Below are 288,358 nucleotides of genomic sequence, written 5' to 3' on the forward strand. Positions count from 1 at the left end.
AAAATGGTGAGTACCGGTCCATGTTTTGATATAGCCACCATATAGACCGATCTCCCGATTTTACTTCTTGGACTTCTAGAATCCGTAGTTTTTATCCAATTTGCCTGAAATAAGAAATCTAGAGGTATTCTAGGACCTTAAAGATGTGTGTTGAAAATGGTGAGTACCGGTTCATGTTTTGATATAGACCCCATGTAGACCGATCTCCCGATTTTACTTCTTGGTCTTCTAGAATCCGTATTTTTACCCAATTTGCCTGAAATTGGAAATCTAGAGGTATTCTAGGAAAATAAAGAGATGTGCCGAAAATGGTGATTATCGGACCATGTTTCGATATAGCCCCCATATAGACCGATCTCCCGATTTTACTTCTTGGGCTTCTAGAATCCGTAGTTTTTATCCAATTTGCCTGGAATTGGAATTCGAAATCTAGGACCCTAAAGTCGTGTGCCGAAAATGGTGAGTACCGGTCCATGCTTTGATATAGACCCCACATAGACCGATCTCCCGATTTTACTTCTTGGTCTTCTAGAAACCGTAGTTTTCATCCAATATGCCTGAAATTGGAAATGTAGAGGTATTCTAGGAAAATAAAGAGATGTGCCGAAAATTGTGTTTATCGGTCCATGCTTTGATATAGCCCCCATACATACCGATCTCCCGATTTTACTTCTTGGGCTTCTAGAATCCGTAGTTTTTACCCAATTTGCCTGAAATTGGAAATCTAGAGGTATTCTAGGACCAAAAAAACGTGTGTCGAAAATGGTGAGTACCGGTCCATGTTTTGATATAGCCCCCATATTGACCGATCTCCAAATTTACTTCTTGGGCTTCTAGAATCCGTAGTTTTTATCCAATTTGCCCGAAATTGGAAATGTAGAGGTATTCTAGGAAAATAAAGAGATGTGCCTAATATATATTGAGTATCGGTACAGTTTTTGATATAGCCCCCTTATAAACCGGCCCATCGATTTGGGGTCTAGATTCTAGAACTACAATTAAATATGCTGAATACTGTGTGTATCCTTCCATATTTTGGTGTAGCCCCCATTACACCGAGCTCCCGATTTAACTCCTTGGGTTTCTAGAAATTGTAGTTTTTATCCGATTTGCCACAAATTAAAAATATACTGACATTTTAGACCCATAACAAAGTGAATATGATTTAGTTTTATCGGTCCATTTGGTAAGGCCTCCATATAGACCGATTTCACTTATGGAGGGTATAGACGGCGCACTGATCATGAAAATTGCTTGAAACTGAATGCAAAGTTTCCAGATTTTACTTCTCGTAGTCATTTAAATAATTGGGATGAAAATTCACAGATTTTAGATTTCAAATCAAGGCGTTATTTCATCATTTTCTTGCACTTACAAGAGATGTTTATGATTCCGCTAAAACTGAAACAAAAAATGATTCTTATAAATTCAGAATCTGATCTACTCTTCATAGGTAAAATCTTTACATTTATCTGTGGGAAGCGTACTCGTTGAACGGATCTGCTTGGGAAAATATCTGCTATCATACCCTCCTGAAACTTTCAAAGGAAACTATTATATTTGATTCATGGTGGTGGGTATTTAAGATTCGGCCCGGCCGAACTTTTTACTGTATATACTTGTTTTATTTTATTGAAGCCAATATTTCGATTTGACATCGTCAATCTTCATCAGGGCCAGGTACTAAACAAATATATAACAAAAATATCACATTTTTATTTAACATTACAAACATTTAAGTGTGTAATAATTACATTAAATAAACAAGAGTTAATTGCACTTTACTGTTTTATGACACCTTACAGAAATATTGGCTTCAATAAAATAAAACTCAAATAAAACACATCTGGAGTTTTTTCATTAGTGACCTCGAGCTGGACTAAAACCAAAAATATAGTTTAAACACAGGTCAACAATCCAAATTAAATAATAAACAAGTATATACAGCAGTAAGTTCGGCCAGGCCGAATCTTAAATACCCACCACCATGAACCAAATATTAGGGTTTCCTTTGAAAATTCAGGAGGGCTTGAGGACACTTCCGGAAGATAAATTTAAAGATTTCACCTATGAGGACTATATCAGATTCTGGATTTATAAGAACCATTTTTGTTTGAGTTTTAGAGGAATTATTAACATCTCTTGTAAGTGTGCAAGAAAATTATAAAATAACGTCTTGATTTGAAATCTTAAATCTGTAGATTTTCACCCGAGAAGTAAAATTTGGAAATTTTACAATGAGTTTCAAGCAATTTTCATGATCAGTTGGCCTTCTACACCCTCAAGAAGTGAAATCGGTCTATATGGAGGCATTACCAAATGGACCGATAAAAACTTAATCCGATACACGTTTTTGTGAGCCTCAAATACCAGAATATTTAGAATTTCAGGCAAATCAGATAAAAACTACGGTTTCTAGAAACCCAAGGAGTTAAATCTGGAAATCGTTCTTATGGGGGCTATACTAAAATATGGACCGATACTCACCGTTTTCGGCACAACTCTTTATGGCCCGAAAATACCTCTAGATTTCCAATTTCAGGCAAATTGAATAAAAACTTTGGATTCTAGAAGCCCAAGAAGTAAAATCGGGAAATCGGTCTATATGGGGGCTATACCAAAATATGGACCGATACTCATCACTTTCGGCACACCTATTTATGGTCCTAAAATACATCTAGATTTCCAATTTCAGGCAAATTGGATATAAACTACGGTTTCTATAAGCCCAAGACCCCAAATCGGGAGGTCGGTTTATATGGGCACCATACCAAAACATGGACCGATGCTCACCATTTTTGGCACACCTCTTTACGGTTCTAAAGTACCTTTTGATTTCCAAATTCAGATAAATTGGATAAAAACTGCGGTTTCTATAAGCCCAAGAAGTAAAATCGGGAGAGCGGTCTATATGGGGGCTATACCAAAATATAGACCGATACTCACCATTTTTGGCACACCTCTTTATGGTCATAAAATACCTCTAGATTTCAAATTTCAGGCAAATTGGATAAAAACTACGATTTCTATAAGCCCAAGAAGTAAAATCGGGAGATCGGTCTATATGGGGGCTATACCAAAACATAAACCGTTACTCACCATTTTTGGCACACCTCTTTATGGTCATAAAAAACCTCTAGATTTCAAATTTCAGGCAAATTGGATAAAAACTGCAGTTTCTATAAGCCCAAGAAATAAAATCGGGAGATCGGTCTATATGGGGGCTATACCAAAATATGGATCGATAATCACAATTTTTGGCACACGTATTTGTGGTCCTACAATACCTCTAGATTTCCAATTTCAGGCAAATTGGATAAAAACTACGATTTCTATAAGCCCCATACCCCAAATCGGGAGGTCGGTTTATATGGGGACTATATCAAAACCTGGACCGATATAGCCCATCTTCGAACTTAACCTGCCTGCAGACAAAAGACGAGTTTGTGCAAAACTTCAGCACGATTGCTTCATTATTGAAGACTGTAGCGTGATTACAACAGACAGACAGACGGACGGACAGACGGACATCGTTATATCGTCTTAGAATTTCTCCCTGATAAAGAATATATATATACTTTATATAGTCGGAAATCGATATTTCGATGTGTTACAAACGGAATGACAAACTTATTATACCCCCGTCACCATTCTATGGTGGTGGGTATAAAAATAAATGGAAAAGTGTAACAACGTCACAGCATATATTCCATTTTTTATTGTGGAAATTGTTTTGTTGTGGCAGGCGATTTCCAAAAAATTGTGTTCCATATAAAAACATGAACATCAAGCAAATCGGTAGGTGCAATGTTTTAGAAGGGCCATACATTTGATCACACAATATCCCAAATCCCCTTAGCTTACACCAAACCAAACGTAATAAACATAATTCATATATGTAAAACATTTTATTGATATGTTCAACATTCAAAAATAAAAAATTATTCGAGCTTTTTATATAAGAACACTTAAAACATCTTTCGTTGATTACTAGTAATACAAGTTAAATATGGACGGTATTTTCTTCATTATTTGTATATAGTTAGCTTAATAAACTTTGCACGTAGAAAAGAAAAACTATGCATCTAAGATATAAATGGTGTATATGACGATATTGTTTTTTTGTAAAGGCTTAAAAAAATTGCTTAAATATAATTTTGAATAAAAGTTCCACATAAAACATACACAAAACTAAGGAATATTACACAAAAAGTCATCAATAAAAATTTTCTAAGGCACTATATAGAAAAAAAATGACTTATATGGAATGTATAATCGAAGTAAAAAAGTAGCCATATAGACAATATGTGAGATTATAAAATTCTAGATAAATATAAAATGGACGGTTCAATATAGATAGCAATGTCTATGTAAAATTTTTTCCCCTTTTTTTTACATTATAAAGTTTTTTCTTCATTTTTATGTAGACCATAAACTGGTGGGAAATGAGGTGTGATAAGCTAGTTTTTTAACCAACTGGCATTGTTGAGACAGTACTGTGCGGTGTGGTTGGACGTGAACCAGCCAAAGAATTGGCAGTTGAAGCATGTAAAGAAGCCATAGTACCCATCTGTTAATAGAAAAAAATGTTCATAAAATTTTTACAATCATTTTTACAACCACTTACCCTTAAATGTGCTAAATCTTCCAATTTTGTTAGATCCACTAATTCCAGGAACAATGAGTACACACAACACCAGCCATACACTGATATTATAATGAATACAGACCACAGGAATACCATAACAGCATTGTAGGCAAAATATAAATCATTGACAATGGCAAAGAACAACAATGCCAATAATCTCCATACGGTAAACACAGCAAATGTCCAAAGCCATGGTAAAATTTTGCGTTCATATTCCTAAGTGGCAGAATGAAATATACATATTTAATAATATTTAGAATTTCTTCATAGTATAACAAAAATAAATATTCTTGGTAATAAGCCAATTGTGTTAATTGTAGGTTTCGATTTTGAAATGGAATGGGTGATTAAGTGGGAATCTTGTCATGTTTACCGGCATCAGGACAAAACGTTTTTGAGCTTCTCCTTCCCGATGTTGCTTGTTATTGTGGCAAATTAAATATAAAATGTTTGTTTTTTGTTTTATATGCATATCATGAAAATGAAGTGGTTATGTTATTTTACAATGATATAAATAATATATATATTTCAAAATATGTGGGATGATATAATAAATAAATCAAATACTGATGACCGATGAATAATACTTTTTGCAGTAGCAAATTGAATGCTACTGCAAACAAATAATGTACACACAACATACAGTTGACATTCCTCTCCAACTAAGAGGTACTTCAATTCTCTATAGAAATAAAATTTTGACAAAATTTTCTATAAAAAAAAAAAATTGACAAAATTTTCTGTAGATAAAAAATTTTGACAAAAATTTCCATACACACAAAAAAAATTTTTCTGATTCAATCACGAAATTAATTGATCCAATTAATTTTTAATTGAAATGTCTTCAATCACAGAAATGATAGTATCAATTAAAAAATTAATTGAAGGTCAATTAAAAAGTTAATTGATCCAATTAAAAAATTAATTAATACTATTATTTTTGTGATTGATTTTTGTTTCAATTAAAATATTTGTTGAATCAATTAAATTTTTAATTGAATATTTTTTAAAACTCAATTAAAATTTTAATTGGAAAAATGTTCGTGAAATTTTTTTGTGTGTAGCTAACAAATTTTTGAAAAAATTTTCTATAGAAATAAAATTTTGGCAAACTTTTCTTAAGAACTAAAATTTTGACAAAATTTCCTGTAGAAATAAAATTTTGAAAACATTTTCTATGGAAATAAAATTTTGACAAAATTTTCAATAGAAATAAAATTGTGTGAGAAAATATTCTATAAAAACAAATTTGACAAAATTTTCTATAGAAATAAAATGTTGACACATTTTTCTATAACAATAAAATTTTGACCAAATTGTCTATAAAAATAACATTTTGACAAAATTTTCTATATAAATAAAATTTTGACAAATTTTTCTATAGAAAAAAATTTTGATAAAATTTTCTACAGAAATAAAACTTTGAGAAAATTTTCTATAGAAATAAAATTTTGACAAAATTTTCTATAGAAATAAAACTTTAACAAATTTTCTATAGATAAAAAATTTTGACACAAATTTCTATAGCTAACAAATTTTTGAAAAAATTTTCTATAGAAATAAAATTTTGACAAAATTTTGTATAGAAATAATAATTTGACAAAGTTTCTATAGAAATAAAATTTTGACAAAATTTTCTATAGCTAAAAAAATTTGACAACATTTTCTATAGAAATAAAGTTTTGAGAAAATTTTGAAAACAAAAATTCTATAGAAATAAAATTTTGACAAAATTTTCTATAGAAATAAAATGTTGACAAAATTTTCTATAGAAATAAAATTTTGACAAAATTTTCTATAGAAAAAATTTTTACATATTTTTTTTTAGAAATAAAATTTTGACAAAATTTTCTACAGAAATAAAATTTTGACAAAATTTTCTATAGAACTAAAATTTTGACAAAATTTTCTATAGAAAAAAATTTTGACAAAATTTTCTATAGATAAAAAATGTTGACACAAATTTCTATAGCTAACAAATTTTTGAAAAAATTTTCTATAGAAATAAAATTTTGACAAAATTTTGTATAGAAATAATAATTGGACAAAGTTTCTATAGAAATAAAATTTTGACAAAATTTTCTATAGAAATACAATTTTGAAAAAATTTTCTATAGAAATAAAATTTTGACATAATTTCCTATAGAAATAAAATTTTTAACAAAATTTTCTATAGAAATAAATTTTTGTGAAAATTTTCTATAGAAATAAAATTTTGTGAAAATTTTCTATATAAATAAAATGTTCACAAAATATTCTATAGAAATAAAATTTTGACAAAATTTTCTATAAAATAAAATGTTGAAAAATTTTTCTATAGAAATAACAATTTGTTGTTGTTTTTTATTGCAGCTTAAAACCATACATTGACTAAACTACAAGTGTAGCTTAACCAACAGAGGAAAAGAATGTTTGTCAAATTTATTTGGGCAAAGCCCTATAGACTGCAAGATGGTTGGATGGACGCACGTTTCGGAATTACCACATTCCACATCAGCATCCTCTCCTTGCAGCAAAACTATCAACCAATTATCAGAATAAATTCAGGCAGTTTATTAAACCCAACTATAAACAACACTTGAACCCTCCGAAAAAGGTTTTACATTGATAGCCGGCTTATGCCGAAATAAATTCAAAACAAACATATCTCTTTTCCTATGCCACTGTCAAATCATCGATTTGAATTCAGTTGGCTGGGTTTATTTTGAGCGTGCCTCCTCTTCTTTTTCCATTCTTTTTGTTTTGTTATTGTTGGTTTTGTTCTTTAAGCATTGTTGTTGTTTTTTATTGCAGCTTAAAACCATACATTGACTAAACTTCAAGTGTAGCTTAACCAACAGAGGAAAAGAATGTTTGTCAAATTTATTTGGACAAAGCCCTATAGACAGCAAGATGGTTGGATGGACGCATGTTTCGGAATTACCACATTCCTCATCAGCATCCTCTACTTGCAGCAAAACTATCAACCAATTATCAGGCAGTTTATTAAAATAAAATTTTGTGAAAATTTTCTATAGAAATAAAATGTTGACAAAATTTCTATAGAAATAAAATTTTGACAAATTTTTCTATAGAAATAAAATTTTGTGAAAATTTTCTATAGAAATAAAATGTTGACAAAATATTCTATAGAAATAAAATTTTGACAAAATTTTCTATGGATAAAAAATCATGACAAAATTTTCTATAAAAATAAAATTTTGAAAACAAAAATTCTATAGAAATAAAATGTTGAGAAAATTTTCTATAGATAAAAAAACATATTCTATGAATACAAAATCTTGACAAAATTTTCTATAGAAATAAAATTTTGACAAAATTTTCTATAAAAATATAATTTTCACAAAATATTCTATAGATAAAGAATCTTGACAAAATTTTCTATAGAAATAAAATTTTGACAAAATTTTTTATAAAACAAAAAAAAATTGACAAAATTTTCTATAGAAAGAAAATTTTGACAAAAAGTTTCTATAGAAATAAAATTTTGAAAAAATTTTCTATAAAATTAAAATTTATGAGAAAATTTTCCATAGAATAAAATTTTGACAAAATTTTTTATAGAAATAAAATTTTGAGAAAATTTTCTATAGAAATAAAATTTTGAGATTTTTTTTTTAGAAATAAAATTTTGAGAAAATTTTTTAGAAATAAAATTTTGAGAAAATTTTTTATGGAAATAAAATTTTGACAAAATTTTCTATAGAAATAAAATTTTGACAAAATGTTCTATAGATAAAAATTTTGACAAAATTTTCTATAGAAATAAAATGTTGACAAAATTTTTTATAAAACAAAAAAAATTGACAAAATTTTCTATAGAAAGAAAATTTTGACAAAAAGTTTCTATAGAAATAACATTTTGAAAAAATTTTCTATAAAATTAAAATTTATGAGAAAATTTTCCATAGAATAAAATTTTGACAAAAATTTTTATAGAAATAAAATTTTGGCAAAATTTTTTTATAGAAATCAAATTTTGATAAAATTTTCTATAGAAATAAAATTTTGAGAAAATGTTCTAGGCAAATAAAATTTTGCGAACATTTTGTATAAAATTAAAAATTATGAGCAAATTTTCCATAGACATAAAATTTTGACAAAATTTTCTATTGAAATAAAATTTTGACAAAATTTTCTATTGAAATAAAATTTTGACAAAATTGTCTATAGATATAAAATTTTGACAAATTTGGATATAAAATTTACTCATATCGTGGAGAAACAATTTCAAATTGGTTTTGCACCCAAATTATATATACGAAAAATGTAAAAACAAAATGTATTTTCCATCAACACCTGCATATGAGATAGTTTATATTCTTTGTCTTAATACAAAATACATATATACTATTTAAATAAGATTAAACTTACCTTTCTCAAAGCAATAACCAATAGAATACTTGTACAGAATACAATAAGGCCCATGACCAAAGAAAATAAAGCAAAAACCATCAGCATATTGCGAACTGTTGACAAATACAAAAATTTGAATGGTTAATTAATGATAAATTGCTATTGAAAAATTCAATATTAGGTCATACCATGCTTATTTCCAACGTAGACAAACTCATATGATATAATGTAATAACCATAATGCGTAGAACCAGGAGCAGCCATGGCCAAACAATAAATATCAAAGATGGCAGTGCCCATGGTAAATAGAGCCAAGAACTGAAATAAACGAAAGGAAATTTTATAGGATCAATTAAATACAACATTAGATTTGAATTCGCTTTTAGCTTACTATTGCAAATAGGCCAATCATCATGGCATTTTTCTGAATATCAATATATTGGTTATTCTTTAAAATAGGCCTTTGATACCATGGTATACGCACTGATCGCGTAGAACGCGATTTTGTTGTATGTAAATTGGTAGAGGATCTAGAAATAAAAATGGATTTGATATATTAGGCGTTCTTACAAATCTTAAGGGAAGTTCAAAAGAAAGTATGATCGCAGTTTTATATACGACTCCTTAAGTGAAGTTTATAAATTATTTTAATCTCTGGATGAGACCACTGCGATTAATTAAAAACAAAATTCCACCACCACTCAATGTCCCACTTACCTTCCAGTAGTGTGCGAATATACTGAAGGATTCGATCGATATGTTGAAGGAGTCTTTCGTCCGTAATTCATGTTTGTGCCTTAATTTTGCTTCCTGCCAGTTCCTATGGATATCAAAGAAATCAATAAACATTACACATCACTAAAACAAACTTATTAAAGATTGTTGGATTCAATTAATAACAAAACACATTCGGGGCGTGGCGTTTCCTATGAGAAATGAACCACAAGCATGTGTTGATTCTGGTCTTCCAAGCCATATTCTAACACAAATTCATTATTATGAGTTAGATATCGAACATTTCATACACCCGAAGATTATTTTAAAATAATTAATTCAACATTTGTATAATTTATTAAAGTTTATTACCAAAATATTAACAAATAATAACAAAAAACAAAACTGGCGTGAAAACATATAATGGAATGTTTGACGTTTGCATTATCGATTACAGAAGCTTATCAATAATCGATTTAGTTATCGACTACGAACTATACGTTTATGGGGCGTTGACATATGGGAAAAATGTATGAATAATCGGTTGACATTTACTGCAAGAGTGTAATAATTCAAATCACGGTTACCACTCGTGCCAAATATAATCTACCAAAATGTTATATCTATACAAAATTTTGAAAAAAATGTATTTCAATAGACTATTTTTATCGAAACTTAATTTCTATAGAAAAATTTTTTAATTTTTTTTCTATAGAAAATGATTCTCAAAATTGTATTTCTATAGAAAAATTTTTTCAAATTTTATTTCTATACAAAATTTTGTCAAATTTTATTTCTATACAAAATTTTGTCAAAATATTATTTCTATAGCAAATTTTGTCAAAATTTTATACATTTTGTCAAAATTGTATTTCTGTAGAAAATTTTGTCAAAATTTTATTTCTATACAAAATTTTGTCAAAATATTATTTATATAGCAAATTTTGTCAAAATTTTATTTCTATAGAAAATTTTGTCAAAATTTTATTTCTTTAGAAAATTATTCTCAACATTTTATTTCTTTAGAAAATTTTAACAAAACTTTATTTCAATAGAAAATTTGTATGAAAATTTTATTTCTATAGAAAATGTTGTCAAAATTTTGTTTCTATAGAAAATTTTGTCAAAATTTTTTTAGCTATAGAAAATTTTGTCAAAATCTATAGAAATTTTTGTGAAAATTTCTTTAGTGAATTTTATTTCTATATAAAATGTTGTCAACATTTTATTTCTCTAGAAAATTTTGTTTCTATAGAAAACTTTAGCAAAATGTCATTACTATAGAAAATTTTCTCAAAATTTTATTTTTATACAAAATGTTCTCAAATTTTTATTTCTATAGAAAATTCCGTCAAATTTTTATGTCTACAGAAAATTTTGTCTAAATTTTATGTCTGTAAAAAATTTTATTTCTATATTCAATTTTGTCAAAATTTTATTTCTATAGAAAATTTTGCCAAAATTTTATTCCTATACGAAATTTTATCAAAATTTTATTTCTATCGAAAATTTTTTAAAAATTTTGTTTCTATAGAAATCTTTAACAACATTTTGTCAAAATTTTATTTCTATAGAAAATTTTGTCGAAATTTTATTTCTATAGAAAACTATGTCAAAATGTTATTTCTATAGAAAATTTTGCCAAAATTTTATTCCTATACGAAATTTTATCAAAATTTTATTTCTATCGAAAATTTTTTAAAAATTTTGTTTCTATAGAAATCTTTAACAACATTTTGTCAAAGTTTTATTTCTATAGAATTATTTTCTCAAAATTTTATTTCTTTAGAAAATTTTAACAAAACCTTATTTCTATAGAAAATTTTGTCAACATTTTATTTCTATAGAATAGTTCTATAGAAAATTTTGTCAAAATTTTATTTCTATAGAAAATTTTATCAAAATTTTATTTCTATAGAAAATTTTTCTCAAATTTTTATTTCTTTAGAAAATTTTAACAAAATTTTATTTCTATAGAAAATTTTGTCAACATTTTATTTCTATAGACTATTTCTGTAGAAAATTTTGTCAAAATTTTATTTCTATAGAAAATTTTGTCAAAATTTTGTTTCTATAGAAAATTTTGTCAAAATTGTATTTCTATAGAAAATTTTGTCAAAATTGTATTTCTATAGAAAACTATGTCAAAATTTTATTTCTATAGAAAATTTTGTCAAAATTTTTGATCTATAGAAAAATTTTTCAAAATTTTACTTCATATTCATATTCATCTTTATTTAATCAAACCGAGCCCATGCGGACTATATGTTGATAGATAATACAAATGATTACAGGTATTTGCTTGAAATGATTAAACTAACTAATACATATTTTAAAAACATTAAGTGAAAAATACTATAATAAAACGAAATATATATGAAAATTATGAAAATAAAAACAAAGAAATGTGATGTTTAAAACTAATATCCTAAAACTAAAAAACCTAACGCACACTTTTATAAAAAAAAATAAAATAATTATGAAAAAAATAAATGGTGATAAAATTATTGTCAGTGAGAAACATGACTAGTTCAAACGATTATTATGAAAATGCAAAATCAATCTATCTTTACATGTATGAGAAGAAATTGAAAAATCCTTAGCAATAGCAGGCAAATGGTTCCATAGCCTTGTTATGCGAATTGCAAAAGATTTCTCAAAAATGTTGTGGCTGAAATGTTCCACACGGAGTTGTGAATTTCTTGTGGAGTGTAAAAAATTGAAGTTATGCAGAAGATAAGAAGGCTGTCTGCGTTTTATGACATTAAAAAAGAAACAAAGACATTTTATGGATACAAAATCGTTAAAAGAACAACCCAAGAACTGCGAAGCAAAGTAGTCGTAGTCCCTCCTACATCGCTGGCCGTAAACAAAACGAAGAATACCATGAAAACACGAAATAAGTCTGTTAACGCAGGATCGATTAGCACCCGTATAGACCTCAATACCGTAAAGTACCCAGCAAAAACTAGGTAACCACATCTCATTACAATTGACATTACCAGGAGTAAAGCTGTCATTACACGTTGCATTACATTGCGGCGAGTTATAATGACTAACTTGTAATGACAAAAATAAATACTTCTCGGTAATTTTCGAATTGTTATTCTCAAATTTTTAGGCAGTTGTATTTAATATTATTATATTATTATATATAATATAATTATTATATATAATATAATTATTCACATAATCGAGCACTTACATAAAAAATCAAAAAGAATATGTAATGTAACGGTAAGTCTGAAGATTTTTCCGTTAGGAATTTTTTATCACAAATATTTCATAATAATTGTGTTTAATGACATTATCATATTATGCTTTAAATAAATGCTTTCTTATACCTCATTCACATTACACTTCCAAAATGCGTTTAAACTAAATTTCAAATGTCATTTGCCTTATAAAAAAGAGACTTAAAATCCATTTTTAGTAGATTTCGAACCTTATGTGAATTGGCTATTGGATATATTGTACCGTAATTCACGAATCCAACTACCTTAAACAACCTACATTTATTTCTATTTTAAGTGTGAAATTAATTTGAGTGTAATCTTATTTAGATTATTTATTAGAATTTTTGTTTATTTATACAATATTCGTTTCTATTCAAGTAGTTCTCCTATTACAGCACCACTCGCCATATTTTGATCCATTGTAATCGGCGATAGAAATCAATATTTTCGAGATTTGGTTGCCTGAGACAATAAGTGGCTATTTTGCAAGTTTTGGTGTATCTACGAATAAGTCATTACATATTAGGTGATTATATGCTTTAAATGCACTACTTATTTTATGGCCGAAAGTATGCCTGGGAAGAAGTACTTCCCTCCTAGGACATGCGTATGTTAATGTAATCCGAAGCGATGCCAATTAATAAGTGGTTATTAATTTTTAAATAGGCTTACCTACAAGATTACCGGGTAATGAGAGTTTTTGCTGGGTATATGCGGCATGAGCAAGGAATGTGCCAACATATATTTTACTTCTATAGAAAAATTTGTCAAATTTTTACTTCTATAGAAAAATTTGTCAAAATTTTACTTCTATAGAAATAAAATTTTGTCAAACTTTTGTTTCTGTAGAAAATTTTGTTAAAATTTTATTTCTATAGAAATTTTTGTCAAAATTTTATTTCTGTAGAAAATTTAGCCAACATTTTATTTCAATAGAAAATTTTTTAAAAATTTTATTTCTATAGAAACTTTTTTCAAAATTTTATTTCTATTAAAAATTTTGTCTAGATTTTATATCTACAAAAATTCTTCTCGAAATTTTATTTCTATGGAAAATTGTGTGAAAATTATATTTCTATAGGAAATTTTTGCAAAATTTCATTTCTTTAGGAAATTTTGTCAAAATTTTATTTTTATAGAAAATTTTGTCAAAATTTTATTTCTATAGAAAATTTTGTCAAAAATTTATTTCTATAGAAAATTTTGTCAAAATTTTATTTCTATATAAAATTTTGTCAAAATTTTATTTCTATAGAAAATTTTGTCAAAATTTTATTTCTATAGAAAATTTTGTCAAAATTTTATTTCTATAAAAAATTCTTCTCAACATTTTATTTCTATAGAAAATTTTGTTAACTTTTTATTTCTATAGAAAATTGTGTTAAAATTTTATTTCTATAGAAAATTTTGTTAAAATTTTATTTCTATAGAAAATTTTGTCAAAATGGTTGATCTATAGAAAAATTGGTAAAAATTTTACTTCTATAGAAATAAAATTTTGTCAAAATTTTATTTCTGTACAAAATTTTGTCAAAATTTTATTTCTATAGAAAATTTTGTCAAAATTGTATTGCTATAGAAAATTTTGTCAAAATTTTATTTCTATAGAAAATTTTGTCAAAATTTTAGTTCTATAGAATATTTCTGTAGAAAATTTTGCCAAACTTGTATTTCAATAGAAAATTTTGTCAAAATTTTATTTCAATAGAAAATTTTTTCAAAATTTTATTTCTATAGAAATTTTTTTCAAAATTTTATCTCTATAAAAAATTTTTTCAAAATTTTATTTCTATAGACATTTTTTTCAAAATTTTATTTCTATAGAAATTTTTTTCAAAATTTTATTTCTATAGAATTTTTTTTCAAAATTTTATTTCTATAGAAAATTTTTTCAAAATTTTATTTCTATAGAAAATTTTTTCAAAATTTTATTTCTATAAAAAATTTTGTCTAGATTTTATATCTACAAAAATTCTTCTCGAAAATTTATTTCTATAGAAAATTGTGTCAAAATTATATTTCTACAGGAAATTTTTGCCAAAATTTTATTTCAATAGAAAATTTTGCCACAATTTTATTTCTATAGAAAATTTCGTCAAAATTTCATTACTATAGAAAATTTAATTTTAAAAAAAATTTTGTCTAGATTTTATATCTACAAAAATTCTTCTCAAAATTTTATTTCTATAAAAAATATTTTGTCTAGATTTTAATCTACAAAAATTCTTCTCAAAATTTTATTTCTATAGAAAAGTTTGTCAAAATTTTATTTCTATAGAAAATTGTGCAAAAAAAAAAAAACGAGAACATATCCAAATAAGAACATGTAAGAAACACAATATATCAGTTGTGAATTACAAAAAAGAATGTGTAGCCCTATAAATAATATCAATATAATGCATTGCTTTTTAATATAGACTACTAAAGTTAAATTATTTATTTCTTATATGATTTGTTAACAATTTTCTTTCTTTCTAAAGTTAAAACCAAAAAATTAAAGTAACCTGAAAACAAGTACTTATATATGTATGTGGGTGTGTGTGTATATGTATCTCAAACTAATGCAATATTCTATAAACTAATTAAAGTAGAACGCACGATAATCTTTATATAGGAAATGTCTAATGTGCAAGTCCGAAATAGGAGTAATAGAGTTACATTAAAAGCGCGAAAAAAATAATAACTGGATGATAACAAAAGAATACATTAGGAAATCTTAAAAATTATGCAGAATTTCGTGAACGTGAAAAAAACATTTGTATATATTTTTAGCCAAACAAAAAATAAGAATTATTTAAAGATATAATTTACTTAAAAATAAATTGCTTGTCGTCGTCACACTACTTCACTCTGAATCATTTGAGCTTTAGATAAATCACCCACCAAGGTGTCAAGTAGAGCTCTTAGCTCTTGTTGGGCAAACTCTTGAGGCAGCGGCAGACGTTCCAAGGCGATTTTAATTATGAGACAAGGATTTAGTATGGGACACACGAGAAGGACACCACGAACTAAACATGCCAAATTTTGGGCAATTTCACTTTGACACAAACGATGCTTGGGTGTGGGGCAGGGTAGAAGATTGATGCGTGAACATAAATCAGCCAATTGGGGCTTAAGATTTTCCCAGCGGGCTTCAATATCGGCTTCGGTCTTTAATGACTTCAGAGATTTGAACTAAAAATAAAAGAAAAACTTAGAAAAAAATTCAATCCAATTGCTTTTGCAGACCATAATACCTTTTCGTTAATATCGATGAAATCCAAATAAATCTGACCCTGATTAGACCAATTGGGTACTTTTATGCTTTTATTCAAATCTGGTGTTTCAAATTGACTCAATAGATCATGTAAATAATCCAAATTATCTAAAAAACAAAAAGAATTTATATTAAAAACGTATCGACATTGACAGAAAAATCATTGCTTACCATTTATTACTGCATCAGGAGCTATGTGCTGGAATATAATATCATGAGCCAAAGACCATTGTTTTGCTTTAAGCAAATATTTAGCTTGTAAATGATAGCTTTGTATGGCACCCGCCTTCACCGCCTTAGCATAATCTATCCATTTTTCTGGTACACCCAAATTATTAATTACAAACTTTTCTCTATCGGTTAGGGCAACATCTTTCGATACGGTCACATAACGATAGAGAATATTTTGTACAGCCAATTCACGTTGATTCTTTTCTTTGATATGCAATAGCACAAATATGGCCCATTCCCATAAGCCATTATTTTCCAATTGTGAAGCAAAACCCACATGTAATTGTGATTCACTTAGCTCGGAGCAATGACGATAGCCCAAAGCTTCCAATGTTTGTAGTAATAACCAACTGAAAATAAATATGCAGAAAATATAGATAAGTATCCTTGTGTAAAATGATTTGCAAACTTAAGACAGTCTTCTCCAGGTGCTCTGAAATTACATTGAGAGATTATGCAAATAATCTAAGCTCGAAAATAAGTTTTAGTGTTATGGTCCTGGGTGTTTCTTGTTTATCTTCCCGATTTTTATACAGCAGGAGGATGTAATTTTTCGATGCAGTTCGTTATGCCACCATTCGTTTTTGGTGGGGTATAACAGTGGACTGGAGGAAGTACCCTCTCGAAACTTTTGATATCTTAACCAGAACTCCCCCACAAGAACTAGTGTTGACTACCGGATCTTACCAAATATCTGACCATTTATCTCCTTCTTCTTTGTATACCAAAATAATATGTCTTATTGGAAATGCCTGCATAATGTACAACAGCGCCTCTAGCGGATAGTAGCGCGGACAATAACAGCGAATTGAAATAGCCACCAATTACACAGAAAAAAATTTCACGAAAATTTTTCCAATTAAAAATTTAATAGAGTTTTAAAAAATATTCAATTAAAAATTTAATTGAATCAAAAAATTTTTTAATTGAAACAAAAATCAATGACAAAAATTAATAGTATCAATTAATTTTTTAATTGGATCAATTAATTTTTTCATTGATACTATCATTTCTGTGATTAATGACATTTCAATTAAAAAATTAATTGGATCAATTAATTTCGTGATTGAATCAGAAAAAAAAATTTTTTTGTGTAACCACCGATTCCAACATGATGTATATGTCTCAAGCACGGCTGTCACTCTAGCCAAAAATAATCTACCAACATTTGGAGCAAAATTTCACAAAAAAAAAAATTACCAAACAAAAAAATCTTATTTTGTCAAAAATGTATTTCTATAGAAAATTTTGTCAATATTTTATTTCTATAGAAAATTTTGTCAAAATTTTATTTCTATAGAAAATTTCAAAATTTTATTTCTATAGAAAATGTTGTCAAAATTTTATTTCTATATAATTTTTTTTTTTAAATTTTATTTCTATACACAATCTTGTCAAAATTTTATTTCTATAGAATATTTTGTCAAAATTTTATCTGTATAGAAAATTTTGTCAAAATTTTATTTCGATAGAAAATTTTGTCAAAATTTTATTGCTATAGAAAATTTTGTCAAAATTTTATTTCTATAGAAAATTTTGTCAAAATTTTATTTCTATAGAAAATTTTGTCAAAATTTTATTTCTATAGAAAATTTTGTCAAAATTGTATTTCTATATAAAATTTTTTCAAAATTTTATTTCTATAGAATATTTTGTCAAAATTTTATCTGTATAGAAAATTTTGTCAAAATTTTATTTCGATAGAAAATTTTGTCAAAATTGTATTTCTATAGAAAATTTTGTCAAAATGTTATTTCTATAGAAAATTTTGTCAATAATTTATTTCTATAGAAAATTTTGTCAAATTTTTATTTCTATAGAAAATTTTGTCAAAATTTTATTTCTATAGAAAATTTTGTCAAAATTGTATTTCTATATAAAATTTTTTCAAAATTTTATTTCTATACAAAATCTTGTCAAAATTTTATTCCTATAGAATATTTTGTCAAAATTTTATCTGTATAGAAAATTTTGTCAAAATTTTATTTCGATAGAAAATTTTGTCAAAATTTTATTTCTATAGAAAATTTTGTCAAAATGTTATTTCTTTACAAAATTTTGTCAATAATTTATTTCTATAGAAAATTTTGTCAAAATTTTATTTCTATAGAAAATTTCGTCAAAATTTTATCTGTGTAGAAACTTTTATTTCTATAGAAAATTTTGTAAAAATTTTATTTCTATGGAAAATTTTGTCAAAATTTTATTTCTATAGAAAATTTTGTCAAAATGTTATTTTTTTTTTGGAAAAGTTTGGCAAAGATTTATTTTTATAGAAAATTTTGTAAAAAATTTACTATTTTTTTTTATAAAAATAACAAATTGAAAATTTTGTCAAAAATTTATTTTTAAAGAAAATTAAAAAAAAAAATATTTTTAATTAAAAATTTGGTCAAAATTTTATTTTTATAGAAAATTTGGTCAAAATGTTATTTTCGATAGAAAATTTGATCAAAACTATATTTCTATAAAAAATTTTTCTAGATTTGATTCCTACAGAAAATTTTCACAAAATTTTATTTCTATAGAGAATTTTCTCAAAATTTTATTTCTATAGAAAATTTTTTCAAATTTTTATTTCTATAGAAAATGTTCTCAAATTTCTATTGAAAATTTTGTGAGTTTTTGATGGAGAGGAATATTTTGCAAAATCTACCAAAACATGAAAAATTCTACCAAACCGTAAAAAATCTACCATTTTTGGTAGAATTGTACCAACTGTGGCAACCGTGGTCTCAAGGCCAATTTTCACCATGAACGATGGCTATATCTACACGCCATATTTATCATGGCTATATCTACACGCCATGTTTTCTGCGCCATAAGCTCAATATAACATGTCTTATTGGAAACGCCTGCATAATATACGACAGCGCCTCAAGTGGAGAGTAGGGTGAGCAATAACAGATACAACGACAATATCACGTACACGCATACGGCAATCGATCGGTCAGTGGTGTACTATGCAGTGCCAGTGTGGACATCTAAAACAAGGCACACGCAGTTGAATAACATAACAGACCTGTCATAACGTTGCCCTTAAAATTGCGTTAGGATTTCTCGCAGTGCACCCCTGGATCACCTTAATGCGAAGACCAATATCATCCCAGTGTATAGACAAAAATTACATGTTGTCAATGCAGTACCTCTTGGTTTACTCTCGCAGTAGCCATTCATAACACCATTTCGTGGATTCTACGTGATTGGGAAGTCTGAGTTCATGCCATATTGTCAGCGCCAATTAACCATGGTGATGTACGCGAAGCTTCTCCCCCATTGTGACTGTCATGCCCTGTATCTCTAAATGGTGGTCAGTCGCGATCAGTGGTATGGGTCTGTATCACAAAGAACCATGGACAATGAATGCTATTCCGTCACCTGAATTCTTTTTTCTGTCCTGTCTTAGATCGGAGAAGCAGGATGATCTAGGGAGAGTTTAGTCTCCTGGAGCGCGGCAATGAAAATATCCTTTTTATCCATTAAATCTGTGATTTCTTTAATCTTCCTTGTCAGTCAATTGTAGTTCCACTGGAGGATCTTGAGGCCACTCAACTAGTTCTTATCATTTGATGGGGCTGTGGCGACCTGCCCGCTTGGCTGTGAGGCAGAATCTGCTAATAAGGAAGAGTCAATTATTGTCGTCGTGTGATGGCTATTATGGGTGGATGGTGGCTGCCAAGATTGTTGGGGTCTTTGCAGCAGGTTCCAACAGGTTGGTCTGAATGCCTGAGCATATCGGATGTTTAGAGATCTTGGAAATTAAACACCGTATCGGTTTGGCTGTCTTGGTTAATTTCCTTCCGTATGATCGACATGACTCTGAACCAGATATACTATTATTTGCGTATGGACTCGGACTAGTGTGTGATGATTGTGCAAGTGTTGTGGGATGTGATTAGCAGTCGCAATATGCGTCGACCACACGCGGAGCGGGCGCACAGTAGTCAGACACTTGAACGCATGGGTTTATTGTAATGCTTTCTTGTGTCCCGAACAACACAAGGGTACCCAATTGTGACATTCACTGCACATCACAGACTGGACACACCTTCTTCACTGGACCTGGATTGCTTTCAATGTCACCGGCACAAAGGGCCAGGAAGGAAAAAATTGTATTGTTATACATTCTTGAGTCCCGAGCAACCCATGTGTAACCAGTTGTGACATTTGCTGCACATCACAGACTGGACACACCTTCTTCACTGGTCCTCGATTGCTTTCAACGTCGCCGGCACAATGGCGGTGGAATCTGAGCAGACCGGCTGGCATACACTGCCCAGGAAGGAAAAAGGGATGGTGATGGGAAGGGAGTTGGGATAGGGAGTAGGTTTGGTAGTCATGCATACTTAAATTCCCATGGAGGTGTTGTAGAGTCAACTATTGTCGGTGGATGCTGAGATTGCTGGGTCCTTCGTCAGCAGTTTCATATTCAGGGGTATATTGGTCTGAATTCCTGAGGCCTGAGAATCTCATGTGTGTCCATGTCTTGCATATGGAACACCGGATCGATTTGGCGGTCTTCGTGAATTTACTTTTGCAAGCTAAACATGACTTTTGATGACATATACTATTATTTTCGGACGAACTGGGACTAGTGTGTGATGATTGTGAAGGTGTAAGCTGCTGGGTGATGTGGGATTAGCAGTCACAATATGTGTCGACACCATTGGAGGCGGGTGCACACAAGTGAGAAACTTTAATGCAGGGGAGTATTGTCATACTTTCTTGAGTCCCGAGCAACGCTAGTGTACCCAGTTGGAAAATTGGCTGAACATTACAGAGTAACCTCCGCTCGTGATTGTTCGCTAACCGAATGGACACACTTACTACACTGGTCCTGGATTGCTTTCAATGTCGCCGGCATAAAGAAAGGGGATTCCGAGCAGCTTGGCCGGCAGACTCTGCCCAGGAAGGAAAAAGGTATGAGGATAGGGGTGGATTTGGGTAGTCATACACACTTTAATTCCTATGAAATTGTTATAGTCCTTGAACAAGGTGGTGTTCCTTGTGTCGACCCCGGTATGTAGGACAGATTGCAGTCAGGGTCGTAGCTGATATTGTTGGGCTTTACGGCATCAGGTTTCAACAAAATCAAGAGTATATCGGTCAGAATTCCGGAGGTCTACATATCTTCAATGATCCTAGATTGCTTTCAATGTCGCCAGAACAAAAACGTGGATTCTGAGCAGACCGGCCGGCAGTCACTGCCCATTAAGTGGAAGGGAATTGGGATAGCGAGTAGTCATACACACTTGAATTGTCATGAAGGTGTTACAGTCCTTGAACAAGGTTTAATGAGGGTCGTGGCTGATGTTGGTGGGTATTATGACGTCAGGTTCCAAAAAAAATTAAGGCTATATCGGTCAGAATTCCTGAGGTCTATGTGGAATTTTGAGAGAATAAACAGGGCGTACCTTGGCGGTGCACTGTCTTCCTCTTTTATAACATTTTCGTGGTAGTGGCTCTTCTACCACAATAATATCTCCATCGGAAAATCTATGGTCGTCACAGTGGTACAAGGATTAGCATGGTACAATGATTAGCATTACAAAGTTTCGTGGGTTCAATTCCAGTTTCGTGCGGACACCAAAAAGTTAACCGATGGATTATCCCATCTTAGTAATGCTTAGAAATCTTCTTCTCTAAGTGGTTTCACCGCAATTTAAAACTCCATTTGGACTCGGCTATAAAAGGAGGCCCCGGCTATAAAAGGAGGTGAGCTAACCATGGACTCGGACAGCACTCGGTGATAAGAGAGAAGTTCACCACTTTGGTAGCACAATGGTCTAAGCGATACTGACAATCCTCACCTAACTTCGGAGCTCCCGGACGTAATGCGCTGTCCACAATATAAGTTTTTCCGGACGGCATGTCTGTGTTTGTAAAGAATCTTACAGTGTATCCAATCGCTTGGAATTGTCACCGATGACAAAATAATCGATAAATGGGTTATCGATCACCTTAACAAGCAGCAGTATCGGTGTGGCCAATATCTTGTATATGTTTGATACGAGCACTGTCGTCCGGATAAACTTATAGTCTGGACGGCGCATAAGTAAAATAACGATAAATGTGTTATCGATCCCATAAACAAGCTGCAATAACGATTATGTCTTCGAGCATAACTTATAGTGTGACCAATATCTGGGATATGTTTGACACGAGAACAAATAGTTTTAATTCCTTTAAACTTTACCTCAAACGATAGTCCATGGGATCAGATGTATGCGTTGCAGGATTCAAAAGACTTTCCAAGGGATGGCTCCTCTTGGAAAATAACTGTAGCAAATGGTAACGTAAATCAAAAATTGTTTTACGTTCCTTATTACTGGCATTATTTTCCATATAGCCGGGTGTTGGTGGTAATGAAAAGAATTCTTCGGATTTAAATGATTTCTCATATGCCAACAAAGCATCGGTTATGGAAGAAGTAGGCGATGATAGATACCATAATTGAATCTGCAATGAAAAAACCAATAACAAAAAATCATAAAAAATTATTTACCATTTGCGCTTATTTCTCAAAATTATTATCCAACTCAATTTCATGAATCTTCATGAAAATTTTGCATAACTTACCGCCAACACTTTAATCCATTCAATTCCCTCCAATGTGTTTATAACACCATGCGATGAGGCCATCAATGATACACCAGCCACAAGCATATACATTTTAAGTCTTTCCACTTGTATAAATTGATCGGCTTTATCTGAATTCCAAGCGGCCAATTGGTCTTCCATCAGTTGCCGTACCGTGGGTCCCGATGACAATTGGGCCAATAGCAATGACATATTTGCATCATCATAGGAAAAAGCCAATTCACAAGCTTCTGTTACTTTATGACACATAATCAAATCCAACAAATGCTCCAAATAGGTATGCTTGGAAACACTACGTGTTAGCAGATCTTTATCGGTAAGAGTATTTTCCAACCATTCTGAGAGTAAATTTCGACGACACATTACCACGAAATGTGAGGTGGGATCACGACCTTCCATTTCCTCATGATCACCCCACAGGGCCAAACACAAAGACCACACAGATACATTGTATTCCTCCAATGGACCAAGATTGATAAGTTTTATGGCTTCATCCAAGTGCTTGACAATCAATTCGGTACCACCATCTGATTTTATATAAGGACATTCACTACCCTCAACATCTTGCTGTTGAGAGTTCCGCAATTGAATTTGTAAATGTTCGACTATACTCTCCTGGAAATTCTCATATGATTGGGTGGCAGAAATTTTAAGTTGTTGCAGTATGGTGCTGGAGAAATCATTGGTTCCTCGAGTTTTAAAGAGCACGGGGGATATATCAAGAAGATTTTTAGCTGTGAAATATGGGTAAATAATTTGAATAACTGCTTTAACTCATGACCTAAGGTTACTTACATTGTATTTCACGGTTGAGATTATTGCGTGTTGTTGGCACAATTAATGTGTTTTGTGGGCCAAATCCCATTTTGAATTTGTGACCATTGTGAAGACCTAAATCAGCTGGCCATTTAAACCTTAAAGGATATGCCAGGGATTTCATGAGAGGAGCTTGAACAGCTAAACTTTTGACTAGAGCTACTTTTGGCCTAACTATAAATGGTGCAATTTTTGTTACAACTTCAGGAGATTCATCCGATTCTGGCCTTGCTTTACGCTGAAAATTAAAAAAAAAACGCCAATTAAAATATTACATTATATTAAGCGTTCATAGATTTACCGTCACATCCTTGGCTCTAGATCCACTTATTATGGAGCCCGCCGAAGAGGCAGGAGCAGGCGGAGATGCCAAAACATTACCAAAATCAGCTTGACTTGAAGTCTCTGAAAGATGACCCCCCAAACCAGCACTTTCTTTCCACAAAGATTGTGAAGAATCATACATGTCATGCATATGACGACCATATAATGAAGGTAAATTCCGATTGAAATCATGATGATGTTGATGCTGATTACCAAATTCTGAAATTTCTATAAGAGAAAAACAAAGAGTTAAACCCAATAAAGCCTTCTAAATACGAAAAAAAAACAATTTACCTGATTTATTATCATCATCGATAAAAAATGATGCCTTCATCAATTGCAATTTATGGGCATCAGTTCCCATTTCCTTAGCCAATGTAGTAGTTGGACTGGTTAATCCTGATTTATAACTTTTTTTGGGATATAAATTTTGTGAATCGAACATGGAAAAATCATTGCCATTATTCTGGAAATATTCTAGAAGATAAAGAATGGGAATTTTATTAGAAACCTAAACTGTATAACTAATTAAATAATATTTCTTAATTAGCGCCATCTATATGAGAATTCAAGAGTCAATAATGAAATTTTGGGATCTTCAAGCCAAATAAATAGGAAACGTATACCAGTGTTTTTTACAAAATGACAATAAAAAAAATAACAACAAGCAAAATATAATTAAATTAATTAATTTAAAAACAAAATTTTCTATAAAAATACAATTTTGACAAAATTTTCTATAAAATAAAATTTTGACAAAATTTACGATAGAAATAAAATTTTGACAAAATTTTCTATAGAAATAAAATTTTGCAAAAATTTTCTATAGAAATAAAATTTTGCACAAATTTACTATAGAAATAAAATTTTGTTAAATTTTCTCAAGAAATAAAATTTTGACAAAATTTACGATAGAAATAGAATTTTGACAAAATGTTCTATAGAAATAAAATTTTGCAAAAATTTTCTATAGAAATAAAATTTTGCAAAAATTTTCTATAGAAATAAAATTTTGCAAAAATTTTCTATAGAAATAAAATTTTGCAAAAATTTTCTATAGAAATAAAATTTTGCAAAAATTTTCTATAGAAATGAAATTTTGACAAAATTTTCTATAGACATGAAATTTTGACAAAATTTTCTATAGAAATAAAATTTTGCAAAAATTTTCTATAGAAATAAAATTTTGACAAAAATTTACTATAGAAGTAAAATTTTGATAAATTTTTCTAAAAAAATAAAATTTTGACAAAATTTACGATAGAAATAAAATTTTGACAAAAATTTCTATAGAAATAAAATTTTGCAAAAATTTACTATAGAAATAAAATTTTGCACACATTTTCTATAGAAATAAAATTTCGCAAAAATTTTCTATAGAAATAACATTTTGCAAAAATTCTCTATAGGAATAAAATTTTGAAGAAATTTTCTATAGGAATAAAATTTTGACAAAAATTTTTTATAGAAATAAAATTTTGACAAAAATTTTCTATAGAAATAAAATTTTGACAAAAATTTCTAGAGAAATAAAATTTTGAAAAAATTTTCTATAGAAATAAAATTTTGCAAAAAATTTCTATAGAAATAAAATTTAGCAAAAATTTTCTATAAAAATAAAATTTGGCAAAAATTGTCTATAGAAATAAAATTTTGCAAAAATTTTCTATAGAAATAAAATTTTGCAAAAATTTTCTATAGATATAAAATTTTCACAATATTTTCTATAGAAATAAAATTTTGCAAACATTTTCTATAGAAATAAAATTTTGCAAAATTTTTTTTATAGAAATAAAATTTTGCAAAAATAAAATTTTGTTAAATTTTCTAAAGAAATAAAATTTTGACAAAATTTACGATAGAAATAGAATTTTGACAAAATTTTCTATAGAAATACAATTTTGCAAAAATTTTATATAGAAATACAATTTTGCAGAAATTTTCTATAGAAATAAAATTTTGCAAAAATTTTCTATAGAAATAAAATTTTTACAAAATTTACTATAGAAATAAAATTTTGCAAAAATTTTCTATAGAAATAAAATTTTGCAAAAATTTTCTATAGAAATGAAATTTTGACAAAATTTTCTATAGACATGAAATTTTGACAAAATTTTCTATAGAAATAAAATTTTGCAAAAATTTTCTATAGAAATAAAATTTTGACAAAAATTTACTATAGAAGTAAAATTTTGATAAATTTTTCTAAAAAAATAAAATTTTGACAAAATTTACGATAGAAATAAAATTTTGACAAAAATTTCTATAGAAATAAAATTTTGCAAAAATTTACTATAGAAATAAAATTTTGCACACATTTTCTATAGAAATAAAATTTCGCAAAAATTTTCTATAGAAATAACATTTTGCAAAAATTCTCTATAGGAATAAAATTTTGAAGAAATTTTCTATAGGAATAAAATTTTGACAAAAATTTTTTATAGAAATAAAATTTTGACAAAAATTTTCTATAGAAATAAAATTTTGACAAAAATTTCTAGAGAAATAAAATTTTGAAAAAATTTTCTATAGAAATAAAATTTTGCAAAAAATTTCTATAGAAATAAAATTTAGCAAAAATTTTCTATAAAAATAAAATTTGGCAAAAATTGTCTATAGAAATAAAATTTTGCAAAAATTTTCTATAGAAATAAAATTTTGCAAAAATTTTCTATAGATATAAAATTTTCACAATATTTTCTATAGAAATAAAATTTTGCAAACATTTTCTATAGAAATAAAATTTTGCAAAATTTTTTTTATAGAAATAAAATTTTGCAAAAATAAAATTTTGTTAAATTTTCTAAAGAAATAAAATTTTGACAAAATTTACGATAGAAATAGAATTTTGACAAAATTTTCTATAGAAATACAATTTTGCAAAAATTTTATATAGAAATACAATTTTGCAGAAATTTTCTATAGAAATAAAATTTTGCAAAAATTTTCTATAGAAATAAAATTTTTACAAAATTTACTATAGAAATAAAATTTTGCAAAAATTTTCTATAGAAATAAAATTTTGAAAATAAATTACTATAGAAATAAAATTTTGCAAAAATTTTCTATAGAAATAAAATTTTGACAAAAATTTCTATAGAAATAAAATTTTGCAAAAATTTTCAATAGAATTAAAATTTTGCAAAAATTGTCTATAGCAATAAAATTTTGACAAAATTTTCTATAGAAATAAAATTTTGACAAAATTTTCTATAGAAATAAAATTTTGACAAAATTTTCTATAGAAATAAATTTTGAGAAAATTTTCTATAGAAATAAAATTTTGACAAAAATTTCTATAGACACAATTTTCTTAAAACTTCATATGTTTTCCATCAGTCAGTGTTAGTTTTTAAAAGGTCTTTTTAATCAAAATAAAAAATGAGCTCTAATTTTAATTTGTGGTCAATTTTCATGCTTCAGTTACATTTTGTTGTGGCTCATATTTTTGGACTTGTTTCATTTTGGTTTGGGGCTCATTTTCCTGGGGTCCATTTTCATTCCGCCGCTCTAATTCTGCTCTGGGGCCGATTTTTACACTTCAATTACAATTTGTTGGTGCCCATTTTCATGGGGTTCAATATAAAGCGTCAGCCCATATTTGGGACTCTGTTTCATTTGGGGTTTGAGGCCTATTTTCATACCGCCTTCATTTTAAGTATATGTCATTTGTCCGGAGTGGAAACAAGATGGTTATTTTTTGGTCTCAATATGTCAAGTTTCGTGCCCACAAAACAACATATTCTGGAAGTTTGCCAACAACTGCTCCAAAAGTAACAAAAGAAAGGTTTTTTTTGCATCGCATTGGTACTGGTGATAAAAAATGGATCGACTACTACAATCCCAATCGAAAAAAAATGATATGGTTGCCGCGGTCATGCCTCAAAATCGTCAGCAAAGCCGAATATTAATGGTAAGAAGCTTATGCTGTGTATTTGGTGTGGCGTACTATTAGCTGCAGCAACCGAATGAGCTTTGTGTGGAACTCAATTGATGTGTGATAGAGAATTGCGTGATAAACGGCCACAATATTTGGAAAGGCACGCCAAGGTGATTGATGCAGCACGATAACGCTCGGTAACACATTGCAAAACCCGTATAAACTAATTTGGATATACTGAAATGGGATGTCCTACTCCATCCACAGTATGGTCCAGATATTGGTCATTCAGATTACCACTTGTTTCGATCGATGACGCACGTACTGAGAGATAAGCATTTTCGTTCTTATGAGGAAGCCCAAAATTGCATACGGGGATTCAAACAAAGGATGAATTATTTTTTCGTAGCGGTATCCAGTGATGCCAAAGGTTTTTATCCCCAAAAATCCCCAACACAACAAGAAATCACTTTTAAAATACACCAGAAATGAAAATCGTTGAACCATCTTTATCATATCTATATTTATGGGATATATGGTCAGAATATATGCAGGGAAGCCGTCTACATTCAGAATCAAATCCCTCCCAAAATCATTTCCCAATAATAGAAAAATGTCTTGGGTAAGCAGTTTAAAGCTTATACACCTGCTTTCGTTTCTACCCATAAAACTCCATTTCTAATACTCTGGGACCTACTTCAATAAGAAAGATAAAAAAAAAATCCCCACAAAAATTCCCAAATTTCTAGAAATTTCCCAACTCAAAAATGTAGTCCCCCCATTCACGAAAGAAAATTTCCAATACAAGCAGTATCGAACGAACTCTCTGCCATTAAGATTATTTTTTATGTATTTGTTCATAATTTTCAAAATCAGATATAGGTGGCGCTACTGTCTTATATTGGCGCAAGTATTAATCTTCACACATAAGGATAATTATGATTATTAGTTTCATTCGACTACTTACGAGTTTTGTCCATAAGCATGAATTCAGCTGATTCATCCATTGGGAAAAATCCCACAGATGTTAAGGATTTTGGGTCCAAAGATCGAGCGGCATCTTCAGAAACCTTGAAAAAGAAAATGAATAAAAAGATTCAGTTGTTAATTGCTAAAAAATAATGCAAATGAATAGTCGAAGTTTAAATTATATAAAATGTGGCCAAATGCAATAAGATGAGCATCCAGATTTATATGTGAAATATAGATATTTTAGAACTTTATCCGATTCCAATAAATAGCCTACACAGAAAAAAATTTCACGAAAATTTTTCCAATTAAAATTTTAATTGAGTTTTAAAAAATATTCAATTAAAAATTTAATTGATTCAACAAATTTTTTAATTGAAACAAAAATCAATCACAAAAATTAATAGTATCAATTAATTTTTTAATTGGATCAATTAATTGACCTTCAATTAATTTTTTAATTGATACTATCATTTCTGTGATTGAAGACATTTCAATTAAAAAATTAATTGGATCAATTAATTTCGTGATTGAACCAGAAAATTTTTTTTGTGTGTATAAAAAATTATAGAATGTAATCCTCGAGTGAGATAGTGGGACTCCGAAACAAATATTCGTTTTTATCATAGAATAGAGACTAAATGCTCTATCTTTTACATATAAATCAGATGCCCAGTTTCCAATTTTTTTATCGAGGGTTATATCACAAAAAAATTTGTATTCATATATATCTCGATGTTTTTACATATAGATGGCGCTAAAACGAATGTTCATATACAGATTTATTTTCCCTCACATAAATCGAAATGCTATTTGTGCAATATATCAATAGTGAAAGTTGAAGAAATAATATATAAATACTTTGCTATGCTATAGCTAAGGAACTGTTTCCTTAAAAATAAATAAAACAAATCACATTTGACTTTTTTCAAATTTGAAACGCAAAGTCCACATTTTCGATTACTCCAAAGTTTGAGAATTTTGAAAATGACTTTCATAAAAATTTTAAGTATAACATTTTTCTATACTACTCACCTTTTGAGCATTTTTCAAAGCAGCCAATGTCATTTTGTCCTGACCATTAAGTGCGACGGCGGCCGCTGCAGCAGCACCACCTTGCTTAGCTGCCGCATCCATAGCAGCTCCTGCCATTTTTGCTTTCTTTGGATCCGTTGGCAATTCATCTTCCTCATCACTATCATTTAGTCCATATTTGGAGAAATGTTTCACACGAAATACCCAACTTCCCGTCTCGGGACGATATTCAATGAAACGAGTTTCATTCTTATCACAAACTCGTCTCAATTTTCCTTCCCAGTCCATTTCAGCCAAACGTTGGGCATCTTTAATAGGTTCATGTATACTCTTGTCCAAAGGCCAAACTTGATCAAGGGTAACTTGAGCTTCACGATTCAAACCATGACCAATGGGAGGTTTATTATCATCATCCGGATAGATAATAATCTCCTTGTTGCGAAAATGTACAATTTCATCCAAGTTTAATCCAGCCACATCCATTTCTTTGCCAAAGTAAACATTACCATAGCCCTCGCGTCCTATGGTAAAATTGGGAACAACACAAGAGCCATCTTCAGCTAGGTAGGATTTTAAATCATCCAATGAGGGTATGGTGTAGTACCTAACAAGAGAGTAGAAAATCTTTATTTATTTATTAACACAATCAAAGAAATGTGTTGCTACTTACCCCACCCTCTTTAAAGTTATTCCTGTAGGATGTTCTTCATATTCCGCTTGGGGATCTTCAATAATTATCGACTTATCTTCGGCATTATATGAACGACTGGACAATACACTCTCATTGGCATTACCACTTGTTTCACGTCTAGATATCATCGAAGTTGATTGATCTTCAAAGGGATTCTCTGGCACTGTAGATACAGACAGTCGATTTGCATATGTCTCCAAAGGTTTTCGTGGAACCAAGTCAGTTAATGTATTGTTGTGAGAAGATCCAGGTTCTACACCGGCATTCAAATTATGCTGACGCACTTTTTCCAAATTATTTGGATGTAACCAAGACTCACGGCGACTTGAGTCTAAGGCCGCATTGGCATTACCGGTTCCAGTGGGTGTACTTGAAGCATTTCCACTGCCTTCGGCTAACGTTGATTGTCTTTGTGGTGGGTCTGTTGGGATTGTACCTGAGAAGGAATCATTACGTACATCATTGCCCATACTATTATTGCCACTACCAGGCACAGATCGTTGCGGTGTATTATGTTGACTTCCTGTTGGAGTTTGCGTTCCACCACCAACCGTGGACAATGTCTGATTATTTTTAGGTTTTAATATCAAACGTTTGGCATTGGGTTTCAAACTGAAACTCTCTACACTGGCATCGAACTCTTCGAGGCCCTCGAATAATGCCTTTTTGGTCAGTGAGGATCCTATAGGTTTCACTCTCACCACACTTGGTGATGATTTGCTTGAGACTTTAAATTGATTATTCACATTGCCACTGTCCAGAATAGCCTTTTGTGCCGCTGGGTTTGTAGCTTTTGTGGGATCATTCTCTTCACTTCTCTTCAAGTCTTTAAAGATGGGATTGTCACCATATGGTGAAGTGACCTTAGATAAAATCTGTTGATGTATGGGTACTTGCTGTTGCTGTTGTGGGGTGCCAGGTAAACCACCCATTGTACCTAAAGTTCCTCCTAGGCTGGTTCCGAAACCACCGCCCAAAGTGTTATTTGTTCCAAATGCCGAAGTTCCACTTGTACCAAATAAACCCCCACCGGTGGTATTTTGTTGTCCACCCAAGGTTGTTCCGAAAAGTCCTCCTGGTTTAGCAGCATTGTTTCCAAAGAGAGAAGTCCCTCCAGTTCCCGAATTGAAATTCAATGGGGCGGCCGTTGAAGTCTGTGTGCCAAAAGCACCAAAGCCCGAAGTGGCTGGTTTATTTAGGCCCGAATTGAAAAGACCACCACTAGCTGCATTAGTGTTTTGCAATGAGAAATTTCCAAAGCCGGTATTTGCGGTAGAAGTTTGCCCAAATGCAGGAGCTGCTCCGAATCCAGTAGCCGGTTTGGCCCCAAACAAACCTCCACCTGCTGTACTGGTGGCCGTATTACCAAAGCCTCCAAATCCTGTGTTAGCCGTGGATACACCTCCCAGTCCAAAGGCTGGCTTATTGGGGTCGTTTGCTTGTTGGCCAAACAAGGATGGTTGTTGTTGCTGAGTGTTGGTTTGACCAAAAGCTGTTCCAAATCCTGTTGTAGTCTGGCCAAAAGCTGGAGCGGTGCTAGTTGCTGGATTTTGACCAAACATTGAAGGCTGTGCCGTTTGTCCAAAGGCCGGCTTAGCTCCAAAGGGATTCGAACTATCGGTTGTTGTGGCACCAAATCCAGTCGTTGCAGTGGCTCCAAATGGCTTAGCACCAAATGGCTGTGCGGCCGCTGCTCCAAACCCCGTAGTTGCTTGCTGGCCAAAAGCTCCAGTTGTTGCTCCAAAGAGACCTTTATTCTCTGTGGTCCCAGCTGCGGGTTGGCCAAAAAGTCCTGTCGTCGGCTGTGCGGTAGATCCAAAGAGACCAGTTCCTGTAGTAGGTTGGGCCGTAGCCCCAAAGCCAAAGCCACCAGTTGCCCCCGATTGAGGTCCTTTACGATTTGCCATATAATCTTCCATTCGCAATTCTTCCAATGACTTGCCTTCGTACTCCTTCATTGCCGTGATACAATGTTGTTTGGTATTCACATTATTCGCTTGGCCTCCTTTCATCAGAGTATCGGTTCCAATGGTTGGCATGTACTTAGCAATTGATGTGCCAGCATTGGCTGCTGCAGCTGCATTGGCCGGTTGACCAAAAGCCGAGGCGTTAGTGCTTCCAAAAACACTGGTTGTTGTAGGAGCTGCCTGGCCGAATCCAAAACCACTTGTACTTGTGGAAGCGGCTGGCTGCCCAAAAAGTGAGGTTGTAGGCTGGGCAGCCGTTTGACCAAATCCACCTAATCCTGCTGGTTTTACAGCGGCCCCAAAAGCTGAAGTGGCTGCCGGTTGTCCAAAGAGCGAAGTGGTGCCTGTTTGTTGCTGTGGGGCTCCAAAAATTGAAGAATTTTGTTGGGGTTGGTTGAAATCTGTAAATAATAATACAACTCATCAATATAATTCTCACATCAATTTTATTGCAAACTTACTTCCAAACGCTGGCTGGGTATTTGTTGTAGCTCCAAACGCCGACGAAGTACTAGCACCCCCAAATAAACCTGTCGATTGTGGCTGAGTTGCTGCTGTCGATCCGAACATAGAAGGCGCAGCCTGCTGCGTTCCAAATGCTGGAGCAGCTCCAAAAGCACTCGTAGCCGGCTTACCAAATGCACTTTGGCCAAACGGAGACGCGGTGGCGGCATTATTGAAGCTTCCAAAACCCGTAGTAGGGGTAGAGCCAAATGTGGGTTTCGCTCCACCGAACATATTTCTCGAAAAGAAACAACCACGAATATACTGCTTTTATAGATTTTTGTTTATGATTTGCGCGCTCAAATATTTATTGATCCCTCTTCGTTGTTTTTGTTTTCCGCGTATTTCACCAATTTGCACAACCAACCGTCGCACTAAAAATTTTACTTTACTAACACACCAAAATATTTTACTACTATTAACGATAACTACTCGACAGGAGCAGGGAACACTTTGCAGTCCAAATTATACCCAAAATATCCAAATTATACCAAATTCGTATTTTGTGAACTGCAATTTTTACAAGCTTCCTTCACACAATGTGGACTAGTGTTGGGAAAGTAACGAGTATTTGATTACTGACTAATTTTTTGGGTACTCGTTACAATTAAATGAGTATTCAATATCTTATTCCATACGTGGAAAGTCTGGCGGGGCCGACTATATTATACCCTGCACCACTTTGTAGATCCACATTTTCGATACCATATCAAATCCCTACAATGTGTTGGGTGCTATATATAAAGGTTTGTCCCAAATACATACATTTAAATATCACTTGATCTGGACAGAATTTACCCTGCCAGCATTTCAAAGATCCATTTTATCCTCACCGCTACCACAGACTACTAAGTGACACTGCAACAATCGCCAACTGTGATAGTATTTTGCCATCACTATTCGCATGAAAGTATTTTACCATCACTATTGTTACAAGAGCCACTTTATATTTTGTGAAACACCAAGCACAACTAGCTTCTTATAATTTATTTAAATAAAAATGATAATAGGGCTGTTTTCTTTTAGCACTGGATGCAACATTTGTATGAGCTATCCAGAACACTGTTGCACTGGTGTTCTATCCAGAACATCTCATCAGTGCAAGTCGCGCCGATGTTGCCAGATTGTATTTTTATAAAGTGACGCTTCTTCGATTCACAATAGTACTTTATTGTGACTAATTTATCGAAAAACAAGAAATTCAAAATGGTACAGTGTCATAAATAATCGCAGCAGTAAATATTTATTACTACACCCAGAAAAAAGTGACCCCTTCTTTAAGTTAAAATGAACTCATTGTGAAGAAAGTTGAACTTCGTATAGCGCCAAAGCCATTTTTAATTGTTTGAACGATGTGATTTTCGTAGAAATTAGGAATAATGTATTCCATATATTAGTTAACATTTTCCAATATTTATGTACCACTATACTACAGAATGAAAAAATTTAACTAATTTGAATTCATATATGGAATGATTTTATTGAAATTTTTTCATTCATTTGGACAAATCTTACACATTTGTGGTAAAACTTTTACTTCATAATTAGAACTGCTTACCTTCGTTTTTAAATACAATTTTACTTATTTCTATAAGCAACTTTATCTTCAATAAAAGACATGTTTTATTAATATATTGAATATATTTATTAAGAATCAACAGCATCGAATCTCTTTGAAATATTAGTTTATTATTCCACTATTTCCAATTTCCGTGTGATATTATCAACTGTAAAACGCACTTTTTCTTCTTCTTGTACTTTTCACTTTTAATAAGTTGCTGCCTAACGATTTTGTCCTCCTTTTACAATTTCAATACCTACAAATATAAAAAATCATAAAACATTTTTGTTCCAAAAGGTTAGCGTCACTGAATATTACCTGATAATTGAAGATTCCAAAATGAAGACAAATGAAAGGGTTGTTATTCTGCTGGTGTTTTCTTCCTTTATACACTATCACGAACATTGATAGATTTATTTTTAAAAACGAACATTTTTCTCACTAATTTAAAATAACAAATATTTTATATATTTTATTTGTTATTTATTATATTATTTTACCATATTATTTTTTAACAATCTCTCCGTATACCAAAACAACGCGATTCCAACTAGAAAAAACAACCGACGCGCAAACATATCGATTACACCCACGCGCAAACACATCGATTACGATGACAGGTATTGATTACAGGTAGACAATAGAAATTTAGGAAAATTTCCTATATTCTAACAAGTGTGTTTCCTTAAGTTTTGAAAGGATTGCATACTTCTTAGTACGAATGAACTAAAATATTTTTCTATGCCAAGTGTTCAAGGCATATTAAAGAGGTAAAGTCATGCAATCAGGTGACTAATATCGACATTCATCTTGTCAAAGGCTTTGTTTACGTTTTGTATTCAACAATGTTGATGTTTTATATATGCATTCAACAATACAACAACACTACACATACACAAACACAACAACACTACACATACAAACAAAACTTGAGTGATCTGCCATTTTAGTTTGACATTATTAATTTAATTAATATGCCTTGGCCAAGTGTTGTTCGTATGTATGAAAAACTTTCTATTATAAAGGAAGTCGCAGTTATCATTTTATAAGAAATTTAACTAATTTTGAGGAAACTTGGTTTTAGTTCGGTTTTTGTTTATTTTTACGAATGCTTTGTTATCGGTGAATAAAATTTTCTTTTTCAGTAGTAAATTCTTATACCCAGCGAAGAAAATAGTATGAGTAAAATTCCATGCCTTATTCTAGTTAATGAACTATTCCTAACTGATTACAGTTTAGGAATTTTTTACTGAAACGAGTAAATTTTATTATTTTTCACAAAAATTTACCTTGATGGAAATAAAATGGATAAACTATATTGATGAAAATTTTTTCTGGGTGTAATTTGAGCATTTTTTTTCTGGGTGTAATTTGAGCATTTCATACATTAAAAATGCAAGATTTCACTTCTTTTCTGTGATTGTTTTTAAACAGCTGATGACAGTGTTGCATATTTTTGGAGATGTCCTGGATAAACGAGTACTCTGTTTTCTTTTAGTCCTTCACGGTTTAGTGTATCCAGTGCTAAAAGAAAACAGCCCTAATGAAGTGCTGAAAACAAAGTTAATTCGCTTAAAATTATGAAAGGTATATCTGTGAACAATTTTTGAATTTCCAAATGGAATAAAGTGATAGTTTTCCAAATATTTTTCCAGACACGCTTCCTCCATTGGGCATAAAAGCACTGACTGATAGACGCTACAACATGTAACTTGCAACTTGTAACTCAACATCAATCTGTTTTTAATGAAAAAAAAAAAATATATATGTTAAATGTGTTGTGATATTGGTATAAATGTTATATTTATAAGAATTTATAAATGTTTAATAAAATTAATAAACTTCTAGAAAATCGGTTTTTTACTTGACCACAATGATTCTTTTACAACTATCTTAAAATGTACTTTGTCTGATTGTTTGAAGGGGCTCTTATTGGCGTCCTTCTAAATGTATCCAGAAGGGCACCTAATAATTGTACTCATGCGATACTTTTTTGTAGTTACTTGGCGTGGTACAACTTCTAAATAGTGACGGCGCTTTTCCGAGGAGTTTTGGATATCGTATACGGCTGGTTTCGACGTAGTGGGGATTCTCAGAAGCGCCCAAATTCAAAATATGATGTCAGGGTTGATAGACTTCTACAAAATCTATAGACTTAAAATTTAAGTCGGCTAATGCGCTTTACAGAATATCAGTTATTCCGGATGGAATTTCGGTGTTTGTACACCCAGAAAACAAATTCGTTGCCTCAACCGAATTATTTACCAACCGAAAGCAGGTGGTTCCATCAACTATCAATGATATCTGTCAGCACAACTAACATTTGACAATTGTAACTACATGGTAGTATGTTGGATCAACTTTGCATTGGTTGTCCCAATTTCATATTAATTGTTTTGTTTGTTGGTGCAACCGCCCTCGATTTTCTTTATTATTATCCTAACCAAATTCCAATATCAAATGAAAGGGCAGATTATATTGAGATTTTATTAATTTATTACAAGATTTATAATCATAATAAACTACGAAAATAAATACAAAAGGTGCTAACAACAAAGGCTTTTGATCTACATATATGTGTATATCAAGGCATATTAATTAAAGGTAAAGTCACGAGCAAACGTGTGTACACCCCATGATATTTAGAAAGTCAAACTAAAATGGCAGGTCACTTAAGTTGACATTTTGTGTATGTGTAGTGTTGTTGTATTGTAATATTTATGTACACAAAGAATGTAAACAAACATACTAAACGTAAACAAAGCCTTTGACAAGATGAATGTCGATATTAGTCACCTGATTGCATGACTTTACCTCTTTAATATGCCTTGTGTGTATATATGATATCAATTTACATTACAATTTACAATTTTTTATAGGTAATGTTTGTATACCAATGACAGATGGTTATTAGATTGCACTTATGTGGTCAAACTACAGAACCTAATTCAATATATACTTGCCAGAAATTTCTTCCTTAATGCGCTTTTCAGACTATCAGTTATTCCGGACGACAGTGCTCGTGTCGAACATATCCCATATATTGTGCAGATTATAAGTTAAGTCCGAAGGCATAATCGATACTGCTGCATGTTTATGGGATCGATAACACATTTACCGATTATTTAGTCATCGCCGACAAGTCGTATCGATCCGATACACTGTAAGATTCTTTACAAACACCGACATTCTGTCCGGAATAACTGATAGTCTGTAAAGCGCATAAGCCTCTAGATATAAATACTGATCGACTTATGCGCTTTACAGACTATCAGTTATTCCGGACGACAGCCCAATAAACACAGGATGAGCGTTTTTCAAATGCAACAACTTTTCAGTTTGAGGGTAACTATAATTATCAACATAAATTCAACTTGACTTGAAACAGCTCATATTCAATACATCTTCAAATTGTTTGCGAATTACTTCCAATTTGCCAAAATGTTGACGAAATCTTTGAAAAGGGGTTGAAGATAATATGAGAAAACTTTGACAAAACACTACCCTAAAATGCAACGAAAAAACCATGTGGTTTTCAATACTTGTTTGTGCAACGAAGTTCGTGGTAAATTGAAAGAAATAAAAAACATTTTAGACAAAAAAACTGAATTTACTCCAAATAGTTTCAAATAATACGTAAGTGAAAATAAAAAATTGATATGAAACTTTAAGGAAGACACTAAATTATATCTCTTTGCCGAAAACTAAAATTATGGATTGTACGTTCTTTAAAACATTAAAAAGCTGACCGATGAAAAAATGTTGGACAAGTAACTGGAACTGCTTCAAATAGTTTATAATAATTGGGAAGTCAATATGAAAAATTAAATCAACACTTTAGAGAAGTCACTAAATTTAAATCTCATTGCAGAAAACTAAAATATTTGGATGCTGCATTCTTGGAAACATTAAGAGTTTGACCAATGAAAAATGATGGTGGCTTATCGAAAAGAGAAAGTTTCCATAAATCAAAGTACAATGAATTAAACTTGGTATTTATATTTTTCCATATCAACTACTGGGTGATAATTCGCATCACGCCTATAGTTTAATTTACATCGCATCATCGGTTTAATTTGATATTTTGTGAATTGAAATTGCTGGAAATTTATTCTAACTCTCTAGTCATCAAGTTCCTTGCTAATTTCCCGAATTTTAATGAGTTTTACAAGAATTTTGTGACACCAACGTTCTTGAGGAATTTTGTGGGTTTCAATACATTTTGTGCCACGAAGTACGTGGTCAGTTATTTTTATTGACATAAAACCGAAATTAATCCAAAACGGTAATTATAATTGGTAAGTCAAAATAAAAAGTGAAATGAAAACGTAATGGAAATCACAAAACTCGATTGTTTTGCAGAAAACTAAAATCATTGGATGTTATATTCTTGGAAGATGTTGACCGGTGAAAAAATGATGAAGGAAACAACAAAGAAAAGATTCCAGAAAACTTGCAAAGTGCAACCAATTAAAACAAAGTGCAACAGTTCCTACATCAAGAACTTCTGGATGAAAATGTGCATTACATCAATTTACATTCCGTCATCAGTTTGATATTTTGTGAATTCCTCTTGATGGAATCTATTCTAACACGCAGGCCAGCAAGTTCCTCGATAGTAATTATTTGAAATTGTCAGCATATTAATTAATAATTAATTAATTAATAGTTATGTGACACCAACATTATGGGGGAAATTATACATGAAAAATGTTTAAGTTATTTAAAGTTGTATTGATAGTTTTAGTTATTAATACCTTTAATAAGATAATTATGTTTTGATTGGTATTATAACATATTATTATTTTTATATATTGTTAATGTTATTTTTAATATTATTATATTTTTAACGAAAAAAATTAATAAAATGTACAAAATCACTAGAAATTTAGTGTTGACTTTCAGTAAGAACTGGGATTGACTTTCATGCAAATTGTGGTTAGAAAATATTCGCAGCAATATTAGTTTTTAATTTGTCTCACATTGAAAACTGTTTGAGAAATTATTGAGTAGCAATGCATTTCAATTTGAGGATTACAATTGAGAGATTATTGCTATTGTGTTGAATTTTACTGTTGAGGGTAATGTCTGTTTTTTGTTGAGAACGCGATTTTCTCAACAATTTCTCAACTTGAATATTACCCTAATCCTTTGAAAAAATGTTTGAAAAATTATTGCATTTTAGTATTTTTCAAACGTTTGTGTTTATTGGGAGTGCTCGTGTCGTACATATCCCTCATATTGTGCACATTATAAATTAAGTCCGAAGGCATAATCGATACTGCTGCATGTTTATGGGATCGATAACACATTTACCGATTATTTAGTCATCGCCGACAAGTCGTATCGATCCGACACACCGTAAGATTCGTTACAAACACCGACATTCTAACCGGAATAGCTGATAGTCTGTAAAGCGCATTAGACTCTTCCTGTATTCTTAATACAATAAAAAAAGCACGCTTACCGTAAAAAGTATTTGTGTTTGTTGGTGTATGAAGCCTGCAATTTTTATGGAAAATTTGTAATATTCCTTTTTTTATAAATCGGTGCGATACTTACCTGAAGGCAACTTCTTTTCTATGGGATAAACTTTATTCAATGTATTGCGGACTATTATCAAGTAAATGTTGTTCCCCGTTTTGCAAATTTTGTAGTGTCACACCCAGAAAACAAATTCGTTGCCTCAACCGTATTATTTGCCAACCGAAAGCAGGTGGTTCCATCAACTATCAATGATATCTGTCAGCACAACTAACATTTGGCAATTGTAACTGCATGGTAGTATGTTGGATCAACTTTGCATTGGTTGTCGCAATCTCAAATTAATTGTTTTGTTTGTTGGTGCAACGGCACTCGATTTTCTTTATTATTATGCTAACCAAATTCCAATATTAAATGAAAGGCCAGATTTTATATAGGTAATGTTTGTATACCAATGACAGATGGTTATTAGGTTGCAATTATGTGGTCAAACTACAGAACCTAATTCAATATATACTTGCCAGACATTTCTTCCTTAAGCCTCTAAATATAAATACAGATCGACTTAGTTTCGTCCTGTGTGCTTAATACAATAAAAAAAAAGCTCGCTTGCCGTAAAAAGTATTTGTGTTTGTTGGTGTATGATGCCTGCAATGGAAACTTTTGTAATATTCCTTTTTTATTAATCGGTGCGATACTTACCGGAAGGCAACTTCTTTTCTGTGGGATAAACTTTATTCAATGTATTGCGGACTATTATCAAGTAATTGCTGTTCCCCGTTTTGCAAATTTGTAGCGTCATACCATTTACCATATCGATGTTGATATAAATATTCATTTGTTGCAACAACTATCTTACGCCCGTCCTATAATTGAACTAAGATTCTATTAGTATACTCAACTTTTGGTTGTACCAACCATTTGTTGATTCCCATGATGTAGGTCTCACTATGCTGGTGGTTAGCTCAACAATTTTATGCAGCATAAAGCCAAATTTATCGTCATTGGTTATTGTAACCAATTGAATGGTTATGGGAATTTCGTTTTGATCCTGTGAACTTTTTTATGGTCGTGTTGGATGTATAATGGGGAAAATAATCAAAACATTGTTCTTGTAACAAAAAATAAGTTACTGACATCATATCCTCATTGTAATGATCGAATTGCAACCAACCATTTATCTGGGTGCATGTTGTCGATGTCGATATAAATATTTATTTGTTGCAACAACTACCTTACGCCCGTCCTATAATTGAACTAAGATTCTATTAGTATACTCAACTTTTGGTTGTACCAACCATTTGGTGATTCCCATGATGTAGGTCTCACTATGCTGGTGGTTAGCTCAACAATTTTATGCAGCATAAAACCAAATTTATCGGCATTGGTTATTGTAACCAATTGAATGGTTATGGGAATTTCGTTTTGATCCTGTGAACTTTTTTATGGTCGTGTTGAATGTATAATGGGGAAAATAATGAAAACATTGTTCTTGTAACAAAAAATAAGTTACTGACATAATTTCCTCATTGTAATTATCGAATTGCAACCAACCATTTCTCTGGGTGCATAATCGATACTGCTGCATATTTATGGGATCGATAACACATTTACCGATTATTTAGTCATCGCCGACAAGTCGTATCGATCCGACACACTGTAAGATTCCTAACAAACACCGACATCCCGTCCGGAATAACTGATAGTCTGTAAAGCGCATTACGAGTCTGTGGTAGCGATAAGGATGGAATGGAACTTTGAAATGCTGGCCGCGTAGGTGCCTTTTTAGATAAATTTAGAACGACGCTAATAAGAACGACGCTAATATGCGTCTTACAGACTATAAGTTTTTCAAGACGTAATGTCTGTGTTTCTAAAGACGTAGAAACTAATTCTGGAATCTCCTCAAAGTTTATGTCGGCTGAAATCTCGATTGATTTCAGTAGAGCTGCAATCGAAAAATATCAAACGCCTCGTTGTTCACAACGAATTTTTTAATTCAACATAAAATCTACTGTGAGAACAATTCGAATATGGTGTGAACGTAGCTTAACCGCCGAAGAATCTTGCCATGTGTATGATACATGAAGAATACAAAAAAACTTTAAAACCGATAACGATTAATTCGATTACCGATTACAATGCCAATCGATAATTTATACCATCACAGTTTACCAGTTTGAATCAATCTATAGAAATAGTCGTTCGAAGAGGGTGTACGTCGGATGTTTTTTTTTGTGAGTGACAACAACAAATTGTAAACTTCTCGACTTTACTCCGAAAAGAAGTTTATCCGTGTGAGGAACGTGTTTTTTTGTTAAATATTGCACGTCAGTATTCAATTCAAATGGCGGCGTTATTGCATGCTTTGTATTTACGAAAAATGTCAATTTTGAAAAACAACAAGATCGCTGTCCCATTCATTCGCTGACAATAATCATAATAATAATAATAAAAAGTGACGAATAATGTAAGAAAGTAGAAAAAAACGAAAGACGATACTATTTTTCTGTGCTCCTCCAAGATTAAATTAATAACGGCTCATGGTGTGTGATAGCCAGGCACGGTGACCAATGTGTTTGGTTTTATATGTTCGGATTGTGTTTACTTATTTATAAATGTGTGTGTGTGTGTTTGTGTCACTACAGCAGCAGCAACAACCATCCATGAGAATGAATGGTGTTTGTATTGATATCTATGTGGTTTCAGTATGTGACAGCCAACTCCCCAATTAAATAAGCAAAACGCAAATATTTTTTAATTGAAATAAAAGCGACAAGCAAAAAAAAAAAAAGAAAAATATCGATCGAGATTGGTTTTTCCTGTTGAACAATGCGATATTTATGGCAACCATTTTCAAGTGAATGTGAAAAAAGTGAAACCTATTTGAGCGCGATCGTTATACTCTATCTCCAATTAATTACTTACAAGCACGGCAAGAAAATTGTAAATCTCAAATACAAAATAGTGATATAAGCAAATTAATCACAGCTGCATTGAAAAGAAGTATCTGATAAATTTAATAAAATTCCAAGGAAATCTTTAGAACGAATTTACAAACTTGCCTGTCTCATGGCTCTTAAATACCTGACCCAGTGAAGTGTTTTTGATTAGATTTTACTTTGAGTGTGTGTGTGTAAATGTGTGCGTTTTTTTGTCAAAAGGGGGTATTTAGTGCAACAAGTAACGAGAGAAGAGAACGAAAACAACAATAACAAACACCAACATTAAGAAGTTGAACTGAACTTCGATCGTTTGGAAATATAGAAATCCATAATTGAATTACATTTTTTTGCCTTGTGCTCACTTCTCTGTTAATTTCGTATCTGTCAAACTGCTGCGGCTGCTAACATGACTGTGTGGAATAGCAATCCGAAGCAAGTTTTCGGGATTGGTAAGTTCATAAATGTTTTTATTTTTATTTTATAGTATTTTTGTTGTTGTGTTTGTTGTTTTATTTTATGAGACTATGACAACGTCTTGTTATTGTAATTTTGCGGTTATTTATCTAACTGGCATTTGCCTCCCCCTCCCACATTGTTGCTGCTCACTGGCGAGTAATCGAAAGCAACAAGTGTTGTTTGTGTCATTTAATGAGCGGCAAATAGCCCCCAAAGTGAAATGTGATGAATACACAATGAAAAGCATAACATCAACGACAAGGACATTTCACATGTCAAACAATCAGAGATGGGCAAACTATGGCCCAAACATAATAAAATGAGGAAATTCACATAAAATAGAAGTCAATCGAAGAAAAACAAATAAATTAGTGTGTAGGGAAAGGTCTTCAAATATAAAAAAATTATAGGTCTGCGCGCATACTTTTCAACACCAAAAATTTTTCAGAATTTATAGTTTTTAAACCAATTAAAACAATAAACATATTCTTTTTTTGCTAAACTTCTAATTGACATTGTGAAATATATTGCACATATAAATTTTTTATGTCTTAAAAACAGCTGGTAATTATGATACATCTACGAAACATTTACTGAAAAAAATCTCTACAGCAGAAACTTCCAAGTTTCCTACTTTTGAATCAGTATTGTCATAATCTTTACATGCATTTTAAAAATGGGCAAAAAATCGGAAATATATAAAATATTAAAATAAAATTATATTTTTGGTTAAAACCAAAACAAAACGGAAAATTAGTACGCACATCTATGCATTTCAATAAAAAGGCATAACAAAATCAGTTTTGTATGAAAATAACATTAAAATATATATTTATTTTTTTTGTAAAAAAAATATTAAAAAAAAGAGAAAATAAATATACATAATAATATACATGATTTACCTATAACACTGAATATGGCAATTTTTATACCCGCGCCACACTGTGGAACAGGGTATTATAAGTTAGTGCATATGTTTGCAACACCCAGAAGGAGACGAGATAGACACATGGTGTCTTTGGCAATAATGCTCAGGGTGGGTCCCTGAGTCGATCTAGCCAACTCTGTCTGTCCGTCCGTCCGTCTGTCTGTGAACACATTTTTGTCGCAGTTTAAGTCCAATCGCCTTCAAATTTGGCACAAGTTCCTGTTTTGGGTCTGAATAGAACCCTATTAATTTTGGAAGAAATCGGTTCAGATTTAGATATAGCTTCCATATATATCTTTCGCCCGATATGCACTTATATGGACCCAGAAGCAAGAGTTTTATCCTGATTTGCTTGAAATTTTGCACAAACATAACACTTGGTCGTATAGTCAAGTGTGCAAAATTTGATTGAAATCGGTTCATATTTAGATATAGCTCCCATATATACGTATCTTTCGCCCGATATGGACTTATATGGCCCCAGAAGCCAGAGTTTTACGCTAATTTGCTTGAAAATTTGCACCAGGAGAACAATAAAGGGTGATACGGTCAAAATTTGGTCAATATAAACTTGACGTATTTCTTTCAATATTGCATTTAAAAAACCTGAAAACCCCTCATTTTGAAGGTGAGTAGAATGTATTTTGATTTTGGAATTCACTCTTCAGTTGTCAAAATGCCGTCCAAGCAAGAAGAACAGCGTATCAAAATTTTGCTCGCGCATCGCGAAAATCCGAGCTACTCGCACGCAAAGCTGGCAAAATCGCTAAAAGTTGCCAAATCAACCGTTACAAATGTAATTAAAGTGTTTGGGGAACGTTTGTCGACAGCCAGGAGTCTGGATCGGGGGGAAATCGAAAACCGGAAGCCGCTGAGACGACAAAGAGAGTTGCCGGTAGTTTCAACCTCTCTAACCTAACCTCTCTCTCCGAGATGCCGCAAATAAGCTGGGTGTTCGTCTACAAACGTGCATCGAGCCGAAAAACGAGCCGGACTGTCGACTTACAAGAAGGTAGTGACTCCAAATCGCGATGATAAACAAAATACGACGGCCAAAGCGCGATCCCGCTGACGAAGTTTGACTGCGTGGTAATGGACGACGAAACCTACGTCAAAGCCGACTACAAGCAGCTTCCGGGACAGGAGTTTTATACGGCAAAAGGAAGGGGAAAAGTAGCAGATATTTTCAAGCACATAAAACTGTCAAAGTTCGCAAAGAAATATCTGGTTTGGCAAGCTATCTGTACCTGTGGCTTGAAAAGCAGCATTTTCATAGCTTCCGGGACTGTCAACCAAGAAATTTACGTGAACGAGTGTTTGAATAAACGTCTGCTGCCTTTCCTGAAGAAACATGGTTGTTCCGTACAGTTTTGGCCGGGTTTGGCATCTTGCCATTACGGTAAAAAGGTCATGGAGTGGTACGCCGCCAACAACGTGCAGGTGGTTCCCAAGGACAAGAACCCTCCCAACACGCCAGAGCTCCGCCCAATTGAGAAATACTGGGCTATTGTCAAGCGGATCCTAAAAAAGACCAAAAAAAAAAAAACTGCTAAGGACGAGCAGCAGTTCAAGGCAAACTGGCTTTCTGCGGCGAAGAAGGTGGACAAGGTGGCTGTACAAAATCTGATGGCAGGTGTCAAGCGTGAGGCCCAGCAATTCGGATTTGGAAAAGCGAAAGCCTAACTGAATATTTTTCCTGAATTTTATACTAATTGAACTTGAAAAAGAAATTTAATTTGATTTTTTAAATAAACGATTTCACCGATTTACACGCGTTTTCCCTTGACCAAATTTTGACCGTATCACCCTTTAGTGTACCAACCCAGGGCATTAGCCGACTTAAATTTGAAGTCTATAGATTATAAATTTTGTTCAGATAGAGTAACATTTGTCGGATTTGATATAGTATCGAAAATGTGGATTTACAAAGTGGTGCAGGGTATAATATAGTCGGACCGCCCGACTTTAGACTTTCCTTACTTGTTTGTACTGTACTATAATTCTATTATGTTCGTATTACACATTCTGTGTATGTCATTGTCAATTTTGGTGTTAAAATAGCTTGGTTTATTTAAATTTAGGTAATATGTTGAATAAATCATTCTCTACTGAGCTAATAATTCGATAATATTTTTAATTTAATGAAATGTTGCAATGCAATGGATCGAACTTAAGATTTGAGAATCTGTCGAGGAAAATTTAAATTCAATATTTGAAGTCTAAGAAATTCAGCTAACAAAACTATTTTATATTTATATTTAAATTATTAAAATTCGAAAGCAAACGTGATATGTTTCATATATCTAAAGTTTATTTTTTGTAAAGTGTGCTGCCACAAATCTATAAATTTTCAATTAATTAAGTTTAATACCTAATTTACGTTTCGATTGGAATAATAAATTTTCATAAATCTAATTGCGCTTGGTCAAAAAACTATAGTTTGAGGTATAAAGACGCCTGATACCATTTTTTTCTCTGCAAGATAAATGCAATTAAATGTAATTTAAACATCGTAAACAAAATTCCATTGAGATCGGAAGTAGCCTATGGAGATATGTCGAATAGAACATGGAAAGTTTATTGGAGTTGCAGCATCTTCTCTAATCAACTTGAACTCATGTTTGCCCCTTCATATGTATATTAAATGGTCCAATGGCCGACACATACTTGACTTCTTTGGAAATTTTTTATGCCTCTTACTGCATTTATAAAAATACGATAAGGCTTCTTTGGCTTGCCATAAAACTTACCCCAAAAAACTACCTTTGATTTTTTTCGGCTTTGGTTTCCAGAATTTTTCGTTTTTTTTATTTCGAGAAGAAATTATGTACATATTTGATCTTTATGCGTATTCTTGGTTAAAAAGGCGAGTGACCTCCTGCTGTGGAACTTGTTGCAACAGGGTTTTTATTGTTTTGTTTCATTCACTCTCTCGTCCACTGAAATATTCCACAGAGCCAACCTTTATAAAATGTTTTGGGTTACAATTTCAGTTTTCTTAATTTTGTGTGAGTGTATGTGCGTGCGTGTTTTGTTTACCTTTTTCTCATGCATTTGTTCAAATACATGGGGTTTTGTTTTATATGCATTGTTGCATTTTCAACAACGCCGCCACCACCGACACCACTTGAATGACTTTGGAGAATGAGCATCATATGTAGCAAAACAAAAACAACAAAAGTAGCTGCATTAGAGGCTACTGTAAATGTTCATTTTCTTTTGTTGTTGTTGTTGTGGACTAGAGATTGCGATCTTGATCTAATTTAATGCTCATTTTAAGACATCTATTTTTTAAGTGTTGTTTGTTTTTGTAGTGCATTATAGTAATGTGTAAGAAATTAGTAACCCGTGCACTTTTAGGCTTCTACTACACCCACCACCTCCCCAGAGTGCTGCAATGCAATGGCATTTGTTTATTTTTAATTTCTTTACTATTTGTTGAGTGATGTATCTCAGCTGCAGCAGCATCTCCTTCTCTTGGTGTCTCTCTCACTCCACCTCTTCACTTTATGTGAATGAGGTATATGTGTGCTTTTGTGTTTTTGTATATGTACATATAACGGCAATGACCGTGATTTTCATTGGCATTTTGCTATTAAATTACTTTTAAATGGAGTTGTAAAGAAATAATTGCTCATGCTCATGTATATTAGGGTAGTTTACCAAAGTTAAAAGCTGTATGTGATATATTTGGTATTTGAAAAGTGAGAGTTAATGTAATAGTAAAAAAATGTTTGAGTGAAATCTTTTTTTTAGTTTTATGTCATTTTATTTAAACAGTTTGCAATTTGTGTGTAATCTTTTGTATGTTGATTGAAATTATAGGGTGGACCTATTATAATGCGAAACTTTAATTTTGAATAAAAAATATTTTAATGTTTTTTTTTTTGGTTTTAATTGTTAAAGGATCTCTGAGAATTATGTATAAAACAAAATACACATGGACATGTGACATTTTTTCTTTATATAGAAAATAACTAGGGATTTATTATATTAGGGCTGTTTTCTTTTAGCACTGGATATGCTAAGCCGTTAAGGACTAAAATAAAACAGAGTACTCGTTTATCCAGGACATCTCCAAAAATATGCAACACTGTCATCAGCTGTTTAAAAACAACCATAGAAAAGAAGTGAAATCTTGCATTTTTAATGTATGAAATGCTTAAATTAGTAATAAACATTTACTGCTGCGATTATTTATGACACTGTATCACTTTGAATTTTATGTTTTTCGATAAAATAGTCACAATAAATTGCTATTGTGAATAGAAGAAGCGTCACTTTATCCAAAAACAATCTGGCAACATCGGCGCGACTTGCACTGATGAGATGTTCTGGATAGAACACCAGTGCAACGATGTTCTGGATAGCCCATACAAATGTTACATCTAGTGCAAAAAGAAAACAGCCCTATTGTAAAAAGCTCCTTCGAAAAATTAAGGTCAAATGATAAATACATATTTTTTTGATTGTAAATTTATTTTTATTTATTTATTTTTTTTTTTGTACCTTTATTATAATTACATATTATAAAAATATATGACTAAATTTATTTTTTATGTTAATTATTCATTTATATAAATATGTTTTCTCTTACGTTATCTGTGTATTAGAATATTTTTTTTGTGTCCCCTCACTAAGTCATTTATTAGAAGTGTAATTATTGGATATGTAATTATAAGGAATTTACCAATAAAAAAAATAAATAATCGATTGTTTTTAATAATCCAGTCATATCTCATGAAACTTGTAAAATAATGCATTTCTAATATCTTAAGTACAGCAGTAGATAAAATATTACATTGACAAATAAATGACAACAAATTTTATTTGGGTATATGAATTTATTCTTGATTTTGAAGTTGTACCATAACATATTTTCTTTTGGAGGTGATTAATTCTAAACTTCTCTAATGATTTATGGTATTTGGTTATTATTTAATGATTAATGTTTTAATACTTTATTTTTTAATGTGTTTCTTTGGTACTACTAACCCACATATCCACATATTTTCAACGAATATGCCATGGGGGAAAAAGCATAACTTATATTGTAAAAATTAGTATACTCTGGCTGGCCGATATGTAATGCAGTATACTCTGGCTGGCCGATATGTAATGCAACAATTTAAAGCGCTATATATTTTTTATTTTTATTGTTTTTATATAAAGGTGGGTATTAAGTTCGAGTTTAGCCGCTAAAATCGTCATTTTTTCACGATTACTTTTATTTAATTATCCATTTTAAGGAATACAAACTTTGTGAAAACTTGCTTTGGGATATACCCCATCAAGTTATAATAAAATCTGCAACAAATATGTATAATTTTATGCCACTTTTTACTGATTTAGTTTTCACTTTAGTGAAAAAACTCGAACTTAATACCCACCTTAAGAGCAAAAATGTCGAAAATATCATCAAATTTTCGCATATTTCAGTATAGATTTGTTCGAATTGGCTTCTTATGGCTGCACAAAATGATGACGATCCACATTTTGGTATTTTTACTGCCAACCTTAGGTTAGGTTAGGTGGCAGCCCTATGTATCAGGCTCACTTATACTATTCAGTCCATTGTGATACCACAGTGGTGAACTTCTCTGAATGCTGCCTGATACCAAGTTAAGCTCAATGACAAGGGCCCTCCTTTTTATACCTGAATCCGAACGGCGTTTCACATTGCAGTGAAAACACTTAGAGAAGCTTTGACTCTGGAAATTCATCCTTATTTTTTGTACACTAACGTCATTCTTCGTCATTTTTACATTTATTTAACAAACTGACTAATGAGAGTAAGGGAGTAAAATGTATTGTAATTGTAAATCAAGGATGTAAAAGTTGGTACAATTGTACTAAATTTGGTACATTCCGCTTCTCAAAAGTACAATGGTAGTACAATGACCTATTTGGTACAATTTAAAATATCCAGTTCGTCTTCAAAATGCTCGAGAAGTCCCAATTAATTAATTGTTCAAAATAAATTTTATTGTACACATATTTTAGGTATTGACCAAATTGCAATAAAATTTAACAAAAAATTTCTATTTAAAATTTGGAGTTCGATGTGTATCTGACAATAAAATATAACGTTTCGGAATTAAATGGAAATATTCAAGATCAAATAGGGAATCCATATAGACAATTTTTTCTGTATCCTGAAATGGATTAAAAATTTATATTAGGCATTTTATGAAGTATTTGCATTGAATTTTAGTCTTGATACTGAGGTCAAGTCGAAACTTCCGCCAGATCATGGAAAAACTCTTGAGTGACAAATTGTCTTCACTCAATTAATTTCCAATATTAAATTCCTGAATATGCCGAATGAATATTTTCATACGAAAATATGATGAAGGCTTCGACAACAAAAACATTGGAAGGAAATATATTTTGAATTTTGACTCCCACAAAACCTCTACAAATAGCACCTTCGTTATTTCACAAGTTGATAAATATATTTTTATTTTTCGGTTACTATTTTCCAATACATTATTTTTGAAATTTGGTACATTTTTAACCAAAAAAGTACACTTTTTTTATTCTCTTTGGTACAATTTAAAATTTTGATTTTTCATCCCTGTTGTAAATGATCACTAGCGTGGCAACGATTTCTTAATCCATTAATGAGTATTTAACATGGATGATCCTGTTAATGCAATTTAACATTTGAAGCAAGTTAACATAAATGAGTAAATGTCTGTTACAGACTGTATTTTTACTCTTCAATGAGCAATTTTGTATAGACAGGTATAATTCCCCATATCACTATACAGAACTTTGTTAATGTTCAATATAGTACTGTGAACTTCCATACGATGTTCTGCTAAGTCATTAGCAGTGCACTGTTAATTTGGCGGTTTATATCCACGGTTGCCACTGTTGATTTTTACTGTTCGGTAGATTGGTAGAATTTTTAATGTTTTTGTAGATTTTGCAAAATATTCCTCTCTAACTTAAGGTATTTCAAAAATAGAAATAAAATTTTTGACAAAATTTTCTGTAGAAATAAAATTTTAACGAAATTTTCTATAGAAATAAAAGTTTGAAAAAATTTTCAATAGAAATAAAATTTTGACAAAATTTTCAATGGAAATAAAATTTTGACAAAATTTTCTATAGAAATAAAAGTTTGAAAAATTATCAATAGAAATAAAATTTTGACAAAATTTTCAATAGAAATAAAATTGTGAAAAAAAATTCTATAGAAATAAAATTTTGACAATATTTTCTTTAGAAATGAAATTTGAATAAATTTATTAAAGAAATAAAATTTTGACAATTTTTTTTAAAGAAATACAATTTTGACAAAGTTTTCTAATTTAATAAACACTGAAAAAACAGTGAACCCACCAGGAAGAAAACTTTTGATTAATTTTAGAAAATTTTGAATATTTATAGAAATTTTTAACTAAACAGTACTACAAGCGCTTCCATCACGCCGATATCACAAAAATAAGTAAATATTTTCGACAAATTCAAGAAAATTTATTAGACGTAAATAATTTTCTTTCACTTGTTAAAGAAAATTTTGTAGTTTTAAGGAAAAAATTGAAGTTCAAAATGGCAAGAATGTCTTTAGTGACATACGAAGTTCATGATGAACGCTTTTGTAGTAAAATTTACCAATTTAAAGAAATAATCAACTATTTTGTGAGAAATACGAATTTAGTAAATCTTTATGCATAATTTGTGTATAATTTTTTCCCGTTTTTTAGTCCATTTATCTAACGTATGCAAAAAATTATTGGAGTAAAGGAAACTTTCTCCAAACATAATAATTGTATGAACTAAAATATAGTTAAATTGGCTTTAGTGAAATAGAGAGTTAACTTTTTTTTGAGTGAAGGTTTGAAAAAAATCTATAATATGTATTCAATATTCTATAATATTCAAATTTTGACAAAATTGTTAATAGAAATAAAATTTTCAATAGAATAAAATTTTCTCTAGAAATAAAGTTTTGACAAAATTTTCTATAGAAATCAAGTTTTGACAAAAATTTTTATAGAAATCAAATTTAGATATAAATTTCTATAGAAATCAAATTTTGACAAAATTTTCTATAGAAATCAAATTTGTCAATTTTGTTATTTTCTATAGAAATCAAAAATTGACAATATTTTCTATAGAAATCAAATTTTTAAAAAATTTTCTATAGAAATACAATTTTTAAAAGGAATTTTTATAGAAATAAAATAAAAAAAAACCATAGAAGTATAATTTTGACAAAATTTTCTATAGAAATAAAATTAAAAAAAAATCTTTAAAAATAAAATTTTGACAAAATTTTCTATAGAAATAAAATTTTAACAAAATTTTCTATAGAAATAAAATTTTGACAAGATTTTCTATAGAAATGAAATTTTGAAAAAAATTATATAGACGTATAATTTTGACAAAATTTTCTATAGAAATAAAATTAAAAAAAAATCTTTAAAAATAAAATTTTGACAAAATTTTCTATAGAAATAAAATTTTAACAAAATTTTCTATAGAAATAAAATTTTGACAAGATTTTCTATAGAAAATAAATTTTGACAAAATTTTCTATAGAACTGAAATTTTGACAAAATTTTCTATAGAAATCAAATTTGGACAAAATTTTCTATATAAATAAAATTTGGACACAATTTTCTATAAAAATCAAATTTTGACAATATTTTCTATAGAAATCAAAATTTGACAATATTTTCTATAGAAATCAAAATTTGACAATATTTTCTATAGAAATCAAATTTTAACAAAATTTTCTATAGAAATAAAATTTTGACAAGATTTTCTATAGAAATCAAATTTGGACAAAATTTTCTATATAAATAAAATTTGGACACAATTTTCTATAAAAATCAAATTTTGACAATATTTTCTATAGAAATCAAAATTTGACAATATTTTCTATAGAAATCAAATTTTAACAAAATTTTCTATAGAAATAAAATTTTGACAAGATTTTCTATAGAAATTAAATTTTGACAAAATTTTCTATAGAACTGAAATTTTGACAAAATTTTCTATATAAATAAAATTTGGACACAATTTTCTATAAAAATCAAATTTTGACAATATTTTCTATAGAAATCAAAATTTGACAATATTTTCTATAGAAATCAAATTTTTAAAAAATTTTCTATAGAAATAAAATTTTTAAAAGGAATTTCTATAGAAATAAAATTAAAAAAAAACAATTTTGACAAAATTTTCTATAGAAATAAAGTTAAAAAAAAATCTTTAAAAATAAAATTTTGACAATATTTTCTATAGAAATAAAATTTTTAAAAAATTTTCTATAGAAATAAAAGTTTTAAATAATTTTCTATACAAATAACATTTTTAAAAAATTTTCTATAGAAATAAAATTTAAAAAAAAAAATCTTTAAAAATAAAATTTTGACAAAATTTTCTATAGAAATAAAATTTTGAGACAATTGTCTATAGAAATAAAATTTTGATAAAATCTTCTATAGAAATGAAATTTTGACAAAATGTTGATATAAATTTCTATAGAAATCAAATTTTGACAAAATTTTCTATATAAATAAAATTTGGACAAAATTTTCTATAGAAATCAAATTTTGACAATATCAAAATTTGACAATATTTTCTATAGAAATCAAATTTTTAAAAAATTTTCTAAAGAAATAAAATTTAAAAAAAAAATTATAGAAGTATAATTTTGACAAATTTTTCTATAGAAATAAAATTGAAAAAAAAATCTTTCAAAATAAAATTTTGACAATATTTTCTATAGAAATAAATTTTTTAAAAAATTTCTATAGAAATAAAAGTTTTAAACAATTTTCTATAAAAATAAAATTGTTAAAAAATTTTCTATAGAAATAAAATTTAAAAAAAGTCTTTAAAAATAAAATTTTGACAAAATTTTCTATAGAAATAAAATTTTGAGACAATTGTCTATAGAAATAAAATTTTTACAAGATTTTCTATAAAAATAAAATTTTGACAAAATAAGATTGTTTTGTTTGGTAGTTTTTTTTGGAAAAATGTTCTTCATGTTTTGGTTTTTTGGTTCGAGTGGCAACCGTGGTTATATCTCCGCTAGAAAAATTCGGAATTTATAGTCAATGTTAAGTTAAAAATTGTTGAGGGTATTTTATGTATAAACAAAACTAGCGTAATGTTTTAAAATTTTATTTTTAAAATTACGCTCCAACATAAATTCCATAAGCCTTTTACCATAAATAAGTTTTTGTTTGCTGTTATCACACTCATTATATAGTATAGAACTTTTGTATATCAAATTTATTTATGTATACTAATATTTCCACTTATAGCAAATTGGTCTGGAAAGGCTTTATCATCTAGATATCGATTAAATTTTATTACACCATATAATTGATTTTGTTTTTTTCATATTTTTCCTCTACCCTTTTCATTTAATATTGAATACTGTGGTATAAGGGGTACAGTGTTTGTTTAGGTTAGTTTTTTGTTTTTGTTCTTTCTATATTAATTATGGATATTTTATAGTTTCTTCCCTTGGTATGTATTTCATCTATTTCATTAAATTTTGCAAGAATAGCATTTTTTGCAAAGAGTAGATGGTGGTAAATTTAAAACACCCTTATTATTTATATCCGCATGTTAGCTTCCTTTTTTCCAGGAATATCACGATTATTATTATCATAGTGGGTGTAGTAAATTTCAAGCAATTTGGGATATTTCGTGTTAATCCTTAGAAGACCCAAGATGGGTGTTTTAAACTACCCCTATATTAATGTTGTCATTTACAATAGAATATTGAGTGATATGGGTCTCAATTGATGTATCAAAATTAAGGGGGTCAATATATCAAATCTTCCATGTGGTGATTATTATATTATATATTTTTTTTTAACAAGAAATGAAAAGATTTCTGGGTGCTTGAAGGGAAAATGGGGTGAATAAATTACCATTGTTAATAAAGTCTATCAAACGTATGCAGTAAAATGTCAACATGATTAGCTGTTAAATTTTTAGTTCAAAATCAGGTTCTTCTGGAAGCATTTCATTATTCAAATAGATTGACAAAATCGAAAGATTTCTCTTTTTTATATTTAAATGAATGTAATGAAAATTAAATAATACAACATACAATAAAATTTATAAAAAAAAATAATATGAAAATACTATTAAAATTAAACAAAAATTAATTAAAAAAATGAATTTATTCAATTTATTTATTTCCCGCAAATATTCATATTCCATTTGCATTTACCCATTTACCTTGTTTCTAATGCTCTTTTAAAGCTGTCATTCATGTTGCAGTGTTAAGTACTCATTTCTATGGCCTAATATTTTTCCAAAATTACACAAAAATTTCGTACCAGCGGACCATTTTTCCAAATTAAATTAATATCATTTAAAAGTTACAATTTGTCCAAAATTTTACTTCCATAGAAATTTTTTTTCAAAATTTTATTTCTATTCAAAATTTTTATTTCTTTAGAAAATTTTGTGAAAATTTTATTTCTATAGAAAATTTTGTGTAAATTTTATTTCTATTGAAATTTTTTTCAAAATTCTATTTCTTTAGAAAATTTTGTCAAAATTCTATTTCTTTAAAAAAATTTGTCAAAATTCTATTTCTATAGAAAAGTTTGTCAAAATTTAATTTCTGTAGAAAATTTTTTTAATATTTTATTTCTGTAGAAAATTTCGTCAACATTTTATTTCTATAGTAAATTTTGCCAAAATTTTATTTCGATAGAAAATTTTGTCAATATTTTATTTGTGTAGAAAATTTTGTCAGTATTTTATTTCTATAGAAAATTTTGTGAAAATTTTATTTCTGTAGAAAATTTTGTCAATATTTTATTTCTATAGAAAATTTTGTTAATATTTTATTTCTATAGAAAATTTTGACAAAATTTTATTTCTGTAGAAAATTTTGTCAATATTTTATTTCTGTAGAAAATTTTGTCAAAATTTTATTTCTATAGAAAATTTTGTCAAAATTCTATTTCTTTAGAAAATTTTGTCGAAATTTTATTTCTATAGAAAACTTTGTCAAAATTTTATTTTTGTAGAAAATTTTGTCAATATTTTATTTCTAGAGAAAACTTAGACAAAATTCTATTTCTTTAGAAAATTTTGTCAAAATTCTATTTCTTGAGAAAATTTTGTCAAAATTCTATTTTTATAGAAAATTTTGCCAAATTTTATTTCTACAGAAAATTTTGCCACATTTTTTCTTCTATAGAAAATATTTTTAAAATTTCATTTCTATAGAAAATTTTGTCAATATTTTATTTCTGCAGAAAATTTTGTCAACATTTTATTTCTGTAGAAAAGTTTGTCAAAATTTTATATCTGTAGAAAATGTTGTCAATATTTTATTTCTATAGAAAATTTTGTCAAAATTCTATTTCTTTAGAAAATTTTGTCAAAGTTTTATTTCTATAGAAAATTTTGTCAAAATTTTATTTTCATAGAAAATTTTCTCAAAATTTTATTTCTATAGAAAATTATGTGAAAATTTTACTTCTATAGAAAATTTTGTCCAAATTGTATTTCTCAAAAAAAATTTTGTCAAAATTATATTTCTTTAGAAAATTTTGTCAAAATTCTATTTCTTTAGATAATTTTGTCAAAATTTTATTTCCACAGAAAATTTAGCCACAATTTTTCTTCTATAGAAAATGTCTTTAAAATCTTATGTCTATAGAAAATTTTGACAAAATTCTATTTCTTTAACAAATTTTGTCAAAATGTTATTTCTATAGAAAACTTTGTCAAAATTCTATTTCTTTAGACAATTTTGTCAAAATTCAATTTCTTGAGAAAATTTTGCCACAATATTTCTTCTATAGAAAATGTTTCAAAATTTTATTTCTGTAGAAAATTTTATCAAAATTTTACTTCTACAGAAAATTTTGCCACAATTTTTCTTCTACAGAAAAGGTCTTCAAAATTTTATTTCTATAGAAAATTTTGTCAAAATTCTATTACTTTAGAAAATTTTTCAATATTTTATTTCTGTAGAAAATTTTGTCAAAATTTTATTTCTATAGAAAATTTTGTCAAAATTTTATTTCTATAGAAAATTTTGTCAAAATTTTATTTCTATAGAAAATTTTGTCAAAATTCTATTTCTTGAGAAAATTTGTCAAAATTCTATTTCTAAAGAAAATTTTGTCAAAATTTTATTTCTATAGTAAATTTTGCCAAAATTTTATTTCGATAGAAAATGTTGTCAATATTTTTTTTCTGTAGAAAATTTTGTCAAAATTTTATTTCTACAAAAAATTTTGCCACAATTTTTCTTCTATAGAAAATGTCTTCAAAATTTCATTTCTATAGAAAATTTTGTCAATATTTTATTTCTGCAGAAAATTTTGTCAACATTTTATTTCTGTAGAAAAGTTTGTCAAAATTTTATTTCTGTAGAAAATTTTGTCAATATTTTTATTTCTATAGAAAATTTTGTCAAAATTCTATTTCTTTAGAAAATTTTGTCAAAGTTTTATTTCTATAGAAAATTTTGTCAAAATTTTATTTTCATAGCAAATTTTGTCAAAATTTTTTTTCTATAGAAAAATTGACAAAGTTTTATTTCTATAGAAATTTTGTCAAAATTTTATTTTCATAGAAAATTTTGTCAAAATTTTATTTCTATAGAAAATTATGTGAAAATTTTACTTCTATAGAAAATTTTGTGAAAATTTTACTTCTATAGAAAATTTTGTCCAAATTGTATTTCTATAAAAAATTTTGTCAAAATTATATTTTTTAGAAATTTTTGTCAAAATTCTATTTCTTTAGATAATTTTGTCAAAATTCCATTTCTATAGAAAATTTTTTCAAAATTTTATTTTTATAGAAAATTTTGTCAAAATTTTTTGACAACATTTTATTTCTATAGAAAATTTTGTCAAAATTCTAGTTCGTTAGAAAATTTGTCAATATTATATTTCTGTAGAAAATTTTGTCAAAATTCTATTTCTTTATAAAAGTTTGTCAAAGTTTTATTTCTATAGAAAATTTTGTCAGAATTTTATTTTCATAGAAAATTTTCTCAAAATTTTATTTCTATAGAAAATTTTGTGAGAATTTTACTTCTATAGAAAATTTTGTCCAAATTGTATTTCTATAAAAAATTTTGTCAAAATTATATTTCTTTAGAAAATTGTGTCCAAATTTTATTTTTATAGAAAATTTTGTCAAAATTTTATTTCTATAGAAATTTTTGACAAAATTTTATTTCTACAGAAAATTTTGTCAAAATTCTATTTCTTTATAAAATTTGTCAATATTTTATTTCTGTAGAAAATTTTGTCAAAATTCTATTTATTTAGAAAATTTTGTCAAAGTTTTATTTCTATAGAAAATTTTGTCAAAATTTTATTTCTATAGAAAATTATGTGAAAATTTTACTTCTATAGAAAATTTTGTGAAAATTTTACTTCTATAGAAAATTTTGTCCAAATTGTATTTCTATAAAAAATTTTGTCAAAATTATATTTCTTTACAAAATTGTGTCCAAATTTTATTTTTATAGAAAATTTTGTCAAAATTCTATTTCTTTATAAAATTTGTCAATATTTTATTTCTGTAGAAAATTTTATCAAAATTCTATTTATTTAGAAAATTTTGTCAAAGTTTTATTTCTATAGAAAATTTTGTCAAAATTTTATTTTCATAGAAAATCTTGTGAGAATTTTATTTCTATAGAAAATTTTGACCAAATTGTATTTCTATAAAAAATTTTGTTAAAATTATATTTCTTTAGAAAATTGTGTCCAAATTTTATTTTTATAGAAAATTTTATCAAAATTCTATTTCTTTAGATAATTTTGTCAAAATTCCATTTCTATAGAAAATTTTGCCAAAATTTTATTTTTATAGAAAATTTTGTCAAAATTTTATTTCTATAGAAATTTGTGACAAAATTTTTTTTCTATAGAAAATTTTGTCAAAATTCTATTACTTTAGAAAATTTGTCAATATTTTATTTCTGTAGAAAATTTTGTCAAAATGTTATTTCTATAGAAAATTTTGTTTCTATTGAAAATTTTGTCAAAATTTTATTTCTATAGAAAATTTTGTGAAAATTTTACTTCTATAGAAAATGTTGTACAAATTGTATTTCTATAAAAAATTTTGTCAAAATTATATTTCTTTAGAAAATTTTGTCAAAATTCTATTTCTTTATATAATTTTGTCAAAATTCCATTTCTATAGAAAATTTTGCTAAAATTTTATTTTTATAGAAAATTTGTCAATATTTTATTTCTGTAGAAAATTTTGTTAATTCTATTTCTTAGAAAATTTTGTCAAAGTTTTATTTCTATAGAAAATCTTGTCAAAATTTTATTTTCATAGAAAATTTTGTCAAAATTTTATTTTCATAGAAAATTTTGTCAACATTTTATTTCTATAGAAAATTTTGTGAAAATTTTACTTCTATAGAAAATTTTGTCCAAATTGTATTTCTATAAAAAAATTAGTCAAAATTATATTTCTTTAGAAAATTTTGACAAAATTCTATTTCTTTAGATAATTTTGTCAAAATTCCAGTTCTATAGAAAATTTTGTCAATAATTTATTTGTATAGAAAATTTTGTCAAAATTTTATTTTCATAGAAAATTTTGTCAAAATTTTATTTTCATAGAAAATTTTGTCAAAATTTTATTTCTATAGAAAATATTGTCCAAATTGTATTTCTATAAAAAATTTTGTCAAAATTATATTTCTATAGAAAATTTTGTCAAAATTGTATTTCTATAGAAAATTTTGTCAAAATTTTATTTCTATAGAAAATTTTGCGAAAATTTTACTTCTATAGAAAATGTTGTCCAAATTGTATTTCTATAGAAAATTTTGTTTCTATAGAAAATTTTCTCCAAATAGAATTTCTGTAAAAAATTTTGTCAAAATTCTATTTCTTTAGATAATTTTGTTAAAATTCCCTTTCTATAGAAAATTTTATCAAAATTTTTTTTATAGAAAATTTTGTCAAAATTTTAATTCTATAGAAAATTTTGTCAAAGTTTTATTTCTATAGAAATTTTTGTCAAAATTGTATTTCTATAGAAAATTTTGTGAAAATTTTATTTCTATAGAAAATTTTGTAAAAATTTTGTTTTTTATAGAAAAGTTTTTCCAAATGTTATTTCTATAAAAAATTTATACAAATTTTCTTCCTATATACATTTTGTGTATAATTTTGTGTCTATAAATTTTTTTGTTAATATTTCTTTCTGTCCAAAATTTTGTCAAACTTTTTTTCTATAGAAAATGTTGTTAAAAATTTACCGATTTGACCGACCATCGTACCAAAGTTAAAAAAGTAATATTTTTTTTGGCCAATTTTGGTCCAATGGGATCAGAATGGCAACCCTGCCTATAAATCTCTTGCTCTTTAGTTACATAACTTGTTTCTAATGCTAAAAATCAGATATCATTCAGATATCATGCATGTTAAATACTCGTTCGTACAGTGTTAAGTAGGGATTATTATTCCAGTAATAATTTACAATACTAAAAATGTTAACACTCTTGATCTCTTTAGTTATGTTATATCGCTTATGGTAATCACTCAAAATTTCAATTGTATTTGAATTGTAAGAGAAAAAAAGTTATCATTGGCATCAAAGCCAATGATAATTGTTTTTCTCTTGCTCTCCAATATTCACTGCATTCAATCAATTACTATGCAATATACATTCAGCTATATCATCATTAAATACTCTAGATTACATACATACATAGTTTACCAAGAAGCTTAATGGCTTGAAGTATTGAAAGTGTAAAATTCATTCTGATTGAGAAGTCAGATCGATGAGTAGAAGGAGTAAAATCGTTGAGGGTATTATGGTCAAAAATAAGGTTATTTGAAAATCGGACGATACATATACATGGGAGATACATCTGATCCTATTTTATTACAAATTCAATAGCGTTAGTATCTACATATCTACATTCCACCATAATAATCCAATTCAATGAATGACATAATTTTGTTTAACCACAATCTATGATGAGTATTGAAAACTTTTATTGTAAACTCAATTGTATAGCTCTAACTTTCGGCTTAATTAAAACATTCGAATTATCGCATTAATGATGCCTGATATCAGATTTAATTGTGTGACGGATTTTGTTTGTTTTTTTTTTTTAATTTTGTGGGAAATCTAAACAATAGCTATTGTAATTAAAAAACTTTAAAATTACTTTAAGAGAGCTTAACAAAAAAAACAAAAAAAAAAACAAAAAAGGAATTCATTACTATTGCTTCTGCTGGTTCGTTTATTTAGTACGCGTGCCACGCTCATGGCCTCAATAAATGCTAACGACGCATTTCCCTTTTGTAGCAGCGGCCATCACCGCCACCAATCCCGTCTTGGTCATTGATGTTGCCACTGCTGCTACTACTACTTCCCCTCGTCATCAGTATTATCATAACCATCATCATTGTTATTAGGTAGGTATCAAGTCGAGTGCATGAACGAGCCATCATATCATTAAATTATTATCTCATTCCACCCGGATTTTCCCTGCTTCGTGCTTCGTGCTCCATTGTTCACTTTTTTTCGGTCAAATGTATTTTTCTTAATTTGAATTTTGTTATTGTTTGCCTGAACTCTGGTCTCCGGTTCTCTAAATATGATGCGTTGGGCATTGTCAACGCTATTGTCAGTTGTGTGATGATGAACAACATAGTCTTTTAAATTACTCCTCTAAAGGATGACAGCATATTTTGTCTCATTTGCTTGCTTTGAGCCAATGCTTATCGTAGCGGGGGTATAATTTAGCCTTTGATGAAGACAAAACAAGGGGCGGTGAGAAGAGAGCTAGCTTTGGTCTAGCTATTTGTTTTGTAGAGAGTAGTGGAAAAAACATCATGTCCAAAAATGGATCCCCTTATAAACGGACCGAATAATATTGCACTTGTCTCATTTTACCCTAAGGGCTGATAGTGCAGTGGCTCAAAGCTCTTCAAATCGGGTGGCTCAAGGGTTATACGATGATATTCAAAATTAGCTAAAAATAAATAAATAAAAAAAAATTGTGACACTCTATTTTCTATAGAAATAAAATTTGGACAACATTTTCTAAGAAATAAAATTTGGACAAAGTTGTGTATAGATATACAATTTTGACAACATTTTCTATAGAAATAAAATTTGGAAAAAATTTTCTATAGAAATAAAATATTGACAAAGTTGTGTATAGAAATAAAATTTTGACAAAATTTTCTATAGAAATAAAATTTTGAGAATTTTTTTTCATTTTATTCAGAATTTGACAAAATTTTCTATAGAAATAAAATTTTGGCAAAATTTTCTATAGAAATAAAATTTTGACAATATTTTCTATACAAATAATATTATGAAAAAATTGTCTATAGAAATAAAATTTTGGCAAAATTTTCTATAGAAATAAAATATTGACAAAACTGTCTATAGGAATAAAATTTTGACAAAATTGTGTATAGAAATAAAATTTTGACAAATTTTTCTATAGAAATAAAATTTTGAGAAAATTTTCTATAGAAATAAAATTTTGACAAAATTTTCTATAGAAATAAAATTTTGACAACATTGTCTATAGAAATAAAATTTTGAAAAAAAAATTCTATAGAAATACAATAAATAAAATTTTGGCAAAATTTTCTATAGACATAAAATTTTGGCAAAATTTTCTATAGACATAAAATTTTGGCAAAATTTTCTATAGACATAAAATTTTGACAAAATTTTCTATAGAAATAAAATTTTGACAAAATTTGCTATAGAAATAAAATTTCGAGAAAATTTTCTATAGAAATAAAATTTTGACAAAATTTTCTATAGAAATAAAATTTTTGACAACATTTTCTATAGAAATAAAATATTGACAAAATTGTCTATAGAAATAAAATTTTGAAAAAATTTTCTATAGAAATTAAATTTTGACAAACTTTTCTATAGAAATAAAATTTTGAAAAAATTGTCTATAGAAATACAATTTTGACAAATAAATAAAATTTTGGCAAAATTTTCTATAGACATACAATTTTGGCAAAATTTTCTATAGAAATAAAATTTTGACAAAATTTTCTATAGAAATAAAATTTTGACAAATTTTCTATAGAAATAAAATTTTGACAACATTTTCTATGGAAATAAAATTTTGAAAAAATTTTCTATAGAAATAAAATTTTGACAATTTGTCTATAGAAATTAAATTTGGACAATATTTTCTATAGAAATAAAATTTTTGAGAAAAATTTCTATAGAAATAAATTTTGATAAAATTTTCTATAGAAATAAGATATTGACAACGATGTGTATAGAAATAAAATTTTGACAATATTTTCTATAAAAATAAAATTTTGATAAATTTTCTATAGAAATAAAATTTTGCCAAAATTTCTATAGGAAATATTGTCAAAATGACAAAATTTTCCATAGAAATAAAATTTTTTACAAAATTTTGACAAATTTTCTATAGAAATAAAATTTTAACGATATTTTCTATAGAAATAAATTTTTGCCAAAAATTTCTGTAGGAAATGTTGTCAATATGACAAAATTTTCTATATAATAAAATTTTTACAAAATTACAAATAAAATTTTGACAAAATTTTCTATAAAAATAAAATTTTGACAAAATTCTATAGAAATAAATTTTTAAAAAAATTTTCTATAGAAATAATATTTTGACAAAATTTTCTATATAGATAAAATTTTGACAAAATTTTCTATAGAAATAAAATGTAGAAAAATTTTACTCATCAAGAGTGATTCTACCTTTATTTGTCAGGAAATGTCTAGCTCACAGCCTTTTATTATCTCAAGTTATATACTGTTTAGAAGTTTATTCTGGCACTTGCCATGGTAATTTGTTGGTTTTGAATAGAATAGTTAATACTATTGCGTTTTGTCTTTAACGTTAATCGACGCGATCATATTTCTGATTATGTGAAGGAATTTTTGGGTTGCTCTTTTGAGAATTTTCTGAACATTCGTCTACTTCACATGTTTCATAAGATTATTAAAAGTGGTCAACCTTTAGCATTGTATGAGTGCTTTTCATTCAGTAGATCTACGAGAAATCCTCAATTACTCATTCCTCTTGTGAGGAATTCTGTTTACATGAGGTCTTTTGTTGTCAGGATTGCTCGGTGCTGGAATGTGTTGCCCTATTCTTTACGTATTTTCTCTCAATGTAATAATGTCTTTCGACTGAAACTTTATGAGTATTTTAATGCCTGATGTCTAAAAATCTTTCTTTTTTCGCTTGACTGACTATTTCATCGCTGTTCTTTAGTTTTTGTTGCTAACACGGGGTTATTTACTAGTTATTTGTAATTTTTTTGGGCAACTTGAATTATTATTTCAGTGTATTAGATTTGGGAAACTGGTTGTGATGTGTATTTATTTAGTTGTAAGGATTTTAATTTTAAAGTTTTTTTCTGTAGCCTATGGTTATGATCTATTACTTTGTAATACACTATATGGGCCACTAGGCCTTTGTATTATATTGAATGAATAAACAAAACAAAACAAACAAATAAACAAACAAACAAAATTTTGGCAAAATTTTCTATAGAAATAAAATTCTGACAAAATTTATTATATAAATAAAATTTTGAGAAATTTTTTTTCATTTCATTCAGAATTTGACAAAACTTTCTATAGAAATAAAATTTTGACAAAATTTTCTATAATTAAAATTTATAAATTTATATGTACCCTACTATCGATTCAAATAAAGATTTCATGCCTTTTTCTAAATTTGATGCGTTTTCTTTCCTATAGCTCGTAAAAAAATCACCCTTTAAAACTTGTTTCAATTTTCGTTCGAATCGAATCAAATTGATTTTAGTTTTTTTTCAACTTTTTGATTGATTAACTTTCGTTTTTTTTTTCTGCGTGTCACTGTAAATTTCTGCATACATTGTGCATTCTCCCTCCTTAATGCATGAGTAAGAGAGAGAGAGTATATGTCTCTTTGACAAATATCCCTTCAAATCATCTCAAGCAGCCGTAAAATAAACATTAAAATTGTAGAGATCTACTCAGTTAGACCTATCATACATGCACAACGTTGCCATAATTAAACAGACACACTCGAATGCATATTCATATAAGCATACGCATGGTGTAGCAGCATGTGCCTCTATAATATGAGGAGGCTGCAACATGTGGGACAGACAGACAATTGTAGTTGCTGAATGTAGTGGAGTTTTACCCTCATAACACCCTGTGGTGTTGACACACTCTTACTCTCTTTATACACCACTCAACAACATACTGTACTGTACAATGACTCGGGAGTTTCATGTTTTTTTTTTTGTATTTTCCCTCCCTTTCTCATATAATTTCCATTTCCTTCCAAATGCCAATTCTAGCTACTGTTTGTTTCTGCAATAAAACAAGAAAAATGTATGAATGAAGAAACAATCTGGGATTGCTTCAAGCTAGAATTCTACAAGGCGGGGGCCAAAACACTTATCCGTTTGTTTTGGTCGATGTCATCGTTGTTGTTGTATGTCGTCACTCCCCATGCATGCGACAATTCCACTTGTTCCATTTCGTCACATCACTTTTCGTCCGTATATGTCTCATTTGAAATGTATTCAAATTCTTGAGTATAATCCCTTAAATTGCTGCTGATTGTATTCAAGTGTAAGAGAGAGAGATTAAAACTCTGGATTGAGGATAATACGCTGCATTTCGTATCTGGGGGAGATATGATAGCATAGTTCTAAAAAATGTGACAATTTTTGAAATTGTGCATCTTTTTATCTAATGAGAAATTCAAAACTCCTTACATTGAAGCCTAGTTTGGAAACTTTTGAGTATGTTTTTTGTTTGACAATCAAAGAGTAATTTCATCTTGTGAAATTTGAAGATATAAAAGATTTATTAAGCTCTGCAAGATAAGGAAAATTAAAAACTCTAAAGTATTAAGCTCGACAAGTTTGAAATAAGAGAACAAATATCATCAAAATTTTTCCACTTAAAATTTGATATTTTTGAATTTTAAATTCCAAATCGAATTGTTTCAATTATATTTTAATTAAAAGAAATATAAAATTTTGACAAAATTTTCTATAGAAATATAAAATTTTGACAAAATTTTCTATAGAAATATAAAATTTTGACAAAATTTTCTATAGAAATATAAAATTTTGACAAAATTTTCTAAAGAAATAAAATTTTGAAAACATTTTCTGTGGAAATAAAATTTTGACAAAATTTTCTAAAGAAATAAAATTTTGAAAAAATTTTGTGGAAATAAAATTTTTAAAAATTTTTCTATAGAAATACAATTTTGACAAAATTTTCTATAGAAATAAAATTTTGACAAAATTTTTTATAGAAATAAAATTTTGATAAAATTTTCTATAGTAATAAAATTTTACCCAAAAAATTCTACAGAAATTAAATTTTGACAAAATTTTCTATAGAAATAAAATTTTGACAAAATTTTCTATAGAAATAAAATTTTGACAAAATTTTCTATAGAGATAAAATTTTGACAAAATTTTCTATAGAAATAAAATTTTGATCAAAAATTTGAGAAAATTTTCTATAGAAATAAAATTTTGACAAAATTTTGTATAGGAATAAAATTTTGATAAAATTTTCTACAGAAATAAAATTTTGACAAAATTTTCTATAGAAATAAAATTTTGACAAAATTTTCTATAGAAATAAAATTTTGACAAAATTTTCTATAGAGATAAAATTTATTATATTACATGTTAGCCTTAGGTTCATTCGCCCGAACCGAAACATGTACAGTCCAGGCGTGTATAGATTGGTATCTGGCGTTTTCTTTTCAATGGCTCTATTAACCATGTTCCTTAATCTATATCTGTCCATAAAGCTCGAAAAATAATTGTATAATTAGAGATAAAATTTTGACAACATTTTCTATAGAAATAAAATTTTGACAAAATTTTCTATAGAAATAAAATTTTGACAAAATTTTGTATAGGAATAAAATTTTACCCAAAAAATTCTACAGAAATAAAATTTTGACAAAATTTTCTATAGAAATAAAATTTTGACAAAATTTTCTGTAGAAATAAAATTTTGATCAAAAATTTTAGAAAATTTTCTATAGAAATAAAATTTTGACAAAATTTTCTATAGAAATAAAATTTTGACAAAATTTTCTATAGAAATAAAATTTTGACAAAATTTTGTATAGAAATAAAGTTTTGATAAAATTTTCTATAGTAATAAAATTTTACCCAAAAAATTCTACAGAAATAAAATTTAGACAAAATTTTCAATAGAAATAAAATTTTGACAAAATTTTCTATAGAAATAAAATTTTGACAAAATTTTCTATAGTAAAATTTCCTATAGAGATAAAATTTTGACAAAATTTTCTATATCAATAAAATTTTGACAAAATTTTCTATAGAGATAAAATTTGTACAAAATTTTCTATAGAAATGAAATTTTGACAAAATTTTCTATAGAAATAAAATTTTGACAAAATATTCTATAGAAATAAAATGTTGACACAATTTTCTATAGAAATAACAATTTTGACAAAATTTTTTATATAAATAAAATTTTGTCAACATTTTTTAAAGAAATTCAGTCTTGACAAAATTTTCTATAGAAATAAAATTTTGACAAAATTTTCTAGAGAAATAAAATTTTGACAAAATTTTCTAGAGAAATAAAATTTTGAGACAATTTTCTATAGAAATAAAATAAAATGACCAAAAATTTTTATAGAAATAAACTTTTGATAAAAGTTTCTATAGAATACAAATTTTGACAAAATTTTGAATAGAAATAAAATTTTGACCAAAAATTTCTATAGAAATAAAATGTTGACAAAATTTTCTATAGAAATACAATTTTGAGAAATTTTTCTAAAGAAATAAAATTTTGGCAAAATTTTTTATAGAAATAAAATTTTGACAAAATTTTCTATAGAAATAAAATTTTGACAAAATTTTCTATAGAAGTATGACAAAATTTTCTATAGAAATAAAATTTTAACACAATTTTCTATAGAAATAAAATTTTCACAAAATTTTCTATAGCAATAAAATATTGAGAAAAATTTCTACGGAAATAAAATTGTGACAAAATTTTCTATAGAAATAAAATTTGGACCAAAAATTTTTATAGAAATAAAATTTTGACCAAAAATTTCTAGAGAAATTAAATTTTGACAAAATTTTCTATAGAAATAAAATTTTGACAAAATTTTCTAGAGAAATAAAATTTTGAGACAATTTTGACCAAATTTTTTATAGAAATAAAATTTTAACCAAATTTCCTATAGAAATATAATTTAGACCAAATTTTCTATAGAAATAAAATTTTGGAAAAAATACTGTAAATTCTATATTTTAAAAAATTTAAATTTTCGTGTTATTTTATACTATCAAACTTCATTGTGAGTACTTGAAGTAGTACCTTTCCCTGTAGTACCTTTTCCATGCCAAAATCTTCTACATGCAAAATTTTTGTAGAATTCTTGTTGATTGAAGTAAAATCGTTAAAACATTTAAACATCAATACATCCAAAAATTTTTCGCTAATAGAATGAATCATTCATTCATTCAAAGAAAAAGCATTTTTTGCATACTAACAACAAACATTTGATCAAAAACTTCAAAAAATATTTGTTTTTTAATTTGATAGATTGGGGAAAATTTTCTTCACATTTTGGTACATTTTTTTTTTGACACGAGTGGCAACCGTGATCTCAATCCGTTGGACACCAAGAGTACTATATATCAGATAAACCTCTATTGTTACCAATTTAATTAAAGGATTTAGAATTTTACTGTACATCCTTTTATTGTTTACAGTGTTAAGAACCCAGGCAAAAACTCACGAAATACCTTTAGAATTTATGGAACAACAAATGCCAACAAATCCCCTCAAACAAAAATCATGATAAATTCCTAAAAACAAATATTCTCAATAAATTGTGAAATCGATTTCAAATTCTAATTTAATTTAAGAATTTTAAATTCGGCTCTACTTGCTTTGATTGTTTTGCAGTGATGAACCAAACCAAATGTCATATTGCAAATCATTCTAAAAATGTACCGCAACTCTAGAATTTATAGAACATTAAATACCAACAACAGCAACAAGCCCTCTAACACAAAAATTTTGAATTAAAATCTCAAAAAAAAAAAAAATTAACCGCAATAAATTTTGAAATTAAGCGTACAACTGTAAGAAATCTATGTTAAGAAGCCAAAACCCTCCTTATGTCATCCATTCAATGCTATGTAAATAACAGCAAAGTACAGCCATCACTTTTACAATACGAAACTTATCTTCCCTTATCTGCTTAACAAGCACAGAAAACAAAAATGTTCCATAAAATAATACACCAGACGATTTTACGCAATGTTGGCAAAACATAAGATTCTTATCAAATTGCAATTAAAGTGTAAGCAAGCTTGCTGTGTGTTATATACTTTACTCGCATTGAAGTCTACAATTCTAGTAATTCAGTATTTATCCACCATGAAATTGTTAAAGATCCAAGAGAGATTTTGTGGGATGGGCAAAATTATCTATGGATTTTAAGATTGCAATTAATGGAATGGAACAACAACATCACTCCTACAACAAATGTGGTGAAAAAAAATCTACTATCCTATCACAACATATAAATCCATGCAATTAAATCAAGTACTTTGTTAGAGGAGTAATAAAATTGAAGAGATATTTAATAGGATGTGTTATATTGATAAGTATTCTCAATGGCCTTAGCCCCCCCCCCCTTTCCCTCTTCCTCTCACAAAAACTAAACCTATAAAAAATCTATGGATCTTAAATGTTACAATAACATCGTTTTTGATATTAAGGGATCGGTCTGTTATCAAGTGAGTATCATGCTTTCTCTCTCTCTGTCGTTTCTTTATTAATAACTCATTAAGATATTGATATTTAAGAGTGTGATATTATTTCGACCCCTTTTGATAGTACCATGCATACATGTGTTTTTAGGTATATGTATGTGTCTGTATGCATTTGTTCCCCCACAAAGCATATGCATTTCAAAACAATATCCCCCCGTTCTGTTTCATATACTTGTAGAGTGTGTGGTGCTTTAACTCTCTCCTTTATAGAAGAAAACAAAATAAAATGTGTTAAATTACCAATTGTGAGTGTCAACTCTCAGACAAAAAGAAAACAATAACAACAATAGGAATTTTATACATATACTCGTATATGAGTAATGTTGGTTGCTTCATCTTAATTGCTTTTTGATTTCAAAAGGAGATTATATTAAGAATATTCATACATTTGTTTTATGAAAGAGATGGAGTGGATGTAGTGAGTTATGCTTCATAGCGGCTGTGCACTATGGGATGCTATTGGGAGAGAAATCATAATTACTAAAGAAATAATAAAATAATAAATTTAGAAAATTTTATCAAAATGTTATTTCTATAGAAAATTTTCTCAAAATTTTATTTTCATACAAAAATTTGTTAAAGCTTTGTTTTTGCAGAAAATTTTGTCAACATTTAATATACGATAGAAAATTTTGTCAAACTTTTATTTCTATAGAAAATGTTGTCAAAATGTTATTTCTTTAGAAAATTTTGTCAACATTTTATTTCTATAAAAAATTTTGTCCAAATTTTTTTATCTATAGAAAATGTTGTCAAAATTTTATTTCTATAGAAAAATTTGTCAGAATATTATTTCTATAGAAAATTTTGTTAAAATTTTGTTTCTATAGAAAATTTTGTCAAAATTTTATTTCTATAGAAAATGTCAAAATTTTATTTCTATAGAAAAAAATTTATTTCTATAGTAAATTTAGTCAAAATTTTATTTCTATAGAAATGTTTGTCAAACTTTTATTTCTATAGAAAATGGTGTCAAAATTTTATTTTTTTAGAAAATTTTGTCAACATTTTATTTCATAAAAAATTTTGTCAAAATTTTTTATCTATAGAAAATTTTGTCAAAATTTTATTTCTATAGAAAATTTTGTTAAAATTTTATTTCTATCGAAAATTTTGTCAAAATTTTTTATCTATAGAAAATTTTGTCAAAATTTTATTTCATAAAAAATTTTGTCATAATTTTTAACTATAGAAAATTTTGTCAAAATTTTATTTCTATAGAAATTTTTGTCAAACTTTTATTTCTATAGAAAATGTTGTCAAAATTTATTTCTTTAGAAAATTTTGTCAACATTTTATTTCATAAAAAATTTTGTCAAAATTTTTTATCTATAGAAAATTTTGTCAAAATTTTATTTCTATACAAAATTTTGTCAAAATTTTATTTCTATAGAAAATTTTGTTAAAATTTTATTTCTATCGAAAATTTTGTCAAAATTTTTTATCTATAGAAAATTTTGTCAACATTTTATTTCATAAAAAATTTTGTCATAATTTTTTATCTATAGAAAATTTTGTCAAAATTTTCTTCTATAGAAAGATTTGTCAGAATTTTATTTCTATAGAAAATTTTGTTAAAATTTTATTTCTATAGAAAATTTTGTCAAAATTTTATTTCTATAGAAAATCTCAAAATTTTATTTCTATAGAAAAAAAATATTTCTATAGAAAATTTTGTCAAAATTTTATATTTCTATAGAAAATTTTGTCAAAATTTTATTTCTATAGAAAATTTTGTCAGAATTTTATTTCAATAGAAAATTTTGTCAAAACTTTATTTCTATAGAAATTTTTGTCAAAACTTAATTTCTATAGAAAATTTTGTCAAACTTTTATTTTTATAGAAAATTTTGTCAAAATTTTATTTGTATAGAAAATTTTGTCAAAATTTTATTTCTATAGAAAATTTTGTCAAAATTTTATTTCTATAGAAAATTTTGTCAAAATTTTATTTCTATAGAACATTTTGACAAAATTTTATTTCTTTAGAAAATTATGACAAAATTTTATTTCTATAGAAAATTTTGTCAAAACTTTATTTCTATAGAAATTTTTGTCAAAACTTTATTTCTATAAAAAATTTTGTCAAACTTTTAGTTTTATAGAAAATGTTGTTAAAATTTTATTTCTATAGAAAATTTTGTCAAACTTTTATTTCTATTGAAAATGTTGTCAAAATTTTATTTCTTTAGAAAATTTTGTCAAATTTTTATTTTTATAGAAAATTTTGTCAAAATTTTATTTGTATAGAAAATTTTGGCAAAATGTTATTTCTATAGAAAATTTTGTCAAAATTTTATTTCTATAGAAAATTTTGTCAAAATTTTATTTCTATAGAAAATTTTGTCAAAACTTAATTTCTATAGAAAATTTTGTCAAAACTTTATTTCTATAGAAAATTTTGTCAAACTTTTATTTTTATAGATAATTTTGTCAAAATTTTAGTTCTTTAGAAAATTCTGTCAAAATTTTAGTTCTTTAGAAAATTTTGTCAACAATTTTTATCTATAGAAAACTTTGTCAAAATTTTTGATTTATAGAAAATTTTGTCAACATTTTTTATCTATAGAAAATTTTGCCAAAATTTTTATCTATTGAAAATTTTGCCAGCTTTTTTTGTTATAGAAAATTTTGTCTAAATTTTTGTTATCTATGGAAAATGTTGTCAAAATTTTGTATTTATAGGAAATTTTGTTAAAATTTTATTTCTATAGAAATTTTTTTCAAATTTTTATTTCTATAAAAAATTGTGTAAAATTGGTTATCTAAAAAAAATTGTCAAAATTTTTTAATCTATAGAAAATTTTGCCAAAATTTTATTTCTATAGAAAATTTTGTATCTATAGAAAATTTTGTCAAAATTGGAAAACATCAAGAATTCTACCAATCTACTTCCCTTTATCAGTTTAACTAATAAATTTCAAAATTTCTGCTACAACCACTTCTACCGGATGTTAATTTAGCATCCCATCCCATTGTGCAATATGCAATTTTATGGTTGCCTATGTTGTCATTGCCGATTAACATAGCTTTTTGTGTCATGTTTTTATTTTTTTTTTAGTTTCATTGAATTGTCGAATGTGTTCTTTATCCGAAAGGGTATCACATTGGCCTCATTTCTTTTTTATATTATTCTGTATTTTTTTATATCAATTTTGGTTGAAGTACTTTGTCAAAAATTATGTTTTATGAGTATTTTTATATGACGAAAAAATATGTTGTTATTTTTTATTAAATTTGGGTTTATATTTTGTTGACCATATTTTTTCGTTGGAAGTAATCCATCAAACCGTAAAGGGAAGGGAAATATATACACACTTATTACCAAAAGTGGGGGAAGACATATATAAATTTATGGGAAATAATAAAAAAAAAACACAAAAAAACTTCTACGTGTTTAATTTTAAAACTTTTTATATTTATATTTAGCTATATATAAAATTGTATGCTTATTAAAATATATAGTATACATTAATGTTGGCATTGTGATAAAGTGACTACGTCCATTATATGATTGTTTAAAAATTGTATGACGAAAGAATAGATACAATCAGTAAACCTGAATTTAATATCATTCAAAAGTTAAAATTTTTCCAAAATTTTACTTCGATAGAAAATTTTGTCAAAATTTTATTTCTATAGGAAATTTTGTCAAAATTTTACTTCGATAGAAAATTTTGTCAAAATTTTTTTTCTATAGAAAATTTTGTCAAAATTTTATTTCTGTAGAAAATTTTGTCAAAATTTTATTTCTGTAGATAATTTTGTCAAAATTTTATTTCTATAGAAAATTTTGTCAAAATTCTATTTCTATGCAAAATTTTGTCAAAATTTTATATCTATAGAAAATTTTGTCAAAATTTTATATCTATAGAAAAGTTTTTGTCAAAATTTTATATCTATAGAAAATTTTGTCAAAATTTTATTTCTATAGAAAATTTTGTCAAAATTTTATTTCTATAGAAAATTTTGTCAAAATTTTATATCTATAGAAAATTTTGTCAAAAATTTATATCCATAGAAAATTTTGTCAAAATTTTATACCTATAGAAAATTTTGTCAAAATTTTATATCTATAGAAAATTTTGTCAAAATTTTATATCTATAGAAAATTTTGTCAAAATTTTATATCTATAGAAAATTTTGTCAAAATTTTATTTCTATAGGAAATTTTGTCAACATTTTATTTCCATAGAAAATTTTGTCAAAATTTTATTTCTATAGAAAAGTTTGTCAAAATTTTATTTCTATAGAAAATTTTGTCAAAATTTTATTTCTATAGAAAATTTTGTCAAAATTTTATTTCTATGGAAAAGTTTGTCAAAATTTTATTTCTATAGATAATTTTGTCAAAATTTTATATCTATAGAAAATTTTGTCAAAATTTTATTTCTATAAAAATTTTGTCAAAATTTTATATCTATAGAAAATTTTGTCAAAATTTTATTTCTATAGAAAATTTTGTCAAAATTTTATATCTATAGAAAATTTTGTCAAAATTGTATTTCTATAGAAAATTTTGTCAAAATTGTATTTCTATAGAAAATTTTGTCAAAATTTTATTTCTGCTGAAAATTTGGTCAAAATTTTATTTCTATAGAAAATTTTGTCAAAATTTTATATCTATAGAAAATTTTGTCAAAATTTTATATCTATAGAAAATTTTGTCAAATTTTTATTTCTATAGAAAATTTTGTCAAATTTTTATTTCTATAGAAAATTTTGTCAAAATTTTATTTCTATAGAAAATTTTGTCAAAATTTTATTTCTATAGAAAAGTTTGTCAAAATTTTATTTCTATAGAAAATTTTGTCAAAATTTTATATCTATAGAAAATTTTGTCAAAATTTTATATCTATAGAAAATTTTGTCAAAATTTTATATCTATAGAAAATTTTGTCAAAATTTTATATCTATAGAAAATTTTGTCAAAATTTTATATCTATAGAAAATTTTGTCAAAATTTTATATCTATAGAAAATTTTGTCAAAATTTTATATCTATAGAAAATTTTGTCAAAATTTTATATCTATAGAAAATTTTGTCAAAATTTTATATCTATAGAAAATTTTGTCAAAATTTTATTTCTATAGAAAATGTTGTTAAAATTTTAATTCTATTGATAATTTTGTCAAAATTTTATTTCTATAGAAAATTTTGTTAAAATTTTATTTCTATAGAAAATTTTGTCAAAATTTCATTTCTATCGAAAATTTCGACAAAATTTTAATTTTCTTCCTATTCAAACTTTTTGCATAACTTTGTATCTATACAAATTATTTTAAAGTTTGTTTCTGTAAAAAATTTTGTCAAAATTTTATTTCTATAGCAATTTTTGTTAAAATTTTATTTCTATAGAAATTTTTGTCAAAATGTTATTTCTACAGAAACCTCATAGATGTAAAAAAATCTGCGCTTAAGATTAAAAAATTCTACAAAGAGTACCTAAGCATAGAGAATGTCATCTAAGTGCTCTCTCTTTTTATACAAAAGATTGAAATCAAATTCTACCATCTCTCAAGAGAGAGAGAGAGAGAATCTTCCGTTTTGTACTTCAAAGCCGGCTTATCGAGTTTTAAGCCTATAAAAGCCATTTAGCCGAGTACAGATCGCAATTTTTATTTTCGGGAGTATAACTAATTTATTTTTTTTTTTTTGTATTTTTCATAAATTTAGAATCAAAATGTCCAATCTTAATAATAAAAGCAACTATTGATATTGTTATCTACAGAAAAAAAAAAACTATCGGCCTTCTTACAAATATATCTCAAAATAGATTTATACCATTTTAACCGCCCATAACATACATATCGATCGATCTTTACTCGCTCACTCATCGTTGATATTCACAACAGAACTCATTGGTCGTTCCATTGTTTGATTTTGCTATTTTGTTTCGACGTAATTTTCCCTCTCCTATAGTTTATTTTTTTTTAATTTTATTGTTTATAGCGAATATCGAATGCAGTTTAGGAAAATGCTTGCAACACCAACATTTGTTTTTAACTAAAATAAAATTGTTGTCGTTGGATATATTATTCAATGGCGTTTTAACAATGCCTTTGTTATGATATCTGGTATTGATTATTGACGTTATTTTGTAGGGGTTATTTGATTAGGAGGAGATCATCGGATGATATTGTCTCTATAAGGGCATAAGAGTACAATTAATTAATTGATTTTTTGTATTTATTTAATTTTATTTTTAATGTTTTATATTTATTCAATTTTATTTCTAGACTTTTATAGTCTTGAGATCTTCGTACTTAGTCCTAGCGATTGTTATTTATAGTGTTCGTTGATCGTTTTCAGCCTTCTGAAAATAAACTCTCTCTTTGATTGCTCTATTATTTTTTAACTGTTCGATTAGAATGATGTTACAATTTATATTAGAGTACGTAATCTAGAGTACTCTATGCATGTTGAAGAGTGATATGATAAGAAATACAATTGAGAGCAAAAGACAAAAAATGTCATTTGTGTCATATACACTTCAAACACAATTGAGATATTTAACACAACTAATGAGAGCAAGAGAGTTACAGCTTGTGTCATCACTAGCATAGCAATGCTTATTTAACACTGCAATCAGCATTTAACATAAATAATCTCTCAATGAAATTTAACATTAGAAATAAGTTTATTGCGAAATAAATTTATGCGTGAAATAAGTAACCTCTAAATGAGATGAGAGCAAGAGAGTTAAATCTTTTGCTATTGTAAATAATCGCTAGCATAGCAATGATAACACTGTAATGAGTATTTAACATGAATGATCACATTTAATGTAATTTAACATTAAAAACAAGTTAACATAGATATAAAAGAAAAGAAAATCTCAAACGATTCAAAGCTTGGTCTAAACTTTCATTTGAGAGGAATTATTTAATATTTTTTTTGCGTGTACATCTAATAAAATAAAGTTATTTGCAAAATCCTCCCACGTTGACAAATTAACAATTTTTAATGAATAATAAAAAATGAATAAAAAATAATAATATTCCAATGAGAGTTTTATCCCACAACTTGGTGGGGTTTTGTTTTGCCGTATTAGGTATTACATTACTTTTGCTTTCTATTATTTCAAGTGACAATAAACGAAACTTAGTTTATGTGGAATTTTGACGTTAGACATTCGCTGAATGTCAATCAGGTTTTTTCATGTGAAATTTCGGTGGATAAATTTGAGTGACATTGAGGGTGATATGATTTCCTTTTTTGTTGTTGCTGTTGTTTGCATCTATCTTTCCTATGTAATGCTTAAAAATATTTTTGTTATTTTTATTTTTACATTTTTTTATGTGTTGTTATTCAAATTTATTTCCTTTTCAAACATTGCATGTTGATGGTAAAGTTTACGTTGTGTTTTGCTGTATTGTCAAAAAAGCAAGACACCCGGTCTTTTGCCTGAATAAAAAACAAATGTTTTTATTTTTCCTCCCCACTCATATTATTTCCTGTTCTCGTGGTTTCAATAAATGTTTGTTATCATTTGTTGCTTCAATTTGTTTATGTTTTTTTTTTGTTGGCCTTATGATAGCCTCGCCCAATTTATGCTGCAATGGAATGGCAAAAAGGGTGTTTATTTGTTATACATGCATAGACTTGTTGCATTTCAACCACATTTTGGACGCACCCAATCTCGCTTCATAAGGGATAACCTTTAAAGAACTTTAACTTCACTCCCTTCATCCATGTCTCCATAATGATTCCATTTTTTATTCATTGACCCATAACTACTTTTTTGTTTCATGTAATAACAATAGACAGTTATTACCTTTCATAATCAGGGAAACATAGGACTATTTCCGTTTTTCACCCCATTCTCATAAATGTTTATAATTTCATTTAATTTTCCGGATGAATTGTTTGGTCATTTTATTTGCATTCGTTGGAAATACAATATGCAGCAGTAAATTTAATGGAAGCCTTGTATATAAAATTAATTATTTCTATTTCTAAAAATTGTATGGCGAATGAATCGATACAATCAAAACACCTAAATTTAATATCATTTAAAAGTTAAATTTTTTCCAAAATTTTACTTCGATAGAAAATTTTGTCAAATATTTAATTCTATTCAAAATTTTTATTTCTATTTATTTCTATAGAACATTTTGTCAAAATTTTATTTCTATAGAAAATTTTGTCAAAATTTTATTTCTATTGACATTTTTTTCAAAATTTTAGTTCTATAGAAAATTCTTTCAAAATTTTATTTCTATAGAAAATTTTTTAAAATTTTTGTTCTATATAAAATTTTGTCAAAAATTTATTTCTATAGAAAATTTTGTCAAAATTTTAGTTCTATAGAAACCACCGTGGTGCAATTGTTAGCATGCGCGCCTTGCATACACAAGGTCGTGGGTTCGATTCCTGCTTCGACCGAACAAAAAGTTTTTCAGCGGTGAATTATCCCACCTCAGCAATGCTGGTGACATTTCTGAGGGTTTAAAAGCTTCTCTAAGTGGTTTCACTGCAATATGGAACGGACTCGGCTATAAAAAGGAGGTCCCTTGTCATTGAGTTTAATCGGACAGCACTCAGTGATAAGAGAGAAGTTCACCAATTTGGTATCACAATGGACTGAATAGTCTAAGTGAGCCTGATACAACGGGCTGCCACCTAACCTAACCGTAGGTCTATAGAAAATTTTGTCAAAATTTTATTTCTATAGAATTTTTTTTTTTTAATTTTAGTTCTATAGAAAATTTTGTCAAAATTTTATTTCTATAGATTTTTTTTTAAATTTTAGTTCTATAGAAAATTTTGTCAAAATTTTAGTTCTATAGAAAAATTTTTCAAAATTTTGGTTCTATAGAAAATTTTGTTAAAATTTTATTTCTATAGAAAATTTTGTTAAAATTTTATTTCTATAGAAAATTTTGTTAAAATTTTATTTCTATAGAAAATTTTGTCAATTTTTTTTTCTATAGAAAATTTTGTCAACATTTCATTTTCATAAAAAAATTTTGTCGAAATTTTATTTCTGCAAAAAATTTTGTCAAACTTTTATTTCTATAAAAAATTTTGTCAAAATTTTATTTCTATAAAAAATTTTGTCAAAATTTTAGTTCATTAGAAAACTTTGTCAAAATTTTAGTTTTGTAGAAAATATTTTCAAAATTTTATTTCTATAGAAAATTAGTCAAAATTTTATTTCTATAGAAAATTTTGTCAACATTTCATTTCTATACAAAATTTTGTTAAAATTTTATTTCTATAGAAAATTTTGTCAAACTTTTATTTCTATAGAAAATTTTGTCAAAATTTTAGTTTTATAGAAAATATTTTCAAAATTTTATTTCTATAGAAAATTTTGTCAAAATTTTATTTCTATAGAAAAATTTGTAAAAATTTTATTTCTATAGACAATTTTGTCAAAATTTTATTTCTATAGACAATTTTGTCAAAATTTTATTTCTATAGAAAATTTTGTCAAAATTTTATTTCTATAGAAAATGTTGTCAAAATTTTATTTCAATAGGAAATTTTGTCAAAATTTTATTTCTTTAGAAAATTTTTTCAAAATTTTATTTCTATAGAAAATTTTGTCAAAATTTTATTTCTATAGAAAATTTTGTCAAAATTTTATTTCTATAGAAAATTTTGTCAAAATTTTATTTCTATAGAAAATTTTGTCAAAATTTTATTTCTATAGAAAATTTTATTCAAAATTTTTATTGCTATAGAAAATTTTTTAAAAATTTTAGTTCTATAGAAAATTTTGTCAACATTTTATTTCTATAGAAAATTTTGTCAAAATTTTATTTCTATGGAAAATTTGGTCAAAATTTTATTTCTATAGAAAATTTTGTCAACATTTCATTGCTATAGAAAGATTTGTTAAAATTTTAGTTCTATAGAAAATTTTGTCTAAATTTTATTCCTACAGAAAATTTTGTCACAAGTTTATTTCTATCTAAAATTTTGTTTCTATAGAAAATTTTTTCAATTTTTTATTTCTATAGAACATTTTTTCAAACTTTTATTTCTATAGTAGATTTTGTCAAAATTTTATATGTATAGAAAATTTTTTCAAAATTTTATTTCTATAGAAAATTTTGTAAAAATTTCATTTCTATAGAAGATTTTGTCAAACTTTTATTTCTATAGAAAATTTTGTCAAACTTTTATTTCTATAGAAAATTTTGTCACAATTTTATTTCTATATTTTATATCTACAGAAAATTTTTTCAAAATTTTAGTTCTATAGAAAATTTTGTCAAAATTTTGTCAAAATATTAGTTCTATAGAAAATTTTGTCATAACTTTATTTCTATGGAAAATTTGGTCAAAATTTTAGTTCTATAGAAAATTTTGTCTAAATTTTATTTCTACAGAAAATTTTTGTCACAAGTTTACTTCAATAGAAAATTTTGTCACAGGTTTACTTCTATGGATTTTTTTTGCAAAATTTCATTTCTATAGAAAATTTTGTCAACGTTTCATTTCTATAGAAATTTTTGTCAAAATTCTAGTTCTATAGAAAATTTTTTCAAAATAGTATTTTCATGGGAAATTTTGTCAAAATGTTATTTCTATAGAAAATTTTGTCAAAATTTTATTTCTATAGAAAATATTTTCAAAATTTTAGTTCTATAGAAAATTTTGTTAAAATTTTATTTCTATAGAAAATTTTGTCAACATTTCATTTCTATAGAAAATTTTGTTAAAATTTTATTTCAATAGAGAATTTTGTCAAACTTTTATTTATATAGAAAATTTTGTCACAAGTTTACTTCTATAGAAAATTTTGTCAACATTTCATTTCGATAGAAAATTTTGTCAAAATTTCATTTCTATAGAAAATTTTGTCAAAATTTCATTTCTATAGAAAATATTGTCAAAATTTTAATTCTATAGAAAATTTTTTCAAAATTTTAGTTCTATAGAAAGTTCTGTTAAAATTCTAGTTCTATAGAAAATTTTGTCAAAATTTTATTTTCATGGAAAATTTTGTTGTTTTTATAGAAAATTTTGTCAACATTCCATTTCTATAGAGAATTTTGTCACAAGTTTACTTCTATAGAAAATGTTGTCAAAATCTTATTTCTACAGAATGTTTTTTTCAAAATTTTAGTTCTGTAGACAATATTGTCAAATATTTTTTCTATAGAAAATTTTGTTAAAATTTTATTTCTATAGAACATTTTGTCAAAATTTTATTTCTATAGAAAATTTTGTCAAAATTTTATTTCTATAGAAAATTTTGTCAAAATTTTATTTCTATAGAAAATTTTTTCAAAATTGTACTTCTATAGAAAATTTTGTCAAAATTTTATTTTCATGGAAAATTTTGTTTTTATAGAAAATTTTGTCAACAGTTCATTTCTATAGAGAAATTTGTCACAAGTTTACTTCTATAGAAAATTTTGTCAAAATTTAATTTCTATAGAAAATATTGTCCAAATTTTATTTCTATAGAATATTTTGTCCAAATTTTTTTTATAGAAATTTTGTCCAAATTTTTTTTTCTATAGAATATATTGTCAAAATTTTATTTCTATAGAAAATTTTGTCAACATTTCATTTCTATAGAAAATTTAGTCAAAATTTTATTTCTATAGAAAATTTTGTAAAAATTTCATTTCTATAGAAGATTTTGTCAAATTTTTATTTCTATAGAAATTGTTTTCAAAATTTTTTTCTATAGAAACTTTTGTTAAAATGTTAATTCTATAGAAAATTTTGTCAACATTTCATTTCTATAGAACATTTTGTCAACATTTTAGTTCTATAGATTTTTTTTAATTTTAGTTCTATAGAAAATTTTTTCAACATTTTAGTTCTATAGAAAATGTTGTCAAAATTTTAGTTTTATAGAAAAAATTTTAGTTCTATAGAAAATTTTTTCACAAGTTTATTTCTATAGAAAATTTTGTCAACATTTAATTTCTATAGAAAATTTTGTCAACATTTAATTTCTATAGAAAATTTTGTTAAAATTTTATTCCTATAGAAAATTTTGTCAAAATTTTATTTCTATAGAAAATTTTGTCAAAATTTTAGTTCTATAGATTTTTTTAATTTTAGTTCTATAGAAAATTTTTAAAAAAATTTAGTTCTATAGAACATTTTGTCAAAATTTTAGTTTTATAGAAAAATTTTTAGTTCTATAGAAAATTTTGTCAAAATTTTATTTCTATAGAAAATGTTGTCAACATTTCATTTCTATAGAGAATTTTGTTAATTTTTTTTTCTATAGAAAATTTAGTCAACATTTTATTTCTGTAAAGTAGAAAATTTTTTAAAAATTTTAATTCTATAGAAAATTTTGTCAAAATTTTAGTTTTATAGAAAATATTTTCAAAATTTTAGTTCTATAGAAAATTTTGCCAACATTTCATTTCTATAGAAAATTTTGTTAAAATTTTACTTCTTTAGAAAATTTTGTCAAACTTTTATTTCTATAGAAAATTTTGTCAAAATTTTTGTTCTATAATTTTTTGTTTTTAAATTTTAGTTCTATAGAAAATTCTGTCAAAATTTTTGTTTTATAGAAAATATTTTCAAAATTTTAGTTCTATAGAAAATTGTGTCAAAATTTTAGTTCTATAGAAAATTGTGTCAAAATTTTATTTCTACAGAAAATTTTGTCAAAATTTTATTTCTATAGAAAATTTTGTCAAAATTTTATTTCTATAGAAAATTTTGTCAAAATTTTATTTCTATAGAAAATTTTGTCAAAATTTTATTTCTATAGAAAATTTTGTCAAAATTTTATATCTATAGAAAATTTTGTCAAAATTGTATTTCTATAGAAAATTTTTTCAAAATTTTATTTCTATAGAAATTTTTTTCAAAATTTTAAGTTCTATAGGAATTTGTTTTCAAAATTTTTTTTCTATAGAAAATTTTGTCAAAATTTTATTTCTATAGAAAATGTTGTCAAAATTTTATTTCTATAGAAGATTTTGTCAAAATTTTATTTCTATAGAAAATTTTGTCAAAATTTTATTTCTATAGAAAATTTTGTCAAAATTTTAAGTTCTATAGAAAATTTTTTCAAAATTTTAGTTCTATAGAAAATTTTGTCACAAGTTTACTTTTATAGAAAATGTCAAAATTTTATTTTTAATTTAAATATAACTGAATTTGATTTAAATCAATTAACAGTCGAATTCAATTTTTTTATTTGTAAGCTACATTGATTGTTCATCTTCAAATCAAATCATCGCAATGAATTGGCATTTATTGAGAATTCAAAAAAAATTGTTTTTTGTTTTTGTTTTTGCTATAATTAGAAAAATTTGCCATAATGAGTTCATACCAAAATACTTGGTAAATGTTTATTTTGTATTGTTCCCCTCTCTTTTTTGTTTCATTTAAAAGAGGGCATTTGAAATGCGAATGAGAAATAAATGGAACATATGTTTCAATATCATCTCTATATATGAATAATTTGTTAAGTGCTGAAAAATAAGAAATATGTATTTTATTTTTCTCATGAATAGAGAAATATAAACAAGGCTATACGTCGCCGACACAGTTCATTTAATTTTTCCATAAATTGTTTTTTTTTGCTTAATATTTTTGCAATAACAACAATTGTAGACCAATCTTGAGAAAACAATTGTGTTTTTATTAAAAGGAAAAGATTTAATTAGAATAATAATCGGATAACGTATCAAATCATACAATTATTTTTAGAGTTTAGCAATGCTAGAGATTAAATGGAACTACAGGGTTTAAATATCTGCATGTATAACTTACACTGAAAGAATAATTTTCTTTTCTGAGGCACGAAATTTTGAGATGAACTAAGTTTACTTTCGATGCTAAACAAAGATCTTTAAAGAAAATATGTTACAACAAATTTTAAAATTTCATTCCGGAAGAAAGTAATTTTTCTTTGCTGTCGTAAATTTTGTCAACATTTTCTTTAACTTATCAAAATTTTCCAAATTTTCGTTGTTGTAGGAAAATTGTTTATCAAAAATTCCTTGCTATAGAAAATTTTGTCAAAGTTTATTTGCCATTGGAAATTTTGACAAAATTTCTTTGCCATATGAAATTTTGTCAAAATCTCTTTGTTATAGAAAGCTTTGTCAAAATTTCTTTGCCATGGGAAATTTTGTCAAAATATCTTTGCGATAGGAAATTTTGTTAAAATTTCTTTGCTATTCGCATAGCTAAAGAAAATGTCAATAATTAATTTTGGTTTTTCTATCTGAGAATTCTTGTCTTTTCTATGTGGAATTTGTTCACGATTTCTTTGCTATAGGATGTTCTCAAAATTTCTTTGCATTGTAAATTTTTTCAAAATTTCTTTGCATTGTAAATTTTATCAAAATTTCTTTGCCATATATATTTTGTCAAAATTTATTCGCTATAGAAAATTTTGTATAAAATTCTTTTCTACAGGAAATTTTGTCAAAATTTCTTTGCTATGTAAAATTGTGTTAAAATTTCTTTGTCAAAATTTTAAGGCTATGGGGAATTTTGTCAACATTTTAAGGCTATAGAAAATTTTGTCAAAATTTGTAGGCTATAGAAAATTTTGTCAGAAATTGTCTGTAAATAGGAAATTTTATCACCATTTTTTTGTAGTAAGAAATTTTATCAAAATTTCTTTCCTATGGGAATTTTTGTCAAAATTTGTTTGCTTTGGGAAATTTTTCAAAAATTTCTTTGCTATAGAAAATTTTGTTAAAATTTCTTTGCTGTAGGAAATTTTGTCAAAATTTCTTTGCTATAGGAAATTTTGTCAAAATTTCTTTGCTATAGGAAATTTTGTCAACATTTTTTTGCTATAGGATATTTTGTCAACATTTCTTTGCTATAGGAAATTTTGTCAAAATTTCTTTGTTATAGATAATTTTGTCAAAAAACTGTTGGAAAATTAGTTATAAGAAATTTTGTCAAAATTTCTTTGTTGTAGAAAATTTTGTCAACATTTTTTTTTGGCTATGGGTAATTTTGCCAACATTTCTTTGCCATAGGAAACTTTGTCAAATTTTTTTTGGTTATCGGAAATTTTATCAACATTTTTTGGCTATAGGAAATTTTGTCAGAATTTGGTAAAAATTTCTTTGCTTTAGAAAATTTGGTAAAAATTTCTTTGCTTTCGAAAATTTTGTCAAAATTTCTTTGCTTTAGAAAATTTGTCAAAATTTCTTTGCTTTAGGAAATTGTTTCGAAATTTCTTTGCTATAGGAAATTTTGCCAAAGGCAATTTTGTCAAAATTGCTTTGCTATGGGAAATTTTGTCAATTTTTTTTTTGCCATAGGAAATTTTGTCAAACTTTTTTGGCTATAGGAAATTTTGTCAGAATTTGGTAAAAATTTCTTTGGTTTAGAAGAGTTTGTTAAAATTACAGTGCTATGGAAATTTTTGTCAAAATTTCTTTGCTATGGGAAATTTTGTCAAAATTTCTTTGTTATAGGAAATTTTGGTCAAAATTTCTTTGTTATCGAAAATTTTGGTCAACATTTTTTTGTTATAGGAAATTTTGTCAAAATTTCTTTGTTATAGGAAATTTTGTCAAAATTCCTTTGTTATAGGAAATTTTGTCAAAATTTCTTTGTTATAAGAAATTTTGTCAACATTTCGTTGTTGTAGAAAATTTTGTCAACATTTTTTGGCTATGGGTAATTTTGTTAACATTTCTTTGCCATAGGAAACTTTGTCAATTTTTTTTGGTTATAGGAAATTTGGTCAAAATTTTCTTCTTATAGAAAATTTTGTTAAAATTCCTTTGCAATAGGAAATTTTCTCAAGATTGCTTTGCTATGAAAACTTTTGTCAATATTTCTTTACTTTAGGAAATTTTGTCAAAATTTCTTTGCTTTGGGAATTTTTGTCAAAATTTGTTTGCTTTGGGAAATTTTTTGAAAAATTTCTTTGCTATAGAAAATTTTGTTAAAATTTCTTTTTTATAGGAAATGTTGTCAAAATTTCTTTGTTATAGAAAATTTTGGTCAAAATTTCTTTGCTATAGGAAATTTTGTCAAAAAACTGTTGGAAAATTTGTTATAAGAAATTTTGGCAATATTTCTTTATTGTAGAAAATTTTGTCAATTTTTTTTGCTATGGGTAATTTTGTAAACATTTTTTGTCATAGGAAACTTTGTCTAAATTTTTTGGTTATAGGAAATTTTGTCGGAATTTTTTAATAAAATAATTTTAATCAAAATTTCTTTGCCATAGAAAATGTCAAACTTTCTTTGATATGGGAAATTGGGTCAAAATTTTCTTCCTATAGGAAGTTTTGTTAAAATTCCTTTGCGATAGGAAATTTTCTCAAAATTCCTTTACTATGAAAAATTTTGTCAATATTTCTTTGTTTTAGGAAATTTTGTCACAATTTTTTTGCTATAAATGTTTTGTCAAAATTTCTTTTCTATGGGAAATTTTGTCAACATTTTTTGGCTATAGGAAATTTTGTCAGAATTTTTAGGCTATAGGAATTTTGTCAAAATTTGTTTGTAAATAGGAAATTTTATCACAATTGTTTTGTGATAGAAAATTTTATCAAACTTTCTTTGCTATTAGAATTTTTGTCAAAATTTGTTTGCTTTGGGAAATTTTTTTAAAAATTGCTTTTCTATAGAAAATTTTGACAAAATTTCTTTGTTATAGAAAATGTTGTCAAAATTTCTTTGCTATGGGAAATTTTGTCAAAATGTCTTTGCTGTAGGAAATTTTATTAAAATTTCTTTGTTATAGAAAATTTCTTTAATAAATAAAGTTTGTCTTTGTTATAGGTAATTTTGTCAAAAAAAATTGGACAATTTGTTATAAGAAATTTTGTCAACAGTTTTTTGCCATAGGAAACTTTGTCAAAATTTTTTGGTTAAAGGAAATTTTGTCGGAATTTTTTAATAAAAGAATTTTAGTCAAAATTTCTTTGCCATAGAAAATGTCAAAATTTCTTTGATATGGGAAATTTGGTCAAAATTTTCTTCCTATAGGAAATTTTGTTAAAATTCCTTTGCGATATGAAATTTTCTCAAAATTCCTTTACTATGAAAAATGTTGTCAATATTACTTTGCTTTAGGAAATTTTGTCAAAATTTCTTTGCTTTAGGAAATTGTTTCGAAATTTCTAAAATTGCTTTGCTATGGGAAATTTTGTCAATTTTTTTTGCCATAGGAAATTTCGTCAACATTTTTTGGCTATAGGAAATTTTGTCAGAATTTGGTAAAAATTTCCTTAGTTTAGAAGAGTTTGTTAAAATTACATTGCTATGGGAATTTTTGTCAAAATTTGTTTGCTTTGGGAAATTTTTTTTTTAATTTTTTGCTATGGAAAATTTTGTTAAAATTTCTTTGCTATGGGAAATTCTGTCACAATTTCTTTGTTATAGGAAATTTTGGTCAAAATTTCTTTGTTATAGAAAATTTCGGTCAAAATTTCTTTGTTATAGGAAATTTTTTGGCTATGGGTAATTTTGTCAACATTTCTTGCCATAGGAAACTTTGTCAAATTTTTTTGGTTATAGGAAATTTGGTCAAAATTTTCTTCTTATAGGAAATTTTGTTAAAATTCCTTTGCGATAGGAAATTTTCTCAAAATTTCTTTGCTATGAAAACTTTTGTCAATATATCTTTACTTTAGGAAATTTTGTAAAAATTTCTTTGCTATGGGAATTTTTGTCAAAATTTGTTTGCTTTGGGAAATTTTTTGAAAAATTTCTTTGCTATAGAAAATTTTGTTAAAATTTCTTTGTTATAGGAAATGTTGTCAAAATTTCGTTGTTGTAGAAAATTTTGGTCAAAATTTCTTTGCTATGGGAAATTTTGTCAAAATTTCTTTGCTATGGGAAATTTTGTCAAAATTTCTTTGTTATAGAAAATTTTGATCAAAATTTCTTTGCCATGGGAAATTTTGTCAAAATTTCTTTGTTATAGATAATTTTGTCAAAAAACTGTTGAAAAATTTGTTATAAGAAATTTTGGCAATATTTCTTTATTGTAGAAAATTTTGTACATTTTTTTTTTTGCTATGGGTAATTTTGTCAACATTTGTTTGCCATAGGAAACTTTGTCAAAATTTTTGGTTATAGGAAATTTTGTCGGAATTTTTTAATAAAAGAATTTTAGTCAAAATTTCTTTGCCATAGAAAATGTCAAACTTTCATTGATATGGGAAATTTAGTCAAAATTTTCTTCCTATAGGAAATTTTGTTAAAATTCCTTTGCGATAGGAAATTTTCTCAAAATTCCTTTACTATGAAAAATGTTGTCAATATTACTTTGCTTTAGGAAATTATGTCAAAATTTCTTTGCTATAGGAATTTTGCAATATTTTTTGCCATAGGAAATTTTGTCAAAATTTCTTTTATTAAAAAATTTCTTTGCTATGGGAAATTTTTGTGAAAATTTCTTTGCTATGGAAAATTTTGGCAAAATTTCGTTGCGATAGGAAATTTTGTCTAAATTTTGTTATAGGAAATTTTGTCAAAATAAAGAAAATTTCTTTGTTATAGGAAAATTTGTCAAAAATGTTTGGTTATAGAAAATTTGTTGTCAAAAATGTATTTGTAAAAGTTTTTTTTTTTTTTTTTTAATTTTTTTTTAAAACTTTTCCTATAGAAAATTTTGTCAAAATTCCTTTCTCTTTGCTAAAGGAAATTTTATAAAAAATTCCATCTATATTATTAGTTCTTTTATGGCATGTTCTTAAATTTTCTTTGTTATCACAAATTTGGTAAAAATTTCTTTGCTTTAGAAAATTTTGTAAAAACTTCTTTGCTAAAGGAAATTTTGTTAAAATTTCATTCCTATGGGAAATTCGGTCAAAATTTTTTTCCTAGAAAATTTTATCAACATTATATGCTGTAGGGCATTTTTTCAAAATTTCTTTGCTATTGGAATTTTTGTCAATATTTTTTGGTTTTAGAAAATTGTGTTAAAATTTCTTTGCTATAGGAAATTTCGTTAGAATTTTTTAGCTATAGGAAATTTTGTGAAAATTTGTTTATTATAGAAAATTTTATCAAAATTTCACAAAAAAAAAAATTTTTCTGATTCAATCACGAAATTAATTGATCCAATTAATTTTTTAATTGAAATGTCTTCAATCACAGAAATGATAGTATCAATTAAAAAATTAATTGATCCAATTAAATATTTAATTGATATTATTAATTTGTGTGATTGATTTTTATTTCAATTAAAAAATTTGTTGAATCAATTAAATTTTTAATTGAATATTTTCTAAAACTCAATTAAGATTTTAATTGGAAAAATTTTCGTGAAATTTTTTTCTGTGTTGTTTATTATGGAAAATTTTTCAAACATTTTTTCTTAATTTTGTAAAAATTCTTTGCTACAATTTCGTCAAAATTTCTTTGCAGTAGGAAATTTTGTCAAACATTTATTTGTAATAGTTTTTTTTTTTTAATTTTGTTAAAAGTTCTTTTCTATAGGAAATTATAGAAAATTTTATCAAAATTTGTTTATTATAGAAAATTTTCCAATAATTTTTTTTCTTAATTTTGTAAAAATTTCTTTGCTATAAAAAATTTTGTCAAAATTTCTTTGCAATAGGTAATTTTGTCAAACATTTATTTGTAATTGCTTTTTTTTTAATTTTGTTAAAAGTTCTTTCCCATAGGAAATTTTATAAAAATTACTTTGGCATAGAAAAGTTTGCCAAAATTGTATTTATAGTAGAATTTTTTATTTTTTTTTTTAATTTTGTAAAAATTTCTCTACTATGAAAATTTTGTGAAAATTTCTTTGATAATTTCTTTTGTAATGTTTTTTGCTACAAAAAATTCTGTAAAAATTCCTTTGAAATTTTTAATTTTTTTTGGGTGATTTTACAAATTTTTTTTGTTAAAGGCAATTTTATACAAATTTCTTTCTATAATATTAATTGCTATAGAAAATTCTGTCAATTTTTTTGACTATAAGATATTTTGTCACTTGTTTTTTTTGCTATAGGATTTTTTTTTAATTACTTTCTGTAATTTTCTTTGCTATCACAAGTTAAGCCAAATTTTTTTTCTTAGAAATTTTTCTTTCCTATAGGAAATTTTGTCAAAATTTCTTTTGTATAGAAAATTTTGTCAACATTTGTTTGTTATAGGCAACTTGTTCTCCATTTTCTTTCTAAAGGAAATTTTTTTTTAAATTTCTTTGCTATAGAACATTTTCTAAAATTTTCTTTGCTATCACAAATTTGGTCAAAATTTCTTTGCTATAGAAAATTTTGGCAAAATGATGTGGGAAATGTATGTCAAATTTCCATGGCTATCACAAATTTGACTAAAATTTCATTGCAGAAGCAGATTTGGTTAAAATTTCTTTTGTTATGAAAATTTTCTCAAAATTGTTTGTATCAGAAAAATTTGACCGTGGCAATGATTTTTTTTATTTCTGTCAAATATTTCCCATACCGTAAGGGATCCTAAAACTTCGGTCCATCTATTGATACTAATTTCTATTATTTTAAGGTTTGTGGTTCCTTTAGGGTAATCCCCTGCAACAACCTCAGCCGATGCCAAAATCATGTTTCAAACTATAGGAAATTTGGTGAAAATTTCTTTCTGTATCTTATGCTTCATGAAATCATGCTTGAAAATATTTTTCATAAAATCTCACCTTATTGGTAATTAGTTAAGTAACTTCAGATGCCAAAACATTGTTCGCATAAAACAATTCCACTCTTTCACTGGTCAATAAAAATGTTAATGACCCAAACGTTATACGAATGAATAGAGGAACAAAGCCCACATTTTCACTTTACATAAATTTGAAGAAAAAAAAAAAAAAACAAAACAAAAAACATTTTAATACAATGTTGTTGTATTTAAATAGCAAAAATATTTACATAGCAAACCATACCACCATTAAAATTTCAAAACAAAAAATATATAAATTAAAATTTCTTTACATTTTAGAAAAACCTTTTAATTTATGATTTTTATTAATGCTTTAATTATATTCCCCGAATGTAATGGACATATACCTCAACAATGGGGAAATATTTCTGAGGGAACAACATAAAAGTAAAAGCCTGGCCATGTCCATCACCCACACCCCACACTCCACATAATTTAATGATGGTTTACGATGTTGCGTTATGGGTTATAACCATCCATTTATTCCTGGTTGTAGGTGGCTGATGGAAGTACGTACCCCGTATATGATGATTAAGACCATAGACGCCAAAGTAAATAAAGGCATCATGGTGGTTAGCCACATATCACAAGTTAGTCGTCATTAGTACCTTCCACTATGTACACATCCTTTGCAGGCATTTGCCATTTATAAAAATAGTAGCCTTATTAAGATTTATGGTGAATAGAATGGTGAAGACTTGCTAAACTAAAGGGTAACCCGAAAAGGAATGACATAAGGGAAAATGTTACTTTAAAAAAATTTTAACAGCCAAGTTTTCCGCTGTTCATTTGGAACACACGTATTTTGCAGTTTTTATTAAATTTTTGTCAAAATTTATTTCTATACAAAATTTTATCAAAATTTTATTTCTGTAGAAAATTTTGTAAACATTTTATTTCTTTAGAAAATTTTGTCAAATTTTTTTAGCTAAAGAAGATTTTGTCAAACGTGTTTTTAGCTATAGAAAACTTTGTCAAAATTTTATTTCTTTAGAAAATTTTGTCAAAATTTTATGGAAAATTTTGTCAAAATTTTATTTCTTTAGGAAAATTTTTTAAAATTTTATATCTATAGGAAATTTTGTCAAATGTTTTTTAGCTATAGAAAACTTTGTCAAATCTTTTTTTAGCTATAGAAAACTTTGTCAAAATTTTATTTATATCGAAAATTTTATCAAAATTTCATTTCTATAGAAAATGTTGTTAACATTTTATTTTTATTGAAGATTTTGTCAAAATTTTATTTCTTTAGAAAATTTTTTTTTAAATTTTATATTTATAAGAAATTTTGTCAATTTTTTTTTAGCTAAAAAAAATTGTGTCAAATGTTGTTTTCCGCTATAGAAAATGTTGTTAAAATTTTATATCGATAGAAAATTTTGTCAACATTTTATTTGTATAGAAAATTTTGTCAAAATTTTATTTGTATAGAAAATTTTGTCAACATTTTTTAGCCATAGAAAATTATGTCAAAATTTTATTTCTATAGAAAATTTTGTCAAAATTTTATTTTTATGGGAAATTTTGTCAAAATTTTATTTCTATAGTAAATTTTATCAAATTTTTTTATTTCTAAAAATGTCGTCAACATTTTATTTATATAGAAAAATTTTTTATCTATAGAAAATTTTGTGAAAATTTTATTTCAATAGAAAATTTAGTCAAAATTTTATTTCTATAGAAAATTGTACCAAAATTTTACTTCTATAGAAAATTTTGTCAAAATTTTATTTCTATAGAAAATGTTGTCAAAATGTTATTTCAATTCAAACATTTATTTATTTAATCAATTAAGCACTCTTGGACCATACATTGATAGCTTTGAAAAAACATTTCAACATTAAATTCTATAGAAAATTTTGTCAAAATTTTATTTCTATAGAAAATTTCTTGAAAAGTTTATTTCTATATATCTAATTATACTATAATTAGATATAATGCATTTGGACGTCAATTGCCTGTTTCGGTATCAGGCTAACATGAAATATAATAAGTTTATTTCTATCGAAAATTTTATCAAAATTTCATTTCTATAGAAAATGTTAACATTTTATATCTATAGAAAATTTTGTCAAAATTGTATATCTATAGAAAATTTTGTCAACATTTTTTTAGCCATAGAAACTTTTGTCAAAATTTTATTTCTTTAGAAAATTTTGTCAAAATTTTATTTTTATGGAAAATTTTGTCAAAATTTTATTTCTTTAGGAAAATTTTTTAAAATTTTATATCTATAGGAAATTTTGTAAAATGTTTTTTTTTTAGCTATAGAAAACTTTGTCAAAATTTTATTTATACAAAAAATTTTATCAAAACTTCATTTCTATAGAAAATGTTGTTAAAATTTTATATCTATAGAAAATGTTGTCAAAATTTTATATCTATAGAAAATTTTATTTTTATGGAAAATTTTGTCAAAATTGTATTTCTTTAGAAAATTTTGTTAAAATTTTATATCTACGGGAAATTTTGTCAAATGTTTTTTTTTAGCTATAGAAAACTTTGTCAAAATTTTATTTATACAAAAAATTTTATCAAAATTTCATTTCTATAGAAAATGTTGTTAAAATTTTATATCTACAACATTTTTTTAGCCATAGAAAATTTTGGCAAATTTTTATTATAGAAATAAAATTTTGTCAAAATTTTATTTCTATAGAAAACTTTGTCAGAATTTTAATTTCTATAGAAAATGTTGTTACAATTTTATATATATATAGAAAATTTTGTCAAAATCTTATTTCTATAGAAATTTTTGTCAACTTTTTTTTCTATAGAAAATTTTGTCAACATTTTATTTCTATAGAACAAATTTTCTATAGAAATAAAATTTTGTCAAAATTTTATTTCTATAGAAAACTTTGTCAGAAATTTAATTTATATAGAAAATTTTATCAAAATTTTATTTCTATAAAAAATGTTGTTAAAATTTGATATCTATAGAAAATTTTGTCAAAATTTTATATCTGGGTAATTTTGTCAAATTTTGTTTATTCATTTGGAACACACGTATTTTGAAGTTTTTATTAAATTTTTTGTCAAAAATTTATTTCTATACAAAATTTTATGAAAATTTTATTTCTGTAGATAATTTTGTCAAAATTTTATTTCTTTAGAAAATTTTGTCAAAATTTTATTTCTTTAGAAAATGTTGTCAAAATTTTATTTTAGTGGAAAAATTTGTCAAAATTTTATTTCTTTAGAAAATGTTGTTAAAATTTTATATCTATAGGACATTTTGTCAAATGTTTTTCTTAGCTATAGAAAACTTTGTCAACATTTTATTTATATAGAAAATTTTATCAAAATTTCATTTCTATAAAAAATGTTGTTAAAATTTTATATCTATAGAAAATTTTGTCAAAATTTTGTTAGCCATAGAAAATTTTGTCATAATTTTATTCTATAGAAAATTTTGTCAAAATTTTATTTTTATGGAAAATGTTGTAAACATTTTTTTTCTATAGAAAATTTTGTCAACATTTTATTTCTAAAGCCAAATTTTCTATAGAAATAAAATTTTGTCAAAATTTTATTGCTATAGAAAACTTTGTCAAAATTTTATTTATATAGAAAATTTTATCAACATGTCATTTCTATAGAAAATGTTGTTAAAATTTTATATCTATACAAAATTTTGTCAAAATTTTATATCTATAGAAAATTTTGTGAAAATTTTATTTTTATGGAAAATTTTGTCAAAATTTTTTTACTTTAGAACATTTTGTTAAAATTTTATATCTATAGGAAATTTTGCCAAATTTTTTTAGCTAAAGAAAATTTTGTAAAATGTTTTTTTAGCTATAGAAAACTTTGTCAAAATTTTATTTATATAGAAAGTTTTATCAAAATTTCATTTCTATTGAAAATTTTGTCAAATTTTTTTGAGCCATAGAAAATTTTGTCAAAATTTTATTTCTATAGAAAATTTTGTCAAAATTTTATTTTCATGGAAAATTTTGTCAAATTTTTATTTCTATATTAAATTTTATCAAAATTTTTTATTTCTAAAAATTTTGTCAAAATTTTATTTATATAGAAAATTTTTCTATCTATAGAACATTTTGTGAAAATTTTATTTCAATAGAAAATTTAGTCAAAATTTTTTTTCTATAGAGAATTTTGTCAACATTTCATTTCTATAGACAATTTTGTCAAAATGTTTTTTCTATAGAAAGTTTTGTAAAATTTCATTTCAATAGAAAATTTAGTCAAAATGTTTTATCTATAGAAAATTTTGTCAACATTTTTTATCTATAGAAAATTTTGTCAACATTTTTTATCTGTAGAAAATTTTCTGAAAATTTTATTTCTATAAAAAATTTGGTCAAAAGCTTTTATCATTTCATTTCAATAGAAAATTTAGTCAAAATGTTTTATCTATAGAAAATTTTGTCAACATTTTTTATCTGTAGAAAATTTTGTCAACACTTTTTATCTATAGAAAATTTTGTCAACATTTTTTATCTGTAGAAAATTTTCTGAAAATGTTATTTCTATAAAAAATTTTGTCAAAATGTTAGTTCTATAGAGAATTTTGTCAACATTTCATTTCTATAGAATATTTTGTCAAAATTTTATTTCTATAGAAATTTTTTTCAACATTTTTATCTATAGAAAATTTTGTCAACGTTTTTATCTATAAAAAATGTATCAAAATTTTTTTATCTATAAAAAATTTTCTGAAAATGTTATTTCTATAAAAAATTTTGTCAACATTTTTATCTATAGAAAATTTTGTTAAAATTTGATTTCTATAGAAAGTTTTGTCAACAATTTATTTCTATAGAGAATTTTGTCAACATTTCATTTCTATAGAAAATTTTGTCAACATTTCTATCTATAGAAAATTTGTCAACGTTTGTATCCATAAAAAATTTTGTCAACATTTTTTTATCTGTAGAAAATTTTCTGAAAATTTTATTTCTATAAAAAATTTGGTCAAAATTTTTATCTATAGAAAATTTTGTCATCATTTTTTTATCTATAGAAACTTTTCTGAAAATTTTATTTCTATAGAATATTTTGTCAAAATTTTACTTCAATAGAAAATTTTGTCAAAATTTTTTATCTATAGAAAATTTTGTCAACATTTTTTATCTATAGAAAATTTTGTCAACGTTTTTATCTATAGGAAATTTTGTCAACATTTGTTTTCTAAAAAAAATTTCTGAAAATTTTATTTTTATAGATTATTTTTGTTAATTTTATTTTTATAAAGAATTTTGTCAAAACTTTTTATCTATAGAAAATTTTTTTAAAAATTTTTTATCTATAGAAAATTTTGTCAACGTTTTTATCTATAAAAAATTTTGTCAAAATTTTTTATCTATAGAAAATTTTCTGAAAATTTTATTTCTATAGAAAATTTTCTGAAAATTTTATTTCTATAGAAAATTTTTTCAGCATTTAATTTCTATAGAAAATTTTTTCAACATTTAATTTCTATAGAAAATTTTGTCAAAATTTTATTCCTATAGAAAATTTTGTTAAAATTTTATTTCTATAAAAAATTTTCTGAAAATTGTATTTCTATAAAAAATTTGGTCAAAATTTTTTATCTATAGAAAATTTTGTCAACTTGTTTTATCTATAGAAACTTTTCTGAAAATTTTATTTCTATAGAATATTTTCTCAAAATTTTATAGAGAATTTTGTCAACATTTCATTTCTATAGAAAATTTTGTAAAAATTTTATTTCAATAGAAAATTTAGTCGAAAATTTTTATTTATAGAAAATTTTGTAAACATTTTTTATCTATAGAAAATTTTCTGAAAATTTTATTTCTATAAAAAATGTTGTCATCATTTTTATCTATAGAAAATTTTGTCAACATTTTTTTTATCTATTGAAAATTATTTCAAAATTTTATTTCATTTGTTTTGTTTTGTTATTGTTGGTTTTTTCTATTTTTTTTTTTTAATCATTGTTGTTTTTGATTTCAGCTTAACACCATGCTTTGACTAAACTACAAGTGTAGCTTAACCAACAGAGGAAAATAATGTTTGTAAAATTTATTTGGGCAAAGCCCTATAGACTGCAAGATGGTTGGATGGACGCACGTTTCGGAATTACCACATTCCCCATCAGCATCCTCTACTTGCAGCAAAACTATCAACCAATTATCAGAATAAATTCAGGCAGTTCACTAAACCCAAAAGTGAACCACACTTGAACCTTCCGAAAAAAGGGTTTACACGATAGCCGGCTTATGCCGAAATAAATTCGTACAAACATCTCTCTTTTCCTTTGCCACTGTCAAATCATCGATTTGAGTACAGTTGGCTGTGTTTATTTTGAGCGTGCTTCTAACTAACTTCATTTGTTTTTGTTGGTTTGTACTTCAATCATATTTGCTATTTTGATCTCAGCTTTAAAATCATTACGTTGATTAAACTACAAGAGTAGCTTAACCAACAGAGGATGCTGATGAGGAATGTAATAATTCCGAAACGTGCGTTCATCCAACCATCTTGCAGTCTATAGGGCTTTGCCCAAATAAATTTGACAAACATTCTTTACCTCTGTTGGTTAAGCTACTCTTATAGTTTAGTCAACGCAATGGTTTTAAAGGTGAGATCAAAACAACAAATAAAATTTTATTTCTATAGAAAATTTTGTCAAAATTTTATTTCTATAAAAAAAACACTTTCCGAAAATTTTATTCCTATAGAAAATTATCTGAAAATTTTATTTCTATAAGAAATTTTGGCAAAAATTTATTTCCTTTTCAAAAGTAAAAGTGTGAAATTCATTAAAAATATCTAACGGAGCTAATATCGTAATGCCGGAAAATCGGCATTTTCTATTTCTTGAGTAAAAAAAGCGTCAAAATGCCTACAAATCGGTAAAATTGGCAACCCTGGCTTAGACTTAGACATCTCTGGCTCATAAATTGTATTTTGTCCGGCCATAAATTTGCATTTGTACAAAAACAAAACAAAAAAAAACTAAAAACCGGACATTAAACACCAATCTGCCACAAATAAAAATTAGCAGCACCAAACAACAATGACCGATCACAAATAAACATCGCATGCGAGAGCATTTATAGCACACTACTTCTGTGTGACAATGTTGACGACTTGTCAGCCTTAAGTAAAGGTTTTCTCTTTATGACATTCGTCATCAAATATTCGTATTTACTCGTATGCATGACGCCGTCTCCTCCTCATGTCACTGGATTAGCAAAAAAACAAAACCAATTGTCGTTGTTTTTGTTGTTGTCGATATTGCCTCTGGCCTGTAGCTTATTAAGCACCCGTAGCACTTTTCTCACATAACATTGTTTGTCTGTTTGTGTGTGTACACATACTCTACTCTGTAAATATAAAAGGCTTGAGTTAATATGTACACGCCATGAATATGCGATGTATGGTGGACGGAAAGACACTTTACAATAAATAGACATATAACTTAAGCATTTAATAATAGGTTTTTTTTTGTTAACAGTTTGCATAAATCAACTGGCACATTCTCATCAAATAAAAAAAAAAAGAATAGTAAATTATGTATGAATAAATATCTACACTGCGAGGCATTTTAATAGGATCGTTGACCATAGACAGTCTCTAGCAAATTTTGTCAATTTTTTTTATAAAAAAATTTAGCCAAATTTTCCTTGTTTTACAAAATTTTCTTAAATTTGTTTGCTTAAAAAAACTTGTCCTAATTTCTTTGCTATAGGAAATAATGACTATATTTCTTCTATCAAAAAATTTTATCAAAATTTTTTCTGCAATAGAAAATTGTGTTTTTTTCTATAGGAGCTTTTGTCAAAATGTTTTTTGTTTTAATTGGAAATAATGCATTATTAATGCATAATTATCAACAAATTTGATAATTAATATTGCCACTAAACACGTATGTCCATTTGATTGCTTAAATGCTCGATTGCTTTTGCTTAGAAGAAAATAAAAAAAAATAATAATCAAACTCTTATTTTAATTATAAAACTAAAAATAGCACGCTTTTATCGTGTGGAGAAGATGATTTTTCCATTTCTAGAGGTGTTTTTGGTACTTACTTTACCACCCCAACTTAAATTGATTGATGGAAATTCGGTGCTGCTGGGTGAAATGAATACAATTACCGCAATAAATTATATAATTAAACAAGTAGTTTCATATATAAATATTTAATATAAATGTACAATGAATGTGTACACAGCAATGGATCATCATCAACAAAGTTAAAAAAAAAAAAAAAACGAAATGGGAAGTAAAAAACAACAAAAATATGTGAAGATATGAACATTAAGAAATTAAACTTTATGCTGGAGCAGCGCAAGTTTGCATGTATTCTGAAGCACAGTGGGTTAGAGTACTACAAGTAGAATTTAAAATACATTTGAAATTTGAATATTGATTTTGACAAAATTTTATTTCTCTATAGAAAATTGTGTCAAAATTTTTTATCTATAAAAATTTTTTTTGAAGATTTTTTCTATATAAAATTTTGTCAAAATTTTTTAGCTATAGAAAATGTTGTCAACATTTTTTATCTACAGATATTTTTATCGATTTTTTATATAGCAATGTTTATCGAAATTTTTTGTCTATACCAAATTTTTAATAAATTTTATTATTTATTGAAAATTTTGTTTTGTTGCATGTATTCTGAATCACAGTGGGTTGAGTACTACCAGAAGAATTTAAAATACATTTGAAATTTGAGTAATTTTCACAAAATTTGTATCTATAGAAAATCTTGTCAAAATTTGTTAGTCATAGAAAATTTTGTCAAAATTTTTTATCTATAGATATTTTTATCGATTTTTTTTTCTTATAGTAATTTTCATTAATTTTTTTTTCTATAGAAAATTTTCTCTAAATTTTTCGATTTATTGAAAATTTTCTCAATTTTTTTTTCTATTGCAAATTTTGTGAAAATTTTTTTATCTATAGCTAATTTTTTTTTATCTAGAGAAAATTTTGTCAAAATTCTTTATCTATGGACAACTTTGGCAAAGTTTTTGTTTATCTATAACCTGTTATTCATATCTTTTATTTATAAGAAAATTTGTCAACACTTTTTATATGTAGACAATTTTGTCAAAATTTCTATATAAAATGTTGTCAAAATTTTTTAACATAAATTTTTTTCTATTTTTATGTTAGCCTGATACAGGCTAGTTTAATGACCATGTCATGTAAACTACATATTATTACAATATTTATTTTTTTCAAAATTTTTTATCTATAGAAAAGTTTGTCAAAATGTCGAAGGTTTTTATCTATAGAACATTTTCTCAAAGTTTTATACAAAATTTGGTCAAACTTTTTTTTATCTACAAATAATGTTCTCAAAATTTTTTATCTATAGAAATATTTTTCAAAATTTCTTATCTATAGAAAATTTTGTCAAAAATTTTTAACATAATTGTTTTTTTCTCAAAATTTTTTAGCTATAACATTTTTTCTCAATTTTTTTTGATCTATAGATAATTTTGTCGAAATTATTTATCTATAGAATATTTTGTCTAAGTTTTATAGAAAATTTTGTCAACATTTTTTATCTACAGTAAATGTTCTCAAAATTTTTTATCTATAGAATTTTTTTTATTAATTTCTTATCTATAGAAAATTGTGTCAACATTTTTTATCTATAGGAAATTTTGTCAAAATTTCTTATCTATAGAAAATTTTCTCAAAATTTTTATTTATAAAAAATTTTATTAACGTGGCTTTTACATGAAAATTTTGCTCACAATTTTTATATATAGAAAAGTTTATCAGAATTTTTTATCTATAGATTATTTTGTCGAAATATTTTATCTACAAAAAATGTTTTCAAAATTATTTATCTATAGAAAATTTTTTTCAAATTTTTTTATCTATAGTATTTTTTCAAAATTTTTTATATATACATTTTTTTTATTAATTTCTTATCTATAGAAAATTTTCTCAAAATTTTTATCTATAAAAAATTTTATTGACGTGGCTTTAACATGAAAATTTTGCTCAAAATTTTTTATTTATAGAAAAGATTGTCAAAATTTTTTATCTGTAGAAAAATTTATCAAAATTTTTTATCTATAGAAAATTTTGTTAAAATCTTTTATCTAAAAAAATGTTCTCAAAATTATTTATCTATAGATTTTTTTTTAATTTTTTTATCTAGATTTTTTTTCAAAATTTTTTATCTCTAGAAAATTTTATCATAATTTTTTGTCTATAGAAAATTGTGTCAAAATTTCTATGTATAGAAAATTTTCTCAAAATTTTTTGTCTAAAGAAAATTTTGTCAAAATTTTTTAACATAACTTTTTTTTCTCAAAATTTTGTTCCTATAAATTTTTTTTTCTCAAAATTTTCTGTCTATGGTAAAGTTTATCAAACTTTTTCATCTATAGATAATTTTGTGGAAATTTTTTATCTATAGAACATTTTGTCAAAGTTTTTTTTTAAAGATGATTTTGTTAAATTTTTTATCTAAAGAAATTTTTTTCATTTTTTTTGGCTATAGAAAATGTTGTCAAAATTTTTTATATATAGAATTTTTTTTCACAATTTTTTATATATAGATTGTTTTTTATTAATTTCTTATCTATAGGAAATTGTGTCAGAATTTTTTATCTATAAGAAATTTTTACAAAATTTTTATCTATAGAAATTTTTTAACATAACATTTTTTCTTAAAAATCTTGTACCTAAAAATTTTTTTCTCAAAATTTTCTATCTATGGTAAAGTTTATCAAAATTTTTCATCTATAGAAAAGTTTGTCAACATTTTTATCTATAGATAATTTTATCGAAATTTTTTATCTATAGAACATTTTGTGGAAGTTTTTTTTTAATGATGATTTTGTAAATATTTTTTTATCTAAAGAAATTTTTTTCATTTTTTTTTGGCTATAGAAAATGTCAAAATTTTTTATATATAGAATTTTTTTTCACAATTTTGTATATATAGATTTTTTTTATTAATTTCTTATCTACAGGAAATTGTGTCAGAATTTTTTATCTATAAGAAATTTTTACAAAATTTTTATCTATAGAAAATTTTTATCTATAGAAAATTATATTAACGTGGCTTTAACATAAAATTTTGCTCAAAAATTTTTATCTATAGAAAAGTTTGTCAACATTTTTTTATCTATAGATAATTTTGTCAAAATTGTTCATCTATAGAAAAGATTGTCAAAATTGTTTATCTATAGAAAAGTTTGTCAAAATCGTTTATCTACAAAAAATGTTCTCAAAATTATTTATCTATAGAAATTTAAAATTTTTTTTTTTTATCTATAGAATTTTTTTTTTTCAAAATAAATAATTTTTTGTCTATAGAAAATTTTGACAAAATTTATTATGTATATATATAATTTTGTCAATATTTTTTAACATAACATTTTTTCTCAAAATTTTCTACCTATAAATTTTTTTTCTCAAAAATTTCCATCTATGGAAAGTTTGTCAAAATTTTTCATCTATAGAAAAGTTTGCCAAAATTGTTCATCTATAGAAAAGTTTGTCAACATTTTTTATCTATAGATAATTTTGTCGAAATTTTTTATCTACAGAACATTTTGTGAAAGTTTTTTTAAAGATGATTTTGTAAAAATTTTTTTATCTAAAGAAAATTTTTTCATTTTTTATCTATAGAAAATGTTATCAAAATTTTTTGTCTATAGAAAAAATGTTCATCTATAGAAAAATTTGTAAACATTTTTTTATGTATAGAAAATTTGCTCAATTTTTTTTTTATCGATAAAAATTTGTTAAAATTTCTTATCTATAGAAAATTTTGTCAAAATTTTTCATCTATAGAAATATTTGTAAACATTTTTTATCTATAGAAAATTTTCTCAATTTTTTTTTCTATAAAATTCTTTTTTATCTATAGAAAATTTTGTCAAATAATTTTGTCGAAATTTTTTATCTATAGAACATTTTGTAAAAGTTTTGTTTAAAGATGATATTGTACAAAATTTTTTATCTAAAGAAAATTTTTTCATTATTTATCTATAGAAAATGTTATTAAAATTTTTTGTCTATAGAAAAAATTTTCATCTATAGAAAAACTTGTAAACATTTTTTTATGTATAGAAAATTTGCTCAATTTTTTTATCGATAAAAATTTTGTTAAAATTTCTTATCTATAGAAAATTTTGTCAAAATTTTTCATCTATAGAAATATTTGTAAACATTTTTTATCTATAGAAATATTTGTAAACATTTTTTATCTATAGAAAATTTTCTCAATTTTTTTTTCTATAAAATTCTTTTTTATCTAAAGAAAATTTTGTCAAATAATTTTGTCGAAATTTTTTATCTATAGAACATTTTGTGAAAGTTTTGTTTAAAGATAATTTTGTAAAAAAATTTTTATCTAAAGAAAATTTTTTCATTTTTATCTATAGAAAATGTTATCAAAATTTTTTGTCTATAGAAAAAATTTTCATCTATAGAAAAATTTGTAAACATTTTTTTATGTATAGAAAATTTGCTCAATTTTTTTTATAAAAAAATTTTCTCAATTTTTTTTATCGATAAAAATTTTGTTAAAATTTCTTATCTATAGAAAATTTTGTCAAAATTTTTCATCTATAGAAATATTTGTAAACATTTTTTATCTATAGATAATTGTGTAAATTTTTTTTTATCTATAGATACTTTTGTCAACATTTTGTATCTATAGAAAATTTTGTCAAAATTTTCCATCCATAGAAAATTTTCTCAAAATATTTTATCTACAGAAATTTTTCTCAAAAGGGGGTTGGTACAGGATGAACTCTTGGTTTATTCAATGTAATTATTATACAGTGTAAATGTTGTTAATGTTAAAATAAAAATGTTATATTTTTTGGTTATATATATTTGTTTAGTACCAGGCCCTGATGAAGATTGACGATGTCAAGTTGAAATATTGGCTTTAATGAAATAAAACTCAAATAAAAAACATCTGGAGTTTTTTTTTTTCATTTATGACCTCGAGCTGGACTAAAACCAAATATATAGTTAAACACAGGTCAACAATCCACATAAAATAAAATTTATCATATGTAGAAAATTTTCTAAATATTTTTTATCTATAGAAAATTTTCTCAAAATTTTATTTCTATAGATAATTTTCTCATTTATTTTATTTCTATAGATAATTTTCTCATTTGTTTTATTTCTATAGTTAATTTTTTGAAAATTTTCTATATATAGAAAATTTTCTCAATTATTTTATTTCTATAGTTAATTTTGTCAAAATATTCCATCTATTTTCTCAAAAAATTATTTCTATAAAAAATTTCGTCGAAATAATATTTCTCTTGGTTTTGATTAATAGATAGGAACAGTAGGAATTCTCAAAGTAAATAGATGGAAGCATTAGAAATCATAATAGCAGTTTTTTTTTAATATTAAAAGTCATAAATTTCCTTAATTTAAACATTTTATAAAGTTTTTACATTTTATTTCCGAGGCTAAGTAAGAAAGATCGACATAAGCCATCTTCGGAATACATACCATAACAGATTTTCTTAACCCTGGAAAGTCATCCTTATTTTTTGTACACTAATTTCAAGACGCTATTTTTGCTCACGATGCAAATTATCGTGAGCAAAAATGAGAACCAAAATTGAGTTGATTTTCTTATTCAATTAGTTTTTAATTAATATAAAACAAAAAATTATAAAATGATGGAATTAGTATAACATAAATTTATCATTTCCCAACCGACTAAAATGCATTTTAAATCGAAAATGAAATTACGCGTCGTGATTTTGGCGAAGGATGACTGTCTAGGGTTAAGGAATTGCAAATCTGCAAATATTTTTTTTGTGTAATCTGCCTTCTAAAATAAAATAAGCTTTGAATTCTTAATATTTATGTCATGTTATCTAAAAAGAATTTACAACAGAAGCGAAAAGTTATTTCATAGAGAATATTAAATGAAATGAGATAGCTCTCAATGTGAGAGTATGGTTGAGACATATTATTTTATCATTGGGTTAGTGAGATAACCAATTGAGTATGGAGAAAAATCGTATGTCTGATGAATCTGAATCTCTCACATATAGAGATATCTTATTTTATTTCATTTTATTCAATTGGCTATCTCACTGTTATAATGTATTTATGTTATATTTAATATTAATAACATAAATACATTATAACAGTGAGATAGCCAATTGAATAGCATGAAATAAAATAAGATATCTCTAGATGTGAGAGTGAGAGATTCAGATGCATAATGGGTGATAATGAGGTAACCATTTGAGTAACGAGAACAATCTTATTGTAATGTTAAAAATAACATAAATAAATTTTAACTGTTCATGTTATGCTTTAACATGAAATATAGAATGCTGTCAACGATTATGGCTGCGATTGTTTGAACTTTTCTAAAGAAATCTTTTAGAGATTTCGTCAAAATATTATTACAATTCTAAACCACTGTGCCATATAAGGTTTAGTTAGTATATTTATACTTTTTCTTAGAATGATTACAAAGCAGATTGTTAATGTATAAGTGCGTTGGCTGGTGAATTGCCCGTATAGCTGAGGAAATACTGATGGGTGATGAATCACCCATCGTCTTAAAAATAATAAACAATAAAGTAAACAATACAAACACCCGTTTAAACCTCCAGCAGCACCCTGTCATATAAACTCTGAGGTGGGTGATAGTAATGAAGCTGATGGTGGGGTGGTAAATTCCAAACTAATTTCATCTACTCGATCAAAGAGCTCAATTTTCTTCGTTATTTTCAGATTTTAAGGTGATTTATATGCGGCTGCTGCTGGGTTTACCACTGGGGATGATGCTTTCTACAAACATCGATACAAATTTATTAGCCACCATACCACCAAAAGCCACCACCATTTTTTGCTCTTTAGATTTTTTTCTTTTAACTTTGCCTTTGGTGTATAACTCTACCAGAGCACGTTCATCGATTGGTAAATGCGTATTACAGGTGTATGACTCTACGTGCTATATGGGGAATATTGGAATTTCTATGTATATTTGAATCCTATAACCGGACCGTTTGACCGGATCTGGCTTCTGGAAATGATGACGAAGCATTTGAGTTTATTTACACGAAAGTTTTATTATAATCATTTCCATTTTTACTGGGTGGATGGATTGAGCCGATATAGGGAGGAGGGGTTGTTTTCACTAGATTTTTTTTTGAGGTGGGGCTGGTCAGGTTCTGGTTCTATTTGTTTTGGGATACGTGAAAATCATACCAACGAAAAATTTGAATTGCTTTGGCCATTTATAGCATCTGTGTTAGCCTTATCCATTATGGCTAATGATGAATGCCTGGTGAGGAATAACCAACAAATGAAATAGGTCGTTATTTTGTAAAGAATGTGAGAGAATATTAGCATTTTAAAAGCCTTTTTATGTTTCAACGAAACGAAATGAATTTTGGCATAATTTTTATTTGAAATTGGAATGAAACGAGATTTACGGCCATTTTCATGTATCTCCCTTAGACTTTAACTCCCAGTTAACAGAAAGTAAAATCGAAATATCTTCTCACCGGTTAACTTTAACTGAAAAATTTTTAGCAGTTAAGTTGCCAACTGGCATATGTAATATATAGACATGATGACAGACATGTCCATAGAATGGTTAAAAAATTCGTTAGCTAACGTAGCACTAACGGAGCTTCCTGAAAATGGGGGTTAAAGTGAGTGAGAAATTTAATATTTTGTAAATTTTAGGGAGCAATTTTTTAATTAGCAGTTCCTATAATGATCACGACTTCACATGCATAAATTCCATATAGGATCTCTTAATACATTTTTTTAAAAAGAGTTATAGACACTGTAAAAATTATCCCAGAATTTAACTCTCTTTTCCTAGTTTTTACAATGGTTTGAAATAAGCGCTATGTGTTCCTTTTCGACATATTTACAAAGCTTCATAGCATTATGCATATTTTCCATGCTTTCCTTATCACAGACTAAACTTCCTCAATATGTTTGACCAATCGTTAATTTCTAGACCATTATATGTACTACAGACAACTAGCCTTGCATGTTGCTATTTCTCTTTTTAATCCAGAAGTGAATGTCTGAGATTAAATTAAAGTGCATAATGTATGTATCTTTACACTGAAAAAAAAAATTAAAGACATTTTGTCAATCTTTTTTTTTTTTTGCTATAGGAAATTTTGGCAAAATTTCTTTGCCAAAGGAAATTTTGTCGAAAATTCTATACTATAGGAAATTTTGTCAACATTTCTTTGCTATAGAAAATTTTGTCAAAATTTCTTTGGTACAGGAAATTTTGTAAAAGTTTCTTTGCTATAGGAAATTTTGTAAAAATTTCTTTGCTATAGGAAATTTTGTAAAAATTTCTTTGCTATAGGAAATTTTGTCAAAATTTCTTTGCTACAGGAAATTTTGTTAAAATTTCTTTGCTATAGGAAATTTTGTCAAAATTTCTTTGGTATAGAAAATTTTGTTAAAATTTCTTTGCTATAGAAAAATTTTGTCAAAATTTCTTTGCTGTAGGAAATTTTGTCAAAATTTCTTTACTATAGGACATTTCGTAATAATTTCTTTGCTGTTGGAAATTTTGTGAAAATTTCTTTGCTATAGGAAATTTTGTAAAAATTTCTTTGCTATAGGAAATTTTGTAAAAATTTCTTTGCTATAGGAAATTTTGTCAAAATTTCTTTGCTACAGGAAATTTTGTCAAAATTTCTTTGCCGAAGGAAATTTTGTCAAAATTTCTTTGCCATAGGAAATTTTGTTCAAAATTTCTTTACTATAGGACATTTCGTAACAATTTCTTTGCTGTTGGAAATTTTGTGAAAATTTCTTTGCCAAAGGAAATTTTGCCAAATTTTCTTTGTACCAGGAAATTTTGTCAAAATTTCTTTGCTATAGGAAATTTTGTCAAAATTACTTTGCTATAGGAAATTTTGTCAAAATTTCTGTGCTATAGGAAATTTTGTCAAAATTTCTTTGCTATAGGAAATTTTGTCAAAATTTCTTTGCTATAGGAAATTTTGGCAAAATTTCTATGCTATAGGAAATTTTGTCAAAATTTCTTTGCTACAGGAAATTTTGTCAAAATTTCTTTGCTACAGGAAATTTTGTCAAAATTTTTTTGCTATAGAAAATTTTGTCAAAATTTCTTTCCTATAGGAAATTTTGTCAAAATTTCTTTGCTACAGGAAATTTTGTCAAAATTTATTTGCTACAGGAAATTTTGTCAAAATTTCTTTGCCGTAGGAAATTTTGTAAAAGTTTCTCTACTATAGGAAATTTTGTCAAAATTTATTTGCTATGTTATAGGAACTTTTGTCAAAATTTCTTTGCTATAGGAAATTTTGTAAAAATTTCTTTGCTATAGGAAATTTTGTCAAAATTTCTTTGCTAAGGAAATTTTGTCAAAATTTCTTTGCTATGGAAAATTTTGTCAAAATTTCTTTGCTACAGGAAATTTTGTCAAAATTTCTTTGCTACAGGAAATTTTGTCAAAATTTCTGTGCTATAGAAAATTTTGTCAAAATTTCTTTGCTACAGGAAATTTTGTAAAAGTTTCTTTCCTATAGGAAATTTTGTAAAAATTTCTTTGCTATAGGAAATTTTGTCAAAATTTCTTTGCTACAGGAAATTTTTAAAAAATTTCTTTGCTATAGGAAATTTTGTCAAAATTTCTTTGCTATGGAAAATTTTGTCAAAATTTCTTTGCTATAGGAAATTTTGTCAAAACTTTTTTGATAGAGGAAATTTTGTCAAAATTTCTTTGCTATAAGAAATTTTGTCAAAATTTCTTTGCTATAGGAAATTTTGTTAAAAATTCTTTGCTATAGGAAATTTCTTTGTCGTAGGAAATTTTGTTAAAATTTCTTTGCTATAGGAAATTTTGTCAAAATTTCTTTACTACAGGAAATTTTGTAAAAGTTTCTCTACTATAGGAAATTTTGTCAAAATTTCTTTGCTATAGGAAATTTTGTAAAAATTTCTTTGCTATAGGAAATTTTGTCAAAATTTCTTTGCTACAGGAAATTTTTAAAAAATTTCTTTGCTATAGGAAATTTTGTCAAAATTTCTTTGCTATGGAAAATTTTGTCAAAATTTCTTTGCTATAGGAAATTTTGTCAAAACTTTTTTGATAGAGGAAATTTTGTCAAAATTTCTTTGCTATAAGAAATTTTGTCAAAATTTCTTTGCTATAGGAAATTTTGTCAAAATTTCTTTGCTATAGGAAATTTTGTTAAAAATTCTTTGCTATAGGAAATTTTTTTGCTATAGGAAATTTTGTCAAAATTTCTTTGCTATAGGAAATTTTGTCAAAATTTCTTTGCTTTAGGAAATTGTGTCAAAATTTCTTTCCCACACGAAGTTTTGTCAACATTTCATTGCTAATGAAAATTTTGTCAAAGTTTCTGTGCTATAGGAAATTTTGTAAAAATTTCTTTGCTGTAGGAAAATTTTGTTTCCTATATCAAAAAATTTCTTTGCTATAAGAAATTTTGTCAAAATTTCTTTGCTACAGGAAATTTTGTCAAAATTTCTTTGCCGTAGGAAATTTTGTTAAAATTTCTTTGCTATAGGAAATTTTGTCAAAATTTCTTTACTACAGGAAATTTTGTAAAAGTTTCTCTACTATAGGAAATTTTGTCAAAATTTCTTTGCTATAGGAAATTTTGTAAAAATTTCTTTGCCACAGGAAATTTTGTCAAAATTTCTTTGCTATAGGAATTTTTGTCAAAATTTCTTTGCTATAGGAAATTTTGTCAAAATTTCTTTGCTTTAGGAAATTTTGTCAAAATTTCTTTGCCAAAGGAAATTTTGCCAAATTTTCTTTCTTACAGGAAATTTTGTCAAAATTTCTTTGCTATAGGAAATTTTGTTAAAATTTCTTTGCCATATTAAATTTTGTTCAAAATTTCTTTGCCAAAGGAAATTTTGCCAAATTTTCTTTGTTACAGGAAATTTTGTCAAAATTTCTTTGCTATAGGAAATTTTGTCAAAATTACTTTGCTATAGGAATATTTGTCAAAATTTCTGTGCTATAGGAAATTTTGTCAAAATTTCTTTGCCAAAGGAAATTTTGTCAAATTTTCTTTGTTACAGGAAATTTTGTCAAAATTTCTTTGCTATAGGAAATTTTGTCAAAATTTCTTTGCCAAAGGAAATTTTGTCAAATTTTCTTTGTTACAGGAAATTTTGTCAAAATTTCTTTGCTATAGGAAATTTTGTCAAAATTTGTGTGCTACGGGAAATTGTGTCAAAATTTCTTTGCTAAGGAAATTTTGTCAAAATTTCGTTGCTATAGGAAATTTTGTCAAAATTTCTTTGCTATAGGAAATTTTATCAAAATTTCTTTACTATAGGAAATGTTGTCAAAGTTTCTTTGGTACAGGAAATTTTTTAAAAATTTCTTTGCTATAGGAAATTTTGTCACAATTTCTTTGCTATAGGAAATTTTGTCAAAACTTTTTTGATATAGGAAATTTTGTCAAAATTTCTTTGCTATAGGAAATTTGGCAAAATTTCTTTGCTATAGGCAATTTTGTTAAAAATTCTTTGCTATAGGAAATTTTTTTGCTATAGGAAGTTTTGTCAACATTTCATTGCTAATGAAAATTTTGTCAAAGTTTCTGTGCTATAGGAAATTTTGTAAAAATTTCTTTGCTGTAGGAAAATTTTGTTTCCTATATCAAAAAATTTCTTTGCTATAAGAAATTTTGTCAAAATTTCTTTGCTAAGGAAATTTTGTCAAAATTTCTTTGCTAAGGAAATTTTGTCAAAATTTCTTTGCTATAGGAAATTTTGTAAAAATTTCTTTGCCACAGGAAATTTTGTCAAAATTTCTTTGCTATAGGAATTTTTGTCAAAATTTCTTTGCTATAGGAAATTTTGTCAAAATTTCTTTGCTACAGGAAATTTTGTCAAAATTTCTTTGCTATGGGAAATTTTGTCAAAATTTCTTTGTTGTAGGAGATTTTGTCAAAATTTCTTTGTTCTGGGAAATTTTGTTTTGTAACAATTTTGTCAACATTATTTTAACTATGTTTATTTGAAATCATTTTGTATTTTTTTTTTCTTCTTACTCTTGATTTTTTTATATCTTCTTACTCTTGATTTTTTATATAAAATTAATATGTAATGAAATATCCGCTTATGTGCTTCTTAATACCCTCTGCATTTTTAAATGAGGCTAAATTTGAATATTGTCTTATTCAGGCGTTCGCTTTATACCCAGTTTGAGAAGAGTTGTCAAATACTTGGGCTTGTATATGTCGTAAGGCTTTCCACCCTCTTGTCACATTTGTATGCGAATGCATGTGCTATTTTACATCTTAAAGTATGGGGTATGTGTCAGACCTCCCCAGCACTTTATCGCTAGAGATGATGGCAACATAGGCGATAGGGTTAAGAAGCAGTGATGAATTCATGGGCACGGTATTCAAAAAAATTATATAAACATATATATATATAAAGAGATTGATTAGACAATGTCCTTAACATAAAAATAATTTAATTTGATTCAATAAAATTAAATTTAAATTTTTAATTTTTAGTTTTAAAATTTAAATTTTAGTTTTATTTTTATTTTCGTTTTAATTTTAATTTTTCGTTTTAAAATTTTAATTTTTAATTTTTATTTTTATTTTTATTTTAATTTTAACTTCAATTTTAATTTTAAATTTAAATTTTTTAATTTAATTTTTTATGTTTATTTTACATTCAATTTTAAATTTAATTTTAATTTCAATTTCAATTTTAATTTTTTAATTTAAATTTAAATTTCATTTTAATTTTTTAATTTAATTAATTTTGGCTGTCTGCTATATTTTGCGTTTTTGTCCGTATGAAATGAAGTTTTCTCCACCTTTGGTGAGGGTATACAAATAAGGCAAAAAATTTCCAAAATTATAGCCTTCCTTTTGCCTCGAATTCCATGCTCCATGAGAACTGTGAATAATGAATTTTATGAAATGATTTTGTTTCTGCTTTACAATATCCCAATTATGTTTGCATGAGATCGAAAAAGGCAAGAACATAAAGGAACATTAACACTTTCAAGTTGGGTAAAATGTTCTTGCCCCTTCATACTTTATGAAGCACAATACTGATGATGAGGCAGTCTGTCGCATATCTCAGAATTGCATTTTATTAATTCCGCAAGACTCTTTGTCATTCAGAACATAAATTTATGTCGAACTACAAACTCGGTAGAGTTAGCCGTAAACGACCTCCACAAGGCAGACTGGGGATAATGATGACATGGAACAACCTGAAATCTGCGTGTCATGCTGATCATCATTTTCAGCCATTGCGTATTTTTCACTCCATAAATGTGTTGGTTCGTCCAACAATTTACAAAAGTTCCGTAATATATGTCCAATATTCATTGGGCAGCGCATATATGGGTCATTGGCCTGCTGCACCATTTTTTTCTTTATTTTGTGGAAAAAAACTCAGATTTTCGGTTAGCCACATGCAAGCGATACCTAACCATTACGATGGTGTGGTGTTTTGGATTTGTAGCCTATTGCAACAAACAACCAAATTAAATTAAAAATTCATAATTTGTGTTTTATGGATTATGATTCCGTTATGGATAACCACACCAGACAAACATTATCTGCAATTATGAAATTAAATCTGAGCGGATCTATTCATAATTCAATAATCTAATTGAATTTTTGTTAGATATCATAGAGGTGTCTGTATGCAATTTGTTATTTTTCTATATAAATAAAAATTTTGAGAAAATTTTGTAAAGAAATAAAATTGTGAAAACATTTTCTATAGGGACAAAATTTTGAGAAAAATTTCTGTAGAAATAAAATTTTGAGACAATTTTGTATAGAAATAAAATTTTGGAAAAAATTTCTAAAGAACTATAATTTTGACAAAAATTTCTAAAGATATATAATTTTGACAAAATTTTCTATAGAAATAAAATTTTGAGAAAATTTTCTATAGAAATAAAATGTTGACAAAATTTTCTATAGAAATGAAATTTGGATAAATTTTTTATAGAAATAAAATTTTGTCAAAATTTTCTATAGAAATAAAATTTGGAAAAAAAATTTTATAGAAATAAAAATTTGACAAAATTTTCTATACAAATAACATTTTGAAAAAATTTTCTACAGAAATAAAATGTTGACAAAATGTTCTATAGAAATAAAACTTTGAGAAAATTTTCTATAGAAATAAAATTTTGAGAAAATTTGCTATAGTAATAAAATTTTGACAAAATTTTCTATAGAAATAAAATTTTGACAAAATTTTCTATAGCAATAAAATTGAGAAAATTTTCTCTGGAAATAAAATTTTGACAAAATTTTCTATATAAATAAAATTTTTGACAAAATTTTCTATAGCAATAAAATTTTGACAAAATTTTCTATAGCAATAAAATTGAGAAAATTTTCTCTGGAAATAAAATTTTGACAAAATTTTCTCTGGAAATAAAATTTTGACAAAATTTTCTATAGAAATAAAATTTTGACAAAATTTTCTACAGAAATAAAATTTTGACAAAATTTTCTATAGAAATAAAATTTTGACAAAATTTTCTACAGAAATAAAATTTTGACAAAATTTTCTATAGAAATAAAATTTTGACAAAATTTTTTATAGAACTAAAATTTTTAGAAAATTTTCTTTAGAAATAAAATTTTGACAAAATTTTCTATAGAAATAAAGTTTTTACAAAATTTTCTATAGAAATAAAACTTTGAGAAAATTTTCTATGGAAATAAAATTTTGATAAAATTTTCTATAGCAATAAAATTGAGAAAATTTTCTCTGGAAATAAAATTTTTACAAAATTTTCTATATAAATAAAATTTTTACAAAATTTTCTATATAAATAAAATTTTTGACAAAATTTTCTATAGCAATAAAATTTTGATAAAATTTTCTATAGCAATAAAATTGAGAAAATTTTCTCTGGAAGTAAAATTTTGACAAAATTTTTTATATAAATAAAATTTGGAAAAAAATTGTCTATAGAAATAAAATGTGGAAAAAATTGTCTATAGAAATAAATTTTCGACAAAATGTTCCATAGAAATAAAATGTTGACAAAATTTTCTATAGAAATAAAAAATTTGACAAAATTTTCCATACAAATAAAATGTTGACAAAAATTTCTATAGAAATAAAATTTTGAGAACATTTTCTATAGAAGTAAAATTTTGAGAAAATTTTGGAAAAAAATTCTAAAGAACTATAAGTTTGACAAAAATTTCTAAAGAAATAAAATTTTGAAAAAATTTTTATAGAAATAAAATTTTGAGAAAATTTTCTCTGGAAATAAAATTTTGACAAAATTTTCTATAGAAATAAAATTTTGACAAAATCTTCTATAGAAATAAAATTTTGACAAAATTTTCTATAGAAATAAAATTTTGACAAAATTTTCTATAGAAATAAAATTTTGAGAAAAATTTTTATATAAATAAAATTTTGTAGAGAAATAAAATTTTGACAAAATTTTCTAAAGAAATAAAATTTTGACAAAATTTTCTACAGAAATAAAATTTTGACAAAATTGTCTATAGAAATAAAATTTTGACAAAATTTTCTATATAAATGAAGTTTTGACAATTTTCTATAGAAATAAAATTTTTAAAAAATTGTATATAGAAATAAATTTTTGACAAAATGTTCCATAGAAATAAAATTTTGACAAAATTTTCTATAGAAATAACATTTGGACAAAATTTTCTATAGAAATAAAATTTTGACAAAATTTTCTATAGAAATATAATTTTGACAAAATTTTCTATAGCAATAAAATTTTGGCAAAAATTTTCCATAAAAATAAAATGTTGACAGAATTTTCCATAAAAATAAAATTTTGACAAAATTTTCTATAGAAATACAATTTTGACAAAATTTTCTGTAGAAATAAAATTTTGATAACATTTTCTATAGAAATAAAATTTTGATAACATTTTCTATGGGAATAACATTTTGAAAAATTTTCTATAGAAATAAAATTTTGACAGAATTTTCCATAAAAATAAAATTTTGAAAAATTTTCTATAGAAATACAATTTTGACAAAATTTTCTGTAGAAATAAAATTTTGATAACATTTTCTATAGAAATAAAATTTTGATAACATTTTCTATGGGAATAACATTTTGAAAAATTTTCCATAGAAATAAAATTTTGACAGAATTTTTCATAAAAATAACATTTTGACAAAATTTTCTATAGAAATGAAATTTTGACAAAATTTTCTATAGAAATAAAATTGAGAAAATTTCTCTGGAAATAAAATTTTGACAAAATTTTCTATAGAAATAAAATTTGGAAAACATTGTGTATAGAAATAAATTTTCGACAAAATGTTCCATAGAAATTAAATTTTGACAGAATTTTTCATAAAAATAAAATTTTACAAAATTTTCTATAGAAATAAAATGTTACCAAAAATTTCTATAGAAATAACAATTTTAACAAAATTTTCTATAGAAATAAAATTTTGAGAAAATTTCGGAAAAAAATTCTAGAGAACCATAATGTTGACAAAAATTTCTAAAGAAATAAAATTTTGAAAAATATTTTTGTAGAAATAAAATTTTGACAAAATTTTCTATAGAAATAAAATTTTGACAAAATTTTCTATAGAAATAAAATTTTGAGAAAATTTTGTAAAAAATTCTAAAGAACTATAATTTTGACAAAAATTTCTAAAGAAATAACATTTTGAAAAATTTTTTTGTAGAAATAAAATTTTGACAAAATTTTCTATAGAAATAAAATTTTGAGAAAATTTTCTATGGAAATAAAATTTTGACAAAGTTTTCTATAGCAATAAAATTGAGAAAATTTTCTCTGGAAATAAAATTTTGACAAAATTTTCTATATAAATAAAATTTGGAAAAAAAATTGTCTATAGAAATAAAATTTGGAAAAAAATTGTCTATAGAAATAAATTTTCGACAAAATGTTCCATAGAAATAAAATTTTGACAAAATTTTCTATAGAAATAAAATTTTGACAAAATTTTCCATACAAATAAAATGTTGACAAAAATTTCTATAGAAATAAAATTTTGAGAAAATTTTCTATAGAAGTAAAATTTTGGAAAAAAATTCTAAAGAACTATAATTTTGACAAAAATTTCTAACGAAATAAAATTTTGAAAAAAAATTTGTAGAAATAAAATTTTGAAAAAAAATTTGTAGAAATAAAATTTTGAGAAAATTTTCTCTGGAAATAAAATTTTGACAAAATTTTCTATAGAAATAAAATTTTGACAAAATCTTCTATAGAAATAAAATTTTGACAAAATTTTCTATAGAAATAAAATTTTGACAAAATTTTCTATAGAAATAAAATTTTGAGAAAAATTTTTATATAAATAAAATTTTGTAGAGAAATAAAATTTTGACAAAATTTTCTATAGAAATAAAATTTTGACAAAATTTTCTACAGAAATAAAATTTTGACAAAATTGTCTATAGAAATAAAATTTTGACAAAATTTTCTATATAAATAAAGTTTTGACAATTTTCTATAGAAATAAAATTTTGAAAAAATTGTATATAGAAATAAATTTTTGACAAAATGTTCCATAGAAATAAAATTTTGACAAAATTTTCTATAGAAATAACATTTTGACAAAATTTTCTATAGAAATAAAATTTTGACAAAATTTTCTATAGAAATAAAATTTTGACAAAATTTTCTATAGAAATAACATTTTGACAAAATTTTCTATAGAAATAAAATTTTGACAAAATTTTCTATAGAAATAAAATTGTGACAAAATTTTCTATAGCAATAAAATTTTGGCAAAAATTTTCCATAAAAATAAAATGTTGACAGAATTTTCCATAAAAATAAAATTTTGACAAATTTTTCTATAGAAATACAATTTTGACAATTTTCTGTAGAAATAAAATTTTGATAACATTTTCTATAGAAATAAAATTTTGATAACATTTTCTATGGGAATAACACTTTGAAAAATTTTCTATAGAAATAAAATTTTGACAAAATTTTCCATAGAAATAAAATTTTGACAGAATTTTTCATAAAAATAAAATTTTGACAAAATTTTCTATAGAAATGAAATTTTGACAAAATTTTCTATAGAAATGAAATGTTGACAAAATTTTCTATAGAAATAAAATTGAGAAAATTTCTCTGGAAATAAAATTTTGACAAAATTTTCTATAGAAATAAAATTGAGAAAATTTCTCTGGAAATAAAATTTTGACAAAATTTTCTATAGAAATAAAATTTTGACAAAATTTTCTATAGAAATAAAATTTGGAAAACATTGTGTATAGAAATAAATTTTCGACAAAATGTTCCATAGAAATTAAATTTTGACAGAATTTTTCATAAAAATAAAATTTTACAAAATTTTCTATAGAAATAAAATGTTGACAAAAATTTCTATAGAAATAACAATTTTAACAAAATTTTCTATAGAAATAAAATTTTGAGAAAAGTTCGGAAAAAAATTCTAGAGAACCATAATTTTGACAAAAATTTCTAAAGAAATAAAATTTTGAAAAATATTTTTGTAGAAATAAAATTTTGACAAAATTTTCTATAGAAATAAAATTTTGACAAAATTTTTCTATAGAAATAAAATTTTGAGAAAATTTTGTAAAAAAATTCTAAAGAACTATAATTTTGACAAAAATTTCTAAAGAAATAACATTTTGAAAAATTTTTTTGTAGAAATCAAATTTTGAGAAAATTTTCTCTGGAAATAAAATTTTGACAAACTTTTCTATAGAAATAAATTTTTAACAAAATGTTCCATAGAAATAAAATTTTGACAAAATTTTCTATAGAAATAAAATTTTGACAAAATTTTCTATAGAAATAAAATTTTGACAAAATTTTCTATAGAAATAAAATTTTGACAATATTTTCTATTGCAATAAAATTTTGACAAAATTTTCTATAGCAATAAAATTTTGGAAAACATTCTAAAGAACTATAATTTTGATAAAAATTTCTAAAGAAATAAAATTTTGAGAAAAATTTTTATATAAATAAAATTTTCAGAACATTTTGTAGAGAAATAAAATTTTGAGAAAATTTTGTAGATAAATAAAATTTTGACAAAATTTTCTATAGAAATAAAATGTGCAAAAATTATCTATAGAAATAAAATTTTAACAAAGTTTTCTATAGAAATAAAATTTTGGCAAAAATTTTCCATAAAAATAAAATTTTGACAAAATTTTCTATGGGAATAAAACTTTTGACAAAATTTTCTATAGAAATGAAATTTTGAGAAAAATTTTTATATAAATAAAATTTTGAGAAAATGTTGTAGAGAAATGAAATATTGACAAGGTTTTCTATAGAAATACAATTTTGTCAAACATTTTCTATAGAAACAAATTGTGACAAAATTTTCTATAGAAATAAAATTTTAACAAAATGTTCTATAGAAATAAGATTTTGAGAAAATTTTCTATAGATTTTTTTTTAATTTTCTATGGATATAAGATTTTGACAAAATTCTCTATTTTTTTAGAAATCTCTAATTTTTTTAGAAATGAAATTTTGGCAACATTTTTTGTAGAATTTTTAAAATGTTTTATTCAATTAACCCTTTGACTACCGTGGAGGATATTCGAAAACGACACCAAACTCTATTTCCCCAATTAGTTTCGATTTATTTCTCTATGTTATTTTGAAGTAGAATTTTTAATCTAGATAAGCTATAAATATTTTCAATATTGGTGAGCACTACAATACATTTTCATAAACTTCTTTAACATTAAACAAAAAAGAAAAAAAAATACGAAATTTTGAAACCATTTTTCTACTGTACGAGACGTACACTCCAACAACAAGTTTACTTTGATTTAGAAATTTTGACCTTCCCTTAAGGATTTTGGTATTGATTACGAGCCAAAGATGCGGCTTCTTTAAAATAAAGAAATTTTTTAGCGACCTATCTGGCTTTAAATCTAGGACCGATAAAATTAAAATTGGGATACAGATTTCATTTATCAAATTTTCATTTTCTTTTCGCGGTTTAATTATAAAAGTACTCATCTACAAAAAAATGCAAGTTTAAAAATCCAATTTATAATGGATACTTCAAAGTAAAAAATGTTTTCTTAATACAAAAAAAAAAAAAACTTTAAACCAAAGACGCTAAATCCTCAAAATAAGTCTTAGCCTCTATTTGAAACGTTTTTATTTTAAATCTAAAGTTTCAATATAAAAATATTTTCTTAATTAAAAAAAAAAAAACAGCTTTAAACCAAAGACGCTAAATCCTCAAAATAAGTCTTAGCCTCTATTTGAAACGTTTTTATTTTAAACCTAAAGTTTCAATTAATTTAAGGACAATTTCTTTGAATCAAAAATGTTTTTCTTTACTTTAAGGAAAATTAGCCTTAGTTCAAAGACATGTGACTTTAACGGAGGGATGCAAATTTACAAAATTTGTGTCCTAAATTAAATGAAAAAAAATGTTTTTGAAGCAAATATCATAAACTTTATTTTAATAAAAATTTTATTATTTTAAAGTAATTGTCTGTAATATTTTGTAAATTTCACATCTTAAAATTTAGGTTGCGTAATCTTTAATATCACGTAAATATTTTTTCAGTGTAGTAAATGGACATTCATACAAAAACAATAGCTGATATTATTTCGGATTCTTTTTTGATTTTTTTTGTAATACTTTAAAAGATATGGTTGGCTAAATTGCGTTTATTTTTGTAAGGTCATTTGGTCACAATTCCAGAATCTAGTTTTCACAAAAACTCATATTGCTCATGAAGTAATTGAGGTAGGTCCTTAAAACTATATTTTTGTTCTACATGCTGTTGGTACAAGTAAAAACAAAAAAAAAAAAAAAAACAAGTATATACGGCCGTAAGTTCGGCCAGGCCGAAGCTTCTTATGTACCCTCCATCATGGATTGCGTAGAAACTTCATCTAAACACTGCCACCCACAATCGAATTACTTAAGTTGCGGTAACGCTTGCCGATGGCAAGGTATCTTAAAACCTCCTAACACCATCTTCTAAATTGTATGAAAGTACATACGTGGTATATATTAAATCAAAAAAGATCGATCCAACACGTATATAATTCAGTTTGACAAAGAAGACATACAATTTTGAAAAAATTTTCTACAGAAATAAAATTTTAACAAAATTTTCACAAAATTTTCTATAGAAAGAAAATTTTGACAAAAATTTCTACAGAAATAACATTTTAACAAAATTTTCTATAGAAATAAAATCTTGGTCGATTATTTTTGGCTCGAGTGGCAACCATGATTATGAACCGAATAAAATTTGAACAAAATTTTCTATAGAAATAAAATGTTGACAAAATTTTCTATAGAAATAAAATTTTGACAATGATGAAAATTTTATTATGAACCGAATAAAATTTTAACAAAATTTTCTCTAGAAATAAAATTTTGACAAAATTTTCTATAGAAATAAAATTTTGACAAAATTTTCTATAGGAATAAAATTTTGGTAGATTATTTTTGGCTCTAGTGGCAACCATGATTATGAACCGATATGGACCAATTTTTGTGTGATTGGACCAATTTTGGTATGGTTGTTAGCGACCATATACTAACACCACGAGCCTAATTTGAACCGGATCGGATGAATTTTGCTCCTCCAAGAGGCTCCGGAGGTCAAATCTGGAGAATGTTTTATATGGGGGCCATATATAATTATGGACCGATATGGACCAATTCTGGCACGGTTGTTAAAGATCATATACTAACACCATGTTCCAAATTACAACCGGATTGGATGAAATTTGCTTCTCTTGGAGACTTCGCAAGTCAAATCTGGAGATCGGTTTTTATGGGGGCTATATATAATTATGAATCGATGTGGACCAATTTTTGCATGGTTGTTAGAGACCATATACCAATATCATGTACCAAATTTCAGGCGGATCGGATGCAATTTGCTCCTCTTTGAGGCTCCGCAAGCCAAATCTGGGGATCGGTTTATATGGGGGCTATATATAATTAAGGACCGATATGGACCAATTTTTGCATGGTTGTTAGAGACCATATACCAACATCATGTACCAAATTTCAGTCGGATCGGATGAAATTTTCTTCTTTTTGAGGCTCCGCAAGCCAAATCTGGGGATCGGTTTATATGGGGGCTATATATAATTATGGACCGATGTGAACCAATTTTTGCATGGTTGTTAGAGACCATATACCAACACCATGTACCAAATTTCAGCCGGATCGGATGAAATTTGCTTCTCTTTTAGGCTCCGCAAGCCAAATCTGTGGATCGGTTTATATGGGGGCTATATATAATTATTGACCGATGCGGACCAATTTTTGCATGGTTGTTAGAGACCATATACCAACACCATATACCAAATTTCAGCCGGATCGGATGAAATATGCTTCTGTTAGAGGCTCCACAAGCCAAATCTGAGGGTCCCTTTATATGGGGGCTATACGTAAAAGTGGACCGATATGGCCCATTTTCAATACCATCTGACCTACATCGATAACAACTACTTGTGCCAAGTTTCAAGTCGATAGCTTGTTTCGTTCGGAAGTTAGCGTGATTTCAACAGACGGACGGACGGACGGACATGCTTAGATCGACTCAGAATTTCACCACGACCCAGAATATATATACTTTATGGGGTCTTAGAGCAATATTTCGATGTGTTACAAACGGAATGACAATGTTAATATACCCCCATCCTATGATGGAGGGTATACAAAAAAGTTTACAACATTAGGTTTATTTCGGTAGAGAAAAGGTTTAAATTTCTATTATTTTCATGTCCCTGTTTTTTTGTTCAATGGCAACTCTTCATATTTCCTATAAATGCGGCTTTTAGAGAATCTATGATGGAGGGTATACAAAAAAGTTTACAACATTAGGTTTATTTCGGTAGAGAAAAGGTTTAAATTTCTATTATTTTCATGTCTCTGTTTTTTTGATCAATGGCAACTCTTTTCATATTTCCTATAATTGCGGCTTTTAGAGAATCTAAGCCGCTCTCTTTGATTGTCAGCGTTTATAAGCCGAGTGTTGTGTAATAAACCAATAAATATGAAAAATGAAATTCAAAGATTGTGGCGGTTTGGTTTGATACTTTGCACTTCCTTTGCTATATCTGGCTGATGCAATTGTTTCACATTTGTATATTGGTTGCTTGAACTTTGAATAGATTCAATTAACCTTGTTCTGCAATGTTCTCTGTGGTGGTTGACCCTTGTAACACACATTTGATTTCCGTTAAAAAATGATCATTTGCTCGATGTGTGTTATGATATTTTTGCTGTATTAAATCTCCCTTCAAAAACAATAAAACATACATGGTGTGTTATTAAAGTAGGGTCCAGGTCTTGTTTTCCGATTGTCATTCAATTTACCTTTATTGTGTGTGTTAATGCTATTCTCTCAGTTTTCTTTACTCTCTTTGTATACAAATTGTCCCCTTCATGATGATTGCTTAGTGTTTTGCACAAATTAGAATTTCCGACAATTATGAGTACTTTTCAAAAGCTAGTAATGTTGTATGCTCTTTCACACACACACACACACTCGCACCATTGTCAACATTTCATCACCATTGCAAATCATAAAACTAAACTAATTCGCATTTGAAATGTAAAGAAAAGCAAATTTAACACCTCTATGTTATGAATAGAGAAAACAGATGATGGGAGGGGGGTCAACCATCGTCATACAAATTAAAGGTAAAACAAATACAAAACAAGAGTAATAAAAATAAAATCTCGCTCTTTTATTTTTCCAAGTGAGATTTTCCCCTCTAGAGATTTAGGTTGGCATTGTGGTACGAAATCTGAAATTTATGTTTTGTTTCCCCTTTCCATAGTTGAACAATCATGGACCACAAAAGATTGCCAATTATATTTAATAGCTCTGTGCCACTAAACACCGTAGTTTATTTTGCTAACCAAACCGAGGCTTTGCATAGACGGATGGATGACAAGAATACAAATAAATGAGGATGAATTGATATATTCGGGAAAAAAATTAGTATATAAAAACAAAACAAAATTTGAACATGATACGATGAATAATTGTGGTTGCAAGGTATATATATAGAGTATTTTGAGAGAAAAAAAATTACATTTTGGGAGAGAGAGCGAGAAAATAAAATAAAATCTTTTCCCCAACCTTATCATGCCGCCTTCGTTTTTTCTCTATGACAATATCAGATCTAGTTTCTGTTTGGTTTTGTATTTTATTGTTTTTACAAAAAAAAAAAACTTTTTTCCTTCATTTTCATACCTTCCCCCGCCGTATACTCTCCATGATAATTTTACTTTTCTATTCTTTTTTCCTTGGTTTTTTTACTAAACCCCTATTACTAGTTGCAAATAGTCATCTCACAGATTTGAAGCTTGTTGGGAGGTTCAATCCATGTTTTTTGAAAAGTGTTTATTTAATTAGTTTTGCTGTCTTACTTGAGTCACATAGTCAAAAAGTAATAATTGTAAATTATTTTCTATTAATGTCATTTATTTTTATATTTTTGTTTTAAGACTTTTCAAATTGATTTTCTAATTTGGTTCTCCATTATTTGTCTGTTTTTTTAGCAAAATGCAATTTCGATCAAGATGATAAACCGCATCGCCTCAATTTGGATGTAGGTGATTCTGTGGTCATACTAAAGGAAACAACTCATTGGTATTATGGTTACAAACAACGGTAAGTTAAAACAAAAATTATTAAAAAATATATAAATAAAAAACCTTAAGATTTTTGAAAATATGTGAAATTTAAAACTGATTATAAACCATTTAGATTGTGAAATTATAGAAAATGTGGTTAAAATTTTATTTCTATAGAAATTTTTATCGCATCAAAAAATTTTGGAAGTTCTTCCAAAGACACAACTTTAAAAGCACTTCCAGAAGATGTACTCCCAATGATGTTCTTTATTTTAACTACCCAGGAAGTTCTTTTAATTCAATTTTTTATAACTTGTTTTTTTTCATACTTTTAGTGGGTAATTTTAACTTTTTTTTATTTAAAAAAGGTTAAGAACAGAGTAAGAATTCATAAAATGATACAAATCATTTAAATTTTGTCGAAAAAAAAATTATAAATGCAATCTGAAAAAATTGTGGATTTTTGAAAATATTTGAGGTCAAACGTTTCCGAAAAGCATTAGAATCCATTAAAAATTATAAAAATTGTTGTCGTTTTTTTTTTTTTTTTTATTTCAGCTTAAAACCATACATTGACTAAACTACAAGAGTAGCTTAACCAACAGAGGAAAAGAATGTTTGTCAAATTTATTTGGGCAAAGCCCTATAGACTGCAAGATGGTTGGATGGACGCACGTTTCGGAATTACCACATTCCTCATCAGCATCCTCTACTTGCAGCAAAACTATCAACCAATTATCAGAATAAATTCAGGCAGTTTATTAAACCCAACAAAAACCACACTTGAACCCTCCGAAAAAAGGTTTTACATTGATAGCCGGCTTATGCCAAATAAATTCGAAACAAACATATCTCTTTTCCTATGCCACTGTCAAATCATCGATTTGAATTCACATGGCTGGGTTTCTTTTGAGCGTGCCTCCTCTTCTTTTTCCATTTGTTTTGTTTTGTTATTGTTGGTTTTGTTCTTTAAGCATTGTTGTCGTTTTTTTTTTTATTTCAGCTTAAAACCATACATTGACTAAACTACAAGAGTAGCTTAACCAACAGAGGAAAAGAATGTTTGTCAAATTTATTTGGGCAAAGCCCTATAGACTGCAAGATGGTTGGATGGACGCACGTTTCGGAATTACCACATTCCTCATCAGCATCCTCTACTTGCAGCAAGGGTAGGATGCTGAGGTTCAAGTGTGGTTTTTGTTGGGTTTAATAAACTGCCTGAATTTATTCTGATAATTGGTTGATAGTTTTGCTGCAAGTAGAGGATGCTGATGAGGAATGTGGTAATTCCGAAACGTGCGTCCATCCAACCATCTTGCAGTCTATAGGGCTTTGCCCAAATAAATTTGACAAACATTCTTTTCCTCTGTTGGTTAAGCTACTCTTGTAGTTTAGTCAATGTATGGTTTTAAGCTGAAATAAAAAAAAAAAAACGACAACAATGCTTAAAGAACAAAACCAACAATAACAAAACAAAACAAATTATAAAAATTATTTATTTGACAAAATATCACAGATTTTTTTTTTTAATTTACATCCAAAACATTAAATTCGGATCACACCTAAAGAAGTGATGCAAATTCAGTGCAACGGCTGTTGAAATGGAGGACTTCCGTCCTATGACAAGCCCATGTTAAATTCATCGCTTCTGCGTCAATTTTGCACCACTTCCGGATCCAAAGAGAACATTTTCATTACTTTTTTTGGCGAAGCTTTTTTTTTTGCTGGGATGTTGTCAAAATTTTATATATATAGACAATTTTCTCAAAACTTTATTTCTTCAGAAAATTTTGTCAAAATTGATTATCTATAGAAAATTTTGTAAAATTTTTGATCTATAGAAAATTTTTTCAAAACTTTATTTCTATAGAATTTTTTTTTCTAAATTTTACCTCTATAGAAATTATTGTCAAAAATTTTCATATATAGGAAATGTGGTCAAAATTTTTTATATATAGAACATTTTGTCAAAATTTTTTATTTATAGAAAATTTTGCCAAATTATTTTTATTTATACAAAATTTTGTCAAAACAATTTGTTTATAGAAAATTTTGTCAAAAACGTGTATTTCCATAGAAAATTTTCGCAACATTTTACCTACATAAAAAATTATTGTCAAAAATTTTTATATATAGAAAATTTTGGCCAAATTTTTTATCTATAGAAAATTTTGTCAAAAGATTTTATCTATAAAAAATTTTGAAAAAAATGTAATTTTTTTAATCCATAAAAATCTGTCAACATTTTTTATATATTGAAAATTTGTCAAATTTTATTTGTATAGAAAATTTTGTTAAATGTCAAATTTTTTTATTTATAGAAAATTTTGCAATTTTTTTATTTGTATATAAAATTTTGTTAAATGTCAAATTTTGTTAATTTATAGAAAATTTTGCAATTTCTTTATTTATACAAAATTTTATTTCCATAGAAAATTTTGTCCAATTTTTTTTTTCAAAATTTTTATCCATAGAAAATTTTATCAAAACTTTTTATTTTTGATCTATAGAAAAATCGGTAAAATTTTTTAACTTTAGAAAATTTTGTAAAAATTTTTTATCTATAGAAAATTTTTTCAAAATTTTTTACCTATAGAAAATTTTGTAATTTTTTTATTTATAAAAAATTTGTCAACATTTTTATATATTGGAACTTTCTCAAATTTTATTTGTACAGAAAATTTTGTTAAATGTTTTTTATCTATAGGAATGTGTTCTGCAAAATTTTATTTCTATAGAAAATTTTGTAAACATTTTTGATCTATAGACAATTTTGTCAACATTTTATTTCTATAGAAAATTTTGTCTAGAAATTATTGTCAAACATTTTCATATATAGGAAATTTGGTCAAAATTTTTTATTTATAGAAAATTTTGCTAAATTTTTTTATTTATACAAAATTTTGCCTAAATTTTTTTATTTATACAAAATTTTGTCAACATAATTTATTTATCGAAAATTTTGTCAACAAATTTTATTTCCATAGAAAATTTTCGCAAAATTTTATCTACATAGAAAATTTTGTCCAAATTTTTTATGTATATAATTTTTTTTTTTAAATTTTTACCCATAGAAAATTTTATCAAAATTTTTTACCTATAGAAAATTTTATAATTTTTTCAACATTTTTTTATATATTGAAAATTTGTCAAATTTTATTTGTTTAGAAGTTTTTATCTATAGAAATGTGTTCCGCAAAATTTTATTTCTATAGAAAATTTTGTCAAAATTTTATTTCTATAGAAAATTTTGACAAAATTTTATTTCTATAGAAAATTTTGACACAATTTTATTTCTATACCTTTTTTTTCAAAAATTTATTTCCATAGAAATTTTTCTCAAAATTTTATTTCCATAGAAATTTTTCTCAAAATTTTATTAGTATAGAAAATTTTTGCAAATGTTTTTTCTATAGAAAATTTTGTCAAAAATTTTTTTGCTATAGAAAATTTTGTCAAAATTTAATTTCTATAGGAAATTTTGTATTTCTATAGAAACATTTTTTTAAAATCCTATTATAGAAAATTTTGTCAAAAGTTTTTATTTATAGAAAAATTTGTCAAAAATTTTTATTTATAGATAATTTTGTCAACATAAAAATTTGTCAACTTAAAAAATTTTGTTAATATTTTATTTCTATAAAAAATGTTGTCAAAATTGTATTTCTATAGAAAATTTTGTCAAAATTCTCTTTCATAGAACATTTTGCCAAAATTTTATATTTATAGAAAATTTTGTCAAAATTTTATTTCTTTGGATCTTTTTTCTATAGAAAATTTTGTCAAAATTTTATTTCAATAGAAAGTTTTGTCAAAATTCTATTTCATAGAACATTTTGTGAAATTTTTTTATTTATAGAAAATTTTGTCAAAATTTTACTTCTTTGGATTTTTTTCAATTTTTTTTTTCTATAGTTTTGTCAAAATTCTATTTCGTAGAACATTTTGTCAATATTTTTTATTTATAGAAAATGTTGTCAAAATTTTATTTTTCTATAGAAAATTTTGTCAAAATTTTATTTCTATAGAAACTTTTGTCAAAATTCTATTGCATAGAACATTTTGTCAAAATTGTTTATTTTGTCAAAATTTATTTCTATAGAAAGTTTTGTAAAAATTCTATTTCGAAGAACATTTTGTCAAAATTTTATTTCTTTGGATTTTTTTCTATAGAAAATTTTGTCAAAATTTTATTTCTATAGAAAGTTTTGTCAAAATTCTATTTCATAGAACATTTTGTGAATTTTTTTTATTAATAGAAAATTTTGTCAAAATTTTATTTCTTTGGATTTTTTTAAATTTTTTTTCTACAGAAAATTTTGTCAATTTTTATTTCGTAGAACATTTTGTCAAAATTTTTATACCCTGCGCCACACTGTGGAACAGGGTATTATAAGTTAGTGCATATGTTTGTAACACCCAGAAGGAGATGAGATAGACACATGGTTTCTTTGGCAAAAATGCTCAGGGTGGGCTCCTAAGTCGATATAGCCATGTCCGTCTGTCCGTGAACACATTTTTGTAATCAAAGTCTAGGTCGCAGTTCAGATTTAGATATAGCTCCCATATATAGCTTTCGCCTGATATACACTCATATGACCACAGAGGCCAATTTTTTGCTCCGATTTAGTTGAAATTTTGCACAGGGAGTAGAATTAGCATTGTAGCTGTGCGTGCCAAATTTGGTTGAAATCGGTTCAGATTTAGATATATCTCCCATATATTGCTTTCCCCCGATTTATACTCATATGACCACAGAGGCCAATTTTTAACTCCGATTTAATTGAAATTTTGCACAGGGATTAGAATAAGCATTGTAGCTATGAGTGCCAAATTTGGTTTAAATCGGTTCAGATTTAGATATACCTCCCATTTATAGCTTTCGCCCGATTTACACTCATATGACCACAGAGGCCAATTTTTTGATCCGATTTAGTTGAAATTTTGCACAGAGAGTGGAATTAGTATTGTGGCTATGCGTGCCAATTTTGATTGAAATAGGTTCAGATTTAGATATACCTCCCATATATATATGTTTTTCTGATTTCGACAACAATGGTCAAAATACCAACATTTTCCTTGTTAAATCGCCACTGCTTAGTCGAATAGTTGAAAAAATGACCCTAATTTTCTTAAACTTCTTATACATATATATCGAGCGATAAATCATAAATAAACTTTTGCGAAATTTCCTTAAAATTGCTTCAGATTTATATGTTTCCCATATTTTTTTACTAACATTGTGTTCCACCCTAGTGCATTAGCCGACTTAAATTTTAAGTCTATAGATTTTGTAGAGTCTATCAAATTCTGTCCAGATCGAGTGATATTTAAATGTATGTATTTGGGACAAACCTTTATATATAGCCCCCAACACATTTGACGGATGTGATATGGTATCGAAAATTTAGATCTACAAAGTGGTGCAGGGTATAATATAGTCGGCCCCGCCCGACTTTAGACTTTCCTTACTTGTTTTTTTACTAACATTGTGTTCCACCTCAGGGCATTAGCCGACTTAAATTTAAAGTTTATAAGTATTTTAGAACTCTGTCCAGATCTGGTCAGATTTAAATATATGTATATGAGAACATAAACCTTTATATATATAGCACCCAACACATTGGACGGATTTGATATGATATCAAAAATGTGCATCTACAAAGTGGTGCAAAGTATAATATAGTCGGCCCCGGCCGACTTAAGACTTTCCTTACTTGTTTTTTAGAAAATTTTCTCAAAATTGTATTTCTATAGAAAATGTTCTCAAAATTTTATTTATATAGAAAATTCTCTAGCTTCTCTATCACGAATGTTGTACTATTTTTATTGAGATAACTGAATGTACATTATAATGGTCAAACCCGTTTCAGTATTGATGATCTTTTACCTTTTGATATTTAATATTTATTTAAATTATTTTTATAGTTCTAAATTGAAAAATACAGTGGTAGTTAAATGATCTCGTCATTACACCTTGCTGATTACAATGATTACAAAAACTGAAATCTTGAAAATAATTCACAACTGATAGCTGGTTTAGTAATCCAATATAGACTTTCGACCTAACCAAGGAATGGAACTTAAGTATAAAGTTTTTTAATACTTAAGGAAGAAACAGACATAATAAGAGTGAATAGCATTTTTTTAGTTGAATTTTTATTTTATTTCGAAAGTATATTCGTTATTATTGTCACATTAAAATTGGAATATAAAAAAAAAAAATCAAAACATTCGTTAAATATTTTATTGGAGTATAATTTCTCCCCCTCTGATTAATTTTTAAAATCTTTTTTTGAAGTGATAATTAGTGCTTTTCAAAGAAAGTTCCCTCCCCAGGTGTTTTCGAATGCAAGCCAATACGTTAACCAAGAATGTTTCTAATCTTAATGGTCTTTAAGATAATTTTGTATAATTTTCAAAACTTTTCTATGCTAGCTATAATTGATTGATGAACCAAAATCCATAACCAGTATTCTAAGATGGTTTACTTAGCAATGCGAGTTCTCATAACCCAAATATTAGCCTACATTGGCTTTCACTTAAAAATTGCTATTAAAACTAGTTTAAGAAAAATCAAAAAAAAAAAAGACAAAACTGGAATCAAGCAACAGTTCATTCATAGACAGGAAATTCAAATTCGATTTAATTGAATTCAAGCAATCAAAGCCTTGTTTATGGAAAATTGTTACTATGAGTAAAATTGTTTTTTGCATTGACAGATAATGTGAATAGTTTTTTTTTTTGTATTTGGATACGAATCTCTTCCTTTTCTATGGCAAACTCGGGTGGAGAATATGTGAAAAAGTATAAACTAGACTATATCGGAGATGATAAACAGAAATTACAAAAAGTGGCAAATAAGAGAACATTCAAAAGCGAATGAAAAATGTTATTTGATTTAATTTATTTTAATTTAGCTTAAGTCAGTTTAAATTAATTTCTGGCAGTACTAAATGAAAGCTGTAAATATTAACATCGTTATCGAGTTTATATTTCATGTTAAGCTTTTTATTATGTTAAATGTTATTATGTATTCTCGTTGCTTCTAATGTTAACATAAGATAGATAAGACTGATCTCACAAGTATTTTAATAAACCGAGAGAGGCATAGACGTTGCAATCAGGGCTGCCAATAAAATTTCAAGAATATTCGTCACTTTTTGCCGAAAAAATCGTAATAATCGTCACATCCATTTTAAAAATCGTCAAAAAATCTGCAATGTTAATAACATTAAAACCAAACTAATTTTTTGGTTAAAAACAAAAATATTTATTTCATATAAAGAACAGAAAATTAACACAACTATGCATTTCAACAAAACAATCATAATGAATTCAGTCTTCTATAAAAATAAATTTAAAAAAAAAATTGTATGCAATGCTATGAAATTCAAAAAATAGAATAAAAAATATTTTTTTAATATATAGTTTTACTTCAGTAAGTTTTTTCTTTAAAAATAAAAATGAAGAACTTTAATATTTACATATGTGTTGCCCGATTTTCCAAAATTTTACAATTTGCAAAAATTTTATTAAAAATAAAATTTAGCAAAATTTTTTTAGAAATACAATTTTTCAAAAATGTTCATAGAAATAAATTTTTGCAAGAATATTCTATAGAAATAAAAACGTGCAAAAATTTTCTACAGATATAAAGGCTTGAGAAAGTTTTCTATAGAAATAAAATTTTGACAAAATTCTCTATAGCAATAAAATGTTTATACAATTTTTTATAGAAATAAAATTTTGACAAAATTTCTATAGAAATAAAAGTTAAACAAAATTTTCTATAGAAATAAAATTTTGACAAAATTTTCTATAGAAATAAAATTTTGACAAAATTTTCTATAGAAATAAAATTTTGACAACATTTTCTATAGAAATAAAATTTTGACAAAATTTTCTATAGAAATAAAATTTTGACAAAATTTTCTATAAAAATAAAATTTTTACAAAATTTTCTATAGAAATAAGATTTTGCCGAAATTTTCTATAAAAATAAAATTTTGACAAAATTTTCTACATATATAAAGGCTTGAGAAAGTTTTCTATAGAAATAAAATGTTGACAAAATTTTCTATAAAAATAAAATTTTGAAAAAAAATCTATAGAAATAAAATTTTGACAAAATTCTCTATAGAAATAAAATGTTGACAAAATTTTTTATAGAAACACAATTTTGACAAAATTTTCTATAGAAATAAAATTTTGACAAAATTTTCTATAGAAATAAAATTTTGAGAAAATTTTCTATTGAAATAAAATTTTGACAAAATTTTCTATAGAAATACAATTTTGAAAAAAAATCTATAGAAATAAAATTTTGACGAAATTTTCTATAGAAATAAAATTTTGGCAACATTTGCTATAAAAATAAAATTTTGACAAAATTTTCAACAGAAATACAATTTTGCCGAAATTTTCTATAGAAATAAAATTTTGACAAAATTTTCTATAGAAATAAAATGTTGACAAAATTTTCTATAGAAATAAAATTTTGCCGAAATTTTCTATGGAAATAAAATTTTGACCAAATTTTCTATAGAAATAAAATTTTGACAAAATTTTCTATAGAAATACAATTTTGATAAAATTTTCTATAGAAATAAAATGTTGACAAAATTTTCTATAGAAATAAAATTTTGACAAAATTTTCTATAGAAATACAATTTTGAAAAAAAAATCTATAGAAATACAATTTTGACCAAATTTTCTATAGAAATAAAATTTTGACCAAATTTTCTATAGAAATAAAATTTTGACAAAATTTTCTATAGAAATACAATTTTGACAAAATTTTCTATAGAAATACAATTTTGACAAAATTTTCTATAGAAATACAATTTTGAAATTTTATAGAAATAAAATTGTGATCAAATTTTCTATAGAAATAAAATTGTGATCAAATTTTCTATAGAAATAAAATTTTGACAAAATTTTCTATAGAAATAAAATTTTGACAAAATTTTCTATAGAAATACAATTTTGACAAAATTTTCGATAGAAATACAATTTTGACAAAATTTTCTATGGAAATAAAATTTTGACAAAATTTTCTATAGAAATAAAATTTTGATCAAATTTTCTATAGAAATAAAATTTTCTATAAAAATAAAATTTTCACAAAGACTGTCTATAGAAATAAAATTTTGAAAAAAAATCTATAGAAATAAAATTTTGCCGAAATTTTCTGTAGAAATAAAATTTTGACCAAATTTTCTATAGAAATAAAATTTTGACAAAATTTTCTATAGAAATAAAATTTTGACAAAAGTTTCTATAGAAATAAAATTTTGACAAAATTTTCTATAGAAATACAATTTTGACAAAATTTTCGATAGAAATACAATTTTGACAAAATTTTCTATGGAAATAAAATTTTGACAAAATTTTCTATAGAAATAAAATTTTGATCAAATTTTCTATAGAAATAAAATTTTCTATAAAAATAAAATTTTCACAAAGACTGTCTATAGAAATAAAATTTTGAAAAAAAATCTATAGAAATAAAATTTTGCCGAAATTTTCTGTAGAAATAAAATTTTGACCAAATTTTCTATAGAAATAAAATTTTGACAAAATTTTCTATAGAAATAAAATTTTGACAAAAGTTTCTATAGAAATAAAATTTTGACAAAATTTTCTATAGAAATACAATTTTGACAAAATTTTCGATAGAAATACAATTTTGACAAAATTTTCTATGGAAATAAAATTTTGACAAAATTTTCTATAGAAATAAAATTTTGATCAAATTTTCTATAGAAATAAAATTTTCTATAAAAATAAAATTTTCACAAAGACTGTCTATAGAAATAAAATTTTGAAAAAAAAAATCTATAGAAATAAAATTTTGCCGAAATTTTCTGTAGCAATAAAATTGTGACAACTTTTTGTTTAGAAATAAAATTTTAACAAAATTTTCTATAGAAGTAAAATTTTGACAAAATTTTCTATAGAAGTAAAATTTTGACAAAATTTTCTATAGAAATAAACTTTTGACAAAATTTTCTATAGAAATAAAATTTTGTCGAAATTTTCTATACAAATAAAATTTTAACAAAATTTGCTATAAATTCCATAAAAAACTTTTCTTTCTAATAAAACAAAATTTTTATATATACTAACCACAAAAATTTGATCAACAACTTCAAGATATTTTTGTAATTTGGTAGATTTTTGATAAAATTTTCTTCAAATTTTGGTGGATTATTTTCGGCACGAGTGGCAACCGTGATACTAATACTGTAGATGTAAAGTGAGGTATGAAATCTCTAGCGAAAACTTGCAATTTCTCTATCTGACTATTGTCAAGTGTACTCTCTTTTGGTGGCCCTAATTGTGTAAAAGATCTGCTTATAGTCAAAAATTTTGAACTGACCTAATATCGTAATTTTTGGGGCAAAAATCGCAAAATCGCCATTTGCTCTTTTTTGAGTAAAAAATCGTCAGAATGCCGATAAATCGGCAAAATTGGCAGCCCTGGTTGCAATTGGATTAACAGTGCTGCTATTTTTCTCTTCACCATAGATGCTAAATATACTTGAGACTTTCTCTCTTCCTCTCTTGATCCTTGTTGAAACTTTTTCCATTGGTAGTTGCCATTGGAAAAACGTTTGAATCCAACTGGGTTTCAAAGGATATTGTTGAAACCTTGTTAAACATAAGAATATCTCATGTTTTATTTATAAAAGGTGAATGAATTTGTATATACTAAGATTCTAATTTTGCGCTTTAAAATCTGAGTTGTTGAGAGTATCTTTTATTAAAGATTTTGTAATTGATTGGTTGGGGGATTTAAATAAAGTTGATTGGTGCAAAATGCGAAAATTGCCCAATTTAATGGAATGTAGTCTTCAATTTATTTTAGCAAAAAACAAAATTAAATATACAAAACTGCATTCTAAAATTAAAAATAAACTACCATTTAATGTAGTTTAAGTGAATTTAATTATACCATATAAATTAAAGTATACTAGATAAAATCAAATTAACATAAATTAAATTTGGACACATTTAAACTACACTCAAAAAAGTTTACTTGGATCCAAAGATTTTGACGTACCTTTAAGGATTTTGGTATTGATTCCGAGACATTTTTTTTAGCGACCTATCTGGCTTTAAATCTAGGAGCAATAAAATTAAAATTAGATACCGATGGACACATTTAAACTACACTCAAAAAAAGTTTACTTGGATCCAAAGATTTTGACGTACCTTTAAGGATTTTGGTATTGATTCCGAGACATTGTTTTAGCGACCTATCTGGCTTTAAATCTAGGAGCAATAAAATTAAATTTAGATACCGATGGACACATTTTAACTACACTCAAAAAAAAAGTTTACTTGGATCCAAAGATTTCGACGTACCTTTAAGGATTTTGGTATTGATTCCGAGACATTGTTTTAGCGACCCATCTGGCTTTAAATCTAGGAGCAATAAAATTAAAATTAGAATACCGATCTCATATATCAAATTTTCATTCTCTTATCGCGGTATATTAATTAAGATATTCACGGATAAACAAATGCCACTTTAAAAATCCAAATTATAGCCAATACTTCATAGTAAAAAATGTTTTCTTAATTCCAAGAAAAACTTTATGCCAAAGATGCTAAATCCTCAGTATAAGTCTTAGCCTATATTTAAAGCGTTTTTATCTTAAATCTAAAGATTCAATATTTCAGTTAATTTAAGGGCGATTTCTTTAATTTAAGGAAAATTTGCCTTAATTCAAAGACATTCGACTTTAACTCCGTGTTAAAGTCGAATGTCTTTGGGACGCAAATTTACAAAATTAATATCCCAAATTTAATGAAAATAAAAAAAAAACATTTTTTGAAACAAAGACTATAAATTTTATTTTAGTTGAGATTTCATTATTTTAAAGAAATTTGTCCTAGAATTTTGTAAATTACGCATCCTAAAATTTAGGCTGCGTAATCTTTAATATCATATAAATATTTTTTTTTCAGTGTAATCTCTAAATTTTTAATACTTTACTTTATACTTTAGATACTTTCGTATATAAATTTTTTCACTTTTACTTAACATTCCCTACTAACCGTAGGGACTTCTATCTGACTCTCTGACTCTGACTCTCGCATGAACTTCTTTCTGACTCTCTTCCCTAATAAAATCTACTCCTGTAACATTATTGAACCTTATATGTATATGGGGAGAGTAACATATACTCTGTCCAGGGTTGCAAATTTTTTCAGTTTATCGGCATTTTGACACACAGCAGCAAAAGCGTCGCCAAAAAAAAAGTAATGAAAATGTTCTTTTTGGATCCGGAATTGGTGCAAAATTGACGCAGAAGCGATGAATTTAATATGGGCTTGTCATAGGACGGAAGTCCTGCATTTCAACAGCCGAATTTGCATCACTTCTTTAGGTGTGATCCGAGTTCAATGTTTTGGATGTAAATTAAAAAATTCTGTGATATTTTCTCAAATAAACATATATATTTTTTAAATTTTTTATAATTTTTAATGGATTCTAAAGCTTGTCGGAAACGTTTGACCCCAAATATTTTCAAAAATTCACAATTTTTCAGATTGAATTTAGCATTTTTATTTCGGCAAAATTTAAATGAATTTTCTTACTCTTTTTTTAACCTATTTGAAACAAAAAAAGTTAAAATTACCAATTACAAGTATGAAAAAACCAAGTTATAAAAAATTGAATTAAAAGAACTTCCTGGGTAGATAAAATAAAGAACATCATTGGGAGTGCATCTTCTGGAAGTGCTTTTAAAGTTGTGCCTTTGGAAGAACTTCCAAATTTTTTTGCTGGGCAATTTATTACTCAAAAAATAGAAAATTCCAATTTTCCGATTTTCGCCTCGAAAATGACGAATATTATTATTTGAAATAAATATTTTTGTTTTGTTTTTACCCAAAAGAATATGTTTTATGTAGTAACATTTACATTGTTAATTTTTTATATGCAAGTACCTATTATGACGATTTTTGTTTCCTTGCCACTGCCTACAGTCCTCATATACTTAACCAAGGGAGCTCCAAGCTGTGGCGTCCATAGAATACTATCTCTCTCTCTCATCTCTTCTTCACTTCTGCTTAATAAATTTCTGTCTAACTCTCATCTATCATCATTGAATCTCTTCTAACATCATTGAATCTAATGCCTGTTGCATTGTTATTGCTTTTATTTTTGAGGTAATTAATTATCTCACTCTCCTCTTATTTCTCACTGAGGGGAGAGTAACATCTCCTCTGTTAACAAACATTCAATCAAGGGAGCTCCTAGATGCGACTTTTATAGCAGATTCCGTCTCTCTCTCATATCCAAAGCATCTCTAAAAGGACATCTCCCCGCAAATGTCGGATTGGAAAGCTCTTTTATGGGCAAATTAATTTAGTATTAAATCTTCTTATTTATCTAAATAAACTTTAAAAATTGCACGTGGTTTTATTGTTGAAGGTCATCGATTTAATATGCATGTGGCTTATCCAGCATCAAAACTGCTGGGAATTGTTCTTTGAAGCCCTGTTTAATGTACTAAAAGTCCTAACACATTTATTTTTCCCATCCCTGATAAATCTTTTTAGTTTTTTTGTTTTGGCTCAGACACACAGCCGGCAGACGGACATTGCAATCGAGACTAAAGATAAGAAAAGTACACAAGAGAGTTTTTAAGTCTTCTGTCCGTCTTGCGTACCGTCAAATAAAATGTCCAAAAGCAAACGCAAGTAAATTGATATGAATGGAGTTTTGAGAAAGAATTATGTGTTGCGTGTGTGAAAGGAAAATATTCTGATGATAACAGAATACAGTAGAGAGGTAGTTAAAGTAGATTTACTTTGAGATTTACTTTCGGATTAATACTTGTCTTGTGTAAAGATTTAAAATGAAAGATCTGTTTGTGAAGTTATTTGTCAATGGGGGAAACCTAAGAGAAATAATTGATTTTAAACAAACGATGAGAAGTTTAGGTCATGATAAGAATTTACGACATGTACTTTTCTTTTACAATTTCATATTTCCTGCTAACAAAAAAATGTTGATATGAAAAAGGTCAAATACAATTTGATACCCTATTTATATTTTGGGTACAATTTTATTTGATTTTATTATGAAATATCTCTTATCTCTTCAAAATATTAAATATTTACCCCCAATGTTATTTCTGTTATGTAGCTTAACAAGCGGTTAATGTTGCACGGAAAATAACTTTACTGAATTCCATGGATACGTTGTGTGGATACGTTGTGTGTCACTAGTCCGTCACGGTTTCCATAGAAAATTTTGTCAATATTTTATTTCTATAGCTAATTTTTATTTATATAGAAAATTTTGTAAAAATTTTATTTCTATAGAAAATATTGTAAACATTTTATTTCTATAGAAAATTTTGTAAAATTTTTATTTCTATAGAAAATTTTGTCAAAATTTTATTTCTATAAAAAATTTTCTCAAAATTTTATTTCTATAAAATTTTTTTCAAAATTTTATTTCTATCAAAAATTTTCTCAAAATTTTATTTCTATAAAAAATTTTCTCAAAATTTTATTTCTATAAAAAAATTTCTCAAAATTTTATTTATATAAAAAATTTTCTCAAAATTTTACTTCTTTAGAAAATTTTGTTAAAACTTTATTTCTATAGAAAATTTTGTCCAACTTTTATTTCTATAGAAAATTTTGTCCAAATTTTATTTCTATAGAAAATTTTATTTCTATAGAAAGTTTTCTGAAAATTATATTTCTATAGATAATTTTGTCAAATTTAAATTTTATTTATATAGAAAATTTTCTCAAAATTTTATTTCTATAGAAAATTTTTTAAAAATCTTATTTCTCTAGAATTTTTTTTAGAAATTTTATTTCTATAGAAAATTTTGTCAACATTTTATTTCTATAGAAAATTTTGTTAAATTTTTATTTCTATAGAAAATTTTGTTAAAATTTTATATTTCTGTATAAAATTTTATCAACATTTTGTTGCTATACAAAATTTTGTCAACATTTTCTATAGAAAATTTTGTCAACATTTTATTGATATAGAAAAATTTGTCAAAATTTAATTTCTATAGAAAATTTTTGAAAAAAGTTTATTTCTATAGAAATTTAATCAAATATTTCAAATTCAAAATTTTATTTCTATGGAAAATTTTGTCCAAATTTTATTTCTTTAGAAAATTTTGTCAAAATTTTATTTCTATAGAAAATTTTGTCAAAATTTTATTTCTATAGAAAATTTTGTCAAAATTTTATTTCTATAGAACATTTTTGTCAAATTGTTATGTTTATAGAAAATTTTGTCAAAATGTTATTTCTATAGAAAATTTTGTCAAAATTTTATTTCTATAGAAAATTTTGTCAAAATTTTATTTCTATAGAAAATTGTAAAATTTTTATTTCTATAGAGAATTTTGTCAAAATTTTTATTTCTATAGAAAATTTTGTCAAAATTTTATATTTCTATAGAAAATTTTGTCAACATTTTATTGCTATATAAATTTTTGTCAAAACTTTATTTCTATAGAAAATTTTGTCAAAATTTTATTTATATAGAAAATTTTGTCAAAATTTTATTTCTATAGAAAATTTCGTCAACATTTTATTTTTTTAGAATTTTTTGTCAAAATTTTATTTCTATAGAAATTTTTGTCATGGTGTTATTTCTATAGAAAATTTTGGCAAAATTTTATCTTTCTATAGAAAATTTTGTCAAAATAGAAATAAATAAAATTTTGTTTCTATAGCAAATTTTGTCAAAATTTTATTTCTATAGAAAATTTTGTCAACATTTTATTGATATAGAAAAATTTGTCAACATTTAATTTCTATAGAAAATTTTTGAAAAAAGTTTATTTCTATAGAAATTTAGTCAAATATTTCAAATTCAAAATTTTATTTCTATGGAAAATTTTGTCCAAATTTTATTTCTTTAGAAAATTTTGTCAAAATTTTATTTCTGTAGAACATTTTTGTCCCATTGTTATGTTTATAGAAAATTTTGTCAAAATGTTATTTCTATAGAAAATTTTTTCAAAATTTTATTTCTATAGGAAATTGTAAAATTTTTATTTCTATAGAGAATTTTGTCAAAATTTTTATTTCTATAAAAAATTTTGTCAAAATTTTATATTTCTATAGAAAATTTTGTCAACATTTTATTGCTATACAAATTTTTGTCAAAACTTTATTTCTATAGAAAATTTTGTCAAAATTTTATTTATATAGAAAATTTTGTCAACATTTTATTTCTATAGAAAATTTCGTCAACATTTTATTTTTTTAGAATTTTTTGTCAAAATTTTATTTCTATAGAGATTTTTGTCATGGTGTTATTTCTATAGAAAATTTTGGCAAAATTTTATCTTTCTATAGAAAATTTTGTCAAAATAGAAATAAATAAAATTTTATTTCTATAGCAAATTTTGTCAAAATTTTATTTCTATAGAAAATTTTTTCAACATTTTGTTTCTATAGAGAATTTTCTCAAAATTTTCTTTTTATAGAAAATTTTTTCAAAATTTTCTTTTCGTAGAAATTTTTGTCAAAATTTTATTTCTATTGAAATTTTTGTCATAGTGTTATTTCTATAGAAAAAATTGTCAACATTTTATTTTTATAGAATTTTTTGTCAAAATTTTATTTCTATAGAAATTTTTTTCAAAATTTTATTTCTATAGAAAGTTTTGTCAAAATTTTAATTCTATAGAAAATTTTATCAAAATTTAATTTCTATAGAAAAATTTGCCAAAATTTTATTTCTATAGAAAATTTTGTCAAAATAGAAATAAATAATAGAAATAAAACTTTGTAAAAATTTTGTCAAAATTTTATTTTCGTAGACATTTTTGTCAAAATTTTATTTCTATAGAAATTTTTGTCAAAATTTTATTTCTATAGAAATTTTTGTCATAGTGTTATTTGTATAGAAAAATTTGTCAACATTTTATTGCTATAGAAAATTTTATCAATATTTTATTGCTATAGAATATTTTGTGAACATTTTATTTCTATAGAAAATTTTGTCAAAATTTAATTTCTATAGAAAATTTTGTCAACATTTTATTTTTATAGAAAATTTTTTCAACATTTAATTTCTATAGAAAATGTTCAATATTTTATTCCCATAGAACATTTTCTGAAAATTTTATTTCTATAGAAAATTTTGTTAACATTTTATTTCTATAGAAGATTTAGTTAAAATTTTATTTCTATAGAACATATTCTGAAAATTTTACTTCTATAGAAAATTTTGTCAAAATTTTATTTCTATACAAAATTTTATCAAAATTGTATTTTCCATTCGTTTTGTTTTGTTATTGTTGTTGTTTTTATATCCTCCACCATAGGATGGGGGTATATTAACTTTGTCATCCCGTTGTAACACATCGAAATATTGCTCTAAGACCCCATAAAGTATATATATTCTGGGTCGTGGTGAAATTCTGAGTCGATCTGAGCATGTCCGTCCGTCCGTCTGTTGAAATCACGCTAACTTCCGAACGAAATAAGCTATCGACTTGAAACTTGGCACAAGTAGTTGTTATTGATGTAGGTCGGATGGTATTGCAAATGGGCCATATCGGTCCACTTTTACGTATAGCCCCCATATAAACGGACCCCCAAATTTGGCTTGCGATTGCTCTAAGAGAAGCAAATTTCATCCGATCCGGCTGAAATTTGATACATGGCGTAAGTATATGGTCTCTAACAAACATGCAAAACTTGGTACACATCGGTCCATAATTATATATAGCCCCCATATAAACCGATCCCCCGATTTGGCTTACGGAGCCTCTAAGAGAAGAAAATTTCATCCGATCCGGCTGAAATTTGGTACATGGTGTTGGTATATGCTCTCTAATGACCATGCAAAAATTGGGCCACATCGACCCATAATTATATATAGCCCCCATATAAGCCGATCCCCAGATTTGACCTCCGGAGCCTCTTAGAGGAGCAAAATTCATCCGATCCGGTTGAAATTTGGTACGTGGTGTTAGTATATGATCTCCAAGAACCATGCAAGAATTGGTCCATATCGGTGCATAATTATATATAGCCCCCATATAAATCGATCCCCACATTTGACCTCCGTAGCCTCTTGGAGGAGCAAAATTCATCCGATCCGGTTGCAATTTGGAACATGGTGATAGAATGTGGTCTCTACCAAACACGCAAGAATTGGTCCATATCGGTCCATAATTATATATAGACCCCATATAAACTGTTCCCCAGATTTGATTTCCGGAGCCTCTTGGAGGAGCAAAATTCATCCGATCCGGTTGAAATTTGCAACGTGGTGTTAGTATAAGGCCGCTAATAACCATGCCAAAATTGGTCCATATCGGTCTATATTTATATATAGCCGATCCCCAATCACACAAAAATTGGTCCATATCGGTTCATAATCATGGTTGCCACTCGAGCCAAAAATAATCTACCAAAATTTTATTGTTATAGAAAACATTGTCAAAATGTTCTTTCTATAGAAAATTTTGTAAAAATTTTATTTCTATAGAAAATTTTGTCAAAATTGTATTTCTATAGATTTTTTTTCTCCAAATTTTCTTTCTATAGAAAATTTTGTCAAAATTTTACTTCTATAGAAAATTTTGTCAAAATTATATTTCTATAGAAACTTTAAACTTAATTATATACGTATTTAATCGGCCTTTTTTATACCCACCACCATAGAATGGTGACGGGGGTATAATAAGTTTGTCATTCCGTTTGTAACACATCGAAATATCGATTTCCGACTATATAAAGTATATATATTCGTGATCAGGGAGAAATTTTAAAACGATATAACGATGTCCGTCTGTCCGTCTGTCTGTCTGTCTGTCTGTCTGTTGTAATCACGCTACAGTCTTCAATAATGAAGCAATCGTGCTGAAATTTTGCACAAACTCGTCTTTTGTCTGCAGGCAGGTCAAGTTCGAAGATGGGCTATATCGGTCAAGGTTTTGATATAGTCCCCATATAAACCGACCTCCCGATTTGGGGTCTTGGGCTTATAGAAATCGTAGTTTTTATCCAATTTGCCTGAAATTTGAAATCCAGAGGTATTTTATGACCAGAAAGAGGTGTGCCAAAAATGGTGAGTATCGGTCCATGTTTTGGTATAGCCCCCATATAGACCGATCTCCCGATTTTACTTCTTGGGCTTATAGAAACCGCAGTTTTTATTCAATTTACCTGAAATTGGAAATCTAGAGGTATTACAGGATCACAAATACGTGTGCCAAAAATTGTGAGTATCGGTCCATGTTTTGGAATGGTCCCCATATAAAACGACCTCCCGATTTGGGGTCTTGGGCTTATAGAAATCGTAGTTTTTATCCAATTTGCCTGAAATTTGAAATCTAAAGGTATTTTATGACCATAAAGAGGTGTCCCAAAAATGGTGAGTATCGGTCCATGTTTTAATATAGCCCCCATATAGACCGATCTCCCGATTTTACTTCTTGGGCTTACAGAAACCGCAGTTTTTATTCAATTTACCTGAAATTGGAAATCTAGAGGTATTGTAGGACCACAAATACGTGTGCCAAAAATTGTGAGTATCGGTCCATGTTTTGGAATGGTCCCCATATAAAACGACCTCCCGATTTGGGGTCCTGGGCTTATAGAAATCGTAGTTTTTATCCAATTTGCCTGAAATTTGAAATCTAAAGGTATTTTATGACCATAAAGAGGTGTCCCAAAAATGGTGAGTATCGGTCCATGTTTTGGTATAGCCCCCATATAGACCGATCTCCCGATTCTACTTCTTGGGCTTATAGAAACCGCAGTTTTTATTCAATTTACCTGAAATTGGAAATCTAGAGGTATTGTAGGACCACAAATACGTGTGCCAAAAATTGTGAGTATCGGTCCATCTTTTGGTATAGCCCTTATATAGACCGATCTCCCGATTTTACTTCTTGGGCTTATAGAAACCGCAGTTTTTATTCAATTTACCTGAAATTGGAAATCTAGAGGTATTGCAGAACCACAAATACGTGTGCCAAAAATTGTGAGTATCGGTCCATGTTTTGGTATGGTCCCCATATAAAACGGCCTCCCGGTTTGGGGTCTTGGGCTTATAGAAACCGTAGTTTTCATCCAATTTGTCTGAAATTGGAAATCTAGAGGTATTTTAGGAACATAAAGAGGTGTGCCAAAAATGGTGAGTATCGGTCCATATTTTGGTATAGCCCCCATATAGACCGATTTCCCGATTTTACTTATTGGGCTTCTAGAATCCGAAGTTTTTATCCTATTTGCCTGAAATTGGAAATCTAGAGGTATTTTCGGGTCATAAAGAGGTGTGCCGAAAACGGTGAGTATCGGTCCATATTTTAGTGTAGCCCCCATAGGAACGATCTCCCGATTTTATTCCTTGTGTTTCTAGAAACCGTAGTTCTTATCTGATTTGCCTGAAATTGTAACTATTCTCGTATTTTTGGCTCACAAAAACGTGTATCGGATTAAGTTTTTATCGGTCCATTTGGTAATGCCTCCATATAGACCGACTTCAGATTTAAGATTTCAAATCAAGACGTTATTTTATAATTTTCTTGCACACTTACAAGAGATGTTAATGATTCCTCTAACATTATAAATCCAGAATCTGATATAGTCCTCATATTTGAAATCTTTAAATTTATCTTCGGGAAGTGTCCTCAAGCCCTCCTGAAATTTCAAAGGAAACCCTACTATTTGGTTTATGGTGGTGGGTATTTAAGATTCGGCCCGGCCGAACTTACTGCTGTATATACTTGTTAGTTTATAATATACCACGTATGGACTATGTGGTATATATTACGGTGTTAGGAAGTTTGTACGCAATCCATGGCGGAGGGTACATAAGCTTCGGCCTGGCCGAACTTACGGCCGTATATACTTGTTTTATTTCAGCTTAAAACCATACATTGACTAAACTACAAGTGTAGCTTAACCAACAGAAGAAAAGAATGTTTGTCAAATTTATTTGGGCAAAGCCCTATAGACTGCAAGATGGTTGGATGGACGCATGTTTCGGAATTACCGCATTCCTCATCAGCATCCTCTACGTGCAGCAAAACTATCAACCAATTATCAGAATAAATTCAGGCAGTTCATTAAACCCAACAATGAACCACACTTGAACCTTCCGAAAAAAGGTTTTGTATGATAGCCGGCTTATGCCGAAATAAATTCGAAACAAACATATCTCTTTTCCTATGCCACTGTCAAATCATCGATTTGAGTTCAGTTGGCTGGGTTTATTTTGAGCGCGCTTCCTCTTCTTTTTTTTCATTCGTTTTGTATTTTATAGAATTTTATAGAAAATTTTATGAAATTTTTTTTCGAAAATTTTATGAAAATTTTATTTAGACACAATTTTATTTTTATAGAAAATTTAAACAGAATTTTATTTCTATAGAAAGTTTTCTGAAAATTTTATTTTTATAGATAATTTTGTCAACATTTTATTTCTATAGAAAATTTTGTCAAAATTTTATTTCCAATACGGATTAAGACTTTCAAGCACCGTCTTGAGATGATCGGCTCTTTGGTATTTCTTAGTACCAACCTTAATCTCCAAAATGTCCCAGGCGCAAAAGTCCAAAGGATTGAGATTCAGAAATTTTAGTGGCCATTGTACGGTTGGAATGAAGGAAAGAACCTCCTTTTTGTTTGACCCTTGCCGAGTGCGATGGTTATAAGTCCTGTAGAAATATTCACGTTCCGCGGCCGAAATATTTATGTATCTGCCCATTGCTCCAATACTGTCTTCAGAACTTTTTTCCGAGAATTTCGGCATATACTTGATCCCAGCCATTATGTAAATTTTGCTGCTTAACGGGCTGTCACCATTTATTTTTATTTATTTTCTTCACAAACTGTTCAATTGTGTGTGGCTTCTCATCGTAGAAAACCAAATTCGGTAACATCACACTTTCGTGCGAGCTAAGCAACTCCTTGCATTGACTGTTTCCAATCACAATTTTTTTTTTGTGAATCGGTGAGCTCTTCTACTTTTGGGTTTATTTCAAGCTCATTTTTCAATAAGTATTGCATCCGTTCTCAGGATATGTTCAGCTCACAAGCAAAATTTCTACTACTGCGGTGGATTTCGATCAAATCTGGCCTTCTCGTATCATTTTTGGTGTTGTGACCGTTCTTTTCGTCCGCTTTTTGGACGCGATGCAACACTGTCAGTTCAACGATAACGATCAATGGTAAGAGAATCAAATGATTTATTCACAATTAAATGCTTGAGAGCCATAGCCACTAGTGGTTCTCAAGCCAAATATGAAGCAATCACACTATCATGCTTGAATCCATCACAAAAATTCTTCATTTCTCAATGCAATAGATCAAAATGCTTTTATAAGCATGTAAACAATAAAATAAACTGTCTTCTGAATTTGGTTGCAATACATATCAGCCACACTGTATATACATTATTGCAAAATATTTGTATATTCGAATTCATAGATCTCATGAGATAATAATTGAAAATGGAGAGAAATTAAGATAAAGAGATTACGAGAGAGAGAGTTGGTCACATTGGCTGCACACATATTAAAACTAAAGAGGGAGAGAAACTAAGAGAAATATAACTAAAAGAGAATTTTCATACAAAAGCTATTAGTTAACAGTGATATTATGATAATAATGTCACTGTTATGCTACATGAACTGTTACTCAGTCAAATGTATAGCTTTTCCAAGGTTCAGCATCACATCGTCCTTCACCGGAACCAGTTGAAGTTTTGGATTTCGTGACTAGCTGCATGGCCTCCAAGTTTCTTCATCATCTTTCTTCTTATAGTCTATATGAGCAGTCTGAGAATTCGATGACCTTCTACTGGGTTTGTATTATAAATCGCATGTCTATGAGCTAGCAATATTAGTTTTCCTCTATAGAGAAATTCAGACTGATGTCAGAGTTCTAATTTGATGGAATAAAGTTTCGAATGCATGCTAACCCCCAACCCTAAGTTGTCGGGGATTAAGGATTTACAAAATAAAGGTTTTTTCCTTTGGAAAGCAAGTGCTTGGAGCTTAAGTCTATGTCCACGTACGACACGTGATAAAAATATCACATGACCACATCTGACCATAGTGACATCAGGAGAGCTACGACAGTTACCACTCAGGGGGTTGGGTTATTTTCATTTCTAACACAGATGTCTGCGTTATCCATTTAGTGAATTTCCAAATGACTACATTCCATATTTAATTTAGCTAAAGGGTTTTGCCATTTCACGAATCATCAAAACGAACTAAGGACTTCATAGTCAACTTCAATGGGCATTTCCGATAGTTTCTTTTAAACAACAAATGGACTCGTTAAATAAATATCTGTTATAACTCACACACACACACACAAATGGATAAACAATTGTGCATTGTATCTTTTCACAGCACTTTCAAACGTCAATAGTTCATGTGGGAAAACTACTATCCTCAGCACACTCCGAGTCGGCAGCCCTCTTGGGTACAGTACCACAAAGTGTTATCATTTTTGAGTTTATTTTGCGTTTTTTTTTGGGTTTCTCATCAACTTAATGTGTCCATATGGTGATGTCCCATTTATCTTATGGTGTGGCTTCTGAGTTTGGTCATCCATATAGAAGGCATCGTATAAGATGTTGCCTGTGTCCATATTGTGGTGGCGGTGGTAGTGATGGTGCTTCTATTGCTTCAAGGTATCATTTTTGGTGGGGGTATGGCTTTCTTGTTGACGATGGATGGCAAAATAGATGATGATGGGTTTTGGTGATTGCTTTTGACCTTTTGGTCGGGTCTAAAAACAAACAAACCGGCGTTTCGGATTGTTGCTGCTATTCTTGTTGTTGTTATTGGTAGCTATCAATGTTATCATAGCCACGAAAGACATTAACGAAATTTAAACAGAAGTGCATTATTATTATTGTTGTTGTTGTTGTCTCCTGACCATTGTAAACAAAGCTCTGACTGTAATGCACACACGACTCTCAACTCTCTGAGGGTATTTCGGTTTTTTATTTTTATTTTTGTTCTTGTGTTTTTATAATGAACGGTTCTCTTGTTTTCCTTCGTCTTGAGTATTAATAAAAAAAATTTGACCTCTTTTATATATTTTGCTTGACCCATAAATCTTTGTTGGGTTTTTTTATTTCTCTTCCTTTCCAGTGATTATGGAAATTCTTCAAATGATAATGGTAACATTCGCTGTTAATATACCCTACAAGAGAGGACTGCTATTGTAACATTACATTCGCCTCTCAATGTATTAAATATGGGAGTATGGATTTTATACTATTGGTGGTGGGGGAGTGTATATGGACTTATATGAACTTAGCTTCATTCTTACATGATTTAGTCTTGGTGTCTTTTCTTTTTAATGAGAGCAACCAACTCTCTGAAGAATAATACAAAAACCAAAGTAACGACATTTGTTGTTATTGTTGTCAGATAAGAATTCTTTGTTATGATTTATATAGAAGTAGTAGTTGTTGCATTTCGCCATGCAATAAATGTAATTGATAGCATACGCTTCCTTATGAAATGCTCTGAAATGTTTGTGAAAACAATTCATCGATACCGACCGACCGACCACACGACCGACCATTGACAACATTCGTTTTAATTTTTTATTTTGTCATCTGCTCGTGTGATTTCATTTAGTTCAACATTCAAGCATGGATTGCAATTACTCACCATTCATTGGTGATTTAATGGCTTCCTTAATACTCTTAATGCATACTTTAAATTATTTTTTTACCACACAATTATTATTTTCACATAGATTTTTTCCTCCACTTTGTTTTTTCTTGAAATTTAGTTTATGATAACGTTTTGTGTTTTATTATTGTTTTTTTTTTATGATCACCCGGTTGACTGCATCGATGGGACAGTTTTATTGGAAAATTATTCTCCTGGGAGAATTGATTACAAATATTTTTTATGTGTTTTTTTTTTTTTTTTATTTACAGCTGCATAATTAAGATTTAATATGGAATTTTATATTATATGCCATTAATATTAATTTTTGTAGTGCTTTTTCAAGTGGTTTCGCTATTATCAATTATTTTATACAAGTGCAACAAATTTTAAATTTGATGGCTTTGAAATAAAATAATTACAGAAATTTCATTTCAAATTTTATTTCTATGGAAAATTTCATCGAAATTTTATTTCTATGGAAAATTTTGTCAAAAAATTGGTTTCTGTAGAACATTTTGTCAAAATTTTATTTCTATAGAAAATTTTGTCAACATTTTATTTCTATAGAAAATTTTGTCAAAATTTTATTTCTATAGAAAATTTTGTTAAAATTTTATTTCTATAGAAAATTTTGTCAAAATTTTATTTCTATAGAAATTTTTATAAACATTTTATTTCTATAGAAATTTTTTTCAAAATGTTATTTCTATAGAAATTTTTATCAATTTTATTTCTATAGAAAATTTTGTCAAAATTGTATTTCTATAGAAAATTTTGTCAAAATTTTATTTCTATAGAAAATTTTGTCAAAATATTATTTCGATAGAAAATTTTGTCAAAATTTTATTTCGATAGAAAATTTTGTCAAAATTTTATTTCTATAGAAAATTTTGTCAAAATTTTATTTCTAGAGAAAATTTTATCAAAATTTTATTTCTATAGAAAATGTTTTAAAAATTTTATTTCTATAGAAAATTTTTAAAAAATTTTATTTCTATAGAAAAATTTGTCAAAATTTTATTTCTATAGAAAAATTTGTCAAAATTTTATTTCTATAGAAATTCGGTCAACATTTTTTATTTATAGAAAATTTTGTCAAAAATTTCTATAGAAAATTTTCTGAAAATTTTATTTCTATATAAAATTTTCTAAAAATTTTATTTCTATAGAAAAATTTTTAAAATTTTTATTTCTTAGGATATTTTTTCAAAATTTTGTCAAAATTTTATTTCCATAGAAATTTTTTTTTTTTAATTTTATTTCCATAGAAAAATTTTTAAAAATTGTATTTCTATAGAAAAAAATCTATTTCTATAGAAATTTTTTTCACAATTTTATTTTTATAGAAATTTTTTTTCAAAATGTTATTTCTATAGAAAATTTTGTCAAATTTCAAAATGTTTTATCCATAGAACATTTGCTCAAAATTTGTTTTCTATAGAACATTTTCTCAAATTTTGTTTTTCTATAGAAAATTTTGTCAAAATTTTATTTAAATAGAAACTTTGGTCAACATTTTTTATTTATAGAAAATTTTTTCAAAAGTCAAAAGTAGAAAATTTTCTGAAAATTTTATTTCTATAGAACATTTTCTGAAAACTTTATTTCTATAGACAATTTTCTGAAAACTTTATTTCTATAGAAAATTTTCTGAAAATTTTATTTCTATAGAAAAATTTCTAAAAATTTTATTTGTATAGAAAAGTTTCTGAAAATTGTATTTCTATAGAAAATAATCAGATAATTTTTTTCTATAGAAAAATTTGTAAAAATTTTATTTCTATAGCAAATTTTGTCAAATTTCAAAATGTTTTATCCATAGAAAATTTGCTCAAAATTTGTTTCTATAGAAGATTTTCTCAAATTTTGTTTTTCTTTAGAAAATTTTGTCAAAAGTTTCTATAGAAAATTTTCTGAAAATTTTATTTCTATAGAAAAATTTTTAAAATTTTTATTTCTTAGAATATTTTTTCAAATTTTTATTTCTATAGAAAAATTTTTAAAAATTTTATTTCTATAGAAAATTTTCGTCGAAATTTTATTTCTATAGAAAATTTTCGTCGAAATTTTATTTATTAATTTTATTTGTAGACCCCTGAGGAAGCGATTCAATATCGTAATCGCGAAATTTTGGGAAAAATAAATAAAATATTTAAAAAAGACTACGAGCTTGAAAAAACCTGAATTTATTATTGTAATTTTATTTCTATAGAAAATTTTCTAAAAATATTTTATCCATAGAACATTTTATCAAAAAATTTGATTTCTATATAAAATTTTCTCAATTTTTTTTTATATAGGAAATTTTCTCAAATTTTGTTTCTATAGAAAAATTTCTCAAGATTTTTTTTTGTAAAGAAAATTTCATCAACATTTTTTATCTATAGAAAATTTTGTCAAAATTTTTATTTCTATAGAAATTTTTCCATAGAAAATTTGCTCAAAATTTGTTTTCTATAGAACATTTTCTTAAATTTTGTTTTTCTATCGAAAATGTTGTCAAAATTATATTTAAATAGAAACTGTGGTCAAAATTTTTTATTTATAGAAAATTTTGTCAAAAGTTTCTATAGAAAATTTTTTGGAAAATTTATTTCTATAGAACATTTTATGAAAACTTTATTTCTATAGAAAATTTTGTCAACATTTCATTTCTATAGAAAATTTTCTAAAAATTGTATTTCTATAGAAATTTTTCAGAAAATTTTATTTCTATAGAAAAGTTTCTGAAAACTGTATTTCTATAGAAAATATTCAGATATTTTTTTTCTATAGAAAAATTTGTAAAAATTTTATTTCTATAGAAAATTTTGTCAAATTTCAAAATGTTTTATCTATAGAAAATTTGCTCAAAATTTGTTTTCTATAGAACATTTTCTCAAATTTTGTTTTTCTTTAGAAAATTTTGTCAAAATTTTATTTCTATAGAAACTTTGGTCAAAATTTTTTATTTATAGAAAATGTAAAAAGTTTCTATAGAAAATTTTCTGAAAATTTTATTTCTATAAACAATTTTTTTAAATTTTTATTTCTTAGAATATTTTTTAAAAATTTTATAGAATTTTTTTTTTCAAAATTTTATTTCTATAGAAAATTTTCGTCGAAATTTTATTTCTATAGAAAAAATTTTAATTTTTAAAAATTTTTCTAGAGAAATAAAATTTCGAAAATTTATTTCTATAGAAAATTTCGTCGAAATTTTATTTCTATAGGAAATTTTCGTCGAAATTTTATTTATTAATTTTATTTGTAGACCCCTGAGGAAGCGATTCAATATCGTAATCACGAAATATTGGGAAAAATAAATAAAATATTTAAAAAAGACTACGAGCTTGAAAAACCTGAATTTATTATTGTAATTTTATTTCTATAGAAAATTTTCTAAAAATATTTTATCCATAGAACATTTCATCAAAAAATTTGATTTTTATATAAAATGTTCCCAAAGTTTTTTATATATAGGAAATTTTCTAAAATTTTATTTCTATAGAAAAATTTCTCAAGATCCTTCTTTTAAGAAAATTTTGTCAAAATTTTATTTCTATAGAAAAATTTCTCAAGATCCTTCTTTTAAGAAAATTTTGTCAAAATTTTATTTCTATAGAAAATTTTGTCAAAATTTTTGTTTCTATAGAAGATTTTTCAAAATTTAATTTCTATAGAAAATTTTTTCAAAATTTTTATTTCTATATAAAATTTTGTCAAAGTTTTTATTTCTATAGAAAATTTTCTCAAAATTTTATATTTAAATTTTGTCAAAATTTTTTCTCCAAAAGAAAAAAAAAAATTTTTGTATCTCTTCTCACATGCCAATGGCACGCATCGTATACAAAGCAACATGACAGTGTCTGACATTGAGCTTAACTTTGGATCTGAGGCAATAACAAATCATTGTCAATTAATATTCAATTGACTTGCAAAAGGGTTAACATTGAAGGTCAATTAATATTTGTGTAACAGTGTCTCCGAGTCCACAAATGTTGATGTGACATCTGAAACGATAACTTGCCCTAAACTTCCTTTGAATTCCAGAAAGCCATCAAATGGATTGCTAATAAGAGACAAAGTTCCATTTTGTTGCTTGCCTAACCCCTTGGCTATTTACCCACGATGATGTTTTGCGATGACACAATTTCAATTCGTTGGTCTTTGATGAATTAGCCAGTTGATGATAGTTGATGGAGCATAACCACATTTCGCATAATTTCTTTTAATTGATATATTTAACATAGAATCTAATATATGTGACTTTTTTGTGGTTTCTATTATTTAATAAATTAAAATTAATTTTTTGTTGTTTTTATATTTGCAGAAATAAAGAAAAACGTGGCATATTTCCCAAGACCTATATTCATTTGGCTGAGTATAAAATTGTGAATGGGGAATATTGCATTCAGCGAACAGAAATTGTTGAGGAAATAACAAAAGTTCTATTGGAATGGGGCAGTATATTAAAACAATATTTTCTGGTAAGTACACTGATAGAAACAAGTTCATTATATGTAGATAGGATTTTTCATGAAAACTGATTTATACAAACACTTTCATAGATATGATGTAATTTTTCATAATTTTAATGAATTATTTTATTATGTTGCAAAAAGTTTCATTACATTGAGGAAAATTTTCATAAAATTTAATTTTGATGAATATTGAACCACCTTTTCCTTTTGCCGCCTTCTAATGCATTTTTATCATTGTGATCAAAGATCAGGATCTGAGTTAAAAAAAATGTTTAACAAAAGTTCATCCTAATAGATGATGGGATGCATGAAAGGATTTCAGATCTGCATCGGACAATACACACTGTCCTTCCAACATAAATGCAGATGGGTTAGAGGATTGCCAAACTTCTTTCCTAAGTCCATCAATCACGTCTCTTCTAGATGTGAGGAGGTTTTTATGAAACCATAATTTATTATCTATAAAATTTTTCTCAAAATTTTTTTATCTATAGAATTTTCTAAGTTTTTTTATCTATAAAAAATTTTATTAAAATTTGTTATCTATAGAAAATTTTTTCAAAATATTTTATCTATAGAAAATTTTGTCAAAATTTGTTATCTATAGGAAATTTTCTCAAAATTTTTTATCTATAGAAAATTTTGTTTACATTTTTTTACAGAAAATTTGGCCAACACTTTTTATTTATAGAAAATTTTCTCCAAGTTTTTTTTTGTAGAATATTTTCTCTAATTTTTTTTTTGTAGAAAATGTTCTCCAAATTTTTTATCTATAGAAAATGTTCTCAAAATTGTTTCTACATAGAAAAGGTTCTCAATTTTTTTTTTTACGTAGAAAATGTTCCCAAAATTTTTTATCTATAAAAATTTTTGTTAACATTTTTTATCTATCTAAAAAATCTTATTTATTGTTTTGATCTCAGCTTAAAAACCATTGCGTTGACTAAACTACAAGAGTAGCTTAACCAACAGAGGAAAAGAATGTTTGTCAAATTTATTTGGGCAAAGCCCTATAGACTGCAAGATGGTTAGGTTAGGTTAGGTTAGGTGGCAGCCCGATGTATCAGGCTCTACTTGCAGCAAAACTTGTTAAAATTTTTAATCTATAGAAAATTTTGTCATAAATGTTAACAAAATTTTCAATAGATAAAAAATGTTGAGAAGATTTTCTACAGAAAACAAATTTTGAAAAAATTTTCTACAGATAAGTTTTGAGAAAAATTTTTATTGATAAAAAAACTTTGAGAAACTTTTCTATAGATAGCAAATTTTGAGAAAAATTTGTATGTATAAACATTTTGTGACAAAATCTTCTATAGAAAAAATTTTAAGAAATTTTTCTACAAAAAAAATTTAAACAAAATTTTCTATATATAAAAATTTTGACAAAATTTTCTATAGATAAAATATTTTGAAAAAAAAAATTTATAGATAAAATATTTTAAAAAAATTGTTTATAGATAAAAAATTGTGAGAACATTTTCTATGTAGAAAAATTTTTTAGAAAATTTTGTACAAAAAAAGTTTGGAGAAAATTTTCTATAGATAAAAAATTTTGAGAAAATTTTCTATAGATAAAAATTTTTGAGAAAATTTTCTATAGATAAACATTTTTAACAAAATTTTCTGTAGATAAACATTTTGACAAATAACATTTGACAGATAAAAACTTTTGAGAACATTTTCTACAAAAAAATTTGGAGAAAATTTTCTACAAAACAAACTTTTGAGAACATTTTCAATAGATAAAAAATGTTGACCAAAAATTAAAAAAAATCTATAGATAAAAAATTTTGAAAAAATTTTCTATAGATAACAAATTTTATAAAATTTTCTATAGACACAAGATTTTGACGAAATTTTCTATATTTATATTTATATATAGAAAATATATATAGAAAATTTTATCAACATTTTTTATCTATAGAAAATTTTGTAAAAATTTTTTATCTATAGAAAATATTGCCAACATTTTTTATCTAGAGAAATGTCGTCAAATTTTTGTGTCTATAGAAAATTTTGTATCTATAAAAATGTTGGCAAAAATGTTTATCTATAGAAAATTTGCTCAACATTTTTTATCTATAGAATTATTTTTTAAAATTTTTTGTCTATAGAAAATTTTCTCAAAATTTTTTTATCTTTAAAAATTTTTTTCAACATTATATGTATAGAAAATTATATAAAAATTTTATATCTATAGAAAATTTTCTCCAAATATTTTTTGTAGACAATTTTCTCAAAATTGTTTATCTATAGAAAAGGTTTTTAAAATTTTGTCAAAATTGTTTTCTGTAGAAAATTTTCTAAAAATTTTTGTATAGAAAATTTTGTCAAAAAATGTTTATACATAGAAAATTTTCTCAAAATTTGTTATCTATAGAAAATTTTCTCAAAATTTTTTATCAATAAAAAATTTTCTCAAAATTTGTTTTCTATAGAAAATCTTCTCAAAATTTTTTATCTATTGAAAATTTTGTCAAAATTTGTTATCTTTAGAAAATTTTCTCCAAATTTGTTTCTATAGAAAATTTTGTCAATTTTTTTTCTATCGAACATTTTCTCAACATATTTTATTTATAGAAAGTTTTGTCAAAATTTTGTATCTGTAGAAAATTTTCTCAAAAATTGTTTATCTATAGAAAATTTTCTTAAAAATGTTTATCTATAGAAAATTTTTTATATGTAGAAAATTTTCTCAAAATTGTTTATCTATAGAAGATGTTCTCAAATTTTTTTATCTATAAAATATTTTCTCAAAATTTTTATCTTTAAAAAATTTTTTTTCATAGACAATTTTTTCAAAATTTTGTTCTATAGTAAATTTTATCAAACTTGTATCTGTATTTTCATTAATTGATTCAAATAGACTAAACGACTTTTGATATTGGTCAATTCAGGCCAATCGAATGTTTATAGGGACCAAAATCGACTCAACGAAATTTAATAATTTTTATATTGAATATTCATTAAAAAGGCTTGACAACAAATGTCGACTTATATCCAATAGTCGAAACGATTAGTCGAACTTATGCAACATGAAAAGTCTTTTAGACTATTTGACTCATTTCAAAAAAAAAAAAAAGAGTCCATTAGTCAATTTTGAATATTACAAAATATCGCCTGTTTTTTGTTAAAATAAAAGATCGATTAGTCAAAAAGTCGACTGTTTTATTTTTTTTTTATAATTTGAAAACGTCGATTTGCCATTAGTCGATTTTGACTTTTTCAAATTATTAAAAAAAAAATTAAAAATTATTTTTTTTTTGCTTTGAAAAAGTCTAATGGCGAAATTAATGTTTTAAATTAATGTTTTAGGGATTGTAAGAAAATTTGAAAATATCGATTTTTTGATTTTTTTTATAATTTTTTTTCTTCGATTTTCCAAACATTTATCGAATTCTTAAAATTTTGAAAAATTGGGAAAAAATTAATTTATGATTTATTTAAAAAAAATTTTTTTTCGATTTTCCAAACATTTATCGAATTCTTAAAATTTTGAAAAATTGGACTATTTTCTTTTTGAATGTCTTTTATGGAATGCTATTAAAATTCCATGACGGGAGCAATGGTTAGCATGCCCGCCTTGCATACACAAGGTCGTGGGTTCGATTCCTGCTACGACCGAACACCAAAAAGTTTTTCAGCGGTGGATTATCCCACCTCAGTAATGCTGGTGACATTTCTGAGGGTTTCAAAGCTTCTCTAAGTGGTTTCACTGGAATGTGGAACGCCGTTCGGACTCGGCTATAAAAAGGAGATCCCTTGTCATTGAGCTTAACATGGAATCGGGCAGCACTCAGTGATAAGAGAGAAGTTCACCACTGTGGTATCACAATGGACTGAATAGTCTAAGTGAGCCTGATACATCGGGCTGCCATATAACCTAACCTAACCTAACATTCCATGACAAGAAACAAGTCGATTCATTCATTCATGGTTTCTAACAGAAATAGAAACTGATCTTTATTCATTTGCAATTGCTTATACGATGCCCGTTCATTTGAGAATGTTAAAATGCAAAAACTAAAATAATCCGACTACTAATACTAATTGGTGACCATGCTCTAATTATTTTCTTTTTCTTTTTTTGTTATTTCGGCATAGATCAATCATCCCGACTTCCATACCATACGCTCCAAAATGAATAGCTTAAATAACAATCGGGCCCTTTTAATATCCGGTAATCTGCCATTGGATGAAATTCGCACAATCAAATTAGCTGCCACCACACAAATTGACACCGGCAATAATCTCCTGGGTTTGGACATGGTGGTACGTGACGAAAGTGGTGATATCTTGGATACGAATAGTATTTGTACAACTGAGTTGTATGAAAATCATATGAATGCTGTGAATCGTATCATTAAAGCCAATGTAAGTATGATGGGTGGGTGAAAATTTAAATTAAATTTCGGTTTAATTATTACGATGTCTTTTTACAGCGTCCCCAGACCATACATCATGGCCCTAAACCCTATAAGAATTTCTCCCACAATATTCTGTTACATGTGAATGCCTTTGTGTGTAAATTCCAAGAGGACTCCGATTTAATATTCACCCTCTTCGATGGTGAATCCCACCGACCGATTAGTGAAAACTATGTGGTGAAATGGTCTCGTACAGGCATTGCCCGTGATATTGATCAATTCGATAATAATCGAGTTCTCTTCACTGATCTCAGTAAGAATGATGTCAGTATATCGAAAATGTATTTGATTTGTTATGTGGTTCGTATTGGTAGCATGGAAATGAAAGAGAATGATTGCAAGAGGACAAGTATAACGAATACCATGCTAACGGCGGCAAGTAAAAAGAACTCGCAGCTCTCAATAAGTTCGAGTGGTTCTTTCAGTGGATCGGAGTATATAATGCGTCGGCCGTTTGGTGTGGCCTATAAGGATCTAACACCCATAATTAATAAACCTGATGATTTTAAGGGCAATTTGGATATGCCCTTTATTTTATGTGAAAAGGATAATATGGATACCACCCTAAGGAAATTGATAGCCAATAAAGATATTGGAAAAATTGATTCACGTATGTGTGTCACTGTTGAAGTATTACAGGGTGACATCAAACAAATCAAAGAGGAATTTCCACGTTTGTTACATACCAATGTTCCCATTGCTCGTAAAATGGGCTTCCCCGAAGTTATACTGCCGGGAGATGTTCGTAATGACTTGTATTTGACTTTATGTTCGGGAGAATTTGCCCGTATAGCCAAGACCTCGGAGAAAAATGTCGAGGTAACTGTAAGTGTTTGCAATGAACATGGCCATACGGTGGCTGGTGTAATGAGTATAGGAGCCGGTTTGGCTCCCATTGATGAATATAAATCGGTGGTCTATTATCATGATGATAAACCCAAATGGTTGGAAACTTTTAAGGTAAGCTAAGATCATATTTAAAAAATATTCTAGAGTATGCTAATATCCTTTTTTATCCTTGTCTCTCTTTAGATTCATGTGCCCATAGATGATTTCAAACAATGCCATTTGAAATTTGTTTTCAAACATCGCAGTTCCAATGAACAAAAGGATAAATCGGAGAAACCTTTTGGTTTGGCTTACATTAAATTAATGCAAGATAATGGAACTACAATAACGGTAAGTTTAAAATTGATTCTAAAAAATATTTTTTCGTAGTCCAATGTTAGCTAAAAAGGCTCTTAGATGCTCTTCATGTCGTATTGCACTAATTGTCCTTAGACATTACGATGCGTCCCAGCAACAAATTTGGAAGTTCTTCTAAAGGTACAACTTTAAAAGCACTTCCCAAAATGTCCTCCCAAAGAAGTTTTTTATTTTAACTGCTTAGGAAGTTCATTAAGTCAATTTTTATTATAACTCGCCTTTTTATATTTTTAATGAGAAATTTAATTTTTTTTTGTTTTAAATAGATTAAAATTACATTAAGAATGGCTAAAATGGTACAAATTATTTAAATTTTGCCGAAAAAAAATGCTAAATCCATTCTAGAAAAATTGCGAATTTTTGAAAATATTTGATGTCACACGTTCCAGACAAGCGTTACAATGCAATAAAATCATAAAAAAGAATTTTAAATTATTTATTTGTCAAAATATAACAAAATTTATTAATTTACATCTAAATCACATCAAACCTTAATATGTGATGCAAATGCAGTGCAACGGCTGTTGAAATGGCGAGCCTATGCTAAATTCATCGCTTCTGCGTCAATTTTGCACCGCTTCCGGATCCAAAAAGAACATTTTAACTACTTTTTGGGCGACGTTTCTTTTATTGGGGTGTCATTGGACTGTGAGAAGAGATACACAAAAATTGACAAAATGTTCTATAAAAACAAAATTTTGACAAAATTTTCTATAAAAATAAAATTTTGGCAAACATTTTCTATAGAAATAAAATTTTGAACACATTTTCTATTTCAATAAAATTTTGAAAAAAAAATCCTATAAAAATAAAATTTTGACAAAATTTTCTGCAGAAATAAATTATTGACAAAATTTTCTCTAGAAATAAAATTATGTTATTATTATTTATTTTAAAGTATAAATAAAAGAAATAAAATTTTGACGAAATATTCTATAGAACTAAAATTTTTACAAATTTTTTTTTATAGAAATAAAATTTTGACAGAAATTTCTATAGAAATAGAAATTTGAGAAAATTTTCTAAAGAAAACAAATTCTGACAAAATTTTCTATAGAAATAAATTATTGACAAAATTTTCTATAGAAATAAAATTTTGGCATATTTTTCTATAGAAAAAAAATTTGACAAAATTTTCTATAGAAATACAATTTTGACAATATTTTCTATAGAAATAAAATTTTGACAAAAATTTCTATAGAAATAAAATGTTGACAAAATTTTCTACAAAAATAAAATTTTGACAAAATTTTCTACAAAAATAAAATTTTGACAAAATTTTCTATAGAAATAACTAATTGACAAAATTTTGTATACAAATAAAATTTTGACAAAATTATCTATAGAAATAAATTTCTAACAAAATTTTGTATAGAAATAAATTATTGACAAAATTTTCTATAGAAATGAAATTTTGGCAAAATTTTCTATAGAATAAAATTTTGACAATATTTTCTATAGAAATAAAATATTGTCAAATTTTTCTACAGAAATAAAAATTTGGCAAAATTTTCTATAGAAATAAGTTTCTAACAAAATTTTCTATAGAAATAAATTATTGACAAAATTTTCTATAGAAATAAAATTTTGACAAAATTTTCTATAGAAATAAAATTTTGACAAAATTTTCTATAGAAATAAATTATTGACAAAATTTTCAATAGAAATAAAATGTTGACAAAATTTGCTATAAAAATAAAATGTTGACAAAATTTCCTATAGACATACAATTTGTGATAAAAATTGACTACTATAGCAATAAAATTTTGACAAAAATTTCTAGAGAACTAGAATTTTGACAAAATTTTCTATAGACATAAAATTTTGATAAAAATTGACTGTGGCAATAAAATTTTGGCAAATTTTGACAAAATTTTTTATATAAATAAAATTTTGACAAAATTTTGTAGAGAAATATAATTTTGACAAAATTTCCTATAGACATACAATTTTGATAAAAATTGACTACTATAGCAATAAAATTTTGACAAAAATTTCTACAGAACTAGAATTTTGACAAACTTTTCTATAGACATAAAATTATGATAAAAATTGACTGTAGCAATAAAATTTTGGCAAAAATCTCCATAGAAATAACATTTTGAACAACATTTTCTATTGAAATAAAATTTTGACACAATTTTTCATAGAAATAAAACTTTGACACAATTTTCCATAGGAATAAAATTTTGACAAATTTTGGTATAGAAATAAAATTTTGATAAAAATTTCTATAGAAAAAAATGTTAACAAAATTTTCAATAGAAATAAAAATCTGACAAAATTTTCTGTAGAAATAACATTTTGACAAATTTTTGTATAGAAATAAAACTTTGAAAAAATTTTCTCTTGAAATAAAATTTTGACAAAAATTTCCATAGAAATAAAAATGTTGAAAAAATTTTCTATAGAAATAAATTTTTGAAAAAAATTTCTACAGAAATAAAATGCTGACAAAATTTTCTATGATAAAAATTGACCATTTGACAAAAATTTCCATAGAAATAAAATTTTGACAAAATTTTCTATAGAAATAAATTTCTGACAAAATTTTCTAAAGAAATACAATTTTGACAAAAATTTCTATACAAATAAAATATTGACAAATTTTTCTATAGAAATAAATTTCTGACAAAATTTTCTATAGAAATAAATTTCTGACAAAATTTTCTATAGAAATAAATTATTGACAAAGTTTTCTACAGAAATAAAATTTTGGCAAAATTTTCTATAGAATAAAATTTTGACAAAATTTTCTATAGAAATAAAAATTTGACAAAATTTTCTATAGAAATAAAATTTTGACAAAATTTTCTATAGAAATTAAATTTTGACAAAATTTTCTATAGAAATAAAATTTAGACAAAATTTCCTATTGAAATAAAATTTGGACAAAATTTTCTAGAGAAATAAAATGTTGCCAAATTTTGCTATAAAAATAAAATTTTGACAAAATTTTCTAAAGAAATAAAATTTTCTATAGAAATAAATTATTGACAAAATTTTCTATAGAAATACAATTTTGGCAAAATTTTCTATAGAAATAAAATTTTGACAAAATTTTCTATAGAAATAAAATTTTGACAAAATTTTCTATAGAAATAAAATTTTCACAACATTTTCTATAGACATAAAATTTTGACAAAATTTTGTATAGAAAAACAATTTCTGAAACAATTTTCTATAGAAATAAATTATTGACAAAATTTTCTATATAAATAAAATTTTGGCAAATTTTTCTATAGAATAAAATTTTGACAAAATTTTCTATAGAAATAAAATTTTGACAAAAATTTCTATAGAAATAAAATGTTGACAAAATATTCTACAAAAATAAAATGTTGACAAAATTTTCTATAGAAATAAATTTCTGACAAAATTTTCTATAGAAATAAATTTCTGACAAAATTTTCTATAGAAATAAATTATTGATAAATTTTTTTGTAGAAATAAAATTTTGGCAAAATTTTCTATAGAAATAAAATTTTGACAAAATTTTCTATAGAAATAAATTATTCACAAAATTTTCTATAGAAGTAAAATGTTGACAAAATTTGCTATAAAAATAAAATTTTGACAAAATTTTCTATAGAAATAAAATTTTCACAAAATTTTCTATAGAAATAAATTATTAACAAAATTTTCTATAGAAATAAAATTTTGGCAAAATTTTCTATAGAAATAAAATTTTGACAAAATTTTCTAGAGAAATAAAATTTTGACACAACTTTATATACAAATAAAATTTTGACAAAATTTTCTATAGAAATAAAATGTTGACAAAAATTTATATAAAAATAAATTTTTGACAAAATTTTCTATAGAAATAAAATTTTGACAAAAGTCCGCTATAGAAATAAAATTTTGACAAAAATTTCTATAGAAATAAAATTTTGACAAAATTTTCTATAGAAATAAAATTTTGTTATAATTGTCTATAGAAATTAAATTTTGACAAAATTTTCTATAGAAATAAAATTTTCTATAGAAATAAAATTTTCTATAGAAATAAAATTTTGACAAAAGTCCGCTATAGAAATAAAATTTTGTCATAATTTTCTATAGAAATAAAATTTTGACAAAAGTCCGCTATAGAAATAAAATTTTGACAAAAATTTCTATAGAAATAAAATTTTGACAAAATTTTCTATAGAAATAAAATTTTGTCATAATTGTCTATAGAAATAAAATTTTGACAAAATTTTCTATAAAAATAAAATGTTGACAAAATTTTCTATAGAAATAAAATTTTCTATAGAAATAAAATTTTGACAAAAGTCCGCTATAGAAATAAAATTTTGTCATAATTTTCTATAGAAATAAAATTTTCTATAGAAATAAATTATTAACAAAATTTTCTATAGAAATAAAATTTTGGCAAAATTTTCTATAGAAACAAAATTTTGACAAAATTTTCTAGAGAAATAAAATTTTGACACAACTTTATATACAAATAAAATTTTGACAAAATCTTCTATAGAAATAAAATGTTGACAAAAATTTATATAAAAACAAATTTTTGACAAAATTTTCTATAGAAATAAAATTTTGACAAAAGTCCGCTATAGAAATAAAATTTTGACAAAAATTTCTATAGAAATAAAATTTTGACAAAAATTTCTATAGAAATAAAATTTTGAAAAAATTTTCTTCAGAAATAAAATTTTGATAAAAATTTCTATAGAAATAAAATTTTGAAAAAGTTTTGTATAAAAATAAAATTTTGACAAACTTTTGTATAAAAATAAAATTTTGACAAAATTTTCTATAGAAATAAAATTTTAACAAAATTTTCTATAGAAATAAAATTTTGTCATAATTGTCTATAGAAATAAAATTTTGACAAAATTTTCTATAGAAATAAAGTTTTGACAAAATTTTCTATAGAAATAAAATTTTCTATAGAAATAAAATTTTGACAAAAGTCCGCTATAAAAATAAAATTTTGACAAAAATTTCTATAGAAATAAATTTTTGAAAAAAAAATTTTCTTCAGAAATAAAATTTTGACAAACTTTTGTATAAAAATAAAATTTTGACAATATTTTCTATAGAAATAAAATTTTAACAAAATTTTCTATAGAAATAAAATTTTGTCGTAATTGTCTATAGAAATAAAATTTTCTGTAGAAATAAAATTTTGACAAAATTTTCTATAGAAATAAAATTTTGTCATAATTTTCTATAGAAATAAAATTTTGACAAAATTTTCTATAGAAATAAAATTTGACAAAATTTTCTATAGAAATAAAATTTTGACAAAATTTTCTATAGAAATAACATTTTGACAAAATTTTCCATAGAAAATTTTCGTCTACACAATAGTAGTGTATTATGTCTAAATCCCGATCAACTTCATCTGTGGTCAATCTATCTCTTTCTCTCAATCTACATCTCTTCATAAACACCCTCATATGGAACTTTAACTATATCTATATTTGTTTTTTACAGCAAGGACAACATACCTTGGCCGTTTATAAAATTGATCATAAAAAATTGGATAAAACAAATTCAAGTAATACCTATCTGGAATTGCCATCTACCGTCAATGAACTGCAAGGTACAAAACCATCAACGGCTGGTCTAACTCTATTACCAAAAGATCAATTGGTTATAGGAGTAAATCTATGTAGTACAAAACTAACACAAAGTGGTAAGTAGAAAAACAAAAACATTTTGAATTAATTTAGATTTTATAAAAATTGAAAAATTCTTGCACTTGCAGTAAGCCTATTGGGTCTTTTAAATTGGTCAGCCCATCGTGAAACTTTGGAGGACTCATTAAATGCTTTATCCAATGTACCTGGTGAAGAGGTTGTGAAATTCCTACAGGACATCTTAGATGCTCTATTCAATATTTTAGTGGAAAATGATAATCCCGAGAAATATGATCAATTGGTATTCATGAGTATTATCCATCTAATTGAGACGGTATCGGATTTGAAATATCAGCATTTCCTAACGGTATTGGATGTTTATATTAATGAAAGTTTTTCAGCAACTTTGGCATATGCGTAAGTATTTCGTGTGTGTTTTTCTTTTGTGAGATTTTGGAATTTTTATGCAACTTTATGTTTTATTTATTTAAGGAAACTTATCGATGTCCTACAACGTAATGTCCAAGAGGCCATTGAACCCAAAGAAAAGTCAGCAGATGGTATTGAAATCGATGAACGCATAGAGGTCAAACGTTTATATAAAACCACCAGATATTTGCACTATGTTATGAAATTCATTATCAGGTCACGCATTTTATTCTCAGCCATAAATGGAAATTCCGATTATGATGATTTTGCCAATAAATTACATGGTGAGTTTTGCAGATACACAATTAAATTAAAATAAAACACAAAGGAATATTAGTATACCCGAATTTATATATATAAATAACATTTTGGAAAATTTTTCTATAGAAATAAATTTTGACAAAATTTTCTATAAAAATAAAATTTTGACAAAATTTTCTATAGAAATAAAATTTTGACAAAATTTTCTATAGAAATAAAACGTTTATAAAATTGTCTATAGAAATAAGATATTGATAAAATTTTCTATAGAAAAAAAAAATGTTGATAAAATTTTCTATATAAATAAAATTTTGACAAAATTTCTATAAAAATAAAATGTTGACAAAATTTTTGATAGAAATAAAATTTTGACGAAATTCTCTATAGAAATAAAATTTTGACAATATTTTCTATAGAAATAAAATTTTTTACAAAATTTTCCATAGACATAAAATGTTGACAAAATTTTCCATAGAAATAAAATTTTGACAAAATTTTCCATAGAAATAAAATTTTGACAAAATTTTCTATAAAAATAAAATGTTGACAAAATCTTCTATAAGAATAAATTGTTGACAAAATTTTCTATAGAAATAAAATTGTGACAAAATTTTCTATAAAAATAAAATTGTGACAAAATTTTCTATAGAACTAAAATTTTGATAAAATTTTCTATAGAATCTATAGAAATAAAATTTTGACAAAATTTTCTATAGAAATAAAATTTTGACAAACATTTTCTATAGAAATAAAATTTTGACAAAATTTTTTATAGAAAAAAAATTTTGACAAAGTTTTCTATAGAAATCTATTGTTAAGATTTTATTCTTTTATTTATTTATTTCTTCTATAGAAATAAAATTTTGACAAAATTTTCTATAGAAATAAAATTTTGACAACATTTTCTATAGAAATAAAATTTTAATAAAATTTTCTACAGAAATAAAAATTTTCTATAGAAATAAAATTTTGACAAAATTTTCCATAGAAATAAAATTTTGAAAAAATTTTCCATAAAAATAAAATTTTGACAAAATTTTCTATAGAAATAAATGTTGACAAAATCTTCTATAAAAATAAAATGTTGACAAAATTTTCTATAGTAAAATTGTGACAAAATTTTCTATAAAAATAAAATTTTGACAAAATTTTCTATAGAAATAAAATTGTGACAAAATTTTCTATAGAACTAAAGTTTTGATAAAATTTTCTATAGAATCTATAGAAATAAAATTTTGACAAAATTTTCTATAGAAATAAAATTTTGACAAAGATTTTCTATAGAAATAAAATTTTGACAAAATTTTTTATAGAAAAAAAATTTTGACAAAGTTTTCTATAGAAATCTATTGTTAAGATTTTATTCTTTTATTTATTTATTTCTTCTATAGAAATAAAATTTTGACAAAATTTTCTATAGAAATAAAATTTTGACAACATTTTCTATAGAAATAAAATTTTAACAAAATTTTCTACAGAAATAAAATTTTGACAAAATTTTCTACAGAAATAAAATTTTGACAAAATTTTCCATAGAAATAAAATTTTGAAAAAATTTTCCATAGAAATAAAATTTTGACAAAATTTTCCATAAAAATAAAATTTTGACAAAATTTTCTATAGAAATAAATGTTGACAAAATCTTCTATAAAAATAAAATGTTGACAAAATTTTCTATAGTAAAATTGTGACAAAATTTTCTATAAAAATAAAATTTTGACAAAATTTTTTATAGAAATAAAATTGTGACAAAATTTTCTATAGAACTAAAGTTTTGATAACATTTTCTATAGAATCTATAGAAATAAAATTTTGACAAAATTTTCTATAGAAATAAAATTTTGACAAAATTTTTTATAGAAATAAAATTGTGACAAAATTTTCTATAGAACTAAAGTTTTGATAACATTTTCTATAGAATCTATAGAAATAAAATTTTGACAAAATTTTCTATAGAAATAAAATTTTGACAAAGATTTTCTATAGAAATAAATTTTTGACAAAATTTTCAATAAAAATAAAATGCTGGCAAAATTTTCCATAGAAATAAAATTTTGACAAAATTTTCCATAAAAATAAAATTTTGACAAAATTTTCTATAAAAATAAAATGTTGACAAAATCTTCTATAAAAATAAAATGTTGATAAAATTTTCTATAGAAATACAATTGTGACAGAATTTTCTATAAAAATAAAATTGTGACATAATTTTCTATAAAAATAAAATTTTGACAAAATTTTCTGTAGAAATAAAATTTTGACAAAAATTTTCTATAGAAATAAAATTTTGACAAAATTTTCTATAGAACTAAAATTTTGATAAAATTTTTATAGAAATATAATTTTGACAAAATTTTCTATAGAATCTATAGAAATAAAATTTTGACAAAAATTTTCTATAGAATAAAATTTTGACAAAATTTTCCATAGAAATAAAATTTTGACAAAATTTTCCATAGAAATAAAATTTTGACAAAATTTTCCATAGAAATAAAGTTTTGACAAAATTTTCCATAAAAATAAAATTTTGACAAAATTTTCTATAAAAATAAAATGTTGACAAAATCTTCCATAAAAATAAAATGTTGACAAAATTTTCTATAGAAATAAAATTTTGACAAAATTTTCTATAAAAATAAAATTTTGACAAAATTTTCTATAGAAATAAAATTTTGACAAAATTTTCTATAGAACTAAAATTTTGATAAAATTTTCTATAGAATTAAAATTTTGATAAAAATTTTTATAGAAATATAATTTTGACAAAATTTTCTATAGAATCTATAGAAATAAAATTTTGACAAAAATTTTCTATAAAATAAAATTTTGACAAAATTTTCTATAGAAATAATATTTTGACAAAATTTTCTATAAAAATAAAATTTTGACAAAATTTTCTATAGAAATAAAATTTTGACAAAATTTTCTATAGAACTAAAATTTTGATAAAATTTTCTATAGAATTAAAATTTTGACAAACATTTTCTATGGAAATAAAATTTTGACAAACATTTTCTATAGAAATAAAATTTTGACAAAATTTTCTATAGAAATAAAATTTTGACAAAATTTTCTATAGACATAAAATTTTGACAAAATTTTGTGTAGAAATAAAATTTTTATAAAGTTTTCTATAGAAATCTATTGTTAAGACTTTATAGTTTTATTTATTTATTCATTCCTTCATAGCATGTAATTTATTTGATATTTAACGAATTGTTTTATTTTTATTAGAACTTTTGGAAATGTTTATTAAGATGATTGCCTGTCCCACTGATCTTTTAAAATCCGAAGGAGCTTTACTCAAAAATTTACATATAATAGCTACGGATTTAATGCAAGTTTTTGATCCAGTCCGATTAAGGTAAGCATTTGCATTAACACTAAATATTAATAATTAATTATTTAAATATATTTTTCTTGAATTTATAGCATTGTTATTGTAAATATTTTGAAACAATTTCCACCACGTCGTTTAACGCAATCTAAAATGGGTTGCATTAAGGATTTTGTTGATTCAAAATTATTTCATTTGCCTGAATGTCGTGCCATACTTTTGCCGGTCTTCTGTAATCACATAAAAGATCGTTTGGAAAGTAAAGAGGAGGTATGTATAAATGACTTTATAGCATATACATATTTTTTTTTCTTTTCTTTGTTTTTATCCATGTTTTCGTTTGTTTTTTTTTTTGCTATCTTAATTCATAATAATCTATGTTTCTTTGCTAATGCATTTGCCCATATTAAACATTGTTTGTTCGCTTATATTTACCAACACCATATAGCATATGCATGTATAACATGTTTTAAAAATATTATCGATGTTATAGTCGTCACCTTCAAACGGTAGTATAAAAAATGAAAAAAAAAATACAGAAGAAATTAAATAAATAATTTTCAAGATGTCAGTATTCGAGGCTGAAGCCGTCAAATATTTTCATAAAAAAGCATTAGATAGGATTAACTGATTTGCCTTAACATTTTTGATTAGCAATGTTGCTTACAAAATTGATTAGTGATTAGCATACTACAGTTTGAAGGTAATGAATTGCTATGTCTTGAAATACTAAAAAAAAAAACAAAATAATTAATACGTCCCTCTCATTATACAGTGTCAGAAAACATTTTGTGATGGATTTATAACATTTGCAAATAATTACAATTTCCAAAAACACCCAATACTTAGTTCCATATATAAAAAACTTATTTCATTTACATTAAATCACTCAATGACCTTTTCTACTAGGGATTATAATTAGAATCAAACAGTCGTCGTTCGACTTCGTATTTTGGATAATTTGACTTTTTCATTTTTTTTTACTTTTCTAAAATTTAGAAAATTCCACTATTTTAAAATTTAGTAAAAAAAAAACATTAAATCACTCAATGACCTTTTCTACTAGGCATTATAATTAGAATCAAACAATCGTCGTTCGACTTCGTATTTTGGATAATTTGAATTTTTCATTTATTTTTTTCTTTTTAAAAATTTAGAAAAATCCACTATTTTAAAATTTAGTAAAACAAACGGCCTATTGACTTTTTTCAAATTTGTCCTTTGGACTTGCAGACTTTTTAAAAGTGCTGAGCTGCGCCTAAAACGAAAAGTTTCCTTTTCCCGTCTAAAATAATTTTCAAAAGGAATAAAAAAATCGACTTAGCGATTTGTACCTAAATATTGATTTTCGATTTATTAGCCCTATTTTCTACTGTTTTTTTTTTTTTCACAGTATATATGGAAAATATTAAAATCTATATAAATTTAGAAAATTGTCAACTACATTTTAAGCATCAATAGCTCCAGGAAGGTAACCAATGCTCTGCTTCCCTATCTCATATGGAAGCTTCCTTTCGTCTTTCTAAGGAAAGAAATTTGAGTTTGGTTCTTATATTGTGAAAGGCTAGTCACTTCATATTTTGCTTTTAAATATTAATCGAAAGTATGCAATAATAAAGTAAAGTACGGCAGTAAACTGCCGTAAGTTCGGCCAGGCCGAATCTTATGTACCCTCCACCATGGATTGCGTAGAAACTTCTACTAAAGACGGTTATCCACAATTGAATTACTTGGGTTGCGCCCGATGGCAAGGCATCTTAAAACTTCTTAACATCATCTTCGGAATTGTTAGTCCCTGTGGCATATATATTAGACACAAGAAAGGTCAATTAAATACATATATATTCAGTTCTTGACCGGTGTATATAGGGAAGAAATAATTACGAACCCATATGAACTTTTGTGGGGTAATTATAGAGCCAGAATTGAAATATGTTGTCGCTTTATATGCGGGCTGTCTACCAAAAATACTAGATTTTTTACTGTTTGGTAGATTGGTAGAATTCTTGATATTTTTGAAGATTTTGCCAAATATTCCTCTTCAACTATGAAATGCTTCATAAATTTTCTATAGAAATAAAATTTTGACAAAATTTCCTAAAGAAATAAAATATTGACAAAATTTTCTATAGAAGTAAAAATTTGACAAAATTTTCTAAAGAAATAAAATTTTGACAAAATTTTTTATAGAAATATAAAATTTTGACAAATTTTTTTATAGAAATATAAAATTTTGACAAAATTTTCTATAGAAATATAAAATTTTGACAAAATTTTCTATAGAAATATAAAATTTTGACAAAATTTTCTATAGAAATATAAACTATATAAAAATATAAGCTACATAAAATTATGGACCGATATGGACCAATTTTTGCATGTTTGCTAGAGACCATATACTAACACCATGTACCAAATTTCAACCGGATCGGATGAAATTTGCTTCTCTTAGACGCTCCGCAAACCAAATCTAAGGATCGGTTTATATGAGGGCTATATATAATTATGGACCGATATGGATCAATTTTTGCATGTTTGCTAGAGACCATATACTAACACCATATACCAAATTTCAACCGGATCGGAAGAATTTTGCTCCTCCAAGAGGATCCGCAAGCCAAATTTTCTATACAAACAAAATTTTGACAAAATTTCCTAAAGAAATAAAATTTTGACAAAATTTCCTAAAGAAATAAAATTTTGACCAAATTTGCTATAGAAAAAAATCGTGACAAAATTTTCTATGACAATAAAATTTTAGTAGATTATTTTTGGTTCGAGTGGCAATCGTGATTTTTCTGTGATTGGGATCGGTTTATATGGGGGCTATATATAATTATGGGCCGATATGGACCAATTTTTGCATGTTTGTTAGAGACCATATACTAACACCATGTACCTAATTTTAGTCAGATCAGATGAACTAGGCTTCTTTTAGAGGCTCCGCAAGCCAAATCTGGGGATCCGTTTATATGGGGGCTATACGTAAAAGTAATCCGATGTGGCCCATTTGCAATACCATCTGACCGACATCAATAACAAGTACTTTTGCCAAGTTTCATAGGGTCTTAGAGCAATATTTCGATGTGTTACAAACGGAAAGGCAAAGTTAATATCCTATGGTGGGGGGTATAAAAAGTAAAAATATTTTTACACGTGCATAAATTCCAAGACCAAATACTGCCTTTTGAAAATCATTTAAAATCATTGTATTGTATTCTCAAAGTCTAAGTGAGCCTGAATCTTAATCGGGCTGCCACTTTAACCTATCACCATACATTCTTCTGGCTATTGACCATAGTAGGGTGAGTGTTCCTTGGGGGGGAACGGGAAATCCTACTCGATAACAAAATACACAATATGTTATGAAGTGTCTTACCTGTCAACATAGAGGAAACTGAATTAATTTTATTTCGTTTGAAATACGAAGGAATGCTATCGTTTGATATACAGAAAGAGGACATTTATGCGTCGGGGCTTGAGCCCCTAGTTTATCCCAACAAACAAAAATTGGTACCTCGTTGGATAGAAGTACGTATTTAAACTTCATCTCAAGAATCTATGAATAGGTTTATAAACAAGCTACTGCAGATTTAAAGACCGGAGGAGAAGTAGGAGTATCTAAGTTATTTATGTCTGATCCTCTCTAGCGATAGAAAAATAAGTTTTCATTTTGAAGTCACCTCACTTCTTAGCTAGGAAGTCTATACAATTTTCACAGTCCTTCCACGGATACAATAGTCAGAAAACGAATATTTGCTATTTATATGAAAATATATGAAAAATTCACAAAATCGGAGGCGGCTTTATGAAAATCATCTAAAATCGACTTTGTTGTTGGCGAAAAATCTGTTTTTGATGTTAGCCGATCCGAATTTATGTGCTAAATCAAATAAATTAATTTCTCATCTTGTAATGGAACCTAAATATATTATTTGCAGATTTTATAATTTTTGTTTTAAGTGTCATTTTACTATGGAAACCATTAGTGCTTTCCATAATGAACAACAATGTTTTAATTGAGCAAAATATATATGTATATTTTTTTATATGCCTATACTTTTATATGTTTTGCCATGTATGTCAGTAGAATATTTTAATTTCTATAGTTAATAGATTTTATTATTATTATTTTTATTTAATAATATTTTATGTTATGCATGTATGCCTGCTTTTTTCTTTTAAATGTTATGCTAAAATGTCTGTTTTGTTATGTTCACATATTATACTTTTATTAATTGATTTAAACATATATAAGTATAAACATAATGTAATTTAGAAATAAAAACAAATTTTTAAAATTTTATTTCTTACATTTTAATATTAAATTTGTTATAGTTATTGTAATAATTCTGTAAATGAACGCACAAAAAATTCAATTTCAATCAAAAATTAAATTATTTGCGTTATTGAAATCAACAAATATTTTATTTTTGTGTGTAACATTTAATTAGGATGATTATGCACGCTAGCGCTGATAAAAGAAATATACAAATATTATGACCACATACATACATATACAATAAGTAGTGTAGTATTCGTTATGTTTTTTTTTTTTAATTTCTATTCTATAGAAAGAAATATCGCCAATAATGTGTTAATTAAAACATAAATCAATCACACAAATATTTTTATTTTATTTTAATTTACGTTAATGAATGATATCACCTCACCGTTTTCGTAATTGGGGAGACTATGTTTGAAAATTAATTGGATCTTTATACCAATAAAGAAATACCACAAAAATATGTCAATAAAATTTTTATACCCTGCGCCACATTGTGAAACAGGGTGTTATAAGTTAGTGCATATGTTTGCAACACCCAAAAGGAGACGAGATAGACACATGGTGTCTTTGGCAATAATGCTCAGGGTGGGGCCCTGAGTCGATCCATGTCCGTCTGTCCGTCCCTCTGTCTGTGAACACATTTTTGTGATCAAAGTCTAGGTCGCAGTTTAAGTCCAATCGCCTTCAAATTTGGCACAAGTTCCTGTTTCGGGTCAGAATAATAGAACCCTATTAATTTTGGAAGAAATCGGTTCAGATTTCGATATAGCTCCCATATATATCCTTCGCCCGATATGCACTTATATGGACCCAGAAGCCAGAGTTTTACCCTGATTTGCTTGAAATTTTACACCAGGAGAACAATAAGTACTACAGTCAGGTGTGCCAAATTTGAAATCGGTTCAGATTGAGATATAAATCTTATATATATCTTTCGCCCGATATAGACTTATATGGCCGCAGAAGCCAGACTTTTAAGCCAATTTGGTTGAAATTTTGCACTAGCAGTACAATTAGTAGTGTAGTCAAGTGTGCTAAATTTTATTGAAATCGGTTCAGATTTAGATATAGCTCCCATATATATCTTTCGCCCGATTTTCCGTCATATGATCACAGAGTTCAAAGTTGTAGTCCGATTTACGTCAAATTTTGCACAGGCAGTAGAATTAAAATACTAAGTATGCATGTCAAATTTTATTGAAATTGGTTCAGATTTCTATGTTGCTTCCATATATATAATTTTCCGATTTGGGCAAAAATGTCCAAAGTACCCACATTTTCCTTATAAAATCGTTACTGCTAAGTCGAAAACTTGTAAAAGTGACTCAAATTTTCCTTTATTTCTAATACGTATCTATCGACCGATAAATCATAAACACACTTTTGCGAAGTTGCCTCAAAATTGGTTCAGATTAAAATGTTTCCCATAATTTTACTAACATTGTGTTTTCCACCCCAGGGCATTAGCCGACTTAAATTTAAAGTTTATAAATATTGTAGAACTCAGTCCAGATCTGGTCAGATTTAAATATATGTATTTGTGACTAAAACCTTTATATGTAGCACCCAACACACTTGACGTATTTGATATAGTATCGATAATGTGGATTTACAAAGTGGTGCCCCGCCCGACTTTAGACTTTCCTTACTTGTTTTAATTTAAAAAAAAAAATTTGGTTTCAATTGATATTCTAATCAAAATAAAATTCCATTTCCATTTTTATTAGATTTGCCTAAAAATGGAAATCTAAAGGTATTTTAGGACCACAAAAAGGTGTGCATTGGTCGTCCATATTCTGGTATAACCCCGATCTTCCGATTTTACTTCTTGGGCTTCTAGAATCCATAGATTTTTTTCAATTTGCCTGAAATTGGAAATCTAGAGGTTTTCTAGGACCACAAATAGGTGTGCCGAATATGGTGTGTATCGGTCCACGGTTTGGTATAGCACCCCATATAGCACAATCTCCCACTTTGACTTCTTGGGCTTCTAGACACCGCAACTTTTATCCGATTTATGGGAAATACAAAATCTGGAGATATAAGTAAACCGAATATGATGTGTATCGGTTCATTGTTTCGTATTTACCTCATAAAGACCGATCTCCAGATTTAACCTCTTAAGTGTGTGGACAACCCAATTATTTGGGTTCACACATATGTAAGTAAGCCGAGCATGGGGCGTATCGATTGGTTTTGTTATACCCTTCATATAGACCGATCTCCCGATTTGACTTCGAGATATCGCAATTTTTTCCGATTTGCCGGATAGAGGTACTTTTGGTCCGTAAAAAGGTGCAGCGAATATGTTGTTGATCGGTCCAAGTTTTCGCATAGCTCCCATATGTTAAGTCTCCCAATTTCTATGTTGGTATATATGTTTGCTGGGCAGAGTGTCTGTCATCAAATCCACCTGAAATTATTATTTATAAAAAAGATTATTAATAGAGTAAATATTTTATAAATTTAATTTGGAAAAGTTATTGGCGATATATTTTTCTCGGAAAATATATATTTTTTAAATCAGGTCCTTTAAAATAATTGCTTCTTAAACAAAGTCAAAGCTACTTGAAAAAAATAAATATGATTTGATAGTTTCTAAGTAAATATATCACATACACATTATTTATTAATATTATTTAGCATTTCATCATCCATAGTACGATATGAAAAAAAAACACACACACACAATTATATAATTAATTAATTTGTTATACATTCATTGCACCCTCAACTCTACACCACAACACACCATTCATTTATAAGTTTGTTGTACTGCCACTTCACATCATTTGTTATTAATAAGTTTTTGTTTTTATCGAATATGCCTACGCAACAGAACATATACAAATTTAAATCATATAAAAATTTAAATCAATATTTTAATTGGATTTTTGAATATTAATAAATTAAAATATTAATAGATTCAATTTGATTTGTATAATCAAACCAAATGGTTTTATATATTTGATTTGCACAGAAAAAAAATTTTCACGAAAATTTTTCCAATTAAATTTTTCCAATTTTTTAAAAATATTCAATTAACAATTTAATTGATTTAACAAAAATTTTAATTAAAACAAAAATCAATCACAGAAATTAATAGTACCAATTAATTTTTTAATTGGATCAATTTTTATACCCTCCACCATAGGATGGGGGTATATTAACTTTGTCATTCCGTTTGTAACACATCGAAATATTGCTCTAAGACCCCATAAAGTATATATATTCTGGGTCGTGGTGAAATTCTGAGTCGATCGGAGCATGTCCGTCCGTCCGTCCGTCCATCTGTTGAAATAACGCTAACTTCCGAACGAAACAAGCTATCGGCTTGAAACTTGGCACAAGTATTTTTTATTGATGTAGGTCGGATGGTATTGAAAATGGGCCATATCGGTCCACTTTTACGTATAGCCCCCATATAAACGGACCCCAAAATTTGGCTTGCGATTGCTCTAAGAGAAGAAAATTTCATCCAATCCGGCTGAAATTTGGTACATGGTGTTAGTATATGGTATCTAACAACCATGCAAAAATTGGTCCATATCGGTCAATAATTACATATAGCCACCATATAAACCGATCCCCCGATTTGGCTTGCGGAGCCTCTAAGAGAACCAAATTTCATCCGATCCGTCTGAAATTTGGTACATGGTGTTAGTATATGGTCTCTAACAACCATGCAAAAATTGGTCCACATCGGTCAATAATTACATATAGCCACCATATAAACCGATCCCCCGATTTGGCTTGCGGAGCCTCTAAGAGAACCAAATTTCATCCGATCCGGCTGAAATTTGGTACATGATGTTAGTATATGGTCTCTAACAACCATGCAAAAATTGGTCCACATCGGTCCATAATTATATATTGCTCTCATATAAACCGATCCCCCGATTTGGCTTGCGGAGCCTCTAAGAGAAGCAAATTTCATCCGATCCGGCTGAAATTTGGTACATGGTGTTAGTATATGGTCTCTAACAACCGTGCAAAAATTGGTCCATATCGGCCCATTATTACATATAGCCCCTATATAAACCGATCCTCCGATTTGGCTTGCGGAGCCTCTAAGAGAACCAAATTTCATCCGATCCGGCTGAAATTTGGTACATGGTGTTAGTGTATGGTCTCTAACAACCGTGCAAAAAATTGGTCCATATCGGTCCATAATAATATATAGCCCCCATATAAGCCGATCCCCAGATTTGACCTCCGAAGCCTCTTAGAGGAGCAAAATTCATCAGATCCGGTTGAAATTGGGTACGTGGTGTTAGTATATGGTATCTAACAACCATGCAAGAATAGGTCCATATCGGTCCATAATTATATATAGCCCCCATATAAATCGATCCCCAGATTTGTCCTCCGGAGCGTCTTGGAGGAGCAAAAGTCATCCGATCCGGTTGAAATTTGGTACATGGTATTGGTATATGTTCTCTAATGACCATGCAAAAATTGGTCCATATCGGTCCATAATTATATATAGCCCCCATATAAATCGATTCCCAGATATGTCCTCCGGAGCCTCTTGGAGGAGCAAAATTCATCCGATCCGGTTGAAATTTGGAACATAGTGTTAGTATAAGGCCGCTAATATTCATGCCAAAATTGGTCCATATCGGTCTATAGTTATATATAGCCGATCCCCAATCACACAAAAATTGGTCCATATCGATTCATATTCATGGTTGCCACTCGAGCCAAAAATAATCTACCAAAATTTTATTTTTATGGAAAACATTGTCAAAATGTTATTTCTATAGAAAATTTTGTCAAAATGTTATTTCTATAGAAAATTTTGTCAAAATTTTATTTCTATAGAAAATTTTGTCAAAATTTTATTTTTATGGAAAACATTGTCAAAATGTTATTTCTATAGAAAATTTTGTCAAAATTTTATTTCTATAGAAAATTTTGTCAAAATTTTATTTCTATAGAAAATTTTTTCCAAATTTTATTTCTATAGAAAATTTTTTCCAAATTTTATTTCTATAGAAAATTTTTTCCAAATTTTATTTCTATAGAAAATTTTTTCCAAATTTTATTTCTATAGAAAATTTTTTCCAAATTTTATTTCTATAGAAAATTTTTTCCAAATTTTACTTCTATAGAAAATGTTGTTAACATTTTATTTTGTCAAAATTTTATTTCTATAGAAACTTTAAACTTAATTATATACGTATGGACTACCTTGTAATTTAGAAGACTGTATTAGGAAGTTTTAAGATACCTTGCCATCGGCAAGTGTTACCGCAACCCAAGTAATTCGATTGTGGATGACAGTCTTCAGTAGAAGTTTCTACGCAATCCATGGTGGAGGGTACACAAGCTTCGGCCTGGCCGAACTTACAGCCGTATATACTTGTTTTAATTGACTTTCAATTATTTTTTTAATTTAATTTCAATTAATTTTTTAATTTGACTTTCAATTAATTTTTTTATTTGACTTTCAATTAATTTTTTAATTGATGCTATCACTTCTGTGATTGAAAACATTTCAATTAAAAAATTAATTGACTCAATTAATTTCGTTATTGAATCAGAATTTTTTTGTTGTTTTTTTTTTGTAGCGTTAGGTTGTATAGTTATCTGTTGCATTAGGCGTTTTTTTTTAGCTATTATTATAATTGTTTTTTTATTAGTTATAACCCACATCCATCATCATCACCATCATCATGACTACCATAATATAATAAAATAGTTAGTAACATTTTCTTATATGTTTATCTTTTGTTTTGTGATCCTCAAACAACTACGAAAATCCAACATAGCCACCACCCTATATTACATGAAATCATTTGAATGTGTTCACCGCCACTCTGTTGTGTTTTCTTAATTTTGTTTTCTAATTTAATGGGTTTAATTTTCTTTTTATTAATTTTCATTTTTGTTTTGTTTTTCTATTTAAAATTATTTAAAACAAAAATCTTTTCTTGTTTGTAACTAGTCAATTTTTTTTTTGTAATTTCGAGCACATATATCCATAGACTTGTTCATATCTCTGCCAAAAAAAAAGGAAGAGCATATGGATGTTAACAGATTCATTAATTTCTCGTTTTTTTGTTTTTATCCTAGAATATTAAAAAATGATATAGTCCAAATTTTCTTATTATATATTTCTCTATATATTTTGCTTTTCTCTATATCGTTTTTTTTTTACTCTCATTCACAATCAAAACAAAAAAAAAAAAAAAACAATTGTTTTTTTTATTCGCTTTAAAATGCTTGATATTTGCATTAACAAACAAACAAAAAAACCTAAATAGGGCGATACCAAATCTGATATCTGGCAACAAGAAAAAAATCTTTCGAAAGCAGCCAAAGTTCTTGGACAATTAAAATCGCATCTGCATACACGTGAAACAACAGCGAAACAAAAGGTAAACACCAATTTCTTCAATATTCAAATAGATCCATTTCCACATATTCCCAGGAAAACTAAAACAACTACAACATCGTAAGGTGGCATCAATAAATATATATATGAATCCCTAGACAAAAGAAAAAAAAAATATAATCACGAAAATCATATAAAAAAGTTTAGATTTTCCGTAAAGAACGTTTAATAAACAAATAATTGATACTATGAATTTTTTAATTAAAACTAAAAATGAATTTAATTAATTAAGAGAAATTCTTGTTTTGTGAAATGATGAACATAAGATTGAAGGGCTTTTAATAAAAAAATTATTAAAAAAAAAACTAAAAAATTAGGATTCCTCAGTTTTCGTATTGAAACAAAAATAATATATTTTTTTTTGGCTTTATTCAGTTAGAATTTATTATTGCAATTTTTTTAATTTTTATATTTATATTTTTATTTTCATTTTTATATTAATTTTTATAATGGTTTAACATTTTTTTATATATAAAGTTAATTTTGTAGTATTTTTGTAACCATCTTCTAATGGCCCACTGGCTTGGTTATTTTCAAAATAAATATAAATAAATAAATCAAATAAAATAAAAAAAATAAAAATAAAATTTGTATTATTACAAAAAGAAAAAAACCTATCGCCAATATTTTTTCATATAAAAACTTAATTGATTTCATTAATTTTTTTAATAAAAATAAAAATCATTCACAGATATTATTTAGACCAATTAATGTTTCAATTGGTAAAATTCAATTTTAAATATCAAAAATTTTATAATAAATAAATATAATAAAATAAAAAAATTAAAAATTTTATTATTACACATTAAAAATATCACCAATTTTTTTTAATAAAAACATAATTGATTTCATAAATTTTTTCAATAAAAATAAAAATCATTCACAGAAATTATTTAGACCAATTAAAGTTTTAATTGCCAAAATTTAATTTTAAAAATCAAAAATTTTATGATAAATAAATTAAAATTACACAGCAAAAATATCACCAATATTTTTCAAATAAAAACTTTGATTTCATTCATTTTTTAATCGAAATAAAAATCATTCACAAAAATTATTTAGTCCAATTAAAGTTTTAATTTACAAAATTTAATTTTAAAAATAAAAAATTATATAATAAATAAATAACATAAAATAAAAAATTTTGAAAATTTAATTATTACACAGAACAAAATATCACCAATTTTTTTTCAAATAAAAACTTTGATTTCATTCATTTTTTAATAAAAATAAAAATCATTCACAGAAATTATTAAGACTAATTAATGATTTAATTGGCAATAAATAATTTTAAAAAATCAAAAATTTTATAATAAATATATAAATAAAATAAAAAAAAATATTATTACACAGAAAAAATATCACCAATATTTTTTCAAATAAAAACTTTGATTTCATTCATTTTTTAATCAAAATAAAAATCATTCACAGAAATTACTTAGACCAATTAAAGTTTTAATTGACAAAATTTAATTTTAAAAATGAAAAATTTTATAATAAATAAAATAAAAAAATTAAAAATTTCATTATAGCACAGAAAAAAAATATCACCAATATTTTTTCAAATAAAAACTTAATTGATTTCATTAATTTTTTAATAAAAATAAAAATCATTCACAAAAATTATTTAGACCAATTAATGTTTTAATTGGCAAAAATTAATTACAAATCAAAAATTTTATAATAAATAAAAATTTACAAATTTTATTATTACACAAAATATCAATATTTTTTCAATTAAAAACTTAAATAATTTCATTAATTTTTTAATCAAACTAAAGATCATTCACAGAAATTATTTAGACCAATTAATGTTTTAATTAACAAAATTTAATTTTAAAAATCAAAAATTTTATAATAAATAAAATAAATAAAATAAAACAAAAATTTTATTATAACACAGAAAAAATATCACCAATATTTTTTTTTTTTCAAATAATTGATTTCATTAATCATTCACAAAAATTATTTAGACCAATTAATGTTTTAATTGGCAAAAATTAATTAAAATCAAAAATTTTGGAAGTAGTGCAAAATTGGCGCAGAAGCGATGAATTTAACATGGACTTGTCATAGGACGGATGTTCACCATTTCAAAAGCCGTTGCACTGAATTTGCATCATTTCTTACTCTGTGGTTCGAATTCGGTGTTTTGGATGTGAATTAAAAAAATGTTGTCATATTTTGACAAATAAATAATTTTTATAATTTTTTATGATTTTCTAATGCATTCTAACACTTGTCTGAAATGTTTGAATTAAAATATTTTTAAAAATTCCAAATATTTCTTGAATGGATTTAGATTTTTTTTCGGCAAAATTTCAATAAGTTGTACCATTTTTTTAATGCTTATACTGTTTAAAAAAAAAAATTAATTTGCCCATGAAAAATAAGAAAACAAAACAATTATAAATAATTGAATTAAAAGAACTTCCTGTGTAGTTAAAATGCTTTTAAAGTTGTGCCTTTGGAAGAATTTCCAAATTTTTTTTTGCTGGGTAGTAAATAAATAAAATAAAAAAAATAAATTTTATTATTAAACAAAAAGACCATATAGATATATCACCACTACTTTTTCAAATAAAAACTTAAATGATTTCATTAATATTTTAATCAAACTAAAAATCATTCACAAAAATTATTTAGACCAATTAATGTTTTAATTGGCAAAATTTAATTTTAAAAATCAAAAATTTTATAATAAATAAATAAATTCAAATTACACAGAAAAAAATAACACCAATATTTTTCACATAAAAACTTAATTGATTTCATTAATTTTTTAATAAAAATAAAAATCGTTCACAAAAATTATTTAATTAAAATCAAAAATTTTGGAAGTAGTGCAAAATTGGCGCAGAAGCGATGAATTTAACATGGACTTGTCATAGGACGGATGTTCACCATTTCAAAAGCCGTTGCACTGAATTTGCATCATTTCTTACTCTGTGGTTCGAATTCGGTGTTTTGGATGTGAATTAAAAAAATGTCATATTTTGACAAATAAATAATTTTTATAATTTTTTATGATTTTCTAATGCATTCTAACACTTGTCTGAAATGTTTGAATTAAAATATTTTTAAAAATTCCAAATATTTCTTGAATGGATTTAGATTTTTTTCGGCAAAATTTCAATAAGTTGTACCATTTTTTTAATGCTTATACTGTTTAAAAAAAATTAATTTGCCCATGAAAAATAAGAAAACAAAACAATTATAAATAATTGAATTAAAAGAACTTCCTGTGTAGTTAAAATGCTTTTAAAGTTGTGCCTTTGGAAGAATTTCCAAATTTTTTTGCTGGGTAGTAAATAAATAAAATAAAAAAAAAATAAATTTTATTATTAAACAAAAAAAACATATAGATATATCACCACTATTTTTTCAAATAAAAACTTAAATGATTTCATTAATATTTTAATCAAACTAAAAATCATTCACAAAAATTATTTAGACCAATTAATGTTTTAATTGGCAAAATTTAATTTTAAAAATCAAAAATTTTATAATAAATAAATAAATTTAAATTACACAGAAAAAAATAACACCAATATTTTTCACATAAAAACTTAATTGATTTCATTAATTTTTTAATAAAAATAAAAATCGTTCACAAAAATTTTAGACCGAATAATAATTGAATTGACGAAATTTAATTTTAAATATTAAAAATTTTATAATAAATAAATAAATAAAATAAAAAAATTTAAAAATTTTATTATTACACAGAAAAAATATCACTAATATTTTTTCAAATAAAAACTTAATTGATTTCATTAATTTTTTAATAAAAATAAAAATCATTCACAGAAATTATTTAGACCAACTAAAGTTTTAATTGGCAAAATTTAATTTTAAAAATCAAAAATTTTATAATAAATAAATAAATTAAAATTACACAGAAAAAAAATAACACTAATATTTTTTCACATAAAAAATTATTTGATTTCATTAATTTTTTAATAAAAATCGTTCACAAAAATTATTTAGACCAAATAATGATTGAATTGATGAAATTTAATTTTAAAAAATCAAAATCAAAAATGTTATAATAAATAATAAAATAAAAAAAATTAAAAATTTTATTATTACACAGAAAAATATAACCAATATTTTTTCAAATAAAAACTTTGATTTCATTCATTCATTCATTCATTCATTTTTTAATGAAAATAACAAACATTCACAAAAATTATTTATACTAATTAATGATTTAATTGGCAAAAATTAATTTTAAAAATCAAAAATTTTATAATAAATAAATAAATAAAATAAAACAAAAATTAAAAATTTTATTATAACACAGAAAAAATAGCACCAATTTTTTTTTTTCAAATAAAAACTTAATTGATTTAATTAATTTTTAATAAAAATAAAAATCATTCACAACAATTAATTAGGCCAATTAATGTTTTAATCGGCAAAAATTAATTTTAAAGATCAAAAATTTTGTAATAAATAAATAATATAAAAAAATAAAAATTGTATTATTACACAGAAAAAATATCACCAATATTTCTTCAAATAAAAACTTAATTGATTTCATTAATTTTTTAATAATATTTCTTCAAATAAAAACTTAATTGATTTCATTAATTTTTTTAATAAAAATAAAAATCATTCACAGAAATTATTTAGGCCAATTAAAGTTTTAATTGGCAAAAATTAATTTTAAAAATCAAAAATTTTATAATAAATAAATATAATAAAAAATTTACAAATTTTATTTTTGCGCAGAAAAAAATTATCACTATGATATCGGTGTTTGTAATTTCGAAATAATTAAATTAAAAAATTTATAGTATCAATTATTATGTTTGTGATTAAACCCAAGAACAAAAATGAAAAAGTGTATCCTGCATTCTAGGGCTTCTATTGTGAAACAAATGTCTTATCAGCTATTTATGATATTTATATAATAATATATATTTAAAATATATAGCTTTCTATATTTAAATAAAATATATCATTTAGTTTTAATTTACTCACTATCTGGTGGTGATTTATTTTTAAATACATTTTTATAAAACAATTTTATTTGTTTTTTGGTTAATGCTTTATATTTTTTTCTCCATTTCAATTTTATTGATGTATTATTGTTTAATTTTGTTTTTACTATTTTATATTTTTTATTAATCAAAAACATTTTTTTTTTGTACGGTCTCAAGTTGTAGTGCCTCAGTTTTTTTTTGTGCTCTCAATCTGCTTAAGATAACTTTAGAAAAAATATTTTAATATCCATTATTTTTCAACAGGCTTTTATTGAACAATGAATACTGATATTTTTGTTATTGTTGTAAGCTTAAGCTTATGTATTTAAAAAAATGTTTCGTTTTATTTATATTGGCTTGTTTTCAAAAAACACTTACATATATTAATTATAAGATATCTCGTTTTCAGCTATATTATTGCAAAAAAAACAAAAAAAAAAGAAAAGTATTATAAAGTTGTTTATAAATTCTAAAATGTTCAATTGATTTTTCATAAATAATAGAAATATACAGAACCCTGAAAGAAAATTTCCATCGTTGAACTGATGCAAATTTAAATTATTATTATTATTTTATTTTTTGGAAAAATTATATATTTGTTTATAGTTTAATTTTATTAATTTTTTTCAAAATTTTCAACAGTCCCATGCAATTCCTGATCACACTTATTTCAAGCGTTGATACTTTTGTGCCCATAAATGCTACCGATCGACTCAGAATCACCTCCTGAGTCGATCTAGCCCTTCGTGTCCGTCCGTCAGTCCGCCCGTCCATGTATTTGTTGACCGCAGGATGAAATTTGGTATGTAGCGCTTTATTGGCACAATGACGGACGCTACTGAATTTGGAAAAAATCGGATCGGATTTCGATAAATGGGGTCAGATCGCGCTCGTTTACTAACCGATCGGTGTCAAATTTGTCACAAAGTAGTCCAATTGACCACCCTTTAAGTGTGCCAAATTTCATCGAAATCGGTTCAGATTTAGCTATAGCTCCCATATATATGTATCGCCCGATTTTTCCAAATTTGGCCACAAGTCCCTCAAAATCTTAAAATCAACAAAACCTGACAAAATTTTCTATAGAAATAAAATTTTGACAAAATTTTCTATAGAAATAAATTTTTGACAAAGTTTTCTATAGAAATAAAATTTTGACAAAGTTTTCTATAAAAATAAAATTGTGAAAAATTTTGCTATAGAAATAAAATTTTGACAAAAGTTTGCTACAGAAATAAAATTTTGACAAAATATTTGTTTCAATGAACGATTACTAATAAAGAAAAATTAGGTGACCTTAAAAATATTACCCTAATTTTGGGTGTTTTTGTGATTGAATTGTTTTTTCTATATAAATAAAATTTTGACAAAATTTTCTATATAACTAAATTTTGACAAAATTTTCTATAGAAATAAAATTTTGACAAAATTTTCTATAGAAATAAAATTTTGACAAAATTTTCTATAGAAATAAAATTTTGACAAAATTTTCTATAGAAATAAAATTTTGACAAAATTTTCTATAAAAATAAAATTTTGACAAAATTTTCTATAAAAATAAAATTTTGACAACATTTTCTATAAAAATAAAATTTTTACAAAATTTTCTATAGAAATAAAATTTTAACAAAATTTTCTATAAAAATAAAATTTTGACAAAATTTCCTATAGAAATAAAATTTTGACAAAATTTACTATAGAAATAAAATTTTGACAAAATTTTCTATAGAAATAAAATTTTTACAAAATTTTCTATAGAAATAAAATTTTTACAAAATTTTCTATAGAAATAAAACTTTGACCGAAATTTTCTATAGAAAGAAAATGTTGACAACATTTTCTATGACAAAATTTTCTATAGAAATAAAATTTTGACAAAATTTTGTATAGAAAAAAAAATTTGACAAAATTTTCTATAGAATTAATCTTTGACAAAATTTTCTATAGATCAAAAATTTTGACAATTTTTCTATAGAAATAAAATTTTGTCAAAATTTTGTATAGAAATAAAATTTTGACAAAATTTTCTATAGAAATAAAACTTTGACCCAAATTTTCTATAGAAATCAAATTTTGACAAAATTTTCTATAGAAATAAAATGCGGTTTCACCCAAACCTATACCATTGATGGTTTACTTTACTCACTTGTTTTTGTGATTGAATTGTTTTTTCTATATAAATAAAATGTTGACAACATTTTCTATAGAAATAAAATTTTGACAAAATTTTCTATAGAAATAAAATTCTGACAAAATTTTCTATAGAAAAAAAATTTTGTCAAAATTTTGTATAGAAATAAAATTTTGACAACATTTTTTATAGAAATAAAGGTTTGACAAAATTTTCTATAGAAATAAAACTTTGACCGAAATTTCCTATAGAAATAAAATTTTGACAAAATTTTCTACAGAAATAAAATTTTGACAAAATTTTCTATAGAAATAAAATTTTGAAGTCCTGTAGAAATAAAATTTTGAACTTGAATAGTTTTTTCTATATAAATAACATTTTCACAAATTTTCTATATAAATAAAATTTTGACAAAAGTTTGCTATAAAAATAAAATTGAAATAAAATTTTGACAAAATTTTCTATAGAAATAAAATTTTGACAAAATTTTTTACAGAAATAAACTATTGACAAAATTTTGCTATATAAATAAAATTTTGACAAAATTTTCTATATAAATAAAATTTTGACAAAAGTTTGCTATAAAAATAAAATTGAAATAAAATTTTGACAAAATTTTCTATAGAAATAAAATGTTGACAACATTTTCTATAGAAATACAATTTTGACAAAATTTTCTATAGAAATAAATATTTGACAAAATTTTCTATAGATCAAAAATTTTGACAAAATTTTCTGTAGAAATAAAATTTTGACAAAATTTTCTATAGAAATAAAACTTTGACCGAAATTTTCTCTAGAAATAAAGTTTTGAAGTTACTTTACTCATATGTTTTTGTGATTGAATAGTTTTTTCTATATAAATAACATTTTCACAAAATTTTCTATATAAATAAAATTTTGACAAAAGTTTGCTATAGAAATAAAATTGAAATAAAATTTTGAAGTTGAATGGTTAGGTTAGGTTAGGTGGCAGCCCGATGTATCAGGCTCACTTAGACTATTCAGTCCATTGTGATACCACATTGGTGAACTTCTCTCTTATCAATGAGTGCTGCCCGATTCCATGTTAAGCTCAATGACAAGGGACCTCCTTTTTATAGCCGAGTCTGAACGGCGTTCCACATTGCAGTGAAACCACTTAGAGAAGCTTTGAAACACTCAAAATGTATTACCGAGGTGGGATAATCCACGCTGAAAACTTTTTTTTGGTGTTCACTCGATGCAGGAATCGAACCCACGACCTTGTGTATGCAAGGCGGGCATGCTAACCATTGCACCACGGTGAAGTTGAATAGTTTTTTTCTATATAAATAACATATTCACAAAATTTTCTATATAAATAAAATTTTGACAAAAGTTTGCTTTCGAAATAAAATTGAACTAAAATTTTGTCAAAATGTTCTATAGAAATAAAATTTTGACAAAATTTTCTATAGAAATAAATCTTTGACAAAATTTTGACAAAATTTTCTATAGATCAAAAATTTTGACAAAATTTTCTATAGAAATAAAATTTTGACATAATTTTCTATAGAAATAAAATTTTGACAAAATTTTCTATAGAAATAAAATTTTCTATAGAAATAAAATTTTCTATAGAAATAAAATTTTGAAGTTACTTTACTCACATGTTTTTGTGATTGAATAGTGTTTTCTATATAAACAATATTTTCACAAAATTTTCTATATAAACAAAATTTTTTCACAAATTTCCTATATAAATAAAATTGTTACAAAATTTTTCTATAGAAATAATATTTTGACAAAAATTTCTATAGAAATAAAAATTTGATAAAAATGTTCTATAAAAATAAAATTTTGACAAAATTTTCTATAGATCAAAAATTTTGACAAAATTTTCTATAGAAATAAAATTTTGTTAACATTTTGTATAGAAATAAAATTTTGACAAAAGTTTGCTATAGAAATAAAATTTTGACAAAATTTTCGATAGAAAAAAATTTTACAAAATTTTCTATAGAAATAAAATTTTGACAAAATTTTCTATAGAAATAAAACTTTGACTGAAATTTTCTATAGAAATAAAATTTTGAAGTTACTTTATTTACATGTGTTTGTGATTGAATAGTTTTTTTTCTATATAAATAACATTTTCACAAAATGTTCTATATAAATAAAATTTTGACAAAATTTTCTATAGAAATAAAATTTTGACAAAATTTTGTATAGAAAAAAAAATTTTGACAAAATTTTCTATAGAAATAAATCTTTGACAAAATTTTCTATAGATCAAAAATTTTGACAATTTTTCTATAGAAATAAAATTTTGACAAAATTTTCTATAGAAATAAAATTTTGACAAAATTTTCTATAGAAATAAAATTTTGACAAAATTTTCTATAGAAATTAATTTTTGGCAAAATTTGTATAGAAATAAGTCTTTGACAAAAATTTCTATAGATCAAAAATTTTGACAAAATTTTCTATAGGGTAAGTGCAGCAAATGTGGTATACCCATTTGTTTTTCGAAAGCCAAATTTTTTGTTTTTCTTCGACGAGGCTAAGATTTTACCACATTCATTTTACTAGTGTTAGCCATCCACGCAACTATGAGCGAAAAATTAGAAACCCATAATTTCGGATATATTTGCGAATTTATTAAAAAACACATTAAGTACGGATTCATAAAATGTGCAGGTAATGTGGTACACCATAATGTAAATTTTTTTGTAAAAAAAATAAACGCAATATGTGTATCGCAATTGCATACATTTTATGCTTATTTAGTACTCGTCAGTTATTTACACCCGAAAATTAATAAATTTAAAATATATCTTCACACAAAACGAAATGATTAAGAAACACCAAAAAAAACCTTCGAGCACGGGTAAATGTGAATTCTTTCAACTGGCACAAAGAAAGAGTTGCAAAAATCAAATTGATCTTTGATAGCTTCATTTTCTGACAGCCACAATCTATTCAGCTTGGTTTAGTTCTTCGTATGTTTTTAGATAGAGAAAAAAGCTACTATACCACATTACCAGCCTATACCACATTTGCTGCACTTACCCTAGAAATAAAATTTTGACAAAATTTTCTATAGAAATAAAATGCGGTTTTACCGAAACCTACCCCACAAACAATGTTCACTAATTCAGTATGGGTGGTTTACTTTACTCACTTGTTTTTGTGATTGAATTGTTTTTTCTATATAAATAAAACTTTGAAAAGATTTTCTATAGAAATGCAATTTTTACAAAATTTTCTATAGAAAAATATTTTCATAAAATTTTCTATAGAAATAAAATTTTGATAAAATTTTCTATAGAAATAAAATTTTGATAAAATTTTCTATAGAAATAAAATTTTGATAAAATTTTCTATAGAAATAAAATTTTGATAAAATTTTCTATAGAAATAAAATTTTGACCGAAATTTTCTATAGAAATAAAATTTTGACAAAATTTTCTATCGAAATAAAATTTTGACAAATTTTTCTATAGAAATAAAATTTTGACAACATTTTCTATAGAAATAAATAACATTTTTACAAAATTTTCTATATAAATAAAATTTTGACAAAATTTTTTTATAGAAATAAAATTTTGACAAAATTTTCTATAGAAATAAAATTTTGACAAAATTTCCTATAAAATTTTGTCAAAATTTCTTATAGAAATAAAATTTTGAAAAAAAATTTTCTATAGAAATAAAATTTTGACAAAATTTTCTATAAAAATAAAATTTTGCCAAATTTTCTATAAAGATAAAATTTTGACAAAATTTTCTATTGAAATAAAATTTTGACCAAATATTTGTTTTTCGGTGAACGATTACTAATTAAGAAAAATTAGGTGGCCTTAAAATATTACCATAATTTTGCAGAAACACTAGGATCAAATAATTTTGATTAAGTGAAAACGTCCAACAAATTGTAAATTTGGAGAAAAAGAAAAATCAATTGAACATTTTTTTTAGAAATTCCATCAAAAAAGTTTTTTAGCAGGAGATACATTATTGATTTGTCATCTTGATGACGAATCTTCCAACTTTTGATAATGAAACTAATTTGAAATTTTTTGCTTTTTATTTCAACCCTCGCACGACAGGTGACAGAATGCATCAATATTATGAATAATATACTAAAGCTGTTATACCGCAAGGATATTGGTCATACCCATAATGACATAAGGGACATTATGCTTATCCTTTTGCGAACGGTTATCAAAACCTCACAAGCTTTGGATCGTGAAAATCAATTGGTGGGCAATTTGGTAGCCATAATGTTGGGCATATTGCAGTGTATGGATTCGGCACACTATGAAATATTTGTGAAACATTTAAACAATCGCTTTGAATTACAAGATTTTGTCACCGAAATACTCTCAGTGTATGAAGTTTTGGTGTCACCACATCAAAAACCAGTATTTCCTCGAGATTGGATGGATATGATAATGCATCAGAATACAGTGATATTGGGATCATTGAAACAATTATCGATGGTCATCGTGGATCATTTCATTGATCCCTTTGAGAAGCAGGTGTGGTCGAATTTCTTCCAGTGTTCCATAGCCTTTTTGATACAATCACCATTGCAATTGAACGATTTCAATGATAATAAAAGGCAAGTGGTATTTGCCCGTTACCGTGACATACGTAAGGACACAGCAGAGGAAATACGCAAAATGTGGTTCCAATTGGGTGAACATAAACCGAAATTTGTCACCGAGCTAGTGGGTCCCATATTGGAAATGAGTATGATACCCGAGGTGGAGCTGAGAAAAGCCACTATACCGATATTTTTCGATATGATGCAATGTGAATACTATAGCTCGAAATTGATCCATGACAGTTATGGTGATACCAAACGCAACAATGCCCATTACAAGGCCAATTTCAATGAATTCGAAACGGAAATGATTGAAAAATTGGATGTCCTCATAGGGGCGGGCAAGGGAGATGTGCAATATAAAGAGCTATTCGAACAGATTCTCTTGGAGCGATGTCAGGCGCACAACATTCTAAATGTGGAGGGCACCAAATTTGTCAATATGGTGACCAAGCTAATGGATCGTCTGCTGGAATATCGTTGCATCATACAGGATGAGAGTAAAGATAATCGTATGGCATGTACATTTTCCCTCCTACAATTCTATTCGGAAGTTAATCGCAAGGAAATGTATATACGTTATGTCTATAAGCTATGTGATTTACAAATGGAATTTGATAATTATACCGAGGCTGCCTATACGCTAAAGCTGCATACGGAATTATTGTCCTGGACCGATGCGGAATTATCGTTACATTTGCGTTCGCATAGACACATACAGTGTCGCACACATCGTGATTTAAAGGAAGCCCTTTACTATGAGATAATCGATTATTTTGACAAGGGCAAAATGTGGGAATGTGCCATCGATATGTGTAAGGTTTTGGCCCAGCAATATGAAAATGAGATTTTCGATTATATCAAATTGGCCGAACTGCTAAAGAAAATGGCTTTATTCTTTGAGAAAATTCTGAAAGAGATGCGTCATACCTCGGAATATTTCCGTGTATGTTTCTATGGCAAAGGCTTTCCGCGATTCCTGCAAAACAAAATGTACATATTCCGTGGCAAGGAATATGAAAGACTTAGCGACTTTAGTACTCGTATTTTAGTACAACATCCTCAAGCCGAACTAATGCATACTCTGGAAACACCCGGCAATGATATAACCCAGGGTGAGGGGCAATATATACAAATCAATAAGGTGGAACCCATTATGGATGAGGCATTTGCCAAATTTAATGATAAAATCATTTCCAATGAGATCATCAAATATTTTGCCAATAATAATGTACAAAAATTCAAATTCTCCCGGCCGTATCGTGAGAGTTCCAGTGGTGATCCAGATGGTGTGGGAAATCTATGGTTGGAACGGACTATAGTGACGACAAAATTCCCTTTGCCTGGTATATTACGATGGTTCCCGGTGGTACATTCGGATACCTTTAAGGTAAGTTTTGGGAGAGATATTTAAGTCTTATACAGAAAAAAATCACCAAAATATTTCCAATTAAAATTATTGAATTGAACTTTTAAAAATATTCAAATTAAAAATTTATTTTTATACCCTTCACCATAGGATGGAGGTACATATATTAACTTTGTCATTCCGTTTGAAACACATCGAAATATTGCTCTAATATATTCTGGTTCGTGGTGAAATTCTGAGTCGATCTAAGCATGTCCGTCCGTCCGTCTGTTGAAATCACGCTAACTTCCGAACGAAGCAAGCTATCAGCTTGAAACTTGGCACAAGTAGTTGTTATTGATGTAGGGTGGTATTGGATGGATGGTGTCGGATGGTATTGCAAATGGTCCATGGTATTGCAAATGGTCCATATTCGTTTCACTTTTACGTATAGCCCCCATATAAACGTACACCCAGATTTGGCTTGCGGAGCCTCGAAGAGAAGCAAATTTCATCCGATCCGGCTGAAATTTGGTACATGGTGTTGGTATATGGTCTCTAACAACTATGCAAAAATTGGTCCACATCGGTTCATAATTATATATAGCCCCCATATAAACCGATCCCCAGATTTGGCTTGCGGAGCCTCAAAGAGAAACAAATTTCATCCGATCCGGCTGGAATTTGGTAGATGGTGTTGGTATATAGTATCCAACAACCATGCAAAAATTGGTCCATATTGGCCCATAATTATATATAGCCCCCATATAAACCGATCTCCAAATTTGGTTTACGGAGCCTCTAAGAGAAGCAAAGCCACCGTGGTGCAATGGTTAGCATGCCCGCCTTGCATACACAAGGTTGTGGGTTCGATTCCTGCTTCGACCGAACACCAAAAAGTTTTTCAGTGGTGGATTATCCCACCTCAGTAATACTGGTGACATTTCTGAGGGTTTCAAAGCTTCTCTAAGTGGTTTCACAGCAATGTGGAACGCCGTTCGGACTCGGCTATAAAAAGGAGGTCCCTTGTCGTTGAGCTTAACATGGAATCGGGCAGCACTCAGTGATAAGAGAGAAGTTCACCAATGTGGTATCACAATGGACTGAATAGTCTAAGTGATCCTGATACATTGGGCTGCCACCTAACCCAACCAACCCCAAGAGAAGCAAATTTCATCCGATCCGGCTGAAATTTGGTACATGGTGTTAGTATATGGTATCTAACAACCATGCAAAAATTGGTCCACATCGGTCCATAATTATATATAGCCCCCATATAAACCGATCCCCAGATTTGGCTTGCGGAGCCCCTAAGAGAAGCAAATTTCATCCGATTCGGTTGAAACTTAGTACGTGGTGTTAGTATATGGTCTCTAACAAACATGCATATAGGCTCATAATTATATATAGCCCCCATATAAACCGATCCCCAAATTTGACCTCCAGAGCCTTTTGAGGGAGCAAAATTCATCCGCTCCGGTTGAAATTTGGTACATTTCGCTAGTATATGGCCGATAACAACCATGCCAAAATTGGCCCCTATCGATCTATATTATATATAGCCCCCAAATAAACCGATCCCCAATCACAGAAAAATCACGATTACCACTCGAGCCAAAAATAATCTAACAAAATGTTATTGTCGTAGAAAAATTTGTCAAAATTTTATATTTCTATAGAAAATTTTGTCAAAATTTTATATTTCTATAGAAAATGTTGTCAACATTTTATATTTCTATAGAAAATGTTGTCATAATTTTATATTTCTATAGAAAATTTTGTCAAAATTTTATTTCTATAGAAAATGTTGTCAACATTTTATGTCTTTGGGAAATTTTGTCAAAATTTTATATTTATATCGAAAATTTTTTGAAAGTTTCATTTCTATAGAAAATTTTGTCAGAATTTTATTTCTGTAGAAAATTTTATCAAAATGTTATTTCTATAGAAAATTTTATCAAAATGTTATTTCTATAGAAAATTTATGAAGTATTTCATAGTTGGAGAGGAATATTTTGCAAAATCTTCCAAAACATCAAGAATTCTACCTATCTACCAAACAGTAAAAAAATCTGCCAGTTTTGGTAGACTCGTGCTCATAATTCTATATAACAAGCCCCTATAAAAAGCAATCCCCATATTTGAATACTGGCTCTATAATTACCGCACAAAAGTTCATATCGGTTCGGAATAATTTCGTACCGGCCAAGAACTGAATATATACGTATGTAATCTACCTTTCCTTTGTCTACTATATATGCCGCATGGACTAACTTACAATTTAGAAGATGCTATTAAGAAGTTTTAAGATGCCTTGCCATCGGCCGCAACCAATAAATTTTTACGCAATCCATGGTGGAGGGTACATAAGATTCGGCCTGGCCGAACTTACGGCCGTATATGCTTGTCATCAAAATACAATTCGACATTTGTCAATGCCAAAAGTCGTCTTTTGTATATGTCAAAAATCAACTTTTTCAAAAAAAAAATCGATTAGTCAAAATCGATTATTTGATAGTGAGCAAAATCAACTAATTAGAAAAAATCGAAAAGTCGAATTTGAATGTGTTGTAGCATGATTATGCTGGAAATTCATCCAAACAATCGAAAGTCATGGCGCCAAATGTTTTCAATTATCACAAAAGTCTAAAGTTGCCTAAAAATCGTAAATCTACTTTTCGACTAAGAGGAGTTTTATAAAAAAAAGTCTAACATATATATTTCGACTAACCGACCTTTCGCCTAAATATGTTAAAGTTCAATTTTTGCAATTTTTTAAATCGAATAATCGACTTTTATTTGTGTGTGTGTGTGTTTTTTTTTTTTTTTGAAAATTGAGCCTAATCGATTTTTTTATCGGCTATACTCGAAAAAGTCAACAAAATCAATAATCGCAAAAGTCGAAAATAGAAAAGTTAATAAGTTGACAATTGTAAACATCAAAAATCGGTTTTTTCAAATTACAAAAAAAAAAAAAAAAATAAAAGTCGACATTTGATTATTTTTTGATAATTTAATCTAATTGACTTTGTGAAGATCGATTTTTTTAGTGACTAATCGAACTTTTTATGCAGAAATAAAGAAAAGATTATCGAACATTGAGTTATCCTAATTGGGAAAAATTAATAGATCGATGTTTAAAAAATTTAAAAATAATTTTTTTCAAATTACAAAAAAAAAAATAACAATAAAATAGGCTTTTAATTTTTTTTTTTTGAATATTGAGCCTAATCGACTTTTATAGTGACCAAAATGTAGTAATCAAAAGTTAACAATATCGAAATTTGAATTGAAAGAGCAATGTGATGTAGCTCTTTTTATGCTGAAAAAACAAAAAACCGATCTCATTACCATATTTAGTCTAATGAGAATAAAAAAATCGAAAGGTCGACTTTTTCAAAATTTAAAAAAGTTGTATTTTTTTCGATTTTTCCAAATTTTGCACAAGGAAGGCGCGACAGCCTTTTGCAAAAGGAGATTTTTTAAAATTATTACAATTAAAAGATTTAAATTCTTCTCCTCTTTCAATTCAACATTTCGTCACAAAAAAAAAAAAAAAATCAAGAGCAACTGCAGTTTACGGGCCCTCACCGAATTGCTTAAAATTAATATATGTTGTGTCATTTTGTCAAAATTTTATTTCTATAGAAAAATTTGTCAAAATTTTATTTCTATAGAAAATTTTGTCAAAGTTTTATTTCCATAGGAAATTTTGTCAAAATTTTATTTCCATACAAAATTTTGTCAACATTTTATTTGTATAAAATGTTGTCAAAATTTTATATCTATAGAAGATTTTATCAAAATATTATTTTAATATGAAATTTTGTCAAAATTTTATTTCCATAAACAATTTTGTCAAAATTTTATTTCCATAAACAATTTTGTCAAAATTTTATTTCTATAGAAAAATTTGTCAAAATTTTATTTGTATAGAAAATTTTGTGAAAATTTTATTTGTATAGAAAATTTTGTGAAAATTTTATTTGTATAGAAAATTTTGTGAAAATTTTATTTCTATAGAAAATTTTGTCAAAATTTTATTTCTATAGACAATTTTGTCAAAATTTTATTTCTATAGAAAATTTTGTCAAAATTTTTTTTCTATAGAAAATTTTGTCAAAATTTTATTTCTATAGAAAATTTTGTCAAAATTTTATTTCTATTGAAAATTTAGTCAAAATTTCTTTTCTATAGAAAATTTTATTTCTATAGAAAATTTTGTCAAAATTTTATTTCTAAAGAAAATTTAGTCAAAATTTTATTTCTATAGAAATTTTTGTCAAAATTTTATTTCTATAGAATATTTCTGTAGAAAATTTTGTCAAAATTTTATTTGTATAAAATGTTATCAAAATTTTATATCTTAGAAGAGTTTATCAAAATTTGATTTCAATAGGAAATTTTATCAACATTTTATTTCCATAAATAATTTTGTCAAAATTTTATTTCTGTAGAAAATTTTGTCAACATTTTATTTCTATAGAAAATTTGTTATAATTTTATTTCTATAGAAAATTTTGTCAAAATTTTATTTCTATAGAAAATTTTGTCAAAATTTTTGATCTGTAGAAAAATTTTGTCACAATTTTATTTCTATAGAATATTTCTGTAGAAAATTTTGTCAAAATTTTATTTGTATAAAATGTCAAAATTTTATATCTATAGAAGATTTTATTAAAATTTTATTTCAATAGGAAATTTTGTCAACATTTTATTTCCATAAATAATTTTGTCAAAATTTTATTTCTGTAGACAATTTTGTCAAAATTTTATTTCTATAGGAAATTTTGTCAAAATTGTATTTCCATAGACAATTTTGTCAAAATTATATTTCTATACGAAATTTTGTCAAAATTTTATATCTATAGAAGATTTTATCAAAATTTTATTTCCATAAACAATTTTGTCAAAATTTTATTTCTATAGGAAGTTTTATTTCCATAGACAATTTTTTCAAAATTTTATTTCTATACAAAATTTTGTCAAAATTTTATTTGTATAAAATTTTGTCAAAATTTTCTATCTATAGAAGATTTTATCAAAATTTTATTTCAATAGGAAATTTTGTCAAAATTTTATTTCCATAAACAATTTTGTCAAAATTTTATTTCTAAAGAAAATTTAGTCAAAATTTTATTTCCATAGACAATTTTGTCAAAATTTTATTTCTATACAAAATTTTGTCAACATTTTATTTGTATAAAATGTTGTCAAAATTGTATATCTATAGATGATTTTATCAAAATTTTTTTCAATAGGAAATTTTGTCAAAATTTTATTTCCATAAACAATTTTGTCAAAATTTTATTTCTGTAGAAAATTTTGTAAAAATGTTATATCTATAGAAAATTTTGTCAAAAATTTATTTCTAAAGAAAATTTAGTCAAAATTTTATTTCTATAGAAAAAAAAATCCTGAAAATAATCGAAGACTTTTTGAGATACAAGGAATATATTAAAAAATGAGGGTAAACATATTCTTTTTTTATCCATACCTCCCAAACTAAATTAAATATTTATGAAATATGTATATATTTTTCTTATAAATGTGCATTAAATAAGCTTTCATGCGATACCAATTTTGTTCAGATAGGACAAAAAACAAAAATTCCTTTTTACCCTTACTAGGGTTATATCTCAAGACCCGGGTATTTCCCCCGACTATGGGTCACATCGTTGGAATCAGCTCACCGAGTGACACAACATATATGATATTTACGCAATTCGGTGAGGTGCCCATAAATTGCAGTTGAGCCAAAAATCAATTAGTCAGTCGGTTATGACCAATATAAAAGTTTGCTTTGTCGAGTTTGCTATTGACCCAAAGGCAACTTTGTCTTTTGCGATTGTTGAAAAACCTCCATAGACAAAAATATCTAAATCTAATCCTCTTCAATTTAATGTGATATTTAGATCTTTTTGTTATTCGATTTTTGGTCAGTATACAAAATTTGAATCGATTTTCGAAAAAAAAAACAAAAGTTGATTTTGAAGATTACAGAAAGTCGACTTTAACTTTTTTAACAAAAAGTCGATTTTCGAGTTTGGTCTTTAACAAAAATCGACTTTCAAGTTATTGAAAAATCTACTCAATTCAATGTCGATATTTTGACTTTTTTTTTTGTTAAAAGCCGGTTTTTCGATTATTGAAGAATCGATATTTGGCATAAAAAGATCCATAGCGCATTCCTCTTCAATTCAATGTGACATTTAATTTTTTTTTGTTATTAGCTTTGGTCACTATTAAAAATTTGAAACGATTTTCGAAAATAAAAATCAAGTCTATTTTGAAGATAGAATGTCGAATTTTTTCGACAAAAAGTAGATTTTCGAGTTTGGTCTTTAACAAAAATCGACTTTCATGTGATTGAATATTCGACTTTGAATTGCAATGTCGAAATTTTAATGTTTTCGTTAAAAGTCGATTTTGTTCACTATCAAAAAGCTATTTTGATCTCTATCAAAAGTCGATTTTGACCGATATAAAAGTTCGATTAGTGGATTTGTATATTTTAAAAATTAAAAGTATATTTTAAACATTACAGAAAGTCGATTTTCGACTTTTGACTTTTGTAGACCTAATTTAGTGTATCTAAAAATATTCATGAATTTTTTTTTTCTCTTCCTGTTTTTTTTAATAGATTTCACCCCTCGAATTGGCTGTAGAAACTATGAAGTCAACCAACAAAGATATTCGTGATTTAATTATAGCCCATAAAAATGATGAATCGTTGCCAGTCAATCAGCTTAGTATGAAAATCAATGGTATTGTGGATCCTGCCGTTATGGGCGGCTGTGGTAAATATGAAGATGCTTTCCTTGTACCCGAATATCTAGAGGATCATCCCGATGATAAATATTTGGTAGAGGAATTGAAAGATTTGATGGCATCACAGATACCTTTATTGGAAATTGGTATGGTTTTTTGGACAGATTTTTTTTTTCAATTGCTAATAATCTACATATATGTCTTTATAGCCATTGCTTTGCATAAACAAAAAGCTCCAGAAAGTCTTAAACTTTTCCATGAACGTATGGAATCATGTTTTGCTGATATGCAAGCCAATGTGGAATCCAAATATGGCAAAAGGGTATGTTTTGATGTCTATAGTAAATTGAGAGATTTTTTATTATTATAATTTTGTCTATTTATTTATTTTACAGTCTTGTGATCTAAAATTAGATCGCGATTCGGTTATAATGCGTCGCAATAATTCATTTTTACCCACCATGTTTGACAATAATAATCGTCTTTCGGAGACCAGTATGGGTTCATCAGAGTAAGTAATAGACTATAGTATAAATTTTATTATATAAATTATTGGGGGTCAATAGTTTCCTCATAATTTACAAAATAGGTTCAATTAAAATGTGTCTTGAAGTTCAAAACATTAAAATATTAACTGATACTGAGTTAAAAAAAAATGATTGACATATTTACATTTTTAATTAAACTACTATATAAAAATAAGTCGGATTTTCCTTCCTGACGCAATAACTCCAGAACGCACAAACCGATTTCCACGGTTTATAGCAAAGACATTTCAAGAAAAATTTCAACGGAAAAGCGGGATAATCTTTTTTTAAAATTTTCTTATTTTAAAATTTATAATTCGAATTCATCGCAGTTGCTTTTATTATAAAATAATTTTATTTTTTCACATGAAATATGTTCGGGGAACGTAGAGGGTAATCATGTGGTGAAAATAGGATACCTCATTTTTTGATATCTGTGGTGGGGGGTTAGGTTAGGTGGCAGCCCGATGTATCAGGCTCACTTAGACTATTCTGTCCATTGTGATACCACATTGGTGAACTTCTCTCTTATCACTGAGTGCTGCCCGATTCCATGTTAAGCTCTATGACAAGGGACCTCCTTTTTATAGCCGAGTCCGAACGGCGTTCCACATTGCTGTGAAACCACTTAGAGAAGCTTTGAAACCCTCAGAAATGTCACCAGTATTACAGAGGTGGGATAATCCACCGCTGAAAATCTTTTTGGTGTTCGGTCGAAGCAGGAATCGAACCCACGACCTTGTGTATGCAAGGCGGGCATTGCACCACGGTGGCTCCCAAGCATCCCCCTTGTTCGATTTTTCAAAATTGGGCCAAAGAAAGGACACAGGGAGATCACATTTCTCCTCAAGTACATACCGTGAAGCAATTAAACTTTTCCAATTTACTTGAAATTTACAGAGGATGTGGGGTTGGTTATATTATTATAATTAATATCTGATTTTTTGATATTCGGAAGAGATGAGGGGCCTCCCCTTGCTCGATATTGTTACGAAAAGGGATACCTCCTCTAAAACTGGAAAAAAAAACTAAAATTATCAAGTTTACTTGAAATTTACAAAAGCCGTAGGGGAAGGTTATGAAATCAATATTGAATGCGTAGCACCGAAAAATAAAATAAATAAATAAAAACACAAGGGATTTAGTTTTTCTTTTCAATGATGTTTCAATAAAACGTAATTTTATTGAATTTTTGGGAGATTATTATTTACCTTTTACAAAACGATCGTTGGACGGACGTAATCCAGTAACGAATAAATTTTGACCTTACGAATTTGAACTTAAACATTCCGCCCGCCTTGCAACATCCAGCTATGTTGTAATTGAAATTCATTAATACATAGACATTACATACAATATTTTAATATCAAAATAAATATAAAATGCGATGTCAGTTTCATTTTCAAATTGAGCAATTTTTTTTTTTTTATTAGTTCATGTATTCATCTTTTCCAACTTCATTCTTTCTTAACTAAATGCTCGTAGAGCCGTTGACCCGGAGGGTCTGCAGTGTCTGGGTTATTGGCCAGGATGACCTACGACACATATTCATGGTTGACATTGCCCTGAAATCACCCAGCCGAATATCGTCAGCTGCGCCAAGGGGAATCCCGGACTCGAAAACATTTGAGGCTTAATAACCCTTGCGTATACGTCGGGCCCCAGGACCAACCCCACCCCGGAAGGGCGATAAAACACTGGATCGGCCAGCTGGAGACATTCAAAATGCTCTCGTATGGAGTCTGGAGCCGACGCCGATGGGGTGACCACACGGGATAAATCTGTCACCCGGGCGGAAAAAATCAATTTATTTTCCGCGTTGTGCCGGGATACGACGATCAGCGGACAAAAGGCGTTCTGCGCTGTCATTGCCGAAGTAAGCCGTAAGCTTTGGGCAAGACTACTGCATATCATACTGTACCCCGCACATGGGTCGAGGACAGCTCGGACGGGAATTCGACGACCGGACAAGACGAGTATCAACACAATAGTGGGACCAAGCGTAACAGTTGGTTGCAAAACTAACAACGGACTAAATATGGGGGTTGCATTTGTAATGCAGTACGCGGACGAATTAACGGACGGACTTGAATTTGACTTTCTCTTAGACAAATCGGACGATGGAGCGGAAGGACGTTGTTGCTGTTCGAAGGAGTGCAGAAGCGTATGGTGGCTCTCTCCGCATTCGCGACACCTTTCGCGACTATTGCAGGTCGACCGCATGTGTGACCTGCCCAGACAGTTGGAGCACACCCGATGAAGAACTACGGTGCGCAGCCTTTGCTCCAACCGCATTTTCAAGAACCTGCGGCACGACCGTAGATTATGCTTCCGCCTGCATAACACACAATTGTTCAAATGAAGCTTTGGGCTCGAGTCCGAATTTCTTTGGGCAGTCCCCGTAGGGGATGACGATGGTTTGGCTACGTTGGTTGCGGATACGTCAGCAGGAGCCGTATCAGCCCCCGACGGAGGGACAACTTTCTGCGTCGGTACTACCCCTTGTGAAGAGGCGACGACTGGGGTCATCCCGACGTCAGGGACCTGCTCGATGGCTGGTAACGGCTCGCGAAGAACCGGTGCAACATTATTTTCTAAAATCTCTCTTTCCTCATCGGACATCGGGACGTCATCTTCGTAATCAGGGAGAGTCTTAATAATTTCCCTCATATCTTCCATTGTACTGCGAAAAGAAAGATGACGCTTACTATATGAACGATCGAAAACTATTCGGTCAGTATGACCAATTTTACCACCGGTCGTCTTACAACACCGTTTGCCGTTCTCACGTCTGCAACTCTAACGCGACCGTCAGATCCTGGGTGGACGTCATCCACACGACCTAACTTCCACGATGTAGGAGGCAATTGCTCATCACGAATTACTACCAAGTCCCCTACTTCGATATCACGCTGCGGAAATTTCCATTTATACCTTTTCTGTAAGCCTTTCAAATATTCATCTTTCCACCGTAAGCAGAACTGTTGCGACAGCGCCTTCATTTTCCTAAATCGATGCACCAAATGAAGTGGTGATTCCTCCTCTAACTGTTCAGGAGGCGCCAAGATCGGAGATCCTACCAAAAAATGGCCAGGCGTAAGTGCTACCAATTCTTAAGAACTTTCACTCATTGGACACAACGGCCTAGAATTTAAACAAGCCTCAATTCTCGAAAGAACAGTCGAAAACTCTTCAAATGTAAATTTGAATCCTGATGCATGCTTCCTAAAATGCGTCTTGAAGCTTTTGACAGCAGCTTCCCAGAGACCACCCATATGTGGCGCCCCGGCAGGGATAAACTGCCAGGAAAGCTGCTGAAACTGGTATGCGGAACACACCTTATCACGTCCTTCCTTAAAAACACATCTCAAATCCTTTTCCATTTCGCGTGAAGCGCCTACAAAATTTGTACCATTATCCGAAAAAATGGTCTTGGGACAACCGCGTCGAGATATAAATCTGTGAAAAGCGGCCAGAAACGTTGTCGTAGACAAGTCTGATGTGGCTTCCAAGTGTATGGCCTTCGTCGAAAAACATACAAAAACGCAAACATAACCCTTTGTTATCTTACATGCGCGCCCTATAAATGACTTAATTTCGAAAGGCCCCGCAAAATCAACGCCAGTCGTAGTAAACGGTCTGGTAAGTACAGTTCTCTCCGGTGGGAGAGCCGCCATGATCTGCGTACAAGACTTCTTCCTATCCAACAGACACCGTTTACACCGGTTAATAGTCGATCTAATCAAAGATGTTAAACGAGGAATCCAATACTCAATCCGAATAAGACGTAGAACCAACTGGTTTCCTCCGTGAATAGATATGTCGTGAACATATTTCACCAGTAACCTAGCGAATCTACTATTATACGGCACTATAATTGGATGTCGCTCACTATACGAAAGGGTAGGACACCTACTCAAACGACCATTCAACCTCATAACCCCCTCCTCATCCAGGAATGGATTCAATGACAACAACGAACTCCTGGAACCTAACGGTTTCTTTTCCATCAAAAAACCGTACTCATCTGGATAATGAGCCCTTTGAGAAAGAACAGCTAGACGTAATCTCACTGCCTTTAATTCAGTTGCCGTCAACGTCGTGTCGTGATACACATTTCGACTAGCATGTGAATAATGGGTCCTGTGATAAAACCTAAATATATATGCGATGACTCGTAGAGCCCTATCTAACGAAGAAAACCTCTCTAAAATGTCCTCGTAGTTCGTAAAAAACGATGCGTGAGTCCTGACCGCCCGTACCTCAAGGTCAGTCTCAAGAGGGGTCAAATCACTAATATCCCACTGAGAACTAGCTGAGCACAGCCACTCTGGTCCATGCCACCAAAGCGTTGAAATTGCCAACTCTGCAGGCGACACTCCGCGACTTCCCAAGTCGGCCGGATTGCCCTCAGAACGAACATGGTACCAATTCTGTCCCCCAGTATTCTCCTGAATCCTACATACGCGATTCGCAACGAAAGTAGACCACGTAGATGGCGTCTTTCGAAGCCAAGAGCGGACGATCGTAGAATCCGTCCAACAATAAACACGTCGAAATTCAATATCTAACTCCCTGGCTATAGACTTGTAAAGTTCTGAGGCCAAAACTGCCCCACAAAGCTCCAAACGTGGCAAAGATATAGATTTGATGGGGGCTACCTTAGTCTTACAAGATAGCAAATGGGTGAAGATTTGTCCCTGCGGCGTAACCACACGAACATATACTACCCCCGCGTATGCTTTTTCCGAGGCGTCGGAAAAAACATGTAATTCTACCTCACAGTCTGTGGAGTAATTGACCCATCGAGGAATACGAACGTGATTCACATCCTGATAGGTCTCGACAAACTTTCGCCATTGTCGCTCTGTTTGTAACGGAAGAGACTCGTCCCATCCTATCTTATCCAACCAAACCTGTTGCATAATTATCTTCGCCACTATAATAACTGGCCCCAGCCAGCCAACAGGGTCAAATAGCCTAGCTATAGCCGATAAAACCTCTCTCTTCGTAAACCGAGATTTTTGCTCAATCGGTTTCATCTCAAAATAAAACAAGTCTAACTGCGCATTCCACCTAATACCCAACGGTTTCGAACTACTGGCCTCAACAAACTCCAGTAATTTGGCGTCAACCAAATGGTCAGCCGGAAGCGATTCTAAAATGGCTAGCTCATTAGAAGTCCACTTCCTCAGTTCGAACTTTGCCGATGATAGTACTCTAATCAATTGGTCCCTAGATTCAACAGCAGTATCCACGTCATGGTATCCTGTCAAAACATCATCCACGTACATGCACCTTCGTAGAATATGTGCCGCGTGGGGATAGTCATCTTCGGAGTCATCGGCCAATTGCAATAACGTCCGTATAGCTAAATAGGGAGCACAATTCACTCCAAATGTCACGGCTCATAGTCTTGTACATCTTTTTGTGGGGAGTCCCTAAAGACAATTCGCTGCAGAGAAGTATGGGCCGAATTTACCCTAATTTGGCGGTACATCTGTGTGATGTCGCAATTAAAAACGTATTTGAAAAATCTCCACCTCAAAATCAAATGAACCAATTCCAATTGTAATGTGGGTCCCACATAAAGAATGTCGTTCAGACTTTTACCATTTGAGGTCTTATGCGAAGCATTAAAGACAACTCGAAGTTTGGACGTCAATTTGTCCGGATTGATTACCGGGTGGTGTGGCAAATAACACACAGTTTGATCTGCAGGAGAAGTCGACGACACTGGTCTCATATGTTGCAAGTCCAAATATTCTTTAATCACCCCGTCATACATTAATTTCGTTTCAGGCTTTCGTAAAAGCGAAGCCTCACCACGAATAAATTGCTTCAAACAACTTGTCCGCGAATGTCCAAGCAAGACGTGTCCCTTTAATTCGGGTTTTATCGGAAGAGTCACTACGTATCTTCCATCGGAATCCCTATATGTGGTATTCTTAAAATTTTCCTCACAAAATTTATCTGCGGGAGAACAAATTGCCCGTCTTGGTAAGTCCTCTAATTCCCAAAACCGAAGAAGAGTCTTGTCAAGACCATCTTCTTCCATAAATTCAACAGTCGTTGAAAAAACCGTCACATTAGGAGTGGGAATTGAACCAGTAATGAGCCAGCCGAAGACTGTCTGTTGAGCAATCAACGACCCTAAAATACCAGACCGAACCCCCTGTAATATAATTCTGGGATACACGTCTGCCCCCAACAATAGATCAACCGGACGACTATCGAACAGATTAGGATCAGCTAAACGCAAATTTGGCAAACGTGACATATAATTCCGACTCACTTGGAAAGACGGTAAATTCCCAGAAATCCTAGGCAGGACCAACGCAGTCGCCTCTACCAAGACCGATCCATCTATGGGTGACCCTATACTCAGAGGGCAAATACCTCGAGAAGTTATCGAAACCGATTGATTCACGCCCGATATCGAAGACGTCGCACTCGTTATCGAAATCCTAAGCAACTTTTGCATTTTTTCGGTAATAAAGGAGGCTTCCGATGCTGGGTCAATAAGAGCCCGAGCTGGGTACGTCATACCCTGATGAACGATGTTCACCATAGCCGTCCCTAATAGTACCGACCTGTTCTGGGAAACATGAAAAACTTGCCTGGCCGAAGTACCAGACACGATTCCAGACGAAGTGGAAGGCTGCGGGTCAATCAAACCGCTAGAATCCGTAGGACGAGCGGCCGAAACCGTCGAAGACGTAGTCGCCACATTCGTAGAATGGGAAGAATCGCGATGAAGCAAAGTATGATGCCTTCCTTGACACTTCTCACAACTGCGAGATGTAGCACAGTTGTTAACGTCATGTCTACGAGATAGACAATTGAAACAACAGCGGTACCGTTTCACAGCAGCCAACCGATCATTCACAGAAAGATTCCTAAATCCCGGACAAACACGAAGATGATGGCTTTGTCGTGGACAAAGAACACACATCTTATCGACGGAATCTCCAGAAGAACGAGAAGTGTATTGCGAATTACGCGACCTAGATGGCGAAGATTTCGGAGCTGCATTCGTAAAATGCGTTCGCAGCTTCCTGCCATCAGTTTTCCTCGAAGCATCGATACCCTTCAAATCGCGCAGACACGTGAGTGTCTGAATCCTTTCCGTAAGAAAACGATCCATGTCCACCCAAGACGACAACGCAGACTTATCACTTATACCCTGTTCCCACAAAGTAACACTAATCTTCGGTAGACGTTGCACACACAAATATACCAAAATCGGATCCCAATCGTTCGTAGGAACGTTATTCACAGCCATCGCCGAAATACATGCATTTATACCACGCTGCAAGTTCTTCAACCCAGAACTTGTCTCGGTGTCTAAGACCGGAAGGTCAAAAAGAAGCTTCAACTGATTGCTGACTAAAATTCTCAAGTTGTCATAAGTTTCCTTTAATGTCCTCCAAGCTAACTCGAAACTCCTATCAGTGAGAGGAAATCTTCTTACAACTTCACGGGCGTCGCCACTAGTCTTTTTGAGCAAATGACACAAGCGCTCAATATCACTCAGACGGGAATTTTTTACATAAACAGCAGTAAACAAATCCCTAAATGTTGGCCAAGACTGAAAGTCACCATCGAAAACCTCAATATCGCATGGTGGTAAAGCCAAACTATGGACCGCACCATGGTCAACACCTAACAAAAGAGAATTTCCCGATACATCCACATTACCAGAACGAGCAGAAATATCCGCCACATCGGCCTGCAGTATAGGAGTTGACGCCCTATGAACGGCTTTTAGACCGTCTATCTTCCTCTCGATAGAGGAAACAATACGAATATAGGCATCATAAGTTGCCTCATACTTGCCGTCAGCAGATTCTACCTTTCCCTTATCTGAATCTTCCTGAAGATCGTCTAAACACTCCTCATACCTCTCTTTCACTTTCTCCCAGAGTGATTTCGCCTCTTCGACCTGAGCCCTTAGAGAATAAACATCTAAATTCTCCTCCTTCAAAGAGCTAACCCGTGTCCCAAACTTCACAACCGCATCAGCGGCTCTAATGAATCGCGCGAATGTATTAACTGGCATATTGAAAATAATTTAGCGTCACAAAAATTCACAAAAACTCGTAAAGTATGCGAACACGCACTTATCGACAGCGAAAACTGGCCGAAAAATCAATAAATTTGCACAAAATGCCCAAAAATGCAAAAACAAAAATTTACAAAATTTTTCTTTCAGTGTATCAAATTCTCACACTGCACCAAAATTACCACAAAATTTCTTGAAGTGCAAACAATTGTTCGTAAAACAACCACTTCAAAACTTAAAATCAAAAATTTCAAACAATTTGTAAACTATTGGACTATTTTTCTCTCAGTGTAGAGACAATTAATTTTCGTTCAGTGTACCGAATCACAAAATATTTTTCCCCGTGTACAAAAAAATGGGCAAATTATTCAAGTCAAATTCTAAAAATCTCAAAATTCTACTAAAATCTTCGAACTATTTCTCTCAGTGTATGAATGAATTTACGAAAATTACGCTCAGTGTATCGAAGAATACTGACTGCCGCCAATTTGTATCAAGACTTCACACACGAAAACCAGATGATCAAAAAAATTCAACAAATTATAAGAAATTATAAAAAAATGTCTGTAAGACCAAATGTAGGGTGCACGGACTGTAAAATACACCTCTACACTTCCACGACAGATAATCTCCCCAAAAAAATTAAAAATCACAAATAATAAAAAATATAGAAATAAAAATATATACGTAATATATACGATAAAATAAAAATTATACGATCGTACCGGACCGCCTGTAGGGTGCACAGTGACCAAAACGATAATTTTTACTAATGCGCGTAACGCTAAGGGGTCATACAACACGATAACCCAAAAAACTCCATTTCAAAAATTTTTATAATTTTCCTCAAAATATTTACGACTCGCGGCCCCGTGAGGGTTAACAAATAAACCAAAGAAACACAGCTCAAAAAAAATATGTATGTATATACGTGTGTGTATCACTGATCATACGTAGGTATGTAATTCAAACGTTGACTGCAGTGACGATTGATGTTTGTTTACAATAGTAATACGACCAACAGAGCCTTTGGAGTCTGCGTGTATTTTGTTATTGTTTTATTTACTTCAAGTTAAAGGCAACGTAATTGCAAATAATGTTTTGAAGTAAATAAGCACTGTCAACGTTTAAATTCACCACACAACACCAATATATACAATAGATTTTTCACTTTTTATTTTGATTATTCTTTCACTTGAATATCATTTAACAAAACGAAATTAAACAAACGAAAGAAATGTGCGTACGTATGTAGCAACGAATGTGTGTTTTTAGAAATGCAATTTGCCGTCGGCAAAACGAAATAATTGAATCAATGTTGTAAAACGACCGCGGTTTAAATTTAAAACACTCGCGATTTGCTCAATTATTTTAATAAAACACTGACATACGCACCTGTGTGTTGATAAATAATTATTTAAATAAATTTTCAATATAAATCCTTCACAAATATGGCTGCAAAGTGGCTGCTTTTTGTTGTTGCTTCACAATGATGAGCACTTTCCTTTGGAAAAGAAAAAGAAAACCCTTTATTAATTGCTGTAAGCAAGTATCCGGCTCGATTGGACCAATGAATGCGTAGCACCGAAAAATAAAATAAATAAATAAAAACACAAGGGATTTAGTTTTTCTTTTCAATGATGTTTCAATAAAACGTAATTTTATTGAATTTTTGGGAGATTATTATTTACCTTTTACAAAACGATCGTTGGACGGACGTAATCCAGTAACGAATAAATTTTGACCTTACGAATTTGAACTTAAACAAATATGGTGTACATAATTTTTGGGTATTTGGACGGATACTTTCTCCTTGCCCCACACTATGAAACTTGAAAGAAGTTATGTTTTTTCGACAGGCTTTTGCCAGACGTTTTTAAGTAAAACAAGTAAGTAAAGTCTAAAGTCGGGCGGAGCCGACTATATTATACCCTTCACCACTATGTAGACAATCATTTGTGTTACCATCTCAACTACTTCCAATTTGCTGGGAGCTATATAAAGGTTTGCATTTCCAGATACAAATACTTTTAATGGAGACAATTTTTTGTACTTTTACAAAAATTCAGAATTAAAATTTAAATCGGCTAACGCCCTGGGATGAAACACAATGTTAGTAAAAAAATATAGGAAATATGAAGCGAGTGAAATTTTAATACAATTGTAGCATATATGATTTATCAGGCGATACATATGTATTCGAGATATAGGACAAGTTTAGTAATATTTACAATTTTTGCTACTCATCAATGGCAATTTTACAAGGATATTGGTTAGATCTCGCCAAGATATGTGGTCAAGTGTGCTTGTGATATATTATTTGGTCAAGTTGGGCGACTTGGAGCCTTATTTAAAACTCAACCGTTTTGTGTAAAGTGTGGCAATTTTGGCCATTTTTGTATAACCCGGAGGCTTTATCTAAATATGAACCAAAATTAGATCACACTTGACGCACTTAATATCATATTAAATATATTCTCTGTGGAAACTATCCAGTCAATTGGAGGAAAATCCCATTGAAAATGGATCTAAAATATGAAACAGTCTACCATATTTCTCCAAACTCTGGTGTACGTATATATGGGAGCTATATATAATCTGAACCGATTTTAGCTAAATTTGATATGCATAGTTAGAATAATAATTCTGCAATCTCTGCAAAATTTCACGTAAATGGGAGTATAACTTTGGCCCCCGTGGTCATATGAATGTAAATCGGGCGAAAGATATATATGGGAGCTATGTCATTGAATAGATCCATGCCGTGGAGTGTGGTATAGTGTGTTGGATTACAAAACAACAGGGGTGAGTTCGCACTTTTTGAGTATCTTAATGGTAAAGCTATAGCGAATTCCCGGGATCCCGTTCCCGGGAAAAACTTTAATCGATAGATATGTATTAGAGGTATAAGAAAATTTCAGTCATTTTTACAAGCGTTCGACTTAGCAGTGAGTATCAGTAAACATCAGTAAAAAATAAAATTTTTTGACAAAATTTTGTATAGAAATAAAATTTTGACAAAATTTTCTATAGAAATAAAATTTTGACAAAATTTTCTATAGGAATAAAATTTTCAGAAAATTTTCTGTAGAAATAAAATTTTGAGAAAATTTTCTATAGAAATAATATTTTGAGAAAATTTTCTATGGAAATAAAATTTTGAGAAAATTTTCTATAGAAATTAAATTTTGAGTAAATTTTCTATAGAAATAATATTTTCAGAAAAAGAAATACAATTTTGAGAAAATTTTCTATAGAAATAAAATTTTTATAAAATTTGTATAGAAATAAAATGTTGACAAAATTTTCTATAGAAATAAAATTTTGACAAAATTCTATAGAAATAAAATTTTTACAAAATTTGTATAGAAATAAAATGTTGACAAAATTTTCTATAGAAATAAAATTTTGAAAAATTTTTCTATAGAAATAACATTTTCAGAAAATTTTCTATAGAAATAAAATTTTGAACAACATTTTCTATAGAAATAAAATTTTGGACAACATTTTCTATAGAAATAAAATTTTCAGAAAATTTTCTATAGAAGTAAAATTTTTTATATGTAAAATTTTGACAAATTTTTCTATAGAAATAAAATTTTTATAAAATTTGTATAGAAATAAAATGTTGACAAAATTTTCTATAGAAATAAAATGTTGACAAAATTTTCTATAGAAATAAAATTTTAACAAAATTTTCTATAGAAATAAAATTTTGACAAAATTTTCTATAGAAATAAAATTTTCTATAGAAATAAAATTTTGACAAATATTTCTACAGAAATAAAATTTTGACAAAATTTTCTATCGAAATAAATTTTTGACAAAATTTTCTACAGAAATAAAATTGTGAACAACATTTTCTATAGAAATAAAATTTTGACAAAATTTTCTATCGAAATAAATTTTTGACAAAATTTTCTATAGAAATAAAATTTTCAGAATATCTATAGAAATAAAATTTTGACAAAATTTCCTATAGAAATAAAATTTTGTTAAAAAAAAACATTAAACCGATTTCTTGAAAAAAAAAATCCAAAAAATCCCCAAATTTATGGAAATTTCCCACCAAATCCCCAACTCAGAAATTTCGTTTCTATTCACGGAAAAATGTCCCCAATTTGGGGAAAAATTCCCAATAATGACAACACTGCCCACCTGAAAGGTAAAATAATAATAAATAATAATGCAATAGATAATTGTTTGACACAATTATAAAATTAATTGATTTAAAATCATTGAATGCGTGGCATAAAAGTAGAAAAGAAATAAAAAGGCACTGGTTTAGAATTTGAACCAAAATGTATGGGCTTTATTTAATAAATTATTGTTCGTCAAACAATATTTACCTTCGTAGAAGCGAGAGAGTCTCAAAAGAGAATGACAAAAAAAGCTTGGATGTCGAAAGGCGGGGGTTGATGACATTTGACGTTAGAAAATGTCCTTATTTTCGTACCGAAAAGCAGAAAAAGTATAGACAAATTCTAACGGCGGGATTACACTTGAAAATGATTATATGATTTAACAAAAGCTAAGAAAACGGCATTTGAACTTAAACATTGCCGCCCGCCTTGCAACATCCTGCCATGTTGCAAAATTTAAAGTAATATTAATTATATGTTCAATTTAAATAATGAAAGTATACAGAATGTACATTTCAGTTAATAAAAAAAGGAGCATTTTATTTTAGTTCAATTCTGTTTTTTCTTGTTATGGTTTCCAATTCATGTTTCATTTTTTCAAAAACAAATTCATATTTACAAATGTGCTCGTCAAGCACGCGATCGTAAATGGACTCGTTAAGCCCGATCGATTTTTAAATTTCAAATAAATTTGACTCGGAAGAGCCGGGTGTCGAGGACTCGTTAAGTCGGAAGACAATGGAAGATTGTCTTACACCCAATTATATGTTGCATGGACCCGAAATAACCCACCCAAACATTGTGAGTTGGGCCCATGGGAAACCCGGGCTAGAATATGTTTGTGGCCTCATTATTTTGTGGTAGACCTCTGGACCAAGGACAATCGCTACATGTGAAGCTTGATAAAAATGCGGGTCAGCTAACTGTAGCCCGGCAAAGTGATCCTTTAGGGCAGGATTCACGGACTCCGAAGGAGAAGTTATGTGGGTCAAATCCACAATTCTTGCCGATACCCCTAATCGTTGCGATGGGTCATGTGATGATGCGACTGAGACCTGACAGAACACTTCTGGACCCACTGCTACAGGACTTAGCCGAAGTTCCTCGGCCAATGACCGACAAATTAGACTAAGACCTGCGCAAGGGTCCAAAAGCGCCCGGACAGGAACTCGCCGATCATTCAACTCTAGCTGAATGACCATTGTCGGCCCGAGCGTAGCAACGGGCTGAATCGCCATTACGGGTCGGGGAGCTGATGAAGTTGACGGCTGATAAGATCGGACAGAAGGGTCAGACGTAATATGCGGACGAATAGAGGATCTACCAGGTTTTGGAGGAACTCCGGATTTTTGTCTGGGAGCAGACTTTGTAGCAGGGCGGGACCGATCAGCGCTATTCTTTGCATGATTATGCAGCATGGTGTGATGGTCACCGTTACAGTGCTTACACCTGTGTAGACTGGGACAGTCACGAACAAAGTGTGTGGCGTCAAGGCAATTACCACAACATTTATGAAGCGCTACGGTACGCAGCCTTCGTTCAATGCGCATCGCCCTGAACTCTTTGCAATCACGTAAGTGATGCTTTGCCTTGCATATGACACATTCTCTTCTGCCACGTTGAATATTCGAACCCTGGTTCTTTCGAACTGGTGCCGAAAGGGGTGGCGAAGCCACAGATAATTCTCCTGGAGGAACTCCAGGAGCCGTCGTCAACGGATTTTTATTGGTGGAAAGGTCGGCCAGAGTGGCAGGATCAGCAGTCGTGCTGATGGTGGATACATCGGCCAGAGGTGCGATGGTTGGATCGATTTCCCGTTCCTCATCAGACATGGGGACGTCGTCCTCAAAATCAGGAAGGGTAGAGGCCATCTTTGCTATGTTTTCCATCTATGAAAATATAGAAAGATTTCGATGACGGAACGGAAAATCAAATTAACAAAATGGTCAGAATGACAAGAAACCGTAGGTCGCCTTACAACTTTCCGTCCTATAGCGATTCGAAACGCGGCCATCAAACCTAAGATTTTCACGCTAGCAAAATCCAGTGAGGACGCGAGTACAACGCAAAATGAACTTATTTTACCTCCGTAAGAGGCACAAGTTTAACTACGGGACGCCGTATAACGCCATTTTCGGTTTTAACATCCGCGACGCGGACTCGACCGTCAGTACCCGGATGAATATCAACAATACGACCTAACTTCCACGAAGTGGGGGGTAATTGCTCATGTCGAATGACAACTAAATCGTCCTTCTGCATATCCCGTTGAGGAAATTGCCATTTGTAGCGTTTATGCAAGCTCTTCAGATACTCGTCTTTCCACCGTAAACAGAACTGTTGAGTTAGAGCTTTCATCTTTCTGTATCTGTTAACAATATGCAAAGGCGACTCATCAATAACGGGCTCCGGAGGAGCGAGGATCGACGATCCAACCAAGAAATGACCTGGCGTGAGAGCCACTATATCATGCGGACTATCATTCACCGGACAAAGTGGACGAGAATTAAGGCAGGCCTCAATTCTAGCCAGAATGGTAGAAAGTTCTTCAAACGTGTATTTGAAGCCATTGGCGTGCTTTCGAAAATGAAGCTTAAAGCTCTTTACTGCGGCCTCCCAGAGACCGCCCATATGTGGAGCTCCCGCCGGAATGAATTGCCAAGACAACTGTTGATACAAATGTGCGGAGCACAACTTATCGCGGCTCTCGCGCAGCACAACCTTGAAATCCCGCTCAATTTCCCTAGATGCTCCAACGAAGTTGGTGCCGTTGTCGGAAAATATTGTTCCGGGACAACCACGGCGGGAGACAAATCGATAAAAAGCCGCCAAAAAGGATGTCGTCGACAAATCAGATGTAGCCTCTAAATGAATAGCTTTCGTAGAAAAGCAGACAAATACGCAAACATAACCTTTGGTTACCTTACAAGCGCGACCTGTAAAGGATTTGACCTCAAATGGGCCCGCGAAGTCCACACCAGTAGTGGCAAAAGGTCTAGAAAGTGTAGTACGCTCTGGTGGAAGCGCGGCCATAATCTGGGAGCAAGACCGCTTCCTGTCCAAAAAACAGCGCTTACAACCATTTATGGTCTTTCGTATCAAAGAAGTCAGGCGGGGAACCCAGTACTCAATCCTCAAAATGCGTAGCATCAATTGATTCCCCCCATGTATGGATATCAAATGGACGTACCTGGCCAAAAGAGCAGCAAACCGACTATTGTAGGGTACAATAATCGGATGACGCTCTGAATATGCCAGTGTAGGGGAACGTGCCAAGCGCCCGTTGAGCCTAAGCACGCCTGATTCATCCAAGAATGGATTAAGTGGCAACAAAGAACTTTTCGGACCAATAGGTTCCTTGCGTAACAAGGAAGCGTATTCCTCCGCATAATAAGCCTTTTGAGCCAGTATAGCCAGACGTCGTCTCACGTTTTTAAGCTCCAAGCTCGTCAAAGCCGTGCTGCGATAAACGTGGTGACCCCTATGGGCAGGATGGGTCCTATGTAAAAATCGAAAGACATAAGACAGAACTCGTAAAGCCCTGTCCAAGGACGAAAATCTCTCTAACACATCCTCATAATTCGAAAAAAATGTGGTATGAACCTTGACAGCGCGCAACTCAACATCTGTATCAAGGGGGACGGAGTCCCGAATATCCCACTGAGACCGATCCTGGCGTAGCCAGTGTGGCCCATGCCACCAAAGTCGGGATCCAGCCAATTCCGAGGGGGTAACCCCCCGGCTACCCAAGTCAGCGGGATTTTCCTCAGAGCGTACATGACGCCAATTCTCACCACCTGTAATATCCTGAATCTTGCTGACACGATTGGCAACAAACGTAGTCCACGTAGATGGAGGTTTGCCGAGCCAGGAAAGGACGATCGTCGAATCCGTCCAACAAAATATTCCCTGAAGTTGTATATCAATCTCGTCGAGGATACTCTTTAGCAATTCGGAGGCCAAAACTGCTCCACACAACTCTAATCGGGGCAGAGACACAGACTTAAGCGGTGCGACTCTGGTCTTACAAGAAAGCAGATGAGTGCATATATCACCATTCGGAGTCAAAATACGAATGTATACCACCCCCGCGTATGCCTTCTCTGAGGCATCAGAAAAAACATGCAATTCTGCGCCACAATCAGGCGAATAGTTAACCCAACGCGGTATTTGAATCGAATTAACGTCGCGGTAACATTCGACAAACCTTCGCCATTCCCGTTCTGTCGTAGACAGAAGCGCATCATCCCAACCAATCTTGTCAGACCAGATCTGCTGCATTATCACCTTGGCAGTAACTATGATAGGGCCTAACCAACCTAGTGGATCAAACAGTTTCGCAATGGCAGATAAAGTATCGCGTTTCGTAAACCGAGACTTGTCCGGGAGCGGACTCATGTCAAAGTAGAATACGTCCAGCTGGGCGTTCCATCTTATACCAAGAGGCTTAGAACTGCTAGCTTCTACAAACGTGAGAAGCTCAGCATCAATCAAATGGCCCGTAGGGAGGCCCTCGAGAATGGTACGATCATTCGCAGTCCACTTTCGCAGCTCAAACTTGGCAGAAGATAGAGCGGCAATTAGCTGATCCCTAGACCTAATCGCAGTATGCAAATCATGGTAGCCCGTCAATACGTCGTCAACGTACATGCACCTCCGTAGGATGTGCGCAGCAAGAGGAAAGTCATTCTCCGTGTCGTCCGCCAATTGCAACAGTGTCCGTATGGCTAGAAATGGAGCACAATTTACTCCAAATGTTACAGTTTGTAACTCATAGTCCTGGATAATGTTTTGCGGAGAATCCCGAAATAGTATTCTCTGCAGACAGGTCTGAGACGGGTCAACTCGGATTTGGCGATACATCTGTGTGATGTCGCAATTGTACACGAATTTGTACAACCTCCATCTCAAAATGAGGAGGACCAAGTCAGTTTGTAGAGTCGGACCGACATGTAAAATGTCATTCAGGCTATTGCCGGTAGACGTCTTATTCGAGGCGTTGAAAACCACTCGAAGCTTAGTCGTCCTTTTGTCGGGGTTAATCACGGGGTGATGAGGTAGATAACAAACTGGGGCGTCTGTTGGCGTAGCCGAAACTGGCCTCATATGACCCAAATGTAAATATTCTCGTATGACGTCGTCATATACCGTCTTAATTTGTGGTTTTCGCAAGAGGGATGCCTCATTTCGAAGAAATTGTCTTAAGCAACCCGTCCTTGAATTTCCTAAATCGATTTGTCCACAGAAATCAGTTTTGAGCGGAAGTGTAACAATGTATCTTCCCTCAGAATCCCGTCTAGTCGTTCTCTTGTAATTGTCCTCGCAAAACTTATCTGATGCAGATAAGAGAGGGCGTCGGGGAATCTCCTCAAGTTCCCAAAATCGGAGAAGTGTCTCGTCAAGACCGTTTTCCTCGTGGAGGTCCACTGCAGTCGTGAAGACTGAAATATTCGAGGAAGGGATAGGACCCGTGACAACCCAGCCGAAGACTGTGTTTTGTGCTAGTAATGATCCCAAAATATTCGTTCGCGTACCCTCCAACACAATTTTCGGATAAAGATCCGCGCCCAAAAGCAGGTCAACAGGACGACAAACAAATAAATTGGGGTCAGCCAAACGTAGATTTGGCATACTAGACACAATGTCACGATCTAGAGAAAAGGATGGCAGGTTGCCGGAAATGTTCGGAAGAACATACGCTGTAGTCTCCAGTAGGAGCGACTCATCTAGTGGGGTACCAATGCAAAGTGAACAAAGTTCTCTCGACGTGATCGAAACACTTTGATTCACACCAGAAATTGTAGCCGAAGTCGAAGACGTACTCAGTCCAAGTCGGTTCCGCAATCCTTCCGTAATAAAGGATGATTCCGAAGCGGGATCTATTAAGGCCCTAGCAGGATACGTGATACCCTGGTGAACGATATTCACCATTGCAGTTCCTAATAATACATTTCCAGTACGCGAAGTGTGGAATACCTGTCTACTGGACGTCCCTGACACAATGCCTGTCGATGTAGAAGGTTCATTGGCATCCACTGGCACCGGTACGGGATTCCGTGAAACTGGTGCGGGAACGATAGGAGCAGTCCCGGGACCAGTCGATGTTTCCCTATGCAAAAGAGTGTGGTGTCTTCTACCACATTTACCGCAATCATATGCGCTGGGGCAATTAGCTGCAATATGTCTGCGGGACAGACAATTCATGCAGCACTGATGGCTCCTAATAATATTCATCCTCTCACGAACTGAAAGATTATGAAACCTAGAACACGTTCTGAGGTGATGATGTCGTCGACAGAGAACGCATAATCTGTCAGGAGAGGATTGGGAGGAAGGAGGCGTACTTGATGGGGAACGAGTCGTTTTCGCATTCGTGAAATGCGAGCGAATTCTTTTGTTGGCCGGAGGCCTGGCGTCAATGCCGCGGATATCGCGAAGACATGTCAATGTCTGGATTCTTTCCGTGAGAAAGAAGTCCAAATCTGACCAAGAAGACAAAGCAGACTTGTCCTTAATACTCTGCTCCCAAAGTGTAACAGTACATTTCGGCAACCTCTGAAGGCATAAAAAGACGAGGATGGGATCCCAATCGTCAGTGGCCACATCGTAGATGGACATTGTCGAAATGCATGTCGAGATACCACGTTGTAGTTTCTTCAGTCCTGAACTGGTCTCAGACTCCAAGACTGGCAAATCAAATAATAATTTGAGTTGGTGGTTCACCAAGAGGCGGGTATTATCATAAGTACCCTTTAGCGCCTTCCACGCAAGAGCGAAGCTTCTATGCGTGAGCGGAAATTTCGAAACCACATCGCGAGCTTCACCACTGGTTTTCTTGAGTAAATGACACAATTTTTCAATATCGCTAAGTCGGCTATTGTTAATGTATACCGCTGTGAAGAAATCTCTAAATGTCGGCCAATTGAGAAAATCGCCGTCAAAAACATCTATATCACAAGGCGGCAGATTGAGACTGTGGGAGGAACTATTGTCTCCCCTAGAGCTAACGGAAGAACTGTGTGAGTCATCGGACCTATGAGAAACATTCAAAAGTAATGTTTGGTCCTCCAACCGAGACGATTTAGCAGAATGCTTAGATGGTGCACGTAGTTCCTCCAATTTACGTTGAATCGACTCCATGACATTCAGATAACAATTATAAGCCACGTCATATTTGCTGTCAGCAGCGGCGACTGCCTCGGTTGCGTTGCTCTGTGTGGACACAAAGTCAAGACATTCGTCGAATAAGCTCTTAACTTTTTCCCACAAAGACTTAGCCTCGGAACCATGACATTCTAGTCTATAGGCGGTTAAATCATCGTCTCGCAAACTGTGAAACTTCGTTTCAAATCGGACTACTGCGTCAGTTGCTCTTGTGAAAGCAGTCAGTGGTGTAGTAGTCATTATGACCAAGTACTGTCAAAATTAAAGGGCGAAAAAATTGACACGTGATGTCCAAAACTATCGGAAAGAGTATAAATCGATCCAAAAAACTACTTCGATTTGTCGTCGAACAAATGAAAACGCAGTTATTCCTCTCAGTGTATGCGAAAGTTGTATCGTCAACACACAATATTTTTCGCAGTGTACCGAAAGTACTAAAAATGTGAGTAAGGTAACGTGATTACCACAACAACACAAAAAATGAGATCAGAAAATTTCTCACAGTGTACGGAGTACAACCAATTTTTTACAGTGTATCGTCGATACACCAATTTCCTCACAGTGTATTGGAAATACCAGCTAAAATTAGCTCTGCAAGGTAAATTATAAGTATTTTAACTTTTTGTAAAAATTGGCGAAAAATTTCTCCAAGTGTATGAAAACACGTAAAGTTTCTTCCAGTGTATCGTAAATACAAGAAACCCTTTTTCGCGTGGCGAAATATATGCAAAATCTTTATTTGGAAAATATTACAATATTTTCCCAGTGTACCCTGTGTTCCAAAAGATTTTTGCAAGTGTATCGTGAATACAAAAAATATTTTCAGTGTATCGTAGAATACAAAGAATAATTTTTGCGTGGCGAATTATCGAAAAAATTGAAAACTTTATATATTACGAGAGAGTTTCTCTCAGTGTATATATTATCCAAAATTTCTCCCAGTGTACGTAGATACACAAAATTTGTGCAAGTGTATCGTGAATATCACTTGCCAAATGGAAAAATTACAAGACAATGAAAAGTCGTGAACTATAAATTGTAAAATGTCAACTTGACCGATTGTAGGGTGCACGGACTGTAAGATGCACACTACGAAACAGTAAGGTCCAACAACAACAATAATATATAAATAAAAAAGTTTCGTGGAAACTCAAATATGTCAGTATTACGATAATATAATATATAATAAATACTGTTATTTTATTGTTTGTATCGACCGACCGTAGGGTACACTACCACGTAACACGAACGATAATAGTAAACGACCGATATCCGTAGGAATCAACAATAAATACTTTTCTCAATTGAACCTGCAAAAAATTATTTTTATAATTTCGCGCCGTAAGCGACCCACGCTAATAAACCAACGTGTATGCAGTTCGAACGTATGTTGGATGTAACACCTGTGTGCGTACGTGTGTATAGCAAGTTGAACGGCAACTGTATAACACTTTACTATTGATGCCTATTGGCAAACCAATGCTTACAACCAATGCAATTGTTTTTGTTTTTTCTATGCAGATCGAAGATCAAAAAACCAAAAGAAAAACACAACAATGTATACGCAAACAAATGACAAAATACAGCGAAAATTAAATGCAACTTTGACGTTGAATATTTGGATGAAAACAAAGTGGAATTAAACGCACTTTTCAACACTTTAATGAGAATGTAACCGGGTATTAAAGACCGACGGATAATTTAATTTTGTTCTCGTAGAGATTTAATGTACAACCGATATAAAATACGAGTTGTAAAGCGACCGTAGGCGAGTGTTTATTTCTGTTTTTATTTATATTCACAGCGAAGGATATGCTCACTTTTTAATTATCACTGAAAGTACATACCTTGGTTGTTGATAATATAATTATATTTATGTGCAATAAATTGAAAATGCCTCGTAGAGGATGGTGATCGTCGATCGTTTGTTGTTGTTGTTGATTGGCGTAGCCTTTGCCTTCGAAGAAGAAATAAAAAACACCGAATTAATACTTTCCAATAATTATTCGGCTCGAATGGACCAATGAATGCGTGGCATAAAAGTAGAAAAGAAATAAAAAGGCACTGGTTTAGAATTTGAACCAAAATGTATGGGCTTTATTTAATAAATTATTGTTCGTCAAACAATATTTACCTTCGTAGAAGCGAGAGAGTCTCAAAAGAGAATGACAAAAAAAGCTTGGATGTCGAAAGGCGGGGGTTGATGACATTTGACGTTAGAAAATGTCCTTATTTTCGTACCGAAAAGCAGAAAAAGTATAGACAAATTCTAACGGCGGGATTACACTTGAAAATGATTATATGATTTAACAAAAGCTAAGAAAACGGCATTTGAACTTAAACAATCATACTATATTTATTGTGTAAATTGATTTAAATTGAAATACATTATATTAAATATTCCATGTTTTTTAAATGCTATTCTTTAAATTTTGTTATTTATTTTATTATTATTTTTTCCATGTAATTTTAATTTATATTTTATTACTAATACTAAAACCAATATTTTCTTTTGTTCTAAAACTTGCAGTAGCGGCCTCTCAAAATCAACTTCCTCCATGCGACCTCAAACCAATTCGATTAAATCTACTTTCGGTTTTGCTTTCAATCCAAGGTAAGTCCGTATGAAATTAGTGAATTTAGTAAATTGCTCATGAGTGACATTTTCAAAAGGTAATGGGATTTCATTTTTATTAAAGAGTTCAATAATTTAGATAATTTTTTTTTTGTTAAAAAAAATATATATTCATATATTAACAATTATTATTTCTCATGAGCAGTTTAATTTTTATTGGAATTATTTACATTTTCCACATTAAAACAAAAATTCTCATTGCAACTTTTCCATTTTTTTTAACTTTTCCATTATTTTTATCATTTTGTTGTGTGCGTTTATTTTTGCTTTGGAACATAAAACTTATATCAGTTTAAGAATTTAAATTAATAATTGCGGTCTTTGAAATTCCGTATATAAGCAATTTTTTGTGTTCCATTATTTTAGTTTTTATTTATTATTTATTCTAACTTTTTTTATTGAAAGTTTATATCATTAATAGTATATATAAAATTTTTCCGTCTCTGCTCCATATAGACTTTTGTAGAGACCTAATGCTTAATGCTCTACCATTATTTTTATCATGTATTATATTTTGCTTTATATGTTGTGTTGTTTTTTTATTGTTTCTATTTTTCTTTTCTGTTTCTTTATTGTTTCTGAATGTATATAGACCCAGTTTAGGTCATTCACCAAGCACGAAAAGTAAAACAAAAGATAAGACTCCATCAAAACGAAGATCGATTAAGAAGGTAAGTGATGTTGTAAGTGATATGCAGAGGAGTAAGTTGAAGATATTAGAAATGCCAAAGGGTGTAATATACAAATAGAAAACAAAAACTTGAAATAAAATAGAACTTTTCCGATAGTCAATCAAAAAAATTGTTATCGATTTTATAATCTTTAAATTTGCCACAAAATCGAATTGATTTATAATTTTGATTAAAGCAAAAAATATCGACACGATTTCATTACTAAAATAAAATTTCCCATATGACCTATAGGCAGGTTTGGGTCCACCAAATTGTATCCACAATTTTTATTAACTTAAGGTTATTGATGTAGGTCGGATGGTATTGCAAATGGGCCATATCGGTCCACTTTTACGTATAGCCCCCATATAAAATGATCCCCAGATTTGGCTTGCGGAGCCTCAAAGAGAAACAAATTTCATCCGATCTTGCTGAAATTTGGTATATGGTTGGTATATGGTCTCTAACAACCATGCCAAAATTGTTCCACACCGGTCCATAATTATATATAGCCCCATATAAACCGATCCCCAGATTTGGTTTGCGGAGACTCAAAGAGAAGCAAATTTCATCCGATCCGGCTGAAATTTGGTACATGATGTTGGTATATGGTCCCTAAAAACCGTGCCAGAATTGGTCCATATCGGTCCATAATTATATATAGCCCCCATATAAACCGTTCTCCAGATGTGGCTTCCAGGCATCTAACAGAAGCATATTTCATCCGATCCACCTGAAATTTGGTACATGATGTTGGTATATGGTTTCTAACAACCATGCAAAAATTGGTCCATATCGGTTCATAATTATATATAGCCCCCATATAAACCGATCCCCAGATTTGGCTTGCGAAGTCTCTAAGAGAAGCAAATTTCATCCAATCCTGTTGAAATTTGGAACATGGTATTAGTATATGATCTCTAACAACCGTGCCAGAATTGGTCCATATCGGTCCATAATTATATATAGCCCTCATATAAACCGTTCTCCAGATTTGACCTCCGGAACCTCTTGGCGGAGCAAAATTCATCCGATCCGGTTCAAATTTGGAACGTGGTGTTAGTATATGGCCGCTAATAATCATACCAAAATTGGCCCATATCGGTCTACAGTTATATTAGCCGATCTCCAATCCAACAAAAAATGGTCCATATCGGTTCATAATCATGGTTGCCACTCGAGCCAAAAATAATCTACCAACATTTTATTTCTATAGAAAATTTAGCCAAAATTTTATTTCTATAGAAAATTTAGTCAAAATTTTATTTCTATAGAAAATTTAGTTAAAAAGTAATTTCTATAGAAAATTTAGTTAAAAAGTAATTTCTATAGAAAATATTGTCAAAATTTTATTTCTATAGAAAATTTTGTAAAAATTTTATTTCTATAGAAAATTTAGTTAAAATTTTATTTCTATAGAAAATTTTGTTAAAATTTCATTTCTGTAGAAAAATTTGTCATTATATTATTTCTAACGAAAATTTAGTTAAAATTTTATTTCTATAGAAAATTTTGTCAAAACTTTATTTCTATAGAAAATTTTGTCAAAACTTTATTTCTATAGAAAATTTTGTCAAAACTTTATTTCTATAGAAAATTTTGTCAAAATTTTATTTCTATAGAAAATTTAGTTAAAATTTTATTTCTATAGAAAATTTAGTTAAAATTTCATTTCTATAGAAAATTTTGTTGAAATTTCATTTCTATAGAAAATTTTGTCAAAATTTTATTTCCATAGAAAATTTAGTTAAAATTTCATTTCTATAGAAATTGTTGTTAAAATTTTATTTCTATAGAAAATTTAGTTAAAATTTTATTTCAATAGAAAATTTAGCTAAAATTTTATTTGTATAGAAAATTTAGCTAAAATTTTATTTGTATAGAAAATTAAGTTAAAATTTTATTTTTATAGAAAATTTTGTCAAAACTTTATTTCTATAGAAAATTTTGTCAAAACTTTATTTCTATAGAAAATTTGGTCAAAATTATATTTCTATAGAAAATTTAGTTAAAATTTTATTTCTATAGAAAATTTTGTTAAAATTTCATTTCTATAGAAAATTTTGTCAAAATTTTATTTCTATAGAACATTTTGTCAAAATTATATTTCTATAGAAAATTTTGTCAAAATTATATTTCTATAGAAAATTTAGTTAAAATTTTATTTCTATAGAAAATTTTGTTAAAATTTCATTTCTATAGAAAATTTTGTCAAAATTTTATTTCTATAGAAAATTTTGTCAAAATTTTATTTCTATAGAAAATTTTGTCGAAATTTTATTTCTATAGAAAATTTTGTTAAAATTTTATTTCTATAGAAAATTTTGTGAAAATTTTATTTCTATAGAAAATTTTGTGAAAATTTTATTTCTATAGAAAATTTTAACATATACCACGTATGGACTTACATACAATTTAGAAGACGGTGTTAGGTTTTAAGATACCTTGCCATTGGCAAGCGTTATCGCAACTTAAGTAATTCGATTGTAAATGGCAGTGTTTAGGAGAAGTTTCTACGCAATTCATGGTGGAGGGTACATAAGCTTCGCCCTGGCCGAACTTACGGTCGTATATACTTGTTTTAATTAACAAATTTGTTGAACTAATTACATTTATAATTGATTATAATTTAAAAAAATGAATTACGATTTTTATTGGAGAATTTTTGGTGATATTTTCTCTGTTTATACTTGATTATTTATTTATTTATTTCGTCTTGGGAAAATATTCCTTACATACTAATGCTTAATAATAAATTGTGTGTTAACAAGTTCTTTAATTGATTATTTGTTAAGGCTTCAATCACATCCATAATCTTTAGGGATTTTGAAATCAAAATTTACAAAAATAAAATGCAATGACAAGAAAAGTTTGATATAGTTTTTGATAAAAAATTTATTGATCGATATACATAGTCGCATTTTTAATGTAGACTTATGTTGGAAAACTACGAATGAGGAATTTTACACCCTTTTTCTATTTCTGATTACTGTTTTCGTTAACTTTGAGAAACTTTGTTGTTAAACCATGATTTTTATTTCTAGTTGGATCGTGAGACCTTAAGCTTGCCGGTAGCGAATAGCCAGTGGTATACAACACCATTGACTACAATTACCTCAACGCCTGAAAGAGATTCCAATACATCAATAATATCCGCATCCAATACATCATTGTGTTCAAAGACAGCAGATCCAAAAGTATTAACTGAAGAGGTATGTATGAGTGTATATAAAAATTCGTATTAACCCTTAAATGTGCACTGTATCTTTTAAGATACAACGAGGAAACGAATTCTTATGTCTTAAAATTTTGACCGAGTTCGATGAAAGCTATTCTTAAAAATAGGTTTTTTTTTTGAAAATTTATATTCCATTCCAGTTTTTTAATTTCCTTTTTCATTTGACTAAATTTCTCTATATTATTTTTAGCTTACATCAAAACGCCCGTTACGCTCTGAAAAGGAAAAAGAAAGACGTTTATCTCGACCAGCCAGCATAGCAACACCCACTGCCAGTATGAAAGGGTTTTCGGCCGCAGATAATCATTCATTATCAGGGGCAGATAGTAGTAATCGTAATTCAGTTGATACCACCGATTCAACATCGGCTGAAGAAGATCTTATACCACCACCATTACCAGCAAAAACAAGAGATTCTACCGATTTTTCTAGTCTCAATTATAGTTTGGATTGGAATACCAGTCAATTTTCATTGGGCGGTGCCCTAAGTCCCAACGGAACAATAACACGAACAACATCATGCTCCACCACTACCAGTATTGTGAATACATCCTATGAATATGTAGAAACCAAAAATTTTCTTATAAGCTCTTCCAGCATTGCAAATACTAATAATAATAGTGATGATAAAAAGAGGCCACCAACACCACCACCAAAGCCATCAAGGAATAGCAAACACATTCCATAGACGAAAGAAGAAGAAGAAGATATTAATTTTGCATGTATTACCACCAAAAAAAGTGATGATTTCTAATCAGGATTCAAGCCATATTTTCTTCTAATCCGTTTGCAATAAGAGTAGGTATAATACAAAATGTAACTTAAATTTTTTTTTAATTTTTATTTTTTGTAGTTATATGAGAAAATGTTGTTCAATAGTCCAATTAGGGAAGAATAATTCTCGTATTTTCATAAGAAATTAGCATATAAGACCCAAAATGAATCATAGCCACGATTGCCACAGTTGGTAGAATTCTACCAAAAATGTTAGATTTTTTATTGTTTGGTAGATTGGTAGTTTTTTTCGGTAGAATTTTTAAAATATTCCTCTCAAACTAAGAAGTACTTCATTTTTCTATACAAATACAATTTTGACAAGAATTTTCTATAGAATAAAATTTTGACAAATTTCTTTTATAGAAATCGAATTTTGACAAAATTTTCTATAGAGATAAAATTTTGCCAAAATTTTCTGTAGAAATAACATTTTATCAAAATTTTCTATAGAAATAACATTTTGACAAAATTTTTTATAGAAATAAAATTTGATTTCGAATTTTGACAAAATTTTCTATAGAAATAAAATGTAGCCAACATTTGCTATAGAAATAACATTTTGCCAAAATTTTCTATAGAAATAAAAGTTTGCCTAAATTTTCTATAGAAATAAAGCTGTGACAAAATTTCTTTAAAAATAAAATTTTGACAAAATTTTGTATAAATAAAAATTTTAACAAAATTTTATGTAATTATACAATTTTAACAGATTTTTCTATACATAAAAAATGTTGACAAAATTTTTAAAATATTCCTCTAGGAACTAGGAAGTACTTCATTTTTCTATAGAAATAAAATTTTGACAAGAATTTTCTATAGAAATAAAATTTTGACAAAATTTTTTATAGAAATCGAATTTTGACAAAATTTTCTATAGAAATAAAATTTTCTATAGAAATACAATTTTGCCAAAATTTTCTATAGAAATAACATTTTACCAAAATTTTCTATAGAAATAAAATTTTGACAAAATTTTTTATAGAAATAAAATTTGACAAAATTTTGTATAGAAATAAAATGTGGACAAAATTTTCTAAAAGTTTCTATAGAAATAAAATTTTGTCAAAGTTTTCTATAGAAATAAAATTTTGACAAAATTTTCTATAGAAATAAAATTTTGCCAAAATTTTCTATAGAAATGAAGCTGTGACAAAATTTCATCAAAATTTCTTTAAAAATAAAATTTTGACAAAATTTTGTATAAATAAAAATTTTAACAAAATTTTCTGTAATTAAAAAAATTTAACAGAATTTTCTATAAACAAAAAAATGTTGACAAAATTTTGTAAAACAATAAAAAAATGTGCAGAAAATAAATAATGTTCTATAGAAATAAAATGTTGACAAAATTTTCTTCAGACATAAAATATTGACAAAATTTTCTATAGAAAGACAAATTTTGATTGAATTTTTTATAGATATCGAATTTTGAAAAAATTTCCTATAGAAATAAAATTTTCACAAAATTTTCTTTAGACATAAAATTTTGACAAAATTTTCTTTAGACATAAAATGTTGACAAAATTTTCTGTAGAAAGACAAATTTTGAAAAAATTTTCTATAGAAAGGCAAATTTTGACAAAATTTTCTATAGAAAGAAAAATTTTTACAAAATTTTGACAAAATTTCATTAGCGTAGCTAGACAACTGTCCTAGGGGGGGGCTATAGCCCTCTCAAGCTAAAAATTAATAGACTGAACTTATAGGTTCAATTAATGTTTTATTTTATAAAAATGAATAAAAAACCATACATCAACATAACTAGACAATTAATTTTTAATAAAGCACCAAATAGTAGTTTCACACTTTTTCCCAGCAAAAGGCACAACTTTAAATGCACTTCCAAAAATTTCTTCTCAAAGAAGTTAATTATTTTACTTATTAAATTTTTTATAGCTCGTTTTGACATATTTTAATGGGTATTTTTTTCAAATAGGTTAGAAAGAATTAATAAAATGGTATTTGAATAATTATTCAAATGTCGAAGAATGCTAGATTTCCGGAAGAATGCTAGAAAAATCGATAATTTTTGAAAATATTCCAGAGCTAACGTTTCAGACAAGCATTGGAATGCATTAAAATTTATAAAAATTAGATATTCGGGAAAATATCACAAAATTTTTGAATTCACATTCAAAACACTGAATTCGGATAACACCTTAAGAAGTGATGTAAAATGGTGGACATCCTTCCTATGACAATTCATATTAAAATCATAAGCCCACTCCCCAGAGGCCTTCCTACGCTTATGCAAAATTTTCTATAGAAATAAAAAAAGATTTCTATAGAATTACAATTTTGACAAAAAAAAAAATTTAAAAGGAATACAATTTTGAGAAAATTTTCTATAAAATAAAATTTTGACAAAATTTTCTATAGAAATAAAATTTTGAAAAAATTTGTATAGAAATAAATCTTTGACATCATTTTCTATAGAAATAAAATTTTGATAACATTTGCTATAGAAATAAAACTTTGACAAATTTTTTTAGACACAAAATATTTACAAAAATTTCTATAGAAAGACAAATTTTGACAAAATTTTCTAGAGAAATAAAATGTTGACAAAATTCTCTAAATATATAAATTTTTTACAAAATTTTCTATAGATATAAAATTTTTACAAAATTTTCTATAGAAATAAAATTTTGACAGAATTTGCTATAGAAATAAAATTTTGACAAAATTTTCTACAGAAATAAAATTTTGACAAAATTTTCTATACAAATCATATTTTAAAAAAATTTTCTATAGAAATAAAATTTTCACAAAATTTTCTATAGAAATAAAATTTTCACAAAATTTTCTATAGAAATAAAATTTTCACAAAATTTTCTATAGAAATAAAATTTTTACAAAATTTTCTATAGAAATAATGTTTTGGCAAAATTTTATCAAAATTTCTTTAGAAATAAAATTTTACCAAAGTTTTCTATAGACATAAAATTTTGACAAAATTTTACCGAAACTTCTTTAGAAATAAATATTTACAAAATTTTGTATAGAAATAAAATTTTGATAAAATTTTGTATAGATAAAAATGTTAACAAAATTTTCTGTAATTAAAAAAAAAATTAACAGAATTTTCTATAAATAAAAAACTTTGACAATATTTTGTAAAAAAAATAAAAAATTTTGACAAAATGTTCTATAGAAATAAAATTTTGACAAAATTTTTTATTTATGGAAAATTTGAAAAAATTTTTATAGAAATTAAATTTTGACAAAATTTTCTATAGAAATCAAATTGTGACAAAATTTTATATAGAAATAAAATTTTAACAAAATTTTCTATAGAAATAAAATTTTAACAAAATTTTCTATAGAAATAAAATTTTAACAAAATTTTCTATAGAAATAAAATTTTGAAAATATTTTCCATGGAAATGATATTTTGTCAAAATTTTCTATAGAAGTAAAATTTTGACAAAATTTTCTATAGAAATACAATTTTGACAAAATTTTCTATTGAAATAAAATTTTGACAAAATTTTCTATAGAAAGACAAATTTTGACAAAATTTTCTTTAGACATAAAAGTTTGACAAAATTTTTTATAGAAAGACAAATTTTGACAAAATTTTCTTTAGACATAAAAGTATAACAAAATTTTCTATAGAAAGACAAATTTTGACAAAATTTTCTAAAGATATACAATTTTTACAAAATTTTCTATAGATATAAAATTTTTACAAAATTTTCTATATTTCGACAAAATTTTCTATAGAAATAAACTTTTGACAAAATTTGTATAGAAATAAATCTTTGACATAATTTTCTATAGAAATAAAATTTTGACAAAATTTCCTATAGAAATAAAATGTTGACACAATTTTCTACAGAAATAAAATTTTGACAACATTTCTATAGATATAACAAATTTTGACAAATTTTTCGATAGAAATAAAATTTTTACAAAATTTTCTATAGAAATAAAATTTTGACACAATTTTCTATGGAACTAAAATTTTGACAAAATTTTCTATATAAATAAAGTTTTGACTACAATTTTTATAGAATAAAATTTTGATGAAATTTTCTATAGAAATAAAATTTTGATGAAATTTTCTATAGAAATATAATTTTGACAAAATTGTATCACAATTTCTTTAGAAATAAATTTTTACAAAATTTTGTATAAAAATAAAAGTGATTGAAGAATAAACCAACAATAACAAAACAAAAAGAATGAAGTAAAATCAAATTTTGACAAAATTTTCTATAGAAATAAAATTTTAACAAAATTTGCTATAGACATAAAATTTTGAGAAAATTTTCTATAGAAATAAAATTTTGACAAAATTTTCTTTAGACATAAAATGTTGACAAAATTTTCTATAGAAAAAAAATTGACAAAAGTTTCTATAGAAATAAAATTTTGACTAAATTTTCTATAGAAAAAAAATTTCAACAAAATTTGCTATAGAAATAAAATTTTGACAAAATTTTCTTTAGACATAAAATTTTGACAAAATTTTCTTTAGACATAAAATTTTGACAAAATTTTCTATAGAAAGACAAATTTTGACACAATTTTCTTTAGACATAAAAGTTTGACAACATTTTCTATAGAAAGACAAATTTTGACAAAATTTTCTAAAGATATACAATTTTTACAAAATTTTCTATAGATATAAAATTTTTACAAAATTTTCTATATATTTTGACAAAATTTTCTATAGAAACAAACTTTTGACAAAATTTGTATAGAAATAAATCTTTGACATAATTTTCTATAGAAATAAAATTTTGACAAAATTTCCTATAGAAATAAAATTTTTACAAAATTTTCTATAGAAATAAAATTTTGACAAAATTTTCTATAGAAATAAAATGTTGACACAATTTTCTACAGAAATAAAATTTTGACAACATTTCTATAGATATAACATTTTGACAAATTTTTAAGACATAAAATATTTACAAACATTTCTATAGAAAAACAAATTTTGACAAAATTTTCTATAGAAATAAAATTTTGACACAAATTTCTATGGAACTAAAATTTTGACAAAATTTTCTATATAAATAAAGTTTTGACTACAATTTTTATAGAATAAAATTTTGATGAAATTTTCTATAGAAGTATAATTTTGACAAATTTGTATCAAAATTTCTTTAGAAATAAATTTTTACAAAATTTTGTATAAAAATAAAAGTGATTGAAGAATAAACCAACAATAACAAAACAAAAATAATGAAGTAAGAGCAAGCACGCTCAAAATAAACCCAGCCAACTGCACTCAAATCGATGATTTGACAGTGGCAAAGGAAAAGAGATATGTTTGTACAAATTTATTTCGGAAAAGGCCGGCTATCATAAACCTTTTTTCGGAAGGTTCAAGAGTGAACTGCCTGAATTTATTCTGATATTTGGTTGATAATTTTGCTGCAAGTAGAGGATGCTGATGGGGAATGTGGTAATTCCGAAATGTGCGTCCATCCAACCATCCTGCAGTCTAAAGGGCTTTGCCCAAATAAATTTGACAAACATTCTTTTCCCTTTTTGGTTAAGCTACACTTTTAGTTTAGTCAATGCATGGTCTTAAGCTGAAATCACAAATAACAAAATAAAAATAAAATTTTGTATAGATACAAATTTTAACAAAATTTTTTGTAATTAAATAATTTTAATAGAATTTTCTACAAATAAAAAAAATTGACAAAATTTTGTACAATAATAAAAAATTTTGACAAAGTGTTCTATAGAAATAAAATTTTGACAAAATTTGATATAGACATAAAATTTTGACAAAATTTTCTATAGAAAAAAAATTTTGACACAATTTTCTTAAGACATAAAATTTTGACAAAATTTTCTATAGAAAAAAAATTGACAAAAGTTTCTATAGAAAAAAAATGACAAAAGTTTCTATAGAAATAAAATTTTGACAAAATTTGCTATAGAAATAAAATTTTGACAAAATTTTCTTTAGACATAAAATTTTGACAAAATTTTCTATAGAAAAAAAAAATTGACAAAAGTTTCTATAGAAATAAAATTTTGACTAAATTTTCTATAGAAAGACAAAATTTTCTATAGAAATAAAATTTTGACAACATTTTCTAAAGATATACAATTTTTCCAAAATTTTCTATATATTTTGACAAAATTTTCTATAGAAATAACATTTTGACAAAATTTGCTATAGAAATAACATTTTGACAAAATTTGCTATAGAAATAAAATTTGACAAAATTTTCTATAGAAATAAAATGTTGACAAAATTTTCTATACAAATCATATTTTAACAAAATTTTCTATTGAAATAAAACTTTGACAAAAATTTTCTATAGAAATAAAGTTTTGGCAAAATTTTATCAAAATTTCTTTAGAAATAAAATTTTACCTAATTTTCTATAGAAATAAAATTTAGACACAATTTTTTATAGAAATAAAATTTTGACAACAATTTATCGAAACTTCTTTAGAAATAAAATGTTTACAAAATTTTGCAGAGAAATAAAATTTTGATAAAATTTTGTATAGATAAAAATGTTAACAAAATTTTCTGTAATTAAAAAAATGTTAACAGAATTTTTTATAAATAAAGAACTTTGACAATATTTTGTAAAAAAATTAAGAAAAATTGACAAAATTTTCCATAAATAAAAAATTTTTGACAAAATGTTCAATAGAAATAAAATTTTAACAAAATTTTTATTTATGGAAAATTTGACATAATTTTCTTTAGACATAAAGTTTGGACACAATTTTCTATAGAAATCGAATTTTGACAAAATTTTCTATAGAAAAAAAAATTTTAACAAAATTTGCTATAGAAATAAAATTTTGACAAAATTTTCTTTAGACATAAAATTTTGACAAAATTTTCTATAGAAAAAAAAAATTGACAAAAGTTTCTATAGAAATAAAATTTTGACTAAATTTTCTATAGAAAGACAAATTTTGACAAAATTTTCTATAGAAATAAAATTTTGACAAAATTTTCTAAAGATATACAATTTTTCCAAAATTTTCTATATATTTTGACAAAATTTTCTATAGAAATAAACTTTTGACAAAATTTTCTATATAAATAACATTTTGACAAAATTTGCTATAGAAATAAAATTTGACAAAATTTTCTATAGAAATAAAATGTTGACAAAATTTTCTATAGAAATAAAATGTTGACAAAATTTTCTATACAAATCATATTTTAACAAAATTTTCTATAGAAATAAAACTTTGACAAAAATTTTCTATAGAAATAAAGTTTTGGCAAAATTTTATCAAAATTTCTTTAGAAATAAAATTTTACCTAATTTTCTATAGAAATAAAATTTAGACACAATTTTTTATAGAAATAAAATTTTGACAACAATTTATCGAAACTTCTTTAGAAATAAAATGTTTACAAAATTTTGTAGAGAAATAAAATTTTGATAAAATTTTGTATAGATAAAAATGTTAACAAAATTTTCTGTAATTAAAAAATGTTAACAGAATTTTTTATAAATAAAGAACTTTGACAATATTTTGTAAAAAAATTAAGAAAAATTGGCAAAATTTTCCATAAATAAAAAATTTTTGACAAAATGTTCAATAGAAATAAAATTTTAACAAAATTTTTATTTATGGAAAATTTGACATAATTTTCTTTAGACATAAAGTTTGGACACAATTTTCTATAGAAATCGAATTTTGACAAAATTTTCTTAGAAATCGAATTTTAACAAAATTTTCTATAGAAATGACATTTCGATAAAATTTTCTATAAAAATAAAATTTTGACAAAATTTTTTTCTATAGAAATAAATCTTTTTATATAGAAATAAAATTTTGACAAAATTTTCTTTAGACATAAAATTTTTTGGCACGAGTGGCAACCATGATTATATCCCCACGCCAAATCTACTCTAAGGGTTATGGAAATTCGAATTAACCAGCGATGAAACCTGTGTATAGTCAGGCTTGTATAGATTGTTATCTGGCATTTTCTTTTCATTAACTTAATAGTATCAATTTCCAATAAGCTCGAATAAATATTGTAATAATATGTAGTATAAACAATTTGAACATTAAACCAGTTTGCATTGATGTCAGGCTAAAATAAAAATATTTTTATTAGGATATTGAAATGTTTTCTGTTTAGAAGCTGAGATTTTTTTATATTTTATTTGATTGTTTTTTTTTTTTAGTTTTTTTGTATAAATTTTATAATTTTTTAAATTGTTTATATTTTAATTTTTTTGTTATATTTTTATTTTTTTATCTTCTAGTGTTTCCCGACCACAAAGAATACAGGATCAGAAAAGAAAGTAAACAAGTGCCAAAAATACAAAACTTAAAACCCAATACAACTAAATAATAAACAACATACTACAACAAAAACCACATAAATTCAAAACGATGAAGAAACTTAAAGCGATAACAAACAAAAAAAATTGACGAACGTTGTTTATTTTGTTTAATTTATTTTTTAAGTTCTAATATTATTATTATGATATTAAATATTCCTAAGAATTAAGAAATTAATTTCTATTCATTATTTAATTTCCATTAAAGTCTTCCTATATACATATATTTTTTTAAAATAAACAAAAAACGATAAAAAATAATAATTTGTGTCATTCTAAACAAGAAAAAGTTAATCATTATACTATATAAATTAAGCGTTTTTATTTCATAAATTAAATTTAAACTATTAAACAAATATTTTTAGTAATAATTAAATATTAATTTCATATGTACTGAAACAACTCAGTATTCGTTATTTATATAAGCCAACTACTAAAAAAAACTAAAAAAAAATAAAAAACCAATCATATGCTCACCATGTGCTCTATGATATTCGAAAAGCCAAACGCACAATTTACAAGAAAATTATTAAAGAAAGCAAGTGCCACAAAAATGAAAGCAAACTTAATTAGAAAATTTTAATAAAACACAAAAACAAAACATACATATACATAAAAATCGTCAATTAACAAATTTAAACGAAATTGTTTTTTTTAAATAACATATATATCATTTTAATTATTTATATATAAAGATTTTAAAACTTAAAAACAAAATTCTATCTGGGCAATATATGAAATTTTATAATCAAAATTATTATTTAAAATAATTATATAAAATATTATTAAAAGATTTATTTAATTAAAACCCATATTCAGAAAAAAATTAATAGCCATTAATAATCCCACTTTAAAAACTTAAAAAAATCTACGATTAATTTATAGTTACAATTTTATTGAATATGGGTTCCCCAAAGCAATATCTATTTAATTTTGAAAACAAAAATTGTATTAAAAATGTCTACTTTTCTCGGCATAAAGCAATAATTGATTTTAGATATAACAAAAATAAGTAAATTTATTGTTTTTTTTTATTTTTTGTTTGTTTATTTTACTTCTACCGAAATTTATTATGTTATAAAAATAAAATAATAAATGTTTTTTTTTTTATAAATTTCCGAAACATAAACATAGCTTTCAATAATCTTTGTATGTATCTGCTGTTGATTTTATTTGACCATGTCATCGCACGAATATTTCTTTTTTTCTTTTAATAATAGTAATTAAGTTTTAATTTTGGATCTTTATTTAATAAATGGCCAAAGATTTTATAAGTGTATACATACACGCAGCACTTCTTGCAACATAATAACTAAATAACATATGTACGTTTTTATATGTGTGTATTAAGAGTATCCGATTTTTTTTTTAGAATAAATTTAATGTTTATACAATTAAATCAAACATTTTGCAATTTATGTGGTTTTATTTAATTGTTCCAGAGGAAAAAAAAATGGTTTGGAAATTTACCAAAAAAATTGGGCCGCAAAATGTTGTTGTTGTTGTTGCAACAGTTTTTAATGTAATTTCATTCATTTTTGTGCTATGCTTTGGTACTTCAACTGGTGTCCAGATCTAGGAATTCTGCGACAAGGATGGGGTGTGTCCAGAGTGATCTGGTGTTGAGACGGGTCGGCTTAGCTAGGCAAGCGATAAGATGATGAGTGTCATGTGGCCCTTGATTACAGATGGGACACACGTCAGCTACGATGCTATCAATCACTGATAAGTAGAAATTGAGGCGGCTGCACTTGCCTGATCTTAATTGGGTTAAAACCACCCTAGCCTAGCCGTGGGAGGTCTCTATCCTCCGGTGCTATGGGCGGTGGTCGGACTGCGAGAACTGGATTAACCTCGTCATGAATCCAAAGACCTGCCTGATCTAGGGGCTCACTTTTGTAACGCTGGTTCTCGCGCTCTAGAAGGTGAAGATCAACTCTTACATTCCTGGGTGGAGGTTGCCTATCCATAAGATGGTGATTTGGATAACAACTTCGATAGCTACCTAAGAAGTACTGCTTTGACAACATGTAATGTGTCGACGCACCGGGAGACCAAGCTCCGCATAAAAGTGATCCAGGGGTGTATTGCGGAGACATCCTGTTGCGGTTCTAAGGGCGGCGTTCTGACAGGTATGTTATTCCACTGCTAGTCGCTCGTTTGAGATGTCCATACTGGTGCTGCATAGTTTAGAACTGACCGGCCAATTGGCTTATGAGTAGTCAGCAAGGTTTCTTTGTCCGCACCCCAAATGCTGCCGGCAAGCGACTTGAGGACCTTGTTTCTACCGCGGAGCTTGTTACAAATTGCAGTGGCATGGGCAGACGTCTTAAACAGGCTGTCGAATGTGACCGCGAGTATCTTGGGGTAGTTTACTGTCGGAATTGTTTCGCGATCGACTCTAACATTCAACTGCCTACGTACTTCCGCCGTCCATGTATTGAATAGTGTGGCTGAGGATTTGGTCGAGGACAGATAGAGATTAAACAGTGCCGGAGATATCACCCCACACTGGGGAACTTCCTGTTTAACTCTACGGGGTTTTGACGTCTTGTCCTTGAATTCCACGTACGACTGGCGTCCGCACAGATAATTCTGTATACGTACTTCCGCCGTCCATGTAGTGAACAGTGTGGTTGAGGATTTGGTGGGAGATATCCTCAAATTTCTTGCAGTGAAATAACTGGTAAGATCAATGAGGTAGACGTTCAATCGATCGCATATGTCATCAACAATGGGCCCGGACGACATGATTGTACAATCGTCCGCATATGATACAATCTCGACGCCGTCAGGAGGGGTTGGAATCGAGGACAGATAGAGATTAAACAGTGCCAGAGATATCACCCCATCCTGGAGAACTCCCTGTTTAACTGTACGGGGTTTTGACTTCTTGTTCCGGAATTCCACGTACGACTGGCGTCCGCACAGATAATTCAGAACCCAACGCTTGGTTGCTGCCGGTAGGGACGTATTCTCGATGTCCCCGAATAGTGTGGCATGTTTGACCGTATCGAATGCCTTCGATAGGTCAAACGCCACGATGACCGTCCTGTGACACGGCTTGGACTGATTGAGTCCCATATTAATGTGTGCTGAACTGGAAATGCAAGGCTGTCGTCGTGCTATGTACCTTACTGAATCCAAGTTGATGGTGGGCAGCTAGAAAAATCTCCACAACTACTGGCGAGAGAAAAGATATCGCCCTGTACGATTCACCTTTACTCGAATCTTTGCCTGGCTTCTTGATTACAGATGGGGCACACGTCAGCTACGCTGCTATCAATCAGTGATAAGTAGGAATTGAGGCGGCTGCACTTGCCTGATCTTAATTGGGTTAAAACCACCCTAGCCTAGCCGTGGGAGGTCTCTTTCCTAAGGTGCTATGGGCTATGGTCGGACTGCGAGAACAGGATTAACCTTCTCATGAATCCTGTTCAGACCTACCTGATATGCTGCCTGATCTAGAGGCTCATTTTTCTAACGCTGGTTCTCGCGCTCTAGAAGGTGAAGATCAACTCTTACATTCTTGGGTGGAGGTTGCCTATCCACAAGATGGTGATTTGGATGACAACTTCGATAGCAACCTATGAGGTACTGCTTTGACAACATGTAATTGTGTCGACGCACCGGTATGATCTTGGTCTCCACATAAAGGTGATCCAGGGGTGTACTGCGGAGACATCCTGTTGCGGTTCTAAGGGCGGCGTTCTGACAGGTCTGTATGTTATTCAATTGCGTGTCGCTCGTTTGAGATGTCCACACTGGCGCTGCATAGTTTACCACTGACCGGCCAATTGCCTTATAAGTAGTCAACAAGGTTTCTTTGTCCGCACCCTAAGTGCTGCCGGCAAGTGACTTGCAGTGGCATGGGCAGACGACTTAAACAGGCTGTGGGGTATTTACAGTCGGAATTATTTCGCCGTCGACTCTGACATTCAACTGTCTGCGTACTTCCGCCCTCTATGTAGTGAATAGTAGGGCTGAGGATTTGGTGGGTGATATCCACAAATTTCTTGCAGTGAAATAACTGGTAAGATCAACGAGGTAGACGTTCAATCGATCGCATATGTCATCAACGATGGGCCCGGACGCCATGATTGTACAATCGTTTGCATATGATACAATCTCGAAGCCGTCAGGAGGGGGTGTAATCGAGGACAGATAGAGATTAAACAGTGCCGGAGATATCACCCCACACTGGGGAACTCTCTGTTTAACTCTACGGGGTTTTGACTTCTTGTCCCTGAATTCCACGTACGACTGGCGTCCGCACAGATAATTCAGAACCCAACGCTTGGTTCCCGCCGGTAGGGACGTATTCGCGATGTCCTCGAATAGTTGACCGTATCGAATGCCTTCGATAGGTCAAACGCCACGAGGACCGTCCAATGACACGGTTTGGGCTGGTTGAAATGGCATGCAAGAACTCACTTAAGCGGCGATCTGTCTATTCTCTGAAACCTTCCCAGTTGGCTTTCTTTTGTTTGATAAACGTCCGACTTTCAGAGGTTATGAAATCGGAGAGTCGGTTAATGGTGAGAATTATGGGGAGGTTAGGTTAGGCGGCAGCCCGATGTATCAGGCTAACTTAGACTATTCAGTCCATTGTGATACCACATTGGTGAACTTCTCTCTTATCACTGAGTGCTGCCCGATTCTATGTTAAGTTCAATGGCAAGGGACCTCCTTTTTATAGCCGAGTCCGAACGGCGTTCCACATTGCAGTGAAACCACTTAGAGAAACTTTGTAACCCTCAGAAATGTCATAGGCTTTACAGAGGTAGGATAATCCACCGCTGAAAAACTTTTGGTGTTCGGTCGAAGCAGGAATCGAACCCACGACCTTGTGTATACAAGGCGGGCATGCTAACCATTGCACCACGGTGGCTCCTCAAAAGGATGTTCGCAGGGAAAAAATTTGGCTGCAATGAAGAGGTGATCGCCAAAACTGAGGCCTATTTTAAGGCAAAACCGAAGGAGTATTTACTATCAAAATGGTATCAAAAATTTGGAAGGTCGTTATAATCGTTGTATCGCTCTTGAAGGGAACTATGTTGAATAATAAAAACGAATTTTGACAAAAAATGTGTTTTTCTTTGTTAGACCGGGGACTTGTCAGCCATGGTTGACTTTTGTTGTTTTTGCAGAAAAGAAATTTTCGTTCTCTTGTGTTTTTATTCTCTCTTACCAAATACTCACCAAGGCTGCCATATAAATAAATCGATTTTCCTTGTTTATTTGTGCTTATCAATGTGGGATAATATTATTTTTTATTAATATTAATAAAAAGTATAAATTGGGTTATATGGTTTATATATAAGTGCTTGTATGTTATAATTAAAATATAATAAAATGTTAAATGAAATAATAAAAAAAAACAAATGCAAAAAAATAATTGAAGCGTATTTCAAAGTAAGACCAAACTGGTGTTTTTTTTTTTTTTTTAATAAAATACTTTTAGTTAGAACACATCGAAAAATAAGTAAATAACAATAATTTAGTAAAAAAATATATAAAATAATAATAAACAATTTTTATGTGGGATTTTTTTTTATTAAACAATTTTATATATTTGTAATTAGTTTTATAGATATATGAATAATTGTTATAATTATTAATAGGGTGTTCCGTAGCTATTATTATTAATATGCTTTCATAATAAAGGCACATAATTGAAATGCTTTTGGTTGGTGAGCATAAAATAATCGATTAAACATTTTTTTTAAATCTTAACAATGGCACTAAACAATTTTTATATTTTTATTATAAGGGCTATTTTCTTTTAGCACTGGATGCAACATTTTGCATGGGCTATCCAGAACATCGTTGCACTGGTGTTCTATCCAGAACATCTCATCAGTGCAAGTCGCGCTGATGTTGCCAGATTGTATTTTTATAAAGTGACGCTTCTTCGATTCACAATAGCACATTATTGTGACTAATTTATCGAAAAACATGAAATTCAATGTGGTACAGTGTCATAAATAGTCGCAGCCGTAAATATTTATTACTAATTGGAGCATTTCATATATAAAAAATGCAAGATTTCACTTTTTTTCTGTGATTATTTTTAAACAGGTGGTGACAGTGTGGCATATTTTTGGAGATGTCCTGAATAAACGAGTACTCTGTTTTCTTTTAGTCCTTCACGGTTTTGGGAATCCAGTGCTAAAAGAAAGCAGCCCTATATATATATGAAAAATCGTTATTCCAGCGATGATGTTGAAAAATTTTCTTCAGAATAAATTTCTATAAAATTTTCTGTAGAAATACAATTTCGATGAAATTTTCTATAGAAAAAAATTTCCAAAAATTGTATACCCTTTTTCTATAGAACAATTTCGGTGACATTTTCTTTAGAAATATAATAAAATTTTGTATAGAAATAAATTTTTTTTTAAATGTGCTAAAGAAAAAATCTTGATGAAATTTTCTATTGGAAAAAATTTCTACAAAATTTTCTGTAGAAATAAAATTTCGATAAAAAATCCTATAGATATAGAATTTCGATGAGATTTTCTATAGAAAAAGAAAACATTTTGATGGTGTTTTCTATAGAAAAAATTTCGATACATTTTCTAAAAAATAAAATTTTGTTAGTTTTTCTATAGAAAAAAAAATTCGGCAATATTTTCTGTAGAAATAAAATTTCGATGAAATTTTCCATATAACTAAAATGTTGATGGAATTGTCTATAGAAATAAAATAGAACATCGATTAAATTTTCTATAGAAACAGAATTTCGATGAAATTTTCTATAGAAATAAAATAGAATTTCGAATAAATTTTCTAACGAAAAAAATTTTGATAAAACAATTCTATAGATATAGAATTGTTATACAATTTTCTATGAAAATAGAATGTCGATGAAATTTTCTGTAGAAATAAAATTTGGATGGGATTTTCTATGGAAATAAAATTTTGGTGAAATTTTCTATAAAACTAAAATTTCGATGTCATTTCCTATAGAAATCAAATAGAACTTCGATTAAATTTTCTATAGAAAAAGAATTTCGATGAAATTTTCTATAGAAATAAAATAGAATTTCGATGGAATTTTCTATACAAATATAATTTCGATGATTTGTTTTTATAGAAATAAAATGTTGTTTAAATTTCCTAGAGAAAAAACATTTGATGAAATTTTCTATAGAAAAAATTTCGAAACAATTTGTTGTGGAAATAAACTTTCGAAATATAAGTTTGTTGAATTTTATATAGAAATATAATTTCGATGAATAATTTCGAAAAAAATTGTTGTTGAAATTTTCTCGAGAAAAAAAAAGTATGAAATTTTCTATAGAAAAAATTTAAAAAAAAAAATCTGTAGAAATAAAATTTCATGAAATTTTCTATAGAAATAGAATTTGGATAACATTTTCTACAGAAATAAAATTTCGATTAAATTTCATATAGAAAAACAAAATTTGATGACATTTTCTGTAGAAATAAAATGTTGTATACCCTTTTGCTATAGAACAATTTCGGTGAAATTTTCTGTAGAAATATAATAATATTTTGTATAGAAATAAAATTTTATTAAATGTGCTAAAGAAAAAATCTTGATGAAATTTTCTATTGGAAAAAATTTCTATAAAATTTTCTGTAGAAATAAATTTTCGATAAAAGTTCCTATAGATATAGAATTTCGATGAGATTTTCTATAGAAAAAGAAAATATTTTGATGATATTTTCTATAGAAAAAATTTCGATAAATTTTCTAAAAAATAAAATTTTGTTAGTTTTCTATAGAAAAAAAAAATTCGGCAACATTTTCTGTAGAAATAAAATTTCGATGAAATTTTTTCATAAAACTAAAATTTTGATGGAATTTTCTATAGAAATAAAATAGAACTTCGATTAAATTTTCTATAGAAATAAAATAGAATTTCGATGGAATTTTCTATAAAAATATAATTTCGATGAAATTTTCTAGAGAAATAAAATAGAATTCCGAATAAATTTTCTAACGAAAAAATTTCTATAGATATAGAATTGGTATACAGTTTTCTATGAAAATAGAATGTCGATGACATTTTCTGTAGAAATAAAATTTCGATGGGATTTTACAGGAAATAAAATTTTGGTGAAATTTTCTATAAAACTAAAATTTCGATGGCATTTTCTATAGAAATAAAATAGAACTTCGATTAAATTTTCTATAGAAAAAGAATTTCGATGAAATTTTCTATAGAAATAAAATAGAATTTCGATGGAATTTTCTATACAAATATAATTTCGATGATTTGTTTTTATAGAAATAAAATGTTTTTTAAATTTCCTATAGAAAAAACATTTGATGAAATTTTCTATAGAAAAAATTTCGAAACAATTTGTTGTGGAAATATAAGTTTGTTGAATTTTCTATAGAAATATAATTTCGATGAATAATTTCGAGAAAAATTGTTGTTGAAATTTTCTCGAGAAAAAAATTTTATGAAATTTTCTATAGAAAAAATTAAAAAAAATCTGTAGAAATAAAATTTCAATGAAATTTTCTATAGAAACAGAATTTCGATGAAATTTTCTAGAGAAATAAAATAGAATTTTGAATAAATTTTCTAACGAAAAAATTTTGATAAAATTTTCTATAGATATAGAATTGTTATGCAATTTTCTATGAAAATAGAATGTCGATGACATTTTCTGTAGGAATAAAATTTCGATGGGATTTTCTATGGAAATAAAATTTTATTGAAATTTTCTATAAAACTAAAATTTCGATGGAATTTTCTATAGAAATAAAATAGAACTTCGATTAAATTTTCTATAGAAAAATAATTTCGATGAAATTTTCTATAGAAATAAAATAGAATTTCGATGGAATTTTCTATAAAAATATAATTTCGTTGCAATTTTTTATAGAATTTTATTTCACTTTAAATTTCCTAGAGAAAAAAAAATTTGATGAAATTTTCTATGGAAAAAAATTTCGAAACAATTTATTGTGGAAATAAAATTTCGATATATAATTTTGTTGGAATTTCCTATAGAAATATAATTTCGATGAATAATTTCGAGAAAAAATGTTGTTGAAATTTTCTCGATAAAAAATTTTTATGAAATTTTCTATAGAAAAAATTAAAAAAAAAAAATCTGTAGAAATAAAATTTCATGAAATTTTCTATAGAAATAGAATTTGGATGACATTTTCTACAGAAATAAAATTTCGATTATATTTCATAGAGAAAAACTAAATTTGATGACATTTTCTGTAGAAATAAAATTTTGTATACCCTTTTTCTATAGAACAATTTCGATGAAATTTTCTGTAGAAATATAAAAAAATTTTGTATAGAAATACAATTTTATTAAATGTCCTAAAGAAAAAATCTTGATGAAATTTTCTATGGAAAAAATTTCTATAAAATTGTCTGTAGAAATAAAATTTCGATAAAAATTCCTATAGATATAGAATTTCGATGAGATTTTCTATAGAAAAAACATTTTGATGATATTTTCTATAGAAAAAATTTCGATAAATTTTCTAAAAAATAAAATTTTCCGAATAAATTTTCTAACGAAAAAATTTCTATAGATATAGAATTGTTATGCAATTTCCTATAAAAATAGAATGTCGATGAAATTTTCTGTAGAAATAAAATTTCGATGGGATTTTCTATGGAAATAAAATTTTATTGAAATTTTCTATAAAACTAAAATTACGATGGAATTTTCTATAGAAATAAAATGGAACTTCGATTAAATTTTCTATAGAAAAACAATTGTGATGAAATTTTCTATAGAAATAAAAAAGAATTTCGATGGAATTTTCTATACAAATATAATTTCGATGAATTTTTTTTATAGAAATAAAATGTTGTTTAAATTTCCTAGAGAAAAAAAATTGTTGAAATTTTCTATGGAAAAAAAATTTCGAAACAATTTGCTGTGGAAATAAACTTTCGAAATATAATTTTGTTGAATTTTCTATAGAAATATAATTTCGAGAAAAAATGTTGTTGAAATTTTCTCGAGAAAAAAATTTTATGACATTTTCTATAGAAATAGAATTTCGATTAAAATTCCTAGAGAAAAAAAAATTATGACATTTTCTGTAGAAATAAAATTTTATGAAATTTTCTATCGAAATAGAATTTCAATGAAATTTTCTACAGAAATAAAATGTCGATTAAATTTCCTAGAGAAACAAATTTGATGACAGAAATAAAATTTTCTATAGAGATAGAATTTTGATGAAATTTTCTATACAAATAAAATTTCGATGAAATTTTTTATAGAAATAGAATTTCGACGAAATTTTCTAAAGAAATTAAATTTCGATGGAATTCTCTATAGAAATATAATTTCGATGAAATTTTCTTTAGAAACAGAATTTCGATGGAATTTTCTACAGCAATAAAATTTCGATTAAATTTCCCAGAGAAAAAAAAAATTGATGACATTTTCTGTAGAAATACAATTTCGATGAAATTTTCTATAGATATAGAATTTCGATGACATTTTCTATAGAAATTAAATTTGGATGGAATTCTCTTTATAAATATAATTTCGATGAAATTTTCTAGAGAAATAAAACAGAATTCCGAATAAATGTTCTAACGAAAAATTTTTGATAAAAATGTCTATAGATATAGAATTTCGATGGAATTTTCTGCAAAAATAAAATTTCGATGGGATTTTCTATGGAAATAAAATTTTGTTGAAATTTTCTATAGAAATAACATTTCGATGAAATTTTGTTTATAGAAAATGTTGTTTAAATTTCCCCTGATGAAATTTTCTATAGACAAAATTTTTAAACAATTTGTTGTGGAAATAAAATTTCGTAATATAATTTTGTTGAAATTTTTTTATAGAAATATAATTTCGAGAAAAAATTTTGTTGAAATGTTCTCGAGAAAAAATTTTGATGAAATTTGAAAATTGAATTTCGATTAAAATTCCTAGAGAAAAACAAAATTATAACATTTTCTGTAGAAATACACTTTCGATGAAATTGTCTATAGAAATAGAATTTCGATGAAATTTTCTATAGCAATAAAATTTCGATGCAATTCTCTATAGAAATATAATTTCGATGAAATTTTGTATAGAAACAGAATTTCAATGGAATTTTCTATAGAGATAGAATTTCCTAAAGAAAAAAAATTGATGACATTTTCTGCAGAAATAAAATTTTGATGAAATTTCTATAGAAAAAAATTCGATAAAATTTTCTGTTAAAATAAAAAACAATCGATAAAATTTTCTGTAGAAATAAAATTTCCATGAAATTTTCTATAGAATAGAATTTTGATGAAATTTTTTCGAGAAAAAAATTTCATGACATTTTTCTAGAAAAAATTTCGATAAAATATAGAATTAAAAAATTTTTAAACAATTTGTTGTGGAAATAAAATTTCGTAATATAATTTTGTTGAAATTTTTTATAGAAATATAATTTCGAGAAAAAATTTTGTTGAAATGTTCTCGAGAAAAAATTTTGATGAAATTTGAAAATTGAATTTCGATTAAAATTCCTAAGAAAAACAAAATTATAACATTTTTTGTAGAAATACACTTTCGATGAAATTGTCTATAGAAATAGAATTTCGTTGAATCTATAGCAATAAAATTTCGATGGAATTCTCTATAGAAATATAATTTCGATTAAAATTTCTATAGAAACAAAATTTCAATGGAATTTTCTATTGGGATAGAATTTCAATGAAACAATTTCGAAAAAATTTCCCAGAGAAAAAAATAGAATTTCGTTGAATCTATAGCAATAAAATTTCGATGGAATTCTCTATAGAAATATAATTTCGATTAAAATTTCTATAGAAACAAAATTTCAATGGAATTTTCTATTGGGATAGAATTTCAATGAAACAATTTCGAAAAAATTTCCCAGAGAAAAAAATTGATGACATCTTCCGTAGAAATAGAATTTCGATGAAATTGTCTACAGAAATAGAATTTCGATGAAATTTTCTATAGCAATAAAATTTCGATGCAATTCTCTATAGAAATATAATTTCGATTAAAATTTCTATAGAAACAGAATTTTAATGGAATTTTCTATTGGGATAGAATTTCGATGAAATTCAATGAAAAATTTCGATTAAATTTCCTAGAGAAACAAATTTGATGACAGAAATAAAATTTGATGAATTTTTCTATAGAAACGAAATTTCGATGAAATTGTTTATAGAAATAGAATTTCGACGAAATTTTCTATAGAAATAAAATTTCGATGGAATTCTCTATAGAAATATAATTTCGATGAAATTTTCTTTGGAAACAGAATTTCGATGGAATTTTCTACAGCAATAAAATTTCGATTAAATTTCCCAGAGAAAAAAAAATTGATGACATTTTCTGTAGAAATACAATTTCGATGAAATTGTCTATAGAAATAGAATTTCGATGACATTTTCTATACAAATAAAATTTCGATGAAATTGTTTATAGAAATAGAATTTCGTCGAAATTTTCTATAGAAATTATATTTCGATGGAATTCTCTATAGAAATTAATTTCGATGAAATTTTCTATAGCAATAAAATTTCGATGCAATTCTCTATAGAAATATAATTTCGATGAAATTTTGTATAGAAACAGAATTTCAATGGAATTTTCTATAGAGATAGAATTTCCTAAAGAAAAAAAAAATTGATGACATTTTCTGCAGAAATAAAATTTTGATGAAATTTCTATAGAAAAAAATTCGATAAAATTTTCTGTTAAAATAAAAAACAATCGATAAAATTTTCTGTAGAAATAAAATTTCCATGAAATTTTCTATAGAATAGAATTTTGATGAAATTTTCTATAGAAATAAAATTTCGATTAAATTTTTTCGAGAAAAAAATTTCATGACATTTTTCTAGAAAAAATTTCGATAAAATATAGAATTACGATGAAATTTTCCATAGAAAAATGGTTTCGATTAAATTTTCTATAGAAATAAAATTCCTATGAGGTTTTCTCTAGAAATAAAATTTCTATAAAATTTTCTCGAGACAAAATTTAAAAAAAAATTTCTGTAGAAATAAACTTTCGATGAAATTTTCTATAGCAATATAATTTCGATGAAATTTTCTAGATATAAAATTTATAAAAATTTTATATTTTTTTTCTATAGAAAAAAATGTTGATGAAATTTTATACAGAAAAAAATCGATAAACTGTAGAAACAAAATTTCGATGAAAGTTTCTATAGAAAAAGGGTTTCGATCAAATTTTCTATAGAAATAAAATCTGTATGAGATTTTCTCTAGAAATAAAATGTCGATTAAATTTTCTCGAAACAAAATGTTGATGAAATTTTCTCTAGAAAAAATGTTTAATAAAAATGTTCTGAAGAAATAAACTTTCGATGAAATTTTCTGTGGAAAAATTAAAAAAAAAAAAAATCTGTAGTAATAAACTTTCGATGAAATTTTCTATAGAAATATAATTTCGATGAAATTTTGTAGATATAAAATTTATAAAAATTTTATACCTTTTTCTATAAAAAAAAATTGTTGATGAAATTTTATACAGAAAAAAAATTGATAAAACTGTAGAAATAAAATTTCGATGAAATTTTCTATAGAAATAGAATTTCGATTAAATTTTCTATAGAAATAGAATTTCGATTAAATTTTGTTGATATAAAATTTCCAAAAATTTTGCTGAAATTTGCTATAGAATAAATTTTCGAAATAAAATTTCAATGAAATTTTCTACAGCAATAAAATTTCGATGATTTTTTTATAAAGTAAAATTTCAAACAAAATGTCGATGAAATTTTTTATAGAAATAAAATTTCAATGAAATTTTCTATAGAAATAAAATTTCAATGAAATTTTCTATAGAAATAAAATTTCAATGAAATTTTCTATAGAAATAAAATTTTTATGAAATTTTCTAAATCAAAAAGACAAAATATTCTATCTCTAAAAAAACTTAAAGAAGTATGGTACTGGCCACGGGTCTTATAAAACAAAAACGAACCAAAATTAATTATTTTTTTTTTTTGATTATTTTATGTTTTTTTTTTTTAAATTTTTTAGGAATCTGCTAAAAAAATCATATACTTGATATATGTTTTGATTCTCTGATTTTGGTTTTTGTTTGCTTTTGGTTCTTCAACGGAACACCCTAATATTCCTTAATAAGTAATATAATATATTTTAATATTTTGTGTATATATATGCATGTATAAAAGTCTATAACAAGTGTGGTGTAAAAAAATCTTTGAGCGTTAGCCAACAGTCCAAAACAATACACAATAGAGAATACAATAATGGGCAGCGATTAATAATGGTGGGTTTTAGTTTTTCAGTTTTTTTTTTTTTGATTTTTTGTTTTTTTTTTGTTTTTTTTTTCGATGGAATTAATGGAGTTAAAGTATATTTTCCTCTTCTTAGATTGACTGTGATTGTGATGATTCGTTGTATTAGAAATTCATATCAACACATATCTGGGAATTACGATTTTGTTTTTTACTTATTTCCAAAACTTGGAACATCTCCTGGAGGGCTTCGTTGGTATGTGTCTTACGTCGATTGCGTCTTAGTGTTACACGTCCCGATTTAAATTCACGCACTAAAGCGTCAAGACCTGAATGGGGAAAAGTAAAAGAAAATTATTTTGAATTAGTTTTTATAGAATTTTATTACTTATTAAAAAGAGATTAGAAACAACAATAAAAAATTGCAACAACATAACACGAATTAAGGTTTTAATTGTAAATTAGGAAGATTTTTTTTTAACAAAATTGTTACAAAAATTGGTTATTAAAGGAGTTAAAAATTATTTTTAAGCCATACACAAATTAATCAAACAACAATGATATATATTTCAAAAAGCTAACAATACCTTTGTTTTAAATTTCGCTACAAAAATTTAAAAATTATTCAGAAAGGCGGCTAAAAAAATTCAAATTGCAAAACACAGAATGGGACATATAACATGTTATAAGCAAATAAAAATACGACAAAATAATATGAAAAAAAATTGTTTTCCAATTTTGTATAAATATCTAAAACTTTCAATTATTGATGAAAATTTCTATATAAATTTTTCTAACATAAAAATTCGATTAAATTTTCAATAGGAAAAAATTCGAAAAAATGAATGAAATTTTCTTAATAAATATAATTTTGAGGAAATTTTCTGTAGAAAGAAAATTTCAGTGAATTTTTCTATAGAAATAAAATTCGCCGAAATTTTCTATAGAAAATGTCAACGAAATTTTCTATAGAAAATGTCAACGAAATTTTTGATAGAAATAAAATTTCGGCAAACTTTTCTATAGGAATAAAATTTCAATAAAATTTTCTATGGAAATTTTATTTCCTAAAAAAATTTATTGAAATTTTCCATGGAAATAAAATACTGACAAAAATGTCTAGAAATAAAATTTCGACGAAATTTTTTATAAAAATAACATTTCGACTAAATTTTATATAGAAATAAAATTTCGACGCAATTTTCTATAGATATAAGATTTCGACGAAATTTTCTATAGATAAAAAAAATTTCAAGTAAATTTTCAATAGAAATAAAATGTCAAGGCAATTTCCATTGAAAAAAATCGATAACATTTCCTAAAAACAAAAAAAAATATTTTTAATTTTTGTATAAATATCTAAAACTTTCAATTATTGAGGAAAATTTCTATATACATTTTTCTATAGAAGTCAAATTTTAATGAAATCTTCTAAAACATAAAATTTCGATTAAATATTCCATAGGAAAAATTTCGAAAAAAAATTTTAATGAAACTTTCCTAACAAATATAATTTTGAGGAAATTTTTTGTAGAAAGAAAATTTCAGTGAATTTTTCTATAGAAATAAAATTCGCCGAAATTTTTGATAGAAATAAAATTTCGGCAAACTTTTCTATAGGAATAAAATTTCGACGAAATTTTCTATAGAAATAAAATTTCTATGAAATTTTCTATGGAAATTTTTCTATGGAAATTAAATTTTAAAATAATTTATTACATAAATTTCAATGAAATTTTCTATGGAAAAAAATGTGAATGAAATTTTCTATAGAAATAAAATTTCAATGAAATTTTCTATAGACATAAAATTTCAATGAAATTTTCTATAGAAATAAAATTTCAGTTAAATTTTCGATAGAAATTAAATTTGAAAGTAATTTACTATATAAATTTCAATGAAATTTTCTATAGAAAAAAATTTCAATGAAATTTGCTATGGAAATTAACTTTTAAAGTAATTTATTACATAAATTTCAATGAAATTTTCTATAGAAATACAATTTCAGTTAAATTTTCTATGGAAATTAAATTTGAAAGTAATTTATGACTTGGCTTATATTGTCAGTCAGAGTAATCAGTAATATCTACTGTGATAAAATCGCATTAAATGAATTGTATTTAAAAATTAAACTAATAAAGAAGAATCAGAAAATGAAATGAATGAATGAGTAATTTTTTATATAAATTTCAATGAAATTTTCTATAGAAAATTTTCTGCAATGTATATGAAATTTGCTATATAAAAACATTTCAATGAAATTTTCTGTAGAAAAAAATTAAATTTGAAATTAATTTATTATAGAAATAAAATTTCCGTGAAATATTCTATAGAAAAAAATTTCAATGAAATTTTCTATCAAATTAAAATTTTGACGAAAATGTTCTATAAAAAAAATATCGACTATAAAAAATAAAAATAAATAATGTCGATGAAATTTTCTTTAGAAATAAAATTTCGAAGAAATTTTCTATAAATATACAATATGGATGAAATTTTGCAGTAGGGAGATTGTTGGCCAATCAACATTGATTGCGGTTTAATATTTCATCATTGACGTTTGATTTTCTTAGTTATCTTTTGGATTTAAATTCCTTCGTCAATTGTTTCCTTGTTGTGCGAATTATTGTAATAAAGTACATACACACTCTTCCATTGTTAGGGAGTCTACTACTACTACTACTACTATGGCAAAAAAGAGGGGTTCATGTTCTTCGTCTGATGTCGTTGATGTTTCAGTTTTGAATTACAATTTGATGGTAGTGATTTAAAGCAAGCCATTAATATGAACTTATATAATGAGAGAGAAAATGTTGTGTTTTCTCTTTACATTATATTATCTCAGAATTTTTTTTTTTAAGTTCAAGGAAATTTAATTTAAATTTTTAATTTTAATTTATTAGTAAAAATTTAAAAAAAAATTAATAGGTGTTCGAAATATGAATGAAAGCAATTCATATTTATATATAAAATAAAATAAAAAATAAAATAAATCCATAGATTTTTTAATGTAATACATTTGTCAAAAATTTGAATTTTTATATTTTGACCTATCATCCTAGCCGGCCAAGCAGGTGTTGATATAACGTATAAAACTGACTTAAAAATGTGCTAAACCTGTTACATATCCCTTGACCGGAAATAACAAATGAAAGTAAATATGAAGCAATTTAGTCTAGCCATATCATTTACTAGAAATATATTCCATTTTATTGAATGAGACCACCTCCCCCGCTGAGATTCGATACAAATATTTATTTCTTCTTTATGCATCGCTCTCAAGGTATTACGCATTAGAGGTAGCCATTGTAACTTCACATATACACACAAATACACATACATAGAATTGCCACAACATAAATCATTGAAAATCTCTTAGCATGAGATATTTACTCAAATACAGGGTTGCCATTTTAAGGAAATTAAAAAAAAACACATTTTTGGGAACTTACTCTCATCATGAGAGGTAGCTCATTTTATTTGCATGTTATGATCTACCTTTTTTGATGGCTTGTGACCAGAGCTGCCAATTTTGCCGATTTATCGGCATTTTGACGAGTTTTTACTCAAAAAATAGCAAATCTGCATTTGAAAAATTCTTTAAATTTTATGAAATTCTATTTAAATTTGTTGTCTTTATGCATCTTGACTACAAAGCAAAAAATCGTTCAAATATAGGACATGTTTTTCAACACTTTATTTTAAAGACGTTTTTTACTTAAAATATAGCACAATTATTACTGCAAGTCGAGGCTTAATTTGGAAAATAAAGTTGTCGTTAACTCATTTTTAAAGGACTTTGATAGTATATGAAGAAAAATAGCTGAAGAAGCGAAAAATTAAAATTTGCTTCCTAGAAGCAAGTACACAAAACCCAAATTTAAAAGAGAATTGCGTCTTAAAAGTATCCTTACTTGTATTCTTCGCTTCTTTGGCTCCGAATCAATAGGAAAATTTTTAAAGTAAAGACAAAATCTTTTGCATGCTTTGTTTACCAACCAAAATTTTATGAAAATTTTACCAAAAATCGATCAGAATAAAAAAAATATTTTTTTTTAAGTTTTTGTAGTTAGTATATAAAAAAAAATCTGTTTTATTCAAAAGAAATGTTTTATATTGACTTTATAGAAAATTTTGTTAACATTTTATTTCTACAGAAAAAGTTGCCAAAATTTTATTTCTATAGAACATTTTTCAAAATCTTATTTCTATAGAAAATTTTGTTAAAACATTTATTATTATAGAAAATTTTGTCAAAATGTATTTTCATACAAAATTTTGTCAAAATTATATTTCTATAGACAATTTTGTCAAAATTGTATTTCTACAAAAAATTTTGTCAAAATTTTATTTCTATAAAAAATTTTGTCAAATTTTTTTCAATAGAAATTTTTTTGTCAAAATTTAATTTTTATAGAAAATTTTGTCAAAATTTTATTTCTATAGAAAATATTGTCAAAATTCTATATCTATAGAAAATTTTGTTAAAAAAATATTTATATAGAAAATTTTGTCAAAATTGTATTTTCATAGAAAATTTTGCCAACATTTTATCAAAATCGAAAATTTTGTCAAAATTTTATTTCTACAAAAAATGTTGTCCAATTTTTTTTCAAAAGAATTTTTTTTTTGTCAAAATTTAATCTTTATAGATAATTTCAAAATTTTATTTCTATAGAAAATTTAGTCAAAACTTTATTTCTACAAAAAATTTTGTCAAAATTGTATATCTACAAAAAATTTTGTCAAAATTTTATATCTAAAAAAAGTTTGTCAATTTTTTTTAATAGAAATTTTTTTTTTGATAGTATATTTCATAATTTTGTCAAAATTTTATTTCTATAAAAAATTTTGTCAAATTTTTTTCAATAGAAATTTTTTTGTCAAAATTTAATTTTTATAGAAAATTTTGTCAAAATTTTATTTCTATAGAAAATATTGTCAAAATTCTATATCTATAGAAAATTTTGTTAAAAAAATATTTATATAGAAAATTTTGTCAAAATTGTATTTTCATAGAAAATTTTGCCAACATTTTATCAAAATCGAAAATTTTGTCAAAATTTTATTTCTACAGAAAATGTTGTCAAATTTTTTTTCAAAAGAATTTTTTTTTTGTCAAAATTTAATCTTTATAGATAATTTCAAAATTTTATTTCTATAGAAAATTTAGTCAAAACTTTATTTCTACAAAAAATTTTGTCAAAATTGTATATCTACAAAAAATTTTGTCAAAATTTTATATCTAAAAAAAGTTTGTCAATTTTTTTTAATAGAAATTTTTTTTGTCAAAATTTAATTTTTAAGAAAATTTTGTCAAAATTTTATTTCTATAGAAAATATTGTCAAAATTCTAATTCTATAGAAAATTTTGTTAAAAAATTTATTTATATAGAAAATTTTGCCAATATTTTATCAAAATAAAAAATTTTGTCAAAATTTTATTTCTACAAAAAATTTTATCGAATTTTTTTTCAAAAGAATTTTTTTTGTCAAAATGTAATCTTTATAGAAAAATTTGTCAAAATTTTATTTCTATAGAAAATTTTGTCAAAATTTTATTTCTACAAAAAATTTTGTCAAAATTTTATATCTACAAAAAATTTTGTCAATTTTTTTTTAATAGAAATTTTTTTGTCAAAATTTAATTTTTATAGAAAATTTTGTCAAAATTTTATTTCTATAGAAAATATTGTCAAAATTCTATTTCTATAGAAAATTTTGTTAAAAAATTTATTTATATAGAAAATTTTGTCAAAATCGTATTTTCATAGAAAATTTTGCCAAAATTTTATCAAAATAGAAAATTTTGTCAAAATTTTCTTTCTACAAAAAATTTTGTCAAATTTTTTTCAAAAGAAATTTTTTTGTCAAAATTTTATCTTTATAGAAAATTTTGTCAACATTTTATTTCTATAGAAAATATTGTCAAAATTTTATTTCTATAGAAAATTTTGACAAAATTTTATTTATATAGAAAATTTTGACAAAATTTTATTTTCATTGAACATTTTGCCAAAATTTTATTTTCATTGAACATTTTGCCAAAATTTTATTTTCATAGAAACTTTTATCAAAATTTTATTTCTATGGAAAACTTTCTCAAAACCTTATATCTGTAGAAAATTTTTGCGCATCTTTATTTCTTTAGAAGATTCTTGTAAAACTTGATTTCTATAGATATAGATATAGATATAGCATTGTATAGAATTAGCATTGTAGCTATGTATGCCAAATTTGGTTGAAATCGGTTCTGATTTAGATATAGCTCCCATATATATGTTTTTCTGATTTCGACAAAAATGGTCAAAATACCAATATTTTCCTTGTAAAATCGCCACTTCTTAGTCGAAAAGTTGTAAAAATGACTCTAATTTTCCTAAACTTATAATACATATATATCGAGTGGTAAATCATAAATAAATTTTTGCGAAGTTTCCTAAAATTGCTTCAGATTTAAATGTTTCCCATATTTTTTTTACTAACATTGTGTTCCACCCTATTGCATTAGCCGACATAAATGTTGAGTCTATAGATTTTGTAGAAGTCTTTCAAATTCTGTCCAGATCGAGTGATATTTAAATGTATGTATTTGGGACAAACCTTTATATATAGCCCCCAACACGTTTGACGAATGTGATATGATATCGAAAATTTAGATCTACTAAGTGGTGCAGGTGGTGCCCCGCCCGACTTTAGACTTTCCTTACTTGTTTAATATTTGGTTGGGGAAAAATAAAAGGGCACAGGGAGACCTCATCTCTCTTCAAGTACATACCGTGAAACAATTATACTTTTCCAATTTACTTGAAATTTACAGAGGATGTGGGTTAGGTTATATTATTATAATGGATATCTGATTTTGTGATAATCGGAAAGGGAAAAGGGCCTCCCCTTGCTGTTTAAAAAATTGGGCTTATAATTTTGAGATTTTCTGGGACGTCAACACAGGTTAGGTTAGGTGGCAGCCCGATGTATCAGGCTCACTTAGATTATTCAGTCCATTGTGATACCACATTCCATGCTAAGCTCAATGACAAGGGACCTCATTTTTATAGCCGAGTCCGAACGGCGTTCCACATTGCAGTGAAACCATTTAGAGAAGTTTTGAAACCCTCAGAAATGTCACCAGCATTACTGAGGTCTACACAATATACGCTATATCATTTTTCGATGTTGGGACGGGGAGGGAGACCTCCTCTAAAACTGAAAAAAACTAGAATTCTCAAGTTTACTTGAAATTTGCAAAGGCCGTAGGGGAAGGTGTAACGACAGGTTTTCCCCACAAGGCTGGGGTATAGCTCACGGGGCCGGGTTCGTCACAGAAATTTGTTTATTTCAGGGACAAAGAGAACACAAGAGGTGATTTCGGTTTTACGCTGAGTGTTTATTGACAGTTAGTTAAGTTGCCTAGGCGGTAAACAATGTCTTGGTCTAACTATAGATTTGATTAATAACTATCAGTTCACGGTGGCGTATGACTCCTCGGCTTGGCCCGGCGACGGTGAAATGAGCTGGGTCGGCGGTATAGGAAACCACGCCAGCTGCGGTGCAGGTCACGACGAGGCAGGCGATGCGAGTAGGATTGGTAGGGAGTCGGGTCACGGTGACGGGGTCGGATGAGCTGTCACGTCGTGTCTAAGTGAACGGGAAGACTCACGGTATCCTGTGGGGTCGTGTCTTGTCTAAGTGACGTGATACCAGTGGCTGCGGTGACTCGCGGTATCCTGTCACTGTTGGGTCTTGTCTTGTCTAGGTGAGCGTGATACCAGTGGCTGCGATGACTCGCGGTATCCTGTCACTGTGGAGTCGTGTTTGTCTAAGTGACCGTGATACCAGTGGCTGCGATGACTCGCGGTATCCTGTCACTGTTGAGTCGTGTTTTGTCTAAGTGACCGTGATACCAGTGGCTGTGAAGACTCGCGGTATCCTGTCACTGTTGAGTCGTGTCGTGTCTAAGCGAACGTGATACCAGTGGCTGTGAAGACTCGCGGTATCCTGTCACTATGGAGTCGTGTCTAAGTGTATTGTTACTTGTGGCGGTGAAGACTCGCGGTATCCTGTCACTGTTGAGTCGTGTCTAAGTGAACGTGATACCAGTGGCTGTGAAGACTCGCGGTATCCTATCACTGTTGAGTCGTGTCGTGTCTAAGCGAACGTGATACCAGTGGCTGTGAAGACTCGCGGTATCCTGTCACTGTTGGGTCGTGTCTAAGTGAACGTGATACCAGTGGCTGTGAAGACTCGCGGTATCCTGTCACTGTTGAGTCGTGTCTAAGCGAACGTGATACCAGTGGCTGCAATGACTCGCGGTATCCTGTCACTATGGAGTCGTGTCGTGTCTAAGTGTATTGTTACTTGTGTCTTGTCTTGCTGATGTCTCAATCCGTGTCGTGTCTAGCTGATGTCCAAGTGGGGTACGTCTTAACTCACTTGAAATGTTCTGATGTTATGTTCTACTTCAACTCACCTTCTCGCCTGGTTGCTCGTTCACACAAAACTGATCCCCCTGTTTGACCTACTTTGCCCCTTTTATAGTGTCCCTACGCATCGCTGCTGACGTCTACTTCACTACACAGCATCATTTCTGTTGCAATAACAAAACCCTTTTTACACCCACCAGCATTGACCTATGCTCATGCTTACGTATACTGGCTGCCTACTGTATAACCATATGTGCGGTTGTTGGTTCGTTGCTAGCTTGTCCCTTTGTCGATCGATGCATTGTCCCTATGTATGTTTGGCTGTTCGCTGTTGAGTATGTTGATGCGTTGATCATAGGCAATGTTTATGTATGTTTGGTTGTTCGTTGTTGGGTATGTTGATGCGTTGATCGTAGGCAATGCTTATGTATGTTTGGTTGTTCGCTGTTGTGTATGCTGATGCGTTGATCATAGCTCATGCTTATAGGTTTGGTTGAAGGTTCATTGCCCTTACTTGTTTACAACTCAGGTGCGTGGCAGGTAACGGTGTATGGTGGACAATATTGTAAACAAGTATGAGGGTAGGTAATGAAGAGAAGGTAATGTAGATAACCAGCAACGAGGGAAGGTAATACAGAAGGGTATTACATGGCTATTGACAACTCATGTATTAAAGTAAAACCAATTCATGTCGAGATCAAAATCCATATATTATATTCAAAAAAATAATAAATAATTCAATTCAAGAAAAGGAAAAGTTCAACAAATAAAATTCAATAACAAATAAAAATTCAAACAACAATAACAAAACACAGACAGCTCAGTGGGGAGGAAAACGAGCGTTAGCGACTTTCGTCGTCACACTGCCTCCCCTCCCACTGGCCTCGAGATCCTCCACATGGTCGGATAAACGCCTTACCCTGGCGGTTTATCAAAATGCGCAGGTATCGGTTTCCTACTAGGACTACCCGCTTATATTGTTTGCCGGGATCCCGTAAACGTACGCCAGCACGCAGGTATGGCTGTAGACCTCTCTTAATTTCCTCCGGCAACGGCTCATAGCTCTCGAACGGCACCGGAGCTAGCTCTACCTCTTCCCTAGACGGCACGATACCAACGCTAGCCATACGTCTAGGGACGGTCTCCTCTGCCCCGCGTGTAACAACCAGACGTGGGTTCTCCCTGGTCCGAGGTACCTCCTCGTCCGTATCGGACTGGTCGACCAGCGTATACGCCTTAAAACCGGACCAGTTCCGGGGCGGTGTTGGCATGTTGTCAGCGTCATGGCATGGCGAAACAACTGGTGACGGCGTAGCAGGCATTGAGCTTGGTCGCCTAATTGGTGGGCAGGGCGTCGCTCTGGTGGCCTCGGGCTCACTATCAGAGGAAAGCACAATGACCTCTACGGGTTGTTCCTCTGAGGGTGGACGCGCTGCGGGTGGCTTTGTCGTGACAGGACCCTTTATCCTCCGGAGCAGTACCTGGCAACGGCGGATCCTGCTCTCCACTTCTTTCTCCTGCCAACGGTGCTTATAGAAAGCCTTTGTCCTCATGACCTTCCCGTTGGCCATCCCCAGGTCCCTGGAGCCTCTTCTGGTTTTGTTGTCCACGCCGCTGTTTCTCTTGCCACCGCTTGCTGTTCTCATCTTGAACCTGTGAGTAGATACAACTTTGTCATTAGTATGTATAACATTGATTTTCCTTTCCTCCGAGTGAACGAAAGGTTTCAAGTCTCCCAAGTGAGCATTTCGACGATCACCCCGGGTCGGTCCGCGTAAGTTTGCGATTACTGGTGACGGGACGCTGCGTACATCGTACGGCTCTCCGACTTTAATTTTCTGGCATGATTGGCAACTTCGCACAAACTTCTTGACATCGCGCAGAATGCCGGGCCAATAGTAACGTGCACAAACCCGCGCTGTGGTCTTACGCACACCCATATGACCTGCAGCTGATTCCGGGTGATTCTCCTCCAATACGCTTGTACGCAACTGGCTTGGAACGCAGAGTTTCCATGGCGTGTTACTTCCGTCTCCGTAACTTCGTCGTATATGCCGGAAAAGTTTGTTACCAATTATCGCGTAGTCCGGATATTTTAACGGCTCGCGTCCCACCTTCGTCATCATCCTAGCCGTCCATGCGCATTTCTCGGGAGCTTCCTTGAGTGCCCGATGTCTCAGATCAACTTCGGCCCCCCTTGTCCCAAATGGGCACGACGTTCCTGCGCAATTCAGCACAGCTCCCGCTGCCACCAGGAAATCCAAACCCAGTATAACATCTTCGGTTGTCTCAGGCATCACCAGGAATCTTGCCGTAATTTGCTTATCACCAAGTTGCACTTGAGCTTCGATTGCCTGCCGAATTTGTTGTTGCGATCCATCGGCCAAGGTCACGTTCGTGAGGTACGGGTGTGCCGGGTTGTCCTCCGCAATTTGTCTCGCTAACACCTCGCTCAGAAAGCAACCAGTTGCTCCAGTGTCAATCGTTGCTGCTAACTGGCGGCTGCCAATCTGAATTCGGGCGACGAGTCGGTTAGCTTCCAGATATAACGCGGGTTCTACTGACGAGGGGTATCGTTGGCTGGTGAACCCGGTGCCCCTCGACTCACACGGGCTCGGTTCTCGTTTCCCGGCCGGCGGCGACAGCAATGGATCGTTCTTATGCCATGTTTGCCGCAGTCCCAACAGAACATAACTGGCTCGTTCCGGCATTCGGCTGCATAATGCCCATCTCTTGCGCAGCGTCTGCATACGGTCCTGGGGTCCATCCCGTTTGGGTGCGACCGCCTTGTACTCGCCTGGCTCGATCCGCCGGTGTTGTTCTCGGCTAGGCCCGGCCACGACGGGTAAGCTTTCTAGATCCTCCGCCATCTCCAGCAATTCGCGCAGCGTCATAAAGTCTCGTCGTCTTATATACCAAAGATACTCTGGCAGGGCATTCCGGAAAATTCGCTCTATCTTTTGCTCCTCGCTGTACTGTGTGTGACGCATCATGTTTTGCAAGCAAAGGGCGTAATTCTTGAACGACTCCTTTGGCTTCTGTTTGCGCTTCCGAACTTCATCCTCCAGCTGTTCGAAGTATCTCGCCGGCAGGAAAAATCGCAGAAAATCTTCTTTGAATAGGCCCCACGTGGTCCACCGGGTCGGTGTATTGCGGTACCACACCAAGGCTCTCCCACGTAGCACTTCTGGCATCATTTTAGGTAACACGTCCAGGTCGAGGGCATACATGTCCACCAACTCCTCGAGCCTTTCCATAAATTCCAGTGGGTCGTTTCCCCCGTCGTAATGGACACCCCATTTTCGCACCTGCTCCGCTACAGCCCTAATATCAAGTATACTCTCGCCTGGCCGCTCCCCGCTGCGTGCCTGTTGAAATTGGTCATGATGGCTGCGCTCTTGCAACCTGGCCGCTCCTGGCGAGACATGGCCCGCAGAACTTCCCGCTGCGCCGACTCCCGGCAGGCTTAGAGTCCTGCCTGAGGGTATAGACTTGGCTTCTGTATTTGTTGATGACGAGTCATGCTTTTCTTGCAGCTGTAGTAGTCGTTCCAAAGTTTGGGGCTCATGTTCCTCTCCCAGCAGTTGTCCAAACCGCCTTCTCAATTCATCCACATTTCCGCTAGTTTCCCGCTTGAATTCGGTCAAATAGCTGATGAGATCCTCCTTGCGTAGACTGTAGGCCCACGAAGCTCGCAACGGCACACTCATTTTGAAATTTCACTCACTTTCACTAGTCTGCAGACGATTGCTTTCTTTCGTTGTGTCTCTAGGTCCCTGCTCGGGCGCCACTGTAACGACAGGTTTTCCCCACAAGGCTGGGGTATAGCTCACGGGGCCGGGTTCGTCACAGAAATTTGTTTATTTCAGGGACAAAGAGAACACAAGAGGTGATTTCGGTTTTACGCTGAGTGTTTATTGACAGTTAGTTAAGTTGCCTAGGCGGTAAACAATGTCTTGGTCTAACTATAGATTTGATTAATAACTATCAGTTCACGGTGGCGTATGACTCCTCGGCTTGGCCCGGCGACGGTGAAATGAGCTGGGTCGGCGGTATAGGAAACCACGCCAGCTGCGGTGCAGGTCACGACGAGGCAGGCGATGCGAGTAGGATTGGTAGGGAGTCGGGTCACGGTGACGGGGTCGGGGTCGGATGAGCTGTCACGTCGTGTCTAAGTGAACGGGAAGACTCACGGTATCCTGTGGGGTCGTGTCTTGTCTAAGTGACGTGATACCAGTGGCTGCGGTGACTCGCGGTATCCTGTCACTGTTGGGTCTTGTCTTGTCTAGGTGAGCGTGATACCAGTGGCTGCGATGACTCGCGGTATCCTGTCACTGTGGAGTCGTGTTTGTCTAAGTGACCGTGATACCAGTGGCTGCGATGACTCGCGGTATCCTGTCACTGTTGAGTCGTGTTTTGTCTAAGTGACCGTGATACCAGTGGCTGTGAAGACTCGCGGTATCCTGTCACTGTTGAGTCGTGTCGTGTCTAAGCGAACGTGATACCAGTGGCTGTGAAGACTCGCGGTATCCTGTCACTATGGAGTCGTGTCTAAGTGTATTGTTACTTGTGGCGGTGAAGACTCGCGGTATCCTGTCACTGTTGAGTCGTGTCTAAGTGAACGTGATACCAGTGGCTGTGAAGACTCGCGGTATCCTATCACTGTTGAGTCGTGTCGTGTCTAAGCGAACGTGATACCAGTGGCTGTGAAGACTCGCGGTATCCTGTCACTGTTGGGTCGTGTCTAAGTGAACGTGATACCAGTGGCTGTGAAGACTCGCGGTATCCTGTCACTGTTGAGTCGTGTCTAAGCGAACGTGATACCAGTGGCTGCAATGACTCGCGGTATCCTGTCACTATGGAGTCGTGTCGTGTCTAAGTGTATTGTTACTTGTGTCTTGTCTTGCTGATGTCTCAATCCGTGTCGTGTCTAGCTGATGTCCAAGTGGGGTACGTCTTAACTCACTTGAAATGTTCTGATGTTATGTTCTACTTCAACTCACCTTCTCGCCTGGTTGCTCGTTCACACAAAACTGATCCCCCTGTTTGACCTACTTTGCCCCTTTTATAGTGTCCCTACGCATCGCTGCTGACGTCTACTTCACTACACAGCATCATTTCTGTTGCAATAACAAAACCCTTTTTACACCCACCAGCATTGACCTATGCTCATGCTTACGTATACTGGCTGCCTACTGTATAACCATATGTGCGGTTGTTGGTTCGTTGCTAGCTTGTCCCTTTGTCGATCGATGCATTGTCCCTATGTATGTTTGGCTGTTCGCTGTTGAGTATGTTGATGCGTTGATCATAGGCAATGTTTATGTATGTTTGGTTGTTCGTTGTTGGGTATGTTGATGCGTTGATCGTAGGCAATGCTTATGTATGTTTGGTTGTTCGCTGTTGTGTATGCTGATGCGTTGATCATAGCTCATGCTTATAGGTTTGGTTGAAGGTTCATTGCCCTTACTTGTTTACAACTCAGGTGCGTGGCAGGTAACGGTGTATGGTGGACAATATTGTAAACAAGTATGAGGGTAGGTAATGAAGAGAAGGTAATGTAGATAACCAGCAACGAGGGAAGGTAATACAGAAGGGTATTACATGGCTATTGACAACTCATGTATTAAAGTAAAACCAATTCATGTCGAGATCAAAATCCATATATTATATTCAAAAAAATAATAAATAATTCAATTCAAGAAAAGGAAAAGTTCAACAAATAAAATTCAATAACAAATAAAAATTCAAACAACAATAACAAAACACAGACAGCTCAGTGGGGAGGAAAACGAGCGTTAGCGACTTTCGTCGTCACAAGGTTACGATATCTATATGGTGTACTTGATTTTTGGGTATTTGGACGGGAACCTTCTCCTTTTCCCCACACTATGAAACTTGAAGGAAAGTTTCCAGATTTTCTTTCAATTTGCAGAGAAAGTGACGTCATTTAAAAAAAAAATAGGAAGAATATGATTAAATTTATACAGGGTACATGATTTTTCGATGTCTGTTTGGAAGGGGAATAGTGAAGTTGGGTAGTATGTGAAATGAATATAGGGTACATGAATTTACGATATCTGGTCGGGAAGGAGCGAAAGAGGGGGTTCATTTTTGCTCGATTTTTTGAGAATAGAAAGTAGAGGATTGTCGATAAATTGGTACATAATTTTTTCGCAGGCTTCTGCCAGACTTTTTTATGTAAAAAACTTAAATTTACATGAAGTTGACAGGCAACGTGGAGGGTGCTTCATTTCCCGGTATATGTGTGGGAAAGTCATATTCTCGGTGTACAACACTTTAACAAATGTTACTATGGTCAATTTTTAAGTACTTTTACTTTTTCCGATTTATTGGACGATATGTTGAGGAGAAATATACCTCCCCTTTACAAACCACGCTTAAAATTCACAGGAAATGTAGAAGATTGTCCACAGATTTGAATACAGAACAATTAAAAAAACAAAAAATTTGTTGAAAGGGAACACCCCCTACCCGACGTTTGTTTAGCCGGTCCGTTTTACATCTGCATAACCGCCCTATTTCTGTATATAACATGAACGAAAAAGCAAGTAGTCCGATTGTTTTGAAATGTACGGAACACATGTGTGGAAACCTTGGAGTGATTAATCAGTACTTCAGTTTTTGTGCCAGACTTCCCCTGACCATACTCTTTAAAAGAAATCTTTTCGAAGTTGTACCCAGATCGAAGGATATGGTTGACTAAGTTAACGAAAATATTAAATAGAATAAAACGCTAGTTTTATGACCAACACATTCCTTTGATATCTCTTAGGCCTCTGCTATCTCGATCAACTTCATTTTACGGTCATTCAAAATCATTTTGTGGATTTTTTTGATGTTTTCGTCGGTAACCACCTCTTTCGGGCGTCCACTGCGTTCACCGTTCTCCGTGCTCATTTCATGAATTTTGCATACCAATCAATTATTGTTGATTTCCCTGGGGCAGAGTCCGGAAATTCATTATCAAGCCAAGTTTTTGCTTCCACCGTATTTTTCCCCTTCAGAAAACAGTATTTTATTAAAACTCGAAATTCCTTTTTTCCATTTTTTGTTCACAATAACAAAAGTTGCTTCACAAAAGACGCTCTATCTCGCAAACTAATTGACTTACCGACGTCAAATTTTGACACGAATCATTTGAAGATTGGTACTATATAAAAATAATATGCATTTAATACTAGCGACGCCATCTATGTGTCAGACCGCGGACTTGTCAGCCAACCTGTTAGACTTCAAGATGGTGGGATGGGGGGCCGTTTCGGGATTATCACATTCCTCACCACCATTCTCTATTTGCAGCAAAACTATCAACCAATTATCACAATAAATTCGAGGAATTCACTAAACCCAAAGTTGAACTTAGCATCATTATTCGGCACTTTTAGCATTTTTTTTAGCATCATTTTAACGCGGATTTAGCTGGAAGAAATTTTTGGATCTGGTCACACTGTTGAAAAGCTTTATAAAATTAATGTAATTGATCCCTTTTAATATTAAAGAGCTTTGTCGCCATACCGGAAAAACATGTGTACTTTTCATTTATTTTAAATATTTTTTTAGCATTATTTTCACAAAGGCAACACTGCCCAAGAAGTAAAACCCAAACTCTCACACACACGCACACTCATATCTTCAAAGGATTCATCGTTTCTCGTGGTGAGAGCTGAGTAGAGGAAAAATAAAAAAAACAATGAATGAAACCTGATGTGGATTTATGTCGTGTGCGAGTGTGTGTGTGTGTGGGTGTGCGTCCATCGTGTTTTTGACTCTGATGCTTGACAATGAAAATACTAGAGTGAATCTCTTCATAGCCCAAAAACAAAATTAACGGAAAACATCATCAACAACAGCAACAGCCACACTAACATCATCTTGAAAACAAAAATCCCGCCACTCAAATAACTAAGTTCTTTTGTGAAGGTAGTGTTGTCATTGCTACTGCCTGCCGTCGTTGTTTTGTTTGTATTTTTTTCTACTGTTGTTGTTGTTGTTTTTGGTGTAACGAAACATGATTCGTAGTATTTTCATTTTGTTTTGCTTTTTTGGTGATATTTTTCCTCTTGTATGTGTTTCGTTTGCCTTTGTGTAGGTTTAGTTGTTGCTTGCTCCTTTTAAAGCTTGAGTAATGTTGGCATAGCTCGAACTTATTGTTGCTGTATGGATGTATAGTATACATGTCAACATGTATGAGGCTTCTTCATGCTGCTGCGCCGATACACCACATTCAGCACTTGTTTGTTTGTCGGCTGTGGTAACAACATCTCTGTATACCAAACAAACGAAGCACTTGGATTAGCTATATGAAACACAATGAAAACGTTTCAACGATAAACTATTTTAAAATATTTCGATTAGTACTACTTAGGGATGTCATTCGGGATCGATTTTTAAAAATCCCGGAATTCGAGATTTCGAAATATAGAATCCCGGGATTTTCCGGGATTTTTTTTCGGGATCCCGATATTTTCGGGATACTTTAAATATTTTATGTAATAACAATCTACAGCGCCAAAAAAATTGTTGTACATTAAACCAATTTACTTTAATTCATTTTTATTAATAAAAAAAACAGCAAACGAACATAAGAGTAAATTAAGCAATTTTAAATTGCTATCATTTTCTTATACTTGGTTAATTCTTTTTGTACTTCGATTTAAGTAAACATATCAGGGCAGTGTTTATGAACTCAATTTGTATATGACATAAAAAAACAACATCAAAATACATTTAATAAATTTAAATATAAATAAATTTTAAATTACATTAAAATCATTTTCACTTTATTTTTAAATTTTAAGTTAATTTAATTAAATGACAATAAAATTTAAATGGCATTGAATTAAACAAAATCGAAGTATATTTAGCAAATTTAAAAATAAACAAATGTTTAATTATATTAAAAAAATTACTTAAATTATTATAATTCAAATTAATGCAAACAATTTGAATTGAATTTACAAAAAGAAAACAGAAGATAGCAAACAATTTAAGCTACATTAAATAAATGTTCAATTAACTATTAAAACTATCTAACTAACTTGCACCAAATGAAGTAAACTCTATACTCTCTCTACTTTTCAGGGTTGCCGCTTTTATTTTGGCATATGGTAACCCTAATGTTGTAATCTGCCTACAGACAGCTCCATCCTAAAGCTCAAAATTTTCTATAAATACAATATTTTGGCAACATATTCTATAGAAATAAAATTTTGACAAAATTTTCTATAGAAATAAAACTTTGCTAGCTGATGGCCCTCTTCCCTCTATTACTCACATACATCTTATATCTACTATAATTTAAGTATAGTTTAAATAATTAAATAATAATAAATAAAATTTTGACAAAATTTTCTATAGAAAAAAATGTGACAAATAGAAATAAAATTTTGAGAAAATTACCTTTAGAAATAAAATGTTGACAAAAAATTTCTATAGAAATAAAGTTTTGACAAAAATTTCCTATAGAAATAAAATTTGGCAAAATTTTCTATAGAAATCAAATTTTGGCAAATTTTTCTATAGAAATAAAATTTTGAAAAAAATTTTCTATAGAAATAAAATTTTTACAACATTTTCTATAGAAATAAAATTTTGACAAAATTTTCTATAGAAAAAAAATTTGAAAAAATTTTCTATAAGAATAAAATTTTGTCAAAATTTTCTATAGCAATAAGATGTTGACAAAATTTTCTATAGAACTGAAATTTTGACAAAATTAAATAAAATTTTCGACAAAATTTTCTATAGAATTAAAATTTTGACAAAATTTTCTATAGAAATAAAATTGTAACAAAATTGTCTAAAGAAATAAAATTTTGAGAAAATTTACTAAAGAAATAAAATTTTGACAAACTTTTCTATAGAAAAAAAAATTTTTCTATATAAATAAAATTTTGTCAAAATTTTCTATAGCAATAACATGTTGACAAAAGTTTCTATAGAACTGAAATTTTTACAAAATTAAATAAAATGTTGACAAAATTATCTATAGCAACAAAATTTTTACAAAATTTTCCTTAGAAATAAAATTTCGACAAAATTTTCCTTAGAAATAATATTTCGACAAAATTTTCTATAGAAATAAAATTTTGAGAAAATTTTCTTTAGAAATAAATTTTCGATAAAATTTTCTATAGAATTAAATGTTTGACACAATTTTCTATAGAAATAAAATTGTAACAAAATTGTCTATAGAAATAAAATTTTGACAAAATTTTCTATAGAAATAAAATTTTAAACAAATTTTCTTTTGACAAAATTAAATAAAATTTTGACAAAATTATCTATAGCAAGAAAATTTTTACAAAATTTTCCTTAGAAATAAAATTTCGACAAAATTTTCCTTAGAAATAATATTTCGACAAAAATTTCTATAGAAATAAAATTTTGAGAAAATTTTCTTTAGAAATAAATTTTCGATAAAATTTTCTATAAAATTAAATGTTTGACACAATTTTCTATAGAAATAAAATTGTAACAAAATTGTCTATAGAAATAAAATTTTGACAAAATTTTCTATAGAAAGAAAATTTTAAACAAATTTTCTATAAAAATTAAATGTTGTCAAAATTTTCTATAGCAATAAAATGTTGACAAAATTTTGTATAGAACTGAAATTTTGACAAAATTTTCTATAGAAATAAAATTTTGACAAAATTTTCTATAGAAATAAAATTTTGACAAAATTTTCTATAGAAATAAAAATTTGACAAAATTTTCAATAATTAAAAAATTTTTGACAAAATTTTCTATAGAAATAAAATTTTGACAAAATTGTCTATAGAAATAAAATTTTGACAAAATTTTCTATAGAAATAAAAAGTTGACAAAATTTACTATAGCAATAAAATTTTAACAAAATTTTCTATAGAAAAAACATTTTTAAAAAACTTTTTATAAAAATAAAATTTTGTCAAAATTTTGTATAGAAATAAAATTTTGAATTTTCTATAGAAATTCAATTTTGACGAAATTTTCTAAAGAAATAAAATTTTGACCAAAAATTCTATTTTTTTTTTTTTTTTGAGAACAATTTTCTATAGAAATAAAAAATTTCTATAGAAATAAAATGTTGAGAAAATTTTCTATAAAAATAAAATTTTGACAAAATTTTCTATAGAAATTAAATTTTGACAAAATTTTCTATATAAATAAAATTTTGTCAACATTATCTATAGAAATAAAATTTTGAATTTTCTATAGAAATTCAATTTTGACAAAATTTTCTAAAGAAATAAAATTTTGACCAAAAATTATATTTTTTTGACAAAATTTTCTATAGAAATAAAAAATTTCTATAGAAATAAAATGTTGAGAAAATTTTCTATAAAAATAAAATTTTGACAAAATTTTCTATAAAAATTAAATTTTGACAAAATTTTCTATAGAAATAAAATTTTGTCAAAATTTTGTATAGAAATAAAATTTTGAATTTTCTATAGAAATTCAATTTTGACAAAATTTTCTAAAGAACTAAAATTTTGACCAAAAATTCTATTTTTTTTTGACAAAATTTTCTATAGAAATAAAAAATTTCTATAGAAATAAAATGTTGAGAAAATTTTCTATAGAAATAAAATTTTGACAAAATTTTCTATAGAAATAAAATTTTGACTAAATTTTCTATAGAAATAAAATTTTGAATTTTCTATAGAAATTCAATTTTGACAAAATTTTCTAAAGAAATAAAATTTTGACCAAAAATTCTATTTTTTTTTTACTAAATTTTCTATAGAAATAAAAAATTTCTATAGAAATAAAATTTTGAGAAATTTTTCTATAGAAATAAAATTTTGACAACATTTTCTATAGAAATAAAATTTTGTAAAATTTTCTATAGAAATAAAATTTTAAGAATATTTCCTTTAGAAATAAAATATTGACAAAATTTTCTATCGAAAAAAAAATTGCGACAAGTCTATCTATAGAAATAAAATTTTGAGAAAATTTTCTATAGAAATTAAATTTTGACAAAAATTATATTTTCTATAAAAATAAACTCTGGACAAAATCTTCTATAGAAATTAAATTTTGACAAAATTTTCTATAGAAATATAATTTTAAGAAAATTTTCTTTAGAAATAAAATTTTTACAAAATTTTGACATTTTGTCAAAATTTTATTTCTAAAATTTGACAAAATTTTCTATAGAAATAAAATTTTGACAAAATTTTCTATAGAAATTAAAATTTGACAAAATTTTCTATAACAATAAAATTTGGACAAAATTTTCCGCAGAAATATAATTTTGACAAAATCGTCTATAGAACTAAAACTTTGACAAAATTTTCTATAGAAATAAAATTTTGACAAAATTTTCTATAGAAATAAAAATTTGACAAAATTTTCTATAACAATAAAATGTGAACAACATTTTCCGCAGAAATAAAATTTTGACAAAAGTTTCTATAGAAATAAAACTTTGTCAAAATTTTCTATAGAAATAAAATTTTGTCAACATTTTCTATAGAAATAAAATTTTGAATTTTCTATAGAAATTCAATTTTGACCAAAAATTTTATTTTCTATAGAAATAAACTCTGGACGAAATTTTCTATAGAAATAACATATTGACAAAAGTTTCTATAGAAATAAATTTTTGACAAAATGTTCTATAGAAATAAAATTTGACAAATTGTTCTATAGAAAAAAACATTTTGACAAAATTTTCTATAGAAATAAAAATTTTCTATTGAAATAAAATTTTGAGAAAATTTTCTATTGAAATAAAATTTTGACAAAATTTTCTATCGAAATAAAATTTTGAGAAAATTTTCTATAGAAATAAAATTTTGACATAATTATCTATAGAAATAAAATTTTAAGAAAATTTTCTTTAGAAATAAAATATTGACAATATTGCATTCTACCGAAACAATGCAATTTTGATAAAATTTTCTAAAGAAATAAAATGTTGACCAAAAATTCTATTTTCTATAGAAATAAACTCTGGACAAAATTTTCTATAGAAATAAAATATTGACAAAAGTTTCTATAGAAATAAAATTTTGACAAAATTTTTTATACAAATAAAACGTTGACAAAATTTTCTATAGAAACAAAATTTTGACACATTTTCTATAGAAATAAAGATTTTCTATAGAAATACAATTTTGAGAAGATTTTCTATAGAAATAAAATTTTGACACTTTTTTCTATAGAAAAAAATTTTGACAAAATTTTCTATAGAAATAAAAATTTGACATAATTTTCTATAGAAATGAAATTTTAAGAAAATTTTCTTTAGAAATAAAATATTGACAAAATTTTCTTTAGAAATAAAATTTTGACCAAAAATTCTATTTTCTATAGAAATAAACTCTGGACAAAATTTTCTATGGAAATAAAATATTGACAAAAGTTTCTATAGAAATAAAATTTTGAGAAAATTTTCTTTAGAAATAAAATTTCGACAACATTTTCTATAGAAATAAAATTTTGAGAACATTTTCTTTAGAAATAAATTTTTGACAAAATGTTCTATAGAAATAAAGTTGTAACAAAATTGTCTATAGAAATATAACTTTTGACTAAATCTTCTATAGAAATAAAATTTGGACAGAATTTTATATAGAAATAAACATTTTACAAAATTTTCTATAGTATGGAATTTATATCTTTACTATGTCGAAATGAAATATTCTAAATTATAATAATCTCAAAAAAAATACAATATTTTTTTATTTATTTCATATCGCTTTTACACATTAATTTCATTGTGTTCAAAACACATTTACTCCTGTGCAATACATTTTCCTTATGCGACGTCGTCTATGCATTGTTTAGCTTTAAAGTTTCGGTTCATTTGCTACGCGTCTTGCGTCCGTTAAACAACGTATTTTTTGAATAGCAAAATTTCCAGTCTATACCAGTGTAGTGAGAAAAGGATTCAAATAAACTGATTTTCAAAAAGTGTCATAACGGAAATTCAAACGCCATCAAAAGTTATTTGAATAATGAAGGAAAATATGCAAAAATAAAATCAAAAAATGTTGGGCAATTAAAAAAAAAAAAAATAAAAAAATATATAAAAATCTGAAAAAAGGCGGGAATTAGGCCGCATCAAAAATAAATTAAATTCAAAATTCAATTGAAATGTATTTAGGAAATTAATTTCCCTTTTATTTAGAAAAGTGTTGTGAATGTCCTGTGCAAAAACCTTAACTAGTGAATCAACAACATCAAAGTTACCACCATCGTATAACAACAAAACAAATATTATTTGCATTTATATGCTATAAATAATAATGATTGTCATTACACAAAGGATTACATGTCATGATAAATTGCCACCAAAATGAAAGAAGGTAAGTTGACGCTTTTCAATTGTATGTGTGTCATTAACATAGTAATGAATGTAGTGAACTACCATAAGACATACACATCCATACACATTTGTATTTTTTTTGTATACTCTTGCTCAATCTATCACTGACCTACAAAGCTAAAAAGCAACCAACTATGTGAGTGTCATTATTATCAAAAAAAAAAAAAAAAACAGCATCATGACTATTGGTTTCATTTAGTCTTCTCTTAGTGTGTGAGAGCGTGAGAGCATCATTATAATCATCAACATGAATATCAACATGTAACTGCATTATCATAGCAAGATGTTTGGCGGCATCGAGAAAGATACAAATAAATGAAATGAATATGTGTAATTATACGAGTGTTGGACCACCATGTGTGTGTGAAAATGTGTCTGCTGTAACATTGATTTAATTGAGTATAACATCATTACAAAAACACAAAGGGCATACTATATACACCTCACACTCTCTATATAAAATTATGTTGTTTACAGGTAGAGATACTCAGTCAGCAACACTTTTAAAATGCATTTTACATACTAAATAACATATCCTTAAACCGACAGAGGTTGGTCGGTCTATATTGATATGGATGCCTTTAAAGGCCAATAATAAATAATTATTGTTCAGTTGGCCTTTGTTTTGTTTATAAAAGAAAGTAAAAAGTGCTATTCGTATGTATATTTTATAGCTAATGAATGAATTCTTTGATATTTATTATTTGTCAAGTAAATTGCTATTAACCTTTGAACAAAATGAAATGTTGCCAGGGGTTAAAATCCATAGCGACAAACATTTCCATAGAACAAAATTATGCTTATATTAAAATAGAAATTTAATAAAATATTAGAAATTTCATAAATTGTCAAGAATTTAATAAATTGCATAGATGCAAGGGACTGAAATAACTACTAGTGGTGTGGGAGGGGGGTTATTTAATTAACACACAAAACAAAAAGGTAGACTTGCAATGAAAATATAGTTGTATTTAATTTAGCAATTTTTACCTAAAAATACTGAAATTTATGAATAAATAAAATTTTAAACCGAATTATATATTTATTACACGGAATATTTTTTAAAGTAGTTCAAAATTGTTTGTGCTTTGTAAGAGATTATTTTTTTATTTTTGTATCAAAATGAACTACATAATGTGGAAAAATTTTTGCAAATTAACAATTGTTAGGGTAAATTTTATTTTTGGCCTTAACAATTGTTATTTATTTAGATCATTTTGATACAAAAAAAAATTATGAACATGTTCTAATATTAAAGAAAATTGGTCAATAAAATTGTGTGTACTATAATTAAGATAAATTCACATGCAGCAACAAAATTTTCTATAGAAATAAAATTTTGACAAAGTTTTCTAAATATATAAAATTTTGACAAAGTTTTTTATAGGAAAAAATTTGACAAAATTTTCCATAGAAATAATTTTTTTATAGAAATAAAATTTTGACAAAATTTACCATAGAAATAAAATTTTGACAAAATTTTCCATAGAAATAAGATTTTGACAAAATTTTCTATAGAAATAGATTGAAATAAAATGTTGACAAAAAAATTTCTATAAAATCAATATTTTGACAAAATTTTGTATAGAAATAAAATTTGACCAAATTTTCTATAGAAACAAAATTTTGACAAAATTTTTTATAGAAATTTTCTATAGAAATAAAATTTTGACATTTTCTATAGAAATAAATTGAAATATAATGTTAACAAAAAGTTTTCTATAAAATCAATATTTTGACAAAATTTTCTACAGAAATAAAATTTTTACTAAATTTTCTATAGAAATAAAATGTTGACAAAATTTTCTGTAGAAATAAATTGAAATAGAATGCTGACAAAAAATGTTCTATAAAATCAATATTTTGATAAAATTTTCTATAGAAATAAAATTTTGACAAAATCTTCTATAGAAATAAATTTATATAGAATGCTAACAAAAAAAGTTTCTATAAAATCAATATTTTGACAAAATTTTCTATAGAAATAAAATTTTGACAAAATTTTCTATAGAAATAAAATTTTGACAAAATTTTCTATAGAAATAAATTGAAATAGAATGTTGACGAACAATTTTCTATAAAATCAATATTTTGACAAAATTTTCTATAGAATTAAAATTTTGACTAAATTTTCCATAGAAATAAAATTTTGACAAAATTTTCTATAGAAATAAAATTTTAACAAAATTTTCTACAGAAAGAAAATTTTGACAAAATTTTCTATAGAAATAAAATTTTGACAAAATTTTCCATAGAAATAAGATTTTGACAAAATTTTCTATAGAAATAAAATAAATTTTGGACAAAATTTTGTATAGAATCAACATTTTGAGAAAATTTTATATTTGTAGCTTTTCTTGTTGTTTCATGTTTTCTTGGTACACCGTAACGTATGCATATTTAATTTGTTGTTTATCATACGCAACAGGGGTCCACTATACTGAACCTTATCACCACACCACAGAGAGTAGTACTCAGATACAGTGTTGCCAATATTTTCCCCAAAATGGAACGCTTTCATCCCCAAAAATCCCCAATTGAATTTAAAATTCCCCATAAAAATCCCCAATAAATTTTTTGCAAGTTTTTTGAAAACAAAGTAAAGGAAATGCGTAAAAAATTACAAATTGGAAAAATGTGCAATTTTTTTATACCAACACAAAACCAGGAGGCGGATGCTTAAAATATCATCCGATACAAGCTCTCATCAGAGTGAATTATTTTTTTTTTCTTAAGCAAATCATCTTCTAAATGCTCGAGAAATAAAAATGGGAATTCGGTCAACATGTGTATTTATGAATCAAATTTTAGTTCTAAATAGTCAAGAGGTAAAATTGGGTCAAAAGGCGTTGTTGTCCCGATATGAACTCTATTCTATATGTACGGCATATATTTTCCAAATCAGTGACGTACGCAGATGAGTCCTTACGAAATAATTTCTCAATAGTAAAAAATTATAAAGTAGTTCTTGGGCTCCCCAAAATAAATGCCGTGGAATAAAGAGGAGGAAAGTTTTTTTTTACTTTTTTAAGCATGTAGAAGTAAAGAATTTCATATAAACCATAATTCTTGATCTAATTTATTATAGTGAAAAAATTTCGAAAATTCCCCACAAAAATCCCCAAATTTTTGGGAATTCCCCATCAAATCCCCAAGTCCCCCACTCAAAACTTTTGTCCCCATCCATGAAAAAATATCCCCGATTTGGGGAAAAATCCCCAATACTGGCAACACTGCTCAGATATTCGGATATATATAATTAGAATGAACAGTTTTGTTTTGGGAAAACTGTAAAAATTGCTGGAACATTTACTAGAGAAATAAATTGGACAATTATGCAATTATGCAATTATCCGAAAGGTTATATATTTTATATAAGGAAGACCTAATAAATGGTTATTAGCTATGGATATGGATACGTGTAACCAAACAACGACTATGTAACCATGTTCTATTCTTCATTTCACCTACACAATCGTTGCCCAATTCTGCAATTGGGCTTCTTTCATATGAGTCTAACGATTTGGACAAAAAATTCCCATAGAAAAAAATTTCTAACGAAATTAAATTTTGACAAAATTTTCTATAGAAATAAAATTTTGACAAAATTTTCTATAGAAATAAAATTTTGACAAAATTTCTATAGAAATAAAATGTTCACAAAATTTTGACAAAAATAAAATTTTGACAAAATTTTCTATAAAATAGAATGTTGAAAAAATTTTCTATATAAATAAAATTTTGACAAAACTTTCAATAGAAATAAAATTTTGACAAAATTTTACAAATTTTCTATAGAAATAAAATTTTGTTAAATTTTTATAGAAATAAAATCTTGACAAAATTTTCTATAGAAATAAAATTTTGACAAAATTTTCTATAGAAATAAAATTTTGACAAAATTTTGTATAGAAATAAAATTTTGACAAAATTTTCTACAGAAATAAAATTTTGATTAAATTTTCTATAGAAATAAAATTTTGAAAAAATTTTCTATAGAAATAAAATTTTGAAAAAATTTTCTATAGAAATAAAATTTTGACAAAATTTTCTATAGAAATAACATTTTGACAAAGTTTTCTATAGAAATAAAATGTTGACAAAGTTTTCTATAGAAATAAAATTTTGACAAAATTGTCTATAGAAATAAAATTTTGAAAAAATTTTCTATAGAAATAAAATTTTGAAAAAATTTTCTATAGAAATAAAATTTTGACAAAATTTTCTATAGAAATAAAATTTTGACAAAATTTTCTATAGAAATAAAATTTTGACAAAATTTTCTACAGAAATAAAATTTTGACAAAATATTCTATAGAAATAAAATTTTGACAAAATTTTCTATAGAAATAACATTTTGAGAAAATTTTATATTTGTAGCTTTTCTTGTTGTTTCATGTTTTCTTGGTACACCGTAATGTATGAGAATTTATTTTGTTGTTTATCATACGCAACAGGGGTTATCCACTATACTTAACCTCATCACCACACAACAGAGAGAGTAGTTCTCTTGATAATGTTTTTCTAGTTGAATACAAATTCCCATAGACATGCATATCAATGCTACTCACACTGTAAGAGCATGTGTTGCTTGTATTATCGATGTTTGTTGAGTTTTTGTTTTTTTTTTTTTATTTATTGCCAATGCATATCCATAAGTGTTCCACTACTGTTGTTGTTATTGTTGTTTGTTATATGTATGGCATACAACAATCTTTGATTCAATTATGTGTGCTAGTGTATAGTGCGTTTATAAACTCACAGACTCGAAGTCATAGCTACAAACACACACACACATTCGCACTACTCTCAACGAATCTCACATGAGTAGTAAGAGTTGTTGTTGGTATGCTTGTGTTTCGGCACTTTGAGGTAAACAACAGGAAAGCTTTAGAAATGTTACACCTCCTCTTTCACTTATGGAGCAACTATCTGTATGTATATTAAATTGTCACAAATATATACAAATAAAAGATGAAAGATGTATACACGAGGAATGTATATTATCCCTCCCCCTTAGCCTACAATTCATAACGGCAAGTATGTAGTGTATTGATTGACATGTGTATTTGCCAGGTGACTGTTTTTGCCAATTGTGAGATTGAGGCTGAGGTTGCATTTTACTTTTATTGTTACTGCTGGTTGGAATATTTTTTGTTATTTCCTCGATGTCAAAGAATATGTCAAAATATTACATTTACAATATGAACATAGTCATATTCCAAAAAGGATTATTAAATAAAAATGAAAATAAATCACTACTTTGCAGAATTCTTAGTAACCATTGAAGATTTAAATAAAATGTTAGTTGAAGTCTTTTACATCATATTTTTGAGTGTAGTAAAATTGCGGCACAATTTTATTTATTTTTCCTTAAAAATATAAAACTTCAGCAAACTTTTACAAACTACTACATTCAAAGAGATCATATTTATAAATAAATATAAATAAATTTAAATTAAAATAAATTGCATTAAAACAATTAAATTAGAGGTACTAAATTGAAACGAAAATGTTATTATATTTTAGTTGTTCAAATATATATTGCAGTGTAATTAATTTATTTCAATTCAAAACTCAAAAACAACCCAGGGATCTATATAAAAAGAAGATTACCAATATTCCAAAATAATTATATTTTATTTATGTAGGCTATCTGCTTATGGGAACAACGTCTTAAGTATATGCAACTAATGCGAATACAATTTTAATTTCCTTGAAATGAATTGCACATAGAAACAGATGTTTGTATAGTGCTTCAAAACGTGGTCATGTCAGCTTTCTCTATATTGAAAAGGAAATTAAAACTTCAAGCATATGCAAGCGATATGACGATGATTTCTAAAGAAGACCAGATCCTTTGAGCAGCAATATACGAAATGAAATGACTTTATTTGAGTACAAAGAAAGGGGCCATGAGCCGTTGATGTTTGAAATCTTAAAAGTCCACAAAATTTTCTATACAAATAAACTTTTCAGAATGTTTTTTTATACAAATAAAATTTTGAGAAAAAAATTTTTAAAGAAATAAAATTTTGTTAAAAGTTTTCTATAAAAAAAAGAATAGAGAAAATTTTCTTTAGAAATAGCATTTCGAGAAAATTTTCTATAGAAATAAAATTTTGACAAAATTGTCTATAGAAAAAAAATTTGCAAAATTTTCTAAAGAAATAAATAAGAAATAAAGTATTGACAAAATTTTTATAGAAATAAAATGCTGACAAAATTTTTATAGAAATAAAATGCTGACAAAATTTTCTATAGAAATAAAGTCTTGACAAAATTTTCTAAAGAAATAAATAAGAAATACAGCATTGACAAAATTTTTTATAGAAATAAAATTTCGAAACAATTTTCCATGGAAATATAACTTTGAGAAACAATTGAATGGAAATACAATTTTGAGAAAATTTTCTTTAGAAATAAATGTTTGACAAAATTTTTTAAAGAAATAAAATATTGACAAAATTATCTAAAGAAATCAAATTTTGAGAAAATGTTAAATGGAAATAACATTTTGACACAATTTTGACACAATTTTCTATAGAAATAAAATTTTGGCAAAATTTTCTATAGAGATAAAATTTTGACACAATTTTATATAGAAATAAAATTTTGACAAAATTTTCTATAGAAATAAAAATTTGACAAAATTTTCTATAGAAATAAAATTTTGAGAAAATTTTCTATAGAAATAAAATTTTGAGAAAATGTTCCATGGAAATAACATTTTGTCACAATTTTGACAACATTTTCTATAGAAATAAAATTTTGAGAAAATTTTCTATAGAAATAAAATTTTGACAAAATTTTCTAAAGAAATAAAATATTGACATTTTGACACAATTTAGACAAAATTTTCTATAGAGAAAAATTTTTGACAAAATTTTCTAAAGAAATAAAATATTGACAAAATTATCTAAAGAAATAAAATTTTGAGGAAATGTTCCATGGAAATAACATTTTGACACAATTTTAACAAAATTTTCTATAGAAATACAGTTTTGACAAAATTTTCTATAGAAATAAAATTTTTACAAAATTTTCTAAAGAAATAAAATATTGACAAAATTATCTAAAGAAATAAAATTTTCCATGGAAATAACATTTTGTCACAATTTTGACAACATTTTCTATAGAAATAAAATTTTGAGAAAATTTTCTATAGAAATAAAATTTTGACAAAATTTTCTAAAGAAATCAAATATTGACATTTTGACACAATTTAGACAAAATTTGCTATAGAGATAAAATTTTGACAAAATTTTCTAAAGAAATAAAATATTGACAAAATTATCTAAAGAAGTAAAATGTTGAGGAAATGTTCCATGGAAATAACATTTTGACACAATTTTGACAAAATTTTCTAAAGATATACAATTTTGACAAAATTTTCTATAGAAATAAAATTTTGACAAAATTTTCAATAGAGATAAAATTTTGACAAAATTTTCTATAGAAATAAAATTTTGACAAAATTTTCTATAGAAATAAAATTTTGACAAAATTTTCTATAGAAATAAAATTTTGAGAAAATTTTCTATAGAAATAAAATTTTGACAAAATTTTCTAAACGAATAAAATATTGACAAAATTTTCTAAAGAAATAAAATTTTGAGAAAATGTTCCATGGAAATAATATTTTGACACAATTTTGTCAAAATTTTCTAAAGAAATACAATTTTGACAAAATTTTCTATAGAAATAAAATTTTGACAAAATTTTCAATAGAGATAAAATTTTGACAAAATTTTCTATAGAAATAAAATTTTGACAAAATTTTCTATAGAAATAAAATTTTGAGAAAATTTTCTATAGAAATAAAATTTTGAGAAAATTTTCTATAGAAATAAAATTTTGACTAAATTTTCTAAACGAATAAAATATTGACAAAATTTTCTAAAGAAATAAAATTTTGAGAAAATGTTCCATGGAAATAACATCTTGACACAATTTTGACAAAATTTTCTCTAGAAATAAAATTTTTACAAAATTTTCTATAGAAATAAAATTTTGACAAAATTTTCTATAGAGATAAAATTTTGACAAAATTTTCTATAGAAATAACATTTTGAGAAAATTTTCTATAGAAATAAAATTTTGACAAAATTTTCTATAGAGATAAATATGATTGAAGTACAAACCAACAATAACAAAATAAAATAAAATTTTGACAAAATGTTCTATAAAAATAAAATTTAGACAAAAAAAAATTGCCACAAAATTTCCTATAGAAATAAAATTTTTACAAAATTTCCTATGGACATAAACTCTGGACAAATTATTCTATAGATATAAAATTTTAAGAAAATTTTATATAGAAATAAAATTTTGGGAAAATTTTGTATAGAAATAAAATTTTGAGAAAGTTTGCTATAGAAACAAAATTTTGGGAAAATTTCGTATAGAAAAAAAAAGTTTTGACAAAATTTTATATAGAAATAAAATTTTGACAAAATTTTCTATAGAAATAAAATTTTGACAAAATTTTCCATAGAAATAAAATGGCGACAAAATTTTCTATAGAAATAAAATTTTTACAAAATTTTCCATAGAAATAAAATTTTTACAAAATTTTATATAGAAATAAAATTTTGACAAAATTTTATATAGAAATAAAATTTTGACAAAATTTTATATAGAAATAAAATTTTGACAAAATTTTATATAGAAATACAATTTTGAAAAAAAATTATGTAGAAATAAAATTTTGACAAAATTTTATATAGAAATAACATTTTATTTGTTGTTTAAAAACCATTGCGTTGACAAAGAATGTTTGTCAAATTTATTTGGGCAAAGCCCTATAGACTACAAGATGGTTGGATGGACGAACGTTTCGGAATTACCACATTCCTCATCAGCATCCTCTACTTAACCTCTGTTGGATAAGCTACTCTTGTAGTTTAGTCAACGCAATGGTTTTTAACCTGAGATCAAAACAACAAATATGATTGAAGTGCAAACCAACGATAGATAACAAAATAAATTAAAATTTTGACAAAATTTCCTATAAAAATAAAATTTTGACAAAATTTCCTATAGACATAAACTTTGGACAAATTATTCGATAGAAACAAAATTTTGAGAACATTTTCTATAGAAATAAAATTTTGAGAAAATTTTCTTTAGAAATAAAATTTTGAGAAAATTTGCTATAGAAACAAAATTTTGGAAAAATTTTCTATAGAAATAAAATTTTGACACAATTTTCTATAGAAATAAAATTTCAACAAAATTGTCTAAAGAAATAACATTTCGAAAAAATGTTTATAGAAATAAAATTTTGACAAAATATTCTATAGAAAAATAAAATTTTGACAAATTTTTCTATAGAAATAAAATTTTGACTAAATATTCTATAGAAATATACAATTTTGACAAAATTTTCTACAGAAATAAATTGAAATAAAATGTTGACAAAAAATTTTTCTATGGAATCAATATGTTGACAAAATTTTCTATAGAAATAAAATTTTGACAAAATTTTCCATAGAACCAAAATTTTGACGAAATTTTCTATAGAAATAAAATTTTGACAAAATTTTCTATAGAAACAAAATTTTGACGAAATTTTCTATAGAAATAAAATTTTGACACAATTTTCTATAGAAATAAAATTTTGACAAAATATTCTATAGAAATAAAATTTTGACAAAACTTTCTATAGTAATATACAATTTTGACAAAATTTTCTATAGAAAGAAAATTTTCACAAAATTTTCTATAGAAATAAATTGAAGTAAAATGTTGACAAAAATTTTTCTATGGAATCAATATGTTGACAAATTTTTCTATAGAAATAAAATTTTGACAAAAATTTTCCATAGAAATAAAATTTTGACGAAATTTTCTATAGAAATAAAATTTTGACACAATTTTCTATAGAAATAAAATTTCAACAAAATTGTATATAGAAATAACATTTCGAAAAAATTTTCTATAGAAATAAAATTTTGACAAAATATTCTATAGAAATAAAATTTTGACAAAATTTTCTATAGAAATATATAATTTTGACAAAATTTTCTGTAGAAAGAAAATTTTGACAAAATTTTCTATAGAAATAAATTGAAGTAAAATGTTGACAAAAATTGTTCTATGGAGTCAATGTTGACAAAATTTTCTAAAGAAATTAAATTTTCATAAAATTTTCTATAGCAATAAAATTTTGATAAAATATCTATACAAATTTTTGCGCCATTGTAACGCCGGTTAATTTTGAATATTCACTGATTTCTTTAATGTTGTTATGTACTCACAACATATACCACCTGAAACACATAACGCAAAATGCAATTTTTTCCATAGTAAGATTGTGTATTACAGCTTCTAATGGGCAACTGACAAACTGATAACTCAGTTAATCAAACTTCACGAGGAGTTGTAGCACAGGTTGTGTATACCGGTGTTCATATTTAATTTTAAGCCCAGCACACATTTTCTTTTTATCTAAGATTTTTTTTATCACAGAAAAAAAAATATCGCTAATATTCGTTAACATTTGAAAATTTTTAATTTAATTTAAGTATGTATTTATTTAAAAAATAATTGAATTACTTAATTTTATAATGAAAGCAAATGTTAATGCCAGAACTTCCAGTTGTTATGATTGAAGACAAACAGTATTTTTTTTTTCGACCATGCGATACAATCCCCATTTAGTCGACGGGTCAGTGGATAATAAAAATCAATAAAAAATCTGGTGTTCTTTTCCCCCACTTGGATAATGTACTACACAGAAAACATATTTTTTTATTTTTATTTTTAAAAAATTAATATATACTATTATATTAATTAAAATTTAATTTTTAATTAAAAAATTTTTTGAACCAATAAAATTTTTAATTTGATATTTTTGTAAAAATCAATTAAGATTTAAATTTAAAAATATTTGGTGATCAGTGGATAATAAAAATCAATAAAAAAAACTGGATAATGTACTACAGGGAAAACATATATTTTTTTATTTTAAATTTTTAAAAAAATAATATATACTATTATATTAATTAAAATTTAATTTTAAATTAAACATTTTTTGAACCAATAAAATTTTTAATTTGATATTTTTGTACAAATCAATTAAGATTTAAATTTAAAAATATTTGGTGATATTTTTTCTCTGAACGTAAGTGATAGATATGCTCTTTAAAATGTTTGCATAGTATGCCCTCAGTGCAGTATGTTACACTTTCTTTATAGCTGAATAAGACACAAATTTATGGAGATGTAAGCTTTTGTTAACCTAATTAAAAATTTTAAATTTGTTCTATATTATTCAATTATACAAAAAAAAAACACAGCATGTATACACCCATTGTTATTTAAATCACAAAATAATCATGAAATAAAATTTTTGTATAAAATAAAATAAATTTTTATAAACATGAAATGGTAAATATTCCTCATTTCGTTTAAATATTTAAAAAAAATGTGTTTTATGTATATATTGAGTTTATTGTGTTTATCCATTGTAAAGGAAAAAAGGTTTCATGGAAACCAATCCAATGCTTCCCTCCTGACTGGAGGAATTCGCAGAGAACTGATTTCTGTTGCTTGGTTGGTCCTTAGGGTGGATACAGTAGAGAAATGAAAATATTTTAAGAATAGGGTAAATAATTGAAAAACTAATAATATATTTTATGAGGAGTATTAATATTAAATAATATTTTATACAAATCAATTTATATTTATGTAATTGGTAAAAATTTTAAATTACAATTAAATTATTGGGTAATTGCGAAAGTCTTTGTATTTGATTAATATATGTCGCTGGAGTCGTTTATCTGCAGTGCTACCAATCACATTGTGCCATCTCATATCACATTATGCCTACTGAATTATTTCTAAATTAAATATTGGGAGGGCAAATTAAAAATCCGGGATTTTTTCAAATGTTTTGGAATTTATTGCGAAAAAAAAACTTGTAATAGTCAATCGACACTATAGAAGATTTTATCAAATTTTTTAATCTTATAAAATTTTATCAAAATTTTGTATCTATAGAACATATTCTCAAAAATTTGTATCTATAGAAATTTTTTGTCAAAATTTTGTATCTATAAAAAATTTTGTCAAAAACAATTTTATTTCTAAAAAAAATTTTGTTAAAATTTTATATCTATAGAAAATTGTCTCAAAATTGTATTTCTATAGGAAATTTTGTCAAATTTTTTATCTATGGAAAATTTTGTCAAAATTGTATTATTATATATAAGAAATTTTGTCAAAATTTTATTTCTATAAGAAATTTTGTCAAAATTCTATTTCTATGGGAAATTTTGACACAATTTTATTTCTATTGAAAATTTCTTCAAAGTTTTTTTCTATAGAAAATTTTGCCAAAATTTTATTTCTTTACAATATTTTGTCATAATTTTATTTCTATAGAAAATTTTGTCAAAATTTTATTTCTATAGGAATTTTATTTCTATAAGAAATTTTGTAAAAATGTTATTTCTATCAAAAATTTAGACAAAATTTTATTTCAGTATAAAATTTTTCAAAATTTTATTTCTTTAGAATATTTTGTCAAAATTGTATATCTATAGAAAATTTTGTCAAATTTTTTATCTATGGAAAATTTTGTCAAAATTTTATTTCTGTAGAAAATTTTTCAAAATTTTATTTCTATAATTTTTATTTCTATGAGAACTTTTGTCAAAATTTTATTTCTTCGGAAAATTTTGTCAAAATTTTTTATAGAAATAAAATCTTGACGAAATTTTCTATAGTAATACAATTTTGACAAAATTTTCTATAGAAATAAAATTTTGGTAGATTATTTTTGGGATCGGCTATATATAACTATAGAAAGATATGGGCCAATTTTGGCATGGTTGTTAGCGGTCATTTACTAGCGCAATGTACAAATTTCACCACGTACCAAATTTTTACCGGGTCGGATGAATTTTGCTCCTCCAATAGCTCCGGAGGTCAAATCTGGGGATCGGTTTAAATGGGGTTATATATAATTAAGACCGGTATGGACCAATTTTTGCATGGTTGTTAGAGACCATATACTAACACAACGTACCAAATTTCAACCGGATCGGGTGAATTTTGCTTTTCCAAGGGGCTCCGGAGGTCAAATCTGGGGTTCGGTTTATATGGGGCTACGTACAATTATGGACCGATAGGGACCAATGCCTGCATGGTTGTTAGATACCATATACTAACACCACGTACAAAATTTCAACCGGATGGGATAAATTTTGCTCCTGCAAGAGACTCCGGAGGTCAAATCTGGGGATCGGTTTATATGGGGGCTATATTTAATTATGGACCGATATGGACCAATTTTTGCATGATTGTTAGAGACCATATACTAACACCACATACCAAATTTCAACTGGATCGGATGAATTTTGCTCCTCTAAAAGGCTCCGGAGTTCAAATCTGGGGATCGGTTTATATGGGGGCTATATATAATTATGGAACGATATGGACCAATTTTTGCATGGTTGTTAGAGACCATATACTTACAGCATGTACCAAATTTCAGCCAGATCAGATGAAATATGCTTCTCTTAGAAGCTCCGCAAGCCAAATATGGGGGTCCGTTTATATGGGGGCTATACGTAAAAGTGGACCGATATGGCCCATTTGCAATACCATCCGACCTACATCAATAGCAACTACTTGTGCCAAGTTTGGAGTCGATAGCTTGTTTCGTTCGGAAGTTAGCGTGATTTTAACAGACGGACGGACATGCTTAGATCGACTCAGAATTTCACCACGACCCAGAATATATATACTTGATGGGGTTTATGGGGGGAGCCACCGTGGTGCAATGGTTAGCATGCCCTCCCTGCATACACAAGGTTGTGGGTTCAATTCCTGCTTCGACCTATACCAAAAAGTTTTTCAGCGGTGGATTACCCCACCTCAGTAATGCTGGTGGCATTTCTGAGGCTTTCAAAACTTCTCAAAGTGGTTTCACTGCAATGTGGAACGCCGTACGGACTCGGCTATAAAAAGGAGGTCCCTTGTCATTGAGCTTAACATGCAATCGGGCAGCACTCAGTGACAAGAGAAGATTCTATCAAAATTTTTTATTTATATAAAATTTTATCAACATTTTTTATCCATAGAAATTTTTCTCTAAATTTTTTTATCCATCGAAAATGTTGTCAAAGTTTTTTATCTATCGAAAATTTTGCAAAAATTTTATTTCTATAGAAAATTTTGTCAAACTTTTTTTATCTATAGAATATTTTGTGAACATGTTTTATCTAGAGAAAAAAATTGTCAAAATTTTTTATCTACAGAGAATTTTGTCAACAGTTTTTATCTAAAATTCTATTCTAGACAATTTCTAGAAAATAAAATTCTAGAAAATTTTATCAAAATTTTATTACTGTAGAAGTTTTTGTCAAAATTTTATTTCTACAAAAAATATTGTCAAAATTTTATTTCTATGGAAAATTTTCTCAAAATGTTATTTCTATAGAAAATATTGTCAACAATTTTTTTTCTATAACAAATTTTGTCAAAATTGTATTTAGATAGAAAATGTTGTAAAATATTATTTCTTTAGAACATTTTGTAAAAATTTTATTTTTATACAAAATTTTATCAAAATTTTATTTCTATAGAAAATTTTATTTCTTTAGGAAATTTTGTCAAAATTTTATTTCTAAAGGCAATTTTGTCAAAATTGTATTTGTATAAAAAATTTTGTTAACATTTTATTTCTATAGAAAATTTTGTCAAAATTTTTTATCTATAGAAAATTTTCTCAAAATTGTATTTCTATAGAAAATTTTGTCAAAATTTTATTTATGTAGAAAATTTTGTCAAAAAGTTTATTTCTATAGAAAATTTTGCTAAAATTTTATTTCTATAGAACATTTTGTAAAATTTTGTATCTATAGAAAATATTATCAACAATTTTTTTCTATAACAAATTTTGTCAAAATTTTATTTCTATAGAAAATTTTGTCAAAATTTTATTTCTATAGAAAATTTTGTCAAAATTTTATTTCTATAGAAAATTTTGTCAAAATTTTATTTCTATAGAAAATTTTGTCAAAATTTATTGCTATAGAAAATTTTGTCAAAATTTTATTTCACAGAAAAGTTTCTCATAATTTTATTTCTATAGAAAATTTTGTCAACATTTTATTTCTATAGAAAATTTTGCCAACATTTTATTTCTATACAAAATTTTGTCAAAATTTTATTTCCATGGAAAATTTTGTCAAAAGTTTATTTCTATAAAAAATTTTGTCAAAGGTTTATTTCTATAGAAAATTTTGTCAAAATTTTATTTCTATACAAAATTTTGTCAAAATTGTATTTCTATGGGAAATTTTTTCCAAAATTTTATTTCTATAGAAAATTTTGTCAAAATTTTATTTCTATAGAAAATTTTGTCAAAATTTTATTTCTATAGAAAATGTTGTCAAAATTTTATTTCTATAGAAAATTTTGTCAAAATTTTATTTCTATAGAAAGTTTTGTCAAAATTTTATTTCTATAGAAAATTTTGTCAACATTTTATTTGTATACAAAATTTTGTCAAAAGTTTATTTCTATAGAAAATTTTGTCAAAATTGTATTTCTATAGAAAATTTTGTAAAAATTTTATTTCTATAGAAAATTTTGTCAAAATTTTATTTCTATAGAAAATTTTGTCAAAATTTTATTTCTATAGAAAATTTTGCCAAAATTTTATTTCTATAGAAAATTTTGCCAAAATTTTATTTCTATCGAATTTATCAAACATTTTTTTCTATAGAAAATTTCAAATATTTAAAGAAAACGTCAACATTTTATTTCTATACGCATAGACAGTTTTCACAAAATTGTATTTCTATAAAAATTTTTGTGAGAATTTTATTTTTATAGAAACTTTTGTCAAAATTTTTTTTCTCTAAAAATTTTGTCAAAATTTTATTTCTATAGAAAATTTTGTTAAAATTTTATTTCTATAGAAAATTTTGCCAAAATTTTATTTCTATAGAAAATTTTGTCAAAATTTTATTTCTAGAGAAAATTTCGTCAAAATTTTATTTCTATAGAAAATTTTGTCAAAATTTTATTTCTATAGAAAATTTTGTAAAAATGTTATTTCTATACAAAATTTTGTCAAAATTTTATTTCTATGGAAAATTTCGTCAAAATTTTATTTCTATAGAAAATTTTGTCAAAAGTTTATTTCTATAGGAAATTTTGTCAAAATTTTATTTCTATACAAATTTTTTTTCTATGGAAAATTTTGTCAAAAGTTTATTTCTATAGAAAATTTTGTCAAAAGTTTATTTCTATAGGAAATTGGTCAAAATGTTATTTCTATAGAAAATTTTGTCAAAATTTTATTTTTATGAAAATTTTTGTCAAAATTTTATTTACTAATTGATGGATTACTAATTTGCGCAACCAATCATATTAAATTTTATTTATGAAATACTTTTTACATATTGTAATAGAAACAAAAAATATTTGTGGGGGTGCCCATACATATTGCACACCGATATTTTTTAATTACCATCTACGTGCTTCTTATATTTTCGTCAGTGCTCTTTTGCCTACGGTCATGGTGGTGGCCACGTGGCACGTGGAGCGTTTAAAAATGGAATAACAAACCAACCTACCTGTTGTCGCTTCGGGTTGCACTTGATGTTTCACGGTCTCTATAAGCTTATGGCCAACAGTGTTGCCACCTTGTTCATTTGTCCTATACAAATCATGTTTCATAGCAATACTTCCCGAAAAACTTGCTTCACTGCCGGTGGCAGTAGACTTGAAAGGTGATGCCCTATAAAGCAATGAACTTGGCATAGGGGGAGGCGGTGGTGGCGGTAGCATAGGCTGATTTTCAGGCATAAGCTTGTCAGCTGGCTTAGCTTTAAGATTCTTTAATTGTTCTAATTCACTTTCGGCCGCATCGGCTCGGGCTAAAGCTTTGCGCAACTCTTCTTCCAATATTGATAATTTTACTTGCAAAGTTTTTAGTTCATCGTTAGTAGTTTTTTCTATAGCCGCTTCCAAAAGATTTTGCTACGGAGGTTCATATTCATTCACAACCAAAAGATAATATGGTGGCAAAACACGTGAAAAAGAGAGGGCGAGAAAAAGGGGGGAAAATACAAAATGTTAGGTGAAATTAGTAGTTTCATTCAGTCATGATCTAATCTAGCGGATAAGGGGGATATTTATGCACTAAAGGGAGCACTTAAGTAACAGCAGCCAGGAGGAGGTAATTATTTACAATCTTTTTTATTTTTGTTTTGCAGAGAGTATGGCAACACTTATAACTAAACACTATGGTGTATTGATTTAATAGGGTTGTCGCGTAATCGTAATCTTGTAC

The 288,358-nt window shown here is 27.2% G+C and overlaps 6 protein-coding genes and 1 long non-coding RNA gene across 12 annotated transcripts in view; 2 read left to right on the forward strand and 5 right to left on the reverse strand.

Moving 5' to 3' along the window:
- Window positions 1–3,889: 3,889 nt before the first annotated feature.
- On the reverse strand, window positions 3,890–10,175 carry pasi2 (Protein). The gene is made up of 7 exons (XM_075289343.1): window positions 10,091–10,175; window positions 9,722–9,824; window positions 9,396–9,534; window positions 9,193–9,322; window positions 9,023–9,117; window positions 4,628–4,864; window positions 3,890–4,570 (listed from the first exon to the last, which is right to left on the reverse strand). The coding sequence occupies exons 2-7, from the start codon at window positions 9,790–9,792 to the stop codon at window positions 4,469–4,471; spliced, it is 774 nt and encodes a 257-aa protein (XP_075145458.1). The 5' UTR covers window positions 9,793–9,824; window positions 10,091–10,175; the 3' UTR covers window positions 3,890–4,468.
- Window positions 10,176–15,355: 5,180 nt separating this feature from the next.
- Nup98-96 (nuclear pore complex protein Nup98-96) lies at window positions 15,356–33,773 on the reverse strand. Its single transcript, XM_075289355.1, has 12 exons — window positions 33,185–33,773; window positions 30,736–33,124; window positions 30,066–30,669; window positions 29,029–29,131; window positions 24,476–24,658; window positions 24,159–24,409; window positions 23,837–24,095; window positions 23,021–23,775; window positions 22,638–22,900; window positions 16,382–16,791; window positions 16,191–16,318; window positions 15,356–16,128 (listed from the first exon to the last, which is right to left on the reverse strand). Exons 1-12 carry the CDS (start codon window positions 33,459–33,461, stop codon window positions 15,790–15,792), a joined length of 5,961 nt encoding a protein of 1,986 aa, XP_075145470.1. The 5' UTR covers window positions 33,462–33,773; the 3' UTR covers window positions 15,356–15,789.
- A 5,024-nt stretch (window positions 33,774–38,797) lies between these two features.
- LOC142219639 (uncharacterized) lies at window positions 38,798–39,675 on the forward strand. The gene is made up of 2 exons (XR_012717684.1): window positions 38,798–39,086; window positions 39,151–39,675. It is a non-coding gene; the product is annotated as an uncharacterized LOC142219639 (long non-coding RNA).
- Window positions 39,676–42,481: 2,806 nt separating this feature from the next.
- mbc (dedicator of cytokinesis protein myoblast city) lies at window positions 42,482–234,305 on the forward strand. 5 transcript variants are annotated; one of them, XM_075289378.1, is made up of 21 exons: window positions 42,482–43,666; window positions 123,546–123,657; window positions 152,607–152,763; window positions 156,865–157,134; window positions 157,203–158,147; window positions 158,220–158,366; window positions 163,845–164,046; window positions 164,119–164,407; window positions 164,483–164,703; window positions 167,915–168,044; window positions 168,113–168,287; window positions 178,575–178,688; window positions 189,901–191,790; window positions 198,392–198,665; window positions 198,729–198,841; window positions 198,915–199,030; window positions 220,948–221,031; window positions 221,645–221,735; window positions 224,768–224,935; window positions 225,152–225,763; window positions 233,964–234,305. In XM_075289378.1, exons 1-20 carry the CDS (start codon window positions 43,624–43,626, stop codon window positions 225,647–225,649), a joined length of 6,039 nt encoding a protein of 2,012 aa, XP_075145493.1. In that variant the 5' UTR covers window positions 42,482–43,623; the 3' UTR covers window positions 225,650–225,763; window positions 233,964–234,305. The 5 variants fall into 5 exon arrangements, with proteins under 5 accessions (XP_075145493.1, XP_075145484.1, XP_075145502.1 ...); XM_075289369.1 differs by having other exon boundaries at window positions 225,152–225,759; XM_075289387.1 differs by having other exon boundaries at window positions 221,645–221,723; window positions 225,152–225,759.
- On the reverse strand, window positions 200,300–208,695 carry LOC142220338 (uncharacterized). The gene is made up of 2 exons (XM_075289427.1): window positions 208,507–208,695; window positions 200,300–201,729 (listed from the first exon to the last, which is right to left on the reverse strand). The coding sequence occupies exon 2, from the start codon at window positions 201,723–201,725 to the stop codon at window positions 200,595–200,597; it is 1,131 nt and encodes a 376-aa protein (XP_075145542.1). The 5' UTR covers window positions 201,726–201,729; window positions 208,507–208,695; the 3' UTR covers window positions 200,300–200,594.
- On the reverse strand, window positions 211,395–220,754 carry LOC142220332 (uncharacterized). The gene is made up of 3 exons (XM_075289414.1): window positions 220,552–220,754; window positions 220,265–220,374; window positions 211,395–213,142 (listed from the first exon to the last, which is right to left on the reverse strand). The coding sequence occupies exons 1-3, from the start codon at window positions 220,625–220,627 to the stop codon at window positions 212,015–212,017; spliced, it is 1,314 nt and encodes a 437-aa protein (XP_075145529.1). The 5' UTR covers window positions 220,628–220,754; the 3' UTR covers window positions 211,395–212,014.
- A 14,006-nt stretch (window positions 234,306–248,311) lies between the features above and the next one.
- LOC142220379 (uncharacterized) overlaps window positions 248,312–288,358 on the reverse strand; it is a 195,253-nt gene continuing 155,206 nt past the window's right edge. The window contains exons 8-9 of one of the 2 annotated variants that reach the window (XM_075289482.1): window positions 287,640–288,045; window positions 248,312–248,597 (exon numbers count right to left, since the gene is read on the reverse strand). In XM_075289482.1, the coding sequence (XP_075145597.1) occupies window positions 248,434–248,597; window positions 287,640–288,045 (570 nt within the window). In that variant the 3' untranslated portion in view covers window positions 248,312–248,433. The remainder of the gene's footprint in view (window positions 248,598–287,639; window positions 288,046–288,358) is intronic. The other variant, XM_075289500.1, reaches the window with a different exon arrangement.

The sequence above is a fragment of the Haematobia irritans genome, chromosome 1 (assembly GCF_050003625.1).
Source record: "Haematobia irritans isolate KBUSLIRL chromosome 1, ASM5000362v1, whole genome shotgun sequence".
NCBI lineage: Eukaryota > Metazoa > Arthropoda > Insecta > Diptera > Muscidae > Haematobia > Haematobia irritans.

What these genes read in the sequence shown, in the direction of transcription:
- pasi2 (XM_075289343.1), bottom strand. Translation starts at nt 9,792, where the DNA reads ATGAATTACGGACGAAAGACTCCTTCAACATATCGATCGAATCCTTCA. An exon ending in TATTCGCACACTACTGGAAG is followed by an intron (nt 9,535 to 9,721) that starts GTAAGTGGGACA and finishes TTTTATTTCTAG; the next exon opens with ATCCTCTACCAATTTACATA. An exon ending in CTACGTTGGAAATAAGCATG is followed by an intron (nt 9,118 to 9,192) that starts GTATGACCTAAT and finishes ATTTGTCAACAG; the next exon opens with TTCGCAATATGCTGATGGTT.
- Nup98-96 (XM_075289355.1), bottom strand. Translation starts at nt 33,461, where the DNA reads ATGTTCGGTGGAGCGAAACCCACATTTGGCTCTACCCCTACTACGGGT. An exon ending in ATAACTTTAAAGAGGGTGGG is followed by an intron (nt 30,670 to 30,735) that starts GTAAGTAGCAAC and finishes CTCTCTTGTTAG; the next exon opens with GTACTACACCATACCCTCAT. An exon ending in CTAGAGCCAAGGATGTGACG is followed by an intron (nt 24,096 to 24,158) that starts GTAAATCTATGA and finishes TTTAATTTTCAG; the next exon opens with CGTAAAGCAAGGCCAGAATC.
- mbc (XM_075289378.1), top strand. Translation starts at nt 43,624, where the DNA reads ATGACTGTGTGGAATAGCAATCCGAAGCAAGTTTTCGGGATTG. An exon ending in GATACCTTTATTGGAAATTG is followed by an intron (nt 198,666 to 198,728) that starts GTATGGTTTTTT and finishes ATGTCTTTATAG; the next exon opens with CCATTGCTTTGCATAAACAA. An exon ending in GGTTTTGCTTTCAATCCAAG is followed by an intron (nt 221,032 to 221,644) that starts GTAAGTCCGTAT and finishes GAATGTATATAG; the next exon opens with ACCCAGTTTAGGTCATTCAC.
- LOC142220338 (XM_075289427.1), bottom strand. Translation starts at nt 201,725, where the DNA reads ATGGAAGATATGAGGGAAATTATTAAGACTCTCCCTGATTACGAAGAT.
- LOC142220332 (XM_075289414.1), bottom strand. Translation starts at nt 220,627, where the DNA reads ATGTCATCAACCCCCGCCTTTCGACATCCAAGCTTTTTTTGTCATTCT. An exon ending in ACTCTCTCGCTTCTACGAAG is followed by an intron (nt 220,375 to 220,551) that starts GTAAATATTGTT and finishes TCTTCTTCGAAG; the next exon opens with GCAAAGGCTACGCCAATCAA. An exon ending in TTATATTATCAACAACCAAG is followed by an intron (nt 213,143 to 220,264) that starts GTATGTACTTTC and finishes ATATTTTCATAG; the next exon opens with ATGGAAAACATAGCAAAGAT.